General features: G+C 37.5%; 1 protein-coding gene across 13 annotated transcripts; it reads left to right on the top strand.

The window, feature by feature from the left end:
• Window positions 1-87024: 87024 nt before the first annotated feature.
• Window positions 87025-253797, top strand: FOXP4 (forkhead box P4). 13 transcript variants are annotated; one of them, XM_026719940.2, is made up of 17 exons: window positions 87025-87493; window positions 141158-141377; window positions 178293-178382; window positions 194523-194645; window positions 200540-200626; window positions 207227-207377; window positions 210521-210725; window positions 213853-213957; window positions 216339-216426; window positions 219286-219369; window positions 223221-223422; window positions 223528-223604; window positions 226882-226983; window positions 241710-241831; window positions 245922-245988; window positions 247738-247904; window positions 249461-253797. In XM_026719940.2, exons 2-17 carry the CDS (start codon window positions 141174-141176, stop codon window positions 249603-249605), a joined length of 2019 nt encoding a protein of 672 aa, XP_026575725.1. In that variant the 5' UTR covers window positions 87025-87493; window positions 141158-141173; the 3' UTR covers window positions 249606-253797. The 13 variants fall into 13 exon arrangements, with proteins under 13 accessions (XP_026575725.1, XP_026575727.1, XP_026575730.1 ...); XM_026719942.2 differs by having other exon boundaries at window positions 87032-87234; XM_026719945.2 differs by having other exon boundaries at window positions 87038-87493; window positions 207230-207377.
• Window positions 253798-288358: the final 34561 nt, after the last annotated feature.

Below are 288358 nucleotides of genomic sequence, written 5' to 3'. Positions count from 1 at the left end.
TACAATAACAGAGAGGACACATTCCTGCAGTCACGTAAACTGCATTTCAAATGGTAAGACATAAAAAAAGCGATTCTGTCTAATATCAGCTTCTCTGAATGAACAGGACTGTGCAGGAGGAGGAAATGTATAGCGTAACCAGGGGTGGGATTCAATTTTTTTAACAACCAGTTCTGTGGGTGTGGCTTAATTGGTGGGTGTGGCTTGGTGATAATGTGACTGGCTGGGCATGGCCAACTCAATATCACTCACATCGAGGCACGCATCTCCTTGCCTGGCCTCTCATGACTGTGGGGATGCTGCAATAGTCGTAAGTGTGAAAAATGGTTATAAGGTCACTCCACACAAGCAAAGTACCAGCAAAGGAGGGGGAAAAAAACTCCAGAGAAGTTCCAGAGACAGGAAGTCTAGTCCTGCCAAGAATGTAATAAGGGTTAACGGAGAGGCAGTTTCTGTAAGCAACACCAGAATGTTTCCTTCCTGCCTTCCTTACAGGATTAGGCCAGTAATTTCTTCTAACAACTGGTTCTCCAGACTGCTTAGAATGTTAACAATTGGTTCTAGTGAATAGGTACGAATCTGTACAATCCCACTCCTGAGCGTAACCTCTGGTTCCAAGCAATCTGAAGATTCTAACTAGGCTATCTGCCAGTGATTTTAATAAAGAAACGGAATAATTTATGTCAATCTATAATATTCCATTTTGAACAGTCAAAATTTAAGGCAGCCTCACGCAGAACACATCACAATGAACAACTGGTAGGTTCTCAATATATTTTAAGATGATTGATCAGGAGTCTTTATTAAAAATTATACACAAACACACACACACGTTTTCCTTTTATAGACTTGCTTATAACATTACCTGCATTCACTCCAGTTTGCATAATGTTGTAACCCAATTACAATAAAAGTAAGCTATGTGTGTGACAATATCCAGTCCTGCCTTAGCCAGAAACAGGTGCATTAGGAATACTTGCCCAGTGAAGTAAAGGAGGCCATCAGTTTTAGATGTAATGTTCAAGGGAGGTTCAACACATCTATGACAAGAGTATATACTCCTATATAAACTTTTTTTTAATTAGCCAGCTATTTAGGATACTGGGTGTGGCCCTTTATCTTCAGCAGCCTCTTTTCAATTATAACCAAAAGAAAGTTGGGGTAAGGTGGGGAATGGAAACTCCAGTAGATCTCTCTCTCCCTCTCCCTCCCCCTCTCCCTCTCCCCTTCTCTCTCTCTTTCTCTCTCTCTCTCTCCAACTTAAAACTTACAGTTAACTTTAGTGAAAACTGAAAGTGGCCTCATAAAATTACACCTAATTCAGAGCTTTTACATTGCACTTTTCCATTTCGGAAGCATGGAAGTGCCTAAATTAGCAAAATAGAAGTAAACTGTTGACTGCTTCATTGCAGGATTAAGTGTGATAAATGGAGGTTTTGTTCAGCCTGTGTCCAGATGTTGTGTCTATACTGTATATGTGTGTGTGTGTGTGTACTATTTTTTTAAAACATTCTTGGCCTACAGCCCATATATATCTTGGATACTGCAGGGAGTATATAATATTACTGGAAAATGATGTGGTCTGGTAACCTTTTAAATAACATTTCCTCCCTCCTCTCTTTTCTAATAGTTTGTTTTTCTTTCCATGTTTTCCTTTATTGGGAGATTTTGAAAAAAGTAATGAATGTAAGGCTTTAAAAAAAGTGATTACTTACCTCCTTTTCAAAAAAAAAGAAAAAAAAGAGTAAAGCGACCTGTAAGGGTGCAAACATAGCTCAAGTGTGGGACCGGTTTGTCTAGAGTATAATCCATATTATTCTTTAACTTTCTTAGCCAACTTGGCTTGAAAAGTAAAGTTGGGATTTGGCAAAAGCTAATTCCCCTTCCATACACCTTTTACCTTCCCACTATTTATTCTAAACTTCCATCCAAGATGTCTCTTTTTTTAGGAAGTACCTGCCACTTTTGCATGCTTTGCCTGAAAAGAGGTGGTTGACTTGCCTTTCCTGAGTTTAAAAATACGGTATCCACCAGGAATTTGGACCTCCCAGTTTTAAGGAAAACAAACAAAGAAAAGATTGTCAGGCAGGCCTCAAAGTGCCGGCATGCCGCCATACAAGTTGCCCTTTGCATGCCTTTGAGTCTGGGCCTCTTCTGCTTTGGAGAATGCCCATCTAATTTGCAGTAATAGCATCCAGCATCTTTTCCATTCAGGGAAGCCTGTCTGAACTGTCTCTTTTCCAGATTTTCCCTTTTTCTGGGCCAGGTGCTGCAAAGTTTTTCCTTTGCAATCAGCCATGTGAAATGATGCACGCTTCCAGTTTGCTAAGAAAAACAGAACAACTCCAACCAAACACTTTAAATGCACACGCTTTTCTGCAGGAACTCATTCTTTCAATACTTTTAAACTTTGAAACAACTCATTTCAGCTTCATAAAGGATATATTTTGATCCCCCCCCACCCATTCTGTGGAACCCCAAATGGCTCTGGTTCCTTTGTTGCCCAGCACTAGTAATAAAATCTTGTGTCCAAAAACTTTTCACCCACTGGCAAATAAATTCACAGAGACAAACTTAATTTTATTTCCCCTCTTCATTATTTTTATAAACAACTAATATTCTTTCCTCATCTATTTTTCCACAAAACAACAACCCTGTGAGGTGAGTTGGCCTGATTGCAAACTTTTATTAATGAACCCCTCAGTTACCTCAACCTTGTACAGATAGATCATGGAGAAAGCATTCAAATATATTGTTGTTGTGATTAAAGAACTCCCTAGTGGGCAAAAAGGTTTTGGGTGGGCAAAAAAGGTAAAAGAGCCCTCCGGCACAAATGATTATAAATACCGAGGAAACTTTTGAGAAAGGCAGCAAAAATTTTAAATGTAATTTCTTCCTGATGCTTAAAGAAATGACTCACAATTCAGCTTTCTGGACTGTTCCACTCTATGGTCATAATGTTCTGATGGCAATGTGCCAAAGAAATAGGGCGAGATATTGACAGTTTCCTCATAATATTTGTAAATCTGAAGACTACAGAACTGTAAACAAGGCACTTCTGTATGTTAGGAATCCATAGATTCTATGTCTCTAATACTTCTAAAAACCTTGAAAATATGTTAATTAATGTATATCTAATGCCCAATTAGAATGTAAGGTAAAGGTTCCCCTCGCACATATGTGCTAGACGTTTCTGGCTCTAGGTAGCGGTGATCATCTCCATTACAAAGCCGAAGAGCCAGCGCTGTCCAAAGACGTCTCCGTGGTCATGTGGCTGGCATGACTAAATGCCAAAGGCGCATGGAACGCTGTCACCTTCCCACCAAATCCCTATTTTTCTACTTGCATTTTCACATGCTTTCGAACTGTTAGGTTGGCAGAAGCTGGGAAAAGTAATGGGAGCTCACTCCGCTACACAGTGCTAGGGATTCGAACCACCAAACTGCCAACCTTTCTGATTGACAAGTTCAGCATCTTAGCCACTGCACTAAAATGTTAAAGATGAAATAGCAGTATGCTGGGAATTAATTTTGCCATGGAATTGTGTTCAAAAGCTTCTGTGATCCAAGAAACTGAGTAACTTGTACCCCATGTAATGAACTGCATTAAGGGAAATTTCCCAGCCACTTCTTAGCCCCACTTACCATTTTTTCATGCTGTTTACAATTGTTTTATTTTGTAGCTAAAAGAATTTGTTAACTAGTTTTCTTAAGACATTCCCAGACAATGAGGGATCACTTATGTAACGTCATCGTATCATTTCATCAAAATAGCCAACTAAATAAACTTATGCAGTGAAGAAAATCAGAGTGATGGCAATGGGAGAACCTCACCATTGGGCTTCTGTTCCTCCTGCCCCCCCACCCCCCAATCATAAGAAGCCCTCCACATGTATACAAGGTTTTCCTCAGCTCATTTAAGTTGTATTGGAGACTCATGTGGATACAAATAGGTGTTAAGAAATTTTAAGCAAGTCAATATTAGTGTTACATAATATGGACATTTTTATATTCAGAATATACTTCCCTTGCTGTTTCCAAACATAGTTTTCTTCTCAAAAACACAATGAACTGAATTTACTGTTAAAGTTACATTTTAGGTTTGATACCATAATCAGGAGCTCGCTAGAGTGAATCTTATTACATCTCAAAAGTACTATAGGCTCTCTTGTATTTTCAATAATATTTTTTTTTTGAAAGTATAGGTTAAATGCAGTTTTTACATATTTTCTGCATTTGATGCTTTGATACTTTGACCATTTGCCTTTTTCTTGACTTTTTGTTTCATGTGCTTCCCACACTGGTATTATGGAATTGCTAAAATACTTCCCCTGTTTTGAGATGATGTCATATTTTGATGAATAACATTTCCCATAGATTTATTCTGTGCTCATTTTTTTTCTGTAGCTTCTGGTCAACTTCATCTACTCATTTCCCCCCAATCATCTAACAACAACAACAAAAAACCCTCTTGTGGAAAAAGCAGAAGCTCTTTATTTATTTGTAGTATATCTTTGGTTCCTCTTAGCATGCCATGGAGGGTCTTTACACTACTCAGTGTATTAATTTTCCATAAACCAGTGATTTGGCACAAAGACTTTTAAGATATAAGACATCGCTAAAGAAGCTGACTAAATTGCCCAAGTGAGAAAATGGAGCAGGTTTGCTGAATCAGGGATATGAAGCTAGTTCTAATCCTAAGCCAGATCCAAGACATCACACAACCGATAAACTAGCCAGGTTTCAAGAAAGACTTTGATAAGCTGAGTTGTTTGTAAGGATTACTGAAGAGATAGAGTCCAAGTTCCCATCTGTAAAACTTCCATGTTTGCTGTTTATCAAATAGAAAATAAAGTCTGTCAAATAGGAAAAAAAGTCAGCACTTTGAGAAGACAAAAAAAAAGCAACAGACATTTATATCAATAAACACCTTGGAAAAATTATTTTTTTTTCCCCCTTTCTATTTTGTTGGCCTCCTTCCATTTGTTCCCTTCTCTCTCTTAAGGTAGCAGTGTGGGAGCATTGCCAATACATTGTGGTCTCATGGGGAAGCTTTCCTCTCACTGAAAGAGCCTTTGCGCCTGCCAGCCCAATTAAAGCAATGTGAAAGGAAAGCAGCATCTGGAATCACGCTGCCTCTCACAGCCAAGTCACAATTGTTTAGTCTGAAAGTCGTTTCAGGGAGAGCGAAACTGGCTGGCTGTGCAGTGGCCCCCACATCTGGATCTGCGGCTAGACAGCCTCTTTGGCTGAAGGCCTGTGTGCATGTGCATTATAAACTTTAGGATATGCTGACAAGTTAAGAAGTCAGAAAGAGAGTCACACTAACAGACTGCAGCTTCTTTCCAAGATACACACGCATGCACTGTGCCTGCCTGAGTATTCCCTCAACAAAGTTAAGTCCATTTTTCCCCCCAGAGACCAGCCTCCCTTTTCTTACTTGCAGTTCTGATCTGAAGTAAGAGATAACTAGCGCAACTTAATACAAAATGTTCTCTTTGCATGGAGTTTAAGGCTTTGTTTGTGTTATTTACAACTTAGCAACGAGATCTGTTGATGGGTTTTCTACAAGAAACACCACTGAGGATAATATTTTAGATTATTTCATCATGGAGCGGCCCCTGGGAAGACCCCCTTCAAACATGGACATAACTGTTATGCTTCTAAACTTAAATATGATCACAACTGGGGTCAAAATAGCTGTGACACTAAATGCGTGATTGCATTTCTTTTACACAACAGCTACGGGGGTGCAGGAGTAGATGGTTAAAGGGGACGTTCACTCTTCTTCTGTTCTGTGATCTGAATAAAGATCCCCCCATTGTTATTATCCCCAGTGGGAGGCAATTCTGACACCAGGGAAAAGCTCCTTCCTCTAGCCAGTAACAGTCTGGGAAGGAGAGGGGACCTTAATGGGAGAGGCTGCTCAACTATTCCTCCTTCTCACACAGAGTGGACTAATCGTGTTTGCTGTTCTCTGTGGCTTTTATTTAGAAGGAGAAACTCTGGATCAGTTGAACTGGGCTGTGTATGCAGCTGGCCTTTAGTGCATTAATGTAGTGTTTCTGTGAGAATTTTAATAAAGGCTATACCATAATAATTTCAATTCCCACTTTTTAAAAAAAATTAATTTGCTATATTCTGATTTGAATGTGGTGAAATATGGATATAATGAGGAAATTCTGGGCTCCAGTTACATTGCTGGGTGCCATAGGTGGGCCGATGCCATCTAAGAATAGCTTTCATAGAGTGCTGTCTGCTTGTACTCTAATTTGCAGAAATGAAGTTAAGAAAGTGTCTGTATCTGACCTCCTAAAACAAAGTTAAGATTCAGAGACACAGTTCCTATCCATCTGCCTTTCGTTCCTTTGTCACCAATTTCTCATCATGTTCATTTATTTTATTTTTTATTTATTTATTTGTCAAAAGCTTACAATATAACAGAAACAAGAATAAACATAAGTTTAAATACAAGAAATAGGAACTAATAAATGGGACAATAGGACAGGGACGGTAGGCATGATAATGCGCTTATGAATATATATTCCCAGGCTATTTTGCAGAGGGAAGCAGAAGGTGGGTGGGGAACAGTAAGTACAGGTAGTCCTCCACTTGCAACAGTTTGTTTAGTGACCAAAGTTACAACGGCACTGAAATATGTGACTTACAACCATTTTTCAGAGTTAGACTTTTGTAGCACCCCTATGATCATATGATCAACATTCAGACAGTAGGAAACTGACTTGTATCTATGATGGTTGCAGTGTCCTGGGGTAACGTGATCACCTTTTTTGGGATGACCTTCTGAACAGCAAAGTCAACGGGGAACCAGAGTCACTTAACAACCAGTTACTAACTTCACAACTGCAACAATTCACTTAACAACGATGGCAAGAAAGATCGTAAAATGGGGCAAAACTCACTTAACAAAAGAAATTTTGGGCTGAATTGGTGTCGTCAGTCAAGAACTACCTGTACAAACAAAACATAGTTGATCAGCCAGAAAAGCCAGATAAACTAGGCCTAAGTAATAATTATGTGTGCCCCTAGAACAACTGTGTAAACAGTGTGTTTCTGAGTCCAATTAAAGATGCTGGTTTTCACCTTTAAAGCTTTTCATGCCATGGGGCCAAGTTAACTGAGAGATCGTGTCTGCACAATTGTATGTGTTTGTCCCACCAGATCTGCCAGAGAAGGTATGCTTCTGATCCTGTCTTTTAGGCAATTACACTTGGCAGGTCCCAAGAGACAGGCCTTCTCTGCTATGGCACCAACTTTAATTGTGTATTTATCTATCCAGTTTCTCACCTAAGTGACTTTTATGGAATCTTTTCCCCCTGGCTAGCACCATCTCTTTCTAATGTACATTCTGAAATGAACACAAAACCGATAGGGCTACTTTCTATAACAAAGTGCCTTCTGTGGCTTCCACTCTATTTTGTGTATCAGTGATTGTCCTTGTTTAATGACTGCCTTATTTAGCAACCATTCACAGATACGAAAAGTAGCTTTGTGACCAATCCTCACAATTTATGACCTTCTCAGGTCTGTAAAACAAAGGAAGGTGAAGTAAGATCCTAAGCACAGCTGCAGTTTCACTTAGAAATTGTTTTGCCTAATGACCAAGTTGCTGGCCTCATTTGTGATCACTACTTGTAATCCCCATTATGTTAATATAATTTAGCAAGTATGAAAACATGGAGAACGAAGGCCAAACTATTTCAATATTTATTTCTAAGGTTAACTAGCACAAAAATAACAATTTCAGATACTGTCACTAATGACCTGGTAGCACTTTTTAGGTTTTTTTAAAATTCTTTCCTTGTGATAATAAGGTTTTAAAGAATCATATCAGCACATCCTTCATAAATTGCACTCTACTATATATGTTGCAATTTGTTCCTGACTACAAAAGGTGATTTCTCTTCATTTGAAAAACTAATACAAGCAGATGGCATTAAACACATCCTTTTGCAATCACTTTGTGCAATACGACACTTGTTGGAAATCTATATATTAATTTCCCAAGACCAGTATTGTTGAAGCAAGTGTATTAAATACTTCCTCTGGGTACCATTAATTGATTTGGAATTTTATATGAACATCAAAAGGTTTGCAGAAAAATACTTTTCTTGCAAGAATTTCCCAGTGCTGCACTTTCCAATGTTATTGATGTATTGTCTCTTTGCATTTAATAAGTGTGTCCAGTAATTTTCACTAATGCAAACAGCTAACTGAAGAAGCATATCCTAAAGTTTATAACTGAAGAAGACACATCAGAAAATGATAGAAGTCCCATCCAGACTCGGACATATTAATTCTATTCAATCTAAGTACTTAGAGAGCTAAATCTGAGAACTTGCTGTAAATTTTCTAAAACAATATCAGTCTACTGAAACCTTACATAGCTATTGCCATATGCACTTGAAAAAGTAACGCTTTTCTCCTCTCTTTCTCGCAGGACTTGACAAACCATATAGCATATTGTAGCACACCTCCCTTAAAGTAGGAGGTCATTCTTTAAAAACTAATGCATGCAAGGAACATGGTAGTGCATGGAAGTGAAATCCTGGATATAACAGTCAGGATTAATTAGGATTTAGATGCTTAAGAATGACTTATTTGGTGCTATATATTAGAAAAGAGAGAGAGGTGAGAAAATAAAAAGAATCTATAACAAATTTGACAAGTCAATGTGGCAGTGTAATTGTGTGTTGAAGTATCCTCTCTTTGTTGTGTGTAAAAATAGGATGGGGCTTCAATAATATAAGAGCAGCTACTCCTATAGATACCTCTGCCACATTGACTGGGGAAAGTAGGAAGATACCCGTTTGAGGAACATTGGCCCATAATTATACTGAGTTATTAAGTATGTGGAGGATTGGAATTGGGGTATGCCAGTTTGTCCCACTCTGATTTCTTTGGACTCCTCAGATTACATATGCTGAATCTGTACAACCAAACCTGAGTGATGATCACACTTCTTTGCAGCTTTCCATAGTTTGGCGATGGAGTTTCTGAGTTTCCAATTTTTTAAAAAAATTGAGCAGGGTGTGGCTTCCTTTTTCCACTACTTTGCCAAACCTGCATCTCAAACTTTTAGCTAACTCAAAGCCATATGCCTTGTTCTGTTTGCTACTGAGTGAAGGATTCATCTTTTTTTTTTTCAGAGTAGCATCCAAAACCCTGAGCTTTCACTTCTTGCCTGCTCTGTCACATCATGACCATGGCGTGATAGCGGTAGTTATTCCTTCCTCCTCTTTGAAAAATGAGCGAGGACAAACCCATCATGATCAGACAGAAAGACAAGGAGTGGATATGTGATGAGATAAAGCTGAGTTTACAATGCCTCTCTATTGGTATTTGCAGCAGAATCATGAGGAGAAATAATTGGTGCTAAACAGAAGAAAAAAACAATAGGAACCCTTTTTTGCTCCACAGTCTTACAGAATATGTTTTTCAAGTGTCAAAACTACAGCTGTGGCTTTATTATATAAAATTATTATATATTTATTATATATATAATAAATTATATATAATTCTAAATTGACACATTACAAGGGACCATTACATTTAGATTAAGGGTAATAGTGTCATAGGAATAGAAATATTTTCAGTTCTCTTGATCTAACAGCTTTTAGAAATTCAGATTTGAAAAATACTATGTTACAAAAAGATTTGTAAATGGTCTGCAAATTGGGACTGGGTTTCTTGTGAGGGGATATGCATGCATTTCCTTATGTACATAAGGCTAGGAAAAAATGTGGCTTTGTATGCTGTTTGTTTGCTTTTGTGAGTTGCACATATTAGTCCAACAGGTTTAACAACCTTTATGGGTTGGGTTGATGCAGTTTCACCAAAACATGTTGTTCACAAAGCACTCCTAGATAAATAAACAGCAGCATTTTCTATTTTGACCTTTACTCTCTTCCCGGGTTACATGTAAATGTTGAGCATCCAAATAAACTGGTGGTTCATAAACAGGCTGGAATTTCAGTCCTATCTTGTAGATTCTCTGGTTTAACAAGCCTAGAGAAAAATACTGGATTATTTGTTATGCTGCAGACTGACACTAAAGCCCCCCTAACCCCAAAAAGAGGGGGTGGGGTTAGTAATGACAATGTAGCAGGGGCAAACAAAGGTCATTGTACAGAAACCTGAAAATTCTTACCTATTGATTTGCTAATGTATCAAAGCATTTCTATATTACCTTTTAAGTCTCCCTTCAAATGTGAGTTTACAACAATGTTTTTGCTGAAATTTGTTGTCCAGTTTCCTGAAAATGTTTTGTTTTCCACCATGGAGCAAAAGGTCTCAATTTTTGTATTTTGTTCTTAGGATGCTGTTGAATTTTGAACAAAATTCAGTTGAACTTTTTTTAAAAAATGGTGAAGTAATAGAAAGTGCTTCTCTCCATCCATCTCTGGCTGCCACACTTTCCCATCTGAAAAAGCCCGATGTGAAATTTTCTTACAAGATATCTTCTATTGGCTTTAAACTGAAGTATGAGAAGGCAAGGACGCATCAGACGTTTGAAGAGAAGCTTATGCCGTGAAAGAGACATTCCTTATCAATGCCCTAAGGGCAAGAAGTTTGCTTCATCCCAAAGAGTTTCACCAGCCTTCTCTTTTCCCATTAAATCTAAATCGCATTAATGTTAGCTGCAGAATGTACAGAAGATGACCACAAATAATCAACATTTTTTCCTTCCATTCAATTACGCTTGATTATCAGAGACTGCCTGACAAATGCTTGCAGTTTTTTTAGCATGATTTTTCAGAAGTGTTTTGTCTTTGCTTCCTTCCCAGGCCTGAGGAAAAGTGACTGGCCCAAGGTCATCCTAAAATGGGACCAGAACTCATAGTATTCCAGTTTCTAGCCTGATGTCTTAACCACTACACCAAACTGGCTCTGATTGAACAATTACTTTTTGACAAAAATTGGAACATTTATCTACTTAGTCCAATAATATATATTCAAATAGTAGCATATTCTCACAAATTCACAAACAGTTGCCTATATATAGTTGTTCGCACGTATCATACTGATTTTATAGGCAGCAATGGGCATCATAGTTACTTAAGTTATATTTGTAGTTTGCTTTTCTGCCCATATGATACTTTATCATTCAGTCTATGTTTAGCCCATCAAACATTAAAGATTGAGTGGGGGAATATGCATATATACTACATGTTTTTGCCTCAGTCAGTGAATAGGTTTATTCAAATGTCTAAGTTTATCTTAGCTATCTAAAGTTAGTTGAAATAGTATCTTGAACAAGGATGTGCACAGCTGCAGAAAACACACTTGCTTGTAATGCAAGATACATTATTTCTGAGTCCTGAGCTATTTGTGGCCATATTGTATGATAATGAGAATTGAAAATTACATCTCCTATGATATTATAACTTTGAGACTGATTGTCTAAATCTGTGAATGAGGAAACATCTAAATTGGAATGCCAATTTTGTGGATGAGTATATATAAAACAGGGAAGTTAGGAAACCAATCAGAGATGAAGGTTTATCAGAAATAAACCCTGGATGATAATCTATAAACTATCTTTGTAAACCTATTAGACCTTGCAATTACAAAGCATGTGATACATCATTGAACTCTGTCCTTTCTTCTCTCCATTTCTAACAATCCAAGAGGTTAAAAGTGTACCAGTCTACAGTCTATAAGATAACAGGATTAAGTAAAGCTTGAAATATGTGTCCATAGAAAGTCCATACGGGCTTTGCCAACTGCTCATCCAGTTATGAATTAAAAATCAAGTGGCTTAAAATGCATTTGATAAATGGCAGGCAAGGGTTCTCTGTGTTTTGTTTTGCTTTGCTCTGTTTTGAAGGGGGAGAGGTTTGCTATGCTTTGAGTTCAACCAAACCGAATTTTAAATTATTTTTACTAAAACCAGTCCACTTGTAAATAGGCCAAGGCTTTTATTTGATGCAGAAAGTGTAATATAAACCCAGAGTTGTCTGAGCTAATTGGCAGGATGAAAAACTTTGCAGCAATGATGCAAGTTGTGGGATTACAGTACAGCCAAGGAGCAGATATGTTGTATGTAAAATTAGCTAGAGTTAAACTCTGTAGTCACCCTGCATGTACACCCAAATTCTGGGTTTATTTTATATTTTTTTTCTCATAAAGATTTGTGCCCCTGTTGCTTTCCTATCAAAGCCTGTGGCGGCTCCTAGGATAAACATGTGGTCAAAAGACAGAAAACTCCAGGCAAAATTGGTATTCATTTCGTCCATAGCAGCATAAACTGAGAGGCTTTTAAGAAGGGTGAATGGTTTTCAGTAAATCTCTCATATCAGCAGAAACCTTTGAAAAAGTTTGTTTAAAGGCTGCGGAGATAAACAGCCCAGCCAAGTGTTTGTTTAAGATGTATGTACTCTGTGTCAACCAGTAGGCTGGTATTTGTAGGGGGAAGGAAAGCTGGGATCTATCTGCTACTTTATACTGCCATGAATGGAGCTTTTAAAAGGAGTGGAGGGTCTCTGGCTTTTTCACAGATGCAACTCCTGGTGAATTTAATTCAGCAGATAACTATTGGATTTCATTTCTGAGCATTGTGACCAATGTTCCCTTGTTGATCTTATAGACCAAGCTGAGCATCTGAATTCTTAGTAATATTCTCAGAAAACTAACAGTATTTCAAAGGAATTCAGCATATTTGGGGGTCTTGCAGAGGGAAGGGGGTGAAAGCATTTTGATCATCATCAATCATGAATACCTAAGACTGAATCCAGACCTTAGAATTCTCAAGCTCAGTGTAATATTACTGTGTGTTGAAATAATATTTGTGATACTTTTTGTCTGATGGTTTTGATTTGTCCAGGATTGTAGTTTCAGTTATTTTGATCACAGAGGCTGCCAAAATTATTTTTTTAAAATCCCAGGAATAGATAATATTATTCTCATGAGCATATGAATTAAACCATGATTATCTGCAGGTTATTCTTGTCCTAGGTGGACATCCATCTTATTTCTGAAATGTAATTTACTAATGGTCTGTAAACCTGCTTTTATATACCTGAGGATAAATATTACATTTTTAAAAAATTATGAATGATAATGTATATATTCATTGATAAAATACATTGATTAAAATAAGAAAAGAAGGCAGGGTTACAAATGGACTGAGTCCTGATGGGAACTCTTACCCAATTCTATGAAAAGGTTTCACTTGGAAGTATGAGGAAGTTTCAAATTCTTGCATAAAGAACTGAAACTGAATATTTTCTAACTGTGCATCATGTGTAGAATTTTCTGTCGCTATGAAGGCAGCTAATGACCAGTGCAAAAATCAGGCTTTGGGGGAACTCTTGTGATCAGCCTATAGAAAATCTTATTGTTCAAATTAGAGCATGGTTTTTATAATAATCATTAAACTCCAACAGCCAATTGAAAAGGTTTTTTTGCAAATGTCCACTGTGAACATGTTTCACTATGCATCTTCAAATCATTGGCAGATCTTTTGTAGAATGATAAATAGCAATGCTATAGAAAGAAATATATGTCTTTATTTGCTTATAGATATTAGAATGGTGTCTACTTTCTTCCAATAATTTATCAAAACATCGATGCATTAATTTAAAAAAAATCTCTAAAAATCAGGCACTACCTTCAAACTTACTACTCGAAAGCTCTGAAGAAGAGGATGGTCTTTACTTGCTGGATAAACAAATGAAAAGGCTGGAGGGCAGCCTAGAGAGTTTTTTTTATCAGGGCAACCTGGTCTACCCAATTATGGGATGGAGCATACTGTTCTCTTTATTTCTTTGTTGGTAGAACATAAATTTAACACACCAGAGGGTAAATTATTTTTCAATGAGAAGGCTGCCACTCAATGCCATTGCTGGGTTTCTACCCCTCAGATCTCTCCAGATAGGTAACTATGGTATCTTCTGCAGGTCAGGTTACAAAGGAAATGAAAGTACCAATTGGAGAAGATGGTCTTCAAAGTGGTAATTTCTGATGCTCCTATTTGATTCAGGAGTTTTGTCAGCATGCTTACTCTATCCTTACTCTCTTGGTTATTTTGTGATCAAGTGAAGGCTTTTACTTCAACTAAACTAGAGTTACTTGGTGGCTGCACTTCAATTATTATTTCTTGGCTTAATAAGTACACATATAAATTCACTTTTCCCTCAACACAGAGCTCCTTTGTATTTATTTCACCCAAGCCATAATTAAAAAAATAATCTAACTGACCACAATTTCACATTTGATCTGAACTGGAAATTATAGCTGCCATCCCTGAAACAAATAGAATCCTAAATCCACTTCAACCCACAATTTGATGTCAACATGTTGCAAAGATGGGAATGACTGTTATAAGTTCAGAACAAATAGTTGGGTTCACACATAGTTAACCCATGATAAAGTTTGGTCTTGGCCCAGCCTAAGTGTAAGCCTAATTACCACTCACAATAAACAAACTATGCTTGATATATAACCCATCCAATTACAAGCTGTACTTAATAGAAACCTCTGAGACTGAATGTGGGAACCAAGTAAGCATGCACAAATTAGTTGATATTTTATTTAAATTGGAAATATGAGGAGGACATGATTCAGTATGAGTTTGAGATCTGAGGCTCAAGAGTAAACTATAGCAAAAAGCAAATTATAGCAGCTTCTAGGTTTGATTCATTAAACAAGTATAATATATGGGCTATAATGAATGTCTCCGGTGGCAGAGTAGAATCAAAATGGAGATAGCCCTTGAAAGAGTATTTATGTGCCATGTTTGAAAGCCTTACTACAGTACAGTTTTGAAATATGCATTTTGCACCTTTTCAGTGGCAGAGATCAATGGGGTCTATTGGCTGGGGGTGTCAAAAAACCAAAGATGGGAAGTTGTAACTCTGCAGTAAAAGCTCTGCCCCTTTTAAACATTTGTTATACATGTAATACTGGGGCTGTGATCATTCATTCATAACCATCCTTTAGACAAGAGTTTCTCAATCTCACCATCTTTAACATGGATGGACCACCTCAATATTTTGACAACTCTTCCCACAGACACAGTTGGCAAAGATAGCAGGGATGAGGAGACGACAATATGGTAATCTCCAAATTATCCAGCAAGCAATGTCCAAGATGTGGTGAACCAATGCAGGGGGAAAGTATACAGCTCAAGATTTAAAACTTTCAAAAATGGTTTAAATATTAATCTCTTATTTCTGGGATGCTAGGTTTGGCATGAAGAATAACTATTGGCTTATTCTTGTGTGGTGGTGTAACTTTGCTGGCTCTGATGATTGGGTTTTTAGGTTGGCATAGCTGTTTGCCTACTGGGAAGGAACCCAATTCATCAAGAACTTTTGTTGTTTTGTCAAGATTATGCTTTGATTGTTTCAGGATTATACCTCATTTCAGTATTATGCTCCCTGGCATAGATAGATATATACCTTGGAGATAGGCAGGTCATAGAGAAAAGGACTGCAACAAAGAAAGTGGCATTAATAGCCTTTGCTACTCCTTTGCTTGGACCAACACCTGTATACATCTTTAGCCTAGCACCCATTCCCTTATGTCAGAGAGGCAGGACTCTATTTGTGGTTCAGTTAAAGTGTCAAACATCAGTCCTAGGACTGACAGAAAAGTATACTAGCTTAAATCCCGCTTCCCCATTTGTCCCTCATAGTGAGGCCAGCAAATGATGCTAATGATGCAAATAGTATTGTCTTTATTCTAGAAATGAAATGAGCAAAAACCTGTCCCCACTCCTTCCAGGGATATAAATAATCTTGGTGTGTTGCACAGTCACAGCTATTTTTACTGGTTTTAGTAGCATGGCCTGATCAGGACGACAGTTGTAGCATTCTTGCACAAATTCTCATGAGTAATAATAATACTTTGAAAAGTCAAAAAATATGGTCACACAAAATCCCTTATTGGCAGAAGCAGAGTAAACCTTGTAATCCATTTAATACTGGTAGAATCAGCAATACACAGCTGGTAGAACCTGTCTTTGTTTCTGGCTTAAATCCATTTTCTGTGTATTACAGCACTAGTGCTCTTTCAGATGATTGTCAAACCTGAGTTCATGCAGGTAGTCCTTGACTTACAACCATTTGTTTACTGACCTTTTGAAGTTACAACGGCACTGAAAAAAATGTCTATGACCATTTTTCACATGTATTACCATTGCAGCATCCTGATAGTTGCATGATTAAATTCAGATGCTTGGCAACTGGCATGTATTATGATGGTTTCAGTATCCCTGGATCATGTGATCATCTTTTGTGACTTTCTGACAAGCAAAGTCAATGGGGAAGCCAGATTCACTTAACAACCTTTTTACTGAGCCACGATGGTGCCGTAGTTAGAGTGCAGTATGGAGGCAGACTGATAGCTGCTTGCAACCTGACAGATCGAATCTCATCAGGCTCAAGACTGACTTAGCCTTCCATCCTTCCGAGGTGGGTAAAATGAGGACCCAAATTGTGGGGAGCAATATGCTGACTCTGTAAACCACCTAGAGAGGGCTGTAAAGTACTGTAAAGTGGTATATAAGTCTAAGTGCTATTGCTATTGCTACTATCTTAACAACTGCAATGATTCACTTAACAACTGTGGCCAGAAAGGTCATAAAATGGGGGAAAACTCACTTAACATTTGTCTCACTTAGTAACAGAAATTTTGGGCTCAATTGTGGACATAAGTTGAGGACTACCTGTAATGAGCCTGTATGAACAGTAACAAGCAGTTCAGAAAGCTGGTCAGGCACTATGCAGACAGAAGGCATTCCATTTCTCTTGGGCTAAAGCCATAGCAGGTTTGGAGGAAAGTGACCATACACCAAAGAGGAGGGATATATCGGTGGCAGCCTAAAGGGGCCAACAGGAGTTGAACAGAGGTCCCAGCTCCTGATCTGACTAGGTCAGCAACCAAATGGTCATCTGAGCATGCTTCTTCTTCTTCTTGTGCCATATCCATCATCGGATGTACGCGATCATGTTGGCAATCCTATTTTTATCAACAGCTGCACAAAAAAGTGCTGTTGAGTTTTGTCTGAGCATGCTAGAAGATATCAATCTCCAAAATTCTATTTAGATAACAAAGATCAACTCAAAGAAGTACAACTTTAAGTTGCCCCAGATACAAGCTGAGGAAGAGAGGAACACAACATTAGGCGCTGCCTAACAAAGATACAATTAGAAAACTTTAGGATTTAGATGAATAGAATAGAATAGAATTCTTTATTGGCCAAATGTGATTGGACACACAAGGAATTTGACTTGGTGTAAATGCTCTCTGTATACATAAAAGAAAAGATACATTCGTCAAGAGTAAAGAATAATAAGGTACAACACTTAATAATAGCCATAGGGTCAAATAAGCAATCAAATCATACTAGGAAGCAGTCCATATAAAACGTAAGGATACAAGCGACAAAGTTACAGTCCTACAATTACAAGTAGGAGGGGATGGGTCATAAGGAGTGATGAGAAGATTAACAATAATAGTAGTGCAGACTTTGGAAATAGTTGGACAGTGCTGAGGGAATTATTTGTTTAGCAGAGTGATTGCATTCGGGGAAAAACTGTCTTCGTGTCTAGCTGTTCTGTTGTACAGTGCTCTATAGCGTCGTTTTGAGGGTAGGAGTTGAAACAGTTTATGTCCGGGATGTGAGAGGTCTGTAAATATTTTCACGTGAATTGGCTATATTGGCATAGGCATCTGGTACAAATGGTGATAATGTGAAAATGATGAAACCGGCACTGAGACTTCACAATGCAAAATTCCAGCCTTTTATATTAGCATCATTACATTGCACACATATGCATCATCATTTGGTTTGCATCATTCCATCATGACTCATGTTTCATCATTTGCCTTTGCCTTCCCCCTCAGGATGCTTATTGGGGTGAGGGAATACTCTGTGTTACATATTAAGGTAACTCTGTTGATTGGAGCCTTTCCTTCTGCTGCTTCTGCACGAGGTGCTGGGTGGCAACCTCAGAATCTTGTCCTGACAGCATCAGCCAGTCATGCAACCAATGGGAACATTTGAAGGGCTGTCTGTTGAGGCCTACATTATTGACATAGCATCTGGTACCTTGAGCAGCTGCTGAGGCCCAATCCTTACAAAACCCAGTCTGACACATGCTTGGCCTCCTTTAAATGTTTTCACAGACTAGTACTTCAGGCAGAAGTGGGCAGCTGGATTTAGTTATCCTTTACATTTCTCGCAAGCTCCTGATCAAGAGTTTCAAGGAATTGTGCAGCTTTAATTGCTGCTGTCAGGTAAATTTTCCATGGTTTACCACAGAGGAAAGACCCTTTGTTCAACTCACCCTCAGGTTAGGCCACCTGAACTAGTAGGGTGTCACTACTTTGATGTGGGAGTCTCAGGCATTTTTTTCTTGTGTTGTTTCAATGCAGGAATAACTCACGTAAGCTTAAGTGGTAATACTTTGCAATTTTGCCTTTCTCTTTCCTCTCAATTAAGTGAAAATTTATTTGCAGTAGTAAGAATTGTAGTTGAATAAGTGTTGCAAACTATTGGATAGTGTCTGTGGCTTTGTGGATGATTCATTCTCATGCATGAAGACAAAATTATGTGTCCCAGGATAATGTTGCAGGATCCAATCTTGGTTTTGTCTTCCGAGCTTTTGGACTCACGTTGGAGCTCATGCTCAGGAAACCACACTGTGTGCTTTGAGCTGTTCTGTGTATGGTATTTATATGGTGCCTGTTATGTGTAGCTTTTTAGATGTAGATTGTGTTGGTATTGTTGGCTGGCTATTAAATCATTGGCTATTGTTTTCTTGTGCTGCCAAGCCTCTGCCTCCCAAGTATTTGATAAGCTGGGAGTAAATCATACTCCTGTTGATTGATGAGGGGCCTTTTTCCCAGGCTTCAATCACTTCCCTGGCTGTTTTTGTGCCTGCTCACCCAACAATCTCAGTAGCTGCAAAATTGAATGTATGTTCTTGTTTATTGCAATGTGAAGTTACCAATGAGTTTGGATCTTCTCATTTGACTGCTCACTTGTGTTTTTGCAATCTGATGGTTAGCTTCTTCCCCACATAGTCACAAGAGCAATCCATGCAGGGAATCCAGTAGATTACATTGGAAGTATCACCTCCAAGGCCCCTTGTCAATTATTGATCTATTGCTTAATTTGTTAAGTTTTTATATTCCAGATGTTTGGCCAAAACTTGGGATGAAGTAAAAACTTCTGCTTTCATTTTGAAAAGTTACTGCAAGTGAAAAGGAATGTTAACAATTGATGATTGGTCATTCTCATTAGTATAGCAAAGCTGGTGACAAAGGTAGTATGTTACAAGCATGACTGAAGCAAACCCCTGTGTTTTGGAAACATGGGAGAAATGAAAGGCTTTTGTTATTATTTTTGCCTTATCCAGCTTTGCTATCAAAATTATGACCCAATCTCATATTAATATGTACTTTTCTCTGACCAACTCATGCTCTGGACAGGGTGTGAAGAAATCATCTGTTCTTTGAGATGGGTTAGCTTTTGATACTCTAATCTTTGAAGTAGACTGTAAAATTAGTCTGTCATTAGAGAGATTCCGTTGTCATAAAATAAAATACATTCAGACTATAGTTCAAGAAAACAGTTTAAGGGCACCTAGTCTGAAATCCTGTACTGAATGGCCTACCTAAGATCCAAATAGTACTTAGTAGATAGGATCCACCTATTCCCTGAGTTTTTATCTCCTTAATAACTACATGACAGGTGGAAACTTAAGATATCAAGCATTCTCGTAAAATCCAAACTTACCCAAATGCACAGATGAGAAGGCATGAAAGAAAGTAACCCCGGTTACTCAGTACCATACCTGGTGCTGACTGTCTTTTCTTCATAGATTTGAAAGGCTTGTTCCAAGTAGCTTTTAAAGATCCTGGAAGCAATCTCCAAGTGATGCTTAAAGCTGTTCTAGGAGGAACTTACTCTATTTTCACACATTAGCAACATGGTTATTTTGCCAGGTTGCAGCCTGGAGACTGAGTTTCAAATCCCTGATAAACTAGCTGACAAAGCAGTTGCAGCTTCTTTTGTTTATGCTGTCTGGGCCCTTTGATTAGCCCCATCCCCTGGGTGTATATATGAATGTACATACGGCATATCTGGAGTCCTGTTTCAGACAGCAGGAGTGGGTGGAAGGCAAATGAGCAAAGCAAGGAAAGAAATAGGAGAGAAACTGCAGCTGTTTCACACTCAGAGAGACACCAATTTTACTGGGAATTCCAAAAATATAATGTGAATCTTTGGGTGGCCACCCAAAAACCTTACTGTTTGCATTTGCTATATCTGTAATACATATGTAGCAGTGACATTGGACTCAATTTATTAAAGTTTCTAAAATGATTTTACCCTCTATCTCATTTTTCTACATATGCATCCTAATTTAAACAAGATGCTGAAACTTGGAATATCTTGTCTAGAATACTTTTTCTCATTAATGTTTAGTTTTAATTCTTTTTATAGGAAGGAAGGAAAAATTAGACAAATAATGTCTGATGTATTATGGTATTCAGCAGTTCTGGAGAAGTGGTAGCAGAAAATTTGAGTAGTTTGGAGAACAGACAAATACCACCTCTGACTGGAGATTTTACAGTATCCTTCCCCTGCCATGCCCACCAACCCACACCCACAGAACCAGTAGTAAAAAAAAATTGAATCCCACCACTGGTAATATTCCATATTCAACTCATGTTAGAAAAGGAAGGCTCTAAAACATTGTAAAGTCAATTTATTAGCATTGGGATAGTTAGGATTATCAAATTGGAACTCTTTCTTTTGTAACATTTGCATATTGAAGTATGTCATTGCATAGAGGAACTTTATATGCATTGGCAATTTACACCGAGGTAACTATAACTATGGCTTTGATCATGGCTTCCATTTTTCAATCTTTTGTAGTTTCAGTAAAGGCTGCAGCTGTGCCCTGCATAAGCAGCTGGTTCATAGCAAGACACAACTGATTTGAGGAAATAAGTTCTGCTTGTTTGTTAGACAAGCAACCCCTAATAAAAATTGGCAGTACATAGCAAATAATAAATTCCACCTGCAAAAGTTAGTTTAGAATTTGAGCTCTGTTCATTCTTTAAGTGTACAGGCAATAAAATGTGACATCAGATGGAATGATGAACAATTTTATTTCTCTCTTAGTTATATTTAGGGTTTACTTCAAACTGTTCTCTTACAAGATATTGTGCATTTGCGGGCATGTGTAGTGTAATGGCTAAGGTATTAAGACTTGGACTAGGAGAGAGAGATGTCCATGGAATTCAAGAGGCAACTTTGTACCAGATGGTTAAAAGATAACTTTTTGTTATGGGAGAAAAAATGGGAATAAGAGGATCTGGACACAAGGCTAATGTCCTTATAACCATTCAGTTGGGCTTTTTGCATGCACTTCATAGAGGGTCATCTCTGAAAAACACCTGGAAACCACAGGTGGTTCAAACTGCACTTCAGATAGTCCCTGACTTATGACCAAAACTTCATCACTAACAATGTGCTGTTAAGTGACTTGCGATTAATCTTTTTTTGCTATCATCATTAAGTGAAACACCATGGTCATTGCATGGTTGTAAAGTGAATCAGGCTTCTCCCATTAATTTTTCTTGTCAGAAGTCCTCAAGGAAGATTGCAAATGGTGATCATTTGAACCTAGGATGCTGTAACCATCATAAATAGATCCTGGTTGCCAACTTTTGATCATGTGACCAGTTGAAAGTCAATTTTTTTTCAGCCCTGTTGTAGCTTTGAATAGTCATTAAACAAATGGTCATAAGCTGAGGACTACCTGTAACGTAGTCTATTGACTACTCTTGTTACCAAAATTGTGTTAAACTTATCTTGGCTGTTGGTGGGTTTCCAGTGGGTAAGTCAATGTGCTTATTTTAATGTGCAAATCCTTCAATGGCTTGGTACCCACCAGAGTACTTACTCCAACTCATATTGGTCCATCGAAAGCAGTCCTCCCAAAAGAAGCTTCTGGTGCTCTCCATTTTTATGAAGAGATGCATTGATGCCAGAAAAAGTGGAAGATTTTTGTTGTTATTGTTAAGATACTATACTCTGGAACAACCTTCTTCTAGAAGCTAGAGTTTGAGGTCTTGATATTTCATCATCTGGGATATTACAATGTAATTTTTAATTTACATTGTAAGCCACCAGGAGTCTAGCAGGATTTGGTAACATACAAATTTAATAGTGGAAATAATATACATAATATTACAGTTCATGTATAGTTTTAAAAGTTCTCTTCTGTGATGATCATGGCCATTAAATCACTAATATTTTAATTTTACTTAACTAACCTATGATGGATTTTTTTCTGCTTCCAAAATATTCCTTACCCCCACTCTCTGAAGAGTCTATATATTCTATGTTATGCTATAGTAAAAAAAGATAGTCACATTGATTGGATTGACATCAGACTTGTGTAAACTCTTAGAAACTTCTCTAGGATGATCTGACCCTTCTTCCAAAGGTGGACCGATTGCTACTGTAATTTAGTGGTGCTACCTATGCTCTTCTTTCACTATATCCAGTCTCGTAGACTTCTCAAGAGACCTAGTTCTTTGCCTGATGTGTTCCAAAATGTGATAATTTCTGCCTGGCCATTTGTACCTTAAGTAAGAACTCTGGATTTATTTGTTCTATGATCCATTTGTTTGTTATCTTGGCTATCCATAGTATTCTCAGGGCTTTTCTACAAAAGCAATTTTAAAAGTATTAATACTCTTTCAGAGAATCACAGAATCATAGAATTGAAGGGATCTTGGAGGGCTTTTCCTGCCCAAGGCAAGGGTCCTTACATCTCCCTGGACAAATGGTTGTCCAATCTTTTCTTCAAAACCTTCAGTAATTGAGCTTTCCTGATTTCTTTTTCTTTCCTGTTTCTTCCAAGTCCACCTTTCACATCCGTAGAGTGTCACACTGACTGTCTGATTCTGATCCTTGTAGATAGAGATACACCATGGCATTTGAATATATTTTCCTAGGCCTTCATTGTTACTCTACTAAATGCTAATCTGTAGCATATTTTTTGATGACATTCCTTTAGTGTGGATAAGAGGAAGAAAACTATCCACTACTTCATTGTCTTCATTGTCAGTTCTAAGGCTGGTTGCTATGCCTGTTTTATTATATCTGTTGAATTTTTGTTGTATTTAATCAGAGTCCCATAGTGACAGTATGCTCCTTGACTTTCTTTATTAAAGCTGCCAGATCTTTTGCATTTGCAGTTATCAAATAGTTACATAAAAGGTACCGTGCAACTTTTAAGACATGACTTGAATTTAAGAGCTGATTTTGACCACACAGCTACTTCAGTGAATAATACTATACCTTACTTTACATTTTGTAATCATTTTATGCAGAGATCTGCAAGAAAACCAAAAACACATCAGAATCTTGCAAAGCTATGAATTTTGGAGCTGGGATCATAATATCTAGAGAAATAAAGTCTGTGAGAAAACTACAGATTTAAAAAAAAATCTTCTATGCTAGAAATATATAACATGAAGGTTCCAAAACTATGTCTACTTAAAATGTTTGCCATGGGAGCATTTCCAGAAGAGAATTGACAATGTTGTAATCCTACAGACCATTTAATTCAGACTTATTAGTTGTTGTTTATTTTTTAAGACATTAACAAAATACCCTTGCAAAAGAAGTTTAAAGTGGTTGATGTTATGTCCCTGGAACTTGCCAAAGTCCCCACCCAGGTCCGTTCATGCTGCGGGGGCGTTTGCTGCCCCTCATTGGCTGGCCTCCCTCGACAGCCGGCTATAAAAGCCAGCTGCAGGGTTCGGCCAGCTGCTGTTCGCTGTGAGCCTGCTCCAGGCAGGGCTAACACGTTCAGTCCTTTATTACTTTAATAAAGTCTTGTTGCATCCATGCCCTGGTCTAGCCTCTCATTGCTCAATCTACAACACTGGCGACGAGGATGGGATGGCTACCAGAGGCAATCCGCAACAGCTGAAATCACTCAATTGCTGAGCCGCAGCCGCGCCGCCGGAGAGCTCGGTCAGCAAAAGCGAAAGGAAGAGCGTCTGTAGCCGCTCAGTTAGCAAGCTACAGGGAAAGTGAAGCGCTGCGAGCCGCAGCCGCTCAGCTCAAAAAGAGCGCGAAATTCAAACGGCTGTCGTTTGAATTCGAGTCGGAATACAGCGCGGTGCTGCCATTCCGGGAGTCTCTGACGCCAGCACAGGGCGCGAGATTCAAATCACTGTCAGCTGCGGTCAGCCATTACCGCCTACGCTCTCCAGGAGCGCGAAATTCAAATAACGCTGTCAACGACCGTTGCAGCCTGAGCCATAGCGTAACCCAGAGAGAACAGAGAGATTCTGTGTAACCTCTCAAGAGCTGAAGTCACTAGCCTGACAAGAGCACGAAGGGCCATTTGTCGTCCCAGAGAGATCTCACAGCAGTGTAACCTGCAGAAGTTTTCAACATGAACTCCAACCCAGCCTTCCCACCGTTCAAGCCTGATGAAGAAAAGTGGGAATCATACAAAAATCGTTTTAACCACTACATCGATGCCATTGGTCTGGCTGATGCTGGGGAGCACAGAAAGAAGTCATTCTTCCTCAGTTATTGCGGAGCCATCGTTTTTGATACCGCCACAGCACTTGTTGCTCCACATGAGTTAAAGAATGTCCCCTGGGCAGAATTGCTGGAGATCCTCACCAATCATTACTCCCCCAGGCCCTCACAGATCGCGAGGCGTTTCACCTTCCGGATGAGGAAGCAAGCGGAAAAGGAAACCGTCAACCAGTATATGGCCGCCTTGAGGACTGCAGCTATCCACTGCGGGTTCGGGAACTATTTAGATGACATGCTCCTCGACCAGCTCGTCTGCGGGGTCAAAGACCTTCACCTCCAAAGGCGACTACTTGCCAGGAAGGATCTCAACCTCTCCTAGGCCGTCGAGGAAGCCTTGGCTGCAGAACTGGCAACCCAGTCAGCCACCGAAATTCAAGGTCCCATTCCCAAACAAAGCTGTGCCACCATTCACTCAGAAGAGGTGGTCAACGAAGATGATCCCAACGATCAAACAGACATCCACCGCCTCGCTCATGCCAAACAACCACAGGCAGGAACCAGGCAAGAAAGCAACAGTGCACCCAAACACATCATCCTGTGCCTATCCTGTGGCGGACCTCACTCGAGAGCTTCGTGCAAATTCAAAGGTGCCATCTGCAACAATTGCCACAAAAAAGGCCACACTGCCAGAGTCTGCCAGGCCGCGCACAACTCAGCACAAAAGGTTCCTTCCTTTTCCCATTCTGGACCCCAAAGGCAAGTACTAAATTGTCACATTTGCTACCATGCTAACCACACCTGTCATTCTATTAGTAAAATCACACTCTCCATTTTATTAGAAGGTAAACCTTGTCGTATGGAGGTTGACACGGGGTCAGCGCTCTCAATCATCTCTTGGAGCACTCTCAAGAAAATCCAGCCCAGACTATCCAGAAACCAGCTCCAGAAGTGCCAGGTCACCTTGAGGGACTATCAGGGGAAGGACATTCCAATACTCGGCAAAGGCAAGTTCCTTGTTAATTTTAAAGCTTTCAAAGGCCACCTGCCTCTAGTGGTAGTTAACGGCAACCTCCCTAGTCTCTTGGGGCTTGATTGGTTCCCCTACCTCGGCCTAGGGTTAACAGGAGTCCATGCTGTCTCAGCTTCTGACACTGACTCCTTATTCACTGACTACTCAGACGTATTCAGCGATGAGTTGGGGTGTTATAATGGTACCCCCATCTCATTTGCAGTTGACCCCAAAGCGGTTCCAGTCCGGCTGAAACCTCGTAGAGTCCCATTCGCCATTCGGCCTAAACTGGACGCAGAGCTGGATAAATTATTAAAGCAAGGGGTCATTGAGCCGACAGACTTCACCAAATGGGAGACGCCAATTGTCACACCCCTTAAAAAGGACGGCAGTCTGAGAATTTCTTCGGATTACAAAACAACAATTAACCGCTTTCTACAAGTTAGCGCTTACCCAGTCCCGGTCATTCAACATTTATTGCATACCTTTGAGCCTGGCAACATTTTTGCCAAATTGGACATGTCACAAGCGTATCAACAGTTCCCTGTTGACAACCAAACAGCCAAACTGCAAACTATTGTGACCCACAGGGGTGCCTTCCGGTGCAGGCGTCTCCAGTTTGGCGTAAGTGTTGCCCCGGGCATCTTCCAATCCCTCATGGAGCGTATACTTCAGGGCCTCCCAGGCGTAGTGCCCTACTTCGACGACATATTGGTCTCGGCCAGGGACAGGCCCCAACTCTTCCAGAGAGTCAGAGCAGTGTTAGACAGGTTCAGACAGCATGGCCTCAAATTAAAAAGGGAGAAATGTGCCATTGCCACTAGACAGATGGACTTTCTGGGCTATAGAATTGACGCCTCAGGCATCCACCCCCTAGAATCCAAGGTCAAGGCAATCCATGAGGCACCCACGCCAAACACGAAAGCCGAGCTACAAGCCTTTTTGGGATTATTGAACTTTTATGCGTCATTCCTACCTCACAAAGCATCAGTAGCAGAGCCTTTACACAGGCTCTTAGATAAAAAATCACCTTGGCACTGGGGACACAAGGAAGACACCGCTTTTCGCGCAGTCAAATCACTGCTCACATCAGACGCGGTCCTTATTCAATTTGACCCACACCTCCCATTGGTACTAGCAGCGGATGCATCCCCTTTTGGGATTGGAGCCGTATTAAGCCATAGACTACCCAACGGCTCCGAGGCACCAATCGCTTTCTTTTCCAGAACGCTCTCAGCAACAGAGCGTAACTATAGTCAAATCGACAAGGAGGCTTTAGCCGCAGTGGCAGTGGTAAAGAAATTTCATGAATTCCTTTTTGGCCACAACTTCGAACTAATCACGGATCACAAGCCTCTCCTGGGTCTTCTATCTGGAGACAAGCAGACTCCCCAAGTGTTGTCTCCCAGAATGATGAGGTGGACCTTGTTCCTGGCGGCTTACTCGTACAAGCTCATCCACCGCCCAGGAAAAACGTTAAGCCACGCAGACGCCCTCAGCCGCTGCCCCCTGCCAGCTCCAGCTGAGGACCCGGCCCCGGTCCATGCCATCTTCGATGTCACCGAGCTCGACCTTCCTGTCACCGCCCTCGACATCGCCACCAAATCCAAGACGGACAAAACAATCGCCCAGGTACTGGACTGGGTGAGGAGGGGGTGGCCGGGCTCTAACCTCGCAGCCGAATTCACACCTTTTAAGACCCGTCAACAGGAACTATCTAGCTTACAGGGCTGCCTGTTGTGGGGCACCCGAGTTGTCATTCCGGCCTCGCTTCGCACACCAGTCTTAGAGGCGCTACACGAGGGCCACCCGGGCATCGTCCGGATGAAGGCATTGGCTCGGAGTTACGTCTGGTGGCCTGGCTTGGACGACGACATCGTCAAGTGGGTAAGCTCTTGCCAACCCTGTCAGGAATCCAGACCATCCCCTCCAGTCACCACCCCCACAAAGTGGGAGAGCGCCAACGCGCCTTGGTCAAGGCTACACATTGACTTAGCGGGACCAATACATGGCAAAACCTTCTTGGTGGTTGTAGATTCATACTCTAAATGGATCGATGTGGCCCAACTATCCACGACCACCACGCAAGCGGTTACCAAGGCCCTGACCCGCCTATTCGTAACACACGGGCTACCAGATACCATAGTTTCGGATAATGGCCCCCAGTTTGCCTCAACAGAATTTAGCCGCTTTGCCACCAATCTTGGCATCCAACACATCTTCACGGCCCCCTTTCATCCTGCCAGCAACGGACTGGCGGAGAGAGCCGTTAGATCCACAAAAGAAGCGTTAGCCAGATTCAGCAAAGAAGATTGGCATCACAGACTCTCCCGCTTCTTGCTAAGCCAACACTCAACCCCTTGCATGGTCACCAACAAATCCCCAGCTGAACTTCTGATGGGTAGACGCCTAAGAACTGTGTTGGATAGGCTCCACCCTCACTATTGCCCTGACACCCCTCTCGCTTCAATGACGGGGGTCAGAGATTTTGTCTTGCAGGAACATGTCTTTGCAAGGAACTATGCCGGAGACCCACTTTGGATTCCAGGAGTGATAGTAGCCATCACCGGCCCCAGGTCGTACCGAGTCCAGCTGGAAGACGGCCGCATCTGGAGAAGGCACCTGGACCAGCTAAGAAAGTGACAGGGTACCCTCGCCAGTGCCGGATCGTGGGCTCAGGTCGGCCCCCAGGTGCCTCACCAAACTCTCATCGAAGACCATGCCAGAGGCTCTTCGACACCATCACCCGAGCCAAGGGAGCAGGCAGTAGACCGGGACTGCCCGCTGGGTCCTCCACCTGAACCAGCAGATGGGGCCACGACATCGCCGGCCAGAAGCACTGCACCGGTACCAGCGCAGACCTCAGAGCGAGGCTGCACCCCATCACCAACCCTACCGGTTTCCTCGAACTCTGAGACACTTGGTAACTCACCGGAGTTACGATGCTCGGGGCGCCAGCACAGACCACCCGCTTATTTAAATGACTATGCGTGTTCGCATCTGGGGGGAAGGGGTGTTATGTCCCTGGAACTTGCCAAAGTCCCCACCCAGGTCCGTTCATGCTGCGGGGGCGTTTGCTGCCCCTCATTGGCTGGCCTCCCTCGACAGCCGGCTATAAAAGCCAGCTGCAGGGTTCGGCCAGCTGCTGTTCGCTGTGAGCCTGCTCCAGGCAGGGCTAACACGTTCAGTCCTTTATTACTTTAATAAAGTCTTGTTGCATCCATGCCCTGGTCTAGCCTCTCATTGCTCAATCTACAACCGTTGAGCCACATATTAGAATAACTACATTAAAATATATATAAACTGCTTTACCTACTTGGACTCCAAGAGTGTTGTTATTGTGCAATTGTCCTGTTTCATTCACATAGAACTTACTGTTTTCCAGTTATTATCCTTTTATATTTACCCACACATCTTATAACTTCTTTAAAAAATCCATCATGGGGTAGAAAAATAAAACACCTCTATTAAGAGCTGTCCACGGGAAGCCCTCCAAATGTAGGAAGCAACGTCTAAGAGGTTAAAGGAGAGAACTGCTCAGCAGAGGAAATGTTAAGCAAACTCTCCCACCTGCCAATTCTCCCCCGCAACTTCTCTGACTGGCTTCTATTTTGTGTACAGATGACTCATAACATGTATTTCTACCTTAGCTAGTGTTTCTATACTTGCTCAACCATTTGCTGCTCTGGAAAGTACAGTGGACAAAACATTTGATATTCTTATTGGAAGGCCAGAATTCAGCAAACTCTCCCATTGGAATTTTATCCTAAGATGATCTCAGCCACTCATAAGCAGCCTGTCGGTTGCATTGATTTGGCTACATAAGAAATCCTCTCTAAGAAAACCCAGAAGCTGATCTTTTCCTCTTTCACAACACTCCCATTTTGTCTTTCTTTTCAGAGTGTACTCTTTCTGTTGAATATACAGCCTGTAATTTCCCTGTCAGATCCTAGCCAGCAGGTCAGTGTTGTGACTGACTGTGTATGAGGATAGCTCCCTTAAGAGTAATTACATTAAATTCCCTTTTGAAGGACAGCTTTCTCTGGGTATGATATAAGAAACTTGCTTTTTTCCTTTCACTTAGATACATAAATTTGGCATCTGTCACTAGAAATTCAGCAGCCATAGGCTTATATCCATTTCAAGTTCAAGGTAAGTCTTAGTGAAGGAGGTTATAAAAATATTGTAGACTGTCCACTAATTGAGTAACACCGACAGACTAATTGGAATGGGGAAAATGGAACCTGAAGCAGGGAAAAGGGATGTTGGCAACTTAAGGGATTTTCCAAGTTCAAGCATATGAAGACTGAAAACGTTGGCCTTAGAGATGGTAAAAAGAAAGAGCTTTATTCAGAATCCCTGCAAGCAAGAGTTTGTAAGATGAAATCCTTCTCAGTTCATAATCTGAAGTAGATGTTACTTTAATTGCTAAAATTAATTTCCTTTGGATACATTCATATTGTTGAATTAAGGTCTCTGTTTTTAATACAAAAGGAAAAAAGATTTTTAATGAAATAATCATAGAAATATATCAATGTTTACCAGCCTTTCTGCACCAGCATTTATAGTATCAACCAGTCATTATTGTCACAATATTAAGTCTGACTGCATGGTGATTTAACAACATAGTAGTGGCTAGATGCTGCTATACATTGCCAGTATGAAAGATCCCTACAAATTCAAAATTATGGGCTGTTTAAAGTAGAGGTGTCCCCACCCTGTCTCTGTTCATATATGAGGTGACTTATTTCAGCAGTCCTGAAGGGTTATTGTCTTCCATCACACTTGAGAACTGCGAAGTGTTTTAAAGGTAGAGGATAGGGTGTTTCATTCTTTTAGATTTGTTCTGTAACAGAGAAAAATAATTACAGATGGGGTGGGGGTGGGGTATCTGAAATGAAATAGCTGAAATATTCAGGAGAAAAAGCTTGTACCACTGCCCTCTGCATGTAGAAGGCAAAGGGGATGTCCTGGAGGACAAGAGTGAAGAGGGACTACCAAGGCTATGATCAGATAAGATTCCAGGCTGGGAAAATAACATCTCAGACAAATTTCTCCCTAGAGAAGTGAAGATAAAGAGAAGAGGGTGGAAGCCCATTCAGACTTGCAAGATTCTGCTACTACAGCTGACCTATACAGCACTAGTTTCTTACATGGGTCTAGTTTGGCTGGCACCACATCAGCTGCCTGGATTGGTTGCCTTGTTCTCATTAATGGTAAGTCCTTAACCTGCTAAAATGTAAATTGCATGATGGGGCTATCAAGGAACAGAAAGTGAAGTATTAGCACAGAATATGCTAACATTAGGAGGTACAGGAAAATTAGAGAATCAATTATGATGTTGTATGGCTAGATGAAGAAACAGACTATTCAGTCCCTCAAGTCCTCCCTCTCTCACCCTTTACATTTTTTCTTTGTTCTTTCAACTTTTGTGACATCCTTCAGACCTCTGCTGTTACTCTTCCACATCTAGAATGTTCCCAAGGTACAAGCTGTCACAAGTCCAGGAATCACCCATCAACAACAAACAGTTAAAAGAAAGAAAATACCCTCGAAATATCAATGCACTTTAGTAACAATAAACCCTGTTTTTAATTTATGCTAATATGTAGGGTTGTGGTGACAGTAAGAACAAAATTATAGAGTGGCTTTCTAGCTGGTAATTATCCCCCCATTTTCGTTGCTCGGGAAGATGGACACACAATTATGCTCTCTTGCTGTATATTAATACGGATTCTTGACATCTTCAGCAGACCTGGAGCTGTCATCAGGCTTTTTGTCTAGTTTAATTGAAAATTAATGGTTACTGTGTTACCACGGAAACCGTGGCAATGGACGCCAATAGCGCTCACATATCAAACAGGCACTGGTGGCATTGTCTGTCCCTGTTGACCTTGAAAGTTAAAAGAAAACTTGGGGGGGGGGGGGAAAGCACTCTCAAACAGGTTTGAATATTATGTATGAAAAAGAAAAGAAAAAAAGAAGATGGAAAGAACACTGCAAGATAGAGAAGAAAAAGAATTTAAAGCCTTTTGTATCTTGGAGAAGAAAAAGCTGGAAGGCCACAAGAGCCCTGAACTGAAAATTCTGTTTGAGTGCTGAAGCTTTTCCTCCACCTTTTGACACGGAAGGCAGATTTTTGTACAATCATTACTGATGTTGTGTGGGGCTTGCAAGTGTCTTGTGACATCACAGTGCAAAGCTTGTCTGAAAGTCACCAGTGTATTATTACACCATTATATAGATACTGGCAGAAAGAAAGACTTGCATCTTCTGTCCTTCTGAAGACATTACAAAAGAATTCTGATCAGGCAGTAAATGGAGGGGAGATGAAGGGAAAAATAAGTAGAAAAGATTTGGGGAGAAATTAAGAGTGTATATAATATGATAAAGAGATTAGAGAATTGGCAGAAAAATACTGGGGGAGTAAGATCCAGCTTTGACTGTGAGTGCTGACTGGACAATAAATAGAGTTTTGTGGTTTGGAGATCAGTGAATGTTTTGGGAATTTATTCTGTTGTTATTGTTCTTGCTATTATTTCAGTGTTTTGCTGTTTTAGCAGTTCTTGACTTAGCTGGGAACTTATCCAGTGCCAAAATGTAATACAGTCTAGTGGTTCTCTTGCCATTGCCACCAATTCTGTTGGAAGCAAGAAGAATTGGCTTCTGAGAAATAAACAGATTTAGGAAAAAGATGAAGAAATGATGTATGTGTGAGAAAGAGGAAAAAGGATAGATTTTAAAGTTTGTGGTATGCACTTTAAACATCTACTTTTGTTTAAAATCACGTAATATATTTTGTTAACACTGGTTCTATTCTTTCATGGGATAATAGTTATTGTTATTTCTCTTTCAAACTTGGTTCAGGTGATGCATTTTTTTGTATTGCAGGCAAGGAACTATTTTTTTGAAACAATAATAATATTGCATTGCTGTCTAACTCCAATTCATATTAGATGAGAAGAGTGGGTGTGAGAGAGTGGGTGGATGGCACAAAGTGCCAGGGGTAGGCAGAGACAGAAAAACAACATAGAAGCAATGGCCAACTTTGTTGACATCCTATCCTCCCCCAGGTTAATTCTTGTCTCCTGCATTGCATAAAATTAGTTCTTATAGTCAAACATGGACGCATTTAGATAATTACAGATTTAGGATGCTATGGTCCTATGGAGGAGTGTCCCTTTAGATCATAATATCATATCTATTACCTCAAGTGGTCCAACAGAAGAGCCCCACCCAACCTACCCCCACACTTTTTAGAGTGTAACGTGAAACATTTCACTTCAAAATGTGGTCACCAGTCCTGCTGTATTTGACAGCCCATCTGCTCATTTTGCTGAGTGGAGCCTTGGATTTCTATCCAACTGTTCTGCACAAGCAGCATCATAGTAACTAAATACACATTCATGGATGTGGGTTCTCTTCTTGCTGCCTACCCCATTACATCGAGCACTGTTATTGCCAGCTGAAAGAGTCTTGGTTTCCCTTGTTTCTATTTTTGTGCTCTTTTTCTTTGTGCTGTGGATTAGTTTGTGAGCTTACTTTGCATTTGAGCTGGCTGTTGTAGCTTGTCTTCTTTTCTCAAATCTTTTGTTCCCTCTTTTTGCAAAATTTGTTCCATACACGAATACATGCATGTTTTATGTAGCATTATTGTCACTGTCTTGGTATAGTTCTTTACCAAGCTTATCTCTGCTAGGTTCTATTTATCTCCTGGTCACTGTGATTAGGAATGTACCTATATGTATGTCCCTGATATTTTTCCTGACAAAAATGGAATCAGTTTGCAAATTGTTGCTGTTTGGGATACCAAAGATTCAGATCCTTCTGACAGAATTAGAGTAGATGGGCCTGGATTTAAAAACATCTTGTTTGAAAGGTTGCTCGGACCAAACTTGAAAAATGATGTCATCACAGTGTTCTTGCTATTGCAGCATGTGAATGAATGCATTTCTTGTAAAAGTTAGGGGGAACCTTGTCAGGAAATGTATTGTGAATAATGTAATGCCAGTAATATTACTGCCTATAGGGCAGCCTTTTCCAACACAGAGCCCTGCAAATGTATTGAAACTAGTAGTCCTAGCATTTCAAACCAGCTTGGCTTTAAGGAGTTACAGCCTCAACAGATCTGGAAGGTATCATTTTGGGAAAGGTTATATTAGAGTCTGCTGCTACATTGTCTCTGTTATTGAATTTATATTTGGCTGCAATGTCATTCTTTTCTTATCAAGAAAGGAAAAATTAGCATATAGTAAGATTAAGACATAACAAAGTAAAGAATGAAAATAAAGTAACAATCACTTGCCTCACAATAGTGAACACAGAAAAATGAAAATAAAGTAACAATCACATGCCTCATAATAGTGAAAACAGAAAAATGAAATGAACAGTAGAAAAAAAATCATCGGAATACACTCTTGAAAAGCTCAATTATTAACAGTCTTCTGAGTGCTATCAAAGAGGAGACAAGCCTGATCTCCATGGGGAGACAGTTCCCCAGCACGAGGGCAGCCACCAAGAATCAATGACTTTTAGCCTTCACCTTCTGGAAATGTGATGCCACAAGGAGTTTTTCCCTTCATACTCTACAGGTGGCACGCAGAGCCATTTGTGCCAACACGCGAGCTTCAGGCAAATTAACCTCACTGCGCATGTGCACACCTCACAGCTGATTTCCAGCCATCTTGAGGCCTTTTCTTGGCCTCCCAAAGGCTTGGGGAAGGCTTTTGTAGGCTTTGCAGGCTGAAAACTAGCCCCATTTTGTCACTTCCTGTTTTTATGAAAATACCAGAAGTGACAAAACGGGCCTAGTTTTTGGCCTGCAAAAGCCTTCCTCGAGCCTTTGGGAGGCCGAAAAAGGCCTCAAACCAGCCGAAAATCAGCTGTGAGGCATAATGCAGGTAAGGGGATGGTGGGGATTGTGCATGCATGCATAGAGGGTGTGGGGGGACACGCATTGCCTTCTGGGTGCTGGTACAGGAGTGTGAATGTGCAAGTGCATGCACAATTTTTGGCACAGGAACCCAAAAAGGTTAGCCACCACTGCTCTAGAGGGTCAGAGCAATATAGGTCGGATAAGGTGATCCTGCCGTTATCTCCAAAGGGCTTTATGGTTTAAAACCAATTCCTTAAATTGTACCTAAAATTGAACTGAATTGCTAACTAATACAGGACCCATAGAACTGGTGTTACATAGTCCCAATGAGGGGAATCTTATTAATACATTGACTGCTACATTCTGGATCAATTATAATTTCAGAGTAGTCTTTAAAGGCAACACTCATATAAAGCTACTATTGTTATCGTATTATTATTCAACATTGTGGCAGCTATCTTTACTGGACCATAGAATTGGCCCGCCACTCTGTTCTCTTTTTGACTCTCTGTGAGGTAGGGAATCTGCACATTGCTCCCACATGTTGCTGATATCATTAAATATGCACTCTCTGAATACAATGGCCTATGATGAATTACTACTCTTTAATATTTTTCCAGACTTCCCCCAGATGTATGGAACTATGTCTGTGCAGATGCACAAAGCAGGGTGATAATCCAATCCTGGTATGAAGCAAAGTTTTGTGGACAAAGTTCAAGCAAGCCAAGTAAATGACTCAAGTGTCCTAGACAAGTCACTAAAGCATAAATACAGAGAACATGTGGTTCTCCATCAGAATATTGGGCGGTCAAGAACCTGATGGTAATAATTCTTGTCAAGGACATTGTATCAAAATTATACTATTTGTTGAGAAGTTGTTTCAGTATGTGGTAATTATGCTACAATGTCAGCCTTACTAGGTAGATCAGACAGGAATCATAACCAGATAAGCTAATTCTACTTTATAGTAAAGCTACAGCTAACATTATCCTGCAACTTTGAAAGTACAGTTCTCCCACTGTCTTCTTTGCAGCCCAAGAAACCAGGGAGGGCCCCTTCTAAATCTCATGCCCCACCCACTATCCAACTGTAAACTATGCTTTCTCTTATTGTTTACCATTCCCTAGACCAGGAGTGTCAAACTCAAGGCCTGCAAACCAGATCTGGGCCTCGGTGTGCTTAGATCTGGCCTGCGGGGCCATCCTAGAAACTGCAATGCTTGTGCCAGTGAAAATGGAGCTTGAAAATGGAGCCATGGCTGCACATGGCCCCCCTGAGTTCTGTTTTCACTGGCAGAGGGTTTCAGGAGGCTGTTGCAGCCAGAAACAGAACTCGGGAGCCTGTTTTCGCTGGCAGAGAGCTCAGGCCACCACAAGTGCCCCTGACACGAGTGATGTCAATCTGACCATGCCTACCCTGGCCACATCCATCCTGGCCCCCCAAGGTCAAACACAACCCTGATGCAGCCCTCAGTGAAATAGAGTTTGACACCCCTACCCTAGACAGTATCTCTTGCTCCATATGCCATGTTTTTTCCCACATATCATTATTATACACATATATTATGAATCTAGAGATGCTCATCATTTTTAGTATCTTGGTTGAAGAAGTGCAGTGTATAACATTCAACTCTGCAGACAACACAAAATTAAGAAGAATTACTGTATATGTACAATTAAAATTGAGCACGAAAAATTGATATACTGAGAGAATGTTAAAACAAAATTCTACATAAGATGAAAATGATGTATAATGTATTGAGAAGAAAAACAGCAAATATATTAAAGACATGCAACTGATTTAATTCTAGCATTTTCAAGAAGAAATTTGGATTGTAAATTTTGACTGGTTTTCAAAACTACCCAGCTTTGGCACTGTATAACATTTTTTCCAACTCTAAGTTTATTAGACTAGGATTGTCTAATAATGATGGGTTGATAAAATGAAGGCACTGGTGTCTTCTTCTTATCTAGCTTCATATACATCTTACCTCTTATCCATTCAGCTCTATCCTTGCATTCTCAATCTTTCTAAACCTAAACATATTAACATGGCAGAAAAAAGCCCAAATTGTTCAAATAATGTATTTCTAGCAATGGATAGCTTATTGTCTCCTTCATCAACTGTTCATTGCTTAATAATTTATGAGTATTTCCATTGATAAATTTATAAATAGCCAAACCTCTCTAAGTAACTGGGCCAACATATTTTAGAACAAAGCACAATAACTTGAGCATCTCTGACTTAAATTATGCTTTTACAATGGTATCCAAAATAGATTACATGAGAGCCATTGGATAGATTTGTCACCAGCCGGTTTATATATGTCTAGTTTATGCACATGTCATGAAGGAAAGCACACATCAGTTACAGAAGCTTCTCTGATTTTCAAAGGAAGCTGATGGCACTTACAGATGTCATTATGTTCAAGCAAGTAGCAAATGAGATATGCTGCTGCTTGCTGCCACTTCTGTTTGTCTGATGAAGCTGTAACCATTTGTGAAGAGATTAGGCACAATAGTCCAAGGCGGATCCAGACATGATCTCAAAATGCATAAGCATCATTTAATGTCTTGCCCAGTGTGTTTCGGGCCCAGGATCTTGCCAAAAGCTCTGAAAGGTTTTCCCTTAGCTCTGGCTGTACAGTTTGTTTGTATATAGCTTATATCTCTAATCAGAAGCAGTCAAATAATTTTCAGTGGTGGTGTTAAAGAGGTTGGCATCCAAAACACAATAAACATTTCTTAGGCAATTAGAAAATCATCTTTCTGGGTGTCTTTGATGGTGGGGTATGGAGGGAATGCAAGGCACAGAGCTGGTTCAGGGTTCTGAAAATTGCAACCTGAACAGCAAAGCATCAGGTTGAGGAAGATTGGATTAAAGAATTCCACAAAGCTACTTTTAATTTCTTTTTTAAAAAAAGCTTGAGATGTAAATTCAGGAATAGCATAAATAACATTTGTAGACCCGACCATTGGTTTCATGTTATTCAGGGCAAGAACCACTTGAGAGGTTCCCCCTTCTGAGTTCCACAATTGAGAGTTCTGAAAAGCAGCTGTGATAGTAGATGCTACACACCAAGAGCCACTTCCTACAAGCAGCTGCCTTGCATAATTACTGTAGTATCAAGCATGGACTGTGAAAGGACCGTCTAAAACGAAACACTAAGAGAACTAAAATATCTGCTCAGAATATCACTTCAAACGCATTGCACTTCAGTGGCATCACTATATGCATGTTAAGCTGCTATGTCTGAGGATGCAGCAATCCACGTGGGCTGTGTGCGTGTGTGTGTTTTGTGTGTGTGTGAGAGAGAGGGGGGGAGAGGGAGAGAGAGAGAGATACAGCTCTAAGATGCTCTGAACTTTCTGAGTTTTGCCAATCCCACTTTGTTAACATGGGTCTTTGGCACTGGCAGAGGCTGTCTGGTAGTTAGGCAAACACTGTGGCCTTTCATGAAGGTGATCACGGGCTTTTTAAAGTCAAATGTCCAGGGAGTCAATCTTCCTTAAGAACAAACAGCAAGACAAACACAACAGAAGCATGCCTGAAAGCCAGAATCTTTTTTCATTTTCTCTGCGTCCCTGATCCCAACCTTAATCCCCGCTCAGAATCCTGTCAGCCCGACTGTTCTAGAACTGACATTGCTGCAGGCATCTTCTCCGCTGACTTTCCTCAGATCTGCCTCCTCCTGAGATTGCTAAAGAGGACTTGGAGATTTCTGTGTTACTGGATGATTCACTTGGTGCCCTCCAGCAAAGCACTAGGGTTCCCTGGGGGGAGGGAGGGAGGGAGGGAGAAACGAGGCATAGCTGTGCCATCTCATAAAAGAGAATTCAGGATTCTTGGCATAGCTGCCTGACTTACAAAAATGAATTATAGGAGCTTCTGCAGTTCTGTTTACTGTCACTATATGCCATTGATAGAAATGACCACCCACTCACCCCCAAGAAAAAGGACAGCGCAAGACCTTTTCCCCCTTAATTATGGGAGATGATTACAAGACTTCTAATAAAAAAAAATTCTTGACCAAATTCTTATATGAGGTCTTATGCGGTAATCACACTTACATTATATGTTATTAGTGACTCCAAATTTTTTACTTTGCTTACTCTTATTACGGTAATAGACTTTTTTAAAAAAACTACTTGCCCTTATTGAAGCTATTTTGTGGCAATGCCACTCTGGGTGATTATTTCCCAAGGTAAACAAGCCAAATGTTTACATGAGAAACACCCATGCTAAAGTACATGTGAAGGTCACAGGCCAGAGAGTTAGAATTACCTGGGACTTCCAGTGTCCTCTGTCTGTGTCGAGGTGGCATATCATTAGAAGAAAGGGGAGAATTCCATGCAGCATTTAGATCATGCTTATTTCTCTCAAGGAAAAAAAGGATGGGTGTGCAACATTGTTAATCTGATTCTTTTTCAGACAGTAAGGGATGTAATTGCCCAAATTTAGCAGCAGGATTTTCTAATAAGATGAGACAAACAAATGCAATTAGAATTCATACTGTTTCTTCTTCAATTCCTTTGAAGCAATAAGAGATTTGAAGGTTCAGGTTGATGAAAAAGAATCGGTGCTACTGTCTGCTCCTACATTTGTTCCAAAATCAAGCTCAGCTATCTTGATGTCAACAGCTGTTGATCCAGATGTTATTTCATCTGTTGTGTAATAGTAGCTTATAGGTTTGAGCTTGTCTGCACTTTTTAAAATTTCTCATTGAGGCAATAGAACTTGAAAGAAATTCTAAAACAGCATCAGAGTTTTTTTTTTAAAAGGAAGACTTTCACAGAAAGGAAAAAAATGAGAATTGGAGGACAGATTTTGGCACATGTTAGTTTGATCTTTAAATATCTTACCTTTGTTATCTAAGGCTAAGCTAGATATAAATATTGAATGTGGAAAAAAGGCAAAGCAACTCAGCTTGTTGAGTGGTAATTCACAGGGTCATTGCAAGTGTAGGTGAATTGAATCATTTTCTGCTTAGTTCCCGAGAGAAAGCCTTCATCTGAAGCTTGTATTACTTTCTGAGAAATTCCCACAAGCAGGTGACACAATTTTGGGTACAATTACATAATTGGCAAGTGTTTTGAAACCCAGGGGAAATATATTGATGGACTGAAAATATGCTACTTGCTTGGAACTGAAAATCCAAAGTCTTTCTAATTACAAGAACTACTAGCCTTATAGGTTAAGCAGATTTTCTCAATAAAAGCCAACCAAGCTGAACGTGAGATTCCCCAGTAAACATTCTAGATAAGCTTTGAAACAAAATGAAAAGAGGGCGGAAAAAACCCTCCTATTGCTTTCCAACATTTTTGCGCCTTTGTCTTTCTGACCTACATGAATATAAAATGACACAAGTGATAGAAGATGTGGAACTGGTGTTGGAGGGTAAAAATGAGATCTCGGATCCTCTTATTTCATAATGAATGATGTCATACTACTTTTTTCATGGCAAGAGTAAATTGCAAAAGAGATAAAAAATAAAATTAAGGATAGGCACTATTTGAGATAAAGTATGTGTGTATCACTTCACTTGGACTTATAGAAGAAGCTCCTAAGTTTGATGGTGACTTTTGCTATTTAAAAGGCTGTCTGGTCCAAATCTTCTCTAATAGCAATAGCAATAGCACTTAGACTTTACTTTGTAATGCTTTACATCCCTCTCTAAGTGGTTTACAGAGTCAGCATATTGCCCCCAACAATCTGGGTTCTCTTTTTACCGACCTCGGAAGAATGGAAGGCTAAGTCAACCTTGAGCCGGTAAGACTCAAACTGCTAAACTGCAGGCAGTCAGCAGAAGTAGCCTGCAGTATTGCATTCTAACCACTGTGCCACCACGGCTCTAAAGTATTTGAGATTTAACTTTTTATTAGTTTATGAAAGTATAAATACAAAGAAAAAAACATAGAAAAGTAAAAAGACAGGAAGGGAAAAAGAGGGAGTATAGTGTAATGGGAGGAAACAATGAAAAAGGCACCAATTTCCAACTGACTTTAGCACAGTAGAAGGCAACAACATTACAACCACAACTTTTTGCTTTTACACAACAGTATGTACAAGCCATTTCTATGACAATAAGCCTGTCTAGTTTACAAAAAGTATCAAAAACACGGGAAAAGACAATAAAGGCTCACAAGGTAGCCACTCAGAGTTAGCATCTGATAAGGCTCTGAGCTTGCATGTATGTTACCTAGTCCCAGTCTTTTCCACCATGATGAGGTGGATTGTATTTCTATTTAAATTATATTCATTTCTTTCAGATTTACATCTCTATGGTTAGGTTCATATGTGCAAGCTAATAGGTTACTATATGCAAATATATGCAAGTAGTTTGGTAGGTTTCAAATAACTTCATCCTCCTCTTCCTCCCCTTCTTCCTGCCTCCCCCATGAATTTTCCACTTTCTCATAAATATGTAAGTGGTTGCACTGATTAGGAGTTAATCTCCTCCTCCTATCTATAGTCCCAGTTCAAGGGATTTTAAGTTTAAAGAAGGATAGATCAGGAAAAAACTGTTATATGTGAACTATTACATAAGTTGTGGCTTACATGGTTTAAAAAACATCTTTTCCTGGAATCGTTTCTTCCTGTCAATAGGCTAAGCCATGTGAACTTGGAATAAAACACATATGCCTTTCTTTTTCCTTTGGATGTACACATTTGTTAGCAAACATAATCACTGCAAAGTCTACTACTGTACAGCAATGGAAAGAATTCAGATTGGAATATACTGTAGGGATTGTAGTATTTTTCTGTATGTTGAAAGCATTTCTGATTCCCACTGATTTAATAATGGCAACAACAAATAATCCCTACCCTCCACCTCCTCAAGTTGACTGATCCAGTGAAAAAAGCTTAGAGAAAGCAGTATACATTTAGCATTTCAAAGGGCTATGAACTCAGACTTGATACTTCAAACAAATACTTTGACTCAGTATGTTCTCTGAGGCCCTCTGGTCTTGAATTTTAATTTAATAGAAGGCTACCTCAGTCACTGTTTTACCTGCGTTGATTAGTGCATGTCAAAGGTATAATAAAATGAAAAATAGATCTTATCTGTCACGATTTGATTGTCTGGCTCTGTTCACTTGGGCTTATATTTATAACCAATTGACTGCTGTTTATTGGAAACCACAATCCCTTGAGCTATTACTTACAAAGTGATAATGGTTTCTTACAGGGGCACATTTAATCATGTGGCATACTTTCAAGGGTTATGTTCAACAGCATCAAATTATTATATAGAGTAATAATATTGAGGTACAAAATGTGTACCAAGCAGTTCTCTAGCTATAATAGATATATGAATCTGGATGGTACAGGCTCATTAGAGATCTTGGTGTTAAATATTCATCTTGCACCAAAAGCTGGCCATGTAGCATTGAAGAATTGAGCAACTTACCATCTATGACTGTTGATTCCAAATGACATCTCAACATGTAGATCGGAATTTGTGGCTAAACTCTAACATGGTTTTCTCTTCCAATATACAATTGGGAACTTTATGTGGGAACTAAAGTGATTAGATACAACTACATATGATAGTGCCATAAGCCAAATTGCTGCTATGGTCTGTGTCCTGATGCACATAAAACTGATGGAAAAATCATTTGCTCATGCAAGTCCCATTAAAATTTATAGACTTCTGAATTTAACTTGATACCTCCGTATTTTGTAATTAGTATTCTTATTTTCATCAACACAGAATAGGAAGTGGATATATCTTCAGGATTAGTATGAAGGAAAAGAATTGGTTAACTTAATGCCTATAATTAGAATTTATTTCACCACTTGGTTTGCCTGTGAATAGCATATTGGTTGAACTGCCCGAGGCATCATGACTTTTGTGATCCTTCTTAGGTGATTATAGGGTTGCTTGGATATATTTCAAGAGCGCTAGGCTGGAGAAAAATGAACTAAGTATTGTTATACTTGGGTTATGTTCCCAGGCAGCATAGTTTTGTATGCTGTATAAGATTTCTTATATGTTCCGGAAAGAAGAGCAAACTCCATTACAGGAGCAAGTATGGGGAAAACTCCAAGCAACCTATCTATTAAGATGTTCCATTCAGCAGTAGAATAGTGTTCATAGATGCCAGCAGGTGGTGAGGATTTGCTCCCTGAGATGTGGAAGGTTTTCTCTGAAGCAGAACTATGTGGAGAGTGCAATCAAAACTCTTTGCTAGTAGTTATTATTAGACATTCTCTTGCTTGACTGCATGCTTTCTCTTCATCTATGACAGGGGTCCCCAACCTTGGTAACTTTAAGACATGTGGACTTCAACTCCCAGAATTCTCCAGCCACAAGTCTTAAAGTTGCCAAGGTTAGAGACCTCTGATCTCTGACAAGGGCCCAGTGAGCTCCCCATACCTCAGTCCACTAAAACTTCTTTTTATTCTTTTTTTCAATATGGTTATAAAGTCTCAAAGACACCAGCAGACACATCAGTGAGCTTTTTACTTCTAACGTGTTTCACATATTTCAGCCAAAGGGCAAACTTCATCCTAATGTAATGTAATGATGGTGTCATTTCTCCCGAGTCCAGGAAGTTGGTCCTTAAAAAAGGTTTATGAGCATGTGTTATTAGGGGAGGGCTAGTTCAATGCTTTAATAATGGACTAGTGAAGCTTTGCATTTTCCAAATCACTGGTTCAGATCCAACAAGGTACCAATTGACATTCATCAATCCTTTAATTAAACATCAATCTTCATTGAGAACTACATATATCATTGCAGGAGCACAAAAGTATCATTTGGTATATGAATGAAAATACTTTGGATAATGCTTCCCTGCAGAACATAATGACAAAATTTGGGGGGGGGGGCGGGAATACAGCCCATTTTTCAAAACTATTTTGCATATTTCCTTTACACTTTTAGCTAAATGGTGGAAAACAGAACAAACCACAGTTAACTATAAAACCTAATCACTCCAGCCTAAGCAGGTGTTCTAGTTCACATCTACTAGTAAATGGGATTATACAGTCTATTAACTGAGACAATCCAAACAGCTTTCTTTTTGTACTAACAAACAAAATGTACATAGAAATAGGTTGGTTAATAGAGTTCTCTCTTTCTTATTCTTTCAATATCCCAGTGATATTCCTATTCCTTTCTCAACTAACTTCCTGGACCCAGTTTTCTGTTTAGCATGATAGCATTTCTCCTGTTGAATCTGCCATTGTAGAAAGAAGGGGTGCATGCCCAGACATAATCATTCAACCAGAGGAATCAAGGGGAAAAAGATTCCTCTCAGTCACATGCAGTTCCAGAGTTCCAGTGCTGTGCAATGTCTAGAAACAGAGGTGAGATCCGACCGGTGTAACTATCGGTTCGATGACACGCACTGCACGTGCGCGTAGATCATCATCAGCTTGCTGCCTGGACAGCTGAGTAGCGCTGCTTTTTCAACCTCAGCTATGCCATGCAAAGCAGCTGAGGTTGAAAAAGCAGGAAATAAAGGTCAGGTAAGAACCTGGGTGGGTGGGTGGGCCAAAACAGCAGCAGACATTGAACCAGTTTTATGTCTCCTGCTCTTCAGAGCTACCGGTTCTACAGAGCCAGACAGAACCAGTAGAATCCCACCCCTGTCTAGAAACATGCATGAAATGATATTGGTGTGGTGTGCAGCACAGAGTTTTCTGTAATTGGAACATGGAATGTTAAAGGCATGTCCCTTGGGAAGCTCAACATTGTAAACAGAGAAAGGATGAGAGCTAACATAGACATCCTTGGCATCAGTGAATTACACTGGACAGATAATGGTCAATTCAAATCAGATGAGCTTATTTTTCTGGAAATTATATCATCAGATGAAAAAGAATTGCATTCTGCATAAGCAAACAAATGGCTATGTTGAGCATACAGCAATCTCATTATATCTATCTGTAATTCAAGGCAAGTCACTCAACATCACCATACTACAAACACACACCCCAACTCTAGAACTCAAATGATGATGAAATTAAACTTTTTTTTTTTACAGTGTGCTTCAATGTGTTCCCAAGTAAATATAAAAAAGGATATTTTATATATTGTGGGTGATGTCACTGCAAAGATAAGCCAAGGACAAGTTGCAAGAATAATAGACAAGTTTGGCTAAATGAATGGAATAAAGCTGGAAATCGCCTAGTGTAATTTTGCCAGGAAAATCATCTCAGCATAATGAATACGTGGTTTATACACATAAGCAATGTTTATACAAATGAACTGCACCAAATAGACAACATCAAAATCAGGTAGACTTTATTTTATGCCAACAACACTGGAAAGGTTCAGTTACATCTGTTAAAATACTTCCTGGTGCTGATTGTAGCTAAGACCATCAGCTGGTAGTGGCTAAACTAAAAGTCAAACTGTGCAAAGTAAAAAAAAAAAAGGTAATGTCCCCCAAAATTGAATGTGAACAACATCTCACTGATTTTAGAAGGGAAAAAAAAACCAAATGAATAGAGGCAAGAGATCTAAGGTAACATCATGGAAATTGCTGGAAAGTATGTGTCATGCCAAAACCAAAGAGAATAAACAAATAGCTATTTGATGGCCCTATTAAAATAGTTGATCAGAGAAGTGCACCCAAAGCCAAAGGTAATAAGGATAAAGTTAAAAAGCTGGATGCAATTTTCCAATGCGAAGCCAGAAAAGACAAAGATAAACAGTGGGAGGAGCAGTGTCAACATCTGGAAGAAGCTAATAGGAAGGGACATACTAAGGTCATATTTGCCATATGGAAAATGATGTGATCCAGCTTTTCAGCATGGCAAGGAACTCTTAAAGACCACAACAGGAATGTACTAAATGACCAGCAGAAGATCAAGAACAGAGAAAAGATATATAGAACTCTATAGCAGTTTGACTTAGCATCAAAATGACAGTGATAACAGCCCAATTAATAAAGACCAAATATCTTGAAAGAAGAAGTAGAATGGGTGAAGGGAAAATGGATGAACTGGAAAACCCCAGGTACTGATGGGATACCAATGGAATTAATAAGACCAATGCCAGTTAATATCATTCCTTGCCCCATGACAAAAGATATGGTCTACATGCCAATGGCCTCAGGACTGGAAAAGATCTGTTTTTAATCCCATTAGTAAAGAAAGGCAATGCGAGAGACTGCCCCAAATATCATCTGATTGCATTGATCTCTCACGCAAGCAAGATTCTGTTAAAAATGATTAAACAGAGGCTACAAAATATTATTGATCAAGAGTTACTGTATCTGATGTACAAGCTGGCTTTAAAAAGAGGTGCAGCACGTAAGATCACATTATCAATATTAGATGGATTATGGAAAAGACATGTGAATATCAAAAGGGTTCTAATATGTGTTTTATCGATTACAGAAAAGCTTTTGACTGTGTAGAACACAATAAGTTATGGGCAGCTTTGCATGATCTTAGTGTCCCAACCCACCCGATTAGATTCTTTGAGTCCCTCTTTACTGATCAGGAGGCAACATTGAGAACTCTTTATGACAACACAGACTGGTTCAGGATCAGTAAGGGAGTTAAACAGGGATGTATTTTATCACCCTTTTTGTTCAATATGTATGTGAAATGATTGCATGGAAATTAGATCTAGATCTGACTGATGTAAAGTGAAGATTGGGGGAAGAACCATCAATAATTTGCGGTATACAGAGTACATAACACTGTTGGCTATAAAGAAGGAAGTCCTGGAAAACATGATCTGGAAAATCAAGGATGAAAGTGAAAAGATAGGATTGATTCTTAACATCAGGAAAACAAAGATAATGACAACAGCTGCAGATGGACATGAGACATTTAAAATCAACAAGAAGGAATTGAATTAGTTCAATAATTTATCTTCTTGGATTCAAAATTGTTCATGATGGCAGTTCTACTCCTGAATTCAAATATAAGATAATCTTAGGCTGCATTGCAATGCTTAATATGAATAAGATTTGGAAAAGCAGAAATATTTCTATAAATACAAAAAGCAAGCTAATTAGAGCAAAAAAAAAATCCCTATAGTGATATATGGCTGTAAGAGTTGGACACTAAGAATGGCTGATCGAAGAATTGATGCTTTTGAACTGTGGTTTTGGCAGACATTATTGCATATACCATGGACAGCTAGAATAACTCACAGAGAGGTGTTAAATTGTATAAAACCAGACACAACACTAGAAGCTAAAATCATAAGACTATGTTTGATTCACATTGACCATGTCATTGGAGAAAGCAATGATATTAGGAATGGTTAGTGTAAGAGGAAGAACAAGAAGAAGAAGGGGAAGCAAAGTACACACTGGCTTGATAATATCAGATCTGATACCAAGTTGAACATCCAACAATTGAAATAAGCTGTGTGTGACAGGGTAGCATAGAAAACATTTGCCTATGAAGTTGTCAAGAGTTAGGCCTGATTGAATAGTTAAAACAACAACAGTTCTCTCATTTACTCAACCTATACATTGAATATGTAATGAGCAAGGCTGGGTTCAAAGAAGATGAACATACTTTTAAAATTGGAGGAACAGTGTAAATATCATGTCTGACCTGTTGGTCAGACATGATATTTACACTGTTCCTCCAATTGGTAAAGGAACCAGCAGTCAAGAAATATGCTACAAATGAGCACTTGATAGAGTAGTGGTTAAGGCTTTGTAAAAGGTATTCAGATGCTTTGATGTATCCATATCTATAAATATAAGAATTCTGCTGATTTCCCTGTGATATTCTATGGAGGCAAAAGTTGGACTTTGAAGAAGATGAAAAGATTATTGACTTCTGAGGTTTCTTCCAGCCCTATGATTCTATGTTCTATGCTCTATGTTCTAGAGACTCAACTACAGTAGTGGAACATTCATTGTTGAAACCCCTGACAGGCCAGGTTGAGAATAGGTCATCTTGGAGAAAGTTTATCTTGTTTCTAAAAACTGACCTCAACCTAATGGCATATAATCTATTTATTTATGATTAGCAATTTTGCTAAAACCCTGTGAGATGCCCTAAAATTCCCTAGCTATGCACAGTGTGTGCTAATGTGATAGAAAAAAACAAGATTAACAAATTAAATATGCTCCCTATTGTTAAAACTGTATTCAAAATCTAGTTTGACCTCTTGTTTGAAACATTTTAATTTTGTTTTAATTTACTTGTTTTAGTCAGGCAATTCTCCCTTACCTTGCCAAAACTATAATTGTTGTTTGGGTCATTTGTTTCATTCTTAAATCTGTTTATGATATTTAAAGATTTGTTTGTTGTTTTTTGGACCAAATATTTCTCTTAAAAAATCTATTTGTGGGTATTTGAGCCAAAAATAGTTTCAAAAATATGTTTATGAATGTCTGGGCCAAGTCTAATGCAGAAAATTAGAGCATACGAATAAACAATGTTCAATTGGAGACTTGGGATAGCTGTAAATGGAAGAAGAAGCTACATACCTTTTTCCCGTCTTAAAAAAAAAAACAACTTTTGGTTCTCCTTTATATTTTGCTTCAAGCAGCCATTGAACACCAACCTTTCTGTAGCCCCAAAGAATAGTATGCCAAAATTTATCTTCTGATTTCCTGAATCTTTTTTTCTTTTGTGAGAAATTTCTCTACCTCATTCCTGGGCTGCTGTTAAATTTCTTTTGAATTTTTTTTAGTTTTAAGCATATTACCTTATTGCTGTGAGATAAGAGAAAATGACAAAATGATACTCTCTTCACTCTCTTTCAGTTACACATTCTTCCACTGCTGAGCAGCCTCCTTGGCTACCCATATTTTGTGTGTATAAGACTTTTGTAGAAAGTCCCTGTGGAGCTTTTCTTGAAATAAACTTGAAATATGGAAAGTCTGAACACTGATAGAGATACATTTACATAGTGAAAGGCAAGATAAGCTTCTAGCTATCTCACAATTACAATAAATGCAGGACCCTAGCACCAATGATGAGACTTTCACCAAATGTTATTCTCTTTTGGAAAAAAAATCAAAAGCAATTTGTTTTGCATCAAATGTTTGATGTTAGAATTTATGCAAATGAAGAACATTTGAAACTTATATTTTGTTTTGACCAGTAATAAGACCAGTTTCAGTTCTGAGGAGTCACTTCTGTAGTTGTAAAGCTCCCACAGTGCATTTTAATGTTTTTAAGCATAGCTGTAAAGGGCTATATACCTGATGTGAAAGAGCACTATAGATTTACAAGGAAGGCTGTTGATAAGTTAGTGGGTTGATAATTAGTTAGAGGCAAAAGTTGGCCTAGTTTTCTGTGGATACTATATGATTTCTATAGGTTAAAGAAAAGAGGCAATGTGTATGATGAGGTAGAGAATAAAAGAAAATTATCCCTTGACTGCTTCAAGAACACCTTCAGTCCCACAATGAAAGGTGTTATAGAAATCCAACAAAACGAAGAGGGAAGAGAAACATATTCTGCTTTTCTGATAATACTGGAATTTAGAATGAAACAGAATATGCTAAGATTCAGACAAATTACTTCTTTGAATAGGACAGGGCTCTCCAATCTTAGCAACTTTAAGTCTTGGGAGTTGAAGTCCACAAGTCTTAAAGTTGCCAGGGTTGGAGACCCCTGGTATAGGACACTGTTGAGCTATAGAATTCTCTGTCATCCACAGGAGTACTGACAATTCAACAGGAATTAGACAAATACATAAAAAAGGCAATTGCAATATATCTATATTACTTCTGATTGGAGAAACCATATGCCTAGAACAAGTAGTTGCTGAGAATAGGGAGTAGAAAAAGGGTTTTTCTCCTTGTGTTAAGGCTATCCAGTTCTATTCTGGAAATAGCCTTTGGTCTGATCTCGCAGGTCTCCTACGTTGCTACAATTGTGTGCCAATATTATTGATGTAAACAACGGTCAATGAAAATTCATGAGCCACATCACTTTCCTGACTTTCAGTCCCATCTATTAGAGACATCTACCCTAACAATGAGTATCTGAGGAGTTGCAAAATCTTTATTTTTGGACTTTAGGATGATACAGACAGGATTTGGGGCAATTTCATTGTGGGTTGAACAAACTAATTCTCATAAAGTCATACATTCCAAACATTGCTTTAATTGCAGTGGATTTATTATCCTTTACTCTACTTGATCAGAAATGAGTAAAGGGAATGAAGAAGGCTTATCAGGACAAATATATAAAACCTAACTCCATCTTGACCCTATTTGACTTTCATGTTGAATTTCTTTAGACCTGATCAAATACTGGATTTGCCCCTGGCTTTATGTGGTACTGATAATTTTATGCCTTTAAAATAAAGGGCATCTTTACCTTGAAATATGGCAAATGTATGAGCACAGTGAGTATTATAAATGTGAAACTATCAGAATCAGTGACATAGTAGATGCAGATATATTTGCTTGTGCTAGTGACTTTGTGGATTATATGCTGTTCAGACATGCCTTGCAGTAATATTCATAAAACTCTAGGGAGATTTTTTTTCATGCATTTTAAAATTTGATCAACTCTATAAGGAAGTGTGTTTGCTAACCTTAATGGATGTAATTCAAACACAGTGCAGGCTTCTGATTTGTACTAACACAAATTAGGTATCATATTCAGCACCATACACAAAACATGATTGTGTATTAAGCAATTGGAACTGCAGCTTTATACATATGGTAAACCTCACTTGGCTCCACAGATCTGATTAAAGGATTCATGGGCATAAAAGACACAAAGCTTTTTGAGAACACTTTAAACAGAAGAAGTGATTTTGCCAAGGAGTCTGCCCCTATGAAATATGGTATCATCAGCATGCAGATGATGCCCAGTTATACATCTGTATTTCAGGGTAGGCAGATGATGTTTTTCAGGTCCTCACTCAATGTCTAGAGTTGTCAGGGCCAGGATGAGAAGAATCCAAATGTCTCGATTCTAGCAAGATGAAGTGGATATGGATTTTTGCCCCCAGGGAATTGATTCTAGAAGGGGTAAAACTCTCTTACACAGATCTGGTACACAATTTGGGGGTCATCTTAGATTCATGACTCCTTCTGGAAGAACAGATGGCAGTGGTGGCCGGGAGTGGGGAGCTTTGCACAAGTTCACCTTGTGCATCAGTTGCACCCATTTCTGGACTGGGAGGCCTTGCTCACAGTTAAACTTAGTTGCTTTCTGTGTGGATTGCTGCAGTGTGCTCTACATTGGACTATCCAGAAGCTTCAACTGCTCCAGAATACAGCATCATATACAATTTTGGGCGCCCTGTGATTCACCTTAGTAGCAGAAGTAACCAGGAGTGGGATTCAATTTTTTTAACAACCAGTTCTGTGAGCGTGGCTTAGGTGGTAGGCATGGGTTGGTGGCCATGTGACTGGGTGGCCATGGCGTGGTGGTCATGTTATTGGCTAGGTGTGGCCAACTCAATATCACTCACATCGAGGCATGCATCTCCTCGCCTGGCCTCTCATGATTGTGGTGATGCTGCAACAATCGTAAGTGTGAAAAAAAGTCACTTTTTTCAGTGCCATTGTAACAATGAATGGTCACTCCACCTGAGCAAAGTACCAGCAAAGGTGGGGGGAAAACTCCAGAGACGTTCCTGAGACAGGGAGTCTAGTCCTACCAAGAACATAATAAGGGTTAACGGAGAGGCAGTTTCTGTAAGCAACACCAGAATGTTTCCTTCCTGCCTTCCTTACAGGATTAGGCCAGTAATTTCTTCTAACAACCAGTTCTCCAAACTGCTTAGAATGTTAACAACCGGTTCTAGTGAATAGGTGCGAACTGGTAGAATCACACCCCTGGTAGCAACACTGCTGCATGAGCTGCATTGGCTTCTAGTTGCTTTTTATTTATTTATTTTGTCAAGCGATTATAAGATTACAGGTATAAGTATAGACATAGCTATGAGTACATGGAATGGATACATATTAGAAAAAGAAAAAGAAACAATAGGACAGGGATGGTAGGCACGATTGGTACGCTTATGCACACCCCCTACAGACCTCTTAGGAAAGGGGTGAGGTCAATAGTAGAAAGTCTAAGGTTAAAGTTTTTGGGGTTTGGAGAAGAAACCACAGAGTCAGGTAGAGTATTCCAGACATTGACCACTCTGATGCTGAAGTCATATTTCCTGCAATCAAGTTTGGTGCGATGAACCTTGAGTTTGTATCTATTGTTCACTCTTGTGTTATTATAGTTGAAGCTGAAGTATTCATTGACATGTAGGACATTGCAATTTTATATACTGTACTATACTTAGATCAGACCGAAGGCGGTGTAGTTCTAGGTTTTCTAGGTCTAGAATTTCAAGCCTAGTGGCATAAGGTATTCTGCAATGGGTAGAGGAGTAGAGAACTCTTCTTGAGAAATATTTCTGGACTTTCTCAACGGTATTAATATCAGATACATAATGCGGGTTCCAGACTGATGAGCTGTATTCAAGTATTGGTCTAGCAAATGTTTTGTATGCTCTAGTTAGTAGTGTGATATTACCAGAGAAAAAGCTACGTAAGATTAGGTTAACAACTCTTAACGCCTTTTTGGCTATGTAGTTACAGTGGGCTCTAGCACTTAGGTCATTAGAGATGAGTACTCCAAGGTCCTTTACAGAGTTTAGATCAACAACAAGCCTTGACTATTCAGCCCGTATCTTGTTTTCTGATTTGTTTTGCCAATATGTAAGACAGAGCATTTATTTGTTGAGATTTGAAGTTACCATTTGTTTGACCATTCTGATACATAGTCGAGGTCTTTTTGAAGGGTAGCAGTATTGTCAGTGGTGTTGAATAGCTTTACATCATCAGTGAAGAGAACACAGTTGATCTTAATATGGTCACAGAGGTCATTTATGTAGAGTATGAAGAGAGTTGGTCCTAGAACACTACCTTGGGGGACGCCACTGTTGACAGGTACAGAATTTGATAGAACACTCCCAATTTTGACCATTTGTTGTCTGTTTGACAGGAATGCTTCTATCCAGTTATGAAGGTGTCCAGACATACCATAAGATTTTAGTTTTAGGAGTAGTTTGTCATGTACCATTGAATCAAAGGCTTTACAGAATTCTATGTAGATTGCATCTATTGCTTTGCCCTGATAAAGTTGTGTAGTCCTTATGTTTTTGCAGTGTAAAAGTTGCAGATTACAGAATAGTTTTTTTCTGAAACCAAATTGTTTATTAGAGAGTAGGTTGTTTGTCTCTAAGTGGAGAATAATGGATTGGTTAATAATTGATTCCCTGACTTTGCAGGTGATGCAGCATAAGGAGATTGGTCTGTAATTTTCAACTAAGCTGGGGTCTGCCTTTTTGAAGATGGGGATGACCGTGGCTAGTGACCATAGTTTTGGCAAGGAGCTGGTCCTGAAAGATTTTCCAAAGATTATGCTCAGAGGTTCAACTATGGCAGTAGATAGCTTTTTAAAGAAGTAGGCACATTTTCCATCCAGTCCAATAGATAGAGATGGTTTTAGGTTGCTTAGTGCTTTTTCAACATTGTCTTCTGTTAAATCAATATGTATTAGATCATTGTAGTTGTCTGTGATTCCACTAGGAAATACTGGGCATGATCCATTGCTGTTTACAAATACTGAGCCAAAGAATGTGTTAAAGAGGTTGGCTTTAATGGTGTCATCATTGCAGTCTTTACCTTTAGTTCCTGAAAGGAGTGGGATGGACCTTTCTGGACTTTCTGGGTGCAATTCAAGATGCTGATTATCACCTTTAAAGCTTTACATGATACAAGTCAAACTACTTGCAGGATTGCCTTCCCTTGAGGTATCTGCCCTTCCTACCAGTTTACAAAGCTGGGCATGCTTTAGATCCTTTCCCTTAAGTGTGCTATTTGATGGGACTTGGAGGTACACCTTCTCGGTGGCAACCCCAATTCTTTGGAACAGCCTTCCACCTGAGATATGAGGGAATCTCTACTCTTTTAGCCTTCCAGAAGAAGACCTGGCTCTTCCACCAAGTATTGGCTAGGAAGGGGTTGAGCCGTGAGAATGATTGATCTGGCATCAGGGGGAAAGATCATTTTGTTTTTAACTATGTTTTTTAATGGAGTTTTGTGAATGGCTTAGAAGCTGTGAGGGCGAACCTATGGCATGCGTGCTAGAGGTAGCATACAGAGCCCTCTCTGTGGGCATGCAAGCCATTGCCCCAACTCAGCCCCGCTGTGCATATGTATGTGCACTTCCCACCAGCCAGCTGGTCTTCAGATCTCTGCCATGCATACATGAGGGGCAAGGCACATGCAAGGGGTGGGGCGCATGCACAGGAGATGGGGGATGCATGCACATGCATGGGGGACACACACACATGCACGGAGGTGGGGCACATGCAAGGGATGCATGTGTATTGCAATTTGGGGATGCGCACGCATGATCTTTGGGCACTTGATGCCAAAAAGGTTAGCCATCACTGGCTTAGAGTCATCATGAGTAGATAGCCCTATAAGTGCTATAAATAAATGCCTTAAAGCTGTTTGTCATGGGAAGATTTAGGGACACACAGACACATATACTGCAATGTCCCAATTTTTATGTATTATTCTGATAGCTTTTTTTCTGGCAGGTTACTCTATTTTTAACAGCTGCCCAATGAGCGGGAAACAATTTATCTGCTAAATTTCTGGCTGTCAGGTAGCTGCTTAAAGCAAAGAAGCAAACCTATTTCCCACTGGTATTAATTTGAAATAGCTCAGTACTGTTATACTTTCGCTAGTGAAGTAATCGCCTTATCATATAATTAGAATTGTCACCACTTTTCTAGAGAAGGAATCTGCGCTTCTAATGGTTGCACGATGGAGGAAGTTCAATGGGTATAACCTTCCTTCTGTCACTGCCCCCTTCATAATGAAGACAGCAGTTCCTATTGAAGTCACAGCTCCATAAATTGGGAAAAGAGATGTAGTGCTGCTTTAAGATGCCTGTCACATTAGGGTTATCAGATCTGAACTGAAAAAATCCATGGGATCACTAGGCAGAAGCAAGAAGTTAAGTGAGTTTTTTTTTTTAAAAAATACCTTGATCTGTCATCTTGCAGCCCAGATATGGTAGGCCCATGTAAAAGCAAATAGTATTTAAGCATTTTTCAACTACATCACTATAACCAGATTAGCTCATACACTTCAGCCTCTGGCATTTGGGAGTACAAATTCTGCCATGCTACCCTGTCTTCCATCATCAACCGAAAGTACTTTCAATTGAATTGGCATTTTCTCCCCACCTTGGTCCTCTGATAGGAAACACTTTTAGTATGAGGGCGTCTGCATGCTTGCAAATTAAGAGTCACAGATGGCACCTTTAGCCTATCATTGCTCAATCTAATGCAGGGGTCTTCAAACTTGACAGCGTTAAGACTTTTGGACTTCAATTCCCAGAATTCCTCCTCCAGCCAATGTTAGCTCAGGAATTCTGGGAGTTGAAGTCCACAAGCCTTAAACTTGCCAAGTTTGAAGACCCTTGATCTAATGTGATCAGAGGAAATGGAGCTCAATCAATGCTTCCTCTTTCATTTCAGATTTGTCAATAGTTGCTTTCATTGCCATCCGCTTCTTGTATTACATGAAATAACAGGCAGCCACCCTTTCTTCTTGCATTAAAAAAAAAAACAAGTTTATGATATATGTCCATAAAACACATACATTTTGCCAAGGCTTTGCAAAGCATTTCTCCTTATTGGTGCTCTGAGATTGGCATCACAGGAAGGAAACTGTAACCACATGCACAAGATTCTCAAAAGCCTTACTTTCAACACAATTCATGTTGACAAAATGTATAAAATGTACCCACAGACTCTGCCCACAGTCTGGAGTTCAATCCTGACGGGCTCTAGGTTGGTTCAGCTTTCCATTCTTCCGAAGTCAGTAAAATGAGGAACTAGATTGTTCCGGGCAATATGCTAACCCTGTAAACTCCTCAAAGACTGCTGTAAAGCACAATGGAGCAGTACATAAGTCTAAGTGCCATTGCTGTTGTTTATCAAATGCAAAGAAGCCTCAGAAGCCTCAATATGGTACCAGATCAGCCAATCCAGTGAAGTGTGATAGTTCAAATCTTGAATTATGCAGCAATATTGCAAATAAGGAGAAGTTCATTTCAGTATTTATCCCTAGCCTAGAGTAAATGAGTTAAAACATGAACTGGAGTGCAGTATACATGAGAACGGGAGGAAAACACAATCATAAAAAACATGAATCAACTTTAAATCAGAACAGAGCTGGAAAGGACTTTGGAGGTCTTTTAGTCCAACCCACTTCTCAAGCAGCAGATACTTTCAAGCAGCATTTCAGGCAGGTGGCTATAGAATAGAATAGAATAGAATAGAATAGAATAGAATAGAATAGAATAGAATGCTTTATTGGCCAAGTGTGATTGGACACAGAAGGAATTTGTCTTGGTGTAAATACTCTCAGTATATGTAAAGAAAAGGTACATTCATTAAGAATCAAGAATCATCATGTACAACACTTAATGATCATCAGGTACAATCAACAATCAAATCATACTAGGAAACAGTCAATATAAATATGTAAGGATACAGGCAACAAAGTTACAGTCCTACAATCACAAGTGGGAGGGGATGGGTGATAAGGAGTGATGAGAAGATTAACAGAATAGTAGTGTACACTTTGTAAATAGTTGAACAGTGTTGAAGGAATTATTTGTTTAGCAGAGTGATGGCTTTCGGGAAAAAACTGTTCTTGTGTCTAGTTGTGTCTAGTTGGTGTGCAGTGCTCTATAGTGTCATTTTGAGGGAAGAAGTTGAAACAGTTTATGTCTGAGATGTGAGGGGTCTGTAAATATTTTCACAGCCCTCTTTTTGACTCGGGCAGTATACAGGTCCTCAATTGAAGGCAGGTGGGTAGTAATTGTTTTTTCTGCAGTTCTAATTACTCTCTGAAGTCTGTGTCTGTCTTGTTGGGTTGCAGAACCAAACCAGAAAGTTATAGAGGTGCAGACTCAATCATTCCTCTGTAGAACTGGATCAGCAGCTCCTTGGGCAGTTTGAGCTTTCTGAGTTGGCACAGAAAGACCATTCTTTGTTGTGCTTTTTTGATGACATTTTTGATGTTAGGTGTCCATTTTAGGTCATGTGATATAGTAGAACCTAGAAATTTGAAGGTTTCTACTGTTGATACTGTGTTGTCTTGTATTGTAAGAGGTGGTAGTATGGGAGGGTTTCTATCCAGCCTTTTCTCAAAAACCTCCAGTAATAAAGCTTCTGAAGACATGCTGTTCCACTGGTTAATTGTCATCATTGTTAGGAAGTTTCCCGATAATGCCAGGTTGATTAGTTTCCATCCATTGTTTCTTATCTTTCCTTCTGTCTTTCATTCTGGAACTTTGGAAAATAAGTCCCCCCCCCCCCCTGCTTTTCGGAAGCCCTTCAAATACTGGAATACTGCTATCATCCTTCTAGTCCTTCCTAGTGCTTCTTTTTTCTAGACCCATTCCTTGCAACAGTTCTTCACGTTGCTCTTTGCACTTTTACAAAGTGTCAATTTTTTTTATTTTTGTAATGTGGTGACCAAAACTGAATACAGTATTCCAGGTGTGGTCTTACTAAGGATATATAAAGCAGTACAATACTTCATGTGATTTTGATCCTATGCCTCTATTTATACAACCAAGGATTGTATTTGCTTTTCTGGCTGCTACCAGACATTGCTAGCCCATGTTTAAGTGATCTTCTACTAGGACTCCAAGGTCCCTCTCACAGTCACTGTTTTTTGAGCCAGGTTTTGCCTAATCTGTACTTGAAGGGGAAGTGGGTTTTCCAAAGGTGACCAGGAGGTACAGATTTCAACTGTATAAAATTGCAGTTTAGCAGGTATGCTGTTAATACTGTGCAATGGGCAGGGGTCTGTAAAAGAAGCAAAGGCAGAAGCTCAGATTATTAAGTGTACACTTGTATAGAATCAGAGATGGAGGTTAACTTGTTCAGACACTTTTCAGTTCTCTTTGCAGAAGATTCAGAATGTTATAGTCCATATATACATAAATGTGCTATTTTGTCCTTTGGTTTAGAAGTAATGAGCATTCTCCTACAATTCAGTATTTTTAGCTAAGTGATGAAGTCCCTGCTATGGTTGACATTAGAGAAGTGCTGCCAGCAACTGAGATAATAAGCATATAAAGGCATATCCCATAGCTTCCTAATTAATTTTGGATTTTTTTTCTCTTCTCGTGTGGAAAAATGAACGGTGCCCTGAGACAAATCTAAATTTTAGTTTGATTAAGCTAATAGGTAGAATATTCATTCCTAAACAGTGACTTCAATCTTATCTCATGAACACCCATTCATTTGTTTTTAAACATTAAAAACTATTTGCTATTCTAAATATAATACCCTATTGTACTACCGAATGATTTTGTGCCTATAGATAGTATGACATCAATGCAGCAAAATAGTTACATATATAAGTATGTACATACATATCAATCATGCTATTCTTTTGTGGGATAATTATTGCTATGCTGAGCACAGAAAAGATGTAAGAAATGCTAAGCCAAAGAAAGCAAATTCATAAGAGGAAAAAAAAGAAATATAGCTAAAACTATATTACACTAACATTCACGTTCTCCATATCTTCTTTCAAAAAACATGGACCACATACGTTATCATAACTGGATTCCTCTTGATAGAATAATTATCAGTTCTGACTCTATTGCATTGTTCAATCTATTGAACATTCTTTGCAAAACATTAAGCTTCTCAATCAACACAACATCCTATAAATACAGAAGCACCATATGCATTCACATCCTAACCAATGCACATCTGATGTCATCACAAGCATTCATTATACTTTTGCGAGGCAAGATGGGTGGCCAATAAATCTAATAAATAAATAAAATACAGAGAGATATCAACCTCCTATCTTATTACATGCTCAATATTAAATGATTCACTAAGCACTCCATTGTTTTAATGTTCTAGTTCCATGGTACATAGCTAGCATTCAACAACCAACCTTCAACTCTATATTCATGAACAACCATACCCAATTTATGCCTCTTAATTTTATCACACATTTTTCTATAAGTTAGCAGAAATGCAATAACCTTTTTTCTTTCATACATTTTCCAGTGACCTGCTAAAGAGTAAGAATCTGGTTTGCATACCTTTGCCTGGTATAAAGCCACACAATACTTGTTGAATGTTATTCATTGTCAAACCTTATATCTTTCAATCAGAATGTTGCCAAACATATTCTCAGATATGCTTAACAAATCAGTTCTTTACGGTTTTTGCATTTATTCTTGATATCTCTCCCTTTTTACAGGGGAAGAATGTAACATTCTTCTAACTATAAGGCCCAAATACAATCTTCATAAACATACTAAACAAACTGCACAGTCACTCTTTAAGCAAGCTATGTCCACATTTTCATGTTTCTCCAGTTACACCAATTACACCCGCAGCTTTCTATTTTACTAATATTCTCATAACATTTAGGACTTCCATTTCACCAATTCTTTTTGGGGATACTGATATTTATAGAATTTGTTTTAATATCGTTCTTCAATATATCACCCAATTTAAAGCTCTAAAGTATTCCTTTCAGAATATTTTCTCTTCAGTTTTAAATCTGCATGTACTTTCTGGTTGTGAGTTGCAAGTATGTTGGTTTTCAATGTAGTTCCTTAAATGAGCAATCCAAGCTTTATGGAATAGTGCAAGCATGTTTACGGTAAAATTGTAGCTGAGGTATACCTGTAGAATATTGGCCAAACTTTGCCAAAGGTGATTGGTAACCTACATAATATTAACAGGGAATGCTGAATGGTAGCACAGGTGCAACCGATGCTGGTAAATTAGTCTATATTTTCTTCATCTTGCTAAAATTGTAGCTTTAAGAGAATGCTTTAATTGATCAAAGCCAGGATGGGCAATGCAGGTCAATTTCATTATTTATGGAACATCAGTGACAACCATGAAATTTGAAAGATTGCAACTTGGAATTTAAATAAATGATAAACAGCATGACATAATGGATGAAATGAAAGAAAAATAGATATGCAGAATGTTTCTGAGTGGAATAAGAATTGTTTTGGAAGTAGATGAAAAGGGCTAAAGTGCATATGTTCACATGATTTAGAAATACATTGCGTAATCTGGAGAGATAAATTTAAAAACACCTCATTTTATTGGACAGGAGTATGACCAAACGAGATGAGCATCTACTCAATCTGTTGTACACATGCTCACTGCCAAAAGACAACTCCAAGGCTCCTGCTTTCTGGTCTTTTGGACCTTTTTCTTCAAACTGAATTTTGACTGGACAAAAACAAAATCTGTTTTTTGACAGCTCTTCAAAGAGAGGACTGTCTTCTATACCAGTGGCCATCAACCAGTGGACCAGGGATCACTGATGGTCTGCAAGAAAATTTTAGTGGTCTGTAGAGAAATGTCACCCCCAAAGCAATTAATCCAGGCTGTGCGGGAACACAAGGCTGTGCTCCCCAAGTGGCCTGTGGGAACACAAGGCTTGCATTGCTTGCATTGTGAAGAACATGAGGTAGTGAGGGGAGGGGGAAAAGGGCGGAGGGGGGAACTTGCCCCACTCACCCCACACACCTCGCCTAATGACCTGGCTGCTTCTTTCCTCTTCTTTTTTCTTCTGCTTTTGGCTACACACAAGGAAAGCAGCAAAAGTCTTTCTTTCTCTCTCCCAAATCCACCAGAAATGAGTCTTTGGGACCCTGCAAGGCATCCTGCTCCAAGAAGCTGCGCTGGTGTGACAAGTCTCACAAAGACTCATTTCTGGTGGAGAAATGAAATTTGGGGGAGAGAAAGAAAGACTTCTGCTGCTTCTGCTGCTTTCCTTGCATGAAGCCAAAAGTCTCTCTCTCCCTCCCTCCCTCCCTCCCTTCCTCTCTCTCTCTCTCTGAGAACGGAACTGGAGATGGTATCCTGTGATCCCAAATAAAGAATGATCGATTGGTAGGAAAATGGGTTGGGGAATTTTCCTGCAGACTTTTTTGGAGATTTTCCCAGGGTCTTTGGTCCGCGGGATTTAAAATTATGAGTTTGGTGGTCCCTGAGTTCCAAAAGGTTGGCGACCCCTGTTCTATACAACAGGACCCTCAGAATAAGATCAGTATCAGGACTACTGCAGAATCAAAGCTGAGAGTCCATCATACTGATGCTGAGCTCCATACAGTATATCCCTAAAACTACTCTGAAAATTACACTTAAAAGAAAGGAGTGTATTTATTGAAGATTGTTGTCATTGGGACAAATAAACTCCTGAAGCAGACAGAAGCCTGAGCTTAAGGAAATCCAAACCTTAAAATGCTTGCCACTGAACCAAAAAATGAAAGGGGTGGGGGGGGGAAGCCACTGTATGGGAAAAATAAACTGTTTCCTGAAAAAAGAATGCACAAAAATGCCGACGTATTGAGCTGTGACATATGGTTACACAAGTAGAAACCACAGAGGGGAAAATCATGTTTTCTCTTTCATTATTTATCACTCTCTAACCATCTCCAGCTGGGTGAGTAAACAGCCTCATTGGTCTGTAATGAGAACAGTCTGCTGCCACTGTGCACCCAGCTGCTGGATTCCAAGGGTGTGAGGGCAGTTTGGTATGTATGTGTCTGCCTCACTCTGTGTGCACATAGCTAACCTCACCCAGCCTCCCTCTTGAAAAGTAAACAGGGTCCAAATAAGCAATTCTGAATCCATTTTGCCTCCAATCCATGGCAATTCAGGGTGTATTGCTTCCCTTCTTTGCTCTCTCAAAGAGAGGTCCACCATCATGGTGGGTTTCCTCTTTTCTAATATCTTGTACTCTTAATGTATATGAGAGGTGCCAGCCAGAGAATTCTGGGAGGTTAGTTTCAGAAAATACACACACACACACACACACACACACACACACACACATCCATCCACCCACCCACCCATACATACATATATATATACATACACACACACACACACATATATGTGGAATTTCATGCACTGCTGATAAATCACAGGCAAAATTTTTAATATACACTTTTTCCTCTCACTGCAACTCAGATAGACCAGATATCTCCTGGTCCGAAGTCAGGATATAAACATAAGGGTTGCCTCTCAATTAGGAAACCTGCTTTCTAGTAGTTCAAAGGCATATGCTTCCTCTGATGGAGTGAAAACTGGCTACAGGCTTTGAGTTAAATTAACCACGCAACTCCCTGTTATTGTTCAGGGGGAATTAGGTGCCCAATTTTCCCCCACTGCCGCATTGCAAATTGAGTCCTAAGTGTCCCGTGAAATAGCTGCATAATTTGTGCATTTAGGAACTGGTGGCATAAATGTGTTCAGAGCTGGAAGGCAACTGAGATCCAGATGGTTTTCCCTTTCCCCTACCTTCTTTTCTTGTCTTGTTCATTTAAATATGCAGCTCTCTTCCATAAATTCATCATTATTATAGTCAATTTAGATGAAGAAAATTGAATGCAAATATCTCTAATATTCATCATATCTGACCTGCAGATCTTTAAAGTCTTCGCCATCCCTTCTCTATGTATATGTGAGATTTAAACCCCCTTTAGAAAGACTACATGGGGGAAAATCATTCCTAGTCACTTTTCAGTTCACCTTTTTTCATATATTGTAAACATGGCTTTCATCTCAATCTTTCTTTATTACAAAGGGACCCAACTAGACTATTGCCTTGAATAAGGGTAGGGTGGGTGAATATACTGAAATGTGTCCTGAAATGTATAAATTCTCCCTGTTAATTTTGTTTGCTTCTTATGGTGATACAGTAGTCCCAGGAAGTAAAACTGATGTTGAACTCCCCAGTAGAAATGAACCCAGGTGGCAGCTTATTTATATCTAGCCAGAAGTAAGCTCCACTAAGTTAAATGGACCTTACTCCAAGAAATGTCTTTATGGAGATGCAGACTCAATGTTATTGCTAAGTCAACAGGAAAAAAATGGTCTGACTTTCTGATGATTCTTCTCATCTACAACGTAACATTTTTCATGGTTTTGAGAAAAAGATGGCTAGTAGTATAGACCTTGGCAACTTTAAGACATGTCGATATGCTGGCTGGGGAATTCTGGAAGTTGAAGTCCACATGGTGTAGACCAATCTGGTACTATATTCAGAGAGCAAAAGCTGACAAAGACTATGCCCATTGTGAATTTAATTCCAGCATGGAAAGTTTATTTTCCTGAGACATCATAGTATTCCTTCCCATTATTAATTGCAATATTGCTTACTATTGCAAGACTTATTTGCACAGTTATTTCCCATCTTTTGTTTAATGTGCCCAGGAATAGTTAATAATTCACCTTAACAGGCTGTAGTTTTTCAGCCAAACATCAATAGGTTAAGTATGCTTTGTTGCAAAACTTCAAGAATAAAACTTAAAGAATAGGGCAAGAAAATGAGAGGTGAGAAAAAGAGAGAAAGAAAAAGAATAATGCACAAGAACCCACATAAGTCTCTTTGAATAAAATTTTGCACTTTTTCCAGATCACTATTTTCGTTTGAACTCTGAAAAGAGTTAGTTTTTGAATGATATTAGATCTATTCTATTTGTAAATAAATTTCAAAATGAAATCAATAGACAAATATGATTGGCAATTTGTTGTAAACCAAATTTACTTTCTGAATTCATTTGTGACAGTATGTCTTGAAATCTCTCAGTGAAAAAGAAAAAAATAGAATTCTAAAAGAATCTGAAAGAACTCTCTTTCATTTGCCTAACTCTCTCCATAAAACAGTTGATCTAGGTGCATCTGACAGATCTTAAGATGCTACATTTTTTTAGACAGCAGCTTTTTGATTCTTAACAGTGGCACATCTGAGAGAAATGAGCCAGAAAAATTCTTCCTTATTAATGCCTCTTGATGCCAGGTAATCTTTACCTGTTGGCTGTTATACAAGCTCTGCCCATTAAAAAAAAAATGCAAAACCCATGGCTTTTTGGCAAGGTTGACCCAATTATAGGAGGCAAAATCATGGAATAAGCAGTAAATTTAAAGATACAATACAGGCTGCATTTTTTATTTCTTGTTTTTAAAAAATATGAGATCATTATATGCCTGAGAGAATAACACCATCAGGTAGAGCAATCACACAGAATGTCTGTGATTATGTGGCAGAAAATCTGCCTTATTCCAGCCCTTTTGGTTTACTGATGCAAGGCTAGAAGGCACAGTGGGCTTTTTTTTTTTTTTTGCTGATTTTAAACCCAGTGACCTTTTATTTTTTGCTTTTACTTTTCCTTCCCATTGAATCCAATTGGAGGAGAGATTAACTATGTCTCTTAAAACATCTTACCATTTAGGCAAATTGATTTAGGATTCAGCAATCACTTAATTCATTGGAGCTTACACTAGTTATAAAATTAGAATCATCCTTGGTCTAACATACCCTTCATACAGACTTGACTTTTCATTTTCTTGAAACTTAATACTTTATTAAAAGCTGATACTAGAAATGGCAATTACTCCAGTGGTAGTAATACACCGATGGTGCTTTCAGGTGAGGAAGCAGCTTAAGCAATTGCTGTTTATAGGAGTGAATATGTTAAAATACTTGTAGAACTTCCTGTCTTCCATTAGGTTAAAGCAGATGTTTGTTTAGCAACAACTAGACCCATGGAAGAAATTGTTGACGGTCATAAGCATTGATACAAGCTGCAATTGTGGAAAAATGACAGCCATTCTCCCTTGTGCTGTTTGCAAGCATCTACATTGACAGTAGTGCACATCTTGAACAATTTGGCAACCTTCGTGAAATTACTTTCTTTCTGTCACTTTTAATGTCAATATGTCTGAGCATATTGCTACCAAACAATAGCATTAAAATCCATATATTGTGGGATTACCTAAATGGAAATTAACCTCCACATTTTGAAGCATCCTTAATTATACTATATTAGAGATAGGAAAACAATTAGGAACATGGAAACTCCCTTTATCTAGTCCAGAGGTATGAATGATGGTGGTGGTGTTAAAAAGGGTAAGATGGTGTATAAAAGTATGTCAAATTAATGTTGGAAGTGTAAAAGTAAAGAAGGGACTTTTTATCATTTATGGTGGACATGTGATAAAGCAAAAAAATTTTGGAGTATTATTTATATTTTAATACAGAAAATTTTAAAAACAGAGATAAAGATGGAATCAGATTTTTTCCTTTTGGCCTTATGGAAAAAGACCTGGAGAAAAAATTTGGAACTTTGTTACTATATATGTGGATAGCAGTAAGACTATTACATGCACAAAAATGGAAGGACACTTCAATTCCTACAGTGGACGAATGGTTGCAGAAGTTGATGGAATTGGTTGAAATGGCAAAATTGACAATTTTGATTAAAGAAAAGAATATAAGTACTTTTGTTTCCACATGGAGACCGCTTCTGAACTTTGTGCTTGAAGTGGAAAAGAATGAAACTTTGATTTTGGGTTTTACCAATTAGATTGATAGATCTTTATAGAAATGGCTTGTTTATATTATTATGAAAAAAACAAAAAGTTGTGATTTGATATTAATGCCTTATTTTACTGCAACAGAGACAGTTGGAAGTCAATGTTTCTTTTTCTTTTTTTTCCTACCCTTCCTCACTTCTCTTCCTACTCTTCCTCCCCACCATTTTCCTATTTGCTTTTGTATTTTGTATCTTATTTTATCTTATAACTAAATAAAAATGTTAAATGAGAAAAAAGGGTAAGAAGGTGTCCGTGTCTTCATAATTAAAGACTGGCCCCCTTTTTATGGATGTTGCATGTATAAAGGGGCAAGTTTTAATTGCACAGTAATGGATATCATCTTGACCTTTTTAATTCCCTAGCCACGAATTCCCCAATCTAACCCTAAGTAACAGAATTGGCCAATCAAGGCATGTTCTTAAGTATATAAGACCTTTATACCATCATCAACTGGTGATCACAGAAGCACTATAAAGCCTGTCCTCATTAATGTTGCACTAACACAAGAATGATTGAATGATGCTTAAAAAGCGCTATAAATCACTACTGAAAACACATCATACTAAATTGTCATTTTTTTAGCTCAAATATAATTCCCATATGCCTTTAAATTATGTAGCTTTCCCTCCCAAATATACTATTTGGTGGGCATCTTGATATCATTAGATATTAGAATTCCTTTGGTTTTCATGAATGCCACATTTTCAGATCAGCGGGAGTTAATGCCATGCTAGCTAACCTTCCTGAAGCCACCTTTTAATGATCTGTTAACAGTTTTCATCTTGGGCATTTTAATTAATTGTAATCACAGAAAAGTAATCACCAATCATCACCTTTAATTTTATTTTTTAAAAAAACCAAAGGTTTTATTTTAACTGATGGAAAATAGGTTGTTTCTTGACAAGTTAAAGTTCATTTCCTGGTCTGTAATGACTTGTGCTTCCTACCAACCAGAGCACAAATTGGAGGTCATGTAAAATACTTGTAGGCTTCCCCTGCCATGGAACTGCATGCTACGTAACCTCCTCTAAAGCTTCTTTGTCAGTTCATTGTGAACTCTCAGACTAGATACTAGGAATCCTGAGACTAGCAGGAAACATTTATCTAAAATACCCTTCTTGACTTTGCAGCTCATATTGCAAAATGTGCACGTGCAAACAAGTAATAAAAAGAAAACTCATGTCTAGCAAACTTTTAAAATCTTTCCTTTGCCCTCCAAATTCTGTTAATTCTTGCCATGTCTGCAAAGATGTATGAAGCTTCCATGCAAAACCCTGCTTGGATGAATAAAACCTACAGACCAGTATGTTTAGAGCAATTTCTAATCATATAGAAAAAAAAGGAAAAGGTGGGTAAATTTTGCCTTTCTTAAAGATACAATTTTTGTATTTTGAAATATATAGTACTTCATGTTCACATTCTTATTTAGGGAGTGAAATAAACATACCCGTCCCTCTGTACTGAGACTTTTGGAAAAACAACACTGCATCCACAACTGTCTCACATGTTCTTCATTACTGTTTTATGTATTTTGAAATGCATACAGGATAAAACTTAAAGGATTCAGTTTAGCTGTGCTAAATCCAGGGTAGGCAATTGCTGGTGTTTTGTAACTCCACCAATTTTTGGTTTGGTTCCACCGATTGCTTGATTAAAACTCACCCACATTGACATGCAGCCCTCAGCAAATTATTTTTGAATGGAATGAGGCTCTTGTCTGATAAAAAGTTGCTTACCTTTAACCTAGGTAAATACGTATCCAGTTAGACATCTTATAGAATCATACAGGAGAATTCTATAAAGGAACATATTAAATAAGTATTATTTTTCCATGTCATTCCCAGTTTCCATTACAAGCTGTTCTCAAAAAGTGCATATTCTACACAGACTATTACGGTAATTTGATAAACTAGTTCTTCGTGATATGAATCTTTGCCTTTGTTAAGGGGGTGGGGGTGGAGAACCATTGCATTTGATGGCTCACAGGGACAGTTCATTAAGCAATCAACCCTTTTAATGAAATAGTTCTTTGTTAAAATATTCATTGATCTACTGCAGTTTTGCATGGAAAAAGGAATGGGCTGTATCCCAAATGCTTTTCTGTCGAGTCTTCCCAAGCATGCATTTAAAAAAGATTATGCCCCAGCATTCCAAACATGATAATTCACGAATTAGACCTTGTCAGACAACTTCACAGAATCAGACCAAGACCTCTGAGTGACACAAAGATTCCCCCTTCCTTCATTGCATCAGTATGCTTAATGATTACCAAGGTTTCACCTCCTAGAGTATGATCTGAGAGAAGTAAATGTCAGCTTCTCCAAGTTGGAAGAAACACATAAGAGCGATAGAAAGGAAATGGAGTAGAAAGCTGGCATATTTTGTATGAGAATTACGTGTGGAGCTGGAGATGGATAGAACTCACTCAACTCAGTATCCTATTTTGTAGTGTTGAGTAAAAACCTGTTAGCATCATCCAGGATTTAACAGAATAACACAGTTAGAAGAGACCTTGGAGATTTCTAGTCCAACTCTCTGCTCAAGCAGGAAAGCGTATACCATTTCAGACAAATGGTTGTCCAATCTATTCTTAAAAACCTCCAGTGTTAGAGTATCCACAACTTCTGGAGGCAACTTATACCACTGATTAATTGTTCCAACTGTCAGGAAATTGCTCCTTGGTTCTAGGTTGCTTCTCTCATTGATTAGTTTCCATCCATTGCTTCTTGTCTTGTTTTCAAGTGCTTGGAGAACAGATTGGGCCCCTCTTCTCCAAAGCAATTTAAAGAAAATGCATGTATTAATGCTTTGGTTACCATTAAACAAAAGATATGAATACATCAAAGAGTTGACTGAATAAATGAAGATTTTTTCAATTGATACTCCAAAATAGATTAAATGATGGGTGGTAAGAGGAAAAATAAAAGTGACAAAAGAAACGTTCAAAGTTCCCAAGCAAGAAATATTCTGCTTAAATGTTTTATTTAGTCTCAGGGTTGTCCTGTCCATTTGAAAATGATTACTCACAGCTGACTCTAAAGAAGTAAGAGGAGAAGAATTCAAATCTAAGGAAACAATGCAGACAAGCTCCATGAGTGGTATGTACAGACAGCCTGATCAGTATGAGTAACATTATTTAAAAAACAGATAAATGAAAATGAATCCCTGATCTGCTTTGTGTAAAATAGTGAGTGATAAAGTGTTCATGGCTGGAAATGGGTGGTTCTATGGCCTTGGTCTTTTTCTACCTGGCATGAAGCAAAGAATAAGCACAGGCCAGCTTCTCAGTGATCTGGAATTACATTATTCTCTTGAGCTCAAACACAACCACCATTTTTCTCCTATAGGGCTAAGGTTTGGGAAAAGTGAGGCAGATTGATTGATGCTATTTACATGGCTGCCCAAATCACTCATGGTGACTCGGTGGCTTACAGATATAAAACTATATATATATTATGTCCCACCTTCCAAAAATAAACAGATAAGGCTGAAAGCAGCAGTCCTCGCAAATAAAGGCAGCAACCAGGAGTCTCCACCGATCACAGCTGTGGCCAGCCTCCACAAAACAATCCAAAATAATAGTTCCAACAAATCCAATTCAAACAAAAATACTTCAGATCCAAATCCTCCAAGTCAAAGTCTTCAGCTCTTCTTGCAGACAATTTGTTCCCGACAAGAGTGCAGAGTCATCCCTCTTCCTTTTATAGAGCAGCAGCTAATTAGTCTAATTACTGATCTGCCCTCCTCCTGTGCTCCCGTAGGTTTCTTCTCGTCAGGAGATGCCTGCTTCTGACATCCACCCAGCGATTATCTAAATTATTACTTTCACCTGAAGACTTCCCGGCTGATAACCTGATTGAGAAGCCGAGGAGGTTGAAGGTTCAGGCCGGTCCTGCAAATCAAATGTCCTCCCTTGTAACATTCTCATTCAAAACTGCAAGCAAAACTGTTAGGATTCCCTTTTGAAATTCAAACAGTCATCATGATCAAATCAAACTACAGGGAGTAACGTTCTCTGGTTCTGACGTCAATCCACGATCTAACAGTCATCAGATTCAAAGTTCCTAACAGGATTGGACCTTCCAATCACAACATATATATATATATATATATACATATACATATACATATACATATACATATATATATATATATATATATATTCTCTCAAGTTTTCGCAGGTACTTACATGTACGGCATTCAGCTTTGTTCAGGTATTTTCCCACGTCATTGTAGTTGTGCTTTTAAAGTTGTAGCAATGTTTCAGCAGAATCTCATCTGCCATCATCAGGCTTCTGTACCCGAACAAAGCTGAATGCCATGTATGTATGTATGCATGTATGTATGTATGTATATATGTGTGTGTTTTCTTAAGTTTTCGCGGGTACTTACATGTATGGTATTCAGCTTTGTTCGGGTATTTTCCCACATCATTATAGTTGTGCTTTTAAAGTTGTAGCAACGTTTTGGCAGAATCTCATCTGCCATCATCAGGCTTCTGTATTGTGTTTGTCTGTTCCACAGGCCATACCTCTTATGTAGGTCAGGACAGCTGTTCCATCTTCTAGGTCTCCATTATGTCTCAGTGTGTTTTTGTGGATCAGGCCTGTGATTTTGCTTTTGTAAAGTACTGACAGCCAACGGCTTCCACAAAAGCAAAATCACAGGCCTGATCCACAAAAACACACTGAGACATACTGGAGACCTAGAAGATGAACAGACCTATGGAACAGCTGTCCTGCCCTACATAAGAGGTACAACAGACAAAGCAAGATACTACACAGGCATCACATCAAGACTGCCTTCAAAACAGACAGAAAAATAGCAGTCATCCTAAGAAACCCCAAAGATAAAATTGACCTGGAAAACCAAGGCATATATGAAGTCCCCTGTGCATCATGCCCTGCCACATACATTGGACAGACCAATAGAAGAATAAGTACACGCCTAGATGAACACAAAAATGCAGTAAAAAAGCTGGAACACACATCCTCACTAGTCCAACACATGAAAGCCACATGTCATAGCATCGACTTCAATGGCACCAAAACCCTAGCCACTATAGAAAACCCCAGCTACAGAATTATCAGAGAAGCCATAGAGATTGAAAAAAGACCAGAAAGCATGAATAGAAGAGATGATTCCACCAGACTGTCAATCATTTGGAAGCCTGCACTCACAAACAAAAAAATCTCCACACCACTAGCCAGACAAGTACCTGGGTACAAACAGATCCCCCCTGATACCTCCAGCTCAAACACACCCCAACCAGGCACCCAGATGAAACCTAGCTTCCTAACAAATGATAGCCGTCCATTTACCCGGAGCCAAGCTGCACTAAAGGCCTCCAATAAAGGAATACAATGTTGCCAGTCAGTCAAGATACAAAAAGAGCCACAAAACAGACAAAAGATATTAGAAACACCAATCAAGGAGAACACAGCAAACTCCAAGACCAATAAATACAGACCAAGACTCCCAACCAATCAGGATGAAGAAAAAACCATTCTGGCACAGCAATAGGCTGCCCCAAATTTAAATCTGAAACCACTATAAAAGTCTGACTCACAGATGAACACTATACAGAAGCCTGATGATGGTAGATGAGATTCTGCCGAAATGTTGCTACAACTTTAAAAGCACAACTACAATGACGTGGGAAAATACCCAAACAAAGCTGAATACCATACATATAAGTACCCGTGAAAACTTAAGAAAAAAAATATATATATATGTATATATATATATATATATATATATATATATATATATATATGCCATCAATCGAGGACCTGTATACTGCCCGAGTCAAAAACCGGGCTTTGAAAATATTTACAGACCCCTCATGTCCCGGACATAAACTATTTCAACTCCTTTCCTCAAAATGACGCTATAGAGCACTGCACACCAGAACAACTAGACACAAGAACAGTTTTTTCCCGAACGCCATCACTCTCTAAACAAATAATTCCCTCAATACTGTTCAACTATTTACAAAGTCTGCACTATTATTACTATTATTCTTCTCATCACTCCTTATTGCCCATTCCCTCCCACTTGTGATGGTATGACTGGAACTTTGTCGCTTGTATCCTTACGATTTATACTGTTTCCTAATATGATTTGATTGCTTATTGTACCCTATGACTATCATTAAGTGTTGTACCTTATGATTCTTGACTCTTGATGAATATCTCTTTTCTTTTATGTATACAGAGAGCATTTGCACCAAGACAAATTCCTTCTGTGTCCAATCACACTTGGCCAATAAAAAAGAATTCTATTCTATTTATTATACCCCACTTCCCTGGCAACACTTAAACAAACCAGATCCCTGTTGAGTAAGCCCTAACTGTAATGAAGCTTCCCAGGTGAAGGAGAGAGGGTTGTCAGGAGATGGCATGGTGCATCTGTATTGATATTTTAACATCCTTCCAAAATTAGTTTCCTCATGGGAATATTGTACAACAAGCCAGAAATCCTCTGAAAAATGTGGGCATCAGAGAACAGAAAACTGGTTTTTGTAGATACATAAAAATGACAAAATAAAGCAAAACCAGATGTCATTCTTATCTAGAATAAACTCAGCTTATTCTCTTGGTTGTGGTGGAAGTTCACACCCACAACAACCAAAAAAGTAAGTTTCAGGAGAGGATGAAGAATATTTTATGACGTATTCATTAGCTGTATTGCTTTCCCAGTCCTCATCGTTTTTAATTTTTGTGGTTTTCCAGAAAAAGTCAGGAAAAGATTTAGGATACTTCCAAGTAAAATTTTCATTGCAATAATAGTGGTGTCTTACTTGCAGAATTTTATGAGAAATCCAATTTATCATATTCTGTTTGTAAATCTCTCCTTTATTTTATACCATTATTTCTGCTCTTTTTTTTTCTAAAGGGAAAAGAAAAAAAAAGAAAGAAAAAATGGAATAGCTGTCCTTGCTAATTTTGAAGTCATTTACAGCTTCTGTTTATACCAAGGTTCTGTGCATCTGATATTGTTTGAAAATCAGAATGAAAGTTCCTCAAATGAATCTACACACTCACTTTTCTTTGGCACTATAGCCAGTAAGGAGGACCACGTTCCCTTGCGGATATTTGTTTGGGAAAACATGATGCAGTCTCTTGTTGACTAAGTCTAGTGGGTTGGCTTTTCACCCAGTGCTGAGAGGCGTATGTTTTTTTAAATGTAGAGCCAGGAGATTTCTCATCATTTATAGTAAATGAATCACATCATTTCATTGCCTTATGCAACTGGAATGTGGTAGCCAAGTGAGAAATCCATGGCCACCCACCTAACTGTTCTGTCTTAAGCAGGAGGAAAGATTTCACACCCATTTAGGGAAGGCAGGTGATGGTAATACCCATGCACCGGGGAAGGAGCCAACTGGAAAGATAGGTATCACTTTCTCTGATTAGCAGGCACCAAAAAAACCCACCTCCCTTTTTTAATATCCTACAGAGCACATCATCAAGAAAATCACTACTTACAAGCCCACAGTTAATATAAACTTGAATTCTGCTCTTACTTTTTAACTTATGCTAAATTGCTTTAACTTTTCTTGCTCTCATGACTTCTCCAGATTCTTCAAGTCTGCTGATCATGCTATTCTGAATCCAAGATTAGATTCAAATAGGGTAGAAAGTTAGTGTTGGATAGAAGGGTAATAATAATAATAATAATAATAATAATAATAATAATAATAATAATAATACTTGCAAATTACAGGCCAATAACGTGTTCAAGCTGCTGACCGGCATCACAGCTGACAGGATCCAGGACTACCTAGAAGCAAATAACATCTTGCCAGTAGAGCAGAAAGGAAACAAACAAGGAAGCTGAGGCACAAAAGATCAGCTCCTGATTGACAAAATGATTTTGGAGAACTGCAAAAGCCGAAAAACAAATCTCCATACAACTTTGGATTTACTACAGGAAAGCATTTGATTCAGTACTGCACAGCTGGATCATCAAGTACCTAGATGTCATCGGAATATGCAAGTGCATTGGTACTTTCACTGCAAATGTGATGAAGCACTAGAAAATAGAACTGTTTATTGGAAGTGACGGCTACGGACTGGTCAACATAAAAAGAGGGATTTTCCAGGGTGGTTCTTTGTCACCTCTGCTGTTCATCATCGCCACGACCCCCCTGTCAACAATTTTACAGAAAACTAACCTGGGTTATCAAACTGCTAAAAATTCACAGAAAATCTCTCACCTGCTGTACATGGATGATCTGAAGTTATACGGAAAATCAGAAATTGAAATCCAGTCACTGACCAATACAGTTCGAATTTTTAGTGCTGACATCAGCATGGAGTTTGGCCAGGACAAATGCATCACAATGGCACTGAAGAAAGAGAAGATCATAGAAAGTGATGGAATTGAAATGCCCAATGGACAAACCTTCAAGTGCCACCAACCCGAAGCCTACAAATACCTGGGCATACTGCAGCTGGATAATATCAAGCACAGGCAAGTGAAAAATGTGGTCAGCAAAGAATGCACACAAAGAAAACTAAAAAGCAAACTGAATGGCGGTAACACCATCAAGGCTATAAATACCTGGGCCATACCTGTCAGCAGATATACTGCTGGGATCATAAACTCGACACAGGCAGAGCTGGACAGCTTGGATAGGAAAACAAGAAAACTGATGACCATACACTATGCGCTGCACCCGCATAGTGACATCGACAGGCTATATTTGTCCAGAAAAGCAGGCGGTAGAGGACTTTTGCAAGTGAAGCAGACAGTCAAAGAAGAGAAGCATGCTCTGGCAGATTATGTGAAAGACAGTGTTGAACCAGCGTTGATGGAGGTCAACAAGAGGAAGCTGCTCAAAGTGCAGCAAACCAAGAATCAATATAGAAAAACAGCGATGCAAACTCTGGCTGACAGCTGGTGTAACAAAGCACTGCATGGACAGTTCCTTGAAAAGATCCAAGGAAAAGTAGATAAGGAAAAGACCTGGTTATGGCTGACCAACGGAACACTGAAGAAAGAAACAGAAGGCCTGATTCTTGCAGCCCAGGAACAAGCCATCAGAAAGAATGTAATCAAAGCCAGAATAGAAAAATCTGCTGATGACCCCAAATGCAGACTCTGCAAAGAAGCGGATGAAACCATTGATCACATACTGAGCTTCTTGCAAGACAATAGCTCAGACTGACTATAAACATCACAATACAGTCGCTCAGATGGTCCACTGGAACTTGTGTCAGAACTACCATCTGCCTGTAGCAAAGAACTGGTGGGATCATAAGCCTGAAAAAGTGGTCGAAAATGAGCATGCAAAACTACTGTGGGACTTCCGAATACAGACTGAAAAAGGTTTGGAACACAATACCCTGGATATCATGACTGTGGAGAAGAAAAAAATGTGGATCGTCAACATTGCCATACCTAGTGACAGCAGAATTGACGAGAAACAACTTGAAGAAAAATCACCAGATATCAGGACTTGAGAATTGAACTGCAGAGACTCTGGCATAAAACAGTGCAGGTGGTTCCAGTGGTAATCGGCACACTGGGTGCTGTGCCTAAAGACCTAGGCAAGCACTTAAAAACAATTAGCGCTGACAAAATCACCATTGGTCAGCTGCAGAAGGCCACCTTACTGAGATCTGCTTGCATAATCCACCGATACATCACACGGTCCTAAATGCTTGGGAAGTGTTGAACTAGTAAGTTGTGTTACAAAACCCTGCATAGTCATCTCGTTTGCTGTGTACACCATCGTTTTTTGTGAATAATAATAATAATAATAATAATAATAGTAATAATAATAAATAATAATAACATCATATAATATGACTGGATTTCACCATGCTTAAACAACTTTGTCAATGTGTTATGCTAACAAATAACCTTATTTTCTCCATATATAACTGCAAACAAGAGAAATAATTTGGCGTGCTTGTCTGTCTGTATCTGTGGATAGATAGATGATAGGTAGGTAGGTAGGTAGGTAGGTAGAAAGATAGATAGATAGATAGATAGATAGATAGATAGATAGATAGATAGCTAGATAGATAGATGTGACATCTAGTGATATTGAGGGGGAAATTCTAGAATCAAAATCCAGATTTGTATTTAAAGTTTGAATTTTTACATTTAAAAACACAACAAAAAGAATTTAATTCAAGTCCTTTGCTAATTGAACTGCACCCACATCTATTTTCCCAAACAAAGATTAATGTGACTCAGGACAAGATGGGCCTTGAATAATATACAATGCTTTTAATAACAGAGAATAATACTTCCATGATGGAAGATTCAATCTTTTACTTGAATTTCTTGTTTCTGGGCAATTATTAAGCATTCTGAAAAAATATACTGTCAGAGTTAACACCATAATTGAGAGTTATTAAGAAAACATGAAATATATTATGGAGACATTTTAGAAAATAGTTTCTGAAATTTACAAACACAGTCCTCATAGCTTAAAAAAGTATTTATTTGGTATAATGCACACATGCACATAGCATACTACAATTTCTTATTGCCAACAGACAGTAGCCAATATTTCTATATCCTAGAAATAATACAAAAATGTCAACAGAATGGGTAGGAAATGGAGGTAAACAGGGAACATACTTAGATTTGTTACCATAGAATAGTGATACTTGTGAATTGTACAAAGGACAATGAAGAACTTAGAGAAGACTTTAAAGGATACATTCTGGGAGGCAGAAGGGACAGCCAAGGAGTAAAGGTGGAGCAATTTGTGGCTGGAGGAAAGCTTCACTGTGAGTGGACTATGCAAACAAAGATCATAGTAGCCATATAAATAGTAAAAGTTTGGGCAAGGGCGGCAAAATTATGGGTAGTTTTGAAAACAATGAGAAGGTTCTGTAGGATTTAGAAACATATACTGAATTCAATATGAAACTTAGGTAAATATTTGGGGGAAAAAAACAGGTGGGACCTCATGACGAGTCATAACGACTGAGACTTAGCTGTAGTTAATTTCTGTTGGACTTTGTCTTAAAGATTTAGTTTTCAAAATGGGTCTATTATCCAAGAATATTGTACTGAAGAAAAAGCATTTCATAAAAACTTCTAATTTATAAAACACCGCAGCAACATTAACAAGTAGTTTGTGCAGTCTGTTACATGACCCATTGCCCTTCCCCTTTTTGTCTCGAGAAAGTGTCTTTGGGAGCCTCAAAACAGCTGTGCCTTTGGATTGCTGTGGATATTTAGTATCCTCCTTCATTGGACAGATGCACAAGTCTATTTAAACATGCATTATTTGAAACATAGTCAGTTCAGAGGTGGTATTCAGCAGGTTCTGACCAGTTCTGGAGAACCGGTAGCGGAAATTTTGAGTAGTTTGGAGAACCGGCAAATACCAACTCTGACTGACCCCACCTCCATCTATTCTCCATCTATTCCCGAGTCCCAGCTGATCGGCTGGGTCTTCGTTTGTTGCCCTGCATAGGAGAATGGAGCTGGAAAACAGGTTAGTGGGGTGGGGAGGGAATGGAGATTTCACAGTATCCTTCCCCTGCCATGCCCACCAAGCCATGCCCACCAAGCCACGCCCATAGAACCAGTAGTAAAAAAAAAATGGAATCCCACCTGGGATGGGTCAGTTGCTGATATGGTGATACGACATTTAAACCTTAAACTAAGCCTTGAGCTTAAAATTTCTCTCTGTGTGTGTCTATTCCATAATCATTCAATTCCTTCTTCAAGAGAATAAGAGTTAGGTCTAAATGCAAAAGCAAGCTGAAGACAATTTGTCATGTGTCTTGCTTTAGCTTACTGCTGTTTAACAGCTGGCTTGCAACCCAGTTGATCAAGTCATAGGTTTTTCTTCAACAAAAATGGTAGTATAAAGAATTTTTGCCAGACTTGCTATGAGTTCGTGAATGGCAACATTGCCCTCTGCTTTGCTCTGCTCTGCTCTGCTCCCAACCCCTCCATTTCCAAATCTTTCCTAACACACTGGAAGTCTAGCCCACCTTCTCCCTCTTGTAACCTAACATTGAAGTGTTTTCAGTATGGTATTATTAGTTTCTTGAGCCCACAGCAGAGGTGGTATTCAACAGATTGTGACCAATTCTGGAGAACCGGTAGCGGAAATTTTGAGTAGTTTGAAGAACCGGCAAATACCTCCTCTGAATGGAAATTTTACAGAATCCATGCCCACCAAGCCATGCCTATAGAATCGGTAGTAAAAAAAGTTTGAATCCCACCACTGGCCCACAGTTATTACTCAACCCAAATTAGCCAATAGCTAAATCAGGGGTTGTGATCTCTCCTAGGAGAGTAGAGATACAAGTTACTTAGAGAAGGGTCACAATTTATTGAAGAAGAAGAAAAAATCTCCTGATCAGCTTTGTGCAAGCAGAGTTGGAACACTGTCAGAACCTGCTCCAAGCTTTGCTCCTCACTTTGTCTCTGCAAGCCCTGGTGAGCAGTTGCAGGACTGAAACATTTGAGAATCCTGGTGAGTCTACGGCAGTAAACTGAGTTATTGCAAGTAGGAAGAAGCCAGTGTGGTATAGAGATTGAGACTGTCATAAGAACCAACCAGGTTAAGTCTGCTGTCAGCTATAAAAACTCACCAGGTGACTTTGGGCCAGTCATTTTCTCTCAGTTCAGCTGACCTCACAAAGTTGCTGTTGTTAGAAAAAGAAATGGGAGGAGGAGCAGTACGAACATCACTTTGAACTCCTCTCTATAGAAATCAGATGAACAAATAAATACAAGAGTTACATATATTTCCTGCCCAACCCTAATTGAAATGAAATAACTTCATTCACAGAAGCAAGAGGGGTCAAATAATTCATTTATCATTTTGGGTGTTGTCCACACAATAAAATCTGAAAAGCCCTACACCAAGGACCTAGAACTCAAGACATGAGGGTTCACCATTCTCAGTTTCCCAACTGTTCCATTTACAGCTTCTCAGTTTGTAATGCTCTATATAAAGCTTCAGTTGCTGAATTCACTGGTCTGTTCCCCTTTCCTCATACAAGCAAAAAAAAAAAAAGTTTCCAGTATGCTGTTCCCATCCCCCCATAAGAAAGCAAGCATTTACTTGATCACCTATTTGTGTTCAATTGTCTGCTCATGTACAAAAGCATGCTTTCGAACCAGCCTGAGTCATTGGGTTCTAGAAAAATCTTTATACATATAATCCTAGACCTCAAACATTTTTTGTCCATTGTTTGCACAGCTTGCCCTAGCATGTCTGTTGGGGAAGCTGACAATAATGATATTTTAATCACTGAAATGATTTCTTCAGTAATGTTCCTTAAAGTACTGATATACTGCTGGACCAGAGGTAATAAGATTTAGTTCTCAATTAGTCAATATCCAAAGGATGGGAGGGGGAGGGGAATAAATGCAAACAAGTCATTTGTAAATCCTAACATGTTACTGGATAAATTACGCTTTATGTATCTTAGCAACTTTAAGATGTGAGAACTGAACTCCCCAGCTGAAGTCCATACATATTAAAGTTGCTGGGATTGAGGAACACTATTCTAGCTTCTAGTCCATGGGTGTCAAACTCATGGCATCACGTTGCTGTTACGTGATGTTTCACCATATTTTTCCCCTTTGCAGAGCTGAAGTAGGCATGGCCTGCCAGGTTGACACCACTGTTCTAGTCTGTATCCTTGCTCTATAGTTTTGGTGTTAATATCCAAAGGTCTTCATGGCTTCAAGCTCAAAGAAAGCCTCCCCTTTTTTTTGCTAATAACTTGCCCAGCTATTGGAATACCTTCCAAAACCTATTTCCAAGCAGCCATGTTAAATGAATTGAGGGAAAATTGCCACAAGGAAAAGGCCTCCTCAGCAAGACCATTATGAGGGAAAGAAGGTAAATGGAATAAAAATGGTGCACGCAACTAGGTATTTGAAGCTCAGTTGCCTTTTTTATCTGTATAATTTGTATCAGAGGTGATATTCAGCACTTTCTGACCAGTTCTGGAGAACTGGGAGCGGAAATTTTGAATAGTTCAGAGAACAGGCAAATACCACCTCTGACTGGCCTCACTCCCATCTATTCTCTGCCTTCTGAGTCCCAGCTGATCGGCTGGGTCTTCGTTTATTGCCCTACACAGGAAATGGAAATGAAAAACAGGTTAGTGGGGTGGGGAGAGAATGGGATTTTGCAGTAACCTTCCCCCAGGAGTGGGGAGGGAACGGAGATTTTACAGTGTCCTTCCTCTGCCATGCCCACCAAGCCACATCCACCAAGCCATGCCCACAGAACTGGTCGCAAATTTTTTTGAATCCCACCACTGATTTGTATAGTACTAAACTCATGTATCTGAAACCTTTAACTGGGTGAAACGGTGCATCATAGGACAATTTTAGTACCTCCAATATGCAGCCAAAATCAGGGACCCATTACTCCTGTAGGATTGAAATTTGGCAAATTTGTGATCACTTCAGTGTTAGCCTGTGGCCATGTCCAAGGGTTCAGTAGGCAATTCAACCCTGTTGCCATGTCCAGAGGTTCAGTAGGCAATTCCAAGCCTAGCCTTCTGGAGGTCAGATAGACCAGCCCCTCTTTTGGCCAATGAGAATTAAGTAGACTGGTTCCACCCTAGACCTATCGAGGTCCAATAGACCAGTTGTACCATGAGTTGCCCAAGGATAGTTAATTGCAGTCAAGCTGGCAGGAAGTTGCTCCTGCTTCTATTGCTTTTTGTTTTTGGTCATTCTGTTTGTTTGTATAGATAAGGAAATATCTCTGAAATGATGAGTCAAGAGGGTATCTATTGCATAAAAAGGATCTTTCAGATGCTCCTGCCATTTTGATGGTATTGATACTATATATATATGTGTGTGTGTGTGTGTATGTGTATATGTATATGTATATGTATATATGCATATAGTGCCCATGGTTTGGTTCCGTTTCACCATGGAAACAGAAACAAACAAACAACTACCATTCCTAGATGTACTAATCTACAAAAAAACAGATGGCACACTAGGACACACCATATACCAGAAGAAAACACACACCAACCGCTACCTCAATGCCCAATCCCACCACCACCCATCACAGATAAACTCCGTAGCCAAAACACTAATCACCAGAACCAAACACCTGGCAGACAAGACACACATAAAGACTGAACTATGCACCCTGACTAAAGTACTGACAGCCAACGGCTTCCACAAAAGCAAAATCACTGGCTTGATCCACAAAAACACTCTGAGACATACTGGAGACCTAGAAGATGAACAGACCTATGGAACAGCTGTCCTGCCCTACATAAGAGGTACTACAGACAAAATCAGCAAGATACTACACAGGCATCAAGACTGCCTTCAAAACCAACATCAAGACTGCCTTCAAAACCGACAGAAATATAGCAGCCATCCTAAAAAACCCCAAAGATAAAATTGACCTGGAAAACCCAATGACGTGGGAAAATATTTTCGGGTATTTTCCCACCCGAACAAAGCTGAATACCATACATATAAATACCCGCGAAAACTTAAGAAAACAAATATATATATAATTTATTAATTTTATATTTTATTCTAGACTGATAGCACTTAGATTTATATACCATCCCACAGTACTTTACAGCATTCTCCGACTGGTTTACAGAGTCAGTATATTGCCCCCAACAATCTCAGTCCTCGTTTTCCAATCTCAAAAGGATGAAAAGCTGAGCCAACCTTGAGTTGGTCAGGATCAAACTCCTGATGCGTGGGCAGAGTTGGCCTGAAATATTGCATTCTAACCATTGTGCCACCATGGCTTTGAAAGAGTGTATTTTACATTATTTTTCCTATGATCTTTATTAATTGTATTTTTGTTGTAGTAGTTTTAGTATTTGTTATTTTTATATTTTTAAAAAAAATTGTAAAGATTTTGTAATCCATCCAGGATTCGGCAGATTAGAAATATAATAAAGGAATCAATGAATATCTACCTTATTATGCAATATTAAGAATTCTGTACACTGGTGTGAAGGGCAGTGATTATTCTATCACATCTAGTTTACAATTCCTTCGTAGAGGGCAGGTGTTATATCTCTCAAATACTTCAGTTCGAGCTTAGTGTTACTACAGTCACCACAACTATTGACTATCCAAGCTTTGCTTATAGGAACGTTTGATGAAATGTAAAAGGCAAAATTTTTGTTTATTTGATTGTAGTAACAAAAACCTTCACAAAGAGTAACTTGCTTGCTGACCTACCCCTTATCTGTCTATTCAATTTCATTTGCATAGCATACTTTTTACTAACAATTCCATGACAACTGTATGATATCATTTATTTTAAACCGTAATTCAAAGCAGATCTATTCAAAAGAAATTGGACTAGAATCAGTATTTATTGCTGAATAAATATACTTGGGACAGCATTATTACAATTCAACAATTGTACTTGATGTACTGGATGTGCTTTAACTTTCCCATGTTTTTGTATGTTTCTTTTATGTGTGCAGTGTAACCAACAGGTATTGAAGGGTTTACATTGCCACTGTGTAAAAACAGAAGAGTTCTATAAAATGGTACATGATAGGTTAGATTACAGGTTATTTTCATAATTAGCCAAAAAAATCTATTTAGAATCCTCAACATGTTCAGGAAGCAAAATCTTTGTTATCAAATAGCATTTCTGTGAACATTTAGATAGGCATCCATTAAATAACAGGCACCAACATGGATTAATGATAAATAAATCATGCCAGACTAACTTGATCTCCTTTTATTACAGTTACTAGCCTGGTCAATTGGGGAAATGCCCTGGATATAAGTATATCTTAATTCAGCAAAGCTTCTGACAGCCTCTCATGGCATCCTTATTAACAAAATAGCCAAATATGGCATTGATAACTCAATCCTTAGAGGCATCCACTTTTGGCTCAATGATTATACTCAGAGGGTGGCTGTACAAGATGTCAAACGTGCCTGGAGAGACATATTGAGTGGGATGCTACAGAGCTCTATCCTGAGCCTGGTGCTGTTCAATGTTTTTATAAATGATAAAATGAGGGAGTCAAGAGAATGCTTGCCAAATTTTTAGATGATACAAAGTTAAGAGGGCTGGCTAACACTTGGAAAGAAAGTGGGGTGCAAAAAAGAGTAGAAGACTAGGCAGAAACAAACAGAATGAAATTTAACAAGGAGAAATATAAACATGCATCTAGATAAGAAAAATTCAAGAAACCTACACCAGGTAGGAAAAATCTAGCTCAAGAGCAACATGTGTTTAAAGGAGTTGGGTGTACTAGTGCAGGGGTCCCCAACCACCAGTCCCCAGACCGGTACCAGTTCGTGGATCATTTTTTACTGGGCTGCAAAGCTTGGGCGCTGCCATCTTGTTTCGACAGCGCTTCTGGGTTTTTGGTTGGAAAGTGCTTCCGGGTTTTCAGTTGGAAAGTGGCGTTTGGGTGCTCATGCCTTAGTTTTGTCAAAGGGGGGGGCAGCTTCGAACGAAGAGCCATCCCGATGGCGGTGGAGTCTCACGTTACTCAGGTACCGGTCCGTGGAAGAATAAATAATCATGAAACTGGTCTCTGGTTCAAAAAAGGTTAGGGGCCACTGTACTAGTAGATCGCAAACTCAACATATTGCAACAGGGTAATGCAAGGAAGGCCAATGACATCCAGAGGAGCATCAAATAGAGCAGAGTCCAGTCTATAAGAAGTAATTACTCTTCCTTGGTCAGCCTTACTTGGAGTATTGTGTTCAATTCGGCCTGGTCCCATTTTTAAAAAGGTGCCTAGAGAAGGTCTACCAAGATGGTGAAAGAAGTGGAAATCAAGTCCTACATGAAACAGTTAAAAGACCCAGGTTTTTAGTTTATAGAAACAAAGGTAAAAAGTTTCAGATATCTGAAGGGTTGATACATTTATGGGGTGCAGATGTATTACCACTTGCTTCAGACTAAAACTAGAAGACTAGAACTAACAGGATATAGATTTAGATTACACATTAGAAAGAACTTCATGACAGTAAGAACCATCAATCATTGGAGCAGGTCACACCATTTCTTCCATTTCACTAGAGGGTTTTTTTAAAAAGCCTGGCTAATTGGGAATGGTAGTATTCAGAGGTTGGACAAGATGACCTCTTAAGTTCCTTCTAACTCTATAATTCTATGACCAAAGGCCAGGTCTGCTTTGTATTCAATGCCCAGTCAAAGATATCCATCTACTTATCTACTTGAGTATCTGCAATGCACTGGAGGAAAGCTTATTTGAACTTCTGCTAGTATTTAACTATGGATGTATTTTTTAGCACTGCTACATTTGTTGATTTTTGTTGCAGGTGCTTTTTCATTACTAACCACATATGGCATTAAAATGCATTGTCAAAAAGCATTCTTAGCATGGTAAGCTTTCAGTTGTTTAGAAGCCAGTTGGTTAGGCAAGACAAACAATAAACAATAAGAGCAATGTCTTGCCCAATTCTTCCTGTAAAAAGAAGAAAAAAACAAATCTACTGAGTGAAGGTCTGAAAGCAGCAGTTGCTTCTCTTCATTTCCTCAAACTATTTTTGTTTTGGAGAATGCAAACTTTAGATGTTGTCATCAAAGCAACAACTACTCCAGCTTTTCCCTTCATTGAATTTCTTAACTAAGCAACCCAATCAGTGGTGGGATTCAAAAAATTTTATTACTGGTTCTGTGGCTTGGTAGGTGTGGCGTGGCTTGGTGGGCATGGCAAGGGAAGGATACTGTAAAATCTCCATTCCCTCCCCACCCCACTAACCTAATTTCCAGCTCCGTTCTCCTGTGCAGGGCAGCCAAAGAAGACCCAGCTGATCAGCAGGGACTCGGGAGGAAGAGAACAGATGGGGGCAGGGCCAGTCAGAGGTGGTTCTGCCGGTTCTCTGAACTACTCAAAATTTCCGCTACCGGTTCTCCAGAACTGGTCAGAATCTGCTGAATACCACCCCTGAACCCAGTAGTGAAAACTATGCTGTGAACCTCATAGTTTCTATTCTTTTATAGGAGACAGCTGGGAGTGATAATACCAGATGTTCTGAACTGCAACCCCCTCTGATCACAGACTATATGGGCCAGGGCTAAGAGGTGAAATCCAAAGTCTCTAGAAGGCACAGGATGCTTTCCGCTAAAAAGGAAGGTGAACGGGAGGAGACTGTTATTACTAGTGCTTCCACATTGGATAAACACTTCTGTGTTTCTTATTGCAGCCACTTGCACGAATATCCTATTTATTTGGGCAATGCAGATGGAAAAATTGGGATTAGTTGGACTATTCATCATAAGTAGGTAAAATTCTCTTCTTCATTGGGGTTATGATGGGCAATTTGGCTGGGTATTCCACTGTTAGCATGCTTCATAAGGGGAGAGTCCAGGAAGAGAACCCTTTCAGTAACTGCTTTTTTTCAAGCAAAGGCATTAGCTCATGCTCCCAATTTTCCTGTTGTGGGGCCTTGTGGTGTTCTAAGAAGTGAGCAGAGCTGAGGAGTATCCTCTTCCCTCTCCTCCTAAAAGTAGTATAGTTCAGGAGGAAAGTGTTGAAAAAGATTAAATGCTAGGTAGCAGGGGAATCTCTCCTTTTCTGATTGTTTCTGGGGTCTCCCAGATAGAATGTACTATTTACAATTTGATAGTTTTTCCTTATCCTTTTAGTTGCTTTTCATTCAAAATATGAGTAGAGAAGGAGTGATCCTGTCATAGCGCTGTCATCTTGATCTGTATTAACTTCTGTCCTAAGGCTCTCTGATCTGTAAGCAAATACTGCATAAAATCCACAGAAGATCATGGACTTTCTCTATCCTGTATAGTTTAGATTATTTTATTTCTGGATCTTTGTTTGGGCTTAGCATCCTTAATAAAATCATAAAGTAGAAAGGAAAATACCAATCTTTCAAAGTGATAAAAAATAGTTATGTATAATATGCACCATAGACTCTAAATATTTTAGTTCACTAAAGGAGTGAATCTTGAAAATTAATGTATTTGCATGTATGTAGTATCCAGAAAAGAAACTTCTGTAATATACATAATATATAATCTGTGATATGTCTACTCAGAAGTAAATGCCTTCCTTTAGTATAAAATTACAACCAGGTTAAATCCAATTGAATATAGATGAATTTAATGTTGAAAAAGCACTGAAAATAAAGGCAGGGTGACTTAAATCAAATTTTAGATAGAACTTCATATACTTCCTAAAGTATCAGCAAACCAAATTATATTATAATTGTAGTGTTTTACTTAGTTTCATTCTTTCAACTACATCTGTCACAAGTTGAACACCAGTATTAAGTTACAGAGCTATCATCAGTAATTTTTTTTTTTAAAAAGTGTTGCATTAAGTGTGCTTTTTATTATGTTTTAAACTTTGTGTTTCAAAACAAAGTGTTTGAGCAAGGATCAAACCAGGATATTTGTGATTCAGATATAACAATCTTTCAAGAGAAGCAAAATGCTTCAGGAGGATGAACTGCTATGTCTAAAATTCTCCAGGAGTTGCATTAGCAAGGTAAAAAGGACTTCTCTTTCCCTTTATATTTATATTTGTGTACAATTCTCATATACATCCTGATGGAAGAAAAACTAAGCACTCAGAACTGGTATAATTCTTCCCACTCTAGGTACATTTGGGTTTGGTGTGCTCCCTTTTTGCCTTCTTTATCATCCAAGCACTGTAGCAGAGATTAAACATCTGTAAACCAGCACGATAGAGAGGCTTTTTCCCTAACTGCAGTGAACAAGTCCTGCTACATTTTGTGACCCCACCACCTCTCCCAGATACCCTATGACAGCTCCCTTCATATGAAATTATGGCAACTTTCACTCTATTAGTTTGTGCACTGCACTCCCATTATTGCCAGTTCTTTCAGATTCCTACTGCCTTGATGCCAGCCCAAAACAAAAACAAAATAGTGAGCAAAAGTGATACCCGTAACTTACAGATTACATTTTTTCAGCCTGAAAAAAATAGCAAAATGTTGAAAACTGTTTTATATTTCGTTAATTCAATGTAATTGGAAGAAGGTACTTGTTAAGTAGAGCTGTTAAGTAGAGCTAGTGTGCTCATTCAAACTATTTAATACCGACAAATCATGTAAAAGGAATTTATTATCTCCACTTTTAAGTACCTCATTTGAAATTAAAATAATAATGTTGAAAGCACACAGTCTGTTTGCAATATATTCATCTGTTTAGAGTTGTGGGTAAATAACCCTGATATTTTTTTTAACAAAGTAGTCCCCAGCATACTTACCTATTGACCTGGTTTTAATCAGACCAAAATTTTAGAAGAATTTGGAGAGATCTAAATAACCTTTACAGTGTAAACTGTATTCCAAAGTAATTCATTTCATTTACTCCTGCATAAGTTTAGATCGTATCCCATTTTAGGGAAGTTAAAAAGGTGTACAAAATGAACAAATAAAATTTGCCAGGGTTTTCACACCACTCCCATCTTACTATGATTTTCTATCACATAGCTTGATTTTAGGGTACAATCAATACTTATCTACTTCAGTCTTGCGTTCTGAACATTTTCATGCATCAAGATGAAACATAAAACTGAGCTTCCCACTGTGTCTATGCAGTCATCTTAATCTTTTTGTAGAAGGCGAAGTGCAGGAAAGTCCTAATGTGTTGATATTGGCATTACGGATGTGAGATGTGCAGTGACGGAGTTTAGCTTCACATGTGAAAATTCTTTATTCATTCCATCATCTCTGTATGAACTATGTGCTTCACACACTAGATCTCCAGTGTACACCACTGCCCATACATCTGAAGAAAATCCTTCCTGCATTACACATGCAGGTTTGTTGACTAGATTGTACACCCCTGATCGGCTAGGACACAATCACGCCGTAGGACACTTTACAAACTACAAACTCAATATCTGCATTCTTTTAATTTATCACAGTGGCCATTCATAATAAGTACAGATGAGCAAACCAAGGAGAAAGGCAAAAGAGAGTTAAGTATGGATCGCCTTCACTATGTTCGGCAGGAATAGCAGCCCGCTCAGGTACTAAAAGGCCCCAAAGTCACTTGACAGATCGCAAGAGAGGCCCCGTTTCCTTTAACTCCTCTTGCTTCAATAGCGTCCCTTCCCCTCTCATTCACTTCTTTTATCTCCCCCCTCGCCGTGGCTTCCTCTTCCATTCAGGACCCGTGGGCTTGAAAACGAGCTGCACCTGCTTTAGATGAATTATGGTAAAACTGGAAGTAACTCGCTCTCCCACCCCTCCCTTCCAAGCTCTCAAGTCACATCTCCAGTACAGACACAACCCCTGTGATTAGACGCTGATCTCCCCGTCTGAATGGGACAGAGAGAGAGGAGGGACCCACGGCACAGAGATTGACTCCCCCCTTGAGACTTCCATTGAGGAAAACGGAAGAGAAGAAGGAAGAAGCAGGCACCCCCTCCCCACTACGATACGAGAGAAGGAAACAGCAAAAGCTTGAGCAGGAGAAAAGTATGACCATGCCCGAACTGTGTTAGAGCTTTCTTTTCTCTCTCTCGGCCTCTCTCTCTCTCTCCCCCCCACCCTCTTCTCTCTCCCCCCCTCTCTTTGTCTCCGAGGTGTTTAACTTTGGGGGATCTCGGGCATTTCTGCACCGCAAGGGACGAAGCTGGAGGCGGCGGCAAGACAGCAAGAAAGAGGCAGCCACATGCGCCGAGTGGGGGGTGTTAAAAGTTGAGTCTCGATTCCGGGCGCCGTAAGATCAAAACAGGTTGGTGGGATTTCTTAGCAACCCCAGTGGCCTCTCTCCCCACCCCCCACCCCCAATTCTCTGAAACTTTCATTGTTGGTTTACTTTTGAATCCAGGCAAAGGACCTTTTGTAGTTCCTTCCTCTTTTTTTTTCTTTCCCTCCCCCTTGCTGAAAAGGACTGTTCTGCTTGAAGTCTCAAGAAATTACCCAGAATATTTGCGCCCGGGAAACCCGTAAAGTTGCTCAACTGGCCGAATTGGTGTTTCTCTACCCCCCCCGCTCCCCAGGTGTTTTGGAAAACAGGTGTCAGGGGAGGCTGAGATTTCTGCTTTGTTAGTTCCTTCTCTCCCCCCCCCCCCACTGACCCGCGTCCTTCCTCGCAGTGTCCAAAGGAGAGCGAGGAAAACCCCTTAAGAATGTCGCGGGGAGGTTGCCGGGTGTGTGTGTGTGTGTGTGTGTGTGTGTGTGGGGAGAAGCGGCGGCGTGAACATATGTGGAGAAGCCACTTGGAAGGCGGCAGCTGCCCGCCGCTCCGAGTGTTTGCTTTGGATTTCTCGGTGGCTGTTTTTTTTTCGCCAAGGAGGCGCGTGAAAGTTCGGGGCACTCGGGACCTGAAGCGGCCGAGAGACAAAGAGAAAAGGTTCTTGACGGAAGCAACTTTTCGGCCGGGATTTTGCCGAGGCGGGGGTTGAGGGGTGCGGAGCCAGCCCTCCCCACCCCCAGGATGGATGGGGCATCGGCCGGCGACGAAAGTGGCACGTTGGAAGGCTTCCTCTTTGTTCGGGGGCGGGGGCGGCGGCGAGAAGAGGAGGCAGAGATAGGAGGATCTTGCCTGTGGTGGTGGTGGTGGGGGGAAATGAAGGAAGAAACGGCGAGCGTGTTTGCGTGAGTGTGTGAGTGAGTGTATTTGGCTGTTCTGTTTTTTTGTGAATGCGGCGAGGGGTGGGGAGAAGATGTTGCAAAACCGCTTTGGGGTTTCTCCAGATCAATCAGTTCGGTAAGTGTGTCTGTGAATTACAATTTATTGTGATTGACAGGACGGGTTGACTCCAAGGTTTTCGCGTTTATGGCCGCCTTGAGTACACACCAGGGTTGGGGAGGGGAGGGAGAAGGAAAGCTTCGGATCGGGACGGCTGCTCTTCCCCCTCCCCCCCTCCCCCCCATCCTCAACTTCACTTCGTGGAGTAACTTTTCTGGCAGTAACTTGATTCAAATTCTTGCCTTGCAAAAAACAAACAAAACAAAACCAGCTTTTGAGTTCGTTCTCTTCTTCGGGATTGTAAAATGTTGGGATGGTAGAAAAACCTTAAATAGCTAGAAAATACCTCAGTTGGACTAAATTTTAAATGATGTTATTATAAACAACTTTTTTTAAGTAATAGGTCTGTTTTTTGAAAGGGTAGGTGGAATAAAAGTTACAAAAGAACATTTCCTTTTACTGTGACTTTGTTTTACACATTTTTATTGTTCAGGATATAACACTGTCAAAGAAGCTCCATCAGCCAGTGTGGCATAATTTTCTTGTTGGCTTTCCTTTTTAATGTCATCTATCACTAGAAATGTTAGTTTAGGCTAAAAGTATCAGGGAAACTACTGGATATGTTATTAGCCCTAATGCAGTATGCTAGTTCTATTTTTTTCTCAACACAAAAAATAAAGAGTTCTATAAACGAATAGAAGCACAAAATGATACAAATATCTATAATGTATGTTTATTAAAAAGTAATTAACAGATGGAGTGGCGCTTGAAATAACATTGCTCAGTGCATCAACTGAGATTTCTAATTTTAAAAAAATTGACAATCAAAATTTCATTATTAAGATGAATCTTAAATGGACAATTTTACAATTGTTTCAGATTGATGTTTAGTTCGCAGACTAAGTAAACCTCAGTAAACCTCAGCCAATATCCCCTATTTTCACGTTTATTTGGGCAACTGAGAAGTTTCAAGCAAGCTATTGAAAGAATTATAGTTTGCATAGATTTGGGAAATGTATTGACCCATTTTTATAATATTCATTTTCCCACAACAGGGATAAATAATTTTAACATTTATTTCCTGCCCATATTACTAAAGTTCTGTTTTTCCCCTACTTCTTGTACACATGTTTATGCTGCCCTTATACAAAGTTTTGTAAGGCAAATCAGTTTAAATACAATAAGTGCAATTTTTTTCTTTGATAATTAGCTAATGTTGGCATCTTCTATTTTTAGTATGTACCTGGAAGAAAACACTTTCTCTTGAATTTCATATTTTATTTAAAGCTATTTTAGCATATTCATAATACATGTTGCATAAATAGGAATAGACATTACATTCTTTATGGTGTAGTATTAAGAGAAGTGTGCTGGACACCCTCATGGTAGTTGTAAGCCCTTTATTTATAGATCTCTTTCTGAGTTCATTGAAAACTTCAAATATGTGCTCCAGCCAAAAACTGCATTTGTCTCTTGAAGATAAAGTTTATAAGGCAGTCTTCTACTCTAAACAATTCCACTTTTTAGCTCTAGATTAGAACTTTAATATTTTCAGATATTGGGTGTGGGGACAAGAAATAGAAGTATTGCTTGATATAATAATGTAGAATATTATCTAGATGTACTATTACAAGAAAGGGACTTGTTCCGCTAATAGGCCATTTTGTATGAAATTTACACAGTGTATGATATTAACCTTCAGCCAACAGAACTCATCAATTGTATATGTTAGCTGGTAGCAGCATTGAGCACTCTATTGAGAAAGTTCATACAAAATTAACTTTATTTAATACTATATACATATAGAAGTAAAATCCACAGAGTAACTTCTAAATTATATAAAATATTCTGATGCTACAATGAAGAAGTGTAATCTTAATTTTTATTGTGTTTTAAAATAAAGCTAAAATCTAAAGGTAAGTGATCCTCAGATAATTTGATTTTAAAATATTTAATATTTTTCATCCTGAATTAGTAAAAAAAAATCAGGCAGATTCTATAAAGCTGGGCAGAAAACAATCTGGATCAGATATTTATTGTGCAAACCAAAAAATAAGAACAGAAAAGTGATTCAGAAAATTATTTTTTCTCATTTGGGAATGAATGTATTAAATGTCATTCAGTCTATTTTGGAGATTTCTTAGAAAGTTATTCAAAGTTCAGTTGAATCCTTGAATGAATATTTGGTGTGTAAATATATGTAAATCTGAAATGCTCAGAGTATAGGTTTGTAAAAATAATTTCCTAAAACTAAAATAGTTCTAATTTATTACTGTTTCATATAATTAATTTGAAAACATCTTTGCAGTGAAAATTAAAATAAAAATCCTGGATAATCTATTCATTTATGCATTATATGGCAGACCAAAACAAAAAAAAGTTTATTTAGCATTGGGATAGGAAAGAACTTCAGAATATGAAACATAGTAGGGATAAGGATGTCTTATTAGACCTCCATTGTGCAATATTGTAAGAAAACTAGGAAATTGGCATTGAATTCCCTTCTTCTCAGACTGATAACTTTTCAGTCCATAAAGGTGATGAACACCTTATTATTCTAATGTCACACAGTTTAAAATTATAATAAAAAAGTCTGTGTTTAGGACTAAAGAATATCAATGAGAAAATAGTTTAGATGAGTAGTTTAGGTCTAAGCATATCCATTTAGATTTAATAATTAACATTTCCCTTTATTGTTCCTTTATTGGAGGAGATTAAAAACAAGAACAGAGAAGAATTTTGGTGTGCTCCTAACTCAGATTTCCCTTATAGAAAGAAGGATTTCTTAAGACGAAAAAAAATCCATAAAGCAAAGAGCAAATAAAATAAGCACTTGAGGCGCTTTCTCTTTTTCGTTTCTAATAACCAAGCCGGGAACTATGTTCAGTCAGTTGTGAAGTTTTTGCCCAAAGAAGCCTAGGAGCATTTCTTTTCTCATGGCACAGGGGATGCTTTTGAATCTGATAATGTTTGTGTGTGTCTTGCTGTGGGGTTGGAATAGGGGAGGAGTGGGGGGAGGTAAGCTGAAAATATATTTCTGTTATATGTGGAGAAGAAGATTGGAAAAAGAAAAGATTCTGTAGCATTTTACTTTTAAGATGAATTATGGTCCGATCCTATGCATACTTACTCAAAAATTAATCTCATTATGTTTAATGGAGCTTACACCAGGCAAGTGTGTATACGATAGTTTTTAATCAACTCTTTGTTTATATTTCAGACATATGGTAGTGGAAATTTTTTAACCTATATGTTACTGAATATTGAATGTGGATAAGGGCACATATAGATTACCCGGGTATGCTATTTATTATCTTGTGAGTCTCTTTCGAAAGAATGGAATTGTGTTGGTTTTTACCTGACCTCTACCATAGCAGAAGCAAAAAGTTGAGGAGAGAGAAGGAATTTCCTTCTTCAAATCTTCCTTCTCTCCTAGCACGTGTGTTTCTTAATAAGAAAGGCATTTTCTCTCTCTAAGATTGCACAGCTTTAAAAGGGCAATTTAATGTTACAAAGACACTTGATTTTGAAGTTCTGTAAGACATTTGTTGCAGGCTCTTAATAATCAAACTTTCAGGTAGAACTAGGTTACTTTATTAATTCTTTATGGAGAAGGTTGCTTTTGACTGCAAAAGTGCATTGTTTCATCTGGGGTATCTTAAATTGGGTAGCAAACATTTTTAGCATTATTTATTGGCAACTTCAAATCCCAGTGTTGCCCATTTTGATTTAATTATTTTCCATTCGGCATTGTTTTACTCTTGGATAGAACAGGATGCCACCTTTCAAACTTGGCTACTTCACTTGCCTCCAGGGCTGAGTGATTTCCTCCTTACTCTGTGAGTAATTGCTGCACGGCAGGTTAAAGCACACCTCCCAAATGCTTGATAGGAAGGAGAAGTTAAGTGAGAACTAAAAATCTTTCTTCTGGGAAATGTGAGTAATATGAAAGTGTATTCTAAACTAAACTTACTTTAAAAGTTTATTTTGAATTTTGTTGAAATTTGCTAATTTTACGTTTCATGGCTATGCTTCAAATTTGCCAGCTTCTCTTAGCCATAATTTCTGATTTGTCTTAGTTATATTTTCTGATTTTTGGTCCTTAGAAGTTATATCCTTTGTTCACTATAAACAGTCTTCTATAATAATCAAAAGCTTTTGAAATGTTTGTTTTGTTTTTAAATTACAAATGTTATTTTTCTTATTTGACTTTGTTTTTCCCACAGAGTAGTTTTAGTCCTGGGGTATATAGTTTGCACATGAAATTTAAAACAGTGTGTCTTTTTTTTGCTTTTAAAAAGATCTTAGGTACCAAGGGTTTTCAAGAAATTTAATCAAGAATGTAGTAGAGACAAACTGAACTGATTTTTTCCTACAAATTTTTAATAAGTATTATGTATGAATATAACTGATTATTATTGAATTTCTATCTATTTAAGGTATCTTTTCTTAAAATTGGGATATCCATGGAACAATTTAACCAGCCAAAATAAGGAAGAAGAAAACATTTAAAAGTGTAATTGTGCATTTGAAAATATATTTGTGTAGGATGAACTCAGGTTCATAGAGCAATGATTCATAGCACAAACCTGATTTCCCATTTTGTTTATTCTATATGGAAGAATGATTATTGAAGATAAAATGCAAGTACATCAGGTCAGAAGGATTGTTGGATTGAGGTGTGAGCACTATTACCAGATTTTTAAAATCTTTGTTTTCTATAACATGCTCTGCTGACTTGCCTTTACAGCATTTGTTTATACCAAATAGTCTGCACTTCTTTCATATCCTTTGTGTCTTTGGAAGGAGACAGAATCAAATCCTTTTATTCCCATTTTCTTTGAGCCTCCTTATCCCTCAGTGAGAAAACTTGCAGTAAAAAATGGAAAAATATCAGAATTTCTGTTTCCTTTTGGAAATCTTCTAGCTGTTTAACGATGTTAAAACTTAGATTCATTTAAGAACTATAGGCATTTACAGAAACACATAAATTTCTAAGGATTTGAACAAAAGGGGAAAAGTCACTGTCATTTGATATATTTGGTAAGCTTTTTATTCTAACTTACTGGCATGACTGTACATCTAACATCACACAGTTAGAATGGGAGCTGGCACATTCAGGTTAGCAAACAGAAAGAATTTGTTCCAAAGTGATTTAGTAAGAAATACATGAAATGCATATGTAGTAAGCAAGAATCTTACAAATTGTATGGGAACTGTAGTGTGCACTGTTTACATAGTGATTAGGTCTGCATACCCAAAGACTCAAATGTTATTTTTCAAGTGTGTATATTGCAGTATCTTGGCTATAGCAATTTGGTATAATTTAGAAGAAACTGCTACTTACTTACCTGCATAAAAGTATGGTACTGAGGTATAGCTGTATAGAGGAATGCATGCAGCATTATACATTAAAAAGATAAAATGACCCATGTGCATATGTAGTGTTAGACTACAGAGCATGTGTATAGTGTGTTCCTTGAGGGCAGGATAGGAGCTAACATGTTTCTGGATTTATCTGGCGGTATTTGATCCTTTCAAACGGAAACTGTTTGTGTAATGACTCACACATGCAGGAGTGAACAAAGCAGTTTTAGGGAATTTATCCATCTGTGCAGATGGAGGTAGGCACTGTCTATACCCTTTTAAAAGTCCAGAATGAGCACCCAGGAACTTAGGACCCTGCTTCAATCCCCCATGAACCCATTAAAAAAAAGTTTAAAAAAAGAAAAAGAGAAAAAAAGAGTGTGGCTGAATTACTTCTATATTTCCAGGCAGCGCTGTAATAATAAAGGGTTGATTTTCACAAGCATTGTTGAAGGAGATTTGGCATGCACGATGACTCTGTTTTTAGCTTGGGTTGAAATTTGAATTTGGCTAAGTAGTAATATAAATATTCCATTACATGCCAAGCTGCAAGTTTGTTGGATGGTACAAACTATTTTTGAGACTGATAAGAAAGCTAATTTTGGTGAAGAATTAACTCCAAATATGAATCTATAATCTGATCCCATGAGCATATCTTTTGTTGTATTGCTTAAGGAATTATGAGATTTGTTTAAAATAAAATTGAAAATAGCAGACTATACCTTTTAACATTTAATGGTTTTTTATATACCTTTTAAAAATATCTATTTTAAAAGCTCATCTTAAAAGCGGTGATTCCCTAATAGTGACTAAATTCCAGGTATATTTAATTCAAACATGTATTTAATTTGCTAACCGTAATCTGTGTTCCTAGTCCTACATTACAGGAATTGTCTGGTTTCATTAAAAGAAAAGGGTAATCCCAGTTATGGTCAGAATGGCAAGGAAATCCTTGAAGATGGGATAGTTCTTTTAGAAGAACCTTTGTAAAATGTCCAATTCCCTGAATACAATAAAGGAAGCTTGAAGTTGTTGAGGTGTGTGAAGGAAAGGTATGTCTCTGATTCTAATATAGAAACAACTAAAAATGGGAAATGGAAAATAGTACTATAGATACTTTAGTTCTACAAAATGAAATTATAAAATTTCAGTTGTTGGTATGGCATAGGAATAGCTAGGGTTTTTTTTTTCATGGATGTGATGAAATGAAAGCTTCTGTATCTTAACAAATAGTTTGCATTCCTTCCAATATAGTACCTTATATCAAGGTAGGTAAATATCGTATTTATTGCAAAACTGCTTGAAATGTCAAAATATATCCACCAGATTCTAGTATAATATAGTATATACTTAAAATTAAAAAAAAAGTGTCTCTGAATATATTCTGAATTTAGGATTTATTGCAATACCAAAAGCAAACTGAACACTTAGTCATTTTATGGAAGTCCAAACCATTTTAAATTCCACATGCTATTGTAGGTGAAAAATGGCCTTTGGGGGCTAAATAGAGTTAGAAGCCTGATTTGTGGTGGATAAGTTGGAGTTCTAAGTCTTCTAGTAGTCTAAACTTGTTTCAAGTATGTCTATTCCTGAGGTTGAATGCCTCTTATGTACTTATTGTTCCAATATTATTGTTGATTGCAAGTTCTTAAAGTTCGTCTGGATATATGTGAAAGTGCTGAATTGGTGAAAACTGCTTTGTAACATTTACATAAATCTCTTTGTGCAGCTCAGTTGTATGAAACTGATTTAAGATATGAAATATTTGTGTTTTACATGGGAAAAGGTTGACTTCATTTGGGAAGCAGTTTAGGTCCTTATTTGTAAGATATAGATTGGAAAATGATGATGCTAAACATCTAGAGAGTGAAATTTAATATTTAGCAGTTATTTGTAGCATTTATTCTGCAACCCCTTAACAACTTTAAATCAATAGGATTTAAGATATAAACTTATTTCAACTCAGGCTGAAGTTGCTTGTCCTTTGAATAGTCAGGGCAATGGAAATTGTATCATTAAGAAATACCCAATGATTGGTTCTAATTCCAGCATTGTCTCTAGGGTGGTACAATATTTGACATAAATTGTTTCTAATTAAAACAGGAGGGAAAACTTAATCTAACTAGCCACAAAGTATAGGTTTTGGAACTAATTTCAGACACAGTAAAAATTACTCAGAAGAGTTCTGACATCCAGGATGGCTTTCCTGGCTTACCCTGGACCTTGAAACTTTTGTTATTCTTCAACTACTCCCCCAATTTTTAGTCTTTTCCTCATTGTGCTGATAGAAGACTTAGTTTATATAGAGATATGGTATTACTCCCCTGCCATCTTGTTACAATTACTGGAAGTGTCCAAATCTACCACCACATCACTACTGTTTTAAAGAGTATTTTCCTTTGTATCTTGTAATTGCTTCACATTTGTTTGTTGAGGTTCCTTAAGTTTCTCAATAGTGGTCCTTGGCAGCCAGTGGAAGACAAATTGTTGCCAGTACCAAATATTTACAGCAATAATAAATATTTAATTGTGCAAGTCCCTTTCTCCTTTCCCAAAGCCAGCTCTATTGGCTTAAGACTTTGGCTACAGGATCTGGCAGGTTGGGTCTGCTCAGTAATGAACAGTGCCCTGGTTTTCCTCTCCGCCTTTGTTTATTACAAGGGTGGATATATTAATCAGAAGGGGTATGGCAGTTCATAATGCCAAGATATTTTCTTAGCAAGCTGAACTTAACAAACTCTTTCCTCTTCCCTCAAGAAAAAAAAGAAAAAAACTAGCTGATTTTTTCAGTAAATAGAAGGGAAAAGTTGGCACTGCATGACGGAGAACTATGAGGAAAAATAATAAAAATATGTAGTCACTTGAAAGCAAAGCAAAACACCTAGAAAAAAGTTTTCTGCAAAATGTATCTAAAGTTATACATTTAGATCATATCTGTACTTTTAGCTAGACCAAGTGACATGGTGACTGGTAAAAGTCTGTTTGAACCTTGTAATGTTCACTTTTATAATGGGATTTTTAAGAGGTCAAAGGAGCCAGGACTCTTCTTTTTAAAGTTCCAATTTTAAGATTCTTTAATAAATTACATCCATGACTTTATTTTGGTCTATTTTTTTGTTTCCTATGTTACACAATATCATTTGTAATGGACAAAAGCTTCTTTTTTGTGGTGAACTGAAACTCTGCAAGATTTTTCTCAATAAAATAGCTTTCTTACCTACCTACCTTGTTTATTTTGATAAAATTATGCTTTGGTAATAAAATATGTATTTGTTTTAAAAAGCACCCTACATAACTTCATGTTATGTAAATCCTCCAAGTTATCCTTGACAGAATGAATAATTTTTGTCTCTCCCAAATCTCAATTAAAAATGAAAAAAAAAAAAAAACACCCAGCAACCTCTGTTTGCCTTCTTGATTTCAAATGGATCCATACCCCCTTCTGTTTAATTTGCATATGTGGAGGAACTTGATTGTTTGTGTTATAAATGACGTGCTTACATTTTTGAATTTATATTTTCATTGATCTTACCATTTTTTAATATGGCATTTTTGTTTCATTTTACTGATATTCTCTCTATGGCAGATTATTTCCCCAATATATGATTGTAGAATTGAGATGGACGCTGCATTCATCCATTATCGTAGGTGAAAGTTTTGTTTTCACTGCTGTTCTCTAGACAACTCACAGTCATGCAGGAAGAGCAAAATAATCATGGCTTGTTTGTTATCATTCTATAAGCTGTTTGTCCAATTCCCAGTTTGTTTTCCATCTATGTCTCTTCCCAATATCATTAGACTATGATATCCCAAACATCCTAATAATAATGGAGGCGTTTCCCTCTATGCTTGCTCGAGAGAAAGATTTGTTTGTGGGGCAAGTATATTTTTCTTATGTATTTATTGCGGTTCTTTATGAGTGCAGGTTTTTAAAACGTATATGAATCTCGGCTTTTGGATTTTTATGGACTATTTTCTTTTTGTGAAGTATGTGTTAATGCCATTTAAAAACAACATTGGATGATTCTTGTTACTTCTGTTTTTGTGCAATATATTTTCCTATGTTTTCTTTGGGTGGAGTGTTGGTATGATATTTTTTTTCCTGGGAAATGTAAAGTTTACATCTTGTTTGTTTGTTTTGTTCCATTTGTTATTTTGTGTTTGTATGAGTTTGGTGGTAGAGCTATGAATTTTTATATAATGTATGTATTTTACCCATGTATATTTTTCTGAGCTTTGCAAGTTTTCCTTCTGTGACATGGAAATTTTTTTTGTAGTTTGGGGAAGCAGATACGTGATTTGCATTTAGTGATCAGTTCTTCTCTTCTGCTTTTGACTGAGAGAAAACCTATGCAGACACAGTTGTTATCAGAGAGGAGTTGGAAAGAAAATACAAGTAAAATTTAACCTGAGAAATAGTACCTTTTAAATCTACTCACTTTTGGACTGATGGAGAGCTGACTCACTTAAAAATAAGCCAAGAGTAACATAGGATTCATAGTTTCAGGTGTGAAAAGCTCAACTAGGGTTTTTGGATTTAATCTAGATTAAGATTTGTTCCCAAATTAAATTCTGATTTTTACCTTAGATAGATTCAGATATCAAAACTAGTTATGACGGAAACTATTTGTGGAATAACATCATGTATGAACCACGTTAAAGAAATACTCAAAATTACCCAGAGAATTTATCTCAGAATGTCACTGGTAAATTCTATTCAATATCATGCCCAGTTTCAATGATTGATGCAGAATTCTTTTGAAACAATTCCAATTTCTATTTCTTTGCTATGCAACATATATACATCCCTTTGAAAGGAAAATTACTTTAGCATTCCATCACCTCATTTCACATCTAGAAAAGAGGATGATTATTTTACTTGCTCTCAGCTTTGACTTATTGTTGGATGTTCATAGATACTATAACATCTTAAAATTAACCATAGTGTGGGAATTAGTATCCTTCTATCATTAGCCTAGGAAATGTCATCAAATAACATTTCCTTGGCTATATTCTCTGAATATTTGCAGAAAAAAAGCTCATTCTGATGGACAAGAGGACTCAATATCTAGTAAGTTTTTAAAGTAGAAAACTCAGTTGCAGAATGCCTTCAACAATGTTATAAATTGCTCAAAGTAAATAATCCGATTTTATTTCTGAAGGAATAAGGATTAGCGGTATGAATTCAAAATTTATGGTATGGTACGGTAAATGATTGTGCACCAAATTCGAAATTTGCATTAATACTATCCTGTATGGTAAATGATTGTGCACTTTGGTGATATTGCAAGCATTATTAGTGGTCAACTAGCCACTATTTATATCTAGAGCAGAGCTAGTGCAAAATCATCCTATACCATTTAATTTTGGCTTTTTAGAGTACTTGTTTATCTTGTAGTCTTTTCTCCTTTTATCAAGTTTATAGAAAAAGTAAATAGGGATTTCCATTAGTTTCTCATTCCTTTTTTCAAGCTTGACATTTACTTGGTTTCCTTGGCAGTGACATGATGTTAAAGGCTTGGTGGTTCAGTTTCTTTGGAAGCTACAGAAGACCTTTATACAGGGAATCCTCAGCTTATGACCACAATTTAGGTAAAAAAAAACCCATTGCAAAGCAAGGTTGTTAGATGAGTCATGCCGATTTTACAACCTTTTTGCTGTTAAGTGAATCTCTGTAGTTGTCAAATTAATCAGCTGTGGTTCGTAAGCAAATCTGGCTCCCCTCATTGACCTTGCTTGTCAGAAGCTGGCTGGGAAGGTTCTAAATGGCGATCACATGACCTTGAGTCATGGCAACCATGGTAAATGCATGCCAGTTGTCAAGTGTCCAAATTTTGATCACATGACCCATTGGGATGCAACAGCGTGTGAGGACTGATTGTAAGTCACTTTTTAGTGCCATTGGTCACTAAATGAGTGATTGTAAGTTGAAGATTACCTGTACATCTGGTGTATTACACAACCACTTTTGGAGCAACTTTCCAAATGAAGTACCTCTAATATTGCTTTCTGAGGACAAGAGTTAGTCGAGATGTTCTAGATTATTATTTTAATCTACATCTAGTAGTGAACAATTAGATTGCACATGCTAAGGGGGAGCTTTCCCAGTGGAAAACAGGAAACCTATATCAATTTTGAAAGATCACGAAGCAGGAATACAACTGATGAAAGACTTTTCAACATGTTTACATTACATTTGGATATAAATTCTAAGTCCCTCATGCATTCTTTCTTTCACTGAAAATTGCAAAATGTAATATTCAGAGTTTTTTATCTATACGTATGTAAGGATTTCTGAATACAGAGATGTGTTTGTTTTGATAGTATGATATCACCAGGATTGCATCTAACCCCTATGTGGAAAGAAATGGGAGAAAAATGGGATGCCGTAGTTATTCTCCCTATTTTAATGACTTTTGCCGTTTTGATATCAGCAGAAGTTTTTAGGTTTTTTGGTCAAGTTTTCACAGATCAGGTACTAAGTCTAACAAGAACTTTTTGTTTTTACCATCATCCTGATTCTTGTTCTGATGGAGTAACTGTATCCATGGGGGTTGTAGAACTATAACTTGGTGGAGTAGTGAGGGAAAACATATCTCTGAAAATGTTGAGAAATTTTGTCCACAAAAGAAATTGGAGGAGAGAATTGTAAAGGAACAAAACATTTATGGAAAATATATAGTTTTTTGTAACTACAACAAAAAGTTGGGGCTATGGGTGACTTGTAAATTGGTGGTGTCTTGGGGTTTTCTTGCAACACTCTGTCAATACATTTAATCAATAATTATTCAATACTGGTTCAGGCAATTCTAATGCCATGGCAGTGGTGGCATTCTACTGGTTCAGCCCAGTTAGGTTTGCTCTGACGATCAGCTGCTTGGCCCTCCCACCTACCCCGGCTCTATACTGACCTTTATTTCCTGCTTTTGAAGCTCAGCTGCTTCATGTGGCACAGTGGATTGATGCGTGTCAGTTGTCACAGGGAGAGTGTAGGATTGCAGGAGAAAGTCAGTATCAAATCCTCTGTGTGTGCACAAAGCGTGCCCACCAATCGCGCCCACCAAGCCACGCCCACAGAACTGGTGGTAAAAAATGTTGAATCCCACCACTGTGCCATGGTAAGATGACTTCGTAATTATGATACTTTAAAAGTCTTAACAAACAATTATATGAGTGCATATGTTTTGGGCAAAAGCCTAATTTTTAGTTAGATCAACAATAAAGATCTTGGGTTCCATAATTTGTAGGGTTACATAGTAAAAATTCTTCCTAGGACTGTAATATTTCAAATTGTAGGTAGCTGAATTACATATATGAATATTCCTTCTTGGTACCTCTGTTTAGTCTAGATCAGGGCTGTCAAACTCCCGGTCCATGGGCCGGATGAGTCACATGCTGGTCATACCCATGCCTAGTTTAGCGAAGGGGAAAACAGTTCCGATACATCACATGATGCCACCATGACGGCATGAGTTTAACACTCCTAGTCTAGATTAAACTATTTTCCCTGATGTGCTGGACTTTTGTCTTTATGCAGGCGGTATATTATCCTGCTATTTCTTTATCTCTTTGTTTGACTATGATTTTCCCCCTGACTTTGCTTCACAGTGCATTCAGTGCAACAGTTTCTAAAGAGGTTGAATTAGCATGATACTGCACATAGATCTGATAGATTGATGTGGTAACAGTAATGGGACTAGTTTGTCTCAGAGAAATTTTTGTGGTATTAATTTTTTGTGGTTAGAGAAAATCTTTTCAATTTCCTCCGCCCCAAATCTTGTGAACTCAGAGCTGCATGCATCCCCTCTACAATTTGTCATATTTGATACTGATTCTTTTGTCCTGTTGTCCAGGAACGGGCATTTCTTAAGTATTTGTTCAATTTTTGACATTTGGATCTAGATTGGAATAGTTGTCTCTTCTACTGCTTCTCTGTTAGCTTTCTTGGCAGTTATTTTAAATACTTTTAAACACTGATATTTTACAGCATTCTGCAGCTTTATTATTTGTATTGCATTGTACTGTGAAGAACAGCATATGAATACCCAAGAAGAGGCCTTGGCTCTATGTGTGAGCACAACTCTCTGCATACTTAATTTTTGGCTCTGATGGCTGGAGATTCTAGAGTTGTAGCTCAGAAAAATCTAGCAGGAAAGAACTCCAATAATTGCTTTGCTATAAATTGTCTTATCTAGATGAATTTATACCACATTTTTTGAAGTATTCTGATTAAAAGTAAAAAAATCCACATAGTTGAGAATGATCATTATTAACCATGGGAGTATTAAATAATGAGAATTATGCTTACACGTTTCCTTACTCCTTCTCTATTATTAATTATATGATAGGAAAAAATCTGGATTGTGAAACCACAGATTCTTGTTATATTCAAAGTAGGAACTGTGGCTTGACTTCTGATTATAAGTAGAGGCAGAAACTAATATCTGGTTTCACAGTACATATATAATGGGAAATTAAGGTTTAATAAAATCTTGCTGTTTCTAATCCTGGTACATAAGAGATGAAAGGGAATGAATAGAAAAGAATAATGATTTGATTCAGAAATCATACAATGTTATTTTCCACTATTAAATCCTAACAATTTCTTTTTGTATAAGAATACGTTCAAAGTTTTTGTATATTTTTACTGTAAAAATAATTTTGGAAACCACTTTGGTAAATTATCTTTAAAATATTATCTATGTAGTAGATAGGTATATTGTATGCAAGGTGGGCTTTAATGGGATTTTTTTAAAGTACTGATAGAATGCTGAACTGTTCTTGTCCCTCTTAAGCACTATCATGTTGTCAACTCTGGAGATGTATGTGCATTTTGTGTTATTCATTATTATATAAAACAATGCATATTTAAAAAGTACCTACCTATTATTATTTCTCTTCTCTCAAATGCTGGATAATGCATAGATACGTATACAGCTACTCATTACAAAAATGAAATGGTTTGTATCAGGGTAAAAATGCAGTTATGCGCTTTTGAACTTCAGATTGATATAGTGTTCAATGAAGTAGAATCTGTTGCCATTATGTGCTTGGTATGGTTAAGTTGCAACATTTTTAAAATTACTAATATGCTAATTTGAAAATGAAAGTCCACATTGATGCTTGTAGAACTTGTCAGTGGAGAAGAGATTCCTATATGATTCATAGGCATAGAGGGGAACAACAATCTCATTTTCCCACTGTGTATTGTGCTGGATTGTGAATATCCTCTCAGTTCTCAATGGAACTTGAAGGCTCCATCATTAAAGCTGCTAATATAACTGGTATTTAACTTGCTGCCATGTGGCATTCTTACTGCAGGTTAGAAATTAAATGGATAGGAAGATTCATTTTGTGTTATGGAGACAGATGTGTTGCCCAAGATATGTGAGAAACGTTTTTTATACATTGATGCTTACTACCCTGTGGTTATGTATGTTCTATGTCCTTCAGAATTAGGAGTCTAATTTGTGTATTCTGTAAAATTGCGATAAAAATCTTCAGAAAAAGCAATAACACTTAGAACTGGGCTGCACTATGTGATATATGTGTTCTGTTTTGAAGTTCTTGAGAACAGTTTTGTACAGTGCCTGTATAAGAAGACAAGAATTCATAGGGATAGCTGGAAAGTGCCCATTTAATTATTGGCTTTGTTTTTGTTAATTGATTGTCTCCATTTATTTTTCAGTCTTAATCCATTCAGAAAAATGTATTTTCAGTCTGTCAAAGCAATATGGAAATGTTTTCAGCAGAAACTGATGTAGCTGCTTTTGCTGCTCTATATTTTATAGTAGTTTAATCTTTGGCACAATTGGATTTGCAGAACTACAACTATTTTTAAATGAAAAAAAGTTTTAGTTACACCTAACGTGTATACATGTAATATTTCATGATATAAACTGTTTAGCTTTTGCCTAATAGCTTGTGGTGGAACTAATAAACTAATTTACCATGTTGTTTCTTGCATGACTGAAGTCACTGATTCAGTTTCTTTGAAAGCTGAGGAGAAAATAGATAATGTGGCCAGAGTTCTACTAATAAAGTGTTAGTGTTTTGCATTGTATGGACCACAGAAACTGTCATTAAAAACACTGTGGCTTTTTAGAATGAGTGAACTACCATCATCTATGGACTACATCTTCTGCACCAGCATGTTTTGTACAGAGATTTCATGTGAAAAATAAGGTCAGACTGAAATTATAAAGCATATGCTGTAAAAACAGTTTAAAAGTTTTGATTTTCAGGACAAACAATAAATGATACATACCCAGGGTTGTGGTTGCTTGACTTTATGCAGTTTCAATTGGCTAGACTAATACTTAGTCCTGTAACTACATTACAGCAAAATCATGGCAATGGAGAATTTGATCCTATTAGAAGTTCTTAGTTTCCAACATTGCTTTACAGCAGGGGTGTCCAACCCTGGCAACTTTAAGACTTGTGGACTTCAACTCCCAGAATTCCTCAGCCAGCAAAGCTGGCTGAGGAATTCTGGGAGTTGAAGTCCACAAGTCTTAAAGTTGCCAAGCTTTGCTGGCTGAGGAATTCTGGGAGTTGAAGTCCACAAGTCTTAAAGTTGCCAAGGTTGGACACCCCTGCTTTACCGGTTGGGGAATGAGATACCCCAATTGAGAGAACTGATAAAGCATTCTGTGGGTGCTCTATGTCTGCCCACACTTCAGAAGATACGGTTTTTGATTCAGTGTTTCTTCCTTGGATGCTCAATCCAGTACAGGAATTCTGACCTTCATTAAATCAGAGCTTTTATCTATGAATTGGAGGTCTGTAACTAAGTCAGGAAAACAAACTATAAACTAACATTGAAGCAGAGTTCTGTGGTTCTGTTTTCTTATACATTCGTACCCATCTGTTTATTTTAGTTTCCTATTATGTGACATTAATGTTGCTTATTAAGAAGAAAACTGTTTTTTCCAACTATGGAACAACTCTCTCTCTCTTTCTCTATGTAGCATCTGTCTCATATTAGAAGATGACCTTGGCATTTGGATAGGAGTGCAAAGGAGAAGACACATGTCCAGATACCATGGCACCAAAAAAGCTGTACATTGCTTTAAAGATATAATACCAGTTTGATTTTGAAATAGTTCATTGAAAACCAATGACAAAGTATTCAGGACTGTTAATCAAGACATGCAAAAATAATCATAAAATCCTTTGGGGCTTAATTTAAATTTACAGTCCTATTTTTAAATTAGCCCATGTAAAATGTGCAATAATCTAAAGTTATGGAAATGTGGACAAGAGCCAAATTATACTTACTCAGATATGAGCACATCTGTATTATCAGTTTCAAGAGAAAACACACTTCTGTAACTGGATCCAAAGAGAACGCCAAACTAAGAATTTTTAGAGGCAAATTCTTCCATACTAGACTGAATGTAACTCATCTGATAGCCATTATGTGTACACCATCTCATCTGGAGTGATTATTTTGTTTATTGGTTTGCGTGGAACCAGTTATTGTTAGATGGAAACTGTAGAACCCATTGTTTAGCTACATAGAGGCATAGCAAAACTCTTCCTTTATCACTTTCTTAAGCCAATCATCCAAGTACTACAGTGATTATGTTTCCGTGATACCATCAAGTTGTAACCTAGATGAACTGCCCAGAAACATACTAAGGTTGATGGTGTTGAAAGCCTTATCAGAAGTGCAGAGTCTTGTTCTTTCCATTCAGATAATCTTGCCAGTTGATCAATCCAGTTCAGTTTTGAAACCTGATTAAAATGAGGCTAGAAAAGCAATTTCATCCAAGATTGTATGTAGTTCCCTGGTGACTTTTTCCCCAAGCACCTTGCCCATTCATTAGCCCATATATGAGCTCTTGAATGTAAGAGGATTATGCTGGATCAGCCTAGAATCTTGTCAGATCCATTGTTGTTGATATACATAATTTCTGATACTGGAAGGAATACTGTATAACTGAGTGACTGGTAGGTTTGAATCGTATTAGTCCCCTTGAATTTAGTCCAGTCTGAAAACTCTATTTATATATGTTTGCTATATATCAGATAATCTTTTGGCAGAAATAATTCCCCTGGTCAGTAGTAGAAATCTGTAGATACAGGAAATGTGAGAATAGAATTTAATCTAGTTCTTGCAATAGACTTAGTTTTTTAAATTGAAGTAGCGTCTATTGGTTTATTTTGGAGTTACATAAAGAGGGACACAGATTGGGTAGATCTTTAACATTTGAAGATTTCAGCAATTTACTGGTGAGTTACAACTTTGTATATTTTGACAGTTTATCAGTAAAGGGTGAAGGTGGAATAATTTGAGGATGGGCTTATCCCAATTTTCTGGGGCTTATTTCATTCCCATAACATAAGGAAGAATTTGAATTGGGGAAACTGATTTGAAACTACAAGTAGTGGTTCAGTAGATCTTCCTTTTCTTAAATTCTTATTTCCATAATCTTAGATTTATACCCCATCTTTCTGTTTATGTAAGCATTATGTAAAGCTTAGAATAATTAAAATTTTAATCAGAATTTACGATATGATACCTGGATTTCTCACTTCAAAAAATTATTAAGTCTAAAAAATAACCATCAATAAAATACATCCTTGGGGTTAGAAACTAGAAGCCCAATTTAAGGACTATTAAAACTTAAAACAATATTAAAGACTGACTCTTATCCCCTGAAGAAATTATGGCTATAGTAGTAGGATTCATAATCACTGGTTGCATCTGCAAGCTTGTTATTTCAACTGCCTGGTGTGGTTTGATGCTACTTCTTCTCCCAATTGATATTTGAGGGTGTTGGACAACAGCCACGCTGTAGATTGGGCCCTTATTCAGTTTAGAAAATATTACAAAGAATATACTGTTCTATTAATATGCCTCCCCTTTCCTCATCTGAAAATAATTCCAGATTTTTGTAGTGGTTCAGGGCTGGAAGTGTTTTGGTACTTGGGTATTTTTCCAGGCACTCATCTAATTGTAATCCTAAATTTATGGTATAAAATTATATTTTATATACAAAATAGTATTATATATTACATGTGGGGAAGTAGATTATGACTTGGTTCTGTGCTAAACAAAGACAGCAGAATCTCTTTGTCTGTGAGTGATTAAGCTGTAGCTAATATTTAAGATGATGACTTAAAAATAAATGAATACACTTGACTGTCTCTCTAAATGGTGGAGCAGTATGTTTTAATATGCCAACAAACTCTTTCACTCAGTGTGACCATATGTGAAGACATAGGGAAGGGAAAACAGTTGCTGGCTCTGAACTAAATATCCCATGGAGTAATTTATCCAAGTGCTGGCAGCATCTTGTAGAAGCTATGAGTAAAGGACACTAAGTAAAATATGTACAAACGGACGCCTTTGTCATCTCTCACTATTGAATCAAAGTTATTGTAAATGAACGTTCCTGTTTGACTAGCCGAGAAGTTGTTTGGAATGTTTGTCTCTCTCTGCAAATGTAAACATATAATATTAAGATGGGAAGCAAGGCAATCTCCTGTACTTCGTTTCTGGGGATTTTCCATTCAATTAGAATTTCCTGAGTATTACAGGGTACTTCTCTAAGTTTACTAGGTTTCAGTGGTAGGTTTCAACAGCAGGAAGCACTAGAAACATAATATGTGCAAGGAGTTTTGTTTCATTGATTTTCTACCCCTCATAAATTAATTTTTACTTTGATATATTCTCTTTTCTGATTAATTAGGTTGTGAAGAGAAATTATCTCTATTCAATGGTAAAACTCTGGTCCAAGCTGAAAGCTTGTACAGTGCATGAGGACATAATGTCAGGAGAAATATTATTTTAAAAATAATTCTCTTTATAAAAGCTTCTTAAAAGAAACTGTTTTCCTTTTCTGATGCCACCGTCTCCCCACCCCCCCCCTAATTAAACGGTTTGAATTTGCACGTTAACCGTTTGGCGTTTCCTCCATGTCTCAGATGATTAGAAAGGGATATTCATTTATGCCTTTTAAACGCCACCCCGATTAAAATCAGAGAGATTTTTTTTCCTTCATCAAAATCTAACATCCTTGAAAAATTAATTTGATGCCTCTTGTTATCAATTAATTGAATCTCGTTGGGAAGGAAGCTTGTTCAGCGGGTGGTTAGAGCTGGTCCTTCTGTTCTTAGCTGTTTTTTTTTTACATACACTTTTTTCCCTCTTTTCTACCACTTCTTCCAAACAGTGTGGCATTGTACAACTTCATTATTATTTTACTCTTCTTATACAATGAAGGAATAAAATTTGGGTCTCTACTATCTCCCTCCCTTTTCTGGAGTTTCTTCATATAAAAGGAAAATATCTCCTCTATATCCAAAGGAAAAAACATTAATTTTTAGCACTTTCTTGCTACTAAAGTTGGGTCTTCATTTGTTTTCAGAAGGTGAAATTAGGTATTTCATTTGACTCTCTATTCATTTAAAAATGTACTGTACCTTCTCTAAAACTTATGCCTTTTCTTTACCAAAGTAGTTTTTAAAACATGGATTCTTCCCACAATATGAATAGACTTTCAGTTTGAAGTGTAAATAACTCTTTGCCCCATTTTTATTTTCTTAGACAAAATGACTAAATACAAAACACAAGTTTGTTATTTAAGCTTTTTATCTAAGTTTTAGACAATTTTAAAATATTTTAAAAGAAATAATATATAGTATGTCTAAAATTTTGACCTCTCTTCCCATATTACAGCAAAAGCATGGTTTAGTTATTTATTCAAACGCATAGTACTATGCTTAATAATATGTAATCCAGAGTAGGAAGTTTTATTTATTTATATTCCATCTTTAAATAACTCAAAGTGATGAGAAAATTTTGCCTCAAGGAGACAGGAATAATCTATTTCCTCCTCCTCCTCTACTTTCAAATTCCTGATACTTAAACATAAAGTATCTGTTATCATGAAAGATTATAATCCTGTATGTTCTATTTAAAATTAATATTTTTATTATATGTTTATTACCTGATTCCTTTGGGGTAACTTGATTCGAAGCATTTTCAAAAATTTATCAGAAATTCTACATTAGAAAAATATCACTATTTACCTTGGTTGGTTTTTGTTGTTACTTAAATTATTTTTGAAAAGTGGATTTTTTTTTCTAATTCTTGATAATGCTGATGAAAAGTAGACTTTCAGAGGTTTTTCTAGCAAAACCATGTACAAAATGTAGAGCATAAGAGTATAACAGAAACTTTCCTATTTTCAAGGGAGGAGGGTAGATAGACTTCATGGACAACAGTATCCATGTACTTAGGAAATTGGCACTAGCTATTTTGAAATAGCTTTTCTTGAGGGCAAGTTGCATATTATTTCATCCAACCCCATACTTTATAGATTGAATCCCATCCATGTGAATTTGAATGGGGGTATTTTGTGTTAAGTGAACTCAAGTTAACATGAAGCTGACATAATACTTAGATACTGTAATTTGTGTGGTAGTAGATGCAAATGGGGATGGGAGACTATTGTTGGTCAATAAATGTCTTTCATTATAGGCAGAAGTAACATTGTTAATATTTGCAAGGACAGAAGGGTGTGGAGAGATACAGAGAATGGTGCTGGTCTAAACTGGATAAAGCTATTTCTTTTTCTTAAAATTTCCTTCCTTCCTTCCTTCCTTCCTTCCTTCCTTCCTTCCTTCCTTTTTTTTCTCTTTCTCTTTCTTTCTTTCCCCTAAAAAAGAATACCCAGATACATGTTCTGTGTTTATGTATGGATATGCCGGAAGTGTATGACTGGTTCAACATGTATTGTGCATAGTCTTCACCAATATCGTGTGTGTGTGTGTGTGTGTGTGTGTGTGTGTGTGTGTGTGTAAAAGTGTAAGTAAAGATAAGGAACTTTTTTTCCCATTAAATCAAACCATTCGTTTTGTACTACTTGCAGCAGTGGCTTTCCAAAATTCAGGCAAAACCCCAGTTTTGAAGCAATGGTGTATTATGCTTTTTGTCATTGAGATTCATTGTGTAAGTTGTGTGTTGCTCCATGCCTAGTCAGAACCTTCAATGAATACCTGTGGGGATATCAACATAGAATAGTTTTTAGCCAAGGTTGTGTTGCAGCAAGTTATATATTGGAATATTGTTTTACAAAAATGTATTATTAAGAGCCTCGGTGGCGCAGTAGTTAGAGTGCAGTACTACAAGCTACTTCTGATGCAATCAGCTGCCTGCAGTTTGGCAATTCAATCCTCACCAGGCTCAAGATTGACTCAGCCTTCTATCCTTCTGAGGTGGGTAAAATGAGGACTTAGATTGTTGGGGGCAATATGCTGACTCCGTAAACCACTTACAGAGGGCTGTAAAGCACTATAAAGTGATATATAAGTCTAAGTGCTTATGCTATTGCTATTATCATAAATGCTTCTGCATGTGTATATGAAAGAACTATATTGTTAATCTTGCCATTAAAATGTTGTACTAGGACTGGAAAAAAATTTTTTGCAATCAAATTATGTAATGGAAATGTGTGTGTGTGTGTATGTCTGTACACACAGACACAAACTATTAATTTGAGGTTCTTTCTCAGGAACATTAAGGATAGTGATTTGTAAACGTTTCTATGTTCTAATGCATTTTGTTACAGAATGTATGGATTGGAAGGAATGTAATATCTACCCCAACCCTCTGTTCTGTGCAGCTGTTCACTAAATCAACTTTGTCAGATGGGCCATCTACTTTTATTGAGGGCCGCATCAGGGTTGTGTTTGACCTTGGGGGGCAGGCATGTATGGGACTGGGGGCATGGCCAGCTCAATGTCACTCATCAAGGCTCCATTTTGGCTGCAACGGCCTCCTACAGCCCTCTGCCAATGAAAACGGAGCTTGGGGAGGCCTTGCATGGCCGGCCCAGGCTCTTTTTTTCACTGGCAGAGGGTGTAGGACACTGTTGCGGCTGAAAACAGAGCCTGGGCGGGCTGTGTGCGGCCTCCCCAAGCTCCATTTCTGTTGGCAGAGGGCTGCAGGAGGCCATTGCGGCTGAAAATGAAGCCTGGGAGGACTTCCTGAGCTCTGTTTTTGCTGGTAGAGGCACCACAGGCCAGTTCTTCATTGTTTCCAGGGCGAGCCCATAGGCAAGATCTAAGCATCCCCCAAGCTGAATCTGACCCCCTCAGGCCTTGAGTTTGAAATCCTTTTTCTACATAGATTGTGTTCTGTTGCATAGTAGTTTTTATTGCCAAGAATTTCTCATTATATTCAGCTTGAACATCTATCCATCCATCCATCCATCCACCCACCCACCCACCCACCTATCTATCTATCTATCTATCTATCTATCTATCTATCTATCTATCTACCTACCTACCTACCTACCTACCTACCTAATTTATTTACTGCCCATCTTGCTAGTCCTTTCTTTAGCAAAGTAAAAATGCCCTTAACTTCTTTAACTATTCCTCATAGGATTTGATTTCCAGATACCTTATTATTATCATCTTAATTATTTTCAGCTTCTGTGTCCTTTTAAAATGTACCAGAACTAGATAGGGCAGTGCTTCTCAACCTTGGACCCCCTTTAAATACCTTTTGGGACCACAGACTTAACTCAACAATAAAATAATAACTTCTCCAGATGAGCTGTTCAGAGCATCCACTGTTTGGGATGATGCTTCTGTCGCTCGTTTGATAGGCTGGGCTTTAATTGAGAGGACACTCCTCCTCCTCCACGGGACTTCTCCCTAGCATCCCCAGTTTTTGCTCAGCTTTTGTGGATATAGGCAGGGGACCATCTGGACGCATGAATCACCAACAGTCAGATAGTTTCCGATCTGGAGAAAGATACTGAAGGGGAGGGCAGAGCAAAAGAATCTCTTGAGGAACATGAAATAGAGGTCTCCGAGGAACAACATAGGCCTCACGACTGTGCCCCTATTGGTGGAAGCCTTTCACAGACAGATGGGATGCCTCTACCTCTGTTTCCTGGGTTAGAGGTATCAGAAGATTAGTCCTGGCTATAGATCCTTACCGCACTCAAGAAAACTCCCTTTGAGCCCATGTAGACCATGCGTCTCCATTCCTAACGTACAAGGTGGTTCTCTTGGTTGCCATTATGTCGGCCAGTTACATCTTGGATCTAGTAGTCTTGTCAGATACACAGGAGCTCTGTATTTTTCACACAGACAAAGTGGTCCTTAGTCCAGATCCATCTTTCACCCATAGATAATTTTGGGTTTCTACAGACCATAGGAACTGATACGCCTGTACATTTGTCTGAAACCGACATAAAATCTGGCACGACAATGCCACAATCTAGATGTAAGGCGAGCTTTCTGCATATATTTCAACTGCACGATGTGTGTTAGGAAACAAAGGTTCTCTTCGTTTCTTTTCAACCACCCACCATTGGGTGCAAGACCCCTTCCTCAATGACCAGTAAGTGGCTGAGAGCACAATTCCCAAGTCCTATGAGACACAATCTCTTCCTGTACCCAGGGGCATCACTGCTCATTAGACCTGGAGCGCTGCGATGTTGACAACATGGGCCACAAGCGCCAATAGCGAAAATTTACAAGGTGACAACATGGGCCTCACCATCGCCTTTTATTTAGAAACTATTAGAATGATGTCTTCGCCTACGGAGGCTGCCTTTGACAGGAAAGTGTTACAAAGGGTCCATAGGGATCAAGAAAAGGGTAATCCGAACCAGATGGAAGCCCTCCCGTAGGACACGCCAAGCTTTGGTATGTCCCAAACAATGGATGCTCTGAACAGCTCATCTGGAGAAGGGGTGTTGGTACTTACCCGACACGCCCTTTCTCTGTGAGCTATGAAGAGCATCCATCCCCACCCTTATTCGTCTGGTGGGATGCTATTCCGGCCAAGTATTAGAAAGGGTAAAGAAGAAGAAATATTTCATCACTTCGACTTCGTCAAAATTGGGGACGCTAGGGAGGAGTCCCTTGGAGGAGGAGGAGCGTCCTCTCAATTAAAGCCCAGCCTATCAAATGAGCGACAGAAGCATCATCCTAAACAGTGGATGCTCTTCACAGCTCACAGAGAAAGGGCCTGTCAGGTAAGTACCAACACCCCATTTCTTCAACCCTTCACAAGACCCTTTGTGACAACGTTGCAGCCCCTCAAGGGTCCGCAGACCACAGATTGAGAACCACTGAGATAGGGTATTCTAAGCATGGTTTAACCAGCACCCGGTACAATGGAACTAGTACAATTTTAAATCAAATCAGTTGTATTATTGGATGTTTACTGTTTTAAAATCTATAAGCAATGTTGTTAGAATGGACTAGATAACATTGATTCAAATATATTTAATAAAACAAGAGATCCTGTTGAGGTGAAACTTTTTGTATACAGATCTCAACAGTATCAGTGAGTTTCCTGTATTGTATTTTATTGTGAAATAGTGAATTTCTTGTCTACATGATTGGCATGATTGTCTGTATCAGAGATGTTTTGCTTATCCATGAGGTAAAACCTTGCACTATTAAAATTCTAGCTCACATGGAAACCTTTGCATGAATAACAGAGAAACAAGAAAAGAGTTGCAACAAGAATAAGGGGGCTGGTTAGCCCCCTGAAAGCCCTTCCCTTTTAACTTATTTTAATAATATTTAATCACTCTTGCTTCATTTTAAATTTTTAACTTTTATATATACTATTTGAGATGGGCCGTTCAGACAGGCAAAATACAAATAAAAATAATAAAAAATAACCACCTGCTTCAATTCCTGTTTTCCCACTAGCAAATTAGCTAGAATGGTAGAAAGAGAACAGTGGTCTCTTTCCATCACTACTATTGGTTTATCTATCTCTAGAAGTAGCCCATTTCATAGTATGGTTAGTATAGGTAGAAGGTCTTCTAGCACATAACTGCGACTTCTTATGAGAAAGTTCTTAAACTCTCTTTAGAGGCTCCCTATAGCTTCTGGATAGGCAGGATAATTTTGAACAATATGTTCCCTAAGGTAACATGATACCATGCTACATGAAGAACTGTTTATTTATTTATTAAAGGTAATTGATTTGTATCTTGCCAAGTACATAATAAAGTATAAGTACTTTTAAGTTACATACTTTTTATTTCACATAAAATTGCATGTCTATATTTTTCTTAAACCATATTAACGGATTAATGCCTGTACTTTCTAATATGAAATTTAAATTTAGCATTTGATTTAGCTTCTCATTTTATCCTGTTCATTTTATGATTTCATTTGTATTTGCCTCAATATTGAATGTAGAAGAAACAAAAGATAGTTTAAATTTATGTATTCTAACTAGTATACATTTGGCATTATTAGTAGTAAACAAATTGAAAACAATAGCCATATGCATCAAATGAGTTGGCATAAAAAGTAGTCTTAAATCCTGTATTTAGAATTGTTATGTGGGAAATATTACAGTCTATTGTACCTACAATATTATACAATTATATATCTATACGGTGCCCTAAGACTGAGTTACAAAAGTAGTTTTTAACAAATTCAGTTAGAAAATCCAGCTAAGATCCATCTATTTTGTAGTGGATACATAGACTAGTATGCTACTTAAAATGAGCCATAAATATTTTTATTACTCCTTTCTCAGGTAGTTTGCTCTTATTATTTTGATGGCCAAAAATACATATTTGAGGAACTTATTCGGTAGATTAAGAGAAAGAACAAATTATATAAAGAAACATGTAAACTAAAATTCAATAAGATTGAAAAATCATGCATGGAAAGTAAATTTATTTCCCAAAGAACAGCAGTAATATCCTCAAAACAAGCAGATAATCCAAACCTAAGCAGGCAGTTGAATGAAGCAAATTTAGCATCCTTTTTAGAGCTTTCACCAGGAAGTGACTACTAATAAGAAGTGAAATATCTTGGCCTCAGCCTTTACATCTACATCAGTCTAAATTGCAGAAATAAGGAGAAATTTCCTGACAGTTAGATCAATTAATCTATGGAATGGCTTCCCTTCAGAAGTTGTGGATGTTCCATCACTGAAGGTTTTTAAGAAGAGATTGGGCAACCATTTTCCTGAAATGATATAGAATCTGATCTTTTGTTTGAGCAGGGGGGTAAATTAGAAGACCTCCAAGATTCCTTCCCACTCTGTTATTCTGTTAATGTGCTGTGCAACAATATGTAATTTATTAAGTGACAACTTCCAATCACATTAAGTGGCATTTTAAATAGGAAATATTATAAAATCATAGAATTATGGCGTTGGATGAGACCACAGGTATTATCTAGTCCAACCCACTGCAAGGTACTGGAAAACAATTGAACCATGAATGGGTGATTTTCCAGCCTCCTCTTAAAACCTCTAGTTGAAGAACTCATGCTTTCTATGAGTAGATTGTTCCACAGTTGAACAGATCTTACTATCAGGAAATGTTCTCTCATATTTAAACAAAACATAAGTAGTTGCAGTTTATCTCCATTATTTCTGGTCCTAATTTTTGAAAAATAATTCCTGTAATCTTTTCTATGGCACCTTTTTATATACCTGGACTTATTATATCTCTCCCCAATCTTCTCCATACTTTGCTTATGTGCACCTCTAAACCACTCTTGACTCTGGCTGTTACAAGGACATGTCCATGCTACAAAGACATGTTCATTTTGGCTATATTTTTGGGAGTAGTTTTCTGTTGTCTTCCTAGGGCTAAGAGAGAATGACTGGCTTTGTCCCTAAGGCAGGGTTAGAACTCATAATATCCTTTTTCTGACCCAGTTCCTTTAACAACTACACAACTGGACTAATCATCTGCAATTCTTTCAGTGTATCCTCATAGTACTTGTATCATCCTTGCTATTCTCATTTAATCTGTCCATATTTTTCTGGAAGTATCAATCAATTAATCAATAAAAAAATAACTGTAGAGTAGAAGGACAGAAGGACTTCACAATCTTTGATTCAGTGTAGTAGCCGTTCTAGGAATGGTCTCACATGTCTCATCTATAGCTTGTTTTCAGTTAGCAGACACAAGTCTTTGTCCAAGGCATGAACCCTGCATCTTAAGTATACAATCTATATTTTTCTCCCTAAATGTGATACCTTATATTTCTCCCTACTGAAGGATTTCTTGTTCATCTCAGCCCAGTATTTCAGCTTGTCCATATTAGATTTCTATTTTATTCTATCATCCTGAGTGTTGACAAGACCTCTCACATTTGTCAGCAGCAGGTCAACCCTTTCATTCAGATCATTAATAATGTTGCATAATATTGAATACAAGTCAAATCCTTGTAAGAACCCAATTGATAGACTGTCTTAAATGTGGTTAGTCAACCAGTTTTGGACTCACTTTGTTGTAGTGCCATCCAAACTACATTTCCATTGGTGGTCAGTGTGAATAACCTTTGTCAATTGCTTTGCTCATTTTTGGGTAGATTATATCCGTAGCATTTCGCTCTTGTGCTTCATGACATTTAGCTTATCTTGCTTGTAAACCATATTTTTTGTATGAGTGTAAAAACATTTAAGATAAGAGTTGGATTCCATGTAGTTGTTTTCCCCTTTTTTATGCTCAAAATTCTTTTATTGTCCATTACATGTAAATTCATTAATCACCAATGGTCTTATGACTCTTGTTCACAGTCTGCTCCTTGATGTTAGTACCGTTGTTGAAAATCCACAACCTCCTGTGCTTGCACCAATCTTGCAATAAGGAGTGCACTTGAAATATTTTTATTTTTCTTAGGAAATTTTGCCTTCAATGGGAAGTATTAATTAGACTATGACTTGGGTCCCACAATCCTTCACCTCCTCCCATAGCCATAAAATGTTATATGCTGCCTATTATTTGTCCCCATGTGAATGAGTAGAAAAGATCTGTGATCAATACTGCGAATCTTTTCATCTACAATGACAATTCCTTTTCTTTTTCTTTCTTTTCTAATTGTACTAGTTCCATTGTACCAGATGCTGTTGATTGGTGATGGACTACTTCTATATTACTAGGTGACCAAGTGTCAACTATGGGTTTGGGATAACTTTCCCATGTTTGTAGAAGCTTCCTGGAGGATAGAATTTTAAAATGGTTGTCGAGGTCTAGGAGAATGGCCTACTTTGTGCTAATTTTGCTTCTGATGATCATGTGTTCCCAACTACAGTTATTCTCATCCTTTGATGAAATTGTGAGCTTCTGTAATGGTATATGATAAAGATCTTGAGAAACTGGGCAAAAAGATGCTGCCAAGGGAATGGTTAAATAAGAGATAGCATAACTTGCAACTAAATATAGTATAGTGTCAGCTTGGAAGCCATTTTTCCTTGAGGCTTCTGGGCTGCCACATTCAATGCCTGGGAATTTGGGAGTGGGACTTCAAGGAGCATTGGAAGATTAGCCACAACAACATTCCTTTCTCATAATGTCAAGGACATGTTACTCTGCACCTGAAGGGGAGTGTCTGGGTATAGTCAGTCCCCTCCAGGGAATGAAGCAACGATTAGACCATGTGATGGACTATTGGGTGCAGGGGTTGGATTTTGGGCTAGGGAAAACCTGGAACTTTTCAGATTCGGGTTTTCCCCAGATGTGCCAATATGACATCTCTAATAAAATGGATCTTTGGGAAGATGATATTCTCGGAGTCTTTTTCTTTGGAGGTTGTTACTTGGAATGCTGACACATAGCTTGCAGTTAGAGAGTAGGCAGGCCAAGAGGCTCAGAAGAAACCCTCCCTAGTTTCTCGGGATGTAAAAGAGAGGAGAGAGAAGAAGGATACTTTCATACTTGCAAGACTCTGTCAATGTAGCTTTGCGATAAAGTAGAAATAGCTCATCTCTTTAAGGTTCCTATAAGATTATGAAAGTACTTTTTAGTAGTTAAGGGTAACACATCCATTAACCGGTAAAGGAACTGAGGTGCATAAACTATTAAACACATAAGTAATATTTAAAGTCCTTCAAGTCTTTTATTTTTTAGATAGAATGTTTTGGTATATTTAAGTAAAATGTAGATATTTGTTCATACTATGATCTGTACATTATTGTAAGTTAGGTGGTTATATTTTGTTATTAAATACAATTTGGTGCATATTAAAAAAGTTTTAAAACCTGATGGAAATAAGATAAAGATTTGTCTGAACTTTGTTAAAGATTCTCCAGCCTTTTCCATTCTATGGTTAGTGTCATATACGAAAAAGAGATCTGATTTACTATATATCTCTTTGTTGAATACATTTCATTGAAAATTGGGTTGTCTTGGCTTTCTTTTATAACTCTGTGCTGTTACACAATAGCAAGTATGACTGAAGTATTAGAAAATATGAGAATGTAGAGGCAGCTTAGATACAAATAAAACTGTTGGAATTTCTCCATGTACGGTACACGTTCAGGGGTTTTGTATCTGCACCATCATAGCTAGGAGATCACGTTAAGAATCAGTAGCTTTTTTCTCCTTCTCATATTCTTGCAGATGGACACAGTGAGGAGACTTGACCACTTTTGTCTCTGGCTTCGTTCCTAGCTGCAAATATGTATGGTTTCCTGTTTCTTCCGAACAGTGAGGCAAGAGCCCTTGTGTGCAACGTCACTATTTAATTAGTCATCCCTGATTAACAAAACTTGGCGTTCAGCTTCCTTCTGCCCTCATCTTTCCTGGCTTCGAATCAATAGCTTTGATATGCTAATTAGGGAGTAATTTAATTTCAAAAGGCCGCAATTAACAAGGGTGTTGTGGACATGCTGTAGTTAAGCGGCGTAATCTAATTTGCATTAGTAACAAGCAGGGACTAATTAGAAGCTTAATTAGACACTTAGATGGCTCTTGTGTTTACTTTCTTAATGAGATGGAGTGGGGCTCTTTTTTAATCTTTTCAAGAGCTCAGCAGAAAGCAAGCAGTGGTGAAACTAGAATGCCAACCCCTGGCACCTTTTCTGTTGCTGTAGGCGGCAAAAACAGGCCAGTTGCCTTACCCAGCCACTTTGCTTTTCTGTAGGGAAAAGAGCTTCCTAATCTAACCTATAGGTTTTCATATACAATATTTCTAAAAAAATATCATATCTTCACTTGATGCTGGATTTAGGGAAGGTGAGTGTACCTGTGGATGTTTTTTATTTTGACATTATAGAATTGTCCCTGCTGCTCACTTCTGAACTGGCTGAATGAGGCTGCTGGGAGTTGTAGTTCAAGATGTGAAAGGCTATAGTTTCCCAACTGTTTCTAGTTGTTTTGAACTCTGAATGACTTTTTACTCTTACTAGAGAAAGCTACATGGGAGCCATTTATCTATCCAGCTCAACATCATCTTCCGTTTTCTCTCCTAGTATCATTCAAATAGTTTGGAAATAAAATAAATTAACATACTTTTATTTAAAATAAAATAATTTCAGCATATTTGGAAAATGTACGATTATCAAAAGACTATGTTTATGAAAAAGGGATTTATTCCACCCTAGATGTATCAGGCTGAGCATGAAGTGGAGGCCCTTGACTGCAAATAATTCCTAAATAAAGTGTCCTTGAAAGACTAAACATGTTTTGGAGGGACTAATTGTTGATAATTGCTAGCTGGACAGAGCTGCTACTGATGTGACATAATTTTAATTCAATTGTTGGAGATGCAGGGAAAATACTTCTGAGTGAAATTAAAGAGAATCTGTTTCTTCTCTCTCTTCAGACACAATAGCCAAATATTTTCTTTGTTTTTTATTTTCTGTTCATGTCTATATACTCTGTTATGTAAATCTAATATTAACTAGCCAGTTCTTTTATCTCTGTGAACAGATTTTCAAATTATATAGATTGTACAATGCAGACCACTTCCTAATTGTACAATGCAGACCATTTCATAATTCTCATTCTTTAATATAAAAGGAACGGGGTTGGACTAGAGGACCTTCAATGTCCGTTCCAACTCAGTTATTCTGCATTCTGTATTCTGTAACCTGAAATCTAAGTCCATGTTTTGTGTCTAGCTGTACAATTTTACCATTGTGTAACCATACAACTCATATTCAGATTTAAGGATTTTGACACATAAGCAAACTTAGAAATGGATGAAATTTAAATACTGCATCATGAACCAAACTGAAGATTTAAAGTTGGTGCTCTAAATAAAAGTCCAGGGAGGGAAGACGCATAGGCGTATTTGTCATGCGTGTACTAGAAGTGTGTGTGGGGTGAGTGTGTGCATATCCATATGCATGCTTCACTGCCATATTAGGGAAAAGCTCAAGGGTAACTGTTGTCCAAAATGTGAGAAATAAAAATTAGTTCTAAAAAGCATACATAGTAGTGATCCCATTAAAGGGGAGCCTTGACTAAGCCAATCCTTCTTCCTTAAATCTTTTCTAATTTACTGTAATGCTTTAAATTCATTTTAGCTCTTGCAGATTTTATTTTCTAATCCCCTTCTACATTTTCTGTGTTTGTGTGTTAATTAAAAGGTAAAAAGCCATATGGAACAATCTCAGGTTCTTCTTCTCCAAATCATTTTATGATTAAATAACTGCTTTTTAAAATCATTCTGGTGCTTATACCTGGGAACAAAATGGTTCATTTCTCTTCATTTAAAAGCTAGGACTGTAGAAATAAAGATACCTGAATAAATTGCCATTACCATGAGGTTTTATCATTTATATGTCTGTAAAACATATTCTTGAAAACTACACTGGTTATTTTAGAGTAAAAATAATCTGAGATGTTTCTATGAAGGCAATAAGAAAGTCATAAAATCTTTTTTCTCCTGCATGAAGTATGAGTTTTTGTTAGCTTTGAAGTCAAGTGAGACATTATTTCAAAGGAGTCTGTAGAATAGGAATGAACATTATACTACACATACATTGAAATTTGTGTTTGGGCATGGATGACTATGGTCTTGAATTTTATTATAACAGCACACAAATTTATCCTTGCCTATTATAGAAGGGGAAAGTATACACTTCTATTTGCTTAAAATTTTTACTATCTTATCTTTAGCATCTTCAGTATCTTCATAACCAAAAGTATAATGAGAATAGATTTATTTACAGTTGCTTTATCTAAATGTCTGTGATGAATTAGTGTTACTAATATTAGGTAATTAGTGTTACTCAGTGTAATATTGGTATTGGAAAAAATAAACTAAAATAAAAATACATGAAAAATGGGTTTCCTAAAGGTGTTATTTATGAACATAGAATTTTGTGTTCTTCTTATACCCAACTAAAGACAACAGTGTCTGATATATAGTATTTCTTAATTTTGTTGTGGCTGTTTTAAGAATGTTAAGTGTTATTTTCTGTAAACTGATGTCTCTTGCTGAATATACTGGGATATAAATGGAATGAATGAACAAATGCATAAATATATTTATTGTAAAAGTCTTCCTTTTAGCACACAAGTAGGCAATCAAGAACCTTTCAGATATCATGTGATGCAATTTCTATAAACCTTATCCGGTGCCATTGGGTTTGATTTGACAACATCTGGAAATATCTCTACTGTTTGACAACATCTGGAGATACCATCCATACCATTTGAACATTGGAAGAACACTTTCTTGTACTTGGGGGAATAAACACAATTTTGTATCTAGCCTCAATTGCAAACCCAGTTTTCTATCGGGAGCCTAAAAGTATTGGACAAATGAATTAAAATATACAGAACAGCCTGATATTGCAAAGTTGGAGACTAAATGTGAATTTAAAATGATAGCTTAAAAGAAGCACTTTAAATTCACATAGACAAGATAATTTTTCTGCTTCTAACCAGGACCTAATACTTGCCCAGTTTATCGCCAGTAGTTAAAGAGTTTATTTATTTTCATCTTTCAGTTAAGATGGTACAAAAGTGAAAGAGATTTACATCTATAAATTTGGATATGTATATATGACTTACTCAGATAGGAAATTCTTTCCTATATTCTAGTAAAGTAATATGTAAAGAATACTTGACGTATCCCATGTCAAAAAACCCGTATTTTTAGGCAAAATATGTTTTAAAATTTTTATTTTATTAAGATAAAATGCTTATGTTAAATTTAATATTCATTGCATAACATAGGATAGAGAGTAGTAGTAATTTTTATAATTATTAAATTTTCACAGTATTCCTATGCATACTTTTCCAATAAGCTCTTTGACAGAGGTTGCTTTCATGTAAGTGCACATAGGGCGGCAATTTTCCTATTATGAATAGTTTAGGTTGTGTCAACCTAATACAATTCTGTAATAGATTGATTGTTTTAGATTTCAGTTTTCATGCAAAATGTTTAGAATAAAACTATCTTATTTTATTCTTTCCAAAAGCAAATGGGGGAGGGGGGAGGATTTTTCTGCTATAAAATTTTTATATTTTTCATTTTTTTTGCTGTAAAAAACTAAAAGTTACTTCTAGGCATTAAAATGGGATGGGGAAAATTCATACCCTTGTTCAGTTCATATCTTCAGTTATGTTAGATCTAAATAGGATGCTACTGAGATAATTTATCTACCGCACAATTTATTTCCAGAGTGATCTCCTTATTTTTACTATTTTGAAATATTTGTCTTTTCAGCTCAGATTGATTAAAACTTCTGAAATAGGAGGGGGTGGGGAATGTTCTGTATTTTGAATTCCATGTTAATTGAGACATGGGGTAGAAGGTTAGTGAGTGGGCTGACTTGCCTTGAATATGAGTATTTTTTATTACAATCACTGACCACTGAATTGCAAACAAAAACACATTAAAAAATAAAAGCAAAACAAGATAAAATATTATAATTGGTGGTGGGTTTGTTAGGGTCAAAAGTCTTCCTTATTTTAGAGGTAATAAAATAATGGCTATGTTCAAGAAAATTGAATTATATGTTCTGATAACAACTGTACATAAAAAACATTAGAAATTTCTAAGCATTTTACCAGGTAGAAGAATTATAAGGCATGTCCCTGTGTCCTTATAGAAGGTACAGTATAACAGGACATGAACTATAGTTTCAACAGCTCCTTGTTCACAGGGGCACAGTTTCATTTCCTGTAGGACTTAGTTGTATATGTCCTCCAAAACTGCTGTGGGGAGAGTGCTGGAATGTTTAAAGTCAATGTTTTGGAGTATTTAGAAAGCTATGTTGTATACTTATACATATATTTTATATATACTTATATCTTGCTGATTTGTAAGATGTGACTTGACTGCTAAGAAAAACATTCATAAGTAAATCAGACTGGTCCTGTTGTGCTTCTAGGCCTTTGCTAAATTGTTTTACTTTGTTGAGTGCATGCTTATAACCCATCATTAGAAGTGCTTCTGTGGAAAAGCCAAGCTGTTGAAGGTTTTCTGAGATTGACCTAAACCATATTGATTCATAATTGTCTTCAATAAAAAAAGAACTCAAAACCTGTCAGAAAGAACAGTAATTTCATCTAAAGTGCTTTGATGCAGGTCTGTGTATCTGATTTGACTTTAGATAGCCCTGACTCCCTCCTTCATCTAATAATAGAAACCAAATTGTTTCCTTGAATATGGCCCTTAAGAATCTAGATTTGACTTTAGATAGCCCTGACTCCCTCCTTCATCTAATAATAGAAACCAAATTGTTTCCTTGAATATGGCCCTTAAGAATCTAGAGTAGACTGTTTCAAGAGGAGTAAAGAAGTACCTGGGACAAAAAAGTAGTTATGTTTGAACTTTCAACATTGCTAGGATAGGCTCTGTTCCTTTGGTGAAGTAAAAAGATTGAATTGTGGCTACTGTTTTTTGAGCATTTGGTATGACAAAATTCTGGTGTTCACTGTGTATGCAGGAGCTATGGAAAACTATGCCCAAATATTCAAAAGATTTCACTTGTTCAGTACTTTGACCGTTTATCTCCCAGGTGTGTAGATGGGTCTCTTTGTAAAGATCAGAATTTTAGTTTTACTATAGTTGAGTTCATGTGCTTCCTCAGATCAGTAATTGGCCAGAGCATTCAGAACTCATTTAAATCCAATTAACATTTGTGACAGAAATATTGTGTAGTCTGCATACCACAAAGTTGCAGTATGTCTGTTTGCTAGGTTTTTTGGGGGGTGGGTAATGTCATTTATTTTGTTCATAAATGTACAGATTAAACAGCAGGGGCTATAAAAGTCATCGCTGCCTCTCCTCTGTGGTTGTAATATCTTTATTGTAGTTGCGCATAGCATTAAACTTTGATTCTAGAAATCTTATTAAGATTTGCAATAGTAACTGCCTATCAGTAGTAGTATTCTTTGGGTTAGTCCATAGCCTTGCTCTGGGAACTACTGTAGATTGAATTTAAACCTAAAATCAATAAATGCAGTATGCAATATTGAACCTGTTTTAGATGTGTATTTTTCTGCCAAGTGTTGAATATTGACTTGTTTTTTGGACTTCTGGTTTAGATTTAGTGGATAATTGCTTCTAATTAACCCATACTTCATTGTTTCTGATAGAGATAAGTGTCTTCTTTCCCCCCTAAAACCCTGAAAGAAAAACCCATTCTGATGGATACCTCAATTAGATTTTCTCTTCTCCCGAAGCAGCATTCATTCTGTAATCTTTTTGATGTCTCCGTAAGAAAGATTATTCATTTTACATCTATTCCATTTCTGCAAATGTTTTGGAACATTTGAAACAAGGTTTTGCTTAATATTTTATACTTTTGCTATAAATCTACTGTGTATTTCATCTGAAATTTCACAATTGCGATAGAGGGCACGAAGACAGATTATGTTTGTGGTTCTACATCTTCTGTTATTACTTTAAGAGTCAAATGTGTAGGCAGAACTTTTCGTGACTGAAGGTTCTGTGGCAGTTGGAAATGGTCATTGGGAAAGTGCAGAAGACATGGAGATTCTGGTTGCTCCTTGAAACAAGTATATACTTGGCAAGATTATTATTTACTTGATATTTAGAAGAGGAGAAGCCCAGGGATATGAGGTGATAAATTTTTGCTGGCATAAGAAAACTGGGCCAATTATATGTAGAGCTGTATTGGCAGTTGTATCTATCATTTAACTTAATTTGGATATGGTATCATTGCAAGTCTCAACCAAATCAGGAGGACTGCAGCAAGACTGCAATAGAGAACTTGAGATATCACCCTGGTATAAAGGAATAATATTCAGAAAGGAGAAATAGCATTTCAAAAAGACATTTTTAGTTGACCATAACAGTTTTGATAAACAAAAGAAAGTCTTATAGATTAAGGGGACAAGAAATGAAAGGGAAATGTGGCACATGTATTTATTCTTGCTGCTTCAAGAGCTCCATGAGAAGAATATATGCAATGTATTTGAGTAATATAATTATAATAGATTTTTCTGTGAAAAACAGTAATTCATGACAACTTAAGAGTTCTGTAAATTTAAATATACTAATGCTAGTAAAGAGGCATAGTTATTGGTGACTACACTAATGTGTCTTCATATATTTAGGATGAAATGTGTGTGAAATACATGAAAATTATGAAATACGCATATATACAAACCTGTAGTTGCTCCCATTTAAAATTCTAGAGGATAATTTGCGTCCTCGGCTATGTGTGCTTGCTCTCAGTGGGAGATCTGTCCACATAGCAAAACCAACTGATCTCTGCTCTCCCTTCTGGGAAACTCCAGGCATCCATCAGTCTGTTAATTGCACTAATTAGAGAGTGCTGAGGTGTTAATTGGAAAACCCTGGTATTGTGCCTGTTTAGGGGAAGAAAATGTCAATAAAAATTAATTGATGACTTGGCATGGCATGTGCACTTCACAGGTTAGCAGAGAGTCAAAAGATGTCAAGGCAAATGTTACTGCTCAGATTAAGCAATTGTTAATTAAAAAGTAGCAGTAATTAATATGCCTATTTGCCATTTGCCATATGGTATTGGGTCTCTAGTAGCCTTTTTTTCTTCTTTTTTTCACCTCTCTCCTGCCTCCTTTTTCCATTGCTAAATAAAATGTGTTTGAAATAAACAAATAAGAATAGTAAAATGGAATGGCAGTTACTGAATACGTTTATTTTAATTCTACCTAAAAATAACAGTAATTAGATATTCAACTCAGTACTTTAATTAATCATTGTAGGATGAGTGTTTGCTCCTTTCGTGCAAACACTTTTTATTCACTTACGTAGTTACCTTTTCAAAGAGCTTATAAAGTACTAGTGTTAATTTAACATTGTCATTTTGCATTTTATTTTTTTACATGCCTAGCACCAGTTACTTTTTTTTTTTTAACAACAAATAGTATTAGCATCTTTTAAATCTAGCAGTTCTCATTACTGGTCATATTGATATATCATTCAATACAGATCCAAAATTACAAGAACAACATATTTTTGTGACCATGCATGCTATACTTTGATCATAGATCTTGGCTTAATCATTGGTCATATAATTAACACAAAAGGGGTGATAATCTCGTAGCTATATTCTGTATCTTCATGGTGCTTCCTTGCAAATGAATCAAAATGGAGCTGCTGTGGATCAATCACTAAGGAGCATTTTGCACAACAGTTTATAATTGAGGAGGTAAATTATTAATAAATAATTAGATTAATAAATAATAATATATATCCTTTTGGGGCATTTAAAAATTTCATGCTAGATTGCACTATCAAAATAACAGAATTGAAAGGGACTTTGGAGGTCTTATAATCCAACTCACTGCCCAAGCAGGAAACCCTGCACCATTTCAGACAAATGGCTGTCCAATATCTTCTTTAAAACCTACAGTGATTAAGCACCCACAATTTCTGAAGGTAAGCTGTTCTACTGAGTAATTGTTCTGTCAGGAAATTTCTCCTTTTCTCCCATGAGCTGTCCAGAGCATCCAGAAGTGGAGGTGCTTCAGTCTCTTCTGGAAAGGCTGGGCTTAGAACTCTGGGACACTCCTCCTCCTCCATGGGACACCTCCCCAGCATCCCCCAGTTTTAGCTCAGCCTTCGTGGTAAGAGGTTGTGCACTCCCTGGCTGCAACGGTTTTCTGATTCAGCTAGTCAAAATTCAGGTTTGCTCTTGGGTTAATTTGGCTTGTAAATTTTTCCCAATTAATTTGGCGATTTCAAGGCTTGTGGCTCTATTAGGTCATTCCCCTGATCAGTTTGAGAGCAATTCTTTGTGGCTGGCGGAGCCTGCCACTCCGCAGGCAGCCTGGGATGGCCGCTTCAGGCAATTAGATTATCTAATCCCCCGATCGTCTTATCTCTGTGATCTTGGCGGAGCGGTCACAGCCACGGCTCACTTCTTCTTGCCGTTTCGACTGACAGGATCATTTATCTGACAATTTAGAGAGTTAGCAGCAATGGCTCGTTAAACTGCTCAGGCAATTAACATTGGAGATTCTGCCTTCCCGCCATTTTCAATAGCTGGCTTCAAGTTCACGCCTAAATATCACAGGCGCCATTCCCCGCTGGTTTCCCTTCTTGGGGACCGGGGCCGGTACCATCCCACTCCGCTTCCCTGGCATTATTTCTCTTTTATCTTGCTGGCGTTGGATAAGCAGGCTAGTCCTTAAACAGGAATTTTTTCTCTCTCTTTTTGCAATTGCTTTTGGATCATTACATTGGAGTGAAACCACAAGTGCCATTTCAAACAGCGGGACGTTTTTGACAGGAAAGGATCCATCAGGCCCTGTATAGCTGGTTTCCCTTCTTGGGGACCAGGGATCCAGAATATTTCTGACTTGGAGTGCTTGGGGGTTTCCCTTGTTGGGGACCCTTAGATACAGTTTCCCATATACACAGTTTTACATGTAGATATAGGCACGTATGTGTATGGGTACATATGTGTATGTGTGTGTGCATAGATATAGATAAATAGACTTACACTCCTGGAGAAGCGTTCTACTTTCAACCACAGATGTAGGCATTACCCCTAAGTACTAATAATATTAATAATAATAATAATTTTTAAAAAAATTAAAGTTAGAGGCACGAGAATCAGTCCTCCACAATGGAAGGTGACAACGTCTTCCGCTCCAAGACAAATAAGTCCCAAAATAAGTCAGTGCGCCCCAAAAAGGCCTCTAAGGCAGCAGATAAGGATGCCCATAGACGGTACCAATCCTTGGAAAGGCAGTTGCAGAAATGGGCCAGGGAGGCAGACAAGATGGCTTTGACACAACAATCGGATCAGGGCCCAAGTACATTGTTGGGGCCCTTGGACTTATCCACCCAGCCCAGACAGGCTATTTCTGGACAGCCTCCCACAGGCATATTTCCTCCAATGAGCACTGCCCGGCGAATCCCAGAGGCAACCTTCAGCCCTACGGCCGCCAGTTTAAGACAGGAGGAGAGATTACCTGAGACTATTCCCATCGAAATGAGGCAGTGGATGGAGATGGCCATACAAAAGGGCATTGTGGCTGGAGTTCAGCAATCCATCCGGACCAGACACTTTTCAGCTACTTTGGAAGCGGGATCCCTGTCTGCTCGATCCTTTGCGCATATGGGACATCATCAAACTCAGGTATTCCCCAGTATCCCTGACATACCAGTCCAGGGTCTTCAGGAGGAGATGGAATTAGATGATGTTCTCATGGAGGTGGGGTCGATCCATCAGATGGACTTGGGGTTGTCAGAGGCTGACCCACTAGAATGAGGAATGTCGGATGACGAAGGCCCCATTCTGGACCAGCCTACCTTTTCTGGCCTTTTTTGTCTGCACCTCTTTAAAGCTTTACTGTTCAAAGCAAAGAACACCGCTAAACTAGGCACATCAAGCCCTCATCCATTGTCAGAAGGGTCTCAGGACGAATCCGAGGAACTAATAATCTCACAACCGGCTAATGAGGCAGAAACTATTCCTGTCCCTCGTATGTTTGCTGAATTAGTACAAAATCAGTGGGCATCAGCAGCATCCTACCCAGCCCCAACAGGGTACGATAAACAATATTATAATTTGGCACCAGAGTTTTCAAATTTTCTCAAAACACCAGAGGTGGATGAGCCCATTGTGGCACTGGCCTCTTCTTCAACCTTTCCCAATGAGGCTGAGGAAGCCCTGAGACCGGAGGAAAAGAGAGCAGAGTTGGCACTTCGTAGGGCGCATGTTTCTGATGCCTGGGCCATTAGGGCAGCTACAGCTGCGTCCTTTTTTACACTGTCCTCCCTACGATGGCTCTTCCACTTGAGGGATATATTGCCGGCGTCAAATGTCAGAACCCACCAGGACATTGCTAAGATTATTGCAGCGGCAGAATTCTCCGCCGACGCCACATTTAATGCAGTCAAATTCTCGTGTAGAGCCATAGCATCTCACGTATCAGCATGGAGACTGCTATGGCTCAGACATTGGCAGGCGGATACCAAGCATAAATGCAAGTTGGCATCAGCCCCGATATCGGGGAATAAATAATTTGGCAGTGTCTTGGAGCCCCTGCTTATTGAGAATAGAAACAAGAAAAAAGTGCTTCCCCCTCTTTTTCGGAGGTCTGAAAACAGAATGCCCCAGTCGTTTTGAAGGGGTTCCTTTCAGCCCTACTATTAAGGCCCATTTGTTCCAAGATCGCAAAGAACATCAGGCTACAGACCCAGTTTTAGACAGGATAGGTCGGAATCTTCCGACAAAGGTCAGCGGGGAGGCCAAAACAGAAGAAACTCCAGAGGTACCGGAGGCCGATTTTGTTGTCGCCCCAAGTGAGTCCTTGACAGCAGTTCCCATTGGAGGGCGACTAAAATTGTTTGCTGATCAATGGGACCGATCCACCTCTGATGCGTGGGTCAGGGACTCTGTTAGGTTTGGTTTGGCGCTAGAGTTTCAATCCTCCCCTCCAAACTTTTTCATTAGGAGCCCTAGGTCCACGGACCCCATTAAGAGAGCATTGATGCAGGAGGCTATCAATCATCTTCTGCATATTCGAGCCATTAGAGAGGTCCCATCTGAACAACGGGGTCAAGGCTGTTACTCTCTATTGTTTGTGGTCCCAAAGAGTTCGGGAGGCTGGAGAGCAATTCTGGACCTCAAACGTCTGAACAGATCATTGGTTTATCGAAAATTCAAAATGACTACTCTCCAGTCCATTCTGCTCAGCATCAGAGAAAATGATGTCCTGACCTCTATAGATCTGACAGAGGCTTATCTACATATACCAATTAGACCTGCTCACTACAAATATCTTAGATTTTGCTATTGTGATCGGCACTACGAATATATCGCCCTACCATTCGGTCTGGCTTCGGCCCCTAGGACTTTTACCAAGGTCCTAGCGGCTTTGGCTGCCTTCTTCAGGATCAAATCTATTTGTTTACAATGTTATCTGGATGATATTTTAATTTTCTCATCTTCCAGACATCAAGCAAATTTGGATACCAAGATTACTCTGGAGACCCTTCAAGGTCACGATTTTTCCATAAATTGGGATAAAAGCCATTTGATCCCTTCAACTAGGTTAGTTCATTTAGGGGCAGTGATAGATACCGTGGAGGGCAAGGTTTTTCTCTCTCAGGACAGGTTGAATAGTATCTAGTCTTTGGCCAGAGAGATCAGAGCCTTAAAGAGGGTTTACCTGGCAGTTCTGTCTCAACTGTTAGGGAAACTGATTTCTTGTATTTCCATTGTGCCTTGGGCTTGATTCCATTCTAGAGATCTGCAATGGTTCCTGCTACCTTTCCAGCGATCCGGAAGAGCCACTTCCAATGTCCGGATAAAGGTACCACACAATGTTCTCCAATCGCTCCGCTGGTGGTCGTAAAACACGATTAAAAAAAAGGGTGTCCTTTCAAGGAACCTTGCAGGGCAACGATCACAACCAATGCCAGCCTGGTAGAATGGGGAGCTCACTTCCAATCCCACACTGCACAGAGAAGTTGGACTATTTCCGAACAATCACAAAGCATCAACCTGTTGGAGCTGCGAGCAGTTCATCTGGCGTTACACAGTTTTCTACCCCTTTTCCAATTACGCCACGTTCTGGTCTTGACAGACAATATCACAACCAAGGCCCACGTAAACAGACGGGGGTATCCACTCCAAACTTCTGATGCTGGAGATGGCCAGGTTGTTCAAGTGGGCCGAGGCCAATCTGCTTTTGCTCAAGGCAGAGCACATATCAGGGGCCTTAAACACACAAGCGGACTGGCTCAGCAGGGCCACAATAGATCAGACAGAGTGGCGCCTACACCTGTCTGTCTTCCAGGAAGCAGTGCGGAGCTTTGGGCAACTGGTGATTGATCTATTTGCCTCTCCCCTCAACGCCCAATTGCCCTGGTATATTTCAAGGTACCCGACTCGGGGGCGGAGGCCGTCAACGCCCTGCGATGTCAGTGGCCTCCCGGACTTCTATATGTGTTTCCTCCACTCCCTGTAATACCCAGGTTAATCCAGAAGTTATTGGAGGAACGAGCAGAATTGATATTGGTCACCCCTTACTGGCCCAGGCGAACGTGGTTCGCAGACTTACAGGACCTGTCGAGAGAACAACCTTGGAAAATTCCACCATCAAGGTTTCCCTCTCGCAAGGGCCGGTACTTCACCCGGACCCACAATGGCTCAGCCTAGCCATATGGAGGTTGAGCGGAGCCATTTTAAAGACCCAACAGATTTCAGAGGATGCCATTGCCACCATACAAGCATCCAGATGGTCCTCAACAAATCGTATATACGAGGCCACATGGTCCGCTTTCTGTCGCTGGTGCTGGGGGTCTAAGATCGACCCAACCACCCCATCAATAGGACAATTATTGGACTTTTTACAGGAGGGGTTGACCAAGGGCCTATCTCCAAATACTTTATGCAGACAGGTGGCTGCCTTGGCCTCGGTGATATCCTGGGGTGACCTTCATTCCATAGGGCACCATCCACATGTCCGCAGCTTTCTTAAGGGTGCTGCAAACTTACGACCTCCTGTAATTCACCGCTATCCCACTTGGGAGCTCAACAAGGTGTTAGCCGCACTTACAACTGGCCTGTTCGAGCCTTTAAGAACCGGTAGTCTCAAATTCCTGACATATAAGGTGGTTGTCTTAATTGCGATCACATCAGCAAGGAAGATTTCCGAATTGGCAGCATTGTTGATGAGAAAGGACCTGTGCTTGTTTCATGCAGACAGAGTGGTTCTCAGATTGGATCCATCATTCACCCCTAAAGTAAATTCAGTCTTCCACAGAGCGCAGGAGTTGGTGCTTCCAAATTTTTGTCTGAAACCATCTCATAGACTGGAGCATCAGTGGCATCGACTTGATGTTCGAAGGGTGTTAAGCATCTATCTAGACTGCATGACGGCATTTCAAAAATCTGAGGCTCTATTCCTATCCTTCAACCCATCCACTTTAGGACACAAGGTGTCGTCGACGACAATTGGTAGATGGTTGAGAGCCACCATAGCTAAAAGTTACGAATGCCAGTCCATCTCAGTTCCTAAGGGCATTACAGCCCACTCAACAAGGAGTGCGGCAACATAGCAGCATGGGCCACATGGGCTTCCATAGACGAAATTTGCAGAGCGGCAACTTGGGCTTCACCATCGCCCTTTGTCAGAAATTATAAAATTGATGTCTATGCCTCAGTGGACGATTCATTTGGCAGAAGAGTCCTGCAGAGGGTCCACAGAGTTTAGGAGTGGATTTTGATCCAGACGGAATCCCTCCCTAAGGACAGGCCAAGCTTTGGTATGTCCCACTTCTGGATGCTCTGAACAGCTCACGGAAGAAAGGGCATTGGTACTTACCTGATACGCCCATTCTCTGTGACCTGTGAAGAGCATCCAGCCCCACCCATTTCTTTCCGTCTGGTGGGGTTCCGTTCCAGTCAGGGATCTAGATTAGGTGATGAGTTCTGGACTTTGGCACTCAGTCTTTGCAAAACTGAGGGATGCTGGGGAGGTGTCCTGTGGAGGAGGAGGAGCGTCCCAGAGTTTTAAGCCCAGCCTTTCCAGAAGAGACTGAAGCACCTCCATTTCTGGATGCTCTTCACAGCTCACAGAGAATGGGCATATCAGGTAAGTACCAATGCCCTATTTCTGTGTTGGTTCTATCCCTGATTAGTTTCCATCCATTGCTTCTTGCCCTGCCCTCAGATGCTTTGGAGAATGGGTTTACCTTCTCTTCTCTATGGCAGCCCTTCAAATATTGAAACACTGCTATCATGTCACCCTTAGTCCTTTCCATTAAACTAGACATACCCCATTCTTGCAACCATTATTCATATGTTTTAACCTCTAGTCCCCTAATCTCCTTGTTGCTCTTCTCTGCAGTCTTTCTAGAATCTCAACATCTTTTTTTATATTGTGGCAACTAAAACTGGATGCAATATTCAAAGTATGATCAAGGCATTTTAAAGTGCTACTAACATCAGAAAGGATAGTTCTCTTTTTCTTTTCTGTGGAATATTTGTATTCTTCTGCCCATATTCTATGAACTAGGACAGTGCCCTGCACCCCAAACCTTTCGGGCACCAGAAACCAGTTCCATGGAAGGAAGTTTTTCTTGGACCAGCAGGGGCGTACTTTCATGGGCTACATGCACCCCTTTGCTTGTTTGTGTGGCCTGGTATCTGGCATGTGGTGGACCTATGCTGGTCCACAGACTGGGAGTTGTGGTCCCCTGAACTAGTACATAGTGCATAAATAAGAAATTGAAACAAACAATTAAAGCCCCGTGCTTATAAAACTTCATATTTTATATCTTCAGAGATACACCATGGTATGCAAATTGAACCTTTGATTTCTTAAACATGACATGCAGATATACGTTATAATTATAAATATAATTATAAAAATTATTATAAGCTGCTCAGAATTGCCTAGAACCATGAGATGGGTGGCAAACAAATTTGGCAAATAAATAAAATCAAAACAAATTATTGAAAAATAGCTTCTGGTAATCAGAATCCTCCCAGTCATTATACATTGCATAATAGTACTGGGAATGTGACTTTTTCAGTTATCATTTACAGCCTTTTGCTAATATGGCCTATTTAAAAAGTTTAAAAAGTTATTTTATGATAGTTCTATTTTCATGGTTGTGTGATAAAATGGTTCTTAACAAACTGGAAAAACAGGAATAAGCCTGTTCTTCCCTTTTCTTTGTCCAGCTGTACCCTCCCCCCCTTACTGGTGTTTGTCAGTAGTGGGTTAATTATCTGACATATGTTTCTAAATCTGTAAACAGTTTTTTTTTTCTTTAAATGCTTTGTAGTATATGATCTCACTTGCTTCAGTACTTTTTCTCTTTACTTGAAAATTGGTTTTCTCACAAAATACATATGCTTGACAAAAATGGTCAAATGCACAGATGTTTGACAACTGAAAGTAATATGAGAAAAAATCTAAAAAGGAAGAGAGAAAAATCAAATATGCAAGAATAAAAAAGATGAAATGTGTAAGGTTCGCTATTAGTTTTTGCAACCAAAGGTAAAATCTGATTTTAGTAAAACTATACAACTTGCATACCAATTCTGCAAGGTATAGGCAATTGTGCAAGGTATAGCAGGCTAAGATGACTCTGGAATGTTCTTGGCAAATCTAGTTATTTTCCAGGCTGGGCAATGTTTAGCTACCATCTAAATCCAAAATAATGGTTAATAGTGACTGCTGGTGCTCAAATTAATTTCCACATTGGCTGAAGACACATTGCTTTCATGCAGGTACATATGTCTTGGGATCACAGATATGTCCATACAGTTTTCATTTTAATACATAATAATTTAAAGTAACTGAAACCCTATTTTTAGTGCATGAGGTGCTGCACTTTAAAGCACTTTTCTTTTAATTAAATTCTTCTATATTATGGTAATTATTTCATGCTAATTTTACACCAGAGGGAAGTGGTTACCATGTTGGAAGTATGACCCTCCCCGATAGTGGAAAGTCATTCCCTATATTTTAATTGAAGATATACTGTTTATCCATTTCATTCTGTATTTCCTATTATTGGCAATACCAGCTTTTAATTGAATCGCTACTTATCCACTTTTATCATTAAAAAAATGAATTGCCAGATATTGAATCAGGGACCTTCTACATGTTGACCATGTGCTCTTCTTTTCAGAGTTTATAGAAAATAGCCATGGCACAGTGACAATTGTGGTATGATTTTTCAACCTTTTATTTTTCTTCTGGGTCTGCCATGATTGTGATCTTCAGCCAAACATAAGCAGAATTAATAAGCAGTTAGAGAAAAGAATTTGATGCGTTACCCATAGCCATATACCCATAACGATGTCCGTGTATTTACATTCTGCTTGGTTCCTGTTAACTTCATGGAAATGTTGATATTGTTTTCTTGACCAAAATGTAGAAATGGTTTGCTTCTGCCTTGTTTCAACTCTTTTCATCTTTACTTGCTTTCCTATCCATGTATTAACTAAGCCTGAGCCTGCTTAGCTTCAAAATCCAGGCACAGTCAGTTATGTGCTGCCACCTTCTGAAATGCCATATTGTGGACAAGACAAGGCTCCAGCCCCCCGGCCACATCTTGATTTTAAAACATAAGTTTAGCTAATGCCTATACTGGGTGCATTAAGAAAATGCCATCTCCATTTCATACCAATTTTTGTAATTCTATCAATTATATCCATTTTTGTATATAAAAGATGCTTTGAATGATCTATGCTCATACACGAGTCATGTCAATATTCTACATAGAGAGTGAAAGACAATAATTTTTAATTGAATTTACATTGTAGTCTTCCTTAGGTTTTGTAAATGCAAGAAATGCATTAAAAGAACGAGACTTTATACTATTGATGATTATATAGCTTTCCCTTTCTTCAGTCCTATGCTAAACCAGAAATGAATGACTAACAGAACTGATAATTGACTTTAATGTGGATCTGTCCACTACATATATCCTCATTCAACTACAGCCATCTAGCCATGGGAAATATAAACAACAGTGCATTTTGTTATAAAATATATCTGAATTGCAGCAAGCCATCCCTTGGAAGATATATTCTACCTTGTGTGAGAGATAATAAGAGAATTCTGTGAGTATTCATGTAGTCGTGAATGTTATATAACAAAGAGACGAATTTCAAATAAAACATCTATTTAAAAAAAACTGATGGAAAGGAACAACAAGACTAGTAGAAATATATAAAGTAAGAGAAGTTCAGTCGTATATAAATCTTAAGACAATATTTGTTGTGTTTACTGTTAGGTAAAGAAAAATTTTCTTTCTGACAATTGGATTTATACCATGGAGGGTAGTTTTTTCTGAACCGAGTATGTGATTGTGCAACGTGCAGAGTTAACATGTGCTAAACGTCAAGTTTGGTTTGCATTTGTTTTTAAAATGTTTTCTATGTTTTTTGATAACTTTGTAACTTCTATGTTCCAAGAATTTTTATTTGATTTCATCTTATTCTTTATCCAGCATAATATTGTTAACTAGAAATGTATATTTTCTATAAAACCAAGTCACTGTAACATTCTGTCTTTGAATTCCCTGGTACAAGTGTGTCATACTGTGTCACTTTGTGTGTACTTGATAGTGTGAGGGGCTACAGGAGGGAATCGACAACTCCACATGGGAATTAATGTCATTCTCATATCCTGTGGAAATGACTTTTGAAATGCATATAATCTCAAACATGCAAATGAGAAGCTTGCTTCACCCTGTTTAATATGAATGATAGCTTCTGAATAGCTATTATTACATGCCACATTTCAGCAATTATGTTGTTCCCAGTTTGTCGGTCTATTGTGCCAAAAAAACAAAAGCAAAATCCACACGCAGTAGGAAAAAAAGGATAGTTAAAAAAAAGAAAAACCACTCTTCTTCTGCCCCTTTTGCTTTGAAACTTGCTGACTACTTGTCTGATCAATTCCAAGTGTGGGCTTTGTGCTTCATTTGATCTAGAAAGCAGCAGTCTTGAAGGAAGGATGAGTACTGTTTTTTTTAATAGAGGAAGAAAGTGAAAAATCACAGTGTGTCTGTTTGTTTGTTTTTCATTACCATTAGTTTGAATCTAGATTGCTGAATGTAATTACAATAGTAGAAATTACTCATTGATTGTCACTCAAAATTGGTGATAATCAATTTAAAACAATTGGCATTTCCTCCTCAGAAGATATTACCTAGTTGAGTAATGAAATGTTTGTAACAAAACAACCAAGCTTAGAGGACACTGAGGATCCCACAGTTCAGCCCTGAGCTACAAATTTTCTATCTCCTCCTTAAATTTCAATTTGCTAGATTACTGAAATACTTTGAATACATATTTGAGTCTGCTTTCACTTTGTAGATGAATAATTCATTTTAGTAGTGGCAGGGGAAATAATGATCATGATTAGAATACACCTTCAAGAGTTTCAACTTCGGAACACAAACAGCAGCCTAGCAGTACCTTGGAAGGACTTCTTTGAAGCTCTCTTCTCTCCCAGCCTTCATATATTAAAGGCATACTGGTACCAGCTGCTGGGACTTATCCTGAGACAGTTCTTATGATAGACAAGTGTTGCTGGGTAATTTACTCAGCGAGTAATCATTTTGCATTCTTGTTCATCTCATGATACTGACTGGTTTGAACTGAGGACAAAGCTCCACACAAATTACTTTCAAAATTACTAGTCTGAATATCCAGGACAACGAAAAGTAAAATTTCCAAAATCTTCTGCACTGTATTTTGCATTTGAGCAGGGGTGGGCAACTATGGCCCTTTTATGAATTATGGACTTCAACTCCCAGAATTCCTGAGCAAGCCATGCTAGCTCAGGAATTTTGGGAGTTGAAGTCCACAAGTCATAAAGGGGCCATAGTTGCCCACCTCTGCATTTGAGGATCTGGGTATTTTGCTTTGCTGAGAGGAGAGTGGGAGAAATGTTAGATTGTTATTGTCCAGCCATCTAAGAAAGCTTTATCTTTCATGCATTCAAACTGAGAAGTGTATTGCCCTATTCCAAGCAGTGGGAAAATAGCAAGACTTTATGGGTCTTGCAATAATGAAAATTGTTGTTTGTGTACAGAGCTAAGTGAGACAAGAAATTGATGACTGGGAATGGATATTATTCTAATTTTGCCATGGGGTGCTGGCAGCGTGAGGGCTAGCAAGTTTGCTTTTGTTTCTCTTCATTCTAAGCCCAAATGTAGTTGAGAGGAAGGATTGATAGACAGAGGTAGGAGTGACTCCTTTTCTCCCCCTGCTTCCTAGTTTTTAAAAGTTGTAATGTAGATTGTCCTTTTACAGCTTTAATACATAAAACCTTATTGGCATTATTTAATGTTGAAAATTAAAATTGGAGGGTATTGTAAAATTGGAGGATAATGTTGAAAATTAAAATTGGGAGGATATTCTGGACTTTTCTATAAAGGGTGGAAGTAGAATTACTCTCTGTTACTATATTGGAGAATTCAAGTATGACAGTCTTTCCTAATAACGAACTCACATGGTGCTAATGGTTTGGAGAAGTGAGCAATCTTTCCCACTGTTGACCTCTTTATGTGGTTTATATAGTCTCTTGCAATTTTTGAAGAGGAAGGTTTTGAGAGCCAGTGTGGTATAATGGTCAAATGTTGGACTGTGACTGGGAAGATTCAGACTCAAGTTTACTTTTAGCCATGGAAACTTTCTGGTGAGTTAGGATATGTCACATTCTCCCAGCCAAGCCCACTGAATAGAATTGATCATGGAGGACAGAGGAATTGGAACAGAGAATGTTGAGTAAGCAGCTTTGAGCTCATTGAAGAAAAGTGGGATACATATTTAACAAATAAATGAATATCTTTGTGTCCTGTGTCTGGAAGAGTCATGTATCTTTGCTCATAATTTGTGTGTGTGTGTGTTTTCTCAATTCTTTGTCTTCACAAACATTTTGTGATCTAGAAATTGTAAACCCTCAGCTTTCCTAACTATTCTGCTCTCCAATTGTATTGGCATGCAGTTCTTATCTCCACTAGCACAGTGATAGTGGCATATAACTATTGGAACAGTTTCTCACAGGTTTTAACCTAACATTTTTAATATGGTATTGCTTGTCTCTAATGAAACTTTGAATTAAACAGCTGTAGCAACATTTTTTATGATAGATGATTTTCCAGCTTTATTCATTTACTTTTACTGCCTATGCCCAGCATCTTTCCTACAAAGTGTCAGTAATATGAGAGAGTGAGTTTGGTTCTAGAGGTCCTTTTAGAATAGTTTCCTAACTACCTCATAGTGTCTATGAAGAAACTATGTGTGCTTTCAGGTGTGTGTGTGTGTGTGTTGTTCTTTCAAATCAGTGTTTCTATCCCTGCAGTTTTCTTGTCAAGGCTTTTGAAAGTGGTTTGCCGTTGACTTGTTCCTAGGGCTATGAGACAGACTGGCCCAAGATCATCTAGCTAGTTAAAGTAGAACTAGAACTCACAGGTTTCCAGCTTCTAGCCTCATGGCTTTTACCCACTATGCCAATTTGGCTCTGCCTAATTTGAACACTGTCTACAAATAGGCCTTTTTAGGATATTTGTTAGCAGAATTTTAGATTACCTACAGATGCCTTCAATCAATCACTTCCTCACTGGTTTACATCCAGAAATGTTCCTGTACAAAGAATGAAGGCAAATATATGCTTCCCAGGATAATGTTGGGAGGATCCAATCTGAGTCAATCACTGGGACTAGAGGTTTAATCTTCCAGGCTTTTAGACTCAATGATGGAACCCATCATCAGACAACTTATTCTGTGAGTAGTATTTATGCGGAGCCTGGTTGTGTATGACTTTTTAGTTGTTGATTAGGTTGTTCATGGCTGGTTATTAAGTTGTTGGCACTTGTTTCCTTGTGCTGCCAGTCCTTGGTTCTAAAGTACCTGATAAGCTGGTGGTAAATCAATGTTCCTGTTGACTGACAAGGGCATGTTTCCCAGGCTTCAACCATTTTCCTGGCTATTTTTGTACCCACTGAGCCAACAAACTTAGTAGCTCTGAAATTGAATTTATGGCCGTGTTCATTGTAATGTTCCTATACAATTTGAACATATCAAACAGTAGTTGTGCATTAGTGCCTGTACTCGTTAACAATGCTTGAACACAATGCAAATGAACAACACTCTGTCTCTGTATTAATTTGCATTGAGAAGTTGGTTTTTACTCTGTAAATTTTCATGAGGTGGTGGTTCTCATTGTATTATATTACTGCTATATAAAGTACTCAGTTCTTTGTTTGAAGTAGTTCAAGAGCAGATTAGTACCTAATGTATATAATATATTATGCCAAATGCTGACTTGGGGATATTGGTGTTTGTACTTGTCTGAAAATAGTTTACGATCTCCTTGTTAATTATAATAAATGTTATATTGTCTATTTTCCCTTTGCTATGGAATGAAAATTCTATTAAAAGATTTGTGCAGCATTTGCACTTAATATGTTTCCTTATATATGGATATTGGCTGGTTTTATCTCTTTTTTTGAGGGGAAAAACAGATGCAAATATAAAATAAATAAAATAAAGTAATGATTTTATTTTATTAATCAAATTTATATAGCCACCTATCTCAACGAAGGCAACTCTGGGTTTTGCACAACAACAATACAATAATAATTATTTCTTGATGACATAGGATTATACAAGTTAAAGAAAAGATAGGAATAAAATTAATGTTTAACACATAATAAGCATATTATATTTGCTCGGGCATTTGTTAACTAGCACTACAGAAAAGGAGCAGTTTTCTTCAAATATTTTTTGAAGCAACTTTTTGATTTTGGGTGAAATTGTCATTTCTTCAACCAATTTTTGTAATGACTGGAGAGCTGGATTAATATTATGATTAAACTGATAGCATCATCAATTCACACTTACATGTTTGTTTTACAATTTGCTATATGTCTGTCAAAGAATTTTATACGAGAGATTTCTTGACATCGGAATGGGACAACTTGCCATGCTTAACTCACCACAGCCAACTCTTTGCAACCAACATACTGTGGGACAACTTGCCACAGCCAACTCATCATAGGGCAACTCCCTGTGGGACAATTCCACAATTTTATTTAATCATTTAAAATAATTAAAAATATTTTTAATTTTTGTCATTAACACTTCATTTTGTCCCACATTTTGCATCCTTTGTTTAACAATTCTATTCCATTATTTCTTTGATATTACTGTAACTCTCATCCTGTGGCAAGTTGTCCTGCAGTGAGTTGGCCATGGTGAGTTGTCCCACAGCGAGTTGGCCATGGCGAATTGACTGTGACAGGTTGGATTCACTGAATTAGCCATGATGAATTGGTCATAGTGAGTTGACTGTGGCGAGTTGTCTAGATCTTCTTGACATCATTGTCTTCTGTAACATCCTGAATTTCCCTTTCTCATAGCAACACTATTAAGAAAGGGAAAAATAGCTAAAGTGATGTATTTGATTGGTAATGGTTTTATTAGCAAATGGGTCAAAAAACTATATTTTAAATTCAAAAATAGTGTATAAATCTTATTTTTTGAAATACAACTACACATCTCCTTTGCAAAGAAAATAAAGGAATGAAACATCACTTATTAGAATGCTATCCTCAGTCATAATTTAGAACCTGCAGTTCATATCTTTGCTCAAATATCTTGTTATTTCTTTCTTTATAAAGGTGCTGCTAGCAAGTCATGATGGTTGAATCAGCCTCAGAGACAATACGTTCTACTCCCTCCGGTCAAAATGGTGTCAGCAGCCTAAACAATCCAACTGATGGAGGAGGAGGAGGAGGTGGTGGCGGTGGAGGAGGAGGATGTGGAAGAGAGGGAGGAGCCAGTGGAGAAACTAATGGAGAAATGAGCCCAGTAGAGCTCCTCCACTTTCAGCAACAGCAGGTATTGTGGACTTGATGTTTTCATTTTATTTCTTTTCATTTTTTTTCATTTCCCTTGCTCATTTCTCTTCAGTTAAGTAGATCTTAACTTTAGGAATATTGCAGATAATGGAAATGGAAATAGAAAGTTATAAATCAGGTGAAGAACCTGAATATGGTAGGTCCTACATTATATTTGTTTTCTTACATTCATAAACATGTTACTCTTAAGTCCTGGGTGAGAAGAATCGAATTCTCATGGCACTTCTTTGTTGATGTGTCTGATATTTTTAACAGAAACATTCATCCATGGGGGCTATTTCATTGCATCTGCTTACTAATAAATCTTGCTAAAATTTTAGGATTTAAGGTACAATCCTGGTGCATGATTGTTCCTTAAGTTGTTCCCCTGTATAGTTCAGAAGCCATATGTTGGCATCCTTAGAAATACTACTTTGGTGACAAAATAAAAAGGGAATTCAAAATGGCAATAAACACTCTAGAAATATGCTAATACTTCCCTCATTTTTAATTTATAAAAGCAGTTGTGAGTTTAGTTATATGTTTATGCTCCGTATCTCTATGCTTGGTTACATTAAAACTATTGTTCAACTGTTAGCTGTTGTGCTTCTTCAGTTTTGTTTAATAAGTTTTGTAAAGCCTAAAGTTCCTTTCATTTCAGCTATTATAGTCAACAGCTTATTAAGCATTCATTAGTACATATTCGAATGATTATTTCATAGGTGAAGATATGAGCAAACATTAATCTGAAATGGTGCTTCATGTTTTAAAAGGCAGTGATAATAACTACGTTAATAATAGCGTATCCTAACAGATCTAATGTAATGTAACACATCAAGAAAACATGCATATAAAAATATTGTACATCTAAACCCTGTTCAGTGCATAATCTGATATTTGTGTTCCCTCCACCATCCAACTCTTATATTTCTTCACTTACTTTTAGATAGCTCTATAAATACAGAGGCAGTTACTGTATAAAGTTCATGAACATTTAATTGCCTTATTTTGAACACTTATTAAGTATAGAGTTGATGGCACTTCATTTGTAAATGCCATATTGTCTATCCTTAAACTGCTTTTTAAAATAAAATGTCTGGATTGGTAATGTATAGAGTTGATGGCACTTCATTTGTAAATGCCATATTGTCTATCCTTAAACTGCTTTTTAAAATAAAATGTCTGGAGTGGTAAAGTTATCATTTTTATTTTTATTTTATATATTATACACACACACATACGTATATACATGCCTGCATACATTCATACATAACATAAATCTTGACCACCTATCTCCCTCCAATTTCTCCAATTTCTTACTTGCTCAATTTACCATTTGTATAAAAATGAAAGCGAAGGCTGCCCCAAAAGAAGATTGCCAAATAAGTGAAGATTCCACCAATAGAAAATGCTACCTGTCATCTCAACCATTTAGAGCAATACAGTAAGCAACTTCTGCTTGCAACGAAAATGTTGTAGTGCAACAGTTGTGTCATTTGGTGTAGTTGCAGCTGGACAAGGTCCAAGCAAAATCCTTCAAAGGATTTAAAGATTATTTGAATATCTTGCACTTAAAAAAAACTCTGTTTATTAGCAGTCACTCATGGCATCACAAACAATAAATATATTATAACATATTCACGTGTGTTCCTAGGACATCATAAATATAAAGAAGAATTTGCCATTCCAGTGGCTAATTTTAATAGTGTGGAATATTTTTTAGCACAGTTGGGGAGATATTGTTAAAGTTCTGTTATCCTGCAGCTCTATCAACTATATAAAGATAGACCAAGTATCATTTGCATTTATTGTTTCTTATTGGAATTCTTGAAGACAGCTTGTTGTTTGTCCATACATCTATCCATCCATTTACCTTCTCTCCAAGCCAACTCTAATAGCACTTGACACTGAATGCCTGCCAGTGTAGTTCTGCATTACACAATTATATATGGTTGTAATATTGCTGTGTATCAGTTGTTTTGTATGCTGACTCTTCTGTTAATTTTGCTTTGCCTGCCCATTTGAAAATGACAGTCCCAGTGATTCTAGAAGTGTTTGTGAAGTAGTATATACTTGCTACATTGTTTATTAGGCATTCAAAATGAGTAGGGTTCCCAAACAAAGTGTTCTACCTACCAAACACAACTTCATCTTATCTATCATAGGAAGAATATAATCAATCAGGAAAATAGTTGTCAAAATTTTCAAATATATACATAACTTATAGCTTAGTGAGATAATTAGTGTCTATATATAGAAATGCACTTAAACATGTCATCCAGTTAATTCTTCTATTAGCTGACTCTGAAGTTGGCTTGAAAACTAGTTTCTCAATAAATTGGACTGAAGTTGCAGAGTTCAATACTTGGGACTGATTCACTTTAGCATTCTTATTAATAAATTGGATAAATAAGGGGAGGAATTGCTTATCAAATTTTCAGGTAATACAGAACTGGATAAGTAGTTTAAAAGAGGGGTCCTAACCCCTGGGCTTCAGTCCACTGCCGGGCCATGAGCCTTTCAGAACTTAGCCGTGGAACTGGTAGGTGCGTGTGTGCTCACACGCATGCGTGCATCCCCACTCTTGCAAGCAGCTGGTGAGTTCGTCCGTGCGTGTTCCATTTGCACAGAACCATCCCCTCCCCTCCCCCGACACCCACCAGCCTGCAAAACTGAAAAGATTGGAGAACTCTGGTTTAAATGACAAATGACTCAAAATGATCTTGATTTTTTTAGTGTAATGAACTCCCTATTGTCCAAGAGGAATTGAAAGCTTTTCACATTAAAAACATAATACCATCCACAGTTATAGGATATAAAAGAACTGATTTGTTGGTAATGTATATGAAACACGTATTGGAATTATTTATTCTCTGACTCAATATATAGCCTGTTTTTATTTGAATGAGCAGAGTGGAATTGCTGCCAAAAAAAAAACAAAACCCAATTGTTCCACTATATTCTAAATTAATCAGATTCCACCTTGAGTAGGTTGTCCAGTTCTGATAAAGAGTTGGGAATGTTTAGTTTTGAGAAAGATGACAAAAGGAGGCTATGATAGCATTCTTTCGTATACTTGAAGGGTTGTCACATACAAGAAAATCTTTTTTATTCTGTCTGTATTCAAGATATAGAATAATGGTCATTTGATTACAGGAAGCAGCTTCTGATTGAATACTAGGAAAAACTTTCCAGTAATAATAATAACAATTTTATAGTAGAACCAATTATTAAAGGTGATAAGATATATTTGCTGGAAAGGGCAATAATCGAACAAGGATGTAATTTGAATTTTTGTTCTGTGCAGAGTTTGATTGTCTAAATGTTTCCAATTCTCTGCTGCTATTTTAGCGGTAATACCATTTCATCAAGGATTATTACCTGCATATGCTATAGTACTTGTATATTGGCATCAGCTGCTTCTTTCATGGCATTCAAGACTCAGGAGGTCACTTAGCATTAGGAGAATGTCTTGAACAGTGAATGATAGGCCAGTGTTAGGAGTAGTGTAAGATACTGAACAGAACTCTCAAAATCCTAGGCCTTTGGTAGAAGACCTGAGATTGAGAAAGCACACACTCCCCATAGGGGTGAGAAAGGATTTTTAAAAATCAACAATGCAATATGCTTGGATTTCAGCCTGTAATATTTTGGATATGTTCTTTTAAATAAAGAAGTGCGTACAGATGTGCTACATTTATTGCATATAAAAGAAAAGTATAAAAACTGCAAGGATTTTTCTGTGTGCATTTGTTTTTTGACATTTAGGTATTTGCTTAGATACATGTGGATATAGTATTTGCACAGTAACTGCACAGATGTGTCTTACTATGTATGCATATATAAATACATGCTAGTTAGCTCTAAAATAAGTGAAGGGTCCCTGGCGCTCTCTGAACTTGGCTGTTTTCTTGCAGACATTTCATTATCCAAACTAGGTAACATCATCAGGGCTAGTCATTTCTAAAATAAGTTTTAGAAAACATAATATGTTCTTCCTCATTTACTAAATAAGGCAATGAGTCCAACCATGTTGGAGATTGCCTCCCTGAGCCATAAATATTAGTGTCAGAGCTATAAAAAATTTCTATGATGCTTTAATAGCTAACACTGTAAATCCATTACCTTTACATTAGATTACAGTGTAATGTGCAATGTAATGTACATTACATTACAACTGTTTCTTATTCAGTCAAGCCTCTGTTTTCCTGATCTGAAAGGAAATTATGTGCTGTCCTGCCTTTTGGAATTGTCCTGCAGAATGATAGAGATGCACTTCCCCCTCCTGTCACTGATGTGTATGTGCTTGTGGCCTTAGTAAGTCTGTCTTTCATAATGCCTAGAATCTCAGCACTATAATCCAATTAATTACTTTGTAGGCTCTATTTCACGAGGGGTCTAAGTACTGCAGTGCTCAATGAGCAGAAAGTCCTTTACTGAGATGGGTGCTGATTGGTTGGGCCATTAAAACTCACAGAAGAAAAATTATGTCATGTTTACCCAATGCCTCTCCCAATCAATATGGAAATTGCCAGATATTTCCAAACAAGAGCTTATAATATGATGTGGTTTGACTTGATGTTGTACATGGAAAAGATGTTCAGACTCACTATGTACCATTCAGAGGCAACAGATTCTATGTTTATATATTTATTACACTTACTTGTATAGGGTTACACAAAGATCTGTGAGGCAATTATTTTGAAGAGGTGCTTATGATACATTCAATTAGTTAGTCATTGGATTTTTGGATTCCATATGAACTAGCCAAGTGGATACAATTCTCTCCAAATTTCTTTTCATTTATGAATTATGTATTTTTACAAATATAAGCAATTGCATTAACTTTAAATGCCCATTCTATTTATAAGATGATTTGTTTACCTGTTCAAAGTAAGCATTTAAATGTTTGCTTCTCTTCCTCTTCTACAGCATACTTAGTATCAATCACTGTATCTTATTAGGCAGATACTTTTTTATTTAATTTATATGCCACCCATCTCATTTTCCAAAGCAACTCTAGGTGGCTTACAGTGCCCTAAAATCATAAATATAAAAGTATTGAAATTAACAAATAAAGACTAAAAATTAAGAGCATGATCAATACAATAGTTGCCCCTTGTCTTATCATTCTACCAACCACCTCCAGCATAATGCTTCCCCATTGAGGCCCCAAGTCAACCATCAAGGCCAAGATTTTAAGGCTCTTCTAGGTGGCCAAAATGGTTGTGGCAGCTCTCACCTCTGGTGGCAAGATGTTCCAGAAGGCGGGGCCATAGCAGAAAAGGCTCTTCTCCTAGACCCCATAGTCTCAAGTTCCTTGACTAATGAGTTCTGTAGAAAGCCTATCTTAAAATCCTGTAGATAGACTATTGTGGTAGGATCAGACTGAACAAGATACATTTGGACAAGATTGTTGCAATTTATGTAATGTTCCCTACTCCTTTCTGGTATTAGAAGTATTGCATTTATTATTGCTATCACTATGGCCAATATTAACCACAGTTTAACTTTTTCCCCTTAACATGCAAGGATCACAGTATTGTTTCCATTGTGTAGGGGAAAAAACGCTCAGCATATGTATCTTCCCTTTGGAGAAAGGATTAAGATATGAAATAGGTGCACTAAACAATATAGAAGTTTGATGCATTTTTAAAAGGAATAATGTGAAAATTTGGCCTGTTGAAAATTTGTATGTTTTTTTTTTTTAAATGCTTTGCGATTTTTAGCAATCCGGGGGTTATAAAACTATACATGGGGTATACATTATCATTGCTTCCAATATAGAATGAAGTGATAGAAGAGATAGAAGAAAGAAGAAATGAACATTATTTAATGTCCTTTACTTTTATCAGAAAAGGAAAATCTAGCAAAGATAGCCTCTTAAATCTATCCTTTCATTTATTATTATTATTATTATTATTATTATTATTATTATTATTATTATTATTATTATTATCATCATCATTATCATTATCATTATCATTATCATCACCTTTATTGTCAAAGTACAACATGTGTACAATGAGATTGGCTGAACCTTATGTATTTTAACTGTAAAAGGAGGCTATAGGCATGTGCATGTGTGCACCCACACATGCACACTTGGAATCATTATCCCAAATAATGTTTGCCTTCACTTAAATGCATTCCCTGATGCTATATATAATTAACCTGTAGAACTCACCAGTGTGAGACAGTACTTAAAGGCAGAGGAAGTTTAGAACACAGATGGCATCTGCAGTGACAATAGCTCAGATGAGAATCATTGGTGCCATCAATCTTCATGCTTCAGGAAACAAGCTGAGCAGCAGCTGGGGTCAGTAATAAATGTCCCCATCTATAGAGTTTTGCACAATTAGGTACTTCATGAAGGATTTACACCTTCTCGAGAAGTATCCCATGTCTGCCCCTGCTTAAAAGGGTAACCTAGCCATCAGCTTGTTCCTGTCTGACAGCTTCTGTCTCTTCCTTGTGCTTTAGACCCCAATGCAGTTTACCTCAATGCTTTTTCAATGCTTTTTCCTGTTGAGCCCTAATTCTCAAGAGGAGAAAGGAAAGGACTATAAAGAAGACAGACTTTATATGGACTATAAAGAAGACAGTAAGGGAAATACTAGTTTTCCTTCAGGTATTGGGCCAATGCAAAATGCAATGTCTAATAACCTCCATGCCATAAGATGGTCCAGGGTGCTACAAGATGAAAGAAAATTTGTTCTGAATGATTTCTCTGAGGACAAATAGCTAATGAGGAAAATTTAAAATGTTCTAGTGTAGGACTAAATGTAATTTAACTTGGCTTAATTTGGAGCGATACAATGTCAATACATCATGAGTTGTGTATATGAAGCTCATTATCACATTCACTGATGACAGTTTCATTTAACTTGGTCTTTGCCAACCTGGTACATTTGATAAGTAGGAACTTCACTTCTAGAATAATCTAGCCAGCATGGCTAATGTTGAGAATTTTGAGAGATGAATTACATTAAGGTGGATAAGGTGCTCAAATTGTGGCTGTTTTCTAGTACTCGGTGGGTAGTTATTTGCAACCATAAGCTTAAATGTATCAATTTCTTGGAAAGTACACTGCACAATAAGTGTCCCAAAAAATCATATACCCTATGAACCTGTCCCAAAAAATCATATACCCTATGAAAATGCAAAACAATAGAAATGATGTTTCAGAAATATTTCATGTTGCATGAAGGATGGCAGGACACAACATCTGAATGGAACGTAGAACTCACAACTATACTGTGTGCACTATGTTGAACTGATGGTCTTGGGGTGAAAGTGTTGCTATGACTCAAGAGGGCAACAAATAGTAATACCTTGACAAGCTGTATATCAATGTGTTGACAGATGATCACCAATGCTAGCATCATTCATTTGCTTCCATCTGCCTTCTAAAATTAGAAAAAATCATTTATTCCATCTTAATTTGCTGTTACAGCATGGATAGTTGCATGTGCAAGTTAAAATGCTGGCAGCTATGAAAATATTCTAACCCTTTCTTTCAGCTGAAGAAGATAGTCTGAACAAAGACTTTACAGGCATCCTAAACCCTTGATGTTTATGGAAGAGAAACATTCACCTGATTGCTGAGCAGAGTATGCTATAACACTCTTAGCCATTTGAAATTATAGTGGGTCCACTCATACAGTACATTTGCTTTCACATGACATGATAATTTGCATACACAACATTATGTGTTTCTGGCTTCATAGTCTCATCCAACTGTCTAACCAATGGGGAGGCTCTTTCCTTAGTCACATATTTAGCTGAGCAACCTGTAGACCCCCCCTGTATTAAAAATACTAATACATGTTTGTACTTTGGTAACAATAAAAACCACAATTCTTGAGGTTCAAATCAGTCCTGTGTCTACTCTTGAATTTTCTTTATTTTTCTAGTGACAGAAAGGTGGATTTTCCATAAACACAGGTGTACTGGGCCACCACTCCACTGCCTTCACGAGACTGATCACTAGATAATCCATGTTTCCAATATCAAAAATATTTTGTAGAAGCTATCCACAATTGCATAAGCCACCTGTACATCCCATATATCTGATGAGTTGATTGTGGAATATGTTGATTTACTATTCTTGCAAAGAGATGCTTTGGGCAAAGTGAGATAGATTTAGTCTACAGTATGCAACATGAGGCAAGCATAACTTTATCGTAAAGCATATTAGTTGAAACAATGCTTCCTATCCCACTCACAGAGCTTGAAAGCTGCTCTTCGCAGTGTTTGGTTTTTCAAGCCAATTTGCAGATCGGAAACTGACAGGAAATGAGAGTGGCAGTGCCTGCCTGGCTGCCTGCCCCAGGAGGGAGTGCAGCCAGTGATGCCACGATTTGTAGCTTAACGGAGCCGCCTGCCTTCAAGGAGCCTCACTCGGAGCTCCTGACAGATCTGGAATGGGCAGCTGAAGATCAGCTGTGAGGTGTTCCGCTAGCCACCATTGAAGCACGGTTTTGGTGGGAGCGCTATTTTAAACCGCACCAGCTTGAAGAAGGCTCTCTGGGCTACTTGCCTCTTAAGGAGAGCAGTCCCAGGGGAGCTTTTTGACCAGGAGGCTCTGCTCTTCAGTTCTGGCCACAACTGAGGCATCAGGACTGCAGTTTCCAAAAATGCAAACCGCGAAAGTTTTTTTATATTTAAAGAGGCATTTAATTTTCCTTGGTGTGGCTGGTTACATAGAGTGGCAGGACATAATCGCTAACAGGGTGACTGAGTCCGGGTCCTTTCTGGATTTACAGAGATCTGCCTCAGGGCAAGACTGAACCTTTTTTTCAGAGGAATAGTGTCAGGATTAGAGTTCCTTTAAATGGATCTCGAAGGCAGTCCAATAGGGCTATGCAGTTGGCTTTAAGCAGTCCTGTCAGCCTGCACTGCCATTGTTGGAGCCTTCCCTTGCCCGCTGTCAGGTTGTTTCTAACCACACTCAGGTTGCATATTCTGAGTTCAAGGATTCCCACTCACTGGCCTCCTCTGAACAGGAGAGCTCAGTAGAGGAGAGAGAGATTGAGCAGGATCTCTCTGATGACGAGGGCACTGACAGGCCTGTTTTTAAAGGGCTTTTTAGGACTCATTTGTTCAAGTCCTTTTCAAGCCCAGTGATTTTTTATTAGCAGGACTGACCGAGGAGGCAGATTTAATTCCATCACCAAAGCTCTTTTGCAACATGGTCCAACGACAACTGCACTCGCCGGATGTTTACTCAAATGCCATTTCATTTGACAGCTATTTTAGTGTGGCATCACCTCTGGCAGATACTCTCCGGTTACCAGAGATGAATGAACCGGTGTTGGCATTCGCATCGTCATTGGCAATGCTTAACGATGCCAATAACGTCCTGATAGCTGACGATAAAAAGTCTGAACTGACACTGTGCAAAGTGCACCAGGCAACAGCATGGGCGTAAAGACAGCTACTGCTGAATCTTTTTTCACCAGAGCGTTGCAAATTTGGCTTTGCCAGATGCAAGAGCGGGTACCTGCCAGTGACATCAGAACTCACCAGGATTTTAACAAGGTGATTGCAGCGGCAGAGCACACAGCTGATGCCATACTTAATTCGGCCAAATTTGCCTCTCAGGCCATAGCATTAGCAGTGACAGATCATCATTTTCTATGGCTCAAGCATTGGCAGGCAAACACCAAGCACAGATGGAAGTTTGCCTCCACTACATATAAGGCAAGCTATTTGCGGATTCCTTGGAACCAGTGCTTGTGCAGCCCAGAGACAGGTGAAGGATTCTTCCTTCCATTTCCAAAAGGGGCTATAATAGATTTGTGCTATCCTTTCGTCAGTCCTTTCGGGGGCCGTACTATAGGCTGAGCTTTCAACAGACTCAGGATCCATTTGGGCAAAGGCAAGACTTCCAGTTAGCCCAGGGCTTTGGAGACAAAAACAAGCCCAGACCCACAGTAAGCAGCCCTTTTGAGGGGTAGGCCACTGGTCATTTCGTCGGTCCAGATGACTATGTCACCGAAGCTCCCATTGGTGTTCGACTACAACTTTTCACAGACCAATGGGAGCAGACCACAATGGACACGTGGGTGTGAAGCATGACAAGATATGGCCTGTCTAGAGTTGCGATCCATCACCCCGAGATTCTTCATCCGGTGTCCCGTGTCAAAGGATGCTGCCAAGCGAATATTAGTTGTGATTCACCAGCAGCAGGTGCAGCCGGATGTGGTCTCTGACAGTGAGGACTTGGACGAGGGGCCTGCGCGTGATGCAGGGATGGGGCCAGGACTAGCGGAGAGTGGAGTGCTGCCTTTGGGGGTTGTGGAGTCTGGTAGCAGTGACGAAGAGGGACTCGGGGAGCCTGTGCTCAGTGCACGTGTGTGCAGGGCTGCTTGAAGGAAAGAGTAGCTGAAGCAGGACGGGTGACTCAAGAATCAAGTTGGAAGGTGATGGCCCCTCCCATAAGAGATAAAAGCCAGCCTTCAGAGTTGGCTTCTTTGCAGGAAGCAAAGATGTTTTTTATGCTCAGAGTTCTTGTTCTCCGGTTTGTTTTTGGAAACTTCTGGCGTTGGATATTTATCTGCAATTAGTCTTTCTTGGCAGTCTTTCGCCACCTTGAAAGGGCTGGCTCTTATCTGGGACAATTAGTTTTGAATGACTCTTGGCTGTGAATGAACAGAATTCACAGCAACACATTAAAAAGGTTTGTTTTTATACAAACTTTGTGTTTGTTTGTCTAACCCAAACAAGGCTTGGGTCAGAACAATATTGATGGAGGAGGCTATTCAACATCTATTAACAATATGGACCATAGAGGCAGTTCCAAAGGGATAAGAGGGGCACGGATTGTATTCAATTCTATTCATCATCCCAAAGAGCTCAAGGGGTTGGAGAGTCATTCTCAATCTCTCAGAAGCCTGAATCGCTATTTAGTCTATTGCAGATTCAAAATGCACACCCTGCAATCCATCTTAGAGAGTGTCAGAGAGAGGGATTATTTAACATCCATCGACCTCACGGAGGCATACTTACATGTCCCTATTCACCCAAACTATCATCAGTTCCTGCAAGCATCTGCAATACCGAGCACTGCCATTTGGACTGCCATCCGTGCCCAGAACCTTTACCAAGATCCTGGCTGCACTGTTTGCCCATTTTAGAATCATACCAGTCCAGATACAATGTTACCTGGATGACATCTTGGTGCAGTCAGCATCCCTCTGTTGAGCCAAGGAGCATCTGCAAATCACTGTACAGGTGCTAAGAACCCACAGTTTTGCTATCAACTTCAACAAGAGTCATCTGACACCGTCAACTCATATACTGCACCATATACTGCAATTATAGACTCCTCAGAGGGCATGGTATACCTCTCACTGGACTGTCTTAAGGACATCAAGGCCTTGGCAGCAAAGATCCGAAAGGACAGAGTTGCTCCCTTGAAATTGCTCTCTCAACCCTTGGGCATGTTGATTTCTTGCATCGCCATAGTCCCTTGGGCGCACCTGCATGCAAGAGCCTTGCAATGATTTCTGCTCCCATATCAGAGAGCAGGATGGAGCAATTCTCTGGCAAGTGTTTGAATCCCCTTGAAAGTCTTAATATCTCTTCTGTGGTGGATGTCCTTGGTGGTTTCCAGGAGGTCTCTATTCAGAGAGTAGTATCGGCTGACAATAACAACAGATGCCAGCCTTCTGGGCTGGGGGGCACATTGTCAAGACCAGGTAGCTCAGGGCAGGGTTAGGGTTGGACCTGGCCTTCATCCCTAAGGTCAACTCCTATTTTCAACAAGCTCAAGAGTTGATCCTGCCAGACTTCTGCCTGGCACCATCTCTTGCCCGGGAGAAGATCTGGCACACTCTGGATGTAAGGTGGGCCCTCCGTATATATATCAAGCGGACCGGAGCTTTAGGAAGACGGAGGCCATGTTCATGTCATTCCAGATGACTTCTATGGGCCAGAAAATTATGCCATCCACCATTGGCAGATGGATTAGAGTTTGCATCACCAAGGTGTATGAGGAACAGGGCTAGAAAGACCTAAAGGTATAACAGCGCACTCCACGTAAAGCACTGCAGCAACTACGGCTTGGGCCACACAGGCCTCGGTGGAGGAGATCTGTCAAGTGGCAACCTGGTCCACACCTACGCATTTTATTTGCCACTATAGGCTCGACACCTTTGTCTTGGCAGAAGCTGCCTTTGGTAGACGGGTCCTGTACTCCCGACACAACCAACTTGGGACCAGACGGAGACCCGCCCATAGATTATTAGCTTTGGTATGTCCCAAGCTACTTGATCCTATCCACGCCATTCTGGAGAAGAAGTGTTGGTCTTACCTGAGACCCCACTTCTCAGAGGGTGGAGATAGGATCCAGGCCCACCCTGTCAACTGTCTGGTCCGGAGTGCGAGTGTGGAAAGGACAGTTATCAGTGATTAACTACTGGCATCACTGCAACTTCATAGAAAACTGGGGACCATAGGAGTGCAGGGGGTGTGTCCTCAGTTTAAACTATTCAGTCAAAAGAGCTAGCAGACCAGAATGAACCCAAGCTACTGGATCCTATCTCCACCCTCTGAGGAGTGTCTTAGGTAAGACCAACACCCCTTTTATTGAACTAAATTGGTTTTGCAGATGAGCATTCAGTAATGCATTCTGTCATTTTGTTAGAGGAATTCTCAAATTCCTTGCAAGTGGTAATATATTTTTGCAAAATAATTGAACATTTGGGACTAAACAATTACACAACCTGTGAGAGATGTACACCAACTATCTTCCTGTAAGGAGATAAAGTGATTTGCTCAAGCCACAATAAAAGCACCTCTGAATGGCAGCTTTAAGCTGTTTGTTTGTGTTAAGGCCAACTGGAAATTAAGCCAGTTTATGAAATTGCTGTCCGGAGTTCAGACTCATCAGCTTTAGCAATGATACTGGCTAGGTGTCCTGTCCAGATGGTGGTTGCCATGGCCCCTTATTGGTGGATCCCCCTGCTTCTTTACCCCTCTCACCTGGTCTGGAAAATCAAGCACCATTCACCATGTGGATAAGTCTTTAAATATGTGGTTTCCACTGCTAGGTGTTTTGTTTAAGACCCCCTTCATTAACTTTGTGGCACCTTCCTTTTTGTATGGTAGTGAACTAGTCTTTTTTTTTTAAAGGAAAGAAACAATCACAATTTTACTATTCTTCACTTGGGCTAGAAGGATTCAGCCGTCATTTGTGAGATTGTGTGCTTAGAAAAGGGCATGCAGTCTGGCAGCCCAGGACAGATGCCAGGGCCTGAAGGCATTTGCTCCACAATGCATAGGAGCCAAACAGAGTGGAGACATTTGCTGCTAATAAAAGTTTGGGCAGTGGGTGGATCACTGAGCACTGCTTGTGAAAGCAGAAGTCGAAAAATATCACTTTTGATGCAGACAAGAGAAAGCAGGTATAGGTTGCTTCAGCAGTGAGTTGTGGTGAGAAAGAGGGCAAGCTAAGGATGACAATATGCATTACTGCTCTTATCCTCATGTTTGAGGAAGCAGTGTAGAGGAGCCCTGAATGCAGAGGCAATGAATGAAGTTAGTTAATCTCTAGCTTTTAGATTGCTTCATGGTCTGAAAGATGATTTTGGTAATTTGTGCTTTTTGTATCAATACATAAATAATCTGCAGGCTGAAATCACTTGATAATTGTGAAAGATATTGTGAAGATGCCTATTCCAAACATGGGAGTTTAAAGAACCTTTTAGATAATATAGAAAAGAATTTTGTTGTGATTATTCCAGCTGTTGTACAGGTATAACATGTTCTCTCCACCTCTTCCCAGGCAGACAGAGTGCCCAACTCCTGAGCTTATGGTAAACAAGGTCTGGAAACGTGAGCTGGGCTACGGAGTAATGAGGTGACAGAAAGAGAGAGAGATAAACAGAGAGAGTCAGAAGTCAGGCATCTGACAGGAGTTTAGACTGAAACAAACAGCATTGGCAAGAGAGCACACGTCACTTTTGAACAAGACAGAGTGTCTGTTTCCATGCAACGGGCAGAACTGAAGAGCTTGTTTAAACAGAGATGAAAGGAGCAAGGAGACTGGGTGACCTGTAGCCAGTGTATGGTCCTGATGTTAGAAAAAAGGAAGAGAGATGTAAGGAGAAGAAGAAGGGAGTTGCTGAATCCTAATTCAGAGTGGGTTTTTTAAAAAATCTGGGATGGGTAAGTAAAGACCTTGAAATTCCATGCAGATAAATCAGGAAGTTTGGGCTATTTCATTTATGAATTAAGAACTCAAAGAGGAAAGCAAAGTCAGTAATATATGATTTAACCACCTCTGTTGCTAAATCTGTGGCCTCAGACTGACAAAGAACACGGCTACTTGGTATTTTGGGGGAAATATTTGAACCCAGAATCACAACACACACAGACAGTCTCTCTCTCTCCCTCTCTCTTTCCCTCTCCCTCTCCCTCCCTCCTTCCCTCTGTGGTTACTTCCCACTGGATTTCTGTACTTCTGCCTCATAAGTCTAGTTAGTTTTCTGTATCTTCTGAATACTTGTCATTTTATCAGACTTTTCAACCTCATATTCCTGCTGTTTATGACATGTCTCTTAGTTTCACATCTTTTTTTTTTAACTGTCTTTCTCTAGCCACCTTGCCCTTTCCAATTTAATGTAGGATGGTCTCTAAGAAAACATTAAATATTGTGTGCAGCTGTTAAAAAAGCAGAAACAGTCTTTTTATGTTCTGCATTTTATTAGGAGTCTATAGTCAAGACCTGTGTTTGTGTTTATTCATTATAGAGCAACTTGTAATTGAAAGTACTTTTATAAATAATAGTACATTTGTATAATAACAGGAACAGTTGTATAGTAACAATTTGTATAATGATAATGTTCTTATGTAGATATGTCTTGTTGCTAGAATAGATTAGGCCCTGACTACCTTTGAAAGAGATGCTTTGGAACACATGGGAGCATGAATACAGTTCTTGTCTGTGACTCATTAAAGCAGTCGTGTCTGTTTCCAGGATTGTGTGGTTTCAGCAAATATCTCCCCTGCTTTCCCTTTGCAGACGTGTTTGCTTGAATGACTCATATATAGATGCCACATTCTTACTCCTGCACATTCTGAAGCTTTGCATAGATCGTCCTTTTTAGATATTATCGCTTACCCAGATAAGCTACCAAAACATATGTAGTAGTGCTAAGGAAAGTTTTAAAATGCTTCTTCCCACATTTACTATCCAGGTACCTATAGATCATAGAGACTGATATTTGAATCTGAAATAGTAGTGCTGCACGAACAAGTTTCTTATGCAATAAAAATGTTATATATAAAGCTTCTATAAGTAATCCTGGTACACAGTAAAGCTTTTCAACAATATGCACTAGCAAATAGATTTAAATTGATCCTTCACGAATTGCTTGTGGAAGCTGAAACTAAAGTACTGAATTCTCAAATCTCAGTAGAGATTTAGTTGGGCTCCTAAGCACATTGTTAAAGAAATAATTACATGTGTTTTGCAACCGCAACCTAGATCAAGGGTTGTGTTTTGGTTGGAGAACTGTGGGCCCAGTTGTGCTCCTTACACTGGCTCATTTAAGTGTTTTCTAAAAAAATAGAAAATATGTTTTAGGACTTCTTCCTTACATTCTGAAAAACCAGAGGTCAGGAGCCTTGATTGTAAGCAACCCAGGTCTGGAAATATAGCTCCAACAATAAGCTGTGACGTGTCTTGTTCGTTTGGATTGTGTTCACTTTCAAAGTAATTGTGAGATGTCTATTTATAGGCCCACTTGGATCACAAGGGTCAGTATACCTGCAATCTAAAAGCCGGTTTAACATACTGTATGCATACAGTTCTGTTCTGCTCATTTAGGAAATGGGGAGAACAACTCTCATCTCTTTCCAAGGAGGAAAGTATTAAATACAATTTCCAGAAAGGCTTCAACAGATCTTGTCTGAGAATGAGAAGAACAGAGGAATCACTTCCCAGCTTTCTCTAGCAAATTTGATGGTGTTAGGAGAAAAAGCTTAAGTTTCAATGGTGGGGCCCAGTTGAAAAATGTCCTGAGATTCAATAGCATGTACTTACTTTGTGGCAAAGGTCATGGGAGGTGAAAGGTCAGTCAGGGTCATGGGAGGGTTGCCTAGCATCTGGGAACTCCCACAGCGGTTGCTGTGGGAACACTGAGAGACCTCCAGTGTGCTAACATCCTATAACGAGATTCAGAAGAGCCCCAATCTTTATACAATAATGAGTTTTTAACTTGGGCTAAGTCCACCCCTCCTTCAGAACCATGTCCTCAAATGCAGATCCCTTTAATCCTTAAGAAAGGGGGTGGGGGCAGAGACTGCAGAGACTGCAAAGTGAAAAACAAGGCAACATGGTGCAAAATAACCCTCTCTCTTGCTCAATACAATGAGGATAAGAATATAACCCCGAGCAGTAAGCTTAGGACAGAATTATGGTGCTCTTGACTTCCTTAGGAGCCTTTGATAAGAACATCTGGAGAAAGATTAACTCTTCAGAAACCTATTGTTTTTCTCCTGTATTTGCTTGACAGAATGATCAATCAGGTAACTAAAATTCTGACACAAATGTCCTCTCTGCTGGAGTGTCCAGACTAACCATGCTGTAAAGCCAATGTTTATCATCTGGCTTTGAACTAAGTTTTGTTTCAGTGTGTTTGGGATATTTGTAACTGTTACTATGATCCTTTTTCTCTCAAAGCAAGGATATTTGCCAGATGTCTGCAGGCACAAGTAAGCCTATATCTTAGGCAGTTAAATAATGCTGCGAAGACTATCCTTTATAGTGAATTATATTTGACAATATTTGTTTTCTGTCTATACTCTGCTCAAAGACACTTGAAAACCTCTGACAAAGTACAGAGTAAGTTGTGAGAAAGAGGCTGCATCTTGTTTACGTATCCTGACTTTGAAGGTGGGCTAATATATTTTCCTCTATGGAGTATTCCCATCTCCCTACATATCTTTTAAAGCAGAAATCTGCCAGTGAGTGTGTTTGGCCTTCTGATGGCCTAAATAGATTAGTAGGTATTAAGTTTTTAAATTCTGCTGAACCATCATTTGTTCCATTAATCTTTTTTTTTTAAAAAAAAACTAAGTGCCAGCTCACGTGTTGCTAATTTCAAAACAACAGTTACAGTGATCTAATATGATATTGAAATGTTTCAATAAATTGTATATTTAATATAGTTTCATAAAATTTCTGAGTGTTTTGAAGGGTTAGGGACACGTGTTCTCACACAACATCTGATTTCTAAATAATGAATCCATACTACTCATTTGTTAGAAAAGTACTGTGGATATTTAACAGGACAGTTCCAAAGTGAATATCTTTGGCTTTTCTTCCTTTAAACCTTTGATATACATAGTAGCAGAATAAAGATGAAAAGTAGAACACCAGATGATCTTTTCTCTATTCTGTACCATGAAAAAAAAGTTGATGGAATGGGAATGATATAGTCAACAACATCCAGAAGGTGTAGAATAAATCAGAGGACGGATAGTGAAATAGACATTCAAAGACATCTACAAGGGGTCAAAATGATGAGAACATTTCCCCATTCCAACGCAAGATTGAAAATAAATGTTATGAAAAGCATGTTAAATATATAATTTATGTATATTTAGAGCATCTACCATCATCGGGTATATAGTTCTTATGCTTAGGCTTGTTTATGGAATGGCACTGAAGCTGAATTCTGGTTTGGAAGGCTTCCTCCAATATTATAGTTAGTTCAGAAGCAATAACATCTGAGGATGAGTAGAGGAATACAGAGGAATTTGGCTCTTGATTTTCAAAACAAATACTGTTGATTTTTTTTTAAAAAAGAAGCCAATGTTTGACAAAGTAATCATCAGTATGATTGATAATCTAAAGATATTTATTTTTAGCTTTTAATCTGAATAAATTTAATTGCAGTTAAAAACAGAAATGAGAAGATATTCTATTATGGACATTGACATCTCTTCCTCAAGCTAGGCAACAATAAAGCATTCTAGGATGTACTTTTTTCATTAAATAGGATACAAACTAGTTATTTTTGATAGTGCACTTATCACCATGGTATAATGAAATATTAGAAAATGTTTGAAATACATGGTTAGCTGTCAATAATTGACAGTGATCTGCTAATCCTGCAAAAATTATAGAAGGTACTTGTTCAGAGAAAAGTTTCTAAAAGAAATCAATATTTATAAAAGTAAAAAACAGAATAACAACAAAATAACAACAGTTGGAAGGGGGTTTGGAGTCTTCAAGTCCAACCCCCTGCCTAAGCAGAAAACTCTATACTGTAGTGTCAGACATTGGTTGGCCAATCAATGGTCACAAATCTACAGACATCATGGTAGTACAGAAAGATCTCTCATAATTGGTGATGTCATAGATATTACCCATTAAGTGCCCCTGGTAACTGCACCACCCATTATACATAGCAACTGCACAGCAATGGCAATGCTAACTGGTAGGGGAGAATGCTATTTATTCTGCAAACCTAAAACAAGAATATAGTATTCAAAATAGAGTCTTGATCTAGGTGTGATGTTTTGACACAGAGAAATGAAGCTCAAGAATTTAGGACAAATTTATCCTTAAGACAGAGATCGGACTCAACCAGTTTGGACTGGTTCAGGTGAACCGGTTGTTAAAATTCTGCCCAGTTCAGTGAACTGGCTTATCCCACCACTGGCTGGCCTTGCTCCCGCCTGTTTTGGGGGCTGTTTTCAGTCATTTTTCAGGTGAAAAACCAACCGGAAAATAGCCTGGAAAACAGCCCCAAAACAGGCCAAAAAATGAAGATTTCAAAATCTTAAGGTTTTCTTCTTATTAATCTGGCAAGCAGGCAAGAGAAGTAGCAGTTCCTTGCTAAGCCTTACTTCCATGGCCTCCTAGAAAACTCAAGAAGAAGCAGGTAATCAGCTAATTACTTCAGAAGAATTAGATGCTGGTTAACTGATTAGTGGAAAAGAACACTAAGAGCCATTGATTGGTTGCTAAAAAAGAAGCATAATACAAAACTGTAAAAATACTTCCTTTTTGCAATTTTGAAAAAGGAAACTTTCTAAAATGCAATCTTTGCTCTTAATCTATATATTTTAATGACAGCTTATATTTGATGATGTAAGTTTTTCACTGCAGCACATAATTGGATAGAATAAAAGTGTGTGGAAACAACCCCCCCCCCGTACTATACAGTATTCTGTATGAGTTTGAAGTTTGAGTTTAATTTTAGTTTCTAAAAACTTTCTTAGCTACTTTTTACTTACAAAAAATTGACATTGCTACTGAAATACAGCTTAAAGATTAAAAAAAAATAAGTTAAAAGCCCCCAAGGGAAGTGTTTGATATATTCTCCCCTACCTACTAGCCACAACAGTGTTTCCACACATGTGATTCATGTGCTTTCAAATTTTTGAACTTTGGGGCTGGGAAAAGTGAATTTCATAAACCTCTCCCTTTTATTGTAATAGCTGTAAATTTTAAAGTGAGTTTTCTATTGTTCAAAACACCATTGGATATAGTTTGAGCACCCTATTGCTCCAAGCACCAAAATAAAATATCAGATTATTTCATCCCATTTAGAAACAAACTATTATCTCCTAAGATAATTCTGTTGGTTCTGAGTAACTGCTTTTTAAAAATACAATGAAATAATACTGGCCCATCTGGAAAAACCATTTCATTGACAAGGTATAATATTTATTTTGTCTCTTTGGAACCAGTTTTATGACAGACATATGTTATATTAATGTTAAGTGAAAATAAGCTTTTAAAACAGAGCAGTTCATATTAAACAGAGTTAAGGTGTATCTACATAGATTGGAGAATAACTTGACCACATAAAACTCTGTTCAATGGATCTGATCACATTTCAAATATACGTTTGTAAAACATTAGAGTATTTTAAGATAAAAATGAAAGGTTGGAGCACTTAAGTGATCATCAGTTTTCTATTACTTTGCCTGATTTATAGTTCCTAAATGAATATAAAACAGACTTTTTTAAAAAAAATGAGGAGAGAACCTGTTTCTTCCATCCTTTGTTAGTGATGCTTTTGACCAAGGAGAATGATAGATAAAAATCGAAGTCCTACATAGACTTTGTAAAGAGTTGGTAACATGTGCCTATAAAAAAAATAATGAGCTTGTAAGTTAGAGATATTTCTTTCAACAAATTGGAAAAATCTGATCACATGTTGCTGCTTTTTTATATCATTTAGTTCTGATCATATAAAAATAAGCAGATGTAAGTGTGCATTTCAGAGTGATAGCATTTCTTGATAATAGCTATCCAAAATATGTGATCAAATGTTTTAAAACTGCTGAATTTGGAATATGATGTTATTTTTTAGTAGGTTAGTATAACAAAATGTGAAATAGTACGGCTTTTCCATATTTTTCTGATTAAGTATTTTTTTAGTAGTTGCACACATGTATACATAGAAATTTAGCCATCACATTGTTCCCTTTCAGGATAAGTAACAATATGCAGAGTGCATTGAAAGAAATACAGTGGTAGCCCCTAGAAATTGAGGGTTTGATTATACTAAAAACAGAAATAATGTTTCAATAATTTATACCAACACAATTCACTGCATTTCTCTATATTTTTCTGTCCTTGGAAACTGTACTTGCTTCCATCATGTCCACATATGGCTTCAAACTTTGCTGTTTATCCTTTCAGCTTTTCACCTCTCTTTTTTGAGGAATTCATCTACTCCATTCATCCATGACTTGCTGAGTCTTTCCCCTTCTCTCAATTCATTCACTCTTCCTTTATATATTTGTTTTGTGATTTGATCCTGCTTAATTTTCATTATATGACCAGATCACCTCAACATGTTTCTTTCATATTGGCAGTCTTTTTTTGCATTCAAGTCACAGACATTCATGACCCATTCACCTTGACCCTCTTTTTCACCATAACATTTCTTAAGTGCCATATTCCCACTGCATTAATTTTTTGTGTTTCTCCTAACAAACCTAGCTCCCTCTTCTATATTAAAAGTGGCAAACCCTATGCTTTTTTTACACAGCCACTTTCATATATTTCAATATTCATTCCTTAAGATAGGACACAGACTATTCATTACTTTTTGATCAACATTTGCATATCTTACATTTCCACCTCTATTATTTACCATTTTAATAATCCTATTATTCCAAAGTACATATGTTTATTTACTTGCTGTGGTTTACAGCAGTACCTTGTATTTGTTCATTTCATTTTTCCCTGTGAAATACAGCTTTACTGATGTGTGATAAATTGATAGATCATTCTTATTCCATTATATACTATTTGTTGCAAATCATCCAAGCAACATCTGTGTGTGTGTGTGTGTGTATGTGTGTGTACGTGTGCACACGCACACACACACACACACACACACAAATTATCCATTAATATATTAAGCCATCAAGGGGACATTAGACATCCATATTCCATGCTCAGTTTGAAGCATTCATTAAGCCTTCTATTTATTCTCATGCATAGTTTATTTCCGTAATATGTTGCTCTTATTTTTTTCAGTAGTTCTTACCTCTACTTTCATTTTCACATTTAACCAAAATAGTCCATAATTTAAGCATAGTGACTTTAACAATTTTTTCTCTAAATTAACAAACATGCAAAGATTTTCTTTCAGAAAACATTCAGAATTTGTATCATCCTTATATACCTCACTAATTCTTATAGACATTCATTAGAGGCCATTAAGTCAACCATGCTTTCAGTGTTATATTATTTCCTTTCTTATGTGAATATATGAATAAACTTATAGCTGCATGCAGAAATTTAGGCACTTTTGGTCAAACTATATGTTTAAATAAACCCATAAGTGAATGTACACTGACAGAATCTCAGTAAGGTATAAAGTTAAACATATCTATTTGCAAATTTGAAAGCATGCTTATTATCCATTTGTTATTGTTTATATGTAATTTATAAATTAAAAATAAACCAGTGAATATGTGAAGTAGAGAAGTTTGGATGCTCTCATTGATTCAATTTTTTATTTTAATTTGAAGTTGTTAATGAGTGAATGTCTGCGCACACACCAGTGGTGGGATTAAATTTTTTTACTACCAGTTCTGTGGACGGTAGCTTAGTGGGCATGGTGTGGCTTGGTGGGTGAGGCAGGGGGAGGTTACTGCAATATCTCCATTCCCTCCCCACTCTTCTAAGCACTTTCTTCATTAGGTGAAAATACCAGCTTTCTTCATTAGGTGAACTTACAAACTCTTATGAAGCAGGGGAAGAATTATTTAAAATGGTGCTTAATATTTTGTGGTGGCTTTGAATTTTCTATATTTCTACTTAAATATGACTTAAAACATAAACTGTTACTGCCACCATGGAGCGTAGAGGGAAAGGCAGCATACCAGTTACTGGAAGCAAAGGTTCACATGTTTCTGCCACATACAAATACTGTGTAACTTTCAATCATTTTCCTTAATAAATAAATAAACAAGTATGATGTTTTTGACTCATTTGTTTAATTGGGCACTCTTTAGTTTTAGGATTTGTGTGGAGAAGAGATCATGGTTTTGATCACATTTATGCAAAGATATAAAAAATATAAAAGGTTCACAAACATTTGAACACCACCGTATATAAAAAATATTTTTGGACATTTTCAGTTGTGATAAAGAAATTGAAATTACATAGAACTTGTGGAAGTCAAAGCAAGTCCTGGAAGAATAAGAAAAATCTCTGTTAGAATCAACTCAGAATTGTTCAGAGTGGCAAAACAGAAGCCATAGATCACCACAAATGACCTGATAAAAAGTTCAGATGACATCAGAGTAGTTGTTAATAGGTCTACAGTAGAATATTGCATATAACAGTAATCTTGCCAGAAGACTTTTTCTGTTATCACAAAAGTCATTATCAGTATGTGAAAGAAAATTTGATATACAATTTGGAACAAAAGTGCTTTTGACTGATGAAATAAAACCTGACATATTTGGCAACAATTACACAAGAAAGAACTGGACTAAAGAACAAACGTCATATCTAATAGAAAATAACACCTTGCCAACCATTAAGCATAATTGATGGGTGCACATTATTTTGGGTTTTATGGTAGCCAGTGGCATAGGAAATAATGTACAAAAAGAAGAAAGGATTCAAATATCAACGTATACTAAAAGCCGATGTCTCATTGTCCTTAAATGAAGATATTAAAGACATTGGACATTTCAGCAAGGCAAAAATCCCAATCAATCATAAAATAAATAAAAATTGGTTTGGAACAGAATCCCAGTGCTGAGAGTTGAATATTCTTGGAAATCTATGGGAACATTGCATGCATGCATAGAAACCTTAAAGAAATATTTCTGAAACAGTGATGTTCTGTATGAAAAAGTTATTTAAAAAAAAATCCTAAAGCAAAAATAGATTCTTTGTTAATTACAGGAAATCATTGTATGTTGTTAATTTCATTAAAGGAGGTATTATAACAAGTTCAAACATCAGTAACTGCTGCATTCCTTCATTCATATATATTTAATATCAACACAACTTTTTAAAATGTTCAGTTTTAGGTGTACGTGAACATTTTATTTGTTGCTTCACACTTAGCATTCTAGCTGTTCTTATTCCAAGTAGTTCTCAAGTTATAACTGTAATGGAGCTGCCTATCACAGTCATAACTCATGGTTGTAAAACAACTTGTATAACCAACTTGATATTACAATATTTTTTGTAGTGCTTGTTAAGCAAACACTGTGGTCATTAAATGTGCTGTGGCATGTTTTTGCCAAAAATTGAAAGCAAATTTTGGCAACACCATCATAAAATATGTGCTTGTGACTATGGGATGCTCCAAATGGATGTAAATGCGGTCCGTTTGCCAAGCATCTGAAGTGCAATTACATGATTGTGGGAGGGGGTGTCTGACTAATGGAACTTCCAATCTGGGTTTTAAATACTCTCCAGGTAGGTCTGTCAGAATTTCAAATGGTCACTCAGTGGTTGCTTATAAGTCAAGGTCTAGCTGTGCTCTGGTTATTTGTAGTTACACCATAAAGCAGCAGTTGAAAGTCAGATTTACAAACTTGGATGCATTTACTACATGGTCTACAGTCCAGAGCATATTGAAAATTAGTATCACTTTGAGAAATTCAGTAAATATAAAGCTCCATTTCTCCTCTAAATACTTACATTATCTCTTAGCATTGGAAATAAAGGGGTTTTAAAATAGAAACATTTTGCTAGTTGTCTAAACTGAAATTTGTTTTAGATCGTGATGCATTTTGGATTATTTATATATTATGTATTATTGTTATATATATTATTTATATATTCATAATGTAGAACAGAGTTCGACTTTGCGGACTGGCAGGGGAGAAAGGGGCTGGTTCCATATGAGCAGTGTGTGCTGTTCCATTTGTGAAAGCGGCAGGCATGCACACCTGCTACTTGCACAAATAGAGCACGAGCTCACCCACTGCTCGTGCAAGTGGGGATGCACACATAATCACCCACCACTTTGGATGGCCTGGTCCTGTACAGCTCATGGCCGGGTAATGGGCCATGGCCCAGGGGTTGGGGACCCCTAATATAGAACATTAAATGTGCTTTTATTAGATGGGAAAGTGTTTTAATATGATATATGAAGCATTTTTAAAATGTCAGTTTTTCAACATCTTGCTGTCTTCAAATGTCTACCTTGTCTTTTACTTTGAATACTTCCATTGATATTTCAATGTATCCAAATAACAATAATCACTACTTGTTATACTAGGTTAGATAAGAATACAACTGGGATTAAGAACTGTCGTGGGTCTCTCTTCCCTTTTAACTCTTGAATTCAGACTTTATATGTGAGCAGTTACATCAAGGATATCTGAAGAATGAAAGAATACCTAGCCCTATTAGATTACTATAGAGTGGTCTGGTTAGATTAGGACATACAATGTTTACTTCTCATGGTGGGTTGCGCAGATAATCCATTTCTTTCCCATAACCTTCTACAGTAGGCTTTATCGCTGGTATCAAACTAAAAGTAATTACTAAAGGGATGCTAAGCCATGCAATCACCTAAAGTTGTTGTTTTTTTCCTTATTTTTTGTTCTGTTTGTTTTAGGAGAAGGCAGAGAAAAGACAGTGCCGCATGTCTGCTTTGGCATCTTTCCCAGACTGTTCAGTCAGGGCATCAGTTTGTAACCAGTAGCTCAAGTGATTTGTGGCCAAGTTCATTGTTTGGATTTTTTTAATTGTTTTTATTTTACTCACTTGATTTTAATCTCTTGTTTATTATGCTTTAATTTGCAAATAATATATTTTGGCATGTTGCTTAAAGGATAAGCATGTTTCATATTACCAATCAACGTAAGCACCAAAAGATGCAAAGTAAAATATATAAACCAATTCTTTTTTTTAGTAATGGACATTAACATTCTAAATACAAACTAGATTTGAAATCTGAAAAGAAGGCTATTTAGGCCTGTCACAAAGAAATTAATGTGGGCTTTAGACAGGTGTCCTTTGGGCATCATAGATGGACTGTCACTGCGGTAAAGATCCAGTCTTGTTTGGTTGAAATGCTCATTATAAAACTAAACATGAAAAGTGAAATATCTGGGTTCATTGTAGATATTAAGATGGCAAAGATAGTGTCATTGTATTTACTTCATGAACATTGTTGATGGCAAACAAGTGAAATAAGCATAATTTTGTTTAGCTGGTCATAAAAGTAAGAAGAATAAGGGCAGTGTGCTAAATAAAATAAAGAGGAGAAAGGCAAAGATATTTCAATAGAATTAAAGATCAGAATAGTTAAAAACAACTGCCTGTCAAGGGAATATATGATTGTGAAAGCTGCACATTGAGAAAGCACAAGAGAAAGAAACAGACCTTTTGAACTCAAGGTTGGGAGTTGATAACTAAGAATATCATGGACTTCAAGAAGACTTAGTTCATCAATTCTGGGCCAAGAAAAAGGCTGATGATTTGAAACAATGGTCAGCAAGCAGAAACCCCTTTGGGGATGGGATTTGAGGTGAGCTTAAACAAAAGATTGATTAAAAATAATGATTAAGCTTGTGAAGATTTAAAATAATAAGAGAAAGGGAAGGTAATAGTTTTTATAGATAGACAGAATTAAAAAAAAAACACTTTAATGTCCTTGGAAGGAATATTGATTGATTATGTGTCATCAAGCCAGTTCTGAATTTAACGACCACCTAGATTTTCTCCATGACAATTACTCCCTCGCTTGATTTTTCAGGTCTTCCAATGGTGGTAGGGTAGAAACTGTTAACAAAATTTAGGCAAGTTAAAGAGACATACAATAATCAAGAATTGAATTTAATTTGATGGGGTCTAACTCAAAGGAAAGGTAGATTTTTTTAAAGATATTCTGGCCCAAGGTTGTTGGTTTTTTTTAGAAAGCATTGTACTAAAATCCTGAATTTGATATGGCAGTGGAGTGAAAACTATTGTTATTCAGAATGTACAGTATTGCTGTTACTTGAAAATATCAGCCAATTTCAAGTTGTACTATTTGAATAGTGCACAAATGGTTAACCAGACTTATTCAAAGGGCTTATTGGCATCTTCAAAACTCAATTGTAACTCATCTGAATTAGCTAAATCAAATGGTATGAATATTTTGATTAATGAAATTAACTCCATGAATTGTGGAATCATATCAATTGTATCTTTTAAGTGTCATGTAAATTTGTCACAGCAAGACACTGATAGTGTGACAAGTTCCTTTTTAGACCAGTTCATCATAACTCCCTGGGAATGGGCTGAATTATTCTATAAAGGCATAGCAAAAATGAAAAAATAAAATACTTTATTTGCTACTTACAGTACTATATCATAAGCTTACTAATGAATTGTAATAAGTTTTTCATCTGGATTTAGCGAAGGTCCTTCTCCACCTGCACATTAGCTTCACTATATTTAGTTTTGAAGTTTCCTCTTCCTCCCCTCCTCCCCCTTCTCCTCCTCCTTCTCCCTTCTTCTTCCTCCTGCAGTTTCCCACAGGTGCAGGACCTGCTTTTTAGATCAAGAACACAATTTCATGTCCACGTTAATTGTATTCTTTAGTTTGGTCTTCTGAATGGGCATTAGCCATCAATGTTAAAATGGTAAGTGGTGTAAATAAGAGTATGTGGTGGTGCTTGTAGAACATGGCTATCCCACTGTAGGTATTTTTCCTTCATTTCTCTGTTATTAGTGCAAAACCCATCTGCTGCTGGACTATATCATTGTTAAGAAGGGAAATACCTAAAGACAAATGGAGCAAGTGCATCTCCATGACATGTAAAAGATGCTGAGCACTTTTGGTTGTTGGCCAGTACTCGGTCTGATACAGTGCTACTGGGCAGACTATCATTTTATACACTTTTGATTTTAAGTGAATTGGCATATACCTATCTCAGGTCACTTTAGTGATCTTCTTCCACCATGTTGCATTGACCTTCACAAGCACTGTCTCATTAATGCCACCATCACTTTGCAAATGGGATCTTAAGGGGAATTTGTTCTCACTAAATGTCTATGAAGATTCTCAGTTATCCAGGTCATAGTTGTCTCAAAGGTTTTTTTTTTTTTTTTAAGGCAGCTGAAGTGATATTTTGAGGAGGAAGAAGAAAAAGGTGATTTGCTTCCTATACAGGAAGCTTCATTAATTGTACTGGATGGTGGGGGAGATGGAAGGACAGCTACTGAAAGCTGAGAATAGATGTTTGCGGGGTGGGGTGGAGGAAAGGATAAGTTCTGACAGGAGGAAAGAGAAGGGTTGTGTTTCTTTAGAGTCATCTGGTCTTAACACTCTGAGAGCTGTTGAGGCTACTTGGGGTTTTATCTGTGCCCTCAGAGTCACTTGAGAGGTATGGAATCTTCTTGGAATAGCCAAAAGGACTTCACTGTATACTGAAGATAGTGGTGTTGAATTCCTCTCCCCCTGTTGAGAGACGGCTGTTCAATTCTAGCATATGGACTCTTTTATCTCTCTTTCACACCAATGATCCTCTCTATCCAAAATGTGGACTTTGCTATCCTCCATGAGTGACTCTTGTCTTTGAAATGAAGATGGACTGCTGATTTTTTTGTACTACTACTATTATTATTATTATTGAATGTTTCTTTTTTACATCTCAATCAATATTAACAGTGCTGTGACATTTTTTTATACCACTACATTCCATATCTAATATAATCTATACATTCTATTTCTATACCTTTTATATTTATATAATACAGGTTCTTTTATTATTTCTATCTTTTATCCAGTCATACCATTTCTCCCATATTGCATAAAATTCAGAATCTTCTTTTCCTTTTAATTCTATAGTCATCAATTTCCGTACATTCAAAATTTTGTAGGATTACTAGACCTTCAGATGGTATATATTCTTTCTTCCAACATTGCGCAAAGGCTATTCTGGCTGCTGTTGTTATATGTAGCACCAAATATTTTGTCCTTTTGTTATAATATTTTCCTTTAATTTACCCCTAGAAGAAATAATTCCAGGATAAATTCTATTTGACTTCCAGTTAAATCCTATATGTTTGTATTTTCTTCCAGTATTTTTTTCGCTCCAAGGACATAACCACCATATATGATTGTGCCATGTCCTTGTGAAGTAGTTGTTTCCATTAGCTATCTAGAAACCATTTGGATTCATTTTCTGGATTGGACCATTAAAACTGATGCACTTGAAAAGAGGGGAAAAAAGTAGTGGAATTCCAAAGGAGCAATTGTTCATTTCTCCATGTTTATATCACATATAATTTCCAATATATATTGAGGTATTGCTAAATTGGGCAGTTCTGTAGATTTTTTTTTGCATGTTTTTGTGAGATCTACATATTGAATAACTTTTCTATGACAGTTCATTTCCCAGAGGACAATCAGTTTGAGAGTAGGCAGTATAACATCTCGATTTTATGCCACTCTTGATCCTATGTCTAGTCTTATTCAAAAATCAGTTAGAAATGTTCATAATCATTAATCTCCCCCCTAGTTATCTTCTATTTCATCTTGTAGTTGTTTTTCCATCTTCCCATAATTAGATGTTTTACAGCATTCTTTCAGCTCTGAACTCTTTGTTCACGTTATCCTTCTTCCAATTTGCAATGGCGCTTTTCATTTGTTTAATATTCTCTGTTGTACTTAATATATGGAATACCTGTGGTTAGGTTCAGACTGTACACCGTTGCTTGCTTTAATTGTTTTAAAATTAATTTAAATTAATTAAATTAATTTAATTTTTTTCCTTTGTAAACTTTAATATTTCAGAATGTATTTCTCCTTTCACTTTTTGCTTTAATACTGTAGCTAACTCTTAATCCTTTTTTAGTCTTTTTCATAATGGATACAATTTTTTTCTTATGCTAAACAACCTTTGACTCACTGTATCAGCAGAAAACAATAAACATTACGTTTTCCTGAATCATAGTGCTATTACATTGGTTTCCCTCACTCTTTCCACATAGCATAATTAGATTGACCATAGTTTTTGGCTCTACACTGTACATCCCATCATCATCTCAGATGCAACTCAGAACAAAAAAATATGCTGCGATACACCATTTGGACTAATTGGAGATTACAAACAGACAGGACAATTTTAATGGTGTATGGATTCTTAATATCTGTCTTTCTTGGCTTTGTAACACTTGACTCTTGTCTTTTTGAATTTTGTTTTAAATCTCTGTTATCTGGATTTTTTCTGTTTTTCAGTTGTATAGGCATAACTCGATTTGATTAATTCCATCAAGTAATTCATCTTTCACTTGTTAATATGCACCAATTTGACTCCCTAATCAGTAATTAATTAGTGTTTTCTTTCTGTGGACCAATCTATCAATTAGTAACAATGTTCCTTTAATAACAGTAACCACAAAGAAAGAATTAAAAATGGCATTAAAGATACCTTGAGTATACCTTGTATAAATGGGAACTACCTTGTATGGCATATTTTGAAAGTTGAATTAAGCAAGATAGGGAAAATAAGAATATATACAGTGTCTATATATTTGTCTATACATATGTTCCTCTTAAAAATATTTAAATTAGATACAGGTATGTTCTGCAAGGAAGGAGCAAATGGAGACATAGGTTTCAAAGCTTAATATAGAGAAATTGAAGAATTGTCAAGTTTTGCTTTTTGTAAATTAATTACTAATAATATAAATTTTCCTCCATATAATTCATGCTAAGTATAATTATTTTTTAAATATTATTGATAGGAAATTTATTTATTTTCATGTTTGTTTACTGCATTGCTTGTTAATGTGCTGTCACTGATTGCTCAAAAGCACCCTGCATTTTAATCCTCAACATTTTTTGCTCCTTTAACTTTAAATTACTGCTGTATAACAATTTAAACCATCAATAAGGCAGCATAGAAATTATTTAATAATTGTATGTTTAAAAATTGGATCAGGTGACTCTAGTCTGCTCATCACATGCTGATTGACTTTTAAAATGTATTTATTTATTTATTACATTTCTATGCCACCATCTCCCCTACAAGGTGATTCTGAGAGGCTTACAAATTATCGAAACAGGTGAAAATAATTAAAAGATTAAAGAAAAGTACTAAACTTGAAACAAATTTTGACAGGTCTTGAAATCTCATATATTTGTCTGAAAGGAGACTGTGGCTAATCCTTAGTCACCAGCAGTTTCTCTGGCCATTAATTGAATAGTATGTCTAGTAGTTTCCTGATTTATTTCATTTTATGTATTTATTTGTGGCATTTGTACCTACCACCATTGCTAGACTTGTTTTGAAGTTGTTTGTAATAGTGAAATTGTATTTTTTCTAAGACTATCAAAACATAGCTTTGAGACTAAGGGAAGATGATTTCAAAGATGGAAGGAGAGTTCTTTCCCACTCTCATCTGATATAAGTAGGATGAACAGAAAGGAATGATCAATTCTATGCTGGCAAGAATTTGGAAGATCATGTGTCTATAAAGATGTTAATTCACTCTGTGTGTGTGTGTGTGTGTGTGTGTGTGTGGTTCTCAATTTGTCTATATGATATCATTTTGAGATACTACATGGTATCTAGGTGCAATCCGGGATGCAGTGTCTAGTTTAAAGCTTCTAAGGCTCAGGATTTCAGTAACTTTGAGACCATCCATTCCCAATTATATTTGCCCATCCAAAAGGTCTAGTATTATTGTCTCTCTCTGTATCCCTTTCCCTCGGAAGCAACAGTAATTACAAAAGTGAGCTTTTTTCAGTTGGTGCTTCTTTCTGGGGAACAGCATTCACCTGGAAATCCAAACTGCTTCTCTCCCCTTGGTTTTTAGGAAGACGATTAAAACTTGACAGTTCAACAGGCCTTGGGTGCTGGAATCTTTTAATGTTGTTCCAACTTTGGAGTACACTTCTTATGTAGTAGATGTTCCCAATAGTTATATTTGTTAATATGCTTCCTTTTTTACAGTAATTATGATTATAATTTATGAGTAGGGTGTATATATGTGTATATGCTGCTCAAAATTCTGTGATTGGAGAGGCATATAAGCCAATATGGAAATAAAATTAATAATGTGCGTATTAGTTATATATTCATGTGTATTAGACACATATGCACTTTGTGACATAATTACAGATGATTGCCAACTGTTGTGATGGAATTCATTCAAAATTAGCATGTTTTGGAAAAACAATTCTAACCCCAACCTTTCTGCAACCTGGAGCTACCTATGCAGCTGATTCCTATCATTGAATGCTCTGTTTTTTCTTCTCCCTTTGTTGATTATAGCTGAGGGAGGGGAGGAAGTATATCTGTGAGTGAGCTGCATAATTGTCACAAGGAGACCCTGATGTGAGACTGTAAAGCCATGTCATTTTTTTCCTGTAAATCTTGTAATTTCGTGCTTCAGAGCACAACAAAGTGAGAGAGTCAGCAGGGAGTGAATTAAATTCCCCCATGAGAGCTCCTATGGGGTGGGCCTCTCCATTCTGTTCACAGTTCTCTTGGCTCTTGTGCACCATGCTGTGCATCCCCACAATCAAGCACCAGGCCTTATGCTGCCTCCTGTGTACCAGCCTGGCTTGGTGCCCTCTTGACATGTTCTGGCACACATCACAAGTTGTATTCTTCTTCCCCAAACTACGACCAACTTAATAAACTCACACTGTCTTTATAGGGTTCCCAAAGCCCATAAAACAGGGGGCAGTCCCAGCTGTCCCCTTGAGAACAATGCTCCCATTGGGTGGCAAATGCAATAAAAATGGGGTCTTTTGGAGACTTTATACAGCTGGTTGCAGCATCACAATTTCTGCTGGCAAGCCATCTTTCCAATCGGTATGGCATTTGTGCTATGACACAACCCTTTCCTAGACTTGCTCAGAATTTGTTTTAAACTTTGGCAAATTAATTCAGGAAGTGAAAAGAAGACATGGGAAGTATTAAATATTGGGTTATTTCTATGGAAAAGTTTGACAAATAAGTGTTTTAGTTTGTTTGATCGTTGTTAAAAAATAAAGTCACCTCCTTTTTGCAGAATCTTTTTTTCTTTGGCAAAATGTACTTTATAGTGATTTTTGAAGTTATTGCATTGGGGCAATAATATTTTAAGAGGTTCTGGTTTAGTCAACAGTGTCACAGAGCTGTATGAATCCAAGACAGGTCACTACAACTATCATAAATGAAATCTGACTGTTTTGAATTGATTAGCCTTCCTTAAGCAAAGGAAAACAAGCATTTGGCAAAGGTTGTTTCAACATACTGTTAAAAGGAAAATAAGCTGTTTAGGATACAGTTATAGTGCACAAAAATGTTCTATGAACAATTGCCACAGTTGTTTGAAAGCCTGATGGTGCAACTGAATTTTCAGAGTATTGAATTTTGAATGGGAGATTTCTTTTTATTGTTCTTATTTTATCTTGTGCCTAGGTAAAGTAGAAACAAAATAAAAACATTTTAAATATCATTCCATAAAATGGCAATCTCAGTCTTCCTGATTTATTCAGCCATTTACACTTGCTTCCCCCCCTTCCTCTTTCCCAGGAATTGACTGTTGAGACTTTCTTTTCTGTTTATCATTTTTTCTTTCTTCTAACATAACAGCTAACAATATAGTGGAGACAGATCAAAACTTTCTCATATTTTACAATAATCCATTGCATTTTGCAACTGTTTCATTATACAGTTAATCAAACTTAAGCTCAGTATATTTTAGAAATCATGGTTAACTGTTGTAAAATTTGTCCCTCATTTTTAAAGGTTTAATTTATCTAAATCATCACAATATTAATATTTTTTAATTGCTACTGCATACATACTACTGTATTCAGTTACTGTCCATATTCTATAAAGTATTGCCTGCATTTTATAATACAGTAAAACTATTAACTTGGGGGCGGGGAGGGGGGGGAGAAAAGAAAAACAGTGAGTTTAGATCCAGGATCTTAAATGTATAGGCATTTAGTCTGATATTTTTCATACTTTTTGAAAGCCTCAAACTGGATATGATTTTTGGCTTTACCGGTTCTGTACATTTTATAAACCTGATTTTAAAGTTTCTTTAAACTGACAGTTATGTTCTAAATGTTTATACAGCATCTACAATTACTGTATGTAGGGAATTGGGTTAGAAATTGATTGTTATAGGCACCTTTTAGTGGCTTTTGTGCAAACAAGGGAAATATCAGTAAACTTACTCTTTAGTCATTCAACTCCTTTAAAGGTATAAAAGCAACATCATCCTATTTTGTAGTTATCATAGTTTAATGAAACACCTGATTTTCCTAAGAAACCATTCTAAGAACAATAAAATTCCATAACTTGGAATTTTAAGGGTACTTTGCGAAAGATTTTCTTTTCAGTAAATTTGCATAAAATATGAATTAGTTCACTTAACATGAATAGTAAATATTAACTATGTGTGGTGTGCTATATAGAGCATATTTAAATCAAAATCCATACATGCATTTTACATATGTGTTGTGATCCTGAATTTTAACATCTTTAATTGATGAAGTTTTTAAATTATACTCCTATACAATCCTGAAAATAATTTTAGAAATGTTAATCTGCTGTGTTCAGAGGTGGAGAATGAATACACGCACACACACAAACTACAAAGTGTGCTCTTTATGCAATTTCATGTATATAGATATATTTCTGTGGTATGTTTCTAAAATTATATATTTCATATTTGTGATTCTTCATTGCAAATCAGATATTTATTTTTTTGATAGTACAGTGCAATATTTCTCTTGTATGTATGCGCAGTTAAACTGTAAGTGATCATTGGTGTAGAAAATCAGCTGTTCCTGCAAACAGAGAAAGTACGGTACTGTACGCAGGATTTTAAATGCCTGACGGAAAGTAACTTTGTTCTTTATGGCTGGAAATGTGGAAAATTAACAAGCGACTCTTTCTCTGGGACACACCCTGCAAGTACCTCTATTGAGCGGGGAGAGCACAGCCGGCCTTTGGAAGCCAGAGCCTTGATTTACGGCTGCAGTGTTGACAGCTCAGTGGAACCCACATGCTGTTTGCAGCACCGCCAAGCTGGGCTATGACCCGCTGACCTCTACCCTGTGCTCCCCCCTCTTGTCTCTGTGCTGTAATAAAAACCTGTCTTGCAGGCAGGGCTACAATGACTTTGTTGTTCAGAAATGTACCATTTTTTTTTTCATGAAATTCTTTTCAAAGCAAAAATAAGGAATGTATGAGGAAATGGGGCTTTGGGAGCAGGTTTGTTTGTGCTAGAATTTATTCTCTACTTGCAGTTCTCCGCTGTTGGCTCCTGAATGGAACTCCTCTTCTCAGTATGCTTTCCTCCCCCCCCCCCTCCACTTCTGGGGACAACCCCTCTAGTCTGAAACACCAGGGCACACTTTTGAATGCTTGCATTCTTTCACAAGTTCCCTACTTTATGTGCACCTTTTCCCACTCTGTTTTCTTCTGAGTGGCTATCAGGATTACACAAAAAACTGAAAAACCAGCCATACTGCCTTTCTGAACATCTTGTGTCTCTGAGGCTCCAGAATACAGTTGTGTTCCATTTGGAAATTGAACATTTGATAGGGTACAAGTTGATTCATGTCTATAAAATGAGAATTTAAGAGAATTAATGGCTCATTTCATTCACCTATTCTCACACCTTGGTCTACCAAAGGGGATCTTCTTTTAGGCCAAGGAGTAACTTAAGGTAAATTGAACTTCTGATTAATTACATAGACACGGCCAGTTATTTATTTATTTATTTATTTTATAATGACAGACGAACGGTTTATCATTGCTTTCTTAATATAATAGGTAATACTTTCCATTTTCCTTAACTAGCATGGTCATTCATACTGTCTGGGGGGTATTAACCTTATCCAGGCCCACCCCAAGAAAAGGCAATATTGTAATTATTTTATGGATATGTGTGTGTGTGTTTAGCTTCAAGTTCCTTGAATTTTAGAACTGGACAGATTTTTTTTTTAAAGGCGCAGAATACCTGATTTAAGAGCTTAGTGGTTTGCTAAACCCCATAAAAATTCAGATGGGATAAGAATTACGATTCAAACTGAGTAAAGTTTTTGTGTGTGTGTGAGTCTGTTAAAGTTGTGGGTATCTGCCCACTAAATAACAATACACAAGAAGTGGAGACTTTTCTTGAAGCTGCTCTCTCAGCAGATAGAGAGCCAGAACTGGTTTTCTTTGCTTTAATGAGAACTTGCTAGTTAAAAGCTGTTTTCATGTTGGTAATCAACATGTTTCTTCTAGTTGCATGCTATCAATTTACAGTAGAAAATTATTTACAGAGAGCTTTAAGCCCTTTACAATATAACAGAGATAAAGAGAAGTATTTTGAATGTATGTAGATACTAAGTTACCCTTATCTAAGCTACATTCGAGGTACAGTATATATCTAAAATACAATACACCCCGTCCTAGCATGCTGTTGCACATTTCTGATTCTTTCTGCATTTTTAACAATGCCCTTTTTTACTGAAAAAAGTTTTAAAAGTAACAATGAGGAAACTTGTGGCCAAATTCACGCGGTCTTGAGTCATATGTTATATCCATATGCAGAACATATATTGTGAAACATTGACACAAAGCTTAAGTATTCTTCTGAGATATTAATGGTCTGAAGAAGGGATTGGTGATTTGCATGCCATTCTCTCCATAATTATGTATCATTTTAAGAAATAACTCCATAATTATAATTTTAACTTTTATCCTAATATAATACATATTTTGTAGCAAAAATGAACTATCCTAATCAATGCATTGCATTGGGAAAGGTATGGAAGTAGTGTGTATACGGTGAGAAGGAGAGCAGTGCATAAGTGAAAAGAAAGCCATTTTCTAATCATTCCTTGAGAAATATAAATTAATGGTTCATTTTTTCCTAATCTGATTGCATTGGCTTTTTACTTTGAGACCAGCTGAAATCATAAACATTATTATATGCAATATTTATCTTGAATGGGATTTGAATAGGAAGTAGGGAGCAAAGAAAGAAAGCATTAGTGGAGTCCAATCTGTCAGATAATCTATTGAGTTTTTCCCCCCTGCATTTAACATCTTGTGTGTAGATTTGGTTTGTTGATTTGTTTGTTAGTATTTGTTTCTTTGTTTCCCAGGGTATTCCCACTGAGTTTACCAATCCAGTCAATTTCCATTCAGTTTCCTTATGCAGCATTTGAAATTGCTAAATTATTCAGTAAGCTCTAGGATATTTCAGGGCTGAAGATGTATTTCTTCTTACATAAAAGAATACTTAACAAAATTATATCACTATGTAGGAATCATACTGTTTGAATTAAGTCTATACTTTTATCAATGATACAGACTTTTAGAGACCCTGCCCTGCCCTGATAGCTTAAACATGTACATAGTTATTGTAGCTCAGAGTTTATTGCTTTTGAAGAAAACTGGAAAAAGAGTTGTAACTTTCTCCTCTTTATTCTGTCCTGTATTTGTTTCTCTCAAGGCTCTTCAGGTGGCAAGGCAATTCCTTCTGCAGCAGGCAACAGGGCTGACTTCTCCCACCAGCAATGAAAATAAGCAGCCGGCTGTTCAGGTAAGTGACAGCAAAAATGTGGGTGCTTGCTATTAAACCTAATAGGACATGAGAATGTTTAAAATTCTACTTCGAATGTATATCTAAAAATCTGAGCTCTTTGGGGTAGCTTTAAAAAGCATTAATAATTCTGTAAATCTTTTAGCAATTGAAGGTATTTTTTGCCTTGCTAATATTATAAGCATGCTTTTCATTGCTATGATGCCTTGGTAAGGCCACACTTGGAATACTGCATCCAGTTTGGGTCACCACAATGTAAAAAAGATGTTGAGACTCTAGAAAAAGTGCAGAGAAGAGCAACAAAGATGATTAGGATACTGGACATATAACATATAAAAATATAAAGAATTGTTGCTGGAATTGGGTATGTCTAGTCTGATGAAAAAAAGGACTAGGGGAGACATGATAGCAGTGTTCCAATATCTCAGAGGCTGCCACAAAGAAGATGGAATCAGGCTATCCCAGTGGTGGGAAGCTGCTGGTTTAACAACCGGTTTGGTGATGGTGCACAACTTTCAGAATTACTTACTTTCTATGTTATTCTGGGGAGTAACACAGCTGAGACACGGCAGTCTGCTCTGCTGCATGAATCAGCTGAGAGGGTTTAGGTAAGTAAGCACAGAGACAGGTGGGCGGGTTGACCTGATCGTCGCCCAGTGGGCGGGCTGAGAGAACCAGTTCACTCAACAGCTGATCATTGGAGCTAGAGGTTTGCCCAAACCAGTCCGAACCAGGAGAATCCCACCCCTGGGCTATACTCCAAAGCACCTGAGGGCAGGTCAAGAAGCAGTGGGTGGAAACTAATCAAGGAGAGAAGCAATTTAGAACTAAGAAGAAATTTCCTGACAGTTAGAACAATTAATCAGTGGAACAACTTGTCTCCAGACGTTGTGAATGCTCCAACACAGGAAGTTTTTAAAAGGAGATTGGACAACAATTTGTCTGAAATGGTATAGGTTTCCTGCCTAAGCAGTGGGTTGGACTAGAAGACCTCCAAGGTCCCTTCCAACTCTGTTATTCTGTTCTGTTCTGTTCTATCTCGTGGTATAGAGCATTATTATTATTCTCATTATACTCATTATAGAGGTGAGGAAAACTGTTACAGTGCTGATGCTTTCTCTTAGGTGGAAGTTTTGTAGCTAGTGAGAATTTGTCTTTTACGTTCTAAACCAGCACTTATTCTGTATTGTCACTCATTGATAACGTGTGCAGTTTTGACTATCTTTCTTGGTGGCCTGTAAAAATAATTGTGATACCTGTTATTAGAATCTAGAAAACAAAAGCTTCAGAATTTTTTTTCCCTTTCACAAAAGCTCATCCCTCTTCAAATAATGTCCAAACTTTGGCTAAATAGCATTGTTGGTTCTGTATGATTCAGAAAGTATTGACACTCCCTTCTCTACCCATTATGTGACTTTCGAACTAGAATATTATCACAGTCACAGAGCTGTTGCTGTTCTGGCATCTAACATTGTGTGGAATATCATGTTGTCATGTTCTGCATTGCCCTTCCCCCAAAAGTGATATCTAGCGATTGCAGTGGGAATGGAGAAATATATAGCATTATGTCATCACATCACACTTTTGTAGACATTACAAGAAAGAGTGTGAAAGAGACAGAGAAAGAGGTAGCAGCTTTATGCTTTTTGTAACATCTAATTACACCCCGAATCAGTTACACCTCAAGCATCAAGCCTGCTCTTTAACTTTAAAATGGTAAAACTGTCCTCTTTTCAGCTTCAAATGTCCCTAGAGACATTGCCAAAGTGGAGGTCATTGTACATACCAGCCAGGGTAGTGGACTTGGGATATGCAAAGGGTTGCCAAATGAGCATAAATTAAGGTCTAAAAGAGGAACAGAGAAAAGGAGGGGAAGCCCAAGTGAGTGGAAAATGACAATTTTAAATAGCTGTGAGGGGGGACTCTCCCTTTAGGCTAATTAAATTTATTGGCATACAGCGGGATACTTTATTAGAGCCACACAGGTTTAATTAACAAAAGAAAGTAATTAGTGTACGCTATACTGAAACTGAAGGTCCTACCTATATATCAGTCTGAATTCCTTCTCAAATCTGCCAGAAATCACAGAAAAACCATAGAAGAGGACATGGAGAAGGAGAGCCTATTTTCTGATTATCTAGAATGCTCAAAGTGGCTAAATCCCTGTGATAATCTTAATATTTTTTTTGATCTCATGTTTTGTTTTAAGTGCATCTCAAATAAAACAAGGGGATTATCTTGTCTATGGTTTCTCATTCTGTTTTGCATGCGCACACCCTGTCCTCAAGTGAATATGCCCTGTTTCCTTCTTAACCAGATTCTATTTATTTCTCACAGAGGCTGTCTGCCTCTGAAATTGTATAGCTGAAGCTGCATTATGTTCCTTTGAAAGCAGGAGAAATTCTTATTTCTTGATGCCCAGCATTATTCGTTTCATGATCAGATGAAGACATTATTATTACCGAAACTAAAGTTTTTTGGGCCAAGATTCACTTTTCAAAGAAAGGCTAATCTCTGGACACCCCCCCCCCCACACACACACACACTTTCTACATCTCAGTAACCCAAGCCAGATCAGAATCCATTCTGGAAAAATAGTTTAACTCACATGTTCTACTCTCACTTCACTTGTATGATGACTTTGCTTAGTTCAAGGGTCTTCAAACTTGGCAAGTTTAAGACTTGTGGACTTCAGCTCCCAGAATTCCTGAGCTAACATGACTGGAAGAGGAATTCTGGGAGTTGAAGTCCACAAGTCTTAAAGCTGCCAAGTTTGAAGACCCCTGGCTCAGTCCAATAATTTTCAAATGAAGTCCTTCTGTGAGTTTTCTGTTAACTTTCTTGTTTTTCTGCTGGAGTCTTGAAAACGCCATAAAAATGACATTAACTTATGAAAGTTTGTGAGACATGACAGAATCCAGATCCACCTAGAAAGATTTTTTTTGTATGTCTCTCTTCCTTCTCCTTCATCACACCTGACCTGAAAGGAGAAGCCGTTCAGTAGAGGGAGCAGAAAAGCCACCAGTTTCATTAATGAGTTTAACTGAAAGTGAAGAAGGCAAAATCATTGTTGATATTAAGAGCAATAATTCATCTGAGCTTCTCCTGAGCCAACAGTCAGCTTTTTCCAATAGCTTTTTCAGGAAGGAAATGCAGTTACTAAGTGGAAAACATATTTAAAGAACAAAGGCAGTAAGGGTGAAGTCAGATTCCTGTAATCTGTGAGTCTCTCTCCTTTTTTACTTTTGCGTGAATACACATGCCCATATTTCCTATTGTTTTTCATCCCTTTTTTCTTTTCATTTTTTTTTAGTGATTATTAAATGTGTGAATCTGGATTCTATCTAGCCGTCTTTGTAAACTAGTCTCATTCTGTCATTTTATGTTTACCTTCCCTTTCACCTTCACTTGTTCCTGATCTGTTTTCTCTCTCCTTCTTTGTTTTTTACGGTCCTTTTGCTTTGTCTCTTTACATTACCACCACTCTTGGTCCACCCTTTCCCGTCTCTTTTCTGTCTGTCTTGATAACTTTCTCAATGTTAACAAAGCCTAATGTTCTCTCTTTCTCTGTGTCCCCCTTCTCCCCACTCCCTCCCCATCTTTTTGTGTTGCAAAAGCATTTGTGAAAATTATAGGTATGAGTCAGGCATAATTCAAAACTTAACAGCCTCTCTCTCCTCCATATTCTCCAGCAGTGTTACTGAAGGAGGATCCAAATGAAGAAACTGGATTAGCCAGACTATTTTTTATTTATTTTGGAAAAGACATTTATCTAACAGTGGAATGGTGTGGATGAGATTGACCAGGAGTTTTCTTCAGGTGGGAGAATTGATAGAAAGTGTGTTTGTGTGAATGAAGAATGTATTGAATAAGACTAAAATGTGGGCTTGTTGATAGAATGTTTAAAAAATGACTGCAGAATGTCAAAGTATTTTGAATTTGAACTTTTATATAAATTCTGCAGCCAAAGACAAGTCCAAATGAAACAGGTATGCTTCCATGACCCTAAGAGAAACAAAACCAGACTTTACCCCTGCTCTCCCCCACCACCCCCGCTTGCCAGGCTTCAATCATTGTTTGAAGTCCAGTAGCCTCTGAACATCGCTATAATGGTGTTTTCCTTTATAAAGAGGATAGAAAGTATTAAAACAAGCTGCACAGCTAGAAAGGAAAGTCGAGCTTTCTAATGTTAAAATCAGAGTTATTGCAAGTTTAAACACATGAATTGGATATGGTGTGGCAGAAGAAGGAAAGCAAAGATCATGTAGCACTTTTAAACTTTTCCATTCAGGCTTGGTAGCATGAATACTATCTATATAGTGTATGCATGAATATTGAGAAAAGCCAAAACTGTATTGTCGACCTTACTGAATAATAATATCAGGTACCAAAATTGGCCCACTACAAAAAATGATGTTTTGTCAAAATATGTTATTTTTATATCTCTAATTATGTCTTGTAGTGGTATTTTAATATATTGAGTAAAATTGACTACTTGTTACTCAAATCTTTTTGAATTTTGGAATGGACCAGACCCTGATCCATTAATCTGGTATAGATGGAAGCTACCTTCTATATGTAGACAGACTCTTAGTCCAAAGTTTGAAGTTGAGAAGTTTTCTACAGTAACAACTTCTCAAACTTAAATTGTCTCATTTTAACATCATTCATTGACACTCTGTCTTGTCAATTCCTTTTTTTTTTTTTTTTTGGGGGGGGGGGTTGCCTATACAACCTCCCTATCGGGCTTGTATAGGCAAAAAGTATTAAAACATTGAATCTATTTCAGTTTGATAGTTGTATTTATAATGTGGCTTAGTGAGATAAGTGAAGTGCCTGTCTATTTTATTTAGAATTCACAAAATTACTGTAAACCAAAAAAATTAACTTTAGGCAATTTTTGTTGTGGTTGAAAAAGGCACTCAGATTAGAATAATTTGTGGAACTTTAATGTTGAGGAAATTCAGTGTATATGAACTTTGTGAACTCTGATGCATATCATCCAAATTAATGTGCGAAAAAGAATTATAATGTTTCATCAGATTTTTTTTCAAAGTTCACAGTGCTGTTTTTAGCTCATGAAAACTTCCTTTCAAACTTGTCTTAGGGTAAAAAAAAAACCTTCTAAAATATCATTTTGAACATTATGTGTGTGTGTCTGTGTTTCTGTGAGTGTAATATAAATCACACATTTAGGTACAAATTGTATGTATTTTAACAAGAGGAAGTGAGGGAGGGAGGGAGGAAATTAATTCAAGGAAATCAAACAGCCATTCACTAACCTCTGTTTCCTCTCTTGTTAAGAGGAACATTTCACATCCATTAGGTTTATATCATTTGCATTATATTGAAAGCTGGGAACAAGCATCTGATATTAGGAAAAGTATCCCTAATATTTTATAGATTTTTAAAATTGTTTTTTTAAAAAATGATTAACAGCTACACTGTAACTGTCATTTTATCCAGGATTTCTGAAACTTGACATTAAAATTAGTTACATAGATCAATGATAAGCCTGCCCTCCCTTCCTTCCTTCCTTCCTTCCTTCCTTCCTTCCTTCCTTCCTTCCTTCCTTCCTTCCTTCCTTCCTCCATCCCTCTCCTCCCCTCCTTTACCCTTTTTGACCAAGTGAACAAATCCTAACAATTCTACTTGGCATTCTTAGCTATCTGCTATTTCATTTCTTCTTTGATTTGTTATATTTGTCATTTTTTTAGTTGTTTCCCTTTTTATCTACACATATCACATGTACATACGCATATGCACTCACTCATTTACTTGCTGCTGTTTCCAGTTCAGTAATTACACTTTTGAATATTTTATTAATGATTCCATTTTAAAGTCAATATCATTTAAAAAAAACCTCTCCTAATCCAAAATTTCAGGTGGAGGCTTCCATGAATTTTCTTTTTCTTATTTCAGATTATACATTTCTAGGAAAGTGTTTGGCCTTTGAATTACTTTGAGTCACCTGGCAGGTTCCAGATAAAGTGATAACACACATTTGAAGTAGATGTAAGAAGTTTTGAAATTCAATTGAGATGAAACAATCAGATTTCAATGAACATGAATCTACTTTATTTATTTTAATAATATGAAGTAATTTCATGTTCTAATTTATTATTAATTCTATCTTAGATGATTTATTGTTTAAAAGAAAGAGCAGAAATAACTGAATTTATTCCAGGAGTAACACTGAAATTCAACTCTCCATTCTGACCTATGGCATATTATGAATGTTATGTATATGAGAGCATAATGTTAATGTAATTCACTCTACATCCCTAAATAAGCATTTTACACTTGGAAGTTCAATTATGCAGCGATGACAAATTATGAAAACCAGGTTCTTTCTGTAGAAGGTTACTTAATTTTAATAGTCTATGTAGTTGCACATTTGTATTCACCCTACTTTTTTCTGTTTGTTTGTTTAGAAAGATGTTACAGGTACAAACTAAAATATAAGATGTTTATTTCATGTAATCTGCAACATGAAATTGCCCCAGTTCCCAAGGAGCTTTTTTTTCCTTCTCAGGAGGCAACTGGACTTGCTTGTTTTTTCTTTTGATGACATTTCGCTTCTCATCCAAGAAGCTTCTTCAGCTCTGACAGGATAGTGGGGAATGGAAGGAGAAGTGAAACGTCTTCAAAAGAAAAAACAAGAAAGTCCAGTTGCCTCATGAAAAAAAAAAGGAAAAAAGCACCTTTGGGACAATCATAACCTGGATGATTGAGAACCTGTAGTTTGAGGTACCTATTTTCTGTCTAAGCTGTCATGTTGATTGCAACTTTATGTGTTAATGCTTTTACTTACCTTATACATAATATGATTTCCATTTCTTGGTCTTAAGACATATACCCCCCCCCCCCATGTTAAATATGACTCTTGTCCATCAAAAGAAGGCTTACAATGGTGCAGTACATTTCACAAATGAATGGGAATTTAAACTGCATCCCCAATTTATTTTGGCAGTTGTAGTCTGGTAGAATTCGATGCTTCCCCCCCACAACCATTTGGGCTATAGGAGTTGATGGACTATGAGCCAGTGATGTGGTTTCAAAATAACATTCCAAATTCTACTTGGGATAATGAATTGGTTGCAAGATTATGGCCATTTTTAAAAGTTCTGGCAATGAGAAACACACTTTTCTTCTTAAGATTTTGTCCATTTCTGAAAGAAAACTGAGGGGTAAATGTGCCATTTCAAGGCATTTTTGTAACCAAAGAAGTACGGTATAGGGAAAGAGCAGCAAGTTCGGAGCAACTGCAGGAAATTGCTTTTCTTTTGTTTGCGTGGCAAGAGAGCAGTGGTGTGGAAAAGTGTATTTTGTTGATCTGAACTTGAGCGAAATGGGTAATGAAGACAGATCAATATTAGCCCTTCTACGTTCAGTCACTTGAGAAAAAACAGGACTTCCTCTGTACGCGTTGTGCAGCTGATTTTTCCTTTTAGTTGATCATATTAAAGCTGATTCTCTTCTTTTCTCCCAAGCCTTGATCACCCTACTTTTTTATTCGTTCTGTCTTCTTGTTACAGCTCTTACTTTTGCTTTGTATCTAGAACATTGGTAATGTAGGTAAAAAGACGCTTTGAAACAAAACTATATTGCATTGGTCATTCAGGGGTAATAAACTATTGGTTTAACTCTGATAAACCTGAACAGTGCCACAGGAGATTGTCAGATTTCATGAAACTTTACCATAAAAAGCACATAAAAACACACTGTGCTTTTTGTCCAGGAATGCTAATGTATCTCCCCCAAGATTGTTGTAATTTGTTCTTAGAATCCCCAGAGTTCAGTGGATCTTAGCTTCATTTGGATTAACAGTATGATGTCCATCTCAGGGCATCTGTTTAGGAATATTTTTAGTTCAACTTGTAGCAATTAAAAATACACGTAAGACTTAGCTAAAGGACTTAGCTCATGCAAAGTTAAGCAGTTGGAATGCTTTCTTAAAATATAAATGGAGTTAGCAACTAGATCTTAGATTCATTTTTATAATAATTAGAGAATGCAGTAAGACTCAAATTTGTATAAATACCTAGTAAGCATTTATATATATGTACTACAGTACAATAATTTAAATTTACCTGTTCAACTGCAAACTTCCTCAGACGTTCTGAAGAGGATTTCTATATTTGCATTTTGTTGAAAGAGTAGAGGCCTGACTTTCATAAAGCTAGAGTTCTATCCCATTCAGCGCAATTCCACTACAAACCCAAAGAAAGTTTTCCACAGCACATACTCCTTCTGATGATATTATGTTCCCCATGACAGACTTTTTTTAAAATATGGCCCATCTCTATGAAAGATGTGCCAGCCCCATGGAATAAGATTTAGCTCAGAATGAGTACCTGTATATATTATATTCAGTATTGCAATTATTTCCTTGAATCACTTGATATCTTCACCCCCCATTCCTCAAGACAATTTATATTCTAGGTATACAACTTTGGGAGAAGATACCAAAGAAGTTATACAAATATGCCTATCTATATGCAATCTTCCCTATTTGTAATTTTGGCTGGCTAAATGGGATAGAACTCTAGCTTTATGAAAGTCAGGCCTCTACTCTCTTTCAACAAAATGCAAATATAGAAATCCTCTTCAGAACTTCTGAGGAAGTTTGCAGTTGAACAGGTGAATTTGGCACATGATATGCTAATATGGGTATGTTGTGCATGACCATATGCCCTTACATGTGTTTGCAAATCCTGATTGATATAAACATGAATAGAGCTATCATTTCTTCCTTAATATGATACTTGCTTTCTACCCACAAACAGGCTATTCTTTTGCTATTTAGTCTTTAATTAGGGTATAATGGGCTTCCTGCTGAAGCATCTGATGTCTTATCAGAGCTCTGTTATAAGAGTAGAACTGTTAGTAAGCAGTTTTGTAGAATGGCAACAAGCCAACAAGTGAGTCATTGCCTGTCCTAGCTCACTGTCTGCCAGATGTCAGCTATGACACACCCATACCAACAAGCCATTATTGAAGAGAGAAATTCAGCATCTCTGTCCACAGGCATAATGCTTCTGTTGTTGCTGAGAGTGTTAATTCTTTAGAGAGGAGAAGAGCCTAAGAGTGTAAAACTTAAAAAGCAGGCTTGGGGCTAGTCAGTAGAAAGTTCCATGGTAACTTAATTACTCTTGAACTCATGTTAGTAGTGCAGAAACTAGCTGAAATTACAACCCTCCTTAGAATTTGGACTGGTGTGTAATGCTTACTGGGAGCTTAATTAATAAATAGTGATTTTAAAGTTTGAGTCAAAATTGAAAGTATTTTTAAGTAATTATCCTGAAAAATGATGTGCATGTAGTTTCTTCCAAGGCCAATGGAGCCGCCCTCTCGATCTTTGACGGCTCTTGTTCCAGCTCATCTTCCCCCGCAGATTCAGACTCCGATGGGGACATGAAACTGTTTATCTTTTATTTGTTTAAAAATGTTCTAATAAATAATGATAATTAAAAAAGAGAAGGCTTAATATATGTGGATTTTATATTGGATTCTACATTTGGGGCAAAGTATTTCATCTCCAGCTATTCAGCTAGCCAAATGTCTTGCTTTTGGCCCAAGAAGATATATTCATTTATATTCAGCTTTTCTGTTCATCTTAAATACTCAAGTTACTTATCAGCAAATAACACTTAAAAGTAAAAAAAAAAAAAGCCACAGTGGAAGAAGGGATGTGCCTTCAGAATGTGCAGCTAAAACAAATGAGTGAAGATCAGTTGTTGTGCCATAAAATGTACATTTCATAGCTTGACAGTAATGTAGAAGGTCCTCCTTTGCATGTCTGATGCACAGCCTCAGAAATAAAGGAAGTATCTTTGGACGGCCTCTACTGAATAATTGTATACCACTCAGAGTCACTTCTTATGAGACAGACAGCTATATAAATGTGTTAAATAATAAATTCATAATAGAAGACGGCATCCTTCAGATATTCGTGTTTCAAGGCATTTAGAGTTGTACAGTTAACCTGTCTATTCAAGTACTTGGTAGGGGCACACTCTTTTTATAAATGATGTGTTCAGAAAGACATTGTTATGTCAACAACTGATATAATCCAATTGAGAACAGCCATCTCCAACCTGGAGGCCTCCAGATTTGTTGATTTACAACTCTTCTATTCAGCCTGCATGGCAACTACTACTATAGACTGGCATTGTGAAAATTACAGTCCAGCACACTGGAGGATCCCCATACTGGGGAAGGATAAAGAAGGTAGGTGAAAGAAAGACTCTACTCATGACAAGAGTCGTGGTTAGTGACTTTTTCCACCAACTCTTTGTAAACTAGGAAGCAGGAATGTAAGAATCATAGCTCATGTATATCTTTCTTCCTGACCCTCCTCTAAGAAGCCCCCACCATTCATGGTGTCAGCATAGCATTTTAAGAGAAAAGAGGAAGCTATTTGATGTAGACAAAGGTTTGTATGAAAATATAATTCTGCTTTGTTAGCAGCCATCACACTCTAAAAGGCGCCGCTTTTGTTTTCTTGTAACGTTGTGAAAACCTCATGTCGGATCGAGAGCTGCGGCCCTCACGACTAATCGCCTCTCCTTTGTGTTTTTAGATTATAGGGGCAATTAGTGTTGTCAAAACCTCTGGCAAGTCTCTTTGCTCTTGACAGGGTGTCAGTCCGACGGGCGCGAAATGGAAGGTGTTATAACTCTCCGGTAATTAGAATGCCTCCGATTTTGAAAATGCCAGCCAACGTGTATCAAGCTGGATGTACGGTGTGGTGGTGGGGGTTGGTGGGGGGGGGGGAGAGTTCAGATGGGGGATGCAGATGAGCAATTAATTACAGACTCTCATTCAGAGCACATTGCAAGCTGATGAGCAGCAAAAGGAAATTATCCTGATGCTTGTCTCCTAAAGAGTGGGCATCAACTGCATTCTTTCTTGTCCTCCTATTGCTATTACCCAAATTTCTCTACTGATTTTCATTGCTTCTTGCATGTTGGAACAGCCATTATGATAGATAAAGCATGAACTACTAGCAACTTGATATACTAGCCAAATACAGATTGTGGAGGTTACAATCACAAGGCTTTATGTTAATTACTGCACTACAATTCATTTAGTCTCTTCACTGTTGCTGTCCTTGTGATAAATTTGGTTTTCTATGAGCTCTCTTCAGGTAAAAGCTGGAGGAATGTTGCAATGATCACAAGCATTATTAGAGTCTCTTTCTAATAGGAAGTTTAAGCAGTCTGGATTTTGTCAGGATGGACCAAGGTCCTATTGCCTTGATTCATTGACTGATTCTGGTTGTCAGTGCCTCTTCAGCAGTCTTGGAGCAAGTCCAAAGGCAGTTAATAAATAACTTCATAAGTTAACTTAAAGTGACTTCTAGAATGACAAATGAAATTTGGGGCACCTCCCTCAAGCCAGCAACCTGAGTAAACAGATAAGCTTTGTAACATGCCCCAAAGGTCAGCAAGTTCCTGCTTGCTTGAATTGACAGGACAGAAGGGTGTAGAAATTCCCTGGTGAAATTCTGTCTGCTTCAAGAACTATTAAATCTAAAGGTAAGAATGTCTTCTAGGTTTTTTTTTTTTCACTTGTTGGTCTGATGACAGAGTTGATCTGCTTCATGTGCCAAGCTGCAGCCTTTTTCTTTCTGAATAGACTGAGAGAAGAGAAGAAGGCAACATGCATTGTTGCATGGTCTTCAATGAAAGGAAAAGAAGCTGGGGCATCCTTAATAACAAGCAAGGCTGGATGAGAGGGAAAATATGTGGCCATCTCCGCTACTGAATCCATCATGTTGGAAAGCAACAGATAATGTTTCCTTAAGTGTACTCCAAATATGAGACCTGTTCCTTGTAGTGTTCATTTGACATTTCCTGCTTGGAGAAAGGCTCAAATAGAGTAATTTACATTCCTTGTTCAAGTAATTTATATGCCATTTTTCTGAGCTCAAAGTGACTTCAAAGCATCTATTCCAAAAGCACTGAAAAGCTTGAAATGGGCAGCTAATTACCATCAGAAATAGATTTTCCTTACACAAGTCACGGAAGGAGGAATGCTACCTAGCTTAACCGGGAAAGCTTTCCACCATTTCATGACACTCGGGTTAAAAATCTTGCCTTTTGCTTGAAGGCACATGGAGAAGAGTTCATCTGACATGTTTGGAGATATTACCTTTTCTAGGGCATCTTTCAGCATTAGAAGAAGCAATAAATTAATTTATCCTAAGAAATAAGATCCTCAACCTTCCATTTTCCTTTGCTCTTTGTATTCCTAGCCAGGATCTACTATAAGAAGGAATGTGAAAGAAGGACCATGACATTGACTGGAGAAAAAAATGTGCTAAGTGCATTAGATTTAAGGTATATTTATGTGCTGTGAGTTGGTTGAGAAGATGCAAAAAGATCAGGTATAAATACTTAATTATTTTTAACACCAATATTGAAATGTAATAATTGGCATCTACATTGAACTGATCCAAAGCAGTTGCAATATCTGAAATAGAATTTTGCAGAGCTTTGTGTGGAAAATGCTACTGTCAGTTCCATTAGTTAGACCAGTCCAGGAAATGAACTCCACAGGAAATCTAAAACTACTTTATTGAGATTGATGTTAACAACAGAATCTTGCAAATCTGATTATGGCATATCTCCTCCCCCTTTTATACGCCAATGAATCAGGGAGGAGTCTGCCTGAGTCACTTATGAATATTATCTCATTTTTCTGGACTTCAGCTCCTTTGCCTTCATAACAGTTCTTGCATATTTCTGCCAAGATCATCATCTTCCCTTTCTACAGCCGATGTGCTAACTTCTTTTGTTATCTGCTGTTAGTTTTTCTTTTTCAAAGAACAAAAAATATATGTTATACATATCTCCAGGATTTGAAGTCTACAATTGGTACTATCTAAGTTATCGTTGGAAGCTACATGTCTCTTTAGCATCTTCATAAAGCTATGATTCAGTAATTTCTTATTAAGTAATTAAAGTGGGAGTTATGGAATATGAGCGACATGGAACATATTTCAGATGGGTTGAGGGAGGAAGGAGAAATTAGGTTACATAGGCAAATGTTTGCTCTGGTAACAATGGAGGTAGGCTATATTCCAAGAGTGTTCAATGGTATTTTAAGGATGTTTTAGTAGAATTTTAGTTTATTGTTGTTAGCTTTCTTGAAACTTGATGTGGTAACTGTCAATACAGATTGACTTGGAAATCAGTTGTATTATTTCTGGAACAGAAAGACATCCAAAATAACCTTTTCCCCTTAAATGTTGTTTGGCATAGAAGTAAGAACTGCCAGGGTGAAGATACTTTTTTTCTTGTCTATGGAGATTCTCAGCCATCCAGGTCCTGGTTGTCCCAAATATGTTTTTTTCAAGAGGCAACTGGGCTTTCTTGTTTTCCTTCGAAGATGTTTCACTTCTAATCCAAGAAGCTTCTTCAGCTTTTTTATTTTCTTATTCCCCCCACCTGTATCTTCTGGGCTAACATACAGCATAAGGTCCATTAAAAATTGAACTCTTTATGAGCTATTCCATCAATAACATAGGATAAAAAAACTCATTTCCACCACACGGTAAATGGCTTTAATTAAAATACCCAATTAGGCAAATGGAATGGATACAATCCTCATCAAATCTAAGTTTTTATTTTTCTTCAGATGGTTATTACTGAGAAACAGACATTTTTGATTGCATGTGAAGATAATCAAGCTTTTTATTTCTGTCTAATATGATATTATATAACATCAATGTTTTAAAATACCTGCAAGAATTTCAAGAAAAATAATTACAAGATAAAAGTTAGAATTTTGTTTGGGATATAGTAATTTAATCATACAAGTAGTTGAAATTTTTCTTCCTAATGAAATATTTCAGTTCAAGTATTTCTGATTACTGGAGGGAAAATCAAATGTGGATGCAGCATGAAAAATACTCTGTGCTTTTCTTAGTGTTCTAATGGTTGAAATAATTATAATAATTGATAATCAGAAGGTTGTTGATAAGCAAGTAAAATATGATTCCATTAATTTAGGAAAACGAACCTTCATAAAACTTTTCTGAATAAAAATTTTCTGTTTCTGTAATGGCGTACTCAATGCTTTAAGCATGCCACATGTTTCCCTCTCTCCACTTTATTTAACTTTTTCTTGCAACAAATACATCTCCACCTGAAGACTGTATTTAGCTTATAGTTGGCAGTTTTTCAATCAATCAATCAGAATAGAGCAGGAAGGTATGTTGGAGGTCTTCTAGTCCAATCCCTGCTCAAGCAGGACACCCTATACCATTTCAGACAAGTGATTGTTCAGTCTCTTCTTAAAAACCTCCAGTGATGAAGCATCCACAACTTCTGAAGGCAAGCTGTTTTCATTGGTTAATTGTCCTCACTGTTAGGAAATTTCTCCTTAATTCCAGGTTGCTTCTTTCCTTGGTTAGTTTCCATCCATTGTTTCTTGTCCTGTCCTCTGGTGCTTTGGAAAATAAGTTGACCCCTCCTCTTTGTGGCAACCTCTCAGATACTGGAATATTGCTATCATGCCCCACCCAGTCCTTCTTTTCTCTAGACTAGCGAAACACAAACCTTGCAACTATTCTTCACACGTTTTAGTCTTCCTGCCTTTCACTATCTTGTGATAAACATGTTACCTAACTCTTTGTTATGAAAAGCAGTACAATTTGACATGCCGCAACAACATCACAAACTTAGAATACATGTTTTCAGTATTGATGGATTTGTTGTCGCAAATGGCTTGTTGACTGGAAGTGTTATTCACAAATGAACAAAGAGGAAATAGTGGTCAACCACGAAGTGGTTATGTGACTTGTTCTTGATCTCCCGTCTCCAGTAAAGATGAACACTCATTGAAGTTTTTTTTTAACAGGGCATCATGCATTATAGTGACCTAATTCTGACTTGTCTGTTTTGATAGTAATGTAGGCCATAAGAATAATAACCTTTGGGAACTTAAAGAAAGCGGTACTATTTCCTGCCCTTAACAAGGCATGTTAGGACAGGTGGTTTAGCCCACAGACTAGAGTTTTTTCAAAGGCTGGGAAACACTATGATGAAGCAATGAGTGAACATAAATGCATGCTTGGATGAAAGAACGGTATCAAATCTCAATATGAATCTGTTCAAAATATTGTGTAACATTAGGTAATATTTTGCTGCAACAGAAAAGCCAAATTTTATTCTCAAGAATTCAGCTACTGCGGCTATATTACATGTGTGAACAGTCACTGTGGGCATCTGTTAAATAGACAACTTGCCACCCTGAAGCTGTTCTGATTGTGCTGCTGGATTTTCATGGCCCACTTGCTAAGAACCATTTTAAAATGGGAAACTCCTAATATTCTAGACTAAATCTTGAAACGCAGTATTTAAAACAAAATGAAATTCCCATTAAAACAAAAACAAAACGGTTGACAATTTGTCCCCATTTATGAGTGTGATGTAACCAACTCACTTTGCCTGCTCTAGGCTACCTTAAACTGCTACCAGCCACAAACAAATAAGTGCAGCTTAAAAAAAAGGTTTCCCATCTACAGCAATTGGTAAAAAGGAAGTCCCACTGAACTTTTCAAAACAACGTATGGCTTCATCTTGCAAATAAGAAAATAGCATTTGTTCTCACTTTCATTTCTGTGTGTGAGCGTGTGTGTATATACAACTCTTTGAATAATGTTCATTCACTAGCTTCAGTACTGATTTGGAGAGGTGGAATAAAAAAAAATCTGCTAATTGAATTACCTGTGAAATATGAAGTAGGATTTTGTATTTCTGTCTACAGCTTTCCATCTGTAGTGTTAACATCAATTTTTGTCCCAGGCTTGTTTCACTGTGTGCATTTGGACTTGGATAATTTTTTAAGTATTTGACAGAAAAGTCTACCTCAAACCTGAGATCATGTCCTTGTGATTATTATTATTTTTAACACTAAGCGACAATTTTTGTCCTTCTGATTCTGAGCACTTAGACACTCTAGCTTTAGTGCACCTGAATACATAAAGAATACATATTGTTTAGACTCTTATCTGGAGTCTAAAGAATATGTATATGTGTGTATACTTTATCTGTGCAAGTATTTTTCCCCCAAAAAACTCTTATCCCTCTTCTTGATATCACCTATAACCCATCTTTCTCTCTGTAGGTTCCAGTGTCTGTGGCTATGATGTCTCCTCAGATGATCACCCCCCAGCAGATGCAACAGATTCTGTCTCCACCCCAGCTTCAAGCCCTGCTGCAGCAGCAGCAAGCAATTATGCTGCAACAGGTAAAGCACTTGAGCAAACTTTTTGTGTGAAAGTCACAGAGACTGACGTCTACGTCTGAATTTCTCTCCTGCAAGTGCAATGTGTTTCCTGTTTGTAAATTTGCAGGATGGACTGAAAACTACTGACTTGCCCAAAATTGTTGAATGTAATAGTTGAATAAAAACATGAATCCTTGACAGTAAGGTTCAACTCTTTTCAGTTTAAAAAGAAAAAAGAAAATGTCATAGTCATGGATTGAATATGTGGATTAGAATATTTTGGATAATTCAAATGTTGGAGGTTTATAAAAAGATAGGATGTATATGAGGGAAGATTGAGGATTTTATTTGCAGTTGAAGATTTTGCTTGTGAATTTGATTTTTGTTTTATTTACTGAGATATATTACAGTGGGCTGATAGGGATTCCAATGCCCCAATTTTGTTTTGTTTTATTTTGTTTATCTTTTAACGATGATTTGGAATTCTTCTAGTCATGCACAAATTGGGAAGTCTAACTTTGTTAAATAAGGTTGGAAGTTAAGTCGTGTAAAATTGTTCAGAAGTTATACTATAGTTGGATAAAATGTGGCTGAATTATTTTTCCCCCATAATAAAATTACTGGGTTCTTAACTCCGGGAAATACAGTTCCCTTCCCATAGCAGGTACCTTAGCACTAATTTTAGAATAAATATCAACTTTTTAATTATAAAAAGTTCCTTATTTCTTGTCCACCTGCATTTATGAAATTTTAAGAGTGAATAACTGGAAGAAAACTGAAAATGAGAAGCATAATACAGGTAATCCTCTACTTATTACAGTGTGTTTAGTGACTGTTCAAAATTACAATGGCAGTGAAAGAAGTGACTTTTTCACACTTGTGACGGTTGCAGCATCCCCATGGTCATGTGATCAAAATTCAGATGCTTAGCATCTAATATTTATGACAGTTGCCATGTCCCGGGGTCGTGTGATCACCTTTTGCAAACTTTCTCACAAGTAAAGTCAATGGGGAAGCCAGATTCACTTAACAACCGTGTTACTAACTTAACAGCAGTGATTCACTTAGCAACTGCAGCAAGAAAGGTTGTAAAATGTCTTACTTAGCAACAGAAATTTTGGGCTCAATCGTGATTATAAGTCGAGGACTACTTGTACATCTTTCAATTTAAAATTTGTACTAAACAAATGAGGACTAAATGAATGTCCTATTTAACCATATTGACTGTATAATATATGGTATATTTTGCATTGAAATTTCATTCCAGACATTCTATTTCAAAGCTTTTAAAAAAATTTTTCCATATAATGACAGTCAGCTTAAGAGCTACATATAATAAAGCAGTTAGGTATAATTTTCATTTTTGTTTTGGTGACCTAGCACATTCTATACTCTAGAACTTTTCAAGTTCTGGCTTCTTCTGAATTGCAGCAGCATGTTTATCATATTAGCTTACGGCTCTAAAATATGCTTAATCCTGTAAAGCTTTATTTTAAAGCAAAAAGTTCCCTCGGGAAATATTTTCATCAACCACTATATAGAATTGGGAGTCAGATGGGCATATTTAAAAACTAAATATAAATGAAAATAATTATTAAAATGAGGGAGGAGATAAAAATCCCCAAGAAAACACAACTGTTTGGACAAACATTTACACCAGGGAATGGAGAGCAAACATAAAAACCACAGCATCCTCCACACCCTTCCTCCTGCCTTAAGTACCTGTTTATTTCAAACATGCTGATAAGGAGTCAAGGTTAGCCCCAGGGGAAGAACAAAAGGTAAACACTAACCTGGGTGGGGTCCTTCCCTCTCAGAGCCTTTTTGGAGCCAGATAGAGAAACACGTCTGACTGCAAATTAAACAGCCTGGACCGGAATAGCTGGCATTCTCTGTGAGAAGAAAACCAAACATCACACCTCTCACCTCTTGACCCAATGTTCTCAGAATCCCATATAGAGACCTGGTTTTGATTGGCTTTTGGGTAAACAAGGGAGGCTTTCCAAACCTGTTCAGCAGAGTTAAAGAGAAAGGTTTCTGCTGTCAGTACTGTCACACACAAGCTGATAAGGACTCTCCCAGAATCCCCAGGGACATTTCTTAGAAGTCAGCTTTCTCCTGCTTTGCTCCCCCTCCCAATTGAGGAAACCCATACTGGTCTCTCCCCACCCCACCAAAAAAACAAATTACCTCTGTAATGCATGTATTTCAATATAATGAAATTAAAACTGGCATGCCTAAGAAAAGCTCAGAGTAATGCCACTTATCATACACTAAGCAAAATTGCACTGAAGAGATGAATTCCTTCCATGTACTAAATATTAACATTTTTGTGGTTAAAATAATTAAGGAACTAAAACTGAAATAATTGAAAATTTTACATTCGGATTAAAGGCTATTTTAATTTTAATTTTTTATTTATAAGTTTCTTCTGGAAAGAAAAGGCACAGCTTGATGGATAAAAATAAATAATTATACTTTTTATTGATGTACTTTATAAATTAAATTGAATCCTATTCCCAACTAATCTAACCAAAATTACACCTGAAAATAAGCATTATTAACCTAGAAATGGCTCTGTCCAAAATATTAAACCTAGTATTTAGGCAAAATAAGTACAAAATCACATTGCCAGTATTTCTCAAGCTTGGCAACTTTAAGATGTGTGCATTTTAACTCCCAGAATTCCCCAGCCAGTAAACCTAATGACATAAAATAGTTTATATATTTTATATAACTATATTTTAGTTTCATTCAGTACTTATTAAGTTTGCTAAGCAATAATAGGTATACTCTGGCCATTAAATTTCATTATTTGAAAACTAAGTGCTTATAAAAACAGATTCATGTATTGGTTTAGCTATATAGATTAGGCAGTATTCCAAATTTTTTTTTAATTGAAGCTCATGGTTACACAGAACTTTCCAGAAACAAAAATTAATAATTTAAAGCAGAATATCTGGCTTTCTTAAGTCCAAAAAGCAATACTTACCTATTGGACTTGTGAGTGGTTGCTAAATTCATATGATTTAGAACCAAGATTACTAGCTATGGCTCAGGAAAAGCCATAGTTTGTGAATCAGTCAGATCTGAAAATAAGTATTCCTAATGATTTCAGGCACCTGGGACAAGGCTTTGAACACCATATTTTATAAAAAAAATGTTATAAAAATAATTCCAGGAACACCTTTAGGCAAGAATCAAATGCTAGGACAATAGATATATAGGATGGATGGATGGATGGATAGATAGATAGATAGATAGATAGATAGATAGATAGATAGATAGATAGATAGATAGATAGATAGATAGATAATGTGTTCTGATGCAGGTGTTTTTTTCTAAAGAGGAAGGGAGTAGAACAAGGGTTTTCAAACTTGGCAAGTTTAAGACTTGTGGGCTTCGACTCCCAGAATTCCTGAGCTAACATGACTGGAGGAGGAATTCTGGGAGTAGAAGTCCAGAAGTCTTAAAGCTGTCAAGTTTGAAGACCCCTGGAGTAGAACATAGAATCTGTCATTTGCCCTAAATCCTTTTGACATAATTTTTAATTCTCATCCCCACTGATAGCCAAAGCTTTTTATAAGCAATTACATTCATATGTATTCATGCTTTCTACACTTTGTCTCATCCCAGAAAATTGTGTCTTCCTTTTTCATTTAAACTTTAAGCTCCTTTAAGAGAGAGACCTGTTTCTTTTCGAATAAAGCAGAGGTCTCCAAACTTGGCAAGTTTAAGACTTGTGGACAACAATCCCCAGAATTCTGGGAGTTGAAGTCCACAAGTCTTAAAGTTGCCACATTTGGGAACCCCTGCAATAAGGCATTGCATATAGTATAAATTATTCTTCATGGTCTTTAATGATTTTTGGGACTCCTCTGCATGAAGCCCCTTCATCTGCCTGTATCTCAAGGTTTCTACAGCTGTTCTGTACCTGAACTGATTAATTTCTGGCAAGTTGCAATGCAGGAGTAAACCATTAAAAAAAGTGTTTTCAGTAAACTTCTATGCTGCATAGCAGTTTTCCTACCAGCAAAACTCTGAACCCTGTCTCAGTTTTTTGGCTGTTCCTGCCACCTTGCTGAAGTCACTATGACACCCTGCCAATGTTTCAATGTGGTCTCTAAGGAGCAGATTTTTTTTTCTTTCATTATAAAACAAAATGTGAAGCAAAATGAAACAAAATGTGGAAAAAGCATTGGTTGACTCTGGATATCACAGTGCTAAGGAGACTTGGAAGATGAAACAAAAATGGCAGTTTTTTTAGGATTAGGAGATCCCAGTGGCTGTGCACCCCAAGACACTAAAACCAAAGCTCAAAGGAACAAAATGTTTGAGAACCTTTTCACTTTTGCTGATTGTTTTACTATAGCTACTATGCTATGTTTTTTGTTTGTTATTTCTATATAGGTTTGTCTGCTGAATTTATTAGATTCTTATTGTACTCACGGATTTATTACATGTTTATCTCAAATATGATTAACGTTTTACATTATGGGTTTTAACGTGTTATAACTTGTATAGACCTGTAACTTAAAGACAAGTATAAATGTTTTAATAAGCAAAATAAATAACATTTGCTCTAATGTGAATATAAACATTATTTAGGCAAGAATGATTTTTCTTCTGTGACTTCATCCTGTTAAAACAATATTTGTCCACAATAGTGCCAGATAAGCCTTGGGAACTAATTATATCTAACAAGCCTTGTTTGGGTCAAAAGCCCCTCCAAAAGTTGCAGTTAAAAATGTTATCATTTTAATTTAACCAAAAAAGGAAACTCAAATAAATGACTCATTCAGTAAGTTAAATTAAAACAAATATACTTTCTGCCCTGAGCCCTCCATTTTTTTCCTCCTACTTTTTCTAATTTGGTGTGCAGCAATTAGAATGCCATGTGTCACATGTGGCAGTTCCTTCAAAGTTCAATAACTCTGAAATATGGCATAATGCAGTTCCAAGTTAATTCATTTCTGGTCAAAAAAGTCATAAAAATATACAGGATTGTATCTCTTCTCCTGCTCTCTTTCCTCTTCAGTCTGTTTCTCTTGCCCCAAATAATGATTGGCAAGAGAAGGTTACAACCTAAGTCTCATGTAATTCAATAAAATGTTAGTGAGTCATATTCCTTCAGTTCTGGGAATGCTTCTTTTGATTGACCCTTCTAGTCTGTTGACATGTATTGTCTACACCCTCTAGAAAAATATTGCAATTGGCTATCTGCTTTCATTTCAAGTTCTGTATTTTTGGGGAAATAATTTCCATGTCCTCTTTCTCAAAAAAGAAATGTTCATGGGAAGATCACATTTCATGAAGTTATCAAGGTTTTGGTCTCTGGGTCTATCTGAGAATGGAAATGTTAGTGACCTCTTTTCAATAATTATTGTGACTTTCAGTAATTATATGCTAAAAGAGCAAAAGAATTACTTTGACTGACTTTTTTTATTCTATTTGTTATGATCCTATAGGCATGTTGGCGAACCTTTTCGGCACGGACTGCATGCTGGCCATCTGGTCTTCTGGTTTCTAGCGTGCATGTGTGCACGAAGACCAGCTGGCTGTCACGCATGTGCACACCGGAAACCAGAAGCTCAGCTTCCCGGTGCACGCATGCATGACAGGGAGTTGCTCTTCCAGTTTCCAGTGCTCCCATGCAAGCGAAGACCAGCTGTCCAGCGTGCAAGTGCGCACCAGAACCCAGAAGAGCAATGGGCAACAGCTGATGTTCCCGGAGAGATGACTCTATGTGCCACTTCCGGCATGCATAGGTTCACCATCACAGCTATAGGCAATTGTATAGCACTATAATATCTTTATGGTATGCTTGCATCTTATTAGATAGTTGCAGAGCATTAAAATTCTGCAGCACCAAGTTTATCATAATTTTTTATCTTTTCCTTCTCTTTTCTCTTCAGCTTCAGGAATACTACAAGAAGCAGCAGGAACAGCTTCACCTACAGCTTCTAACTCAGCAACAAGCTGGAAAGCAGCAAGCCAAAGAGGTGAGGTTTGCTTTGAATTTAGCAAGATATACTTTCCAAAAAAAAAATACCTGCAGAAAAGAAAAAAAAGGTGAAGGAAAAACAGACTTGCTAAAAAAAAATTGCATTGCTCTGCATGCAAAATAACAGACGTACTCAGAGGTGGGATTCTATTTTTTTAACAACTGGTTCTGTGGGCGTGGCATGGTGGGCATGGCTACGTGGTCATGTGACTGGGTGGGTCAAAAGAGAAAAACTCACTTCAACAATGCTGTTGGAACGGGGTTGGACTAGATGACCTTCGAGGTGCCTTCTAGCCCTGGATTGCTGCGCTGTTTCAAAGCATCCTCTGAAGCTGCGTCTAGTGCCAGGGTTTGTGGTCCTTCCTTCGTCTCCTTTTCCTCTCCCTCCCTCTGTCCATCCATCCGTATCTCATTCACTTTCCCTTCCCTCTCTCCCTTTCTTTCTTTCTTTCTTTCTTTCTTTCTTTCTTTCCCTCCTTCCCTCCCTCTTTCTTTCTCCCCTCACTCCCTCTTTCTTTTTTCTTTCTTTCTCCCTTCCCTTCTCTCCCTTCCTCCCTCTTTCTTTCTCCCCTCCCTCTTTCTTTCTTTCTTTCTTTCTTTCTTTCTTTCTTTCTTTCTTTCTTTCTTTCTTTCTTTCTTTCTTTCTTTCTTTCTTTCTTTCTTTCTTTCTTTCCCATCCCTCCCTCTTTCTTTCTTCGCACCCCCGTGCCCTGTTTTGGGCCTAGCAAGCCTCCCTGCACTTACCTGGGAGCCAGTATCAGGCATGTGGGAACTCCTGGGAGGGGTGGGATGGGGCCAGCTGGTCTTTGGAACTACCAGTTCACCGAACTGGACATAAAATTGGCATCAGTTTGTCTGAACCATTCCAAACTGGCTGAATCCCACCCTGGATGTGCTTCTTGTCCATTTGAAAGAATAAACTGAATTATCTTTGGTTATTCAGTATAGATTTAATTTCAAAAAAATTCTCAAGTTACTGCCTCCTTTGTAACCCATGTATTGCAATAAGCAAGTTTAACTGAGACTAATTCACTGTTTAGGTAAATGTTTTGCAGGGATTCTCAATAATCGGCGCTCATTTAAGAGATTTATCTGCCTTGAGTACATGATTTTTGCTGTAGAATTCTAAAATAAAATAAAATAAAATATACTTGTACTACTCCTGCTATTGGCATTTTTGCCAGAAGCATCATCATAATGATGCAGAGTTTTGTGAAGGTATTTCTGGCAGTTGTGATATTACCTCAGAAACATGAAATGAATTGAGATACTATAATAATCCAGAAAATCTACTATATTCATCTTAATAGTCCAAGGAAAACTTAAAAGGTTGCCTGTTAGACCCAGGAAACAGTAACTTTGCAGAATTCATATTCACATGTTTATGATTAACTTGACAATAAGTGTTTTAATTTCCAAGATCAAAAGGTGACATACAAAGCAAAATCGCCTTCCATTTACCTCTCAGCATGGTTAAGCGGGGTTGAAAGAGAATGTCTGGTCCAAACTCATGAGTTTATGTGGCCTTGAACCCAGATTTTCAAGATCCTTTACAGTACTATAATTACAATACGCTGACTGTCATAAAGTTAAAGTGATGTATATTGCAAGTAATTTTACTACATCCCACAAACTTTCTGTATGGCACGACTTCTCAGTCTATGATTGGGGGTCTGTTGATGGTAGAGGTTACTTCAAGTGATCTCTAATACAAGTAACAAAATGGTCAAAATCCCACATTGTTGTATTTTTTGAAATTTTATTGTCCTGCTCTGAAACTTTGTGAAATTTGGTTTTGACCAGCTATATTTGTTTAAAATTATAATTTCCTATAAAATCATATTTGTTGACAGGGTATCTGTGCCATGATACCTGCAAATGCATGCTTAACCTTGAGTTTCTGTGGCTTCTTGGGTGAGAAGTGAAACGTCTTCAAAGTCCAGTTGCCTCTTGAAAAAACACCTTTGGGATAACTTTAGAAATGATGCTCTCTTTGAATTAAAGGGAAAAAATATTGGCAGGTATAAATTCTGTCATTACATATTGTGCCTAGACTAGACTAGTGCTTACCTTGTTGCTTTGTACTGAAGCATTTGAAATGCTAAGGTAGACTCAGGAAATCCTGCAATGCTAATTTGTTCCGTAACTCCAGAAAGCTCGAGAGTGAGAATTTTCAAAAAGAATCTTGTCCCTCATAAGTTATCCCAGTATACCACCTGATACAACATGGTTAATCTAGGAGGGAAGCAGCACATGAGGATTGGCCAGCAAGTAACCTGGGCATCAAATTAATGAAGTGCTCCTGTCAGTCCACAGTGTCACGCTGAAACTCCTCTTGATGTGCTCATAAATCAAAGTGACGGGCGCCTGTTACCCCAGTAACTGCACCCACTCAGCTGCATCTAATGTAAACAGAGCAGACAAAATGCTTTAAGAAATTCAAACCCCATCACTAGGGAAGAGATCAGGGATCAAAGAACATAGAGTTAGTGCAACAAGAAGTGAAGGTAAAAATCGGAGGGTTTAATCCTAAATAAATGCTTTCTATAGATACCTGCAAGTATTAGAGGAAGAAAGGATTGTAAATGGTATGATCAGTACACCAGTAATTGCTAGTGGCTGGCAGAGTAAGCTTCAGTAATTATTTCCTTGTGTTCAAGATTTTTATCAGTGTGCAGATAAGTTTCTTACTTCATTGATTCTATTAAAAGTACATGGAAGATGATCTCCAAAAGTGAAAATGTCCAGAGAAGACCACAAATTCTGACAACATATTGGTAAATGATAGCTTCTAAGGCAATACTAGATTTAGCTATTTAGTTCTAGTGATCAGGGAGAAATCTTGGAGGAATGTAGGTTAATAAAAATAATATACAAGAAAAAGTGAAGTGGGCTGCATTTTTATGTACACAACACCCTGCTGGGCTTAGTAAAATTACCAATATTTCAAATTTCTAATACATTTCCAACAATTCCTCAGAAAAAAAGTACAGTAGTTTAATTTTTTGCCTTGCATTCAGTTTTTTTATCCAAAGACTAAAAACTATTTTTTTTATAGGATTGTTTCTTTTATTTGGTACACTGTGGGTTAGTTTGGGAAGTAGGAAGAATTTGGGTTCAATAAAATTAGTTATTCAAAAAAAATTCATCCACCATAAGTAATTCTATGTGCTCATGATGGTCTGTCGTTTAGAAGGAAACTCACATTTGGAATACTATACTTTGGAAGAAAATAAATATTAAAAATACTTCCAAATGATGCTTTATTGTACGTCTGCTTCACTCATGAAGCTTCATCTCAATGGAGGGAATCGAAACATCACAATTATCTATTTATTACCTCCTCATAGTTTTCCATTGCTTTTATTTTTCTTAATATATAATATATGAAATTCCATGTATAATCCATGTAGGAGGATAAACCAGAATATCTTGGCCTCTTGATTGGTGAGTGCTGAAAGCTATTTTTCTATTTTTCTGGAAACCTCTGAAAAGGAGGCTTCTTAAACATAAAGAAGGTATATATAAGTAAAGCATAATTAAAAAAAAACATTAAAAATTAATCATTCATATGCACGTTCTCATTTTCCCCTAAGTTAATTCAAGGCCTAAAAACCTAAAAATCAAGGTACAGCTGATCCTTGATTTACAACAGTTCATTTAGTGACTGCTTAAAGTTACAACAGCACTGGAAAAAAGTGACATATAACTGTTATTCACGCTTAACAACTGTTGCAGCATCCCCATAGTCACATGATCAAAATTCTGATGCTTGGCAATTGATTCATATTTGTGACAGTGGCCATGGCCCAGTGTCATGTGAACACTTTTTGCAATCTCTTGACAGGCAAAGTGAATGGGGAAGCCAGATTCACTTAATAACCATGTTACAAACTTAATAACTGCAGTGATTCACTTAAGAACTATAGCAAGGAAGATTGTAAAATGGAGCAAAACACATTTAACAAATGTCTCACTTAGCAAGAGAAATGTTGGGCTGAATTGTGGTCGTAAGCTGAGGACTGACTACTTGTACTTATAACTTGATTATAAAATTAATAGGCTTGGATTTCACTGAATTTGTAGTGAGATGAACGTCTTTAATTGTGGGGAATCACCAAGAATGTCAGTCTTTGTAAATAATCTTGTTTCTTGAACTTGAACCATACATACTATAAATACAAGATTATTTTTGGCTGATGCCAGGATGTGTTCTCATAAAAAATGATATTCAATAAATCTTGTTCTGGGGGAAAAAGAAACATAGAGAAGAGATGGGCAAATGTTTTAGCCCTGCTCGTACTCTTATTCTACTTGTGTTCATTGGGAAGGCCTGCAGAGAGGCTGGAATTCTATTCAGTTTATGTTGTTTCAATTTTCTCTGCATTTGAGAACTAAAGCAAATGAAGCAAATTGCTGGCAGTATAGTCACAAAGGAGAGAGCGAGAGCTCCCTCCTTTTTCTCCAGGCGACTTGGTGCATCTGTCTCACCCTTAAAAATGGCTTAACATTAATGCCTAACCTTTTCTTGGTACAATGTAGTTGTTAAGATATTCGCCTAGAAACCAGGAACCCGTGAGTTCTAATCCCACCGTAATCATGAAAACCAGTTGGCCCAGTCACTTTCTTTCAGCCCAACTGACCTCTCATATTGTTGTGGGGAAAACAGGAGGAGGAATGAATATTAGTATATTTGCTGCTTTAAGTTTGCTGCCTTGAGTTATTTATTTAAAACGTATTGAAGAAGATTTTTTTAAAAGAACTTTTCTGTTTTTCTGCCTGCAGTTCAAATCCCTGCATGGGCTGCTCCTTCCCATTTTGATGCCTTTTTGCTAAAAGCCCTGATGATTTATTGGAAAGGAATCCAGTCCAAATCAAAAGTGAATGAACTTATCTTGATATAGGCACAATCTGTAATGGTGTATTCTATGTTATTCTTCACAGAACTACTAGTTAAATACTTTCAAAATGAAATGATAGACAAATTTTATGTTTGGGGCTTTGAGTATGTATGTGTTAATACTACCAGTTCTTGATTCTCTGAGGCCCTCTTCAGACTGAAGCTGCTGCGGGGTCTCTCTGGCTTCTTAAGCACTCTTAGCTGCTCTGCTCATTAGAATATACATAATCCTTGAGAAGAGGGTAGGAAGAAAATAACTGTGACAGCGAAGAGCTACATTGGAGGGTGTGTGATTTTGTTTTTGTCAAAAACTTATTGTCTGTTACAATGTTGCTTATAAAATAAATACTAAAAACCTGTTTCTGGTGGTGCTTATAAAATATACCCTCCTAATGTAGACTTGAATATTTTGGCAGTGGCTATTACTACAGAGGGCCAGATTTCAGGGGCAAAGCTTTAAATGAAGAAGCTGGGCCATTGGAAGCAGCAGCAAAGGCTATCCATGCATCAGGGATGAATTAATTATAGTAAAAAAGAGACGGAACAGCAGTGTTACAATCCTTGTTTTTTATAGGCTTAGTGTATGCATCATGACACCATGGCACAGTACTCACAAGAAAATGGACCACAGTGGAAAAGTAAATACCTGCGATTATCTTTGTAGCAGCATTTTTATGCTTAGATATACATTGTATTAGCCCTATAACAATATGGGCAATTTGATTAAAAAGTCAGTCATGAAATGGCTACAAAACAAAAATACATATACAGTGTATAGATTATACTCAAAGATGGTTCGGATGATTTATAATATTTTGTATGCTAACCACCCCTTTAATGGCTCAAGACAAGTAACAGAACTCAAATATTCAGTGCCACTGGCAAGTGCACTTTGCTTTCCATATGCTTTCACCTGATTGCAATACTTCAATGTATACTGTATGATGTAACAAGTTTAAAGCAATTAAATAATAGTGGTAGATAAAAATTGTTTGGAATCTTTAATTGAAACATCATTATCCCTGCATCATTAATATCTAGCATATCTATATACTTGATTGCTTCCATATGTAATTCAAGGGGGCATAACTAGGATTCTCATGTATGAGAGTGATATAGTGCATCAAATCAATTAATATTGAATGTTCCCTTTTATTTTGAAACCTCCAGATCTCATGTATTCTCATTTCCAGAATATGTGTGGCCCAGGCAGTGCTGAGTTACTGCACAAAAAGGAGCTTTCTTGCTTTTAAAAGCCTCATGGGAGACTGCTTGTGTGCAGAAGCTTTTGGCATTCATAGGAGTTTAATCTATATATGTTTAAGGTGGATAGGTTCTGCTGACATATAAGATGTTTTGTCTCTTATAACAATTCAAATAACAGATTTAATGAAAAGACTCATTTGAGAGAGCAAAAGAGAGAGAGAGAGAGTGTCAGCATTTTCATTGCTCCGCCAAGCAGGCTCGCTGTCTTCTCTTCCGCCACCCTCCCTTCGTTTCTGCTGCTCTGGCAGATCAAAGGCTTTCAGTCTTGGTTATATGCTGTGTAGCCACGGAGGATAAGAGATCAGAACTGTGAGCTGTGCTAGCTATAGCTAAAGCTGAGATCGGGCTGCTTATGCAAGACCTGAGAAAAAAATAGAAGGCCTGTGCTTTGAGAATGAAAATGTGTTTTAATTTCTTTCTTTTGTTTTCCAGCAGCCATTAGGGAATAAGCAGCTGGCATTCCAACAACAGCTCCTGCAGATGCAGCAGCTGCAGCAGCAGCACCTGTTAAACCTCCAGCGACAAGGGTTGGTCAGTTTACAGCCAGGACAAGGCACCGTTCCTCTGCAGACCCTGCCACAAGGTAATGCACATAAGCCTCCTTGTTCTTTAGTTGCTGTAGGGAGAACCCACCCAGCCATTGCAGCAATTAGCTTTGCCAGTTGGCTTTCATCTTATTTTAAAATCTGCCTGTTGTCCATGTACTTGAGGCCTGATGCTTGCTACACTTTTACGTTTTGCTGTCAAACAGCCATTGATAAAGCATTTTTTGATTGCAGTGCAGTGGGCATGTAATTCAGGAACAGTTCAAGGACTACCTGAAGATGTGCTGCTGATAGTAATGGGAGAGAACTGGGCCTAATGCACCTTTCATGAAAAACAGTCACCGGCAAGCAGTAGTAGCTCCTCCTGGGTGCTGCTGCTGCTATTACTTTTTTTTATGGAAGAAAAGAATGTGTATCTTATCATCTTGCTTTATTCCATAGACCTTATGTCTTCTCTTTCAGAAACACTGTTTTTAAGGGAAGCAGCAGAATCTGGGCTGAAATCATGCTAAATATCAGAGTTCCAAGAATAATAATGGGAAGGGATGGACAAGATGGGAGTGAAAGCACTGTTTGGGTTTTCTGTTAAATGGTTATTGTTAGCAGAATGTACTGTACCTGAAAGCTATTTTCTTATGCCTTTCTCCAACCCACATACGTGCACCACCTATCAACTTCTGTCAAATTCATGATTAAGGAAATTTGAGGTGGAAAGTCAGTAAAGTCCATGCAAATCATTGAAATTGCAATCTGACATTCTGGAGCCATCCCAATTACAGGAAGGAAAGAGGTAGCAACATGTCAATATGAACAATTAATTCTTAATTTATCCCCTGAAACATATCACTAAGGACACACGTTTTATCTATCAGCCTGAAAGGTACTGCTGGTCAACAAATAACTGAACTAATGTTCAGTGGCCATGTTTCTTCTATTAAAGTTCCAAATAGATTTCATAAATAGATTGACTCAATTTGGACATCATCCAAAACCACCCAAATGAACTGCAACAAATCTTAAGATGTTTAACACTCCTGATCCATTCTCCTTCTGTGGCATGTTCATGTGGAGTTTGCAACCAGTTTTCTCTTATGATTTCATTTAATGCAGTTTAGGCATTTCTCTGAATTCTAAATTGTTTGATATATTGATGCGACAAGATAACAATTTGTGGGTTTGATGAAATGACAAAAAAGGAGTCAATCTAACTTCAAAAAAAAGTTTCTGAACACTTTTTTTCAGTCATGATTAAATCAGAAAAGGAAGCATGCAACCTCCCCACCCAACCTGCACTATCTCCTTTTCATCACTTTAAACTATGCTTCATTGTGACCTAGGATTTACTTATACCTAGGGTAACCTTATACCACAAAGAGGTTTTCTCAAATATCTATAAAGCTAGCATCCCTATAAATATTCCCAATTTATCCTAGTAGACAAGAAACAAAATGCCTTTAATTAGGTACATCAGATATACCTGTATATATGAATTTTGAAGTTAGCCAAAAACCTTCAGATTAAAAATTGGGAAAAAATCAATTTTAATATACAAGCCTGGTCCTAATTAGAAGTAAGAAAATCATAAATCCATATATTGATGGTGTAGAATAAGTGTTAAACTTTTGGAAATTATATCTCCAAAAGTAGGAGAAGTTACATGTCAAAGATATTATACTATACTAAACTATACTAATTTTGAATCAGTTTGATAAATAGCATGAACATCTAATAGCATGAACTTCTATGGTTACTTCTCCCTTAGCTAATTTAGAGTAAAAAAAAACTCCAGGCTTGTTGATTAAACTAACAGAGGAAATGTATATTATCATAATTCTTCCATGGTCTTGTCATGTCAGAAAATGAGTTTTCAACCTCAAGGATCCTAAAATTTTAGTACATGTTATGCTTAGTATTTTATTTTATGGAAGGCCTTAGGCATGATCCTAAGCGCAATACAAGTGCACAGGTACACTTATGTCCCTAGATGATAGCTATTTAAAAAACAAAAATGGCCATAAACCAGGGATGTCAAAATTGTGGTCCAGGGGCCAGATGTGTCACGTGTTGTCCACACCCACCCCTGTTTTAGCGAAGGGGGGGAAGTTGTGATACATCATGTAACAACAATGTGATGCCACGAGTTTGACACCCCTGCCATAAACAGAAAAGAAAGCCCAACTTTATAAGATCTAAAGATTTATATGATTCCACAAAAGTTCCACATTTTTATTTTTATTTTCCTTTCTTTTTTGTTATTCTTGGCACCTGTGAATCACAGGGAAATCCCCATAGTTGATTTTTACCAAAAGGTTGAGAAGCAATGAATCATATGAAATCTCATGATTGTGTTCTGTACCTAAAAATCTACTAACCTCTGATGGAGCAGGAAACCAAAGATTCTAGTTCAGTCCAGATACCAGCACTAGGCAAATTAAAATAACAATTTTACAAAACAAATTAATAAATAAATAATTAGATTCAGAAATGTAAAGTTTATTGTGAATTTTAGACTTGCATTTTCCTCTGGCATAATATACATAAAAGTGGTAGGTTACCCAGAATTGCTTAAAATCAAGAAATATGAATTCCATTACTACTTCTATGTAAATTACTTAGTACTAATTATCTCTTAATATTTAAGTGGTTTATAGTTTAGATTTGTTTTTTCATGATGATTTGTCTTAAGTGTTGAGATTCTTTTGGTACTTTCTTAAAGCAAATGACAGAGGATTGAAATATCTGCAGTATTGCTCTGAAATATATTTAAGTATTTAAAAGGCTCAGATGGTGCAATTTAATAACAGTGTGAAAAAGAGTTTATATGTAAGGAGTCCTTGGTGCTCTCTTGGCTTGGTTTTTTCTTGCAAACATTTCATTACCTAAACTAGGTAACCTCATCAGTGCTAGCATAATGATGTTTACCTAGTTTGGGTAACGAAATATTTGCAAGGAAAAAAAACCAAGCTCAGAGAGCACCACCTCATGTCAACTCTGAGCTACAAACATTCTCCTTTATTAAGAGAATAATATCTATGTATTAGGGTGATATAAATTAATTCCTTTTTTCTCACTTAATTAAATTGGGGAGACTTTCACAGTTGTGGAGTTGTTCTGAAGTTCTTATAAATAAATCTCTTTCTGTGTTCTCTCTCCCTCTCTTCCTTCTACAACACTTATGAAGCTGTATGTCCCTCAGACCTTCAGCAGCTGTGGAAAGAGGTTACTGCTACTCAGCCTGTAGAAGAAAGCATCAAGCAAGAGGGACTTGACCTCAGCACCAACACCTCGAATTCTACCTCGTTTTCGGCTGCCAAGGTCTCTCCTCCAATTTCCCACCACCCTCTTCCCAATGGACAGAACGCCATGCTCGCACAAAGGAGGGACAGGTGAAGCTAATGGAACTTTATTTTGAAAAAAATATAGATTTTATAAAAAGCAGCTTTAATCTCACTATAGAATTTCTATATGTTAAAGACTGCGTGTATAATAGGACAAACCCTAAAATCTACTTTTTTGTCCTGCATTCAAATCTAAGGCACTTAAGCTATTTGCATTTCAATTTGAAATAGTATCAGCAAATGGGTTTAGAATCAAATTCTGATTGTAACAGTTTAGGGTAGTAACCTATGGCTAAAGAGTAGGGTCTCCTGAAGTCAGTTTTGAGATTCTGATTCTATCCCATCAGTTACCAAGGAGGCCTCCATATCAGTATCTAGAAAGTAATAATTTTCATTTAAAAAAAAATCTGAAGGTGGCTGATTAAGAATGTATATAGTTACAGAGGCTCATTTTATTTTTTTTCTTTTGAATTGTATTTGTTTATTCAATAAAAATGGTATAGGTTCCCAAATAAACGTGTGCAGCATCAGAACAGCGAAGGAGAAGTCAAACTAAGTCATGATAGTGCTATAATTTGAATTTTCCGTACAAAATGGTATATAACCAGGAGCCTTTTTTCTCCTTTTGTTCCAACAAATCAGGTTTCTAGAAATAAATATTATGCATAGAATGATAGTAGTTGGGACAAAAGAAACAAGCTGTCAAGATGCAAAGCAAAAACAGTCCAAAAGGAAACAGAAGAAACCAAAAACTGACAAAACAAGTCGTGATTATTTTGCTTATCTGTAAAGCTTATTCTTTCTTGTTCAGCAAACCATGGTATAAAAAGTTGTTATTGTGCAATGTATGAACCTACTCATGGTCAAATAAGAAAAGTTCCCCTTAAGGTCACTGAATGCAAAATGTAAAATTAATTAGCTACAGCACTCTGGAGATAAATCTTTCCTTGCTAGCTCAAATGCTCTTTTGATTTATTAGTACAAATATGGGCTGAATGTTTCAGTTTACAAGTAATCCTCATTCAATGACCACAATTGAATCTGGCAGCTCTGTCATTAAGTAAAGTGGTTGCTATGTGTACAGTTAAATCACTATGACTGTTTCCTTACCCTTTGGAAGATTTACCCCTGGGCTGGGATAATTAGTAAAAAGGGAATTAATACTTGTATTTACATTCATTGGAGAGGAAGGGATTACAAGAGAGTAAGCAGGCACACAATGGGGAATATACCAGCTGGGGCTGGGAGCTGCAAGAATGCTCAGAGCTGTTTGTGCCACTGTATTTCTGTTGATGTGTATTCCCCATTGCTTACTCTCTTATAATCCCTTCCTGTCCAATCTCTCTATTCTGCAAAGGGAGAACAAAAACACATCAGGACAGAGCAGGCATAGGTCAATGCATACTGATTATAATGGCAATCATGTGACTGAGGAACACTGAAGGTCATAAATGTGAGCATTGATCATAAAGTTATTTTTTTCTATATCATTGTAACTTTGAATGGTTACTAAATGAGGCAGTCAAGAGAGGTCTCCTTTATTACACAAGATTGCCCATCCTCCCCACTAATCATCTTGTTTGCTAATGTCAGGGAAATGGTCAGAAGTGAAACTGTTACGGTCTAGAATTCCCCACGCTCCTGGATTTTGTGCACTCTAGCAGATAGCTAGGAATGTAATGGCTTGAAATAATTTTTGGGACCCATGGCAATAAGGGGAAGGTTGATAGTCAGTAAATCTGTCCACATCGCATAGATTCAAAGTACATTGTCCTGATGTTCTATATCAGTGCCTCCAGTCTGTTGGGCTCCGAGTTCACCCAGAGCCCATCAGCTCCGAATATGCTTCGCAGCAAGTCAGCTAGCCATGTCACCTAATCTCTGCTGCTTCCGGATCTGTATTTCTACTTGTGTGCTGGCTGATGGCTTTGGAATGACTCAGCAGAGCTTAGGATGGATTCTGCAACAACTGCAGGGCTGCAGGGTGGATTGTGCAACAACTGGGGGTGCTGAAACTGGCTCTTTATTGATGTGGTGCATATTGTTCAAGTGGGTTGGGGCACATATAGGTGGTAATTAGGACTTAGGTTAAAACATCGTGAAGGTGGCACCAGGTGGGGATCAATTAGAGAGGGTTGGAATAGGGTAGGGATGTAGACATGTTATAGGGTTAATAGCATTTAGGGATAATGGGTGAGACGTGGCCAGAATTAGAACTGCATATAGGCCTGGGTGTGGTGGGGTGTGTCTCATGATAATGGTGATAAAAGGAAAGGGAGCAAACTCAAACCCAACTCTAACCTTGCCTGGCTTTTAGCCATTCTTGCCTGATTAAAGTATTGTTGTTTGATGCTATATTTAATAAACCATTATTGTCCTAAAGAGGAGCTGGAGTTTGAATTCATTTAAAGATAAATCTTCAATACTCAAGGACTAGCTGAGACAGTCTAGGATGCTAGAGCCATCTAGTAGTCCATGTGCAAAAGACTGACTATTTCTGTCTTTAGCATCTTGGTGTATGCACATATGGATGTGCCAAACAGATTCCCTTTTTTATTTTTGTTTTGCTGGGAAAAATGGAATTCTATTGCACTGAATTCTGGTTATAACCATGTTTACATTCCATATCAGGATACATAATTGCAACTTTATTGTTAAAACCAATGCTTTAAAATTTGCATGGCCAAACTGGTGATAGTTTCTGAATGTATGTAATCTGCATGCAGGAAAATATAAGCTGGATCGCATTTCCTCCAGAAGGCTCACATTTGACATCCCATCTCTAGGATAAATCTAAGATGAACCAAGATGAGCAAGTTCATTCTGCTAGCATATGTCTGCAGATTATGTCTGAGCTACTAAATAATAACTTGTCTTCACTCCTGTTTTGATCATGCAGATGAATGACTGCCAATCACAGCTGCTCAACATAGGGAATGCACCTTCTGCCAATTTTGAGAGCATGTCAAATTCCTCTAAAATTCCCATGTAGATGTTTCTTTTGTTGATGAGTACAAATGCATTATATAATATATGCTTAGTCCAAAACTCAGAGATATGAAAGTCTGGGAAAAATATCCCCTTTCCAACTTTATAGTTCCTGGTAGGCAGAACAGAGAAGCCTTTAACGCTCAGCAGTAATGTTTATTTTCTTTTTCTTTGTCCCCATTTGCAGCTCTTCTCATGAGGAGACTCCTGGCTCACATCCCCTGTATGGACATGGGGAGTGCAAATGGCCTGGATGTGAAACCCTCTGCGAGGACTTGGGACAGTTTATCAAGTAAGTGACCCGTTTCTATGCTGCTATGCTCATTAGCTGAACTTATACTTTGTTTTCATTCATCTCTAGCCCAGTATAGAGCTAAATGTATAAACAAGAAACACCAGTAATTGTTGCTCTTGGATCATGAGGATGGTTTCCTCTGTGCTGGACTTAGTTTACTTTGGCATGTCAGAAGATAAAGGGTCCTTGGCGGTCCCTGAGCTTGCTTGTTTTCTTGCAGACCTTTCATCACCCAAACTAGGTAACATTATCACTGCTAGTAAAGAACATGGTTTGCTGCCAGTTTATATTCTACAATATAATAGAATATTCTGTATATTCTTATATTCTATTCTAGAATATAAATTGACAGCAAACTGCACTTTTTACTGGCACTGATGATGTTACCTAGTTTGAGTGATGAAAGGTCTGCAAGAAAACGAGCAAGCTCAGGGACCACCAAGGACCCCTGCATTTTAACCCTGAGCTTCAAATATTCTCCCTTATTGAAATCAAAAGATAGTTTTTCTATCTTTAAAGAAGTAGTTTCCTAGCAAGGTTTGACAATTAACCTCTTTTTGGAACTGAAGCAGACCTATCTGCCATATGTAGAAAAATTGATCACAACAGTATAAGTTCTCAGAATTCCCCGAAATGGAGGTAAAATCACTCTGCTTCTCACTATAGTTAGGTTCCCGCTATATATTTAATAGGAAGGATGTCGAAAGCTAGGAAGCACCATGGCTGAACACTAAGAAGTACAAAAGGGGTGTAGACAGGAGGAAAAGAAAATGAGGGGATCTACAGAAATGAGACCAGCAAAGTTTATAACTTGTCCATGTTAGGCAAAGGAAGGCAGGAAGGTGGGGGTGGAGGAGAGAACTAGAGAGAAACAGATGGCAGCACGGCAGCCTGCTGACACCGCTTGTGGGCTCTGTCACTGACTGATTAACTCTGCTGTCTAAGAGCCCTCTGCTAGCGTCAGGGTCAAACAAATTGTTTTCACGCTTCGTCAGAGGTTTACTTAATTAGTTCATTTGCAATTAGATCTCTTTGTGGCCAAGATTTTTAGCAAAGACATCAGATGAAACTGACGGGTTTTCTTTTCCTTGCCTCTTTGGGATTTCCCCCTCCCCTTCTTTGCTTTGTGACTGCACATGCTCCCCCTCCCACATGCACAATATACCTCTGCCTGTTTTCAACCCCCCCCCCCTTCCCACTCTACTGCCCTTTGAACAGAATGTTGGGAAGGCGGGTGGAAATGATGTTAAGGAGGTGGGGGATATTGGGAAGCACAGCCTGTGTGCCTAATCAGACAGTGTGTAATGTTATTCTGCAAACTGAGCATTTCAACAAATCTCCCTTTTACTAATGGAAGATCACTACAATAGTCAACAAGTGTCAGCTGGGTACTCCTTCCAAATACCTTCTAGCATTTTGCATTTCAAAATGAGAAGGGCAAATAGAGAATTGTTTTCATAGATATGTGTATTCTTACTCTGCCCCTCCAAAGTCTTCCCAAGATTACAGAATGCTTCCCTTCATCTCAATCCTCATAAAAAGGATGTCTTGACATTGCTGTGATTCTCTAATGCTGCACTGAATGCTGTTTAGTAACTGAACCAAAAATATTGGAATGAAATAGAGGGTATTTCATTGGCTGACGTTAGGGCAACTTTCACTTAGAGCTTAATTTCCATTTCAAAGCTTGCATCTTTAAGTTCAGATTTATTTTGGCTTTATTAATTTACTATGGCAGTAGACTATGATGCTTCAGTCATTGACCTGAACTTCACAGCAGTTTTCTTCAGCCAGAGTAGTTTGTTTAGGAGTCTACAACAGAGAGATTGCTGCTACGAAGTAGAAAAAAAGTGCCTATTTTTTAATCCATCTCACCAAGATAAAGAAATAAAAAAAAATAGAGAATGGCAAATTGTTATTCTGTTTAATAGGTTTGTAAACATGACATTGTGATTCTGTGATTCAGAATCTCCACCTATTCCTTTGATTGTCTTATCCCTTCAAACTATAAAAATCTGGGCTTGAATGTGTTGTGTATATATAATGCCATTAGAGAATTATCTTTGAAAGAGGAAGTTCTGGAAACAAATCTCTGCTCAGTTTACTGTGCTACTGAATCAAAGTTACTAATAAACTAGGTAAGAGTTATTTCCCCATAGGACATCTTTCACAGTTATTGTCATGATAAAATAGAAAAACCTAATGTTATCAGCAATTCAGAAGAAAAACAGAATGAAAATCTGATAAATAGGAAAATGTATAATATCGGCTGGTTTGCAACTCTTAAACATGAAAAGAAAAATGCACAGATGAGTTCTGCTAATTAAGCACTGCAAATTTCAAATCCCTGGAGAAAAATTGGTATTTTCTATTTTTAGACACCTCAATACAGAACATGCACTTGATGACCGGAGTACGGCTCAGTGTCGAGTTCAAATGCAAGTGGTACAGCAGCTGGAAATACAGGTCAGTATAAATGTACACAATAGGATATATTTAATTCTATAAAACTTCCTAACTCCTTGAGTGTCCTCTTACCTGATTTAAAGTTTACTTAAAAGCTATTTCCCAGATGGTTTTTACTGCTTTTTTGACCACTGTAATTTTTGAATTGCATTCTGCCATCTTGATTACAGTACATGGAAAATACAAATTGGATTCAGCGGGTACAGTTGCCACAGTCACCATAGAACATGTGTCATCGTTACAAGAATGGCAGTTGCTATGCCGTTTTTGAATACCACCTGCTTCACACCTCATTTTTCCACTCCACAATGCATATACCTCATGATGTGTTATAGAACTGCTCATGTGGCAAGAAAAAGTCCCTTAGTGAAAAGCTGCTTGAGGTTTCATGATTTGTTCTGCTGTAGCAAGTTTGACATGTTTGTCAAATCAAGGTAGGCTACCTTGGCTTTCAGAAGTTAATATAAAAGGAAGCAAAAACGTAGTGGACTTTGCTTGATATGTTGTATTTCTAACATAGTAAAATCACAATTTATAGAGCAGAGGAAACTGATTTAATAGCCTGATTATTTGCACACCTCACATGTAGAAAGACTCTGATATGTGTGAACCAACCACAAATAAATCCAGGAGTGCTAGCTGAAATGTGCTACTAAATGTGAACTGATTTCCCACTATGTTCCCTCACCTGAATTTTATGTTATGGTTCCAGAAGTGAACATATCTTATGATACGTCATATAGATTCTCAATATGGGTATTGGATTTACCAAAATTAGGTAGCTATGTTCAGAAAGCAGCAGCAACAGAATTTTCTTTCTTTTTTGACTTGGGAATACCTAGTAATGTAAAATTATGCTGATTTCCACATTTTCCCAAAAGTAATTGCCAATGAAGGGGAAAGAATTTAAAAAACAAAAACAGGCAACACAATATCTTTATGTCACATGTTTCATCTTTTGAATGTTGCCACTGCACAAGTAAGGACAAGTAGTACCCTGCTCCTGATCTGTATGGCAATCGTGTAACAACTATAACATTTATTTGAGGGCCATAAATTGTAAACGGTGACAGAAAGCTGTGACATCAACAGATTGAAAGTTAGCATCTCAAAGGGTGATGAGAGAAAGTGTCCACATGGAGATAACTATAAATGGTTGTTAAGTGTATGGGATGTGGTGAAACAGCATGTAATCTATGATATGTAACAGGGAATGCCCTTTGTTTTTAAACTTCTTTGCAGGCTCTGCCAGCACTGATGCTTGCTTGATGAACTCTAGAGAGATGGAGCAGGAGTTTCTTTTTATCCATGTTGTTGCATGAATTATATATGAGCAAAATGGGGATGGGGATGAAAGCAGGAGCATTTCATGGGACATGACACTGCTGCAACAGGATTAGTGACAGGAAAGAGACTGCAGGGAGATAGCCAGTTGTAATATAGTGGAGGCAGTCGCTGTTGAAAGTTAAATTAAATCAGTGGGTGCAAATGGGGTTGACTAGAAGAATGTATCATTTACGCCAAGTAAAACAGACAAAGAGCATTTAAAGAGCAGAGTTTCATTTTTTATAGCCTTCAGTCAACTATGCGAATTTGTCCTATTCTCAAAGACTATCAAGGCAATTACTGATCCTTATGTGGGGGACAATCCTTTTAAGAGAGCAGAAAGTTGCACGTGTAAAAAGCCTTTGCTCCCTATTATAAAGTTTTCACTACAGATCCTACAATGCATCACAGGAATGGATCTGTCAGCTGTAACGAAAGCTGCAATACTGTCAGGTCATCCTTATGTCAGAATCTCGCAAGCCTTCTTCAAACTCAATGCTGCATTTAATTCATGCCTTTTTAGCCCTCATTTTTACTTCTGGAAAGAGATTCTGAACCTCGTAAGGAGAGAAATGTCCCTTTCTGCATAAACCCTGCAGTCTTCCTCAGGATCCATCAGGTCTGGCCGGAACCAAAGAAAAGTTTGAACATTTAGAAAATGATGATGACAGTAAGATCCTGCAGGATCCACTGTTTTTAAAGCACCCAGCCTCTCCAGTGCCATAGCACTTATTTCACCCTTCCCACACCCTGAGAAATAAAGTCTCTCACACAACATAAAGCATGCAGCTTAAATAATATTGCACAACTGGAGAGGTAGACAGGCAGGTGAGTGGATAAGCTGAGGAAAACAAGAGCAAAGTGAACAGAAACAAGATAATAGAAACAAGGACAAATGACAAATTAAGAGAAAGCAAGGAGCAAAAGAAGCAAGAGCAAGTATCTGAAAGGAAAGAATATTAAAAAGATGGTTGATCTAATCTAGTGGCATTCCTTATGGGACAGGATGCTAATACCAGACACATGTAAAGAAAATAACCTAAGTTTTGTTGGGGAAAAAAAAGCTGAGTGAAAAGTTATTTGTGGATGCTGAATTCTGTATATGGATATAGTTTTACTTGCTGTCTCTGTACAGCTAAAACTAATTTCCTTACAGTATAAGCATGAGAGTGTGAGAGTCAATAATAATGCTCTTGCCAGAGTCATGATATTAAAGAATCAAAAAAGTTAGCAGTTTTCCCCTTTCAGGTATGTTCTAAAAGGCAGCAAGACAAAGGAACAGCTTTGTAATGCCACATGTTCTTACAGCATGTAAGAAGAATTAATCAAGATGAGAGGAAAGCATGCATACCCTGAAGCTAAACAGGGCAAACTAAAGTAGCTGGTTTTGCTCCTGCTGATGGAAAAGGAGCCATTCTAGGGAATGATTATCAAATGAACTTTTATCTTGGCCCTTTTTCTAAATAAATGAATTGACCATTGTAAAGGATGTTTCCTCCAAACAAATAACTTCCTGTTTGGTTCTCTCTACAGCTAGCTAAAGAAAGTGAACGTCTCCAGGCAATGATGGCCCATCTGCATATGAGACCTTCAGAGCCAAAACCCTTCAGTCAGCCTGTAAGTCTGGTCATTTCTGACACATATGCCAACTTCTCTTTGTAATAGGAATTGTTCTAAAAGATGATGTCGTCATCTTAGGGGACTGATTCAGAGCTGAAAGCCAATGCTGACTGTGATATTATTATTAAGCCCAAAGTGGAGGTACTGTTTCCAAGGAACATGAAGATACTGTGGAAGACAAACGATTTTTGTTCCTATTGAAGATGCTAAATAAGATGTTACTGTTTTCTCAAGCAACTTGTTTGAATGCTTGGAGATTACTCTCATCAAATGAAATCATAGAGGTCAGATGAGATTATAATAACTGACAGACCAATTAGCAACAGTACTCCCATTTTATCATGGTTTCCTATAAGGTTGATCCAAAGGTTAGGTAAACTCTTCCAGGCAATAACTTGTCTCCATGTGACTCCATAAAGCATTGTAATGCTGCTGGCATGCCGTATAAATAAAAATAATAGGTCTTTTGCTAGGTCTACTTTAAGAGTTTTAATCTGTTCTTTCTATGTACAGAGTGAAGTTGTTTTGAGATAACAGATAAACAGAGTTGGAAGGGACCTTGTAGGTCATCTAGTCCAACCCCCCGCCCAAGCAGGAGACCCTATACCATTTCTGATAAATTTCAATCTCTTCTTGAAAGCCTCAACTGATGGCGCTTCCACAACTTCCAAGGGCAAGGTGTTCCATTGGTTGATTGTTCTCACTGTCAGAAAGTTTCTCCTTATTTCCAGGTTAAATGTCTCCTTGTTCAGTTTCCATCCATTATTCCTTGTCTGGCCTACAGGCGCTTTAGAAAATAGCTTGACCTTTTCCTCCCTGTGGCAGCTCTTCAAATATTGGAAGACCACTATCATGTCTCCCCTGGTCCTTCTCTTTACTCGACTAGCCAAGCCCAGTTCGTGCAACCGTTTATTGTATGTTTTAGCCTCCAGTCCCCTAATCATCCTGGTTGCTCTTCTCTGTACTTTTTCTAGAATCTCAACATCTTTTTTATAATGTGGTGAACAAAACTGGATGCAGAACTCTAGGCGTGGTCTTACTAAGGCTTTATAGAGTGGTACTTCCCTTGATCTTGATTGTATCCCTCTGTTAATACAATTTAGGATTGCATTAGCTTTTTTGGCTGCTGCTGCACACTGCTGGCTCATATTTAGCTGGTTGTCCACTAAGACTCCAAGATCCCTCTCACAGTTATTGTTATTCAGCCTGGTTGCACCCAGTCTGTATGTGTACTTTTGGTTTTTCTTGCCTTTGGTTTTGATACAGCATAGCTTACAAGTTGTGCCTAGTTAGCCAAAATCACTAATATTCGCCATACTAGAAAAGGAAATGTCACTCTTGAACTGAGAAACAAACAACAGAAAAAGTGCACTGCTGCTTAAGTGAGGGATTACCAGCAAAAGCTGAAAAGCTCTGTTATCTGAAAATGTGGGGACAGAAGACACAATCCTGATGTCATGACTGTTACTTACAAAACCTAGGAACTTACATTTAGGGTGTGCCACTGGCTCCTTCCTGATCTGTTGCCCATTTAAGTGTTTATCAGCCATTCCATATGGCTACTAAGGAAAAGCCAGCTTGTGACACTGATGCCCTAGACCACATCAGTCAGAAAACCTGCTAGAATAATTTGCTTTGTTAACCCAAATATTTAATATTTTCCTTTTGCCATCTTGTTCTGCATTTTGCCCATATGGCATTTGGACCTTGTTACCACAGTCCATGAGAAGGAAGGCAACTGTAATTATAACTTGAGGAAGGAGTAAAGAAATGTACTGCTACCATTGCCTCAGAATAATTTATTGGAAGATGTTTATATCCTATCTTTCTTGCCAAAAGCATCAAACAGTATGGTTTATATCATGTAAAAATTGCAAAAAAAATAATAATGTAAAAAATAGTATAGATCAATCAGTCAAGGAACTAACTAGATCAAAATGTAACAATATCTGCTATACACAAAGAAAACTTAAGAGTATAATTGTCTTTAGCATATAGTAAAGACCAACAAAGAAAGATGCAGCCGCACAGGGCAAAACATAGTCTGGGTGCAGCTATTGCGAAGACTTGTTTTTCCCTTTCAAATAAACAGGAAATAGAACCCCCTCCCCCTTCTGTTTTTAGCAATCAAAATGCAGGAAGGAGAAACATGCTTTCTGTATCTCAAACACCAGCATTTTGAATTAGACCTGGAAACTGTTTGATAACCAGTGCAGCTCTTGCAGCATTGGTATAGTGTGATTATTCATTTATTGTTTGGTTTTAGGAAATTATGTACTGTTTTTAATTTCAAAAGCACCAGAGTGAATGACGTTAAAAATTATGTATAGAAACTGCATAACAGAAATCATAAAATCACTTTGTTTATAAGTGTTAATAAACAGCTATTAGTGTAAAGAAAAGTTTTGCAATATTGGTAGCTGTTAGATGCTGCAAAGGCCATCAGGACCAAGGTGAGCTTCTGTAGCCTTTTCAGAGATCCTCCATTTAAATTGCATTTTATGTGTCCAATATGAATATAACTGAAGCATGTATAACTATGTCAAAGCCTGATCTCCAGGAAAATGATCAGTCTCCAGTAGTTTCAAATGGCTGAGGCCCTTCTCACTATATCTGCTAATGATCATTCATGTGTAGTCATAGCTACACATGAATGTCACAGATTTGTCTGTAGGATGCAGGTAGTCTATAAAGGTGAATAGCACAAATCTTCCTTCTAGATTGTTAGCACAAGCCTCTCTAAAAAGCATTATCTTTCAGATTCAGTTCCTATTCCCGCCTTGTTTGCTCAAATAAGTTAGAAGGCCAGTATCATTATTATAGAATTAATATTATTGTGATGAATATTGATTATGATTTCTTAACAATAATTGTATCCAGACAATACACTGTTTGATTGAAATTGAATTTTTATATGTTATGTAAATAAAACAAATAAAATTATATATATATATAAAATATGAAAGCCAGTGATCCAACTTATAGCAACTGATATCATGCTTGAAAGATCTCAATCCACATCCTTAGATTCAGTTCTGTATCACCCACTAATGTGTCCTCCAGCTATTTCTCCCGAGCTAAGTCATGTTGATATCCCAAGAGCTGAGTCTGGCTTTTTTGTTCTCTTAAAAAAAAGCTTTCCTAAGTTGTGATGTATCTAATATTAAAGTAAGATTCAGATCCCTATTCAGTTGGTTGATTGGTTGGTCCAGTACTGCAGTATGTGATTCAATGTTGAAATGAAGCTATCAAATCGGGAAACAATATTAGGGAATTTGTGTATATTGATATATATTGTCCTCAATATATATCACACTATTTTTCTTCTCTGCAGAGCGGAATTTAAACTTTTGCTAGCCTGTTTCTTTAACTTTAGCACCAGTTGTGATACAGATTTAATAATGCTGAACTTGGTGATAGATAATGGTGATAGAGTTGAGTAACCATCACTGAAAATTATTCCTCTAAAATCTGTCTATATCCTCCCCCCCCAAAAAAAAATACTAGGGGTTTGTTTTTGTTTTAATTAGAAGTATATTTTTAGGTGGTAATTTTTTTTCCTATACCAAACAACATGCTTTGATATAGCTGAAGTTGGTAAGGGATTTCAAGAATCAACTTGCCCTGACTTGGTACAATATACTTTGAAATACAGTGGTTTTGATATCTTGAAGTCTGTCTCCACCAATTGTCAATGAATGAGGCCTCATTGGAATATATTTACTTTCACTGTTAATAGTTATCTTTATTGATAAATAATGCTCACCACCTGCTTTATTTGATATTGTTTACCCATGCACTTCTAGTCTAGTTCTAATCATGATCTTCTTTTAATCTTCCTTGAGCAGCTGAATCTGGTTTCCAGCGCTACAATGTCCAAAAGCACTTCTGATACCTTTCCTGATGGATTACCTCATCCCCCCACCTCTGCAACTGCACCCATTACTCCATTGCGACAGGGTCCTTCTGTTATCAGCTCCTCCACTTTACACAATGTAGGGCCTATTCGCAGGAGAAACTCAGAGAAGTTCTGCACACCAATTTCCTCAGGTGAGATAGTTGAGGAGAAGTTCCGGTTACATCAAATATTGTGTTGAAATGAACCATTTGGAATGTCTTTTGCTGTTGTTTATAACTTACTATTTTTCTGCCTAGAACTTGCACAGAATCATGAATTTTACAAAAATGCAGATGTCCGCCCTCCCTTCACATATGCCTCACTTATCAGACAGGTAAAAACCTCTTCATTTTGTAAGAATGCACATAAATACAATGATATCTGGAAAAGCAGCAATCCTTATGAAGTGCTTACACTTACACTCAATTGTTAATTGTGGGAAGTGTTTCTAATATGTCAGTAATGTACTCTAAGATTTTTGCCTTCTGTCCTAGCTCTGGGGAATACAGTTTGGTTAAGCTGCAAATTTAAACTGCCAATTTATATCTTGAGAGCAAAATTATCTGTGATTTTAAGCCATTGTTTGTGCCTTTCACTAAGCATCCTAATACTGCTGATTAATGAATCAGATACATATTATTATTTTTTCTTTTGTCTATCTTGTGTGAAGAGAGACCTAGAGACAAAGACATAAGGATTGTATTTCTAGTTTTTATTGCTCTTTAATTATTTATAATTGTAGTTGTATCCTGCTCGAATCAGACAGCTCTTGGCAGTTCTGACCTTAGTGCTTCTTAATGCACTGCTTTATATAGTCAGGTTAATAGCTCCCTGAATAAGGGTAGGAAAGGAACTTTTTAAAAAAAATAAATGACAGTGATATGCTCAATTCTCATTAGTAAAAAATCTGCCCTTCTGTGTCTTCCAGAGTTTTCAGAAATATACCAATGTAATATTAAAGTTATTTCTTTCAGAATTACTAACCTTGTACTGAATAACAAAAGTCTCCCTTTAAAATAACTTTGATTGATTAATGCTGTTTCCTGATAAATTTTGTTGAGAGAAATATTTTTATTAATACAAATTAGTGGGTTAATTTAACTAGTCATACTCAGACATTTAATATTTGTATATATTGTTCTCTCATACACAAAGAAGAGATCAGTGTTTACTATAGATTCATTTGTACCCAATATTTCTGATTTTTAGATGCAGTATAATCACATGCTTCATTTATGTAAGACTATAGAGTTCCTATATATTCATGTTAGTGGTTCGTAACTGCTGATTCTCCTTCCAGTCTTAATTTTCTGGCAGAGCAGATATAGTTTTCTTTGGGTCATAATGTCCTGTATGAACTGCAACCTTCTATAGCACATCCTTTAAAAAACTTTAATTCTCATGTCTTTCTCTATTCTGTCTTCTATTCTATTCTTTTCCTTGACTATTCATTTTCTATTAGGTTTTTTTCCCATTTTCTTTTACCTAAAAAAACTTAATAAAGCCAAATATAAAAACAAGCTAAATTCCCTGAGAAAATGGCTACTATTGCTCCCTGATAATACTGTATTGGGCCAGTATCTCCATTTTACAGTGAATAGAAACAAGTTGGGTAGCTTAAGAGTACTGGGACGCTGACCTTATAGGACTTTGGGTTCTGACCTTATAGCCCCGTTTCCTTCTGGCTGAATAAATGCCTTTATAAACACTTTATTTTGCATTTCAAATGTGCTTAGAAGAATAAGCTAAGATCATTACTTCAATTATCTCCTCCTTAGAAAAGACTTTTGCATAGTCTTTTTAAGCCTATGCAAAAAGTGTGAATTAGATAATTTCCTAACTTATTCCTGTTATTTTCAGGTCTTTCAGATTAGCCACTTTGGGATATCTATGATTTGATAAGCTTTTCCAAGAGATACTTTGACAAATATTCTCACTTTTAACAAATATTTTCACTTACCAGCTCCCCCAAATATTTTCCCTCTTGGTGCAGGTAGTCACATATGTAAAAATATTAGGTTAGATCAAATGACACTTTCAAACCTCCCAACCCTGCTGAGTTAACAGCTGATAGAAATTTATTGTCTCTATCACAGTCACAGTCCAGCAAATTTTGATTATGTTCCGTTTTTAACTGCGCCACCACCAAAAACTGATTGCACCAAGTGTCTGATCTGAGTTAGTAAACGTGAAAGCAACCTGTTACCTTTTCTCTGTTGACTTTATTAAATCCTGAGATGCATAATAAAAGTGAAATGAAGAAGGAACCATTTTAGGGTCCTCTTCTTTTGCTATACAATTAGAAGCAAGGGCATAAGAATCATGACCAGTTTTTGAAGAACGTTTGAGTACATTGTACTCAACAACTTCTCTTTGTCCATATAGTACAATTCTCTGCTTGCGGACATGATTTCTGTACCTGTCTTGCTTAGTCTGTTCCATTTTTGTACTTTGGGAATAATAATTAGCAGCAATTTTGTACTTACTATTTAGCAGCTCTTGTTCTCAGCAGTTAAGCCTATAGTACCGTATGTAAAACAGAATATTGTTGTATTTGCATAAGGAAATCTTCTGCTACTGTAAATACAACTATTTAAAACCTGCATTCCCTGTGCACTGCTACTCCTGATCTACATAGATTAGATCTACTTCCTTTGGTGAGACAGATAACCTTATTAAACTTACTGGCTTACCTGAGAGCTAGCCATATAAATTGAAATTAAAATTTTAAAAAAATAAGAGTAATTTTTAATTTAACTAAAATTAAATGAAAAAATGAAAAATACTTATTTTAAAAAAATAAAAAATACTTTAGAAATCATTAAGCCTACAAAATGGTGTTCTACATTCAGACAAAGAAAGTAAATGGTTAGATTGGATGGTCTAGTTACTTTTTTAAATAAAATATTGAAAGAACCAATTCCATTGTATTTGAGAATTTGGTACATCACTTCCTGGAATTGATAATAACCTAATATTAGCAAATATTGAATTTCTCTGAAGATATGAATACAACTTAATAAAAAGACTATGGAATATGGTATTTACATTTTCTTTTGCTACCCAGCTGCATGGTGATACATTGTTGAATAATACATACCTTTACTGGCTTCTACTGCTTTGTCTTGGAATAAGTAATGATAAGTGATGATGTTACAGTATGTCATTCCTAGATACTTCTACATTTTTGAATGTCAACTCAAATTGAATTGGTTTCCAATTCCAATTGGTTGGAACCAATTTGAATTGGTTCACAAATCTGTATGTTACTCTCAACACTTTGTCATATAGCTTGTTGAGTCATAAATTCAATTCACTAAAAAACTGTGGTTTCTGGGTAACATCATTCCATGAGAAAACTCAATAATGTAGGATCTATATGGTTACTTTGCTCACACTAATTCCCACTTCATTTTCTAATCATTAAGTGAAGAAAAAAATCAATATGTGTTAACTTGTCAGCATTTTTAACAAGTGGTTGAAAATTTTGTAAACATGCTATAGTAATGTCAGTCCCTTTTGACATTTTTAATAGTAGTTCACCCAGGAATGGTGATGGGAAATGATGAGTCTTATATCTGAGAGTGACTTTTTCTCATGTCTAAATGTAGGCTATCCTTGAGACCCCTGACAGGCAGCTAACATTGAATGAAATCTACAATTGGTTCACACGGATGTTTGCCTACTTCAGGAGAAATACAGCTACATGGAAGGTAATATTTAATCTAGGATTTAAATATAACCTTGGGATATATATAATATTCTTCACAACAATATCACTTCTTAAAGAAATATGGAACACTATTGATTAATAAATATGGAGAAATTGATGGTGTCAGAAAAATACTAATGGTATAAATGTAGTGGGTAGTATGCAAGGGTGGACTGCTGCGGGTTAGCAAGTGTTTGGGAGAGCCCTAGCTAAGATTCTGTGCAGTTCGGAGAACTCCCAACTCCCACTCCTGGCTGGCTCCACCTACCCTACCCTGCCCCTCCCAGTTTTGGATGCAGGTAAGTGCAGGGCGCACATGGAGGCTCGGGGAGGGCGAAAAATGCCTGAACGGAAGTTCAGGAAGGCCAGAAATGGATCCTTTTCCAGCTTCCAGAGAGTCTCCAGAGCCAGGGGGGGCATTTTCTCCCTTTCAGAGGCTTGAGAAAGCCTCCAAAGCCCCGAGAAAGCAACCCCCCCCCCCCACTGTGGCACAGGAGGCCAAGTAGGCCACGCACACCATGGTCACTTGTATTGATTGCATTTTATGGTATTAAGAACAGAGTGAGAATAGATATATTTAAGAAGTGTACGTGGTTAAAGCCAGATGAGATGGGAAGTAGGAATTAATAAAAAATGGATGGATAGAAGTACAAAGCTAAGTGACCAGTATGCAAAAGAGATGTTGAAGTGATTTATTCATACAGATTAATTGAAAACTGCATTGCAATACAAATATATGAACGAAAAATTGAAAGATTTAGAAGTTTAGACGTCGTTAGATGATGTTGATCAATTCCTCAACTTTAACTTGTAAACAGAGGTTGCAGGTTAAATAAAGAAAAGGCAATCCAGGTAGTCCTCGACTTACAACAGTTCATTTAGTGACCAAAGTTCCAACGGCACTGAAAAAAGGATTTAAAACCATTTTTCACACTTATGACCATTGCAGCATCCCCTGCAGGGGATAAAAATTCAAACGCTTGGCAATTGACTCCTATTTGCAGTGTCCATGGGTCATGTGATCCCCTTTTGTGACCTTCTGACCAAGCAAACTCAATGGGGAAGTCAGATTCACTTAACAACTGTGTTACTAACTTAACAACTGCAATGATTCACTTGACAAGTATGGCAAGAAAGGTTGTAAAGTGGGGCAAAACTCACTTAACAAATGTCCCACTTAGCAACAGAAATTTTGGGCTCGATTGTGGTCATATGTTGAGGACTATCTGTACGTGAAGCACTCTATGGCCATGGTGAAGTTAAGGAAGGTTTGCAGAGAGAGTATGAAGAAGTACAGTGAGCAGTCCAGAGTCACTTTGGATAATGAGATTGGCAGCATATACATTTAATAAATAGTGATGATATTAGTGTAAATTTAATTTATTTGAATATCTTTGTTTTCCTACTTTAATTTCTTTGGCTTATATTTCTGACTCCTTTTCTGTGCTCTGTCTGATGTTGCTAACCACAAAATGGAATTGTGTGTTAGTTGTATGCGTGTGTCTGTGCATACTTGTGCATGTGTACATGTTTTAAATGTAGAAAACATATAGGACTGAATTCGAATTATCCTGAGAAAAGGAGTAATGTGTTTATGGCTGAACTGGGTTGTATTTTATTTGTATTCTGAATGTGGGCATGATGTTAATAATTTTATAAAAGTGACATACAAACTGCATGTCAATAAGTCCACTCTATGATTTAGTAGCAGCATGGTTGAGTTTCCTTATTTCTTTCATTCCATGTTGCACAAAATCTGCATTGAAGATCTTAATATGTGAAGGTAAAGAGGAAGATTATAAAGAATATAACATACTAGGATATTTGAGGTGACTTGATATGATCCAGTGAAATAAGTAAAATGATATTTGAGTGACTTCTGAATCCTTTTCTTTATTTTTTTGCTTCTACTATAATACGTGTGGAAGACAAAATTCTTATCTCTCCTTCAATAAAGTGCATGGGGTATTCCATATCTTCCACGAGTAAGATGATCTGTTCTTTAGCCGTTACCCAAAGTGGAGAAAATAGATATCTGAGTCATTTTGTATCCATTATTATGTTGCTTCCAGTTAGGATGAAGGGGCTGTGAGACTGTCGGGACTGATGAATTCCACCTTCTTGAACACAAGATAATCCTCTGCCTCTATGGCTTTCTTTCTGAGCTGTGGGCTATAGTTTCTCTTGATGAGAATGTATAGTTCCTCAGCACAATAAACAGATAATTTAACATAAAATGTGTCAAAATGCATGGATGATTAAACAAAATTAGAGCATTAGGTTCCATCTCTCAGAACAATGTGTTTTAGCTTCTGAGGTGAGGATAACAATGTGTGAGTTGGTGACAACAGCATGTGACCAGTCTGTTCCATTATAAGCCTGCAGAAATAGGTCTGCAGCTGCATGCATGTGGCTTCAGTACAAGAAAAGCAGAAGGGAAGTTCAAGATGCTGGAAATAGAAAATAAGGTTAATGATAACCTGGGGGTTGGCATCTCACTGCATGTGGCAAATAGATGTTTCAGTCAACCTAGCTATCATTCAGGTTAGTTTCCCAGATTACAAGGAATACTTGCCATAATACAGATGGCATCCCAATAGGATAGTCGTGTGAGTGTTCATAAGAGAGAAACATGCAGTACTCAACTCAAACTTAGCTTTCAATCCTGGGAGAGAAGTTAAACTTTACAATGCAAGTTAGTCATAAGTTTCCAGTATCCCGCCTTTTATCCTGAACATACTCTTGAGGTTCTAATTAAGATCTGATTACTTAGTATATCTATTCCTACAATTGTAAAATAAAAAAGAGGATGTTACTGTTACTTATTTAATTATATCAGGACAGCAGAGGGTTTGAGTCTGGCTATAATCATGTTTAATGCATGTCTCGATTTCAACTTTGTAGTACCCCTTGGTAATTAAAAATTTATCAAAACAAAGGCAGAATCTGCAAATTTTGTGTGAAGAGCAATGGAAGATGTCCATACCTCAATCATAGAGAACAAGAATTCACATAGAAGAGCTGTGGTCCATCATTGTAGATTATAGGGAATAGTAAACTAAGTGTGTGTTTCCCCTAAATCAAGCCAGTTGTATCTACTGTCTAGAAAAGTAACAGCTTAAAAATATTAGGTGCCAAGGCTTGTTTATATTATAAAATCCAAAATGCCCTCTTTACAGATTTATTTTTTCTGATTAATATGTTAGCAAAAAACCGTACTGTATATCCTTAAAATATGAAGTTTGTGTGCGTGTCTCTGTGTGTATATTTTTCTTCATGTGAAATAGTACTCAATTTCCATTTTTAATTTGTATTTTGACCTGTTAATAACCTCCGTCTCTGAATCTATTTGCCCTTTCTTGCTTCAGTGATATCTGGAAGTAGAAGAGACTGTTTCTCCTTGGGATGCAAAAATGGGGGTCGGGGAGCTGGGGGGAGGGAGAGAGAAAAAGAAAAGCAGAGGGTTGTCTCCAGAGCAGAGGAGGGGTGTCATGTTCCTGCAGCTGGGCATCTTTGCCTTTCAGACAAAGCCCTGATAAGATTCCATCCTCCAGACATGACATAATTCTGCCAGTGTCACACTCAGGCCCGATACAATCACTCCCTTAGACGGGAAACCAGAGTTATTGTGTAGCCGTCAGACTTTGATAACGGCCAAGCAGAACTTGCTGCTTCTTAAGCAAACACAAGTCTGAGAGCGGCAAATTACTCTGAGAATGAAAAGGAGGTCATGGCATTAGGCTCTTGTGGGTAGTGAGTAGATTTGGATCAATCCAAGAGAGACCATGGAAATCTGAACTTGCCAGTGAAGTTTGTTGGAGAAGGCAGTTGCCCTGTAGTCCAACTCATGCTTTGAGAGGATCCATGAAATAACCCATTATGAGATTTCAGAGGGCAGGCAGAATATAACCTCTTCTTAAGATACTTCTTGTTTCCAGGGAAAAGCAATTTTGTTTGTCTAGTTAAAAATTACCTGTCAAACTTGCTGGTTGAAGCATTCTTTTTGATTATGGTGTGGAATGTTTGTGAACAGTTTGTCTTTTCAGAAGATTTGTAAGGTTTCAGGAAAAGAAAGGAAGAAGTCATTTCCTACCTTCTTTCCTTCTCATGAAAACAGCCAATCTACTGTATGCATGATTCTAAGATTTATGCATAATTATTTTTAAGATTAAATATGAAACTGCCAAATATAGGATAGCAACTAACAACAATTGTTTTACATAAACCTCTAAACATAAACATAATAATATCAGCATTTCCATATTGTTAATTTTTGTTTCTAACTTTGGTGTGTATTTTGAGTCATTTTATTCCAGGAGCACACATAACATTCAAATTGCTGATTACTCACTGTGTGGAACATGTTTTAGACAAGTTACATAATTACTGTAATAGATTTTCTATATAGTCCTCACAATCACAATTGAGCCCAAAATTTGTTATTAACAGAGACTGTTGTTAAGTGAGTCCTGCTGCAATTTATAAACTTTGTTGCAACAGTTGTTAAATGAATCTGTGCAGTTGTTAAATTGGTAACAGAGTTATTAAGTGAATCTGGCTTCCCTATTTACTTGCTTGTCAGAAGGTTGCAAAAGGTGACCTAGCACTATGTAACAGTCATAAATACATGCCAGTTGCCAAGCATCTGAATTTTGATCACATGACTGCAGGGATGCTGAAAAAGTTGTGTGAAAAAGAGTCATAAATCAGTTTTTTCAATGTCATTTTATCCTAGGTCACTAAAGTTGCAAGTTGTAAGTCAAGGACTACCTATAAAATGGGTCTATGACAACTTGCCATGACCAATTCACCACAACCAATTCACTGCAGGACAACTTGCCACAGAGCAACAGTTACACTAATATCAAAGAAATGGTGGAATAAAATCCTTAAAGAAAGTATGCAAAAGGAACGATAAAATGAAATGTGGCTGATAAAAATTAAAATAATTTTTAAAATATTTAAAATAATTAAATTGAATTGTTGAATTGGCCATGGAGAGCTGTCCTCTGATGAATTGACCAAGCAAGTTAGCCAAGGCAAGTTGGCTACAGCAAATTGGTTGTGTTGAATCAATCATGGAGAGCTGGCCATGGCAAGTTGTCATGTAAAACAAAGATATTCTGCCTGCATATAAAAGAACAATCTTTCACCTTTCCAATCCTATTTCCTTCTGTTTTTTGTGACATGAAGATACCAAATCAAAAGCATGACAGGCTCCTCTATCTAGGACTTCCATTATTTTCATGTATCTTTATTCAACTATAGTTTTAACTGTACCTTCAAGTTCACTAACCCATTTTTCTGTCTCTACCCCCTAGCACATACTGAAACCATGCATTAAATATGGATCTCAGATACATATGTGAGATCTGTAACACGTACAGATTGAACTGCATCTGGACAGTTCAATCTGTAGTTCATTTTTCTTGTTTCCCTTCATAACAAGGTACCTTTGTCTCTATGTCTATGACCCATTTTTCTTTCTTTAGTCCCCATGTATAGTGTCTCTTTGTCCTCTTCCACCTCATTGAATACAGGTAAAGCTTTCCCTTGACAGCAATTCAGCAAAGGCCTTTGGTAACAAACTTAGGTTTTCAGATGAGCAGATGGCAGTATCTCATCTGGGTAGAAAAACTAAGCAAGATTGGAATTGGTAGGAATACTCAAACAGTAGACCACTAGGAAGCCAGGCTGAGAAGTTCAAAACTATCTCAGAGGTAAGAAATAGCAAATCACTTCCATGCTGTGGCCAAAAAACTTACACAGTTATTATCCATCCATGTAATCAAAGTCCAGCTTCACTCGAGAGTTTTTCAAACTTTATTAAACCTCATATGTCATTGGAAGGTAAAGCTTAGCTTACCTCATAGGCATATTAATATTTATGATACATATTTATATTTTAAATCATGCCAAATTATTTACTACATGACATCTTAAGAATACAAAGCATATACCTGAAAAACATGTAGAAAAGCTTCAAATTTTCTGTCAGCACAGGGTTGGGAAAATATTGCTGTCAATTCCCTTGTATGTGTCTGATTTGGGGTGGGGAAAAATAAATGAATTTGTGGCATGTCAGAGAAAAGAATTGCACTTACTCCTTCAATTGGCTGGCTGGCTTTAGTTTGTGCAGGCCTGTCCTAGTAGAAAGATTTCTGATTTAATTACACAGGGAGTTCAACTTCTCTGAAAGCCCTGAATCTGCTAGTCGTCTGCATCTATACTTTCTCTTCCTTTTTCTTTATTTGAGAAAAGGAGCCCTTCCTGTGGTTAATGTAAGCATTGTACAATATTAGGCTCATATAACAAATTGCTGAAAGCTCTAATACTGGGACTGACCACATCACACAGCTTTACCATAGATGGTGGCAGATGGTTAACCTATTCAAGTATAATATAGAGGCTTTAAAGAATTTTCATTTCTACTTGTTCAAGAATTGTATAATCTTGGTTGTTTGAGTCTAGAAAACAATTATTAGCTGACACCTAGTCAATTCACCTGCCAGAGGAAGTATTTTTCCTACTATGTAATTATTTACAATATAACAAATTTCAGCTGTAATAGCTTATGTTATGCTATAATCATGTTCTGAAAACACCAGATATGAAAGTGCTTCAGGGAATACAACCGCAGTGAAATTCACAAGCAGTATGTGATGTCTTTAGCAATGATATCAACTGTGTATAGCCTTGTGCTTTTATGTTTTGCTTATAGTTTCTGTTAACAAGAATTAAGAATATGCTTACTGGCATTCCTATATGCTATATAGGCAGATGCAATAGTGTAGTACTATTACTGATGTTATTGCCATTTATTTCTTATGATATATGTAAGTATGGTATTAAAATAAATTTAAAATCCATTTTGTAGAATGAAATAATTTCAAATTATTGTAGGAATGAATGAACAATTGTTGTTCAAAGTGATGTTGATTTAAAGATGGGAACTTAAGTTTCTGTTTCACATGCATGCAATATTATTTAATAACTATATGGGAAATATTGTTTACAATACCTACAGTTTATCTGAACTTCAAACTAGCTTTTGAAGTCCCAAAGGTGCTTTTCCATAGATTTAGCTTTTGGGGTGAATCAGCCCAAGGTAAAAAGCCAAAAATAAGCAAGTTGCCCTAGGAATATTGTGCGGGTTGTTCTTTTTTATAGAGATCTGTAAGATGTCTTATGTGCAATATATCCTTCATGAATGAATTGCATGAAAAAGATTCTACTTGATCACTTCACTTGATTCACTTCAGTATTATCCAACTTTCCTTGCCATCCCATCCAAATATCCATATAAAAGATGTATACGTCTGCTGCAGGGCAGTCTTTGAACATTGTCCTACAGACTTTAACCTTTCAGGAAAGTCTCGAATGTATGGAAGCCTAACAACACAGACCTTTCCATGTTTGAAATTGCTGCTGTTGTGTGAATTAAAGATTGCAGTAGCAGAATTCTTGACAAATGAATTTAAACAACAAACTTGTTGCATATTGAATATGTTTGAATTATTAATTTATGAAAAAGACTTATCCAGGGATAACGAACTTATGGAACTCAAGATGATGCTTAACAACAGTTCCCAGTAGCTCAGCCAGTTTTGAGTAATGTTGGAAATTGTGGATCAGAACATTTGAGGAACACACGTTGTCCATTCCTATATTAGATAAGTATAGACATTCAGATAGACGAGAATGTATGTAGCTCAGGGTTGAACTTTGGAGTTCTTAGTATTCTCTCACCTTGGTTGTTTACTTGCAGACATTTAATTACCCAACTTAATAACATAATACACTCTATATAATATTCTGTATATTTATATAGAATATAAAAATAACAATACTCTCCAACACACTCACACACACGCACACACAAACACACACATATAAATATAAATAAGGTATATATCAGAGGTGGTATTCAGCAGGTTCTGACCAGTTCTGGAGAATCGGTAGTGGAATTTTTGCGTAGTTCAGAGAACCGACAAATACCACCTCTGACTGGAGATTTTACAGTTTCCTTCCCCTGCTACGCTCACCAAGCCACGCCCACAGAAAGTAGTAAAAAAAATAATGAATCCCACCACTGGTATATATATCTCTAAGATCCTTTCCACCCTTTAATGAATAAATTAATTTTTTTCCCTTATCCATAAACTTACAAAAGAAGATACTGATACTTCAGCTGTCAGACAAACTGTCAGGCTTGAAAGGAAAGGGGTAGAGTTACTGTGCCATCCTGATTGATCTATCTGGACTTTATGTTGTAATACATATGACTTTAAGATTTATGTTATATGACAAAAATTAGGTTATAGAAAATAAATACTTTTAGAAAAGCATGAAAAAAATTATTAAAATATGTGGTATCTTGTTCCACAAAAATATTCATCATCCACATGAATTACCATACCCTGTCTGCTAGTCATCTATAAGCTTCTGATAGATTTTTTAAAAATCTTAATTGTTAGTCCTAACTGTATACAAATTACCACCTCATTTTTTTATTTGAATGTGAGCATGACTTACAGAGAAAAAGAGGTAATTTAAACTCTGTTCATTTTCCCCCTTGGTCTTAAAAATGAATAAACTCATTGCCATATTTGGTAACTAAAAAGGATGATTCATATCTAGAATCACTTAAGGATGATAAATGCTAAAACACATATAAACGGGGATTCCCTACCCCCACATATTTACAAAGGCATATATATATATGAGATTCTATGTTCCAAAGAAGAAATTTGCACAATGTCCTTTGTCCATTTTTTGAGGATGGAAATTTTGGTGGGTTCTTAAGGGTCACAATGATTATAGCATCTACTTTCATCTTCATTTAATCACAAAACTAGTAAAGTTCATGCCACTTAAAAGTTTTATTGTGAAATTTTCCAGTGCAACCTAATTATGAGGCCCCAAAAATGAAGGTTAGGGACCATATGTAACCTATGAGTAAAGAGCATAGTAGAGATACAAACAGGAAAGGGTAGGGCCACAGATATGAAAATTAGAAGCAAGGCTGGTGATAGAGATGCAGACTTTGAATGGATCATATATTTGGCCTGTTTTGAGTGTATGGGTATTGGTTCCCATTTCAGGAATGTTTGAAGAGGAAAGCCTCAATTTGTTAATTTTAGCACAAACAAATTCGTGTATTTTTTGTCTTTCAGTATCTGACTCACACTTGGCTATCAACTTTTTCTGATGAAATGCTTAGTGTTTCTGTGTGATGTATTTTCCTTTGTTCATAGTTTCCGTTTCTTCGGTCTATCTATTTTTTTTGTATAAGTGGCTACTAACTATTCTTAATTAGCTTTATGTGTTCTTATTGCTAATCATTCATAGAAGTTAAAAGTACAAATCAATCAATGAACTTCCCACCCAGATTACAAATCATTCTGTTACTAATGAGGAAATAGGTGATTCTATATTAATAAATTTGAATCCCACCTGAAAATGAGGTGTGTTGCATTTTATGAGGAAAATGTGGTACAGCTTTGCATCTTCCTTCCAAGTTAGCTGATTTGATAGTGACATGTTATCCCTTTGTTTGGAAGACAGATGATGATGTCAAGGAAAGGGAACTGCTGTTAAATTCCATTATCCTAAACTGCCATTTTCTAATTTTTTTAAACTAGTTTTTCTTAAACAACTTCTCCTCACCCCAACAAGGAACATAAAAAACTGTAATACATTCATTTCATTCCCTGACTAAAATATTTTCTTCATTTTTGTAGAGATGAATTTTAATATGTATTACTTGCATCTCAGGTAAATAATTTTTAAAAAGTGAATGCCTGTGCATAGGTTGTTGTTGAGAGGGAGTTGTCACACGCACACGCGTGCGTGCTCACACACAAACACACAGAGTTGTGATGTGAAAACAGCAGAGGTGATGTATCAAGTGACAGCAACATCAGAAAGTATGAAAATCTGAAGAAGGAGGAATTAGAGAGGATGTGGAAAATAAAAGCCAAAGTGGTCTCAGAGGTGGTAGAAGCATTCAGGACTGTGACTTCTAAGTGGCTTCAACAGATTCCAGGAAAAACATCAGATCTTCCTGTCCAGAAGGGTGTAATATTAGGAACAACTAAGGTACTGTGCTGAATTTTCAAACTCTCAGGCTTCTAGTAGAGGGTCTGAGCTTGGAGGAAGACCCATACCACCTACAGATTTAAGTTTCACCCATGTTCTGACAAGGAAATTATGTTTTGTAAGTTTTAAAATTCATACCAAAAATAATTAATGCATAATATGTACTAATATGATGAATGCTACTGCTGTTATTCTTTGGGTGTAGACATGCAAAAATTGGCTATAGACTGTTGTACTTAGGTCAAGTACATCACCATTTTAGCAAGCACTGTTGGGATATTTGTTTTTCATGATAGGGACAGATCTGAGTCAAGATCTGGTTAGATGACACTTTTATTTTCATTCCTTACTTTGAAGCAAAAACCACACTGTTAATCAGAACAGGTATCTGTGAACTGAAAGTTGAAACATACTGGTCTAATCATTGACCAATCATTGACTCCCTCTAATGGTTTGGTTCAAAAACTACAAGTACAAACTGGTCTACTAAACGGATCATATACTGTGTATGTTGCAAGTGGAGCTCCTTTGGAGAAAATAGGGTGAGAAAGGAGTGCTGGAAAAATGTCAGTCAGACTTCCGTTTAGAACTAGTGAGGTGAGGATAGAAAAAGGACATCCAAATGTTTGTGTTTATACCTTTGCAGGAAGTGGGGTGAACATCTTTGTGTTCTCTATTGATACAAACATATAAGCCATCCTACTTATATCAGAAAAAAATGTTATTGCAAATTGAAGAACGATACTTAAAAGCCCCTGCTTGTGAAAAACACCTTTTAAATTATTTTTGTGAGTTGTCTTCCAACATGGCTGTTTAGTTATCACAGGAAGTTCTAGATATGCTTTTCTTTTTCATTGGAAGAAATAAAGCAAAGTGTCTTTTTTCTTTTCTTTCAAAGGGATTATAGGTAGAATGGAGATTTTAACACCAGGACATGCTTTTTTTCTGCAAGTATATATTTTGTGTGACACAAAGAAAGTGTTTCAATGTTTTAATGATGATAACATTTAGATATCCTTCTACAGCACTTTGAAGTATTCTTTTCATAGAAGCTGGGCAAATGCAAAGTAAACAGGTGCCAAGAGGTAAAGTGCCCAGTGCCTATAAAGAGACAGGTGTGAGGAGGCTTTCAATGATATGACAACAGCAGCACACATGGTAAGGAGCTGCGGGAGATACTAAATGGCTGGGATTTGAGCTGGAGAGACCGGCTGGGCCAGAGGCATAAAGCAAACATCATTAGAAAAGGCAAAGATAAGAAACAAACAGAGCAGCCAAGGCTGATATTAGACAAATACTCTGTAAAAATACAAAAGCTGCATAAAATCAGGCAAGATGGCCTCCCTAGAGCAGGGAGTCACAGAATTGAGGCAAAAAAAGAAGAAGCAAAAAACAAAAAATCAAACCACAAGATATGCTTGACAGAACCCTGCTACCACCCACTGGTGGGAAGATAAAAAGGGATAAAAATGGTAAGTTCCAAAAAACTAAAAAATTGAGGGTCCTTTAGAAGCCAAATTGTGTCAGCCATCAGATTGGCATTTTGATACAAAATTATGCTTCTAAATTTGAATGGGACATTCTTGTAAAAAAAAATTCCAGAAAGATGTGAGAATAGCATAGAACAAAAGGGGACCAATAATAAATCACACTCATTATGTTACTATTACATTTCTTACTAGGTATACAAAATAAGATAATGTCAGACTTCTATTTACAGGAGGTGAGCGAAAGCAATAAAATAGCACACTGATGCTAAATCCAATCTAGGTTTCGATCTGGATCTCTGATTAACAGAAGAACAAGATTCACTTTTAAATCATAGTATTTGGTCAGTTGTCTAGCTGGGAAACAAATGTGCACAAGGTAATGTCCCAACAAGAAAATGAAACCTTACCTTGAGGAGAACACATGGGAGGTATATTTCCAAATGCATTATCATTCTTGTGAGCCATAGGATAAAGTGGATTATTTTGTTTCCCAACTGTGTATTTCAACCAGATATCAAATAAGGCAAGAGCATTTTTACAGAGAAAGCCTAACATCTTTGATTTCAGTGTTGGTGTTGTGTAGATATAGATTCAATCCTTATCTGAAATGGAATTCTAAGTTTTATAATTTTCATTCTTATTTTCCTGCCCTCTTCAGCTCATTTCTTGCTTTCTTACACATATATACACCCCACTCCACTGTTTGTGAGATATATATTGCAGGTAATCTTCAGTGAGACTCTTCTGGTTACAGATAATCAACCAAACAGTATTTAGAATTTATCTGAACTTCACGCTACAGCCATGCACCATCAATGCCACAGAAAGTGAAGAGTTTAATTGTCATTGAAAACAGGAGAACAAATACTACTGGGTTTGCAAAGCAATTAGGGAAAGCATTTTATTAGGTTGCAACTTGTTTTACTATTTTCAAACCAATGATACCATGCAGATTCCCTGAAGCTATTGCGAAGTTCTGCACAGCTGCCCCAAGGAAACATGGAGTCCCCATAATTTTGAAGTGTTTAGTGGTGATGATTGAAGGCTATTGACAAATTCTTTAGCTGTCTGAAATTTGGGTCACCTGGTCCAAGGAATAGAAAAGCAAAGTCAAGTGAAAGCTTTTTCTTTCTTTCTTTTTTAAAAATATTTTTTTAAAAAACAGAAACAGAAAATTAAAAAGATAAACAGACAAGAAAAAAGCTTTAAGAAAAAGAAAAAAAGAAGTGCAAAGGGAAAAAAACTAAAATGATTTCTGATTTTCTTTGATATATAGATGAATTAAAAATACATCATACTCTTACTCTATGGCTAACCTTTGTCTACATTATTTCTATAATCTCATATAAATATAAACAAAAATTTGTCATAGGCATGCCAGTATGAGAACTCACTCTTACCCTTCCTGTCAGTTGGTGTGGTCTTTTTCAGCCCCAAGAAAGAAGTTTTCTCTACTGCTAAATTCCTTTGCTAGTCAAGTGATGTGTCAGCAATATCTAACCTAATGTGGTTACAGACATTTATGACAAAAATGCCCTTTATAACAAAAATAAAAAAGGCCTTCCTTTCTAAATTTGGGGAACAGAGGCATTGAGGAGGAACAACTGCATAATTACAATTGGATAACTAAGTGGAGAGAGGATCTTGAAAAATAAACAGTATCCAAAATTGGAAGAAAAAGTCTAATTCATTGAGTTTCCAAGAACTGTAACATTTCTAAGGTGGGGAGATTGTTTCCCATCTCTCGCTTTTGCCTTGTTGTCTTGGCCAGCTCTTTTGTTTATACGGCCCCCATTCGACCTTTTAAATTGCTGTTAATGTTTTAGCCTAACGAATTAGTCTCTCATCACGAATCAGGGCTCGAAATAAAAAAAAAAAACCCTCTGAGGCCAACATCCTGAAATTGGGGTCATTCTCATTTGCAAGGCAGAGAATCTGAGAACCTTAATGCAAGGAAATTTATTCAAAGGCAGAGCCCCAACGTGATTAGGCCCTTTGTAATTATAGCTTGGAGAGATTCCACTCCAGCCTCCTGCCTCCCTCATGGATTAGCAAGTGAGTCGGAAAAATACACAGGATTTAATTAGAGGCAAATTAAAATTGGTAATGAAATAGGGGCAGTAGCAAATGGCAGGGAGCGGCAGGAGGGGGAGAGAAGGAGCTAGTAGCTCTCAGGGCAACACTGCCTGTGTACGTGCATTTTCTTTATTTTTACATTTAGAAATGTAAAGATGGGAGAATAAAGAGGAGGGACGTGCTGTGAAAAAGGAGGGAGAATCAGGGTTTCAGAAAGAAGATGACAATAGAAATTCATTGCAATATCTGAGCTTACTTTTCCTCTCCCTCTTTTTCCCCTAATTTAGCCAGTAGTGAGGAAATATGTAGGGTGGTTTGTGGAAACCCAGTGACTATTGTTGATTGATAAGGAAAGAAAAGCAATAACAATAATAAAAAAAATCCATTAAAAATTAGATTGCAACACCTGGTTGTTGTATGGAAATTTTATTACTAGATGTTTTAGAATTTAAGAAAGAGTGGTTTGATGAAGTCCACTGCCTTTCAGGGAAACTGGATTGAATTTGTCATTCAGTAATCCCTTCCTTTCGTATCTCTAAGTAATAGTCTTTTTCAAGTGACTGTGGGCACTTAATCTCATTACAGCGATGTCTCGTGGAACAAGTGGTCATATTTTTTTTCCTGTTGCTGACATTCTATTTCCTGAAGCTCAGATCTCATAACTATTGAATTTCTTCAAGATAGTCCATGTCTGTGTTATGACATGTGTTAACTCAGACTGTTAATGTTTAGGAGCAAAGATTTTATACAGATCAAGAGGTATAAAGGAGCAAATATTATAGGACAATTGAATAGAGAGAATTCAACAAAACCCCATCTGCTACAATAATTACTATATGTTGTTTTCAGCATAAGATAAACTGAAACCAGTCCTTCCTTAGAACATGTTATAAAGAGTTGTTAAGAATATAGATATCATTTTGCTGATGACAGCTCTGTAGGAGGCTATGTTTGGTTAACAGAAAAATTGATTGCAAAATTTTATTGGAGAGGAACTGTTAAATGGAAGATCTTCATCTATTTTGGTAATATTCTGTTTTTCTTTCTACCCTGCTTGTAGAATGCTGTGCGCCACAACCTGAGCCTGCATAAGTGCTTTGTGCGAGTGGAAAATGTCAAGGGAGCAGTGTGGACAGTAGATGAACATGAATACCAAAAGAGAAGGCCACCAAAGATGACCGGGTATGTCTGATTGCTTGTCGGTAGTGTTGTGGTTCAATCTGAGAACTATTTTGAAAAAGTAAAGGTAGTCTTGAGTATTATAACACTTGGTGGCTAAATAAATGCAACACACAAAACACAAGTGGTTTGCTATATTGTTTTCTGGCATTTAGTCCTAAAACTGGTCTATACTCCTGTTATTTTCTGGAGATTTCAGATTTGTATATTACCCTGCTTAGTTTCTGAGCATAAGGCAATGATGCCAAATGCTGAGATATGAGAATAGTTGGGAGCATGCAAACTCCAGACTACATGCCAGTGGGAAGTGCATAGGAACTCTGGAATAGGAGCATTGGATCTAACACCAATATATATCTGTCACAACTATTAGTCATTCATAGCCTTCATGAATGCTTCTAAAAAATATCTAGGCTTATGGCTACCACTGATATATTATAAGCTGTATATACATAAGCTAGTTATATATTTTGGAAATGAGTATTTAACCCCAATATAATTCCCATCAAATGGCCAAGGGAAAAGAGGTAACTGAGAGACTTTGTAAGGTTATTACATTCTTGGGGGTCTTCATTTAGGCTTTTTTAGAACTATATTTTAACTTTTGCTTTAATAACTAATGCTCATGTTGATATGTCAGCTTGTTTGAGTGAACAGCATACTATTCAATGATTTTATAATCATTTGGCTGTCTTTCATACTCCATGTGTATATAGATGTGCGCAATGTAAATATCCCCTATCAACATCAGACCCTTGTCACTAAATGTTTTAGAAATTGCCTTGCCTCAGTTTATGACAGTTCCCTCAGGAATTGCATAAAGATACCTTATACAAGTATCAAAGAAGAGGAGTTTAGTCAATTAAAAAAGACAAAAGAAGACAGGGTGGAAATGAGAAAAGAGAGTGTATCTGGTACATTCAATGTGCATTGATACCAATGTTAGTGGTATAACCATACTATTAATCTCGGTAAGTTTACATGATCAAAAGAATTGTATACTTATCTTCTTGAATATATAGAATTGTGCTGCAAACATCGCCTCAGCATGTAGTAGCATTGGTAAAAATACATAGAAGCATTTCAGCAGAATGAACAGATACAAAGTCCAGATACCAGATAGTAACTGAAAGGTGTTAATGGTATTCCATAAATAAGAAAGAACCACTCGTACATTCTAATAGTGCTATAACTTCCCATTTTTGTGGACAAAATGTTGTTAACTAATGATAAACCATTTTTTGTTTTGCCATTATCTGTGTTTAAAGGAATATTTATACATAAAAACTGAGCTAATATAAATAATATATATAAGAGAAATATTTTAATTTTATAGTTAAATCACTTTGAAAATCTCTAATTAAAAAAATTAAGAAAAATTATCTAAGATTCAGAAACAAAGTAACGTTTATCTTTCAATGGTAGCTTTCTACTTACCATATTTTTTGGATTATAAGACCAACCGACACACTGTCTGTAAACTCATGAAGGAAAGGATGATGTTTTTATGTTTTATGTGTTTTTGTTTCTTGTTAAAATTAATAAAACTGTTGTTTTTTTAAAAAAAAAGACGCTCCGAAGTGTGAAACGCACCTAGCTTTGGGGAAAGAAAATAAGAAAAAAAAAATCAGCCTCTGTCTCCCAGCAAACAGCATGGTCAGCTTCAGCACAGCCTGATTTAGCACAAGCAGCTGATTGTCGGTTGGATCTGCCTCCCAAAAATCAGCTGTTTCAGGCTGCAGGGATCACCATCAGCTATTGCTGCCTCCACGTACCCCATTTTTGGCCTCTACATCCCATTTTTGGCCTCTGCATGCCCTGTTTTTGGCCTCTGCACGTCCCATTTTCAGCCTGTTCCAGGCAGCAGAGATTGGAACAGGCCAAAAAGGATGCACGGAAGCTGAAACGGGATGTGGAGGCCAAAAATGGGGGGCATAGAGGTGGCATAGGTGATGGCAATCCCTACAGCCTGAAAGAGCTGGTTGTCGGAAGGCAGATCCAACTGACAATCAGCTGCTTATGCTAAATCAGGTTGTGCTGAAGCTGACCAGACTGTTTGCTGTTTGGTGCAAGGAGGTAAATTGCTGGGAAGCAGAGGCCAAAGAACGGGAACAGCGGGTAGGCGGGGCTTCAGCAACATTCGCTGTATAAGACGCACAGATATTTCTACCCACTGGCATGTCTTCATGTGGAGTCACAGAGGTAAGGTCCATACATATTTCCACAGACATATGCTAAGGGACTCACTAATACAAATATGGGAAGAAATCAAAAATAAACCATTACTTAAAAATCTCTGGATGGGTATCCACTGTGGAAGCAATGATACACCCAATACATTAGATCTAGGATGAATGGCCAGATATTATGAAATTTTGGATCCCCAAGGAGCATTAAAGACCAACCAGGAATTAAGAGATCTAGGACTAAATATAGACTGGTGGCCATACCTGCAATTAAAATCAAATTATAAAAAAGACTAAGAGGAATTCGGAATTGAGGTAGAACCAAATCAACTAGATAAATAGTAGGTACAGAGGAAAAATTGATGTCAATGATATACAACTATTTATTAGAATATGATTTGACAGAAGAAATAGTGAAAGGACCAATGATAGCATGGGCCAGGAATTTGGGACATAATATAGAACTGGAGGACTGGGAAAAGATCTGGAAAAAAATTATATGATAACAAAATCAGTGGCATAAAATCAATATAAAATGTGCTACCGGTGGTATCTAGTCCCTTCAAGATTGGTTAAAATGTATCCTAATTTAAGCCCAAATTGTTGGAAATGTAAGCAGTTGCAGGATACCTTCTTTCACGTATGGTGGTTATGTCCAAAAATGAAGAAATATTGGACCAAAATACGAAAATGATTAAAGGAAATTATGAAAGTCCAAATAGAATTTAAAGCAGAAATATTTCTCCTGCGAATTATCAAAGGGAATTATATGAAAGAGATAAAATATCTAATCCTGTATATAATAACAACAGCGAGATGAGCATTCACACAATGTTGGAAAGAGATTCTGTGCCAACAGATTGCTTAATTATCCAAAAGATTTTTGATTGTGCAGAAATGAACAAACTTACATTGGAATTAAAAGAGAAGGAAGACTCAGATTATTATACAGCTTGGGAAAATTGGTATCATTGAATAAATAATAGAAACAAGCAATTAAATAAATAAGGAATGTATAATTTAGAAGGATAGAGATATATAAATAAGAACAATCAGGAGTATAAAATACGCACTGGAATAACAATTGAAATGTAAGCACTGTCAAAATGGATTGTAATATACACAACACTTTCATTTTAAATATTTGTATTTTGTATTTTAATGTTTTAATTTTTTAATAAAGGTTATATAAATAAAGAAAAAAGAAAAAAAGATATTTCCACCCACTTTTTGGGGGAGGGGGAGTGCATCTTATACAGTGAAAAATATGGTATTATATGATTAATGTTTTTATATTTTAAATCTACACCAATTTACATTACTACCATTCACTATATTTCATATGTATCTTTGTGTATGTGTGTGTACATGCTAAAAACATGCTAACATTCTGTGAAAGACTGCAAGCCTACATAACTGTTATCTGCCTTCTGCCACCAAGGTTGTATATCCAGTAGTATGAGATATCCTTAGATGTACAAATAGATGAGAAACATCAACCATAACCCAGGATGAATAGTATTTTTAAAAAGTAATAAAAATGTCCAGAATTGTTCCATAATGATAATGTCTATGTTGTAAGGAGTAGGGAGAAATTACCTTCACCTGCTTATCCCCCTTCTTTCCAGGACTCCTTCCTGAATGGTCTTGCAACTTGTAAAATAAAACAAGACATACTGTAGTAGGACTTAGAATATATTGAGAGTAAATAACTGCATTATGAAGCTAGGCTAGGAATATCCCAATACTCCTTAAAATGCTGGTTTTGTATTATGGGGGTTGTAAATTATGGGAATTGGGAAGGGCTAAATAATGAGGGAGATGAACAATATGTTCTTTCCATGGCATCTGTTATTTTACTCTTGTTTTTGAATAGGAATGTTAAAAGCTGCATCTTTTGTTTACAGGAGTCCAACTTTAGTGAAAAACATGATTTCTGGCCTTAGTTATGGAGCACTTAATGCCAGCTACCAGGTAAGACTTGTGGAGAAGCACAGTTGTTTCCATTACAGCAAGTCCTCTTTCTTAGGAGAATATTGGGTTGGTTGTTCCAAGCCATCAGAGTAAACTCCTGCTCTATTGGAATCTTGTACTGCATTGTAGAAAAACTTCAAAACTCTTTCAACCATCATTGAAATCATTATTACATTCAGTTTAGATTCCAGTACAGAACATTCAATGTAGCATTTTCCCTCAAGATAATCAGAGGAACCAGATCACGATAACCCACACCACTTGGCCATCCTTAGCACTACAATATCACCTTCTTGCTGTTTCCATTACATTGCAAAGTTTGCTAATTTTTAATGTTCTGCTTCACAATATAAGTGCTAACTTTTAACAAGGTGAGAATAAATCAATGACAGCAAATGACAGAATAGATAGTCTCTCTTGGGACTGAATGCTTTGGTCAATGCTCTGCTACCCTTCTCTTCTAATGGGGAATAACAGACTGGAATAAAAAATAGCATTGGGACCCAACACGGACTAGCTGTGTAGATGTTTTAGACCAGGGGTGGGATTCAAAAATTTTTAACAACTGGTTCTGTGGGCGTGGTTTAGTTGGTGGGCATGTCTTGGTGGTCATGAGACTGGGTGGACATGGCTTGGTGGTCATGTTATTGGCTGGGCGTGGCCAACTCAATATCACTCAAATCGAGGCACACATCTCCTCGCCTGGACTCTCATGTTTGTGGGGATTCTGCAAAAGTCGTAAGTGTGAAAAATGGTCATAAGTCACTTTTTTCAGTGCCATTGTAACTTTGAATGGTCACTCCACACAACCAAGGTACCAGCAAAGGAGGGAAAATAACTCCAGAGAAGTTCCTGAGACAGGAAGTCTAGTCCTGCCAAGAATGTAATAAAGGTTAACGGAGAGGCAGTTTCTGTAAGCAACACCAGAATGTTTCCTTCCTGCCTTCCTTACAGGATTAGGTCAATAATTTCTTCTAACAACCGGTTCTAGAGAATAGGTGCAAACTGGTAGAATCCGACCCCTGTTTTTGATATATTTTCTGTTAGAGAAAGAGTGACATATAACTATTCAATGAATCCCATTAAATTAAGCTTCAGATCATCTTAGCCAATGACCAAAAAGGTTATCAGCACGCATCCTGGTAGAAAGCTTATATTTCTGACATCTACTTGAAACAGACCAAGGTTTTTGCTTCAATATTTTTAAAGGGATAAAACCATAAAGGAATAAAAGCATAAAGGTTAACTGGTGGGGCTTTCAAGTCAAGGAGAGAAGCAACCTAGAATTAAGGAGAAATTTCCAAAAAGTGAGAACAATTAACCAGTGGAACAGCTTACCTTCAGAAGTTGTGGGTGCTTCAGCGCTGAAAGTTTAAAGAAGAGACCAGACAGCCACTTGTCTGAAATGTATAGGGTCTCCTGCTTGAACAGGGTTGGACTAGAAAACCTCCAAAATCCCTTCCAGCTCTATTCTATTCTAATTATATTTTAATTATGTTGAACTATTTTTTTCTTATAAGGCATCCTAATTGATATTACTGAATGAGAAGGTAAAAAATAAACATTCTCAATAAAGTAATAAATTTTTATTTGTCTAAATCATTCACTTTTTCTGAAAAATAAAGGTACTGTTAGTATAATGGTTTAACCATTTTCTCAGTAAATAAATATCTGGGGTTGTTTTCTAAACATGTCATATCTAATTTCTTTAAGAATTTGTGAATTATACCAGTTGCTGTTTATATTTAGGCAGCTCTGGCTGAGAGCAACTTTCCTCTTCTGAATAGTCCCACCATGATCAACACAAGCTCAACTAGTGGCATGCTGCACATAGGCCATGATGATGTGAGCAGCACTGTAGAACAAGTCAACAGCAATGGCAGCAATAGCCCCCGGCTTTCACCACAGCAGTACAAGTAAGCCCAGAAACAAATGTGTTTTTATTATTATTATCATCATCATCATCAGTGGTAGTAATAGTAGTAGTGTTAGAATTAGAATTCTTTATTGGCCAAGTGTAATTGGACACACAAGGAATTTGTTTGGTGCAAATGCTCTCAGTATACATAAAAGAAAAGATACATTCCTCAAGAGTCAAGAATCCTAAAGTACAACAGTTAATAATATTCACAGGATACAATAAGCAATCAAATCATACTAGGAAATAGTCAATATAAATCATAAGGATACAAGTGACAAAGTTACAGTCATACAGTCACAAGTGGGAGGGGATGGGTGATAAGGAGTGATGAGAAGATTAATAGTAATAATACTGCAGACTTAATAAATAGTTGGACAGTATTGAGGGAATTATTTGTTTAGCAGAGTGATGGCATTCAGGGAAAGAACTGTTCTTGTGTCTAGTTGTTCTGGTGTGCAGTGCTCTATAGTGTTGTTTTGAGGGAAGGAGTTGAAACAGTTTATGTCTGGGATGTGAGGGGTCTGTAAATATTTTCACAGCCCTCTTTTTGACTCGTGCAGTATACAGGTCCTCGATTGAAGGCAGGTTGGTAGTAATTGTTTTTTCTGCAGTCCTAATTATCTGAAATATGTGTCTGTCCTGTTGGGTTACATTAGTATTATTAGTATTATTATTGCTTTATACTGATGAAAATAAATGAAGTTTTTTGGAAGTGCTAATACAATGCTATTTCAGTTTAGTAGAGAATCAGTTTAGGATTTTTCAAGAGTTTATGCAAACTGGAAATAGATCTAGAATTTCTATTGTTAATGATTTCCAAAAATAGTCATATTAGTCTTTTACAGCAAAAAGAAAAAGTATAGAGACAGTGTAAAGACTAAGACATTCATTATGTGAGCTTTCATGTATTACGATCCATTTCATCAGTTGTTTATTTTTGTCAATAAGTAGTCATGGCCCTGGACTTTCATACAAGGTTCTTAGAAATACTGAGATAAGCTTTGCAATTCAAAATAGTTATATATAGTTTCACAACAGAGCTGTCCCTCAGCCTACAACCTGTAGGTTTGTTTGTTATTTATGTGTCAGCAACACTATTAAGAGCTCAAGTGAATATTGCCATATTTATTCTTACTAACAAAAGGCAGCTTGAAAAATGTATTTGGATTACTTGTACTGACAAAGAGGTCTAGTTTACAATGTTTAGCAAATATGGAGAAAAGGAATATTTTTCTTAATGTCAAAAATTTAATCATTAAAAAGACTGCTAGGAGACCATAGATTAAAATTGCAATGAAGTACTCTATAGTTGATTTAGCTGAACTGAATGCTACAAGTATTTCTGTTTCGTTGAAAATATATAGAGACCTGGGTATTTAGGATCTGGATGAGAGTCAGAAGAGTATTGCTATTGCTAGCTAAGCAAATACTCAGTTCAACATCTGATCCTCTATTGTGTAGTTCCATCTGAAAACTCTTTTGCCAATCTCTTGTAGACTCTTATTGTATTTTTTCTAATTCTACCTGGTTCTCCAAAATTTTGTTCTTCAGCCATCAAGTGCATGTGAAGGAAGAACCAGCTGAGACAGAAGATGACAACAGACCTGTTTCTCTCATGGCAACTACCAATCAGAATGTGACGATTCCCGATGACAGAGACCTAGAGGAGGAACTGCCAGTGGAAGACTTGTCTTAAGGGTCCTTCATCTTCATATAGGGCCCATCTTTTCCCAGAGACAAAGCAATGGCTCTCACCTATTCAAGGTGACCTTCAGCATTACTTAGTTAAGGCACTTCTACAAAGCAAAAGGCTTTTCATGAGCCTACCCACTGCTGAAGGCACACACCTTTTTCCCCCTTTTTACATCCAGATGACTCTTGAAAGACATTCACAGAGAGGATGTGAAAACAAAAACAAAAAATGGAGTTGAGCTTTTTCCTTTTCTTAATTTTTTTTTAAATTTTGTAACTGGTAAACGAGGATGGTAGGTTGTTTCTGTCCGAAGACTTCTTTGCTGCCTCCCCTCCCCATACCCCCATCTCATGGGGATAAAAAAGAAGCTGTCTTGTATTGTCTGCTCTGTGTTTTGTCATTTTCAACCCATCTGCCTGGTTTCCACAAATCAAGATTTTGGAAGCATCCAGTACATTAAGGGGCAATATCAAAGCCAAAGGCTTCAGTGAATGTCCCTTATTTTCCCATGGAAATTTTCATTAGTTTTGCCAGTAATCCCACTGAGAACTTTGCACTAGGAGGAATCTATTCTCACTTTTTCTTACTTTCACACATGCACTGTCTCCATTTCTCACACACATACATCCTTGCCACTAACACCACTTCAGAGTACTGGAATAGCAATGGAAGCAAGACCTCTGCCAGGGTCGTAATGTTGCAATTTATGTTGATTTTCTGACTGGGCAAAAAATGAAAAACCGACTTTACTTTATTAAATACATTATAGGATAGCAAGGGGTTACTGCCACACATAAAACCACTTGGTTATTCTTTTTTCCAACCTGTGTTTGCGTCTTTCCAAATTCAAGAAGCATTCTTTTATCACCAGTCATGATTGACAGCCAGTCTTCAACTCACAAAGCTTTATTCTGCACAAAATCCAGGAATGAATGTCCATTCCCTGCCATCACATAATTTTAAATAACTTTCAGAAGTCTATGCTGTATATGGGCAGCCAGCAGTCAAGATAACGGGGCCCAGCTTGAGACAGAATCAGGGAGAGACTTCTGCAAGATGAATCTTTTGCTTGCTTCTATCATCTGCCATCGTGTTTTTTCCATTCCAGCAAATACTGAATCCAGAAAGCATGACTCCTTGATCGTTTATGTGAGCAATGGGAAGGTTTAACTGATGTAAATACAGCTGATTTGGCAAAGCCACCAAAATCTCAAGCACTTGGGATAGGAAAGGAGCGGGGTGGGGATTAAACTGAAATTTATGGCTGTGGAGAACAGACCAAAACTGGGTTGACCAAACAGAATTCAAAGCAATATACCTGTATAAATGTAAGATAAGTAATTCTCCACCTTTTTGACCAACCAGAACAAAGCTACAAATAAGCACTGAGTTTCCTCTGACATTCTCTAGTAGAAATATATCCTATCCTACAACTCTTGTGCTACTCATTAGTTCTTAGCTGTAAGCCAATGTGGGGAAAAAAGATGCTTCAAAACTAATAACAAGAATTAAATGTGTCAGATGAATAGTGTTGACCCAAACTTGATTTTATCAACTCATTGTTTGCTGCCTCACATCAGAATTTTTTTTTAAAATCTAAAGAGCATCTCATGTGACAGAAAACATCAGGTTTCCAAAGGTTATTTTGCTATTGCCCCCATGAAAGGACAACCCAAATGTTCCTCCTTGATTACTGAGACTTTGACAGTTGCTGATTGAGAAACTGGTTTGCTTTCTGTATGATCAGGAATCCAATATCTCAAGGAAGATGGACACTAATGTTTCTAAGGAAGCCTTTCTACAACAGATCAACAAATGCTTCCCTTTCCCATCAGGAAATCTCTGAAATTTATTTTCAGGCCAAATTGGGATATTGGAGTTCCTCCCATTATTTTGGAGACAAGCTGATCCAGGCAATTTGATGTTTTCTGAAATGACAGCTGTTCCTCTTCTATACTCTGTAGCCCATGAAGAAAATAAATCATCACAGCTATGTTTGAATAGTCACATTCAACATTGATAGTTGTGTTAAATGACCTCCTCAAACTAAGATGCTCAAGAATACTTTGTCAGCATATTTCTGATTAATTTAGGATTCCTTTCTACTCTTCTGATTTTCATGGTTAAATAATGCTTTTTCATTGCTCCAAACACTATGCAGCTCATGGCAGTTGATAATATGTAACATAAGTGTTTTTGACATAGGAGGGGGAGGGAGAAGAGGGATATTGCATTTTCCTTATATGCAGAATTGCTCCATTTGTCTCAAATACAGTACATTCTTAATGCCCTTTTCAGCAGCTGGTCAACTGTGGTAAGAGACTGTCTTTTTTAAAAAATGCTCTTAACTCACAAGATTATGATAAATCAAGTAGCACTTGAGCCTTTTTACCTATCAAAAAAGGGGCATTATTCCTGAACTGCCACAAATTTCTGTATATGATTGTTGTCAAATTTCTTAGCCCAAATCAAACTCTTAAAAAAGATGGAGGGTTATTCTTTCCAATAACTCTAAAGCACTGGGTAATCTCTAATTTGCTCAGTTTTTTAAATAGATCTATTTCCTGGATAGGGTTATGGCGGGTCATACTAGCATTAAAAAAAGGGAAAGAAATGGTAACTGGCTGATCTTGGCCAGTCTCCATTGCAAAGCCTTGACTTCAAATCTTCGACTTGGTAAAATTTGAAAATGTTTTATCTAATTCTTGGCATTGTCCATCTAACAAACAAGATTATACTTCCTTTCTAAAATTCCCCTTCTCTAAGGTTCTTAATTTACTAAATAGCATGTCAAAATGATCCAAACTGATTTTGAATCTAGGTAAAATCAAGAACACCAAAAATGAAAAAAAAAATATTCTCCATTTCTGAATTATGATTGCAAGAAATTCCACAATCCTTACTTCAGAAAACTTGTCAGGACTTGATTCCTGGAGCCTCTTGTAGGGGGCTGTACCGAACATGCATTTTCTCCTACTTTGTTTCTTACTGTTTCTAACAGGCAAGCAAAATTGTAAAGTTTGTTATTTAGATAAAATGAGCTAATTGCTCTGATTTGAATGGGGCTGTACACTTAAGGGGACCAAGAGGAACAGTCTCTAAGCTGCAGAAAACTGGAGATGATCATGTTTATGGGGTGTGAATCAAAGTACAATTTGAGCCTCTTTAGAGAACCATCAACAAGTGTCTTGCTCTTCAAGGACCACAAAGACAGGCAATATAGGATTGCAGGCACTAAGAATACCTCAACACTTTTATTATCCATCTCGGGTCCCAGCTTTACTCCAGAAGCAGCTCGAGAAAATATATATCTATCCTCCTTTTACTAAGAACACACCACACCTCATTTTCTCTTGGGACCATATTTAAATGTCTCCCTGATGTCCTCTATAGAATGCTTTGCAATTGGCTTAACCATTTACCAAAGACCTTGCTTAGACAAGAAGCATAAACCAAAACACTTAATATTTTTGTTTGTGTGGTGCTTTTATTCTGACTTATTCTAACTTTTGGCATCAGCCAAAAAGGGGAAAAAATCACAAAGATCCTGCATCCCTTTAGCCCTTTTGTCACTTTCTTTTGATTTTAAGTTATTATTTAAATCAACGTTTACAGGTGCTGTTTTGTACATTTCTAATGAAGTTGTATTGGGAGCATGGATTGCTGCTTTGTGTTTGAAGTTTCTTGAACCAAGGGTACGCTGTGAAGCCTAGGGTGGTTTGGCATTCCATGGGTCTCTTCTGAACTTACTTCCATCTTGCTGCTGGTGGTTTCTTTTTCTTTTCTTTTTACAGGTCAGAACTGTCTTTATTTCATGTTAACTTTTCAGCTGTTTTTATACACATTGGAATTTCTCTCTCTTGTTTTTAGCCTTTTTTCTTCTTAATTTTCAAAGGGTTAATTGCCCTAACCCCTTCTCCTCTTCCCAAAACTGCTATTTTCTTTGAAGTGCTGTTGGGTAACTTATGTTTTTGAAATACAGCAGATTCATTGTAACGTCTCAAACTTTGATCTACAAATTGCACTGTGTGAATTAGAGAATTCTGAACATAAAATAATGTTGCAAGGGTTGCTTAAGTCACATCCTGTAATTGTTTCCCATAAACAAAACCTCCTAGTTTATAGTAAAGTCATGCATCAGAAAAAGAAATTATTCATAGTTTATTCTTAAATGTATGCAAGTTTTCATTGATTTTTTTTTAAAAAAACTTTGGGTTGCATATTAAAAAAGCAGATTTTTGCAGCAGATTTTTGCAGCCTAAAATGGTATATTCTGGAATGTGTAATGTTTAGACCCAACTCTCTCTGAGTGCACTGAAGTGCTTTTTTGAACTTTGTCTGATTGCATCACAATTTGTAGTACTCCATTGTGTCAAATTGCTTTGCAAACAGTTTTAGAACTAAATGGCTATACTATGCTGTTGTATTTTGTCCTTGGCTCCCTTTTCTGTCAATCCTAGTATTACAGTTGCATTTGATCTTCTCAAAGTTGCTACCATCCTAATTCACTGATCTCAGTTTTTTTTGTCTTGCCTGGTCCTGGTACAATATTAACCGCTTGTTGGACATCTGCAGCTGGACCTGAGATGTCCAGGTTATATGTTTTCTGCCAGTATTAAAGTGATGTTTTCTGGTACTGTATAGTCAAGAGCTAAACTGTAACCATCCTAACATTGAGAAGAGATTCTCTTTAGAAATATAATAGTTTCTGTTCAAACTAAAACTTGCCTTCTTGTTGGGGTTTGTTCATCCTTACCCATTTAAAGAGAGAGGCACAGGAAAAAGAAAGTATGATACACTGGGGTTAATAAAGTGAATTACCCATTGTAAATTGAGAGCTAAGTAGTACTCAATTATAGATCTAGGGAGCGCTTCAGATTTCAAGGGGGAAAGGTGCTTTGGTGCATATAGGGAACTAATGTAGCATCTTGTTAATATAGCAACCGTAAGAAAATATTTTGAGTTTAAGGAGTTCCAGGTAGGCTAAATCCCCACCCTTGCTAGCTCCAAAGCATATTTTTACCTTCAAATCCAAAGCATTGTAAAGCCTAACTTGGCTGTTGTTGCAGTGTTGCGCAGTATGTATTTAGCATATTTTAAAATTAAAAGTTTTCCAATACTATTTCATTTAAGTTAGCAGAATAGGGAAAGGTCATCTGGGGCTTAGAACTGAGGAAAAGTTATTGCCAGACAGAAAGTTAATCTTTAAGCCTTTTCCACTATACACTAGACAGTCATTGGGCAGAATTTCCCTCCCTCCCCAATGCTTAGTCAAGCAATATGCTATTATCACTGTTCTAAAGAAACAGTCCAAGAAACAATTGGACAATTCTTTGGTGGATATCTGTAATTTAGGTTGACTTTCTGAACCCTGACGCTGCCCTAGAAGCATCCCTGTTGTTACTATACTGGTAGCCTTCCATTTTTTTTTTCTCTTGAGAATCTTGACAAAGATGTTTCCCTTTTATCCTATCCATACTTCATTAGGCATTTACAATCTCTCAGGGGAAATGATTTCAGCCCTTCACTGCTGCATAAAGGCAAACAATGCAGCCTCTAGAATTCCATTTTGCCCAAAATGGAGCAGCTCCAGAATGTATTTTGTGGCTAAAAAAAAATTCTGCCAGTTTCAGCTCTTTCCTGCCTTCGTGTGACAGTATTAATATATGTGTGTATCCTCAGAGGACAGCTTTAGACCTAGCTCTCACAGGATCTGTCTGTGTTTAATTATGTCAGATCAGCCTACAAGAGGGAAGGAAGTCATATGACTAAATTTTCATCTCACAGAAACTTTCTTCCATGCAGAATTTGAAAAAAAAATGGAAAATTTAACTACATGATCTGCTACTTGAAGCCTGAAGTGGTACAACTCAAAGATAGGTTTATTCATTGAGAATCAAATAATTGTTTAGTGATCATTGAAGGAAAGTGTTTCAGGTCTTGGATGCTGTGACAGTTATTAAATTCCTCAAACGTAGTCCTTTCCTTCCTATGCTTTCCCCGTCTCTTTTTGTAATGGATGAACTTTAAAATATTGGGTGTGCTTTCTTCAAATGGCTGCCTTATGTGCTGAAGCTAGGCTTCTGTAACCAACTTGTCAATGTGAAAGGTGGATAGATAACTCTTACTGTTAGATTGGCTTAGAATCTAGGCCTGGTCCTGAAGGGAACCAGCACATATCTAAGAATTGGAAAATAAGAAATGAGACTTTGGAATCATGAACTTTTCTTCAGACTTGTGCCTATGACTTAAAGCGAAATTATCCTATCACCATAGTTCTTGTTTTATTTGGTGATCCTGGCATTCCCAACAAATATTACTTAGAACTGCAATTACATTTATTCAATGTTGTCAAACTCTCCCAATAGGGGGAAAATGCAAAACATTTTTTTTTACAAACCAACAATGAAATAAATTGAGAAGCAGATCCTAAATCTATTCACTTTCAATTAAAGGCTGTATGCTAATTACACTTGCAATTAATGAGGACTTGCATTATATTTATTTCTCTTGAGAGCTTTGAGAAGCCTACAGGTGTTTGTGTAGTTTATAGGACTTTAAATGTATTTTTCTAATCCTGATATATCTCTTAAAAGTGTACTGAAGAAAGAATGTAATTCAGTATCACTGAATAAATATGCTGTTCCCTAAAGATCTTCAGTTTGGGGTGATTTTGTCCCCCAACACCTTGGAAATTTGAAGTTTCTCCCACACTGAATTGCTGAAACTTTAGTTTCCAACATAGCTGATGCTGTTTTGTTTAAATGTACCACATTTGACCCTTTTTTCTAATTATGACTAAATATGATTCATTATGAGCATTTGTGTCCTGAATTTGATTGCATAACATCTATAAAGTGCATTAGTTTATAAAAACCCTTCATAGAGTAAATCACAAGCAAATGACCAGTTGGTTCTGCCCTGGTTCTTTGGTCAGTATTTGTTTTGTTATAATAGCATAAATACAAGGAAACATAAAAAATAATAAATGGCACCTAAGGAATCCAGGCCAAGGGTGGGTGAGTAAGAATGTTTATTCTGTATTAAAAGCCTATTTAAATTTTAGCAATAAAATCTGTCCTCCTGGCTTCCTTCCTAGCAAAATCAAGCAGTTAAATGAGAAGGGTATGCCTATTTGAGTAAGCACATTGAGTAGGTACTAAAGCCATGATTTCATCTGCAAGAGTCTCTTCTAACATTTACAAACTCATTGGTTCTTTACTTAGATTACATTTCTCCTATAAGGGTTTAATGAATTATTTCTAATTCTATCTTTGTGTGTGTGATCAGCAAATTCCGCTCTATACAAATATACATGGAGTCAGTAAGAAATAAACAATGGAATTTATGTAACTGCTTCTACTTTGTCAAATATGCCCATGTATTATTGTTCCATAAGTCCTATGGAAGAATATTATTTAAAATTTTGTGTTGGCGGCCTCAAGCTCTTGGGATTTTATTTTCCTCATTCCTGATTCTTGATTGATGAAGCAACCTGCTGGTGTGAGTCTTGAAGAGCCTCCTTTCTTTGGCTACTGATACCAGTGCCACTCTTCCCAGACTCTTGACTACATTAGGTACATCTATTTTTGCACATTTATGTCCACCAAATTATTTCATTCAAAACTGCATATAGTACTTATTTGGGGGATTTCTTTTTTGTCTTTAAAAAAAATATTTTATTTTTTGTTGTTACCTCAAAATGGCTTTTAAAGGGGTAGTGTGGGAAAGACCAAACACAATTTGTGGCAGGATAGTATATGTATATATTGATATATATGCTGGTTGAAAACCTACTAAAATTAGATTATTGTCTGTTTAACTATCCTGTGATGAAACTAATGCAGGGAATACTTAGGAAGGGTTTTTTTTCCTTGTTATGGAATTTAGGAAGCCATTCTTGTATTTCTCTTTGACTTGACTTGGATGCTGTTCCAGTTCCTTATGTTGTTTTTGGCTTGTTTTCTCTTAAATTAGTCAGTAGAAATAGTGGGAGAAGATAGATGGTTGCTAAAAAGAAACCGGGATAATGATATAATTTTCTTTCCCTCATTGGTTCCTGAAGTTAGAAAAATAGGAACAGAATAAAAAAAAACATTGTATTAAACCAAAGGTGTGCGTATTTCAGTTTTGTATGTTTACATAATTTTAATAGAGTTATTTTTTCAGGGTGAACGACAGAAATCCTACTCTGAAAAAAAAAATCCCTAGGATTTTGCCCTGTATTATCCATACTCTGAATTCTTGATTGCCCTGATCCACATAAATGTGGAAATACACCATAATTCGCAGGGGAACGTTTTGTTTGTTTTTTTCAAATTTAGATATATTCCAAAGTGCTGAAGGTTTGTCAGTTTGGAATCCTCTTGTTTTTTTTTATAACCATGTTGTTCTACTATAGCAGTAAGATTTGAAGACCCACTTCTCTGCCCTTCATTTTGATGGGATGCTCTATGAAACAGCGTTTCTCTGGGCCCTCCCAAAGAGTTGAGGCTCTGCTTCACTTGGCGTTCTTGTCTTCCAAATCTCTCAACTGAATCTCAGGTGGCAGGAAAACACCCAAGAACCAATGACTGGTGACTCTCGAATTGGATCAGCGTAAACAGTGCAGCATGAGCCAGCGGGTCTCTGATCTCACTGAATGAAAATGGGAGGTTAACATGTCTCCTGAAATGATCTGATTTTCTCATTTGTAATATTTTATGTTGACCCCAAGGGGCTTCTTCTAATTAAATCTTCTCTGTTGCGAATAGGTATCTTCTCCTTCATATTAGTACCCAATGTGTGGTGGGAAGGTGGGGCACACTGACATGTCAGCACTCTGCTGTCATTTCCTTTTCCTGGGACTCAGGAAGATATAAGGAAAGAGGCGAGACATTGCAGTGACCTTTAATATTGTGGGTTTTTTCTTCCTCACATTTGTTGGTTTGATGTGATCATCCTTTTATCAGGTGGCAAGTCAGTGTGAAGTGAAAGATTACTGGGAAGGATGTCTGTAATCCTTTGATCCATCCTCCTCTTACTGCTTCACACTGCCATATTTCCATGCTGTATAAAGGAAATAGCATTGCTGTGTATTTGTATTCTGGACTTCTGTGTGTCTGCTCTGGCAGACGGTAAACCCTTGTACAGTAGATCTAGCTGCATGTAATCTGTATGGACAATGGCATTATAAAATGCAATAAAATTAAATTACCTATAAGATGGCTGTGACTTCTTAAGAATATAATTCCTCCAGTTTCTCTCTATACCATTGTTCCTTCTGCATACAGTTCTCATGCTTCTTCCAAGTGGTCTTACCTTAGAAAAATGGCTTCACTCAATATTTTAATACTCTGTATATGTAGCCGCTGACACATTTTTCCACACATAGTATTTTCATGTTGCTTTGTTCTATAAATTGAGTTCTTATTAACTGCTTTGTGGGAGCAATATAACTTTGTTTCCCCTTCTCCCTCCCAACTAATATGTAAAAAAGAGACCAATGATATTGAGCATGATACAGTCATGAAATCACAGATGGAACTATTAAATGACTCATTGCTTTTTAAATGAGTTATATGTTCTGGCAACATCTTGATTCATTTAAGCTAACATTGGTCCAGTTATTAAATTATTATTCTTCATACTCAAATCCTACTCATCAACAACCCAAAGGAACATCTGTCTCCTGTAAAGAACATCTTCCCCTTTTTTCACATGTCCAAGACATCAAACACCAGTCTGGTTATCCTTAATGTAATAGAATTTTAAAATAATCTTTGAGAACCCATTATCTGTACAGCTCCAGGCATCACTTCCAGGTGCAGAACACTTATACAGTAATTGATTTCTAATAATTGATTAAGTTATACACTGACTGCCAGGAATCTACCAAACATCAGAATATCTAGAGCCAGGAATCGAGTAGATCAGAACATATTGGGGTTATTTTTAATTTACTTTGGGTGGCATAAACAACTTAAACTGTTCTATCTCTGATTCAAAGAGCTCCTTAGAGCCATGGTGCCCTTTGTGGTGATGCAGTGATTAGAATAACTGACCACTGCCAGCAGTTCGATCCTGACCGGCTCAAGGTTGATTCAGCCTTCCATCCTTCTGAGGTCAGTGAAATGTGGACCCATTTGTTGGGAGCAATATGCTGACTACAAACCGCTTAGAGAGCTGTAAAGCACTGTGAAGCGGTATTTAAGTCTTAAGTACTATTGCTAGTACTATATCCTGATTTTTTCAGGAATGTGTTTAGTTTTCTGCAATGCTTTGAGGAGGAAAGGTGAGTATTAGATTTAGTAATTGACATGCACCATCAAATCAGACTGATTGTCATAATAACATTACCATCTTTTTGTCTACTACTACCATCTTGAAGACTAGATAGAGAAAAGGTGTTGGAGAATCCTTCAACTATTTTGTCTCCTGTGTCTGACTTTCCATCTACAAAAGCAAAACTTTTGTAATGATTAACAACCTGACTGATTTAGATACTATGTTAAGTTTATATTCTCCCTACTTTTAATACTTGACAATCAGTTCACTGCATTCATAAAAGAATAAAGGTATTCCTTACCCCGCCACCTCTTATCATCTGCTTGTATTTTTAACACATTTATCCCCTATACCTTATATGTCTTAAACATCTTCACTCAAGATAGAAAAGCATTGGTACTTTGTAAAATATAAAATTAGAATCTAAAGGAATACAGTTTGAAAAAGATGCACAAGTTTCTATAAAATTGACATGCTTTATTTATTCATAGAAATCTAACTTTCCTTCCACATTTTGTTGTGTTCTGGTGAAAAGTCAATTAACAAAATAAATGTTCAGCACTTTAGAAACTGATCATAAAGACAGTTCGCTTTGTGCTAATATTTATGATGAGCATTGGTGAGTATCCTCTATTTACAATGCTTTCCTGCATGCTTCATCCAATTCTGTTTTGGGGGGAGGAATGGGGGGAAGGGGTTTTTTGGGGGAACACAAAGTAACAGTTGTTTGGTTTTCTATGCTAGACAATACATTCAGATGAGTTGGACTGTATTTTCCCTCCAGTTTGACATAGTGTGGATTGGTTTTACGGGGTGAAATACATAACTACACAAATGAAGCACACTGAGATCAAATAACTTATCTTCTGCAGGCAGGAAAACAACCACTACTATCTGGTTCAGTTTCTCAAGGCAAAGGCAGGTTTTTTTTTTCCAGATTCCTAGTTATTTAAAGTGCTAAACTGTTACTAAAACTCTTATTGGTATTTATTTAGTCCAATTTGAAAACTGGAGCAGTTTCTCTATTCTTTCCACAGGACAAAAACTGTTGTTTTTGCAAGATCAAGGGAAGTCCCAACTTTTCAAAAAGAATCTATGTTATTCAGGAAAGATGTTGAGATAGTCTGAAAGAGAAGAGTCAAACAAAATATTATCCTTGCTTGCTGGACAATAGGTATCTTCGAGCATCTTTGTATATATTGAGCAATCAGTGTGTGCATTTTTGACACTCCATGTTGAAAACCATAGTCTCAACCTGTGACTTCGTAAAGAATCATAATGAGTACCCATCATAACAGTTAATGGAAAAATCTTTCCTTAATATGGTATTGCTAGATTGTTCCCAATAACTTCTTGTACCAAATAGACCAGTACTCTGAGTTAAACTCTGTAGCACTTATGAATCTACAGCCTTCCTCCACTTCCTCCTTCTTGACCAATTTGTATCAACTGTCAAATCATATTTTCCTCCAATGACAGGGAAGCCTAGTCTGTCCTAGCATACTATCAGAGATAACATGGCCAAGTTATCTCTGCATTGCATTAAAGCCACATTCCATCTCTCGCATCCCCTTCCAAAAGAGTGAGAAGGAACTAATAAGAACACAAAAATACTGTACAACTGGCAGTGTTCACATTGATGCTGCATGCTAAAATCCAGTCTTACCAGCCCGGCACAAGGGGAGCCAGTATGTAGCAACTCTGACATGCTTCTATAACATTGTAATATTTATTTTCATTTCTTATTAAATCTGAATCCCTCACTTCTACATATGTAAGCATTGAAAGTGCTTTATTCTGCGTCATTTACAATAAAATGGTTTGAAGAAAGGGCTGGAATAACTGCTTAAACATTATGCAAACGCACACACGTTTCCCAGCTGATGCTCAGACATTGTGCCATGGAGTTCTCCGGTCTGGGAATACAACTATGGCAGAGTTGCAAGGGCACCGAAGTGGGGATTATTTGGAGATTCCTACATGCTTGGATTTGCATCCCTGAGATTTCTAAATACATGCAATAAATAATCATGGTTTGGGCTAACAAATTCATAGGAAAGGAACAGAAGACAATGTGCTAAAATGTTCAGTAAAGCTGCTTCAAAGTAGACTTGTATAACAGTGAAATTGGTTTTGCTTAAGCAAGTTCTGTTTAAGAAGGTTTTGTTGTACAGTATTCTGTTTTGAAGAGAAAAGTAAGAACCAGAACAAAATAATGATTAGAACTTTGATTATTTTCTTATAGGAATGAATACTAATATACTGTTTAGAATCTTCTTCTCATTTGTCCACTTCAAATATATGCATTTTAACTTATTTACCAGTGGTCAGCCATATTGCTTACTCCACAGGATAGCTAAAAAATCTACTCATTTGGAAGTACTAGGGTTGAGGAAGGCTGACCTGGAGCATGGGTAGGAGGCACATGGTATAAAATACAAATTCAAACCAGAGGGTTGAAGAAATGAGGCTAAATCATATTTTTGCATCCCCAGATATCAACATCTATGGTAGAACAGAAGCAGAAGATGGGGAACAGGAAATGGAAAGGAGCCCATTTCGTAGCCTAGCTCTTTACACATGGATACATTTTCTTAACCATAATGACATGAAAGGGACAAAATATGCATATGCAAAATATGCAACATGTTGTCATATCCTTCCCCTTGCAGACCACTTAAGTTTCTAACCATTTTGCCACATAAACAAAAAGGATGCATCATAAGGTTTAGAATAATTCTCTCATCAACAGTTTCAATCCCCTATACTAAAACTAAACAGAAAAACAGGTATAAAGAGGACATGCAGAAACTCTTGGGTTTAAGCTTCAGATTTTCCATTGGAAAAGAATGTCCAACCTTGGCAATTTTAAGACTTGTGGACTTAAACTCCCAGAATCCCCCCAGCCAGCACGTTGCCAAGGTTGAACACCCAAAAGTCCTTTTCCTTGTGTCTACTCCTATTCTGACTAGTTCTAAGGCAAAACATTCCAGCAGAAGTGACTGGTATGTTAGCTGAGCTCGTCCAATTTTTACATGTTTACTATTAGCTACATCAGGAAGGCAGAGAATCTATCATTACACATACTGGTAACCTTTCTGCCAATCAATTTGTCCCAAACTCTAGACATTTCACTATCATTGGCCACTAGAGGGAGATATTGGATTTGAACTAGGGGCCTCTTATGAGCAAGAACTGCTTCTAGGAGTCAGAATGGGGAATTAGGAATAGGGTGGATCATAATTTGTTCTGTCAAGATAAATTCTTTCATAAGTATGCTCTTCAATCTAGGCAGTTCTGAAAGAAGCCTTAGTATTGTAGCCTGACTTTGAGAAATGGAAAGGAAGGAATATATGCGGTGATGACATTCTGGTTTAGCAACGATCATGGTACTTTTCATTGTCCAGCAGGTTTCCTGCCACTGCTGGACTCCCCTGCATCTAATCTCATTCAAATTATATAGACACATTATATAATTAATGACTAGCTAATAAATATTCCTATGCCAGTGAAAGTTATGTACGCAGCTGGCCAATTGTACAGTGACTACACAAGATCCCTAAGCATGGATTAATTTACAGTTTAATGCAGCTGTCTGTCCTATTCATCATTCTTTCTTCACCCCCATTGTAAAGCAAATAAAATACATGGTGGGGTTCTTTACTTATTGTCATGCATATTAATATATGAAGTGTGCAGTGCCTGCACCCATAGAGCCTAGCTATTCTTGATTGAGGAATATCAAGAACGTCTGAACTAATGGGTGCAAAATGTTACTGGGTGAGGGAATGGATTTTTTTCCCCCCAATTAAATACAGGCTTTTGTGTGCTCTCTGGGGGAGGGGGATGATTTAAATTGCACTTATTTAAATAAATTGGAATAGGCAAAACTGAAGCTATACTTTGGTACTGAGCACCAAATTAGAATCCTAGCTTATTCAGCTGTCACTCCAAACGGTCTCTAAGGCTTTCCCATTTGACAAAGTACCAGTCAGAGGTACTTTGCATTCAGAAATAGCTCAGATTCAGGTAGCCACCTCTGTCATCCTACCCAACTTTTATAAAAAAAAATTCTGGGATGCAAATGTTAGGGAGTCACTCAGCTATTACTGAGTTCAGCAATGTCTAAAACAAATGTGATGAATTTCCTGACAGCGAGAGCAATTAATCTATGACTTGCCTCCTGGGGTTGTGGGTGCTTGTCTCTAGAGGTTTTCAAGAAGAGATTGGACAACCATTTTTCTAGAATGGCTCAAGCAGAGGGTTTGACTAGAAGACCTTCAAGATCCCTTCCAACCCGATGATTCTCATGAGCTGAGGTTGAAACTACATGGGAATATGTTTTCCAAATTCATTATCTATATAAAAAGAAACTAATTAATTTCTTACTAATTCATATAATTTCTATATATAAGTTGATTGCTTATTCATCTGTATTTTTAAAAATATTAATGTTTTGAATGTATCTTCTCTCTGTCGAACAAATGAATTTTTAGGGATTTTGCTATGCTTTATTTTGCTTTTCGCCATGAGATTCATACATTGTAGCCATCGAGGGAATGATAACAAGGTCCAATATCTACATATTAATTTAATCTGATAGAGGTCAATTCATATTGGAATTTCCGAAATGTTCCTACTTCAACATGTTTTCTGCTTGACATACCCTAGAATGGTTCAAGAACCATGTGGAAAGGCAGCAGTTTTCTTTTTGTGCTGCTCAACATTGTAATTTCTGCTGTTAACATACTGGAACTAAATAAGACAACTGTTTGTGCCTGTAGCCAGAGTTTATGTTCCAATTGTCACAGAACAGCCATCATCACATTTAATGGATGAAGGCAAAAGCATCCAGATTCAGTCTCTGAAACCTTGCCAAGCTGTCATTTGTGCAGAGGCAAGGCTGAGCAGTGGCTTGATCAGCTAGGGGGCCATCTTAAGATCCCATGACAGTACAACAGTGAGTAATATGATTAGCAATTTCTTTAAGTACATATTTAAGTACATATTTGTGCACTTAAAAACAGGAGAACATAACAGGGGTCCCCAACCTGGGGACCTGAGGGGCATGCCAAGAACCACAGTGCTAGGTTGGAAAGGACAAAAACTAATTGATTTTATTTATTCTATTTAAATTGATTGAAATACAGCTCGTCCTCGACTTACAATGGTTCATTTAGCGACCGTTCAAAGTGACGACACCGAAGAAAGTTACTTATGACCGTTTTTCACACTTACGACCATTGCAGCTTCCCATGATCCCATGATCAAAATTCAGTTGCTCGGCAACTGACTCCTATTTACGATGGTCGTGTGATCCTCCTTTTACAAACTTATGACAAGCAAAATCAGTGGGGAATCCAGATTCACTTAACAACTGTGGCAAGAATATTTTTCTGCCTCCTGAGTCTCAGCTGATTGGCTGGATCTTCTCTTGTAGGAGAACAGAACTGGAAAGCATGTTAGTGGGGTGGGGAAAGAATGGAGGGGGTGGGAATGGAGATTTCACAGTATACTTCCCCTGCCATGCCCACCAAGCCACGCCCATAGAACCGGTAGTAAAACATTTTGAATCCCACCACTGGTGGGCAGCCTAACAGGGACATGACACCTCTTTGGCCCATCTAGTCCAGCTTTTTTAAACAGGTGTTTTCCAAGTCTTTTGAGACGATAAATACTAAAAATGATAAATACAGGATACTAGGATCAGAAAGACTTTTAATATTATATGTATGTGTAGATGTACTGTATTCGTTCACTGGTAATGGAAATGTAACATGAATGCAATTAGATCCAGCCAATATTTTATGTGGCATTATAAATAAGATCTGAATATATCATAGGCACTTGGATTTATATCAAAAATAAATAGAAATACTAATGTCTTCAGCCTTTTGGTTTTAATAATTAGCAAAGCTGGGGTTAAGTAAGATGGCTTCAGGTAAGAAATCTGTCCTTTACTTACTATCATAAGCTAATAAATTTGATTCAGATACTATCTGAACCGATTATTTCAGGAATTGGGAAAAGTAATTTTATTTTTAAAAGAAGAATCATATAGATAGGCAAGTAATAATTTAGCTCAACTTATTTTTTGTAGCACATATTTGCTGCCCTCAGGTGGTTGCATGTTTGTGATTTCTCTATAAGTCTAGCAGATATGGAAGTTAATCTGCAAGTGTTTATGTACATTATATGTGTGTGACAACATGAATTTCACATTTCAGAACATAAATTACAAACTCAGGTTCAGTGTTTGCCTACAAAAACTTCATACTATGAAACATTTCTAATTTATAGCCCCCAAAAACATATTTGTGTGTGAATAATAAGATTGTCCAGGTCTGCACAAATTTAAAGATGAAAGCATCACTAAAACCAAAGATAGATGGTGTAACTTTAAGATTTTTATGCCCAGTTTTGAAAACAGATTACATGGATATGGTTACTATAAAAAAAAAACAAAGAAATGAGGCTGTTAGAATTTTATTGCTTCTCCAATATTGTCAACTCTATTAGGTAGACCAGAGCAGAAAGTCAACTCCAAAGGAAGAACTATACTTTATTGAGACAGGCTACAGTAACAGAAGTTTGCAAGCCTGGTTGTGTTTCATTTCATCTCCTTCTTATGTCCCAATGAATCAGGGAAGAGCCTGCCTGTCTTCTTCCAAGGATTTAAAGAATTTCTCAGCTTTCTTTGCTTATGTAATTTTTCTTGCATACTTTTCCCTTAAGGGGGCATGGTAGCTCAGTGGTTAAGACACTGGGCTTGTCTATTATAAAGCCAGCAGCCCAGGTTCGAGTTCTGAGCACCACATGACTGGGTGAGCTCCTGTCCTCTCCTCAGCTCCTGCCAACCTAGCAGTTTAAAGGCATGCAAATATGAATAGATAAATAGGTACCACTTCAATGGGAAGGAAACAGTGTTCCCTGATGTCATGCTGGCCATATGACTACGGAAATGTCTTCTGAAAGCGCTGGTTCAATGGCCTTGAAACAGAGATGACCACCGCCTTCTATAATCAGCAGTGACAAGTGAGGTAAAATCCACAGGGACTCCTATTTTTTTTCCCCATTTCCCTTACGTGTTACTAATATTGCTAAAGATGTGTATCAGAATATTGCTGAAGATGTGTATCATATTTTATCATTATTCACAGGTCATCAACTACTGTGATCAATGGCCTAAACTATGGCTAAAACAAGTTTAAATATTCATTTTCTCCAGGATCTTCTGGAGTTGCAGCCCAATCTTACTTTTATTGTGCAAGGAAGGAACCCTGCAGAATATTTGTTTAATTCACTGCAATCCCAAGACTTTTTTTATTTTTTTGAAAAAGAAAAAGGATACGCCTGTACGATATAACACCCTACACACTGGACAAATGTACAAAGCTACCTTAACACTTGCTTCAAAAAAAAAAAAGATTTCTTTTTATTTTTCCCATTCTGCAAACAGGCTGAAGAAAGAAGGAATGAAGACTCAAACATTTCAGAATTATTTCATCAGTTGGGTCTTTGCATTGATTTAGCAAGGTATGAGGGGTTTTTTTTAGAATAAAATTCTTTGATGTTTATTGTACAAAGGCTCATTCAAAATAGTTTAGCTAGTTGCGGCTGTAATGATAATTGAGTGTCAATGCTTTTTAACAAAGCAGAATCCAGCTTCAAAAAGATCCCTGAAAGGAATCCTTGTTTTTAGTTGATTTTAAGTATACACATGCATGTAAATGCTCATCTACAAATTTAATAGGAGGAATACATTACCTGGCTCAAGCTATCTCAAACACATAAAAGTAAGAAAAGGGGAAAAAAAGCAAAACTACACAAAGATATTACCAACAACCAGGTTCGTGGTTCAGCATGAAGAAGAGTTTCTTGTCCTCTGCAAGTACATCCAGATTTGATGAAAATGGTCTACCTCTAAGCATCACCAATAAGGAGATCAACAGTTTAAATTAAAAACCAGTCCTCCACGCAACCTTGAAATTAGCTGCAATAGGGAGGTTGGTTGGATTGGTCTACGGCAGGCTTGTCCAACCTTTCACCTTCCCTGGGCCACATTAGAAGATGAAAATTTGGTTTGGGCTGCACATAAAATAAAATAACAGTAACGATACCTGATCATCCAAAAAAAACCCATAGAAAACATTTTTTTCATAAGATATCATAAAAAATAGTCAACCAGGGAGAACGGAACATGGGGGTGGCGGGGAGAAAGCTCGCCCGCCTCGTGCCTACCTCTCCTCCTGCAAATGACCCCGCTGGATGCGGCAGGACTGGAAGGCGAGGACTGGGAGGCTTGGTGCAGCAGCAGCAGCAACAGCGGTGGCGGGGGCAGAAGCCGCTACAACAACTCCGGCGGCAGCGGTGGCGGCGGCGGTGGCAGAAGCCGCTATAACAGCTCCGCTGGTGGCAGCAGTGGTGGCGGGGGCAGAAGCCGCTACAACAGCTCCGGCGGCGGCAGCAGCGGCGGTGGCAGCAAGAGCAGGAGGTGGCGGTGCGGGACTCTTGGGCTGTGGCTGCCTCGGCACGAGGAGCGCTCTGACAGCGCCCGCCTTTTCTGTTGCTGCTTGGTGTGGCGCCTGCCTCTCCTCCTCCTCGCTGGCTCGTCCTCTTGCACGAAGGTTGGGGTGGGCACTGGGCCACATTATGAGCTGACCTGGGCCGCATGCGGACTGCGGGCCGCGGGTTGGACAAGCCTGGTCTACGGGGTAGGGGCTGGGGTCAGGCATGGTTGTTTTGGGCTTGCCCAAAACAACTCAAATCATCATTACAACTCAAATCATCCACTTCTCCTCCCTGGAGTGGAGCTAAATTCTAGGAAGCCCCCACCATTCTTGGACTCTGTCCCAGCTTTCCTTCAATCTACCTTTCACTGTAAAAATATTTCCTCAGTCAGTTATTTGTTTACTTAATTCCTTCCATTTCACTATTAACCTCATTTCTCTTCAAAGCCTCTTGACTGAGGACCAAAAAAAGCATCTATTAGCTCCCTGTAGCCAAGACGTCTGAATCCCCCCCCAGAGATGATTTATACATGACCATACTTCCAACAGATTCTACTGCCCTCTCTTGGGTTGGGGGGAATGAGGGGGAGGCTTATTCTTCTAAACATATTCTTCTAGTTTTAATTGGAAACAAAAGAACAAAGAGCTGTTCCAACTAATTGCTAAACTTAATTCTCCATGGAGGCACTTTCTAACAAGTCTAAGACATGAAGAATGATGAGTAGATTTCTCCGTTCTCATTCCAGCTACAAATAGAAGTAGCCACAAGAGCTAGCAGCCAACAAGAAATGTAAGAATTTTGCCACTGATATAGGTGTAAGAGTTTCTGTTCCGTCACATTTTCCATTTCTCCTGTTGCACCTCTTCCTTAGGCATTTCATCCATTTTTTGCTATCATTTCCAGTCTATATCAAATTAATGCTTGGGAATTTTCCAATCATTACAATACTGGAGCATGTTTGCCTTAATTCAACTATAGATTACACATTTCCATTTTATATACTGAAACCTAAAATTCTAAAATACGTAAGCTTTGAGAATACAACTTTATACATATGAGAAATGGGCTAAATATTCCCTACTAACTTCCTAGTCAACTATGTTCACATCTGTAGGACATTTTCTCCCAAAAGTTTCTGCCCATCTAATAAGAAAGGAAAGAACTATCTGAGTCCTATCTTTGAGGGATTGTTATCTCCTTAAAGACCACAAAGATGTGCCTTCTCTGATGTTGCCCATCTTCTTTAGAACAGCAATCCAGGTGAGGCCAGGTCAGCACCAACCTGGGCAATATTCAGGGTATCTAGCAAGAAAAGACTGCTGTTTTGGAAAGCCTTGGGGGAGTGCTGGAAGTAAGCAATCGCTAGGGATTTTTTTCCTTAGTCGATTAATCAGCAGAAAGTCTTACTGCTGTTATTGTATTTGGGGTTTTGTTCTGTTTGCTTTCCTATTTTATTTTTGTTTTATTTGTAAACCATCTGAAAGTTATTTGTATGGTTACTAGGATTCAAAAATGACTTGGCAGCACATAATCAATCAATCCCAGATTTCCCAAAAGTATAATTTTTTTTTTCATGGGTGTCACTGTCTGATTCTTTGGTGTGTATTTGAAGACCATGTGCATGTGGAAGTATCAAAATAGGCAAGGCCCTCATTTTCAGGTTGGTCCATAGCTCTGTTAAAGCTCATCTGATTTAGTTCAGAATTTGCAAGAAGCTGAATCAACCAGCTTCTGCGGATTATTTCAATTAGAAACATTTTCTTCAAAAAGATCAGCCAGGGAAGCATTCTTGAAATTCATGTAGCATTTTGAGGTGGTTTGTGTGTGTACCTGAGAACAGGAATCTCTAAGCAAGAATTAATGAAGTAGGTTTTATAACTTAACAGAAAGACAATTTATTTACAAATATGCATGATAGCAAGGAGCATCAAAGAGCATCTTAGGAAGAAAGACATGGTCTCGGGCTAGCATCTCTTAGAATAAGTAAAATGAAAAAGATAACATAGAAGAAATATTTTACTCTGTACCTACACACTACTGTCTTCTTCTGGTCAGAAGTTCATGAGAAGCTGTGCCATTGAATTAGTAACATAGGACAGGACTCAGAAGGAGACCTTCTCAGTCTCAGCGCCTATATTTTGGAGTAGTTGATCCACTGATGTTTGATCAGTCCCAATTCTGTATAAACAGCCTTGTTTGGAAGAGAGTTTGGGCATAAATGATGATGGACAGCCTTTCTGTTTGCTTTGTTGGTCTAGGATTTTGATTTTAGTTTATATGTTTTAGGTTAACTGGGTGATGTGATTTTATTGTGAACATTTAAATATAAATGTGATATTCTAATCTATTTTAACATTGTGAACCATGGGGTCTTGTACAAAAATTGCATAAATAAATGAATAAATAAATAACCATGGAATGTCAGCATACATGCAATTGCTGAAAATAAACATATGCTTGAAATACTCCAGTTCTCATATCAACAATTTCTATTCAAGCTGCCCCACTCTCATCTTACACTGAATTACTGGTATTGTCTTCAATAGGTTGAAATGTACTGTACCTTATATCCAGTAATGTTTGACGCTGCAGGGAGTCTTCTATGTTATGCCTTAATGTTTATGTTAAGATATATAAATACTTGAATTTCAGTGTGAATGCAGTGGAGACAAAACTTCTTTCCATCATTAGTTCCTGTATATGAATAATCCAGAAAAACAGCAATTCTAATCACGCATGCTTATTTTTTTTTTTTTAAAAAAGGAGACCATCCTCAAAAAGAAAGTATAGATTTGTCAGGGACAAATAATAGAAAATGTAGGTAGTCTTTGACTTACAACCACAACTGAGCCCAAGATTTACGTTACTAAATAAGACATTTTACAAGCTTTCTTGCCAAAGTTGTTAAGTGAATCACTGCAGTTGTTAAATTAGTAACTTGGTAAGTGAATCTGGCTTCTGAATTGACTTTGCTTGTCAGAAGGTTGCAAAAGGGGATCACGTGACCCTGGAACACTGCAACCATCATAAATATGAGCCAATTGCCAACAGTCTGGGTTTTGACCATATGACCATAGGAATGCTGCAATGGTTGTAAGTGTGAAAAAGAGTCATAGGTCACTTTTGTCAAGCCTGAAATTGACATATGTGTAGCCATTTTTAGTTAGGCTTAGTATATATTCTTTTTCTTCCTTTCTCTGTAACAATCATGGGGGGAAGGGTTTCATGCTTGCCACATTCCTAAGCGGGGAGGATTGGAGATAGAGAGGGTTGTTTTGGCTAGGTGATTCTTCTTCCTGTGGGAAAACGAGCTGACCTTGCTGAGGCCCCTTGAGGTGGAGATTTATGACATCAAGCAATGCTGAATTACTTCTATTGGAGAATTTGACTTTTAGGGGTTGTTTCTAATTTTTAATATTGGGGATAATTCTGGGTTGTGTCAGATCTGGAATTACCATGGACTTTGCCAATTTGATGCTTTCCTAAATAAAAGAAATTGTCTTGGAAGATGGACTTTGTTCTTTTCTTTTTAAATGGATTTCAACACTTGGAAACCTGGCAACTTTTTTCAGTGATTTTGTAACTTTGAACGGTCACTAAATGAACAGTTGTAAATCGAGGACTACCTGTATATCACATATATAATCATAATTACCTTCTGTTTTATGTTTATGTAAATGGGGCAGCCTTACTGGGAATTTCCAAGAGACAGACTTGCCACATAGACATCATCATTACCAAGAAGAAAAAAAGAAATGGAAAATAAAAATGAATGTTAAAAGGTGACAAGTTACATAAATGTGTGCATGTGCTGGTGTATACACTGACTTCAATGGATTGTGAAAGTTAAGCAGAGCTGTATCAGATTAATCCTTGGACAGGAAAATGCAAAGGCTGTCAGACTAGAATCGTGAGAATTGGAGAAGCCAAAAATAAATAATTTCTGCATTATTCCCCACCCACCCCAAAAAACCCTACATGAATGTATCCTTTTAGTCACTGAGAACCTTTACTTTGGGTGGGTGGATGGATGGATGTCAGTCTCTGATACACAACATCATTGATGTTGCAAAGGACTTGGATTGGAAAAGCTGCAAATAGTTTCAAGCCAATACAATTTTCCTAGTTAAAAGTGGGGGGTGGGTGGGTAGAATTATACATGTACTGTAGAATAATGGTCCAATTTTGAGATGAAATTTCTTACTTCGCTTACATGGGAAATGTGTAAAAAAAATGTTTTGTAGCCAACACCTGGATTACATAACACTCATAAACATGAGAATCTGGGAGTGGGGCAAACATTGTCTTTTTTCAAATTAGACAGAGAGGAGAAATCCAGAAAATGCAGGCTTGGCATCCATTTCCTCAACAACATTCTTACTATAATGCAGATTTTCTTGGGATGACATCTTCCAGATATGATGAACTACATTTTCCAGGATTTCTCCACCATCTTCAGGCCATGCCTGCTGGTAATGCTGTGAAGGGTTGTTGAAAAGTTCACAGGAGAGAGAGAGAGAGAGACAGAGAGACAGAGAGACAGAGAGAGACAGAGACAGGGACAGGGACAGAGAGAGAGAGAGAGACAGAGAGACAGAGAGACAGAGAGACAGAGAGAGAGAGAACAGGTATAAACAAAATTGATATACAGCCACTCAGTATTCCCTTTCTTTATTCAGTGTTAAATGAAACACAGAGTGGTCGTGCCCCTGTGCTCCAGGTGCTTCATATGTGACTTTGGGCATTCCATTTAACTCATGTTATATATCACCTGGACAACACATAGCCTTGTTTTATTTCATTTTCATTTCTCTTTTTACAGATTTGGATTCCCCTCTGCGATACTGCTAACCAACTTCAACGATGAATTATTATACACAAGGGTATGTTTTTTGTGCCTTTTCTGAAATTGACAATGATTTTTTTTAGTTTTTCCTACATTTAAAACAAGGCTGTTTTTATTACACCAAATCACCATACCCTCTACCTCCTTGCGATAAGCATCCTCATTGTCATCCTGAATAAGGCCCACTACTGTTGTGTCATCCACATTCTTCACAATATGGTTGGTGGCAAACCTTGCACAATAATCATAGGTCAACAAACAGAGTGAAAAACAGAGATGAATTGAGCAGTAATGACTGAAGTACAATAGCTGCAGCCCTTGTATACTAACTATTAAAGAGTATATCCCTAAATATGTAGTCAAGTAAAACCTCAGATTGTAAGATCTGTAAAGAAAAAGTGTGTGCACATTTCCAGAATTAAGCAACTCACATGGAAGAATAATTCCATGTGTTAAATATAAATGTAAAAGGGGAATCACTGATGCTTTGGCATCTGGTCAATGATATACCCCAGTTTTTGAGTTAAGAAGCCCTGGCATATTAAATTAAAGAAGTAAAAAATAAATTCTTTTCAAAAATTGAATTCAAAAGCATTACTGTGGTTCTTCATTATCACCAGCATCTTCATCTTGTTTTCTTCAGCCATAGTCTATGAAGGGAAAAGTCTCCATCTTCTCCATTTTGTCTTCTACTTTAACAAAAATAAGATTTCTTCACTGATCAATATTACCAGGGGCATTCAGCGTAATTTTTTCTCTTTGAAAAGATTAATCTTGAAGCCTGGGTTTTTTTTGCCCCCTCAATATTTACGGAAATAGCTTTTGGCTCATCAAATTATTTAGTGGCAAAATATAACACTGAGGTTATCCACGTGAAAACTGTAGCAGGTTTTACCATTCCCTTGAATCAAATGATTTGTGTTAGCTTTTTTAAAAACAGCTTTGTATGTGTAGATATAAAAATGATAATAATTTTAGGCAGATCATAGAATTGGGGCAGCAGCTCCATTCATGTGTTACTGTTCGGTTCCTCCTGAACAAAGGAAGACTTGGCAGGGATCCAAGGAAGTTTTTACAAATAACAAACATGCACAGGAATGTTCAAATGCACATGCTACAGACCTTGGGCTAAAGCCTGAATGGTTTGCAAACCTTCATCCCAAACAATTGAAAGAGAATTAGCTTCTTGTGACTGACACATATGAATACAGGCATCCAACAGAATGACAGAATCGCCAACAGAGTTGGAAAAGACCCTAAAGGACTTCTAGTTTAACCCCCTCCTTAAGTAGGAAATCCTATACCATTTCAAACAAATCTGAGCTTGTTTACTCTAGCTTCTCTTCTGATAGAGAAGTGATTTCACTACAATCCCCTAAATAATAGTATGATTTGATTGTTGATTGTACCCTATGACTATCATTAAGTGTTGTACGTTATGATTCTTGATTCTTAACAAATATACCTTTTCTTTATGTATACTGAGAGTATTTACACCAAGACAAATTCCTTGTGTGTCCAATCACACTTGGCCAATAAAGAATTCTATTCTATTCTATTCTATTCTATTCTATTCTATTCTATTCTATTCTATTCTATTCTATTCTATTCTATTAACACAGCACTGCATCTAAATGAAAACATTGCAAGAGCCCAACCAGGCATCTTCTGCCAATTTTCCAAAATACACCAACTAGGCAACCTAGGCAGTCCCATTGTCTTGAGCACTAGAACTATCTCAATTGGAATATCAAGTTTCATGGACCCTGATTCCATACTTATGCCAAGAGGACTTCCAACTACAGAAGAGACATCATAGTTTTCCTAAGAAAACAGTACTCTTATGCACTTTCTGCAAAATACTATTTTAGCTATAGATGGTAAGGCACAATATACACCCTCAAACATGTATTTTATACCATCAAGAACTTCATCACTGATATCAAAACAGCATGCATACTACCAAACTGTATGACTTTGTATTCACCCATAAATACTTCACCTATGGCAGTAGCATGTAGATGAATATCAGTGACACAGCCATGGGTAAGTAGATAGTTTCTCAAATAGCTTTGTTTTCATGTCTGGTCTAGAACAACATTTTCTTAATTCTCACCCCCTGAAGCTCCTCCTTTACTTGAGATTCATTGATGAAATCATCTGGATTTGTGAAAATTAATTTCTCATCAAATTTCACCTTTGCTTCAACAACCTGCAACTCACCATCTTGATCTCATCTATAGAATAAATTTGCTTCCCTCATAATACCAAAAGCTACACAATGAACAGATAAATACCACATTATGTAGACTCCCATATCTGGATTAACCATCATGCTAAGTACTGTAAGCTATAAAATAGGTTCTTGGGTCTGTGTTGTAATTAAGCTTTCCTAATGTATATTTTTTTACAAATTTATTGAGGAAGAAAGCTTATCAAATACTTAGAAAGTGAGGCTGGGCAACACAAGCAAACAACAGGCAACAACTTAAAAGCCAGCATCAACACACCCCAATCAACTTCTAAAAAGCCACATACAATTGACACCATGTAAATACCACACACAGAAATCACACACTGCTAAAAGTTGGGTTCCAGCACAAATCTGAAAGCTCAGAAAACAAAACCTCTGATCCCAGTGAGTGACCCAGATTGAATCCTGCAGGAAAGAAAAATCGTTTCTCACCTTTACACGTTTTTTTGAAAAAACAAACTGACTGGGGAATTGAAATCCACACAGTTTGCCAAGATTGAGCAGTATGACTATGACTAGTCCTGTTATGTAATTGGGGAAGGAAGGTTAAAGGTACTCACGTGAGCAAAAATAGTAACCATTTTCTGATTTGTCTGACTAGAAATTTGCAGACAGCCCCAATTTTTTACAGACCATATCACCAAAAGACATAATCTCTTTCTTTTTGTCTCTTGGTTGCTATTTGGAGGTACTGTTTCAGCAGTAGTCAAGATAGTAGAGTATCCACTTGAGAAATAAATGGCCAGAACAGCCCAGAAAAGAGTGTTAAAATCTTCACATTCATCCAGGAGGACTAAAGATGTTGGAAAGAAATCTGTACATTGAAGGAGATCATGCTTAGATACATCCCTCAGCATCTCAAGAATCACTCCTTCCCAAGGAGACTGCCTGGACTTCAAAAGAATCTAAAGTAAATCTCAATAAGACTTCTAAAAGATACATTTTAACTGGAACTTTGTAACTAAATAGTAACCACAGGAAGAGAAAGTGAAGAAAGAAGAAAGTGTAAAAAGAAACAGCTTGTGTGTATTTGGATTGCTTGGTGACTTTGGGATTTTTGGATATTATATTTGAATGACTAAAAATAACTGGGTGGCTGTTTAACAAAAATCTACAATGGCATCACTTTTGGATGAACTGAAAATGGAATTTAAAAAATATAAAGAAGAGACACCAGAAGGGAAGGGCTCCTTTGGCTCCGTTTTTCAATTCTTAGAAATGGTGATCTGCACCTACGAGAAACAACAAGAAAAGACTGTGCAGCTAGAAGAGTGGGACAAAGAAGAAGCTATCTTTAATGAACAAGTAACTCTATTTGGGGAAGAAAGGGGAAAGGGGGGGAAGAGAATGGAGAATTTAAGACTTTAAAAAACAGCCCAAAAAGGGAAAAATAATTTGAAAAGTGGATATAAAGTTGGAAAGAAACAGAAAAGGGGAATACAGAAGAGGGAAATGGAGGTGGAGAGACAGGGGGTAAAAAGGGGAGAGAGAAGAAGAACGGGAAGAAGGAAAGGAAGAGAAGTTACAAAAGTTTGAAGCAAGATGTAAAGAAACTGGACTTATTCAGAGATAATGGGTGAAAATTTAACTGAAAAAGGGATTCTGTGAAGGTACATAAGATTGTATTGTTATATTTGTAATAGAAATAATGTTAGAAAATTGGAAACAACATATGATTAAAAAGTGGGATAAAATAGTCAGCGTAATTTAGTGAAACTTTTGTGAACAAAATAAATGAAATAAAATAAATGAGATAATTGAATTACGAAGGAACGGGAACATTTTAATTACTCAATGTTTTATAAAATATAAGTGAAGTGGGGGGGAATCAACTATGGAAAGTTTATAAGTGTTCCCATAGAAGTATGATACTTATCTGAAAAGTAATGTGTAAAACGTTAAGATTTAAATGAATATTAATATTAATGATAGAATTGAATTGGTATAGATTGTTGTTTTAATTATATTATACATTTATAATTTTTTCTTTTTAAAAAAATACAGTGTGAAGTTTTAGAATGTACCAAACAGAATCCAAACGGAAGTTATGTATTATATTAAGTGTTATAATTTTAGGGGAAAGATATAAAGGCGTCATACTCCAATCAGTGATTACAGGAGAAATTTTGTTCAATAAGAAAAGATAGCAGACAGTTGAAACAGGTCAGACAAAGAATATAAGTATAATGATTTGAATTGAGATGAAATAAATAAAATAAAATTAAGAAAGTTAAAAGAGGGGAGAGCTATATAGAAAATGTAGAATAATAATAAGATATGGAATGGAATATAAAAATGAGCATGAACTTGAATTTGTGTCTGTACGAAGAGATGTAACCTGGGATTATGCTGCTTTCAAAAAAGATGTTTTATGTTTTTATGTTCTATGTTTTGTTTGTTTTTAAAAATCAAAAAAAAATTCAAAAAAAAAAAAGAGAGTCACTCCTTCCCATGAAGATTTTAGTGAAATCCTTGCCTTTAAAAAATAAGACTAAGCCATTTCTGTCATCAGTCTGAAAGAGACTGATTTAAACAAGTGGCATAAATGTTCAGAACAGCCCAACTATTCTGTTCTTTTGCACAAGCAGCCTTTCTGGATACCACCCAGATAAACACAAACAAGGAAACCTGGCCCACAATTTTTCTTGTTAAACATTCAGCCTTCTGGCAAATTGCTCACTCTGAGGTGAGTTCAGAGTTGCCCAGGAGTGAGCCCGTTCTCATGTACTTTCCTCCCAGTGACTGATTTATCCACTTCCACCCACTTAATACCTTTGCACTAATGTGGTAAAATGATATATTACTGACTCAGCAGGGAAAACTTTTATGACAGGAAACTTATTGGAATGGCAGCAGTGAAGAAAGTGGCTCTTTTCACAGTCCAGCTTTCCATAATATTGATGCAAATGTGTATACTTATGTTGGAGCCTGACTCAAGTATGTAATACTGCGCAATATTGTTGACGTTCCTTAAGTTCATAACATGTTTATGCATATGCATCCTCCTAAAAAGTTCAAGATATGCACTTTTTCTTGTCTGTTTCTATTGCAGCTAGAGAGATTGTTCATCAAAGAGTCTTCATTCTTTGATTATAGTGATGCTGAATTCCTCTCTGTTAGGACATGATTCTATACACACATTCTGTGTGGGGGTGGGGGGTGGGGGTGGGGTGGGCGCATGTGTGCATGCACACATGGTCACAATAATGTGCCACAGGTGCAATCAGTGTGTTCAGGCCAATACATGCATTTAAACAAGGGGCAAAAGCATTGGTTAAAGTATCATAATTCAATTACTTAAAGCCAAATTTTATTCAGATCATATCAGAATGGTATATACAATTCTTGATGCAATCAAGAAATCAACTTCAGAAAATTATGTGGATCTAGAATTTATGGTGGAATGGGTAATATTTAATGCCCATGGAAGAAATCTATTCAGTGAGGCCAGCGTGCAATATCTTGGATATCAATTTAAAAACATTTATACTTTGGGTGATAAGAATATCAATCAGTACAAAACATATATATAAATAAGTAACAAGAGCAATTGGAAATTTCAGAACAGAGCAGAGCAGACCTTGAACACTCCCTTCCAGATTATATGGGAATCTTTTCAAAACTTCTCACTCTAAAACGGAAGTTTTATTGTCTGTAAAGGCAAAAAGAAGAAATATATCAGGGAGCAAGTCATGGACAGACTTTTCTACTAACCATTTTAGACCCATACGAAAAGCATGTAAGGCCCTCTTTGGCTGTTCCAGTTTTAAAATAATAGAAAAGTTTCAACAGAATAGAAAGTGACTTTTACAGTGCTGTATGCAGTGGTGGAATTCAAATAATTTAGCAATCAATTCTCTGCCCTAATGATTTCTTCCAACAACCAGTTTACCAAACTGCTCAGAAAGTTAACAACTGGTTCTCCCGAAGTGGTGCAAACTGGCTGAATCCCACCACTGGCTGCACGTATATTGACAGTCCTTTAGCATATAAATATGTAGAATACGGGGGTACGGGGATCAACATTCTGTGTTTTTAAACCCAATTATTTAATATTTCTTTTTAAAAAGCAAGTATCTGTCTACTGTATACCAGTTATAACTCCAGTCTGCAGGCAAAGAATCCTGATTGCCATTTTCTCTAGTTGCACTAGCAAATAATGGGAAGACCTCTGCTAGAATTCCCAGAAAAATGCAGTGAAGAAAAGTTTGGTCTACAGGACATATGCAGTTGCCTTATTCAGATCTCAAGCCATTTCCCTACTAGTGACTTAAGCATTTTCATGACAACACCCTGCCATTGGAGGGAGATGGGTGGTTCAGAAATGTGATAGACAGACAGACAGACAGATCTGGTTAACAATGTGCTTGTCCTTATATCACTTTAATTGTAATACAGATATGTCCTATTAACCATTTTAGATCGCACAGGAAAAACCATGTAAAGTCCTCTTTGGCTGCTCCAGTTTTAAGGTAACATTTTCTGTTTATTCTAGCACAATTTGTGTGTACAATCTAGTACATTTCACTGAGTACGTGTTTGCTGACTCTGGTTAAAACTAGGATCTGCCCAGCTCCTAATATCATTTCTGGTTCTGTACATCTGTTCCCATTTTTCTAGTAAGTAGGAATTTGCATGCCATTCCGGCTTGGGCTGCAAGAGACAATAGACATCTATCCGCTTCATACCTGACCTAAGCTTTCCAAAGCGCCCATCAGGCTGTTTAAAAATACAGGTTTGTGGGGTTGTTTTTTTTAAAAAAATGCATTAGCCCTGTGCTTCACAGGAGTCAATTTCAATGCTGTGCAGATGGTTCTTTCATCATTGGATGTGTTACAGATTTTCTACTGTTTCTGACAATAAGGGACTTGCCTGGAGACATTTTTTTCTCTGTTTTTATTATTTGGGTAGAAGAAGACTTCTTCATTCAAGAACATCTATGGCCTATTCTGTGTGTTGCTAGTGCCAAAGACAGAACTGGAATTGCTGCCAACACTGCATCCCTTAGCAATACCAGTTAAGCAACCCACCCATTATGATCACCTCTTACTGCTTCACTGCACATCCAATCTCTGGACCTGACATCTGTCAATTGGATTGGTTCGGAATATGGGAAATATTTTTTAGAGTGCTAGATGTGTGTTCCGAAATAGTCCAACTAATGGGTCAAAGACTTGAAGTACCTTTTATGCCTGCAAACTGTAAGTTGGGCCGCTTGCCAAATGCCTAAACACACCATCAGCCCTCCTCCTAACCCACCCCATGTCACTCCACTCCATATTAGTCAGAGAGCTTAGGATGCTTTCCTAACAACAGGCAATTCTTGGTGGGAGGTGAAATGAAGTTGAGGGAACCTATTAACTGTGTTGTCTAATTTGTCTGCATCGCAACAGTAAGGGCAGCAACAGCTACAGCAATTGAAGCAATAGTTTTTATGGTCACATACTTTCTTACCACTTCATGGAACAGCATTTCAACATAGTTCTCTGGCTATGCCCTATTGCCCTATAAACTGAGAAAGGGATCTCAGGGTTATGGTTTACATACCCTGTAGTAGCTCTTTAGATGTACAAAATAACATCTTATGTCTCTTCTGGAGTTTAGAGTGTTTTATATGCAAAAGAAATACTCTGAACTGAGCTCCAATCCTCTTTCAATGAATAAACACTTTGTTTAAGTATTTGATTGATTGACCAATTGATTTTAAAGGTGCCACATCCAGAAAAACATCTAGTTCAGAAAATATGGACAATGTCTTGGGAAATCTCTGAAGTCAGAAAGGAGCTGGTTACAATATCTAGACCCCAGAATGTGTTATTGTTTAATCCACTCTTTTAGTAGAAGAATTGGAATAAAGTATGCACCCTCAGGAAATCTGGGCACTTTGGCTTACGTTGTATATATTTTATACATATTATTTGAGCATTTCTTTTTAATTTCCAAAAGCAGTCATGGCTACAACAGATGGGATTTTCAGGGTTTTAAGATTAACCAGACACATTCCTTTAAAATGCTCTTTCTCGGAATCCAGGTAATTGAGCAATTACTAAACTCTGTTTATTTAGTTCACAGCTGAAGTTTTCACTTCACTGCAGGGTAAAGATATAATGGTAGAGAATTGTAGGCCATGGGCTGTGTGCATTTCATGAGATGCCTGTGTGCAGAATCTAGATTCTAGAAAATTTCTAAATATGGGTATCAACTAATTTTTAATGGATACAAAAGGAAAAGTGCTACTTATAGTAATCATATAACTGTAATCTTATTAATTGTAATTAACTAATTTGGATTGATGATGATGATGAGGAGGAGGAGGAGGAGGAGGATACAGGTGCACACACACACACACACACACACACACACACACACATCCATCATGATATAGTTTTGGAGTGATCAAGTCCATATGCTCTCCATACATTCTCATTTTCTCTCTCTCTCTTTTTAAGAAAACCTCATCTTCCATCCAACTTGGACTTTCTCTTTATTTTGCAGTTCCATCCCTATCCCCATCCCCATCCCCATTCTCTCTGTCTCTCTGTCTCTGTCTCTGTCTCTGTCTCTCTGTCTCTGTCTCTCTCTCTTAGAAAGACCAAACCACTCTATTTTACTGATCATTTTCTTCTGCATCCAATTCACATTTATTCAGTGCTCTTTCATTCTTGACCTTGTCTCTTCTTGTTTTACACACTTAAATAAGCCACTCAGCTTACTTTATTATTTCCCCTAGCAAACCTAGGGAGAGGTGAGGAGAAGCTCAAATTAAAGCATATTGATTTTTACCACTTTGGATAAATATTTATTCATTGCAACTGACTACATACTGGTATTATCCATTGTCTTTCTCAGTATTTGCATGTTTTAAAATCTCTGTATCTGTTTTCCTTCTTTTATCAAAAAATATAAATTATTCTACATGTACTAGTTTTGGGGGACAGAGCACTTCTATGTAATTTACAATCAAACACTTCACTTCCCCTGTTAATAATAAGTCTTTATTGATTAGCCCTTGGGCCATATCGAAGTGCAAAGTTCCAGAAACAATTTGTTACTAAAATTTTATAAAAGCAATTCAAAATGAAATTTAATAAAATACTATTTAAAACGGAACTTGATAAAATACAATATAAAATGGAATCTAGACAAAATACGTTTTAAGATGAAATAGTAATAAAATACAATCCAAAATAAAATTGTAATAATGTACAATAATTTAAGATATAGATAAAATATAATAACATTATATTTCGGAGTTGCCCTTGCAATCTACCCCAATCAATCCCACATATGCAGATCTCAACCGAATCATTTTGTTTAAATACTGTGCTACTTTAAATGTTATTTTCAAGTTCTGGATGGACATAAGGTAAGTTATTTTGATATGGGGTCTCCCAGTGGGTCATTCGTTTGATATATAGACCAAGATACCTGTCTCTCATCCTCTTATACAGGCAATGACTTACCCTGTTAGTTTTCAATATACTATTTTTGCAGGCCATACGGCTCATTCCCACTTATAGTCTAATTGTATCAAATTATTTGGTTCTCAGCCAACAACTCAGTAAAATTTGCATACAAAAGTTCAGTGACATGACCAACCAACTTCTACCATCAATACAAGTATCCTTTATACATTTATTCCTAAACAGATCATATTGAGGCTGGTTTCCAGCAAGGCTTAAAAACCATAGCTGTGTTCATCGACTTTACTGCAGCATCTGATACCGTGTGGAAAAAGGGTCTGCTTTACAAACTGAGTCACATCATCCCCTGTAAAATCCTCTATCACCTAATAAACAGCATGCTCAGTGATAGATTCTTTCAGATCATTATGAGGGACAATGTTAGGAAGTTAAGAAGACTCAACAATGGCCTTCCACAAGGTCCTGTACTAGCACCCACACTGTTCAATCTTTATATCACAGATATGCCAGCTATAAGGGGATGTAAATTTGGATATGCAGATGACTTGGCCCTAGCAGCGCAAGACAAAAACTTGGAAGTTTTGGACTGCCTCCTCTCTGAGGACCTGAAATCCCTGGGAAAATTCTTTGCTGACTGGAGACTCATGCCCAGTGTCAGTAAAACAGTGACCACTGTTTCCATCTCAGCAACAAACTCGCCAATGCCACCCCAAAGGCCTACCTGAATAACAACCTTCTCCCTTATGATCCTTACCTCAAGTACCTTCCAGTAACTTTGGATTGGACTCTCTCCTATAAGAAACACCTAGAGAACATGTCTGCTAAAATCAATACCAGAAACCACTTGCTCCAGAAACTCAGAGGATCAAGATGGGGCACCTCAGCCTCTACTCTCAGAATATCAGCACTAAAGTTGGTCTGCTCCACAGCTGAATACTGTTTCCCTATTCAGCTTAATAGCTGCCACACTAACAAGATTGATGCTAGACTAAATGATACAATGAGGATCATAAGTGGCTGCATAAAATCTACTCCTACTTGCTGGCTCCCTGTCTTGAGTCACATTGCACCACCAGCCCTACAAAGGCAGGAAGCCTTAGTGAAGGAGTACAACAAAATTATGAGAAACCCTCTTCTTCCTGTGCACGCTGATCTTCCTCATCTATCAATTGGCAGGCTTAAATCCAGGAAGCCCTCTCTGGTACTCGTTCAACAGCTGTCTAACAACTTTGACATCAACATACAGTAGACAGCCAAATGGGTTGCTGAATGCCCAGATACAGGCAGTTACATGACCCTATACAAAAGGTGCCAGGGTTTGACCTTCCTTGCCAGTCAACTCTGAACAGGATCCATACTCAACATGGTGTCTGTCAGGACTCATTGTTTAAGTAGGGTCTTGTCTCTACCCCTCAGTGTGACGGTGGTGCTCCTCAACAAAATATCCATCACATTGTGTCCAAATGTCCACCAAGAGCTTACACCAGCCCAATGTCTGATTTTTTTCAACATAGGCCACCCTGTCCTTGAATGGCTGGGTGGACTGGATATTAACATTTGAACCACTATAAATTCATGTATTTGCCATATGCTAAATAAATAAATAAATATTCCTAAATCATTAAACCACCAGGGGAGTGTTGTTAATCCTTGTCTTATTCTTGCTCAGCATTGAACCATTTGCTAAGCATTCTATTTATTCTCACATGGTCTTTACTTTCATTATGCACTGCTCTTATCACATTCAGCAATCAACTCTTAACTTCACAGTTCAAGCTGACAGTATTTACTTCATGATATCGTTTCTCTAAATCAAGAGTCAGGCAATATATTTTCTCACATTTACATATTTCTCAGTGATCCGCTTGAGACCAAAACTCTAATTGGAGATACTCAGCCTTGCACAAAGTCACACTGTACTTCCCAAATTTTGATCATCATTATCCCTTTGATTATTGTTTCTATCAGAATACTGCCAAATACTTTGCAAATTACACTTAGCAAATTAATCTCTCACTACTTCTGAGATATTTCCCCCTTTTCATCAAAACTCTCTTTTCCTTTTTTCATTATCACCATTACTTGCAGTATAATATCAATAAATTTATTTTGGGAGTATTGTCTTATCATATCACTCAAAGATGAATAGATAACTGAAATAATGTTGTACAAGGACTTTTTCTAGAACTTCTAGAACTTCTAATAGAAATCTATTTGTATCTTTATCAGGGGCTTCAAATATTGCACAAAATTTATTTCTACCCAGATTAATTTAATTTTTGTACATGGTGCTTTCAAGGAAAAAAAGAGGCTTTCTAAGGATGTAAAAAGTTATATAAATAATAACTATAATAAATGTTTTCAAATTGTTTTTTTCTAGTCTGTAATGACTCTCTTGTATACCTTCTAATTTTGGTAAAATTGATGGAAATTGATACAAAGGAAGCTAATAGAGGATGGTTCATGCATAGGTTTAGACATTCCAGTTAATCCTCTTGTGGTTCATCTGGACTGGACTGGACTGATAAACTCTGCCCTCCCCTGTAAAGCAGTTTCGGTAATTATTATGCAAAGTGCTTCCTGAAAGTCCCAGAAGCAGAAAAGGAGGGAAGACTAGAACTTCCTCTTGGTTCAGTACAGATAAGGAACCATGAACTATGGGGGAGGAGAGAGATTCTATCTTAACATCTGCTTTGTAAGTATGAAACTTAGTAGAAGGAATGAAAGGGATGAGTTGGCATTTTATCATCAAAGCAGATGCTTTAATTCATGGGGACCTGGGCTCCTCCTACAGCTACCAAAGGGCAGGCAACTTTCCCCCAGGAGCCTGAGAAGATAAAGAAAGGAATTCAGTTCAAATATGTGATGTGAAGTCATTTTTTTTTCTTTCAGAAATTGCTTGCTCCAGCCAGCAGCAATGAAAAGGGGGAGAGGAAAGAACAGAAATGGGCAGGTATCTTTAAAAATACATTAGTCATCTGGGGCTGACAAGTAAGCAAACAAGGAAAAAAAATAGCCAGAGTGGCTGCATTGACATGTTTGGAGGGTGATTCACAGCCCATGCTGCCTAGTAGTCAGAAAATCCAAGGCCACAAGGTCCAATCCACAAGGACATACTTGCAATTAGCTGGATGTCAAAAATCAGATCAACCTTTTCATCGTCAATCAGCTCTTTCGAAAAAAGTGGCAGGATCTTTCCAATGGCCATCACACGCTACAGTGTTATTTTAATAAACATGGGCTCTATGAGAACTTCCTCTGCCTGTTCAACTCTTAAAAGAATCTGGTAGAGAAGAGTGCAGCATTCTTCCCAGTCCTGAGTCCTCCAAAACTGCCAAACTAGAGCAGAAAATTCCCAGCAAACCTGTTCAAGGACATTGTAATGCAGGACATCCAGTTAAGGAAGGCTTCTGTAGTGAAAACTAGGACACCTACTAAAAATGGAGGTTGCCATTTCAGTTCTTCTGAGTCTTTCTAAAAATGAAATTCCTGAATTAAACAGAACACACTGAAGGTAGGGCTAATCAATTATTTGGAATTATTGCTTACCATGACTTCTGTGAATTTTATTTATTTATTACATTTTTTTTATCTCCATGGACTCCAGCTGGTATGCAAAGACAAGAACATATGGGTTTTTTTTTTCTGACTGAAGAATTTGACATTAGTTTGTATGAAATTTCATTATGTTAGTTTGAGTGTACTTTAACTGATAATTCTGAACGTTGTTTTGTCTTCTAGAGTGTTAGTTTAGGCTCTGTACTATCCAGGTATGAGCATAGAGTATAGCATATTCTACATTATTTTTGTTATTATTAGAAGTCCTGATTTAACAGTCCTGGTACATTGTTCACCATTAGTTGCCTAATGGTGGAAAATAGGTTAGCTGTCTTTTTGGATACATCAGTGAGTTTTCTTTGGCAACAGTACAGAGCTGGTTTGCCATTATTGTATTCTGAGATGCCTTTTCAGCTTCCCAGTATAGCCTACACCAGTGGTTGCCAACCAGTGGGCTGGGGACCACTGGTGATCCACAAGAAAATTTTGGTGGTCTGCAGAGAAATGTCACCCCCAAAGCAATTAATCCAGGCTGTGCGGGACACAAGGCTGTGCCACCCACATGGCCCATGGGAATACAAGGCTTGCATCCCTTGCATTGTGAACAACATGAGGAAGTCAGGGGAGGGGGAAGGGCAGTGGGGGGGGGGGGGCTTGCCCCAATCACCCAATGTGCCTTGCCTGGCCACCAGGCTGCTTTTTTCCTCTTCTTTTTTCTTCTGCTTTTGGCTGCATGCAAGGAAAGCAGCAAAAGTCTTTCTTTCTCCACCAGAAATAAGTCTTTGGGATCCTGCAAGGCATCCTGCTCCAAGAGGCTGCGCTGGTGCAACAAGTCTCACAAAGACTCATTTCTGGCGGAGTTTGGGGGAGAGAAAGAAAAACTTCTGCTGCTTCAGCTGCTTTCCTTGCATGAAGCCAAAAGTCTCTCTCTCTCTCTCCCCCTGAGAACGGAGCTGGAAACGGTCTCTTGCGATCCCAGGTAAAGAATGGAAATGGTAGGAAAACGGGGTGGGGAATTTTCCTGCAGCCTTTTTTTTTTTAAATTTTCCCAGGGTCTCTGGTCTGTGGGATTTAAAATTATGAGTTTGGTGGTCCCTGAGGTCCAAACAGTTGGGGACCCCTGGCTTATTCCCCTAGGATTCTGGACTCCTTTCTAACCAAGTGAGGTCTTGCTTAGCTTTTTAAGGTCAGGAGAATACTAAAAGCACAGCATGTTGGCTACAAGTCTATAGATGCTGAATACAGTCCTGTGCCATTTGTTATTATAATCAAATTATAATCAAATTATAATCAAAGGCCCACTATAGTGTCCATTTATGATACTGAAGGAAAATGGAAAGTATGCCTCTTCACACTGCAGGCAATCATCCCCCAAGTTAGTCCCCATTAACATGAAATGTAAGATCATGCCATCACTGGGATGAAAGTTCCCATACTGGTCATGGCTCAGCTAGGTTTTTCTCTGTAGCCAGTTGTAAATTTATCCATCTGAATGTAACTCAGCTGGTTTTTCAGTGTCAAAAGCATTATCCATAATGCAAACCCCAGCAACATAATATTAGCAACTGAGGATGTAATTACAAAAACTGCGTGTCTTTTTAACAGTGTAGTTCAGAATTTCTCAGGCATTGCAACTTTAAAATGTGTAGACTTCAACTCTCCAAATTCCCCAGCTGGTGTAGCTGAGGAATTCTACCAGTTGAAGTCTACATATCTTAATGTAGCCATGCCTGAGAAACACTGGTAGTTAGTTCTTTATTTGGAAAGCAAGGGATTTATTACCTAAAAAAAAAAATCCTGTGTGATTTCTTTTGAATTGGACTACTGTGAATATATCTGCAGTAACCTAAACTTAGTAAAAGTGCTTTTTTCCCCTTCCCTTGGAATATTATTTTCC

Source organism: Pseudonaja textilis, chromosome 3 (genome assembly GCF_049901715.1).
Source record: "Pseudonaja textilis isolate UNSWEBS1 chromosome 3, rPseTex1.2, whole genome shotgun sequence".
Classification (NCBI taxonomy): domain Eukaryota; kingdom Metazoa; phylum Chordata; class Lepidosauria; order Squamata; family Elapidae; genus Pseudonaja; species Pseudonaja textilis.
The sequence above is the reverse complement of the archived record's forward strand: the minus strand, read 5'-3'. Positions and strand labels throughout refer to the sequence as shown.

Coding starts and splice junctions, on each gene's coding strand:
- FOXP4 (XM_026719940.2), top strand. CDS start 141,174: ATGATGGTTGAATCAGCCTCAGAGACAATACGTTCTACTCCCTCCGGT. Junction 213,958..216,338: donor GACTTGGGACAGTTTATCAA/GTAAGTGACCCG, acceptor TTCTATTTTTAG/ACACCTCAATACAGAACATG. Junction 219,370..223,220: donor CAAAACCCTTCAGTCAGCCT/GTAAGTCTGGTC, acceptor TTCCTTGAGCAG/CTGAATCTGGTTTCCAGCGC.